This window comes from Anas platyrhynchos, chromosome 3 (genome assembly GCF_047663525.1).
Source record: "Anas platyrhynchos isolate ZD024472 breed Pekin duck chromosome 3, IASCAAS_PekinDuck_T2T, whole genome shotgun sequence".
NCBI classification, from domain to species: domain Eukaryota; kingdom Metazoa; phylum Chordata; class Aves; order Anseriformes; family Anatidae; genus Anas; species Anas platyrhynchos.
In genome coordinates this window covers 83,207,124-83,423,226 of record NC_092589.1, presented here as the reverse complement: position 1 = coordinate 83,423,226, position 216,103 = coordinate 83,207,124, and the positions used below count along the sequence as shown (strand labels likewise).

Here is a 216,103-nt window from a genome sequence, read left to right as displayed (position 1 = left end):
CAGCGAAGCTTTTGTTCCTGTGCTCATGAAAAAAGATCCAGTTCTTACAAACAACAATTAGAAAGAAAAAAAAAAAAAAGGAAAAAGAAAAAGAAAAAGAAAAAAAAAAAAGGCGTTTCTGTGGAGCCCGCTAAATTTAAATGTTTATTTTGCAAAACAGGGAAGGGAACGAAGGAGCGTGCAATGATGGGAAAACACATCAGTCTCCAGGACACTGTTTCTTTCTTTCAGTAATTTCTTCAAGTACAGCTAGAACTCTGTTAGATTCATTAGATCAGCAAGCACCTATTGAGCAAGCAGGCAGTGTGCATCGGTTAGTGAACAATGATAAACAGAAAAGACAATGGAAAGCTAGAAAAGCACCTTTAATTCCAGGTAACAGTACTGCGGTTTCTATTACATTACTTAAAATGAGAACATAACCACTCCCCTTCTTCTCAGACAGCTCCGAAACTGTTTTGAGAGGTTCCCGTTTGAGAAAACAGCTCGGTCCAGCTGTGCTTTTACATGCACTGTCCTCTCTCATCAATAATTTGCTCCCTCTGGAAAGTTGGACTCTCCAGGCAATCTGAAAGGTTTTGCAACATCCTCCTTCTCCTTTCTCAGCTCACGCTGGAGACAACCTACAGACCAGACTCTGCACACTTGTTTTCTTCCTCCTGAGGGACTTTTAGGCTGCTTTGATCACTGAGAAATACACACACCTACACAGGTGATTTTGAATACAGGTGAAAACAGCCCCAGCCGGCAGCAGTAAGGAAGATGTGAATACAAGGGATGAATTTTGTTCCCCGTTTGGAATTTATTTGCAATCGATTCTCATCATCAGATCCTTTACATTGCTGCCTCGCGCAGATCTGCCTTTTGACTCTCACAAAGTTTCCTTTATAACACTGTGGAGGATCACATTAAGCTCCTTGGAAACAGCAGTGTGTATTGTCTAACATGATAGTTATGTCTGTTCCAACGCATTCAGAACTTAACGGCAAGTTTTCTTCACCCAGTACCATCCTTTGCTTGAAAAGCCTTTTGTCCTAATGGCTTAGTATTCCCAGACGAAAATCATACTTTTCGCCTTTTATTTCAGTGAGCCTAAAGAACTGTTTTTATTCTTCTCCCACAAAACACATTCTCCATTCTATTTGTCATCCTCAGAGTCCTTCTCTGCACCTCCTGCAGTGCAATCTAATCTTTTCTGAACAATATTGACCACGATTGCACAAACTGTTTCGCATGAGATGAGACCAACGTTTTTGTTTTATTTTTATCTGCAATATCTAATGGAAATATGTGGCCCGTCATCTCGTATGATTTTAGCTTTGGTGGAGGTTGTTGGGGTTTTTTTTGAGGGGGATTGTTTTTCTTTTCAGATGGATCATATCTATGACTTAGTCATTCTCAACTAACACAATGAGCACTTTCTATCCAGTCATTCCCAACTGATCAGTTTTCCCATAGCAGAAAGTATTGCTATCAGTCTCCTTGTACCTTGTGTTATTAAAATTAATCCCATACTATTATTTAGGTTTTCAAGGTCATCCAGTCTTGATCGCTCTCTTATTGAAAGTGTCTCACTATTTCACGTCATCAGCAAATTTCATTATTACAGCTCGTATTTTTGTACCTACATCATTAATGGCAGTTTCTGGCTGAATAAATATCTTCTGATGTTTCAGATGGGTATGCGATAGGTTTTTTGCTTTCATCTCAAATGTGGAAACATTCATTTCCATATCTTCTTTCTCATTAGCCCCTGCTTTAATTTCCTTTGTAAGAAAACTCAGCTGGGCTTCTGACAATTCTCACTTTATTCTTGCCCTTCTTCATATTTTTAAGCAATAATTTTGTTCCATTCCCTTCAAGCTTTTGATTGTTTCCAATAACTCTTCTGAAGTGGCTATTTATCCAGCTGGGAGCAGCCATCCCGCTTGTTTGAGATATGAATTGCAGATACTGCTTTGCAGGGACTTGACAGACGCCAAGTCTTCTCCACACACAAGTCCTCAACCACCTAAATGCAGTTGTCATCCTTAACTCATTCCCTTCATTTCTCAACGTCTGACCTTTGAAATTAAGAACTTTAGTTATCAACCTACTTTTGCTCCAGGTAGGTATTTTTCCTAATAATCTCATGAAAACTATTCATCTCCAGACTTGATCCAGAAGTCTCTGGCACATCTTCATGATAACAGAAGGTCTTTGCCATCTTCCCCCAACAGTGATTCAAACAAGTTTGACTATTTTTTTTTTTTTTAATCACGGCTTCTTTCTTTAACACCTATCACACTGCAAATTCTATTCCTCTAACAATTTCTTCTACCTCCAAAACATCGTGTCTTATTATTTGTGCGCCTGTCCCAATTTCTTGTCTGTCCTATCTTCTGGTATCCCTAAAGGACCTAGTTTACGAATCAGTTTTAATCACTCCAATGTTGTTTCCTGGGCTCCAGTGACAGACAAACATCGTAGTTGTTCCTTGCCAATATGACATTCTCCCTAGGAAAGTTGACAGTTCTCCTCTCAAGTGTCAGCAACATACAATCTAAGAAGCACTCTCATTACTACTTTGTACAAAACAACTTTCTCTCCTTGCTGTCCATTGTCTTCACCTCTGGTACTCCTGTTCACTTGGCTTTTTCCTCTTCCAGCATTTTAAAACCAATAGTGGGACATTCAGGTTGGAAATTAGGAGATATTTCTTCTCAGAAAGAGCAGGCAGGCATTGGGACAGGTTGCCCAGGGAGGTGGTGGAGTCACTGTCCCTGGGGGTGTTCAAGGAAAGGTTGGACGTGGTGCTTAGGGACATGGTTTAGTGGATGACAGTGGTGGTAGGGGGACGGTTGGACCAGATGAGTTTGGAGGTCTCTTCCAACCTTAATGATTCTATGATATTACACAACTCGATTCCTTTTTTAAAGCTATTTCATAACATTGATCAGTAAATAATCCACACGCAGGAGAGCTTAGATCAGGAGTCCCAAAACATACAACCAAAGTACCTGAAAAGCCATAAGGCATGCCTCCTCTGTGTCTCTTTATCTGAGAGGCAATAACTGAAACACGGAGCCAGGAAAACACCACACTGTGCATATATTGACTCGGTCAAGGAAGTGGCAAGAGTGGGGAAGAGCGTATCTGAATCCCAAATGAATTTTTGATGATGAAGAATCTTTACAAGTCCTTATTTTAAATCTTTATTTCTGGCACACCCTAGTAATAAGCCTGTCGATTCCTCTTAACAAGAAATTCCATCTTTGTACCGCTGCAAAGCTCAGGTTCTTCCCTTTTCAGTATTCCATCTTTACTCTGTTCTTTCCAACAGTCTCCATCCCTTTTCTTCCGTGGACTCTTCTCAACCCACTCCCCATGGGATTTCATTGTACCTTCCCCCTCCACGGTCTTCTGCCTCTTCTGTTTGTCTCTTCTGTGTATTTTACAGTGTAACAAGTCCATTCCTTGACCGTACTTCCCCTGCAATAGCCAGTCTCCTCTGTCTTATATTCCCCTTTTTGTTACTGTCTTGTAGTCTACCCCCAAGTCCATGGAGAAAATGAGTACCCGAAAAGCCATTCTTCTCTGTAGAGTCTCTGTCACTCCTGCCATCTTGAGGCAGCTGCTATTCGCTTCCACAAGCTCTGCTTACCACACTGTAGATTCTGTCAGGATTCAAAGACTAGATGAACATCACAGCTTTGTACCTGGTCTTTGTACCTCTTCTTCAGGCTACTAATACACTTGCCTCAGTAGCTGCCATCATATTTTTATTGTTGTCAAAGAGGAAAAAAAGGAGAATCCCTCCTTCATTCACAGCTGCTTGGGGTCTTTCCTTCTAGTAACTCCTCCTTTGGTCCCTTAGGTGTAAGCTTAGCAATTAACAGCCTCTGAACCACGACTAAAGACAGGAGTCCTCCCTTACATAAGGCCCCTGGAGGCCTTTACGCAAGTCCTCTTCAGAGCAGGACAGCTGAAGGACAGGCTCCTTTCCACTTGATCCTGATGAGAACAAAACAAACGATGCTTACTCTACCCTCTCTGAGCGCTAATCTTTTGTATAAGCAAGAAACTCATGTTCTCTGTTTCTCCTCCCATCCTGGCCCGGGCTCAATTCAGAAAACCCTCTGGGCAAAGAGGAAACAAGACAGCAAGCTAGAACAATGACAGACTATGAATATGAACTTGGCTACTGTGGTTTACCCATAAGTGAAAATAACTACAAATAGGGCAATATAGGACTGAAAGAGCTATCCAGAAGAGATATTATTCTAGCTCGCACAGAGAAATTAAGTGATTTAGAAAGAGTACGTAGGCTTTTGTACAGTTGTTACTAGTATTTGCATCACTCATTAGTAGTGGTGCAATACATAGTTTGGCGGTGAGGAATACATGCTGCTAGATTTTTCTGGTACCACAGTAGGTCTAAAATGTGAAAGCTGAAAGTTTTCCCTTCCACTTGGGACTGAATGGCCGTTGTGTATACTAAGCGTTCAAGACTTTCAGGCTTATAACCACAGATAAGATACTTATCTTGGAAATTGGAAACATACCACTTCGGGTTTACTGTTGCGACTTGAGACGGGGTCTATTTTGAGCATGACCCCCAGGCCTCTCTCCAAAGTTCTGCATATTCAATACCATCACTGTGAATGTGTACACTTACAGGCCAGAGTTTCTACAACCTCTTACAAACCTCTTTTCTTTCCAACTCTTATTAGGGTTCATTCCATCAAACGCCTCAGCTTTCAACAGCATGCAAGAGATAGGTAGTGCTGTTTTCCTTTCATGACTGGAAAAAGAGAACGCAATCACCAAATCAGTACAATGGTCACACAAGGGAAGTTAATAGTGTGTGTAGAAGGCCATAATAAACTGGGGCCTGAGCAAGACTGGACAAAGTGCCAAGGGACCTGCAGGTAATGGTCTCTTTCAGACAAAAAATGAGAAACCTGATTTAAGCTAGTGTAAAATACCAGAGCATTCCTTGTTTTCCAGATGAGGTGACATGCCCAGGTTAGCTCGTGCACCTTCTCTCACTGCTGGCTGGCTGGGAGAAACCACCCGATTGTGTCAGCCTGCGTTCTCCCTGCAGGAACGCATTCCTGCCTCCCTTCCTGCATGTAACACCAGGAGTGCGAAGAGCACAACGCCATCCATCATGCAGTCAACCCATGGAGCATGAAACACTGTGAAAGGCATCCTATAAAGACAACCCATCAGTAAGTAGTGATAGGAGAAGAGGGAATGGCCTCAAGTTGCACCAGGGGAGATTTACGGTGGGAATGAGGAGACATTTCTGCTCAGAAAGAGCAGTCAGGCACTGGGATGGGTTGACCCAGGGAGGTGGTGGCGTCACCATGCCTCGGGGTGTTCAAGGAGAGGTTGGATGTGGTGCTTGGGGACATGGTCAGTGGGTAACACTGGTGGTAGGGGATGGTTAGACCAGATGGGCTTGGAGGTCTCCTCCAACCCTAGTGACTCCAACGCTAATTGGCGACAGGACGAGGGGGAATGGGCTAAAGTTGCGCCAGGGGAGTTTTAGGTTGGATGTTAGGAAGAACTTCTTTACTGAAAGGGTTGTTAGACGTTGGAATGGGCTGCCCAGGGAAGTGGTGAAGTCACCATCCCTGGAAGTCTTTTAAAAGACGTTTAGATGTAGAGCTCAGGGATATGGTTTAGTGGGGACTGTTAGCATTAGGTCAGAGGTTGGACTCGGTGATCTTGGACGTCTCTTCCAACCTAGAAATTCTGTGATTCTGTGACTCTGACACATCCACACAAGCTTGGGGACCACAGATCCATCTTCTCCTCCTCGCCTGACCCAATGCCATAACCACATGAGAGGCGCGGGTGTTCCCTGGGCTGTTGGGGCAGACACAGCACCCTCCCCACCCCCCGGGGGCTCCCTGGGGCGCACAAAATGGCAGGCACAGCCTGATGGAGGAGGAGGAGGAGGAGGAGGAGGAGGAGGCGCCATTTGCCGCCAAAACCCGTCGGCGGCAGAGGCGGGGAGCGGCGCCACGTGACCGCGCGCGGGGGCGGGCAGACGGGAGCGCGCTCCCTCCCCCCCCCTCCCCTCCCCTCGCGGCACGTGACCCCTCCCCGGAACGTGGCATTGTGTAATCACGTGACGCGGCGCGGGGGGAGGAGGAGGAGGAGGAGGAGGAAGGAGGGGGCCGGGAAGGCCGAGAGGGAGGAGGAGGAGGACGAGGGGGGGGAGGTGCAGCGCGGGGGGGGGGCGCTGCGTACGCGCCGGAGCGGGGCGCGAAGATGGCGGACGAGGAGGCCGAGGCGGCGGAGAGCGGGCGGCGGGGCCTGCCCGAGCTGCGGCGCCTGCGGGAGCGGCTGCTGGAGCTGGAGACCGGGCTGCGGGAGAGCGGCCAGCCCGCCGTGCAGGCGGCCAGCGAGTACTGCCAGCAGCTCTGCCAGGTCAGCGGGGCCGGCTCCTTCCCCTCCTTCCCCTCCCTGCTCCCCTCAGTGTGTGTGTGGGGGGGTGGCGGTTGGCTCCGAACGGTTGGCTCCCAACCGTTGGCTCCCGACGGTTCGCTCCCAACGGTTCTTTTCTCCCCCCCCCCCCCTTTTCTCATCCCCTCATCCCCCCCCCGGGGGTTCCGGGCCGCCTCCCTGCCTCCCCCCGGCGGGCTGCAGGCCCCTTTGTTGAGCTCCGCCGCTCGGCTTTATCCCAGGGCCCTTTGTTCCCGGCCCCCCCTCCCCGCCTGCCTCCTCCTCCTCCTCCCCAGGCTTGGGTTTGGGGGTGAGGAGCCATGGGGAGCCCCCCTCCTCCCCTTGCTGCTTCCTCCCCTTCCCTGTCTCGCCCCCCTGGCTGAGGGGGCTGAATTGGAGCCCCTGGGGACAGCACAAGGTTTATGGGGCTGCCTCTCGCCCTGTCAAGGGAGCCGGGTCCCACCTGGGGGACGAGGCTCAGCACCATTGTGTGGGTGCCTGGGCATGGCCAGGCCCCGGGCAGGGCCCTCGGCAGGTGCCTCTGCTGAACTGGTGACCCCGCCGAGCATCCCTGGCTGAGCAAACTTCATGGCGTTGCCTGCTGCTAGGGCAGGCTGCTCCCATTTGGTCATCTACACGCTTAAACATCATCCTCATTTCTCTTATGTATCCTTCTTCATCCAGCACTGGGTACGGCACAACCTATACAACAAATTCTTACATATTTTACTCCTGGAGCACTGAAATTTGCAAAAACTGCTTCAGCTTCAGTCTCAATTTTCACAGCCAGCATATCCAGTAACAGTGGTAACATCTATTTACATGTTGCAGCCAACCCTTCATGGACCATAGACAACTTTCCAAAAGGTGGAGTGGCCAGGAGGCAATTCAAAGATCGGTTTCACTCCTGTCTCATTTGTGATTTTATATCTCCAGCTCTAAAGAGTTTATTCCTGGTGGTAGCCATTGTAGCGTGCTCATTTGCATGTCTGTCACTTCTGGATTAAACTGGGCACTACTTTTTGGTAACCAGGGAGATTCACTACTAAATATTTTGAGCATGCACCGTTCTCATATTTCATGTCACATATACAGCAGTTGTGTTTTAGGTTCTCTTTCACCAAAATTTATCACGCTGCACTGGGGTAGGATGCCTGCATAGATGCACGGGAATGAGATGGGTTTAGGTTGGCTCACATCACCGGGTTTGTTCTCAGCCTCCTCAAGCTTTGTGACCACTTTCTTAAATTCATGTGTGCTGAGGTGGGGATCTGGCTTTCCTGCCTCTGGCCCGCTTCTGACTTTTGAATGAGCTGTTCGTGATCTGATGGGGTTGGTAAGTGGGAATGAAGACATCGTTTGTGGCTGCTACCGAGTAGATCACTAGTGTCAAAAGCAGATTTATCGCTTGAATTATGCTTGTGTGTGCTTAGTGAGTGACATAGTAGTTACTTGACTTTGAAGTTGAGCAAAAACTAATTATTATGGTTATAATTTTACTGGCTGCTAATAGAGGTCCATTGTAAGGCCCGAATTCGTTAATTCTTTCTGAAACTCACACCTTTTCCGAACAAGTCTTCTGGACCAAAAAGTTACGTAGACATTGACTTAGATAAAAATCTATGCTATCCGGGGATGTGTTACCGTCACTTCTATACCAAGGTTAGTGGGAAGGCTGTGTGTGTTTCTGCAGGCTGGAGACTGATGTGTAACACTGAGAGTGGAGACGTGCCAGGCAGTATTGAAAGATTCTGCTTTTCACACTTCAAGCTGAGGTCTAAACAGATGCTCGATGTAACGAGTGGTAATGCTGCTGGGTGGGGGCTTTTGCTGCTGGTTCAACTGAGGTGTTTTTGGTTTTTTAATCTTTTCACCTGTGTTGGTAGTGCCAAAATACCTCTTCAGCTTCTTTGATGGTTTTAATGCTTCATTGGAGCTAACACAAAACTGCATTTGTGATCTAGGTAGTAGGCTTAGCTACTGAGCATGCACTACGTGACAGAGGCTAGAGAAGATTCATGTAATGGTAAAAGCCATCTCGGAAGTCTGTGTTTTAAATAAGTTTAAGTGCACCTGTCGTGATTTCTAGGATAAAGTCTTTTAATGTGTATACGTAAAAGAATAGTAATTGGTCTGACCATATGTACAAAACCAAGCATCTTGTAACGGTCTGGAAGTGTTGTGCTGAAGAAGCATTTTAGTGTTTATCTCAGTGTGACTTCATGTACATGTTTTGGGGTTGTTGTTTCTCTTTATTTTCAATGCTTAGTTCCTAGGTGTGAACTAACTACACAGAACTATTTGGAAATCTCGTGTCCTTATTTGATTTTGCCAGGTGTTGACCCTGGAGACCAGCAACCACATAGCTTGTAGCCATAAATTGATTTTTTTATTAATAAAGTAGGTAGCATAATGTGTGAGAAATAAGCATATTTACATACTGGAGGAAGCTAAAGAATCTGCAGTAGAGCACTGAAAGAGACTTGGATTGAAAGGGAAATGAGAGATTTAACTGTCCTACTCTCATTAAATGAAGTGGGAGATGTGCAGCCAAATCCCTTATCTAGATTTTAGAAATCTGTTTAAACTATTCCAACTGTTATAACCCAGCATTGTAGATTAGTTGTTGGAAGCACAGAAAAACAGGACCCTTACACTAGAAAACCTTGCACCTTGATGGAAAATAATGTTATTCCAGAACATTTTTTTTCTCTCCGAAGAATAAAGTTTACTTTGATGAATTTTATATGAAGCGTTCCATTAGTTATAAATATTTGGGTTCTGTCCTTGCTGCTGACTGCACAGTGAAACATTACAATTATTCTTAAACTTTAAGTGGATTATAGACTGTACCTTGATCTCGTACCATATCTGCATAATTGTTGTCTTCTCCCTTGTCAGTATGCGGTAGAGAGCATTATTTTTAATTGTTATCAAGCCAAATTCATTGTTACGGATATATGTAGAATGACTTTTTAATTGTGGTTCATGCTCTTGTGTTGCAATTTCGTAATTAGCAAATTCATGGCAAACAGTTATGTTGTCAACAGTGTGTGCAGACGGGCAGACAAAACAAGCATCTTCAGCTGTAGCGACTAGAAATTGAGAGTGTGAATTTTGCAAGAGTTCAGAGTGGTCCAAGGAGGGATTTTTCTTGTTGCCATGCCATAGCTGGTTAGATTCTTCCCAGGCTTTGCTCTTCAAGGGTATCTGTTGATTGTATTTAGTTACAGAAGAGCAAAATGACTTTTATCTGTTTTTCCCCTGAGAGCTAGGGGAACATGATGCCAGGGGGCATATTCAATAAGGGCTGTGCTCCCTTCCACTGCTCGCTGACCATGGTAATCTTTATTTTCTTAAATGCCAAATCGGTAACAAAATTTCTTTTCTAGCTAATTAGTTGTGAGGTCTTTGAGGGTACCTCTGCTTACCCTGAGTATCTTTCTGTAGTTGGCGTGTTACATCTTTGATATTATCAGTCTTCCCTCCGTTACTAGTTTTGACTTCTCATCTATTTTCTGAATCTCCTACAGAGGATTTTTTTTCTCCTGCTGTACTTTGTGGTACAAGCTCTCCCGAATAAGAGGTTGTCAGGTTTGTTGTACTGATGTGCAAGTTGTCAACAACTAGTGAGTTACATTAAAACTATGAAAATAATCTGGGCTGCTGTGCTGTCCTTCCTCAAGAACTCTGCCTGTGCTTTTTTTGCCTCATCTGTTGGTTATCTTGTCACTGTTTTCTGCCTGTTATGAGAAAACTACCTTGATACCTTCAGGTCCTACCTGCCTTCTTTTCCTCTCCGCTCATGTCTTAACGTGCTAGGTTAGGTCTTGATAATGTTGGGAAATACTAATCTGATAATCATTAGCGAAAACTTTATTACTTTATTGCGTACTGATTACAGGTAATCACCAGTGATTTGTCTGTATTGGAGGTTACTCTGGTTTTCTTCTTGCGCCTGAATTGTTGTTTGGTTTTTATATCTCGGGCTCTTCACAATGTTATGATGTTGTCACATTCTTCACTGTTGTCATCTTCTGTGCTTTTAGTATCTACATTCTCAGCTTTCCATTCAGACCCAAAATGACTGAAATAATCTTCAGTTCTGTCCATAGAAGTTGGAAATAAAGCCTTTCTTAAATCCTTCGGCTACAACTTTTTGGATTTATCCAAACCCAGGCTGTCTTAATCTAATGACAAAGGAGTGTTTCAGAAGGCGTCTTTATTTTTCTTGTCAGAGTTAGGGTACGATCCCATGCAATGAGTCATTGTGTGTATGAAGACCTCAGCAGCCTTTGAAGGACTTGTTCGCTGTTTCATCAAGCACCTGTGTGATGTCCTTCCTCCTGATGAGACCATATGATCAGTATTCACTGGCAGTGAAAAGCACCATCAGCAAAACTTCAGGTGCTCTTCTAGTACAAGATGTTTCCTCTGTTTCTTAATAGTGCTCCCAGTTGCTTACTCCAGACAACATTCACCAAACTCTTCGTTAAATGCAACATCCTGCCTTGATTTTGCTTGGCTCAACAGCTAATCATGATCTTTGGATGATACTGTCACTTTCTGCTGGAATAAAGTGACTTTTTGGTGAAATCAGGTGATGGATGCTGGCAAGGTAAAGCACTTCACTTGTAAGCAGAATCTATGAAGACACATTATTATGTATTAACCATCGGTGGCCTAGAGTATTTTCAGTGGAATGGTTTGTGCTCTTGCTATTTCTTGAGCTTTCAGTTTAATGATTTCCTGCGTAATCAGGTCTCTGTCTCTTCTTTTGAGTATGCACAAATTCTACAGCTTTCTTCCATTTTTCATGTGAAAAGTATTTTCCTTAGAGTCCAGTGAGTGATTTCTGCACTGAGCTAACCCTTAAGGGCTTCTGTTCTGATGTCTCCATCTCTGCGCTTTTGCTTCTACCACGCTGTTTCTTCCTGATCTCACAGTAGATTTTTTTCTTTACGTACAGTACCACTGTGGGTGTAAGATTCACATCGTGACTTCTAATACTTCTCTGTTTTACAATAGTCCCTGTGACCTCTAGGTCATCTGCCATTCAGGAGACACAGCTTCCAGAAATCGCAGTGAATCCTCTAACCGGCAGTGTATCACACACATTCCCAAGTGTGCAAAGAAAAGCACCTGTAAGCACTGCAAAACCTTGTTCAGACTTTGAGCTGCTTCAGGCACATTTCTGTTCCTTCATCACTATCGGACCTGCCACATTAAGTCACATACTACCTTACTGACCTGAAAAAAAGACACCCCCTGGTTTTTATGTTCAGCTGTAAGAGTCAAGGGAATTGTCATCGTTCCAGATAAACGTGGTATGTGTGCTTATCTGGGCATCATGTGTCTGTGGTTAGGAAAAGCACCCTCACGGTTTAGGATAAGTCTAACCAATGACCTTGATTGTTCTTAGTTTTTGTCCTCAGTAGTGGCAGAGCTACTCAGCATTGTGCCAGATAGGAGCTGATTTTCACCAGAACTTCTGAGTTCTGTCCAATAAGGTGTTTTTTTTAATTAATAAGAACTTTGTGTATCAAAGTAAGTGGATGTGATTGAAATAGTTAATTTTTCCTACCTGTGAATCTCTGAAAATCAGAATCACGTTGATGTGCTTTCCTACTCATGCTAAACCTTCTGCTATGCTGTCAGTCCTTTTTTCTGTCTTGATGATAATTTCAGTCAAGTTTTTTTTGAGTGTGAAGTTCTGGGATGTGATATGCATTGACTTCTGGGGATAGCCATTCAGGTGGTGCATTCAGTTCAATGTGTATTTCACTCATGTCTTAACTTATTTGTGCTATAGCTCAAGTCTGATCACCTTATAAAATGTAGTTTTCTGTAGTTTATTTGAATTATTACCCAGTTACTTATTAGATTACTTGGACAACTAGAACTTGAGCAGTTAGTTTTAGATGTGTGTGTGTGTGTTTTATAAACTGCATATGAAAAGAGCCGAATCTTTAATAGCAGCATTCTAATAGTATTATTGGGCAGGTGGCAGGGACTCTACCTCAAAACTGCCACTAAAACGAGTTTAAGATCTACTGCAAGAGGAATTGTATTTTCATTATTGTTCCTTTTACTTGCTGTCAGTGTAAAAATGAATAACAATTTATTCAAAACCAGGAATAAAATTTTCTTCTTTACTTAAAACTCTTCAAATAAAGGTAGAAGTTAAGTCAAAACGGTCACGATAATTCCGTGTGTAAGTTTTGAAAACTTCCCTTTTGAACTAGCTGGGTTTGGCAGTGCACTCCCAACATGGAACACGCATCTGGAAGAGATCTCAGTCATACAGACCGTGATTCAAAAGTAGCATTAGTTTTTGGTGTAAATACTATAAACGCTTGTTTAACCTTTTCTCAGAAAATTCTGGTAAAAAAGATTCCCCAAACCCTATAGATTGTACATTTTGGTTCAGTTATGCTTGTCTGTAAAGGTTTTGTTTCCCTTGCTTCCGAATTTAATCTCTAATCTCTTGGGGGAATTTAAGACTATTATGATTTATCTCATCCCTAATAGACATGGAAAGTAGCATATTCCTTTCCTGATGGAAGCACCATTTATGTTTTCAAAGCTATTCCTCAGTCCTTCTCCAATCATCGCAGTTCTGAACAAGCAATTCAGTAAGAAGGTGACTATCCACATAAGGCTGCCTCATAGTTACCCTGATGCAGATTTTTTGCTGGATTAAAGTTACGTGATCTTTTTACTGAAGTTAAGAAGATCCTTCCTATCAGCAAACTGCCATTTCTCGAAGAGGAGATAACTTTCAACCAAAAATGAATACTTGCTGGGTAGGAAGTGTAGGTGAGCTAGTTTTGCTCCGTAGCATCTTTGACTCTGATCCTACAAAGATGGGGAGATTTAAAAAAATGAAAATTAAAAAAAAAAAATAGGGATCTTGCTTTACCTAACCCTTCAACTATTTAAAAAATCTGAAGACCTTACTGTAGACTTCAATTTAATCATAGTAGGTGGTGGCATTTGCATCTATACTACTGTAATTAAACATACAAGGTACTTGTGTACTGGCGAATGTATTTCTGCCATTCGTTTTTTTCCTCACAAATCCAGACTTTTACCCCACTTTTGAAGCAATATCAATAATGTTTAGGTTGCTTTGTAAAAGGGCAATTATCTAAGCTTTACTGTTTAGCCTTCACTGCTTAAAAAAGCACAAAATAATGAATGTTGAATATCTTTTTTGTGCAGGACTGTGTAAGGAGTGTATTTTTGATAATATTCATGTTCAGTAAGGTATCTCATAATATCAAAACACCCATGTTGTGTTTCTTGTAAGGAAGGCATGTATCTCTTTGTTCAGGACATTTTCTGAAACTTTTTATTATTTCGTTGGAGAATGAACAGCTTGTGACTGTAAAACTTCAGGGAAGGCAGCAAAAAAAATGCTCTTTCAGAGAATCTTTACTTCTACTGTGACTGAGAAACAAGGGGTTTCATGTGGCCTTTTCCACTTGCTTTGCCATTTAAATGATATATATGTGTGTGTGTGTGTATTCACTCAAGACTTTATACATACATGGTCTGTATAGCAGGTGATTATAAGACTTTGTTGGATTAGGGTTCAAACTGGTACCACGAGTAGGAGGCAGCAAGGTGTTGTTTCTGAAGTCTTACACAAGCCACAGATGCTATTGGAAATTTGTGTATGTACAAAGCATATCGTCAGGAAATAGTGCTCCAGGCATTGATTTTATATCTTTATTATCCTAGTACTGCTTATAAAGGTCTCTGAAAATCCTTGAGCAGTTACAGTACAGGGTGTTACAGTGCTTCAGTTTTTGTGAGGGAAGCTGGCGTGTCGCTCTTGTGTCATCAGCAGCTCTTAAATAGAGATGTATAATGACTTGGAAAGTTAATAGGTAAAAATGTGGGTTAGAACTGCCTTGTAAAATAGTATGCCCTGTTTATTAGGTCTGTGTCTTTGTACATGTTAAGAACTTAATGTGTTTTAAGAAGCATGCAGGTGTTTTTCTCAGGCGTGGAATGCTTTTTTTCTATTCTATTTGCCTTTCCAAATATGCATTAAAGACAATTCTGTGGTATTGCTTCTGGGATCTTTCATCTCTAAGGATGAACTGCACTGCTTTCATTTGGGAAGAGTTAATCTAATAATACCTAGTACTCGGCAGAACAAAGGCATTCACAAAGAAAGGCATATGTGACATCAAAAAGGTGATGGGACTTTATACAATTATTCCATGACAGTAAGTCTCATCCAGTAGGAAATAGGACTAAACCTGCAAAAACACCATGGCTGTAAATTTTGCAGGTTTATTCCAATCAATTTTTTTCTCTATCTTCTCTTCTATAGCGGTTATGTAGTCTTGTAGTATGTAATATTTCTGGCTTGATGATGCCCTGTCTGGAGCTATTTATTCTGGGGAGCAGGTAAATCACGTTGGATATTTATGCGTCCAATGCACTGAATATCACTTCCATGAATCAGTGAAGTACGTTCAGTGACCAGGCGTTAAATCAACTTATGAATGAGGAGTTCCTCCATCCTGTGATTGCTGCTTGCCTCAGGAATTTGTGATAGTACGCTGTTTTGTAACAGAAGGAACACAAGGAAGAGGACGAGCAGAGAAAATATTTAGAAACTCAGAAGACAAAATCTGAACTTGTTTCTTTTATTGTTGGGGGACAATAGTTATGAAGGGAAGAGCTGGGATAAAAATCTGTGTGAGTTCCTAATAGTGAAGATGTACATTTTTTTTATCTCCACGTCCTGCAGCCCTGGAACTTACATACCAATCTAGTTGAAACTGGTGTGGCAATTAAATCCTGCTTCTGGATACCCAGGTGGACTTTACAAATCCTACCGGTGTGATGCAGGAGCTCCCGGTTCTGCTATGGGCTGTTTGTTAATGGGATAGAGTGTAAACTTGGCTCCTCTCCTTCCTCACACGTGGACGTAGTGGCTGTACCTTGGCACTGCTGTAAGGACACGCTTGGTTATTGGACTCCCTGTGAATCAGGCAGACGTTGCCTTGTTCTTGCACAGGAAATTTGGATCAGATGGAAGCATCCTCTGGGATGCCAGTTTGACCGTACAGAGCAGGCAAGCTAAAATGACAAGTAACCTTTCTGCGGAGGAGGAGATCATCAATTAGGTTCTCATCAGAATTAAAGAAAGGTTTGAAATAGTGCTGGAAGAAGTTGCATACGGCTGATAGACGGCTAGTGCAAATATGTTAAGCAGATGAACTACAGAAATATTTGTAACATCTCATTTCACTTGACCCACCAGAACAGGTTCAAGTCATCTATATTCCAGGAAATGCGCATCTTTTCAGATTAGTAATAGTTATTTTTGGCTGTCTTCCTATTTTTAATCTGCCCATATGCCAGTCTGATAATTAAAAGAATAGGTAAATTGCATTTCCTGGCAGTGGATAAAAGTTTACTGTAATGAACATCCCACCACATTCCTGAAACGCCTGTTTAATAGCCAACTGCTGAATGTTGTTTTTAACTAAACACACCAAAACATGAAGGTTGGGAGGACAACATTAATCTGAGGCCTGGATGAGAACTCGAGTAGAGAGAAATGTAGCCTGGCACTATTGTAACTTCTCCCCTTATGTAAGGACGCAAGAGAGAAATCATAACCGCTGACAAGATCAGAAAGAGCGTATTGAATGCAAAATACTAAAAGATTAAAGGCAAGCCTAAGGAAGGATAATTTCTGCTTTCTGCTACTGTGTGTGACAAAGGATGAGACTTAATGAAGTCATTTCCTGATATTTTAAGTAATTACTTCTTTTTTTGAAGCAGTTTATGGATTTAAGCAGAGACTGGCCATTCATTTTGTAGGTAATTCTACTTCTGTTTCTAAAACGAGCTGGGTTTCAAATCATAATCAAAATAGTGACTAAAAATCAATGGGAAGAAAGGCACCTTTTATTTTGCCTCTCTCAATTTAATAATTAGTAGTCTGAGCTCATGAAGTATGTGCAGCATGCCCTGATGAAAAACATACAGCGTGCTTGCTCCTTTGACGTATATCTAGGGAGAAAAGCATCTCTCTATCAATTAACAGCAAGTTCAGTGTTTGCTAATTAACTTTCCAGAGAGAGTCGTCTCTGTTCCTTGCTGTCTTTATTTGTGATATTTTCTTGGTGATGGTAGGCGGCCTAATTATGGCTCTGAGAGTTGTGGCAGCCTTGAGCCCCTCAAGCCTTTCTTCTGTTTCTGTCTGTGGCAGCTGAGGTGCTTCTGTCAGCCCCTGCTCCAGTGCAGACTCTGCCTTAGAAATGTAAATATGTCTTTGGGTGGCGTTCTTGTATCTATCCTGGTTTAGCATCGGTGATTTGGGGGCAGCGGTACTTTGCTAAGTTGCACACATTGGAAAATGCACCTGGATATTTTTTTCCTTTGTTACTGCAATTACTTTACCTGCACAGTGAAGTAGAAATAGGTGGATAAGAGGCCTGGTTAACTACATACGCTTGTGCACCAAAGACTTAAGGCACTCATGTCCTTACAAATAGACTTGTAAGAAGAATTTAAAATTAAATTAATCATAGTGTGAGTTTCTTTGTCAATCATCATTGCATGGATTCTTCCTGCAATTAGTCTTAAGTCTCCTTCACGTAGATGCGCAACCTTGAGATGTGAGCTATAATCATGTAGTTGTAGAGAACCACCAAGATCATTAAATAACATGATGGAAACGAATGTAGGGAAAGGAGGAGGGAGTTCAAATAATGGTTGTACTCCTGCATCTTCGGGAGTAAAGAAAGCTTTTAAGTTAATACATGATCATGGTAACTAGAGCTGCAGTGAGATTTGTAAAAGACTTCCGTGAAGAAGACATAAATAGACCTGTGAGAACGTTTTTAGGGGAAAAACAAACAAAAGTAGCTCATGACAATTATCGTTATCGTACAGACAACACCAAGCTGTGCGGTGTGGCCAACACGCAGGAGGGAAGGGCTGCCATCCTGAGGGACCTGGACAGGCCTGAGAGGTGGGCCTGTGCGAACCTCATGAGGTTCAACAAGGCCAAGTGCAAGGTCCTGCATCTGGGCCAGGGCAATCCCAAGGACAAATACAGGCTGGGCAGGGAATTGATTGAGAACAGCCCTGAGGAGCAGGACCTGGGGGTGTTGGTTGATGAGAAGCTCTCCATGAGCTGTCAGTGTGCACTTGCAGCCCAGAAAGCCAGTGGCATAATGGGCTGCCTCAAAAGCAGTGTGGCCAGCAGGGCGAGGGAGGGCCGTGAGGGATCAAGGGGCTAAAACACCTTTGAGGACAGGCTGAGGGAGTTGGGCTTGTTCAGCCTGGAGAAGAGAAGGCTCCGGGGTGACCTCATTGCAGCTTTTCAGTATTTAAAGGGGGCTTATAAAAAGATGGAGAGCAACCTTTTGCTCAGTCAGATAATGACAGGACAAGAGGATATGGTTTTAAACTAAAAGAGGGGAGATTATAGGTTAGGAAGAAATTCTTAACTCAGAGGGCAATGAGGCCCTGGCACAGGCTGCCCAGAGAAGCTGTGGATGCCCCATCCCTGGAGGTGCTCAAGGCCAGGCTGGATGGGGCTTTGGGCAGCCTGGGCTGGTGGGAGGTGTCCCTGCCCATGGCAGGGGGTGGAACTGGGTGGGCTTTAAGGGTCCCTTCCAACCCCATGGTGATTCTGTGATTATTGACTTTTTATCTTCTTCCTCAATTTCCATGTTCTTTAATTTTCATAGGATGATATTCAAGAAACTTATTTTGTATAATAAACTACCATATATAGTGGATGTACGTATACATTATATATAATATATATTTTGTACATAAGGATGTGTGAAGGGGTTGAACACAATGAGAAGGTGAATCATTCATTGCAGGGTAATTGATAAACTTTACTGGATTTCAGGTATATTCTAATTCTCTGTATTACATGAAAATTAATTAGAAGTTAGTTCTTTAGCAGGTACCTTTTCCTGGAAAAGTTATTTTTCTGAACTAACTTACTGTTGCCTTTGAAAATCTCCAGAAGGAGAGCTTTCCTTCAGTATGGGTATACAAATGAGTTACTGCAAGATAAGCATACAGGGCTTGATTTCCTGCTGTTTCAGTGCATCTCCTTTTCCCTTTATGGCAAGGCTTGAGCATAAACCTTAGGTCTGTGTCTTACTTCTGCAGTTCTGCAGCAAGAAAATTGTGCCATTGTAATGCAATGTGTTCTTTGTGTTCTGGTGTGATAGACAACAACGATTCAGCTTTATGTGGTTGTTCTGGAAACTCAGACTGAAGAAAAACGAAGAGGGTGGTGAGGAGAGAATGCTTATTTAAAATGTATATATTGTATATTGCCTGAGGCTTGCAGATATATGGAATTTTGCAGATTACCTTTAAGACTGCTCAGAAAACTGCAAGTAGAAAGTGTTTGAGCTAACACCTAACCAATATTAGTTCTTGAGAAGTGACAGTCATTTACAGCAGAGCGTGGATACCTCCATGTCTGGGTACAGCAGATACCATACAACGTCTCAGTGCCATCACCTACATGCATGTGGTACTTCACCCCGAGTACAGAGCGGACTGTTTGTGTTCCAGAAGGAGAAACATTAATAGAGGCAAGAGCGTGTAAACGTGTTAATACACTAACAAAAATATTGCTGTGAACATCTGTGTTCAGTAGATGAATGAGAAAGTAAATGGCTGAAAGAGCAGCTTCCAGATAACGTAGCATATCCATAAAAGCTGTGTGCACCAAAATAGCAGGTGCCTATATGTTAGCAGTGTGGCCCAGACCAGAACTTCGTTTTGAAAGTGGTGCTCTCAGCAGCCATGCTTACCATACGTTATTTCACAGCGTGGAGCATTCTGGCAGTGTGGAAATTGGCTGCGTTTGGGGTGAAACTAAACCAGGAGCTGTGCCTCAGAAGTGATTGCAGGCGGTCTAATTCAGCCACTACAAGGTTATCTAGCCACTGGAACCAGCTGAAAGCCAGCCCCAGGTGGGATCTCTGGTGGTGCTGTTGGAGTCCAGTGCTCTCTGACCAGGTTCTTTCAGGTATCCCCTGCATGGAAGGTGGGATGCTTAATACCAGGTGTACTTCTTGGAAGATGTATGCTGTTACACAGGGCTTTTAGAAAAGTGATACAGCAGTGCACTGAAGTAACTATACAAACACACAAGAGAGCAACTGCAGTAGATGGTAGGATCACAATATGAGTGTGCCTGTTACTGATCTGTGCTTTGCTTTCACAATTTTGGGTGTCCCAGATGCTGGGGGGGAGTGTGGGTTGAAGCCAGCTCAAGCCCACTGCTCTGTTCAGAGCTCTTCTGGTTGTTCAGATATTATCCTGTGCTTTGGGCTGAGCCATGTATTCTCTCCTCCTGCCATCCTGGATAACTCAGGGAGACATTCACACTTCCTTAATGAACATAGGGAGAAAGACTTATTCCGCCAGTTGGTCCACTCAACTGCTCATAGCTGTTTATCTAAAACCAGGGCTGCTCTCCAGTCCCTCTTGTGCTGAGGGTAAAATCAGCTGCTCTGCAGCAGCAGTGCTCAGTCACACCCAGCGTTATTCCCTGAGCTGCACGGGCACATCCTCTTTGCCCATCTCTGTGGAGCCTTTTTCTGTTTTAGGGATTTATTGGTCAGTCACGTTCCACCCCGAGGGGCTTAGTCAGCCACAGGTGGATGTGTTGTGGGCTCAGTGCCAGCTCTTCTGCTGTGTGGATCCGTCTTCATTGCAACGCATCGTGCTGAAGTCACTGTGAGCTCTTTGTGGACCAGCAGTTACCTGCAAACTCCCACGGTGTGTAGTTTTGAAGTTTTTGCTGCTAACCTGCATTTCTGAATGAGTCTCTCGGCTTTGCTGAGTAGTGTTTGGATTTGCTAATTCAGTGCTTAGTAATCTTGGCTTTGCTTTGCTTTTAATTGCAGGATAGAGCAGCTGATGGTGTAAGGATGGGGGTGTAGAGCAGCTGGAATTTTTTGTTTGAAGGAAAAGGTAAAAACAGGGAGTGTTGGAACTGCTGCCTTTCAGTGGAGAAGAGGAATAGTAATGGGAAAAAAATTAGATAGTTCTGTACGATGCCTGCAGAAACTGAGAATGAAAATAATTGCCTAAATGCAATCTTGTAGTAAGTGATAGAATTGAGTCTGGCTTCAGCCCTCCCTTCTGGGCACAAGTCAATATCACCACAAGAATTAAAGCAACATCAGCTGACTCTTCAGCCAAGGACATCTTGACTTTCTAGAGCTGTGCTTTGCTTAACTTTACTGTGAAACAATTCAAAAGCAGCACTCAAAATAAAAATAGTTCATTGGCAACTTAATTTTGAAAGGTTTTGAAAACTAAAACTGAGTAAAAATTGGAACCGATGTTCTTCCATCATGTGTTAATCCTAACTGTAATTTAGATAGCACCTGCACAGTAGAAGAGGTGATCATATTTGGTGATGTAATCCTTTATTTTATAAATGCAGTCTTGTGTTCCATACCTGCTGCAGTTTTGTTCTGTTCTGGATTATATGGCATGATAATACCAAACAGGTAAGCGCTAATACTCTCACAGTGTTTGTTTAGCTACAAAATTAAGATAACAGTGGTAAACATATTGGTAAACAAATACGGAATGAGTTAACTGGTACAAGTCTTAATTTCCATAATTAAGCTGGTTTGGAAATGAATTAGAAGTGCAGTTCTCTGTTGACATGTTGTAAAAACAACCTCTCTGTGCACAGATCTAAATAATGAAGATAAAAACTAATGTTGTTGACTTCTTGATATGATCTGGTTCTTTATTTAGGCATATCTATGAGGGCTGGGTCATGTCAGAGGTTTCCGTTCTGTCTGAAGCTTTTGTGAATGTCTATGGCTTTCTGTGTAATTTTTGTGCTAGGCTTAGAATCCCTTCGCATATAAAGCATGCCAACTGAAAAAGCAAAGGGAGAACAGGCTGTTTGTGTGAGCTTCTGTGTTGGAGGCAATGTGAAATGAAAGGAAAGGTGGATTGCAATGATGGTGGTAGGGGAAAAATACCTTAATCCAGAGGGTTAATGCATTACAGAGATGTGATAGGTAGGCAAGATAATGTAGAGGTGTAGTTTGCTCTTTAAAACTCCTTGAAAATCATCTCAGCCATAGTACTTGTTTAAATGTCTTCGATATTGAAGTCCCTCAGGAAATCTGAGGTAGACTTTGTTTGAATTAGATATTAGTTTATTAAGTTTTCTTCAACGTGTGGAACTAGTTCAAGAACTATTCAAATTTCTCCTTGAATATTCCATTTGACTGACATCTCACTTCAGTAGTCTGTCCTCACACAATGTGCACCTTCATGCTTGTTGCATCCCAGTAGTTCCTTAGCTGCCTCTAGCTTCCTTCTCATAGCAGCAAACCCAAACGCATGGGAACCACAACTGAAGAATGCTATTAAAAGCATCAACTCCTTCTATTTCTCCCAAGTTGCAAATTATAGGCAAGTTTAAGCACTTCTCAAGACTTCTTATACATGATGAAAGGTTTGTTCTCCATCTTCTGGTAGAATACTGAACAACAAGGAGGAGAGAAAGCAGCTCACAAGAAAGGTGGTCTTCAGCTTTAAGGAGCTGTACATCACTGAGGCTGAGAGTGATGATATTTAAACACCTATAAAGATGGTTCTGTTGTCCCTTTAGGTGAAAGGAAGAACTTAAGGTTCTGGTGAACTTCAGGTTCTTTGGAAGAACCAGCAAGATGATACCAGCTTTGTTACCTGAAAAAGTTTTTATCCCACTGTTGAAGGAGACATCAGCAGCTGCCTACTCGATCCAAATGCAGATCAATTCAGACATAGTTATGTTCCTCATGTTTTATCACCTAGGTTCAGGGGCTCTGTCAGGAATTAGGCTGTCTTGCAATTTGTAGCACTTGATTACCCGTGCTCTGATGCTGTTCAAGGACTTGTCACCTCTGCTTGCACATTGAGAAATTCCCTCTTGAAGAGGGAGGAAAAAATATCCTTAAAAAGAATAGAGAGCGTTTCCTCCTGGTGTACTTATTCCCATAAAGAGAAGTCTTTCTTACAACAGCCATTCAGTGTTTTTCCACTCCTTTGATAAAGGCATTTTATTTCTCACCATGTTGCTCTGCCCCTGATCTAAGCAATTGGTTTGTTGCGTATAATAGCTTTATTTTCATATTGCTGTTCACATGCTATAGAATAGTCTGAAATATTCTAACTCATTGATCTGTGAAGTACTTTGGGTTTATATGGATTTCCTGTAGGTGTTGTGCTAATGAATCTATCTGTATTAAAAAGCACCATTCTATTTATTTTTTAAAGAAAAGTGTTAATCTCATCTTGGAGCAAGTATATAAGCCTGTACGTTCATGAGACAGTTCCTGAAGCTTCTTTATATGATGGCTTAACTGCTGAAATTGAAATTCAATTTCCAGTTTCCTGAGATCTCAAAATGCTGTGGTGTCCACAGAATCCCAATATGTGCACTACGATGTTCTCTGTTGTTTGTGCTCAGTTACCCTCCCTGCTTCCTGCTCTGTGCTGTACCTCTGAGATGTATCAGTGTCTTTCGTTTATGGTGCTGGTCCCGAATGTAGGAGCTTTCAGTGACCACGTGTACCATGTAAGAAGTGACTGGCAGAGACTTTGAAGGCTGAGCACGGACATGTGCCTGTACGTGTGTTTCCGGCACTGGTGAACAATTCATCTCGCAGACCCGTGTAGCAAATGGTTTGTGGCGTTCTTATTCCCTGCTGCACAAATAGCTCACTTCTGGAAGTGTTACTATAAATAAAATCTTTAGGAGAGTTATTCGGAAGGGACCTACAACGATCATCTGCTCCAGCTGCCCTGTCTGAAATACTGGTCTCTTTTCTTTTGAACCAGAGTTAAACAGCCAATTAGTTGGAGCTCATAACTACTGCACCTAAAGAGAAGACACCAGTGTGAAACATACACGTAGGAAATACTGTTTCAAAGAAAAGCAGATCTGGGGACTGAAAACTGCCCTAACGTTGCAGACCCTTGGAGTTGGTATTGGGGGTCTTTAATGTACTAACTGGGCTATTTTTTGTTTCTGAATAATAGGCAGTTCCTTTGTAGGAGAGGAAATACATCAGAGGAATGACCTAGTCAGACTTCTAAATCCTTACGTTCTGTTAATGATCATCTGCAAGGTACAGAGATGGATGAAAAAGGCAATAAAATGAAATACTGATACTTGAAGGGGAAGAAATGATTTTTTAAAAAAGACACGGTAAATCTCACTTGTCTGAGCTTCAGTAAAATTATTTTTGAAGTATCAAAGCCAAAAAGATGGCAGTTAGTGCTAGAATGAGGACACATAGGATATGGATATAGGGATATAGCAGGTAACATTTGTTTTCAGTTGAAGTTCTGGCAGAAGTGTTAAAGCTTGCTTTCAAGACTACATTTTAACTTTGTAATCCAAAAGAATGGGTTGTCCTGGTAATATGGACTTGGTTGGCATCGTCCCTTCCTTTCACCTTTCTCCAGAGGTCAATATGGCTACGTTGTCAGTGTTTGGCACATCCAGCAGCAGTCACTTAGGATAGGAAGACTCCAAAAAGACATGACAAGCATTTTTCATGTCCTTAGAGCTGCTGTGTCATCTGGCATTGCCTGGTTCTCCTGGCACATCATTGCATGCTTTAGGAACTTGGAGACTGACAAGCAGGAGGCATTTTAGCCTCCTTATTGTGCATTATGTTCTTAAAAATGCAGCTTTGTCAATTCAAAAGGCAGTTCTTGCTCAATTGAGGTAGTACACATGAAATTTAAGGCCGAGAGGTGAAATAATTGCAGGCAGATAGTAATGTGGAGTTCCTGGAGGTCAGAGTATTAAAGTTACTAAAACTCTTTTTGCATAGTTCAGTAGCTGACCACAGCCAATACATTTCATGACCTGAAAGAAGTAAATACCACAGCCTTTATCCTTCCCCGGTTTGTATGGAAAAAGAAAGTGCCTCGGCTGGTGAGTACCATTTGAGCAGTACTTACCCGGAGCAAACAGTTCACAGCACTTCATCCTCTATTCCTGCTCACTTTTGCTGCGTGTTTCCAAAAGTATCTGCCAACAAATATGAGTTTATAACGAGAGCTAATACAGAAGGCAGCAGTTTCCAATGAATATGTATTTAAATCATATACATCTGCATGTCTTGCTCTGCTGCTCTTGTAGCCAGATAATAGTAGCACCACAGTAAGGTGATTTAGCCTTCAAATGAAAAGAATTTTTTCAGGCTTCTGACTGATGGTTCACACGTTTCTGTATGAGGTATGTGTCTCTGGCACTCCAAGCTAAATAAAGAGGATTGTCTGTTTTTCCCACTATCTGAAATGTGGGATTTTGACAGGAAACTCCTTTTACAAAAAGTACAAAGAAGGATAAAGATTGTGGCAGTTGATGTTTTTGAACTAACTCTAAGGCAAAAATAATTGAGATTTTTTTTCAAAGCAGTCTTGTGAACTCAAAGCTTTACAAATGCAAACTTCAGAGGTTCAAATACAGAAGGAAAATCATGGATATGTTGCTTTCCATCTTCCCGTGCACTTTAATTTCTACTCCCTAAGTTGTAATCTTCTAGGGAAGAAAAAGAGTCTCACAGGTCAACGTTATGTATTGTTTCACTAAATCAAGAGTAATGAAAATTTATCGGAGTGGTTTGAATGTAACAGTATCAGTACATGATTGGATTAAAAATGGAGAAATTAAAGCAGGCACAAGAAAAAGACTACAAAACCAGAATGGGCCTGTACAGTGCAATGAGAATTAATTCTTTGGTGTTTGTATCTAGGCTTGTTGCTTTGCAAATAATGCCTGAGAGCGTCGCTCTGGATAGCATGCGGTTTCTGTATGACTGTCGCTCGTCTTGAGCCCAGCTGCATGGTCACATGCTGAGGTGGGAGAAGGATACGGAAGGGAATGAGAAAATTAATTCAGAAGACTCCTAAAAGAAAACAAAAGGAGAGCTTTAACTTTGTGGCCAGTGAAATTCTGTGGCCAGTTCTTAATTTTCATTCTATTTCAGAGCAAATTCTGGTCACTGGTTTCAGAAAGCGTACAGTGTACAGTCTGCAAGGCAGTTACCATGAAACTCACTGCCTGTTATTTGGTATTAGTGTTCTTCAGAGGAGAAATCAGATATGTCTATCCACGTTGTCCTACTGATTTCATGCAGTAGTTTAAGAATCCTAAGACAACGCTTTCCTCCAAAGAAATAATACTGCATTCTTTGCTTTGTGCTGCCACAAGCACTTGAATCTACACGCTAAATGTATCTGGGGAGCTGATAGGAATTAAATCTTGTTCTGTTTCTCGCTGATTAAGGATTAGCTCTGGTCACAGATTTCCTCAAGGTCCAAACAACCCTTACCCTATAAATGGTATTTAAGAGATGATAACGAGTGAACGTTAGGAAAGTAAAGGGCTACACAGAGTGCAAGTAAAGCTTGCTAGTGCTAGTAAGCACAGAATCGCTGCTTGTGTAAATTGTCAGTGTCGGTGATACTGAAAAAAAAGGAAGAAAAAAAAAAATGTTGCCCTTAAACTGGAGGAGACAGAGACAGGGTGGAGAATTGAGGTCACCTCTGCTCTGTGTAACTTGGTCTGTACTGGGAGCTGGCCATGGTGGTGATTTTTGGTGGTTTGTTTTTGTGTTCACCCCCTGAGAGTTGGAAACCAAGTGAGGAGGACTGTGATGTTCCCCTATGCAGGAAACTGGATTTATTGGCTTAGACCCTGTACTCCTTCCCACTACTTCTTGGGTTTTCTGTTTTTGAGATCATGATGACACCGCAGAACAAGAGGGGCAATGAGCTCATTGAATTCAAAGTGTTTCCTCTAGGACCTTGATCAGTACGGGTGTTGTGTGGGGAAGGACAGCTTGTATGCCATTCGAAGAGTTAAATAGCCATCACTATCAGCTAACATCAGGAAAAAAATGACAGAACTAGAAACGGTTTTCTTTTAAACAAAAGCCAAGACGTTGTGGGCTTACAGCCCACAGATCAGGTTTCGGAGTTAATCTTGTGGGCTGGATCCTTGTATTGAGACCTGGATTTACATATATTTTTGTGTACATGCATGTTAAAAATCAGATCTGTTCTACTGATGTCAATGTCTTGTTATATACCTCTCTCTGAGATACGCTGTGTTTTATGTAATCCTAAGTCTTTTCCAAGTCTAGAGCTTCAAGAAAATATGAGCGGTGACAAAACAACTATTTTCAGGACTTGCTAATCCTTAAATCAAGGCATTCTTTATAATAAACTGTAAGTGCTGTAATGGTAGAAGTCCTGTGAAGCTGGAAGTTTATCGAGATACCCAAAGTCTGGGTGGCTTTTGAGTTAGACAGTCAACCAAAACTTTTTGTTCAAGTATGAAGTGCTGCAGCATCAGAAATTAAGCACTAAATAGTCACATTTTAAAATGTTGTGTACCCCATGTTCGTTCAATTGCCAGCTGAGTAGTGTAAAAAATCAAAATTGCTGTAAGTTTTGTGGTGCTGATACTTTTTACATCTGGAAGATTTATTCCTGTACTGAGCTACTTGCTGGTCCCACTGACAGCTGGAGAAACATTGTTTAAAAACTTAATTATGGATGAGTTTTGATTTGAGTGGATTCAAAGCTAAAGTTTGTGAGCTTGGCTTATGTACATCACAGATCTGCTAGGTGTCTGTGTGTCAGTGAACACCCTAGGGTGTCACACCCCCCTTATCTTAATAATTTTTATAATTATGTAACGTTACTTGCCTTAGCTACTTAGATAACGTGCGGATACGGTGGGGTTGTGTTTATGAGTGGTGTTCCCCGCTGGATCCCGTGGTGGTGTCTATAGGTTTGGCCATGCACATAAAAGCAGCAGCATTCCTTACATTTATTGTTTTGAGGTTTAAATTGCTTCCTGCCACATTGAGGGCAAGCACAGCGGTCGTACCTGAGAGAGGAGGAGCACTGGCAAAGCAGCTTGAAGATGAAGTGTGAATTTTTTTGCTTGCATTCATATAACACTTTGCAAGAATTCCCTAAGTCGCATGACTCCAGCACATACCAATTGGATAGGAGTCCATGAGAGAGTTTAGAACTTGTAATTTCTCTTATGCTCTTATTATAGATACTTTATCCCTACAGTCTCCACCACCAATAAACATCTCAAGTCCTCTTCTTCACCCACCAAAGCAGTATGCACCGTTTCAAATAATAAATGGTTCCGTGTTTAGCTTGGCTTCTTCCTTATTGCTGAACTTAGCTTCTTACATACCACAGAGTATGTATTTTGCTGTATAAAATTTTCAGATGCCGAGTAGTGTAGTTCTGAGCTTTGCTCACGTGGTATGTTAGCCAGAAATGTTCAGATGTGGTTGTCTTGATCTGTCAAAGTAATTGGTACTGTGAGATTTAGAGGAGTGGAGTTTGCTTGTAGGGGAGCTCTCAGACTCAAGTCTTTTTGAGTTATTACAGAAATACTTTCCAGAAAACACACTTCATAACTTCTATCTTGGAAATGATTCTAATTTCTTAAATTTACTTATACTTTCTGTGGTTGTTTAAGCTCATTTGTAAAATTCATTTATTTTCAGGTAACAAACAAATTTGCCTGGCTTGAGAATAGCAGATTTATTATAGTCCCAAATGAAGAAAAATGTAACTGAAAGGCAACTTGGCTTAATATGATCACCTGCATGTGTATTTGCATGTGTGTGGATTTAGATACACATTGATGGAAGAGAGAAACTCCTTTACCCTTGAAGTGTTGCTAGAGGTTGTTCCCCTGCCCCATCCAGTTGGGTATTTGGGTACATGAAGGAGAATTCACCTGGTCTTGCTGTTCCTAAGGGGTACATCAAGACAGAGTACTCAGGAGTCACTGCTGCAGTGCCTTAGGTTCCCTGCTCGAGCTGCTGCATCTCTGGCATCGCTGCTGGCAATCTTTGGTGACATCCAGCTCTTGGCACTTTCTTGTACCAAGCCCCACGTGGATCAGCTTTCTGCCCAGCAGTGGGACCTGGCAGGCCGTGACCACACGCTTACAGCTGCAGCATGCTTCATTCTAATTCCTTGGGATCAGGCTGACAACACAAACTGTGAATGAATAAAGTTTGCTCTATTTCTTGAATCAGCCCCTTCTGATGCTTCTTGTGAAGATGGCTGTGGTTTTGGATCAGCCAGTGACTGACACGTGCTGGAGGAGAGGTCAGTGGTGGTGTGCCAGCTAAGGGTGAGCCGTGCCGTGGTGGGAAGGTGTCTGGGGCATCTCAGGGAGTGCTGCTGTCATCCTTCAGCCTGGCTGTTTGCTCAGACTTGTTGCTTGAGCTCTTTTTCCAGCAAGGATGTGCTGGTGTCCCCACTGGTTAGTCCCCTGGGCTTGGGCAGGTATGGAGGCAGCAGCTCCAGGCACGTTCCTGCATACCGGGGCAAGCTTGCCTTTACTCAGCTGTCTACAAGGGGAAAGAATCTGAGCTGAGGAGCTGAAGAAACACGTAGGTGTGGACTGCACATGTGGAACTGCAGTTAATAGCAAATAATCCCTTCCTTTTGTATGGGATGGATTTTTCCCACAGCTGCAGTACTGTAGGGCTGCTCTCAGCAGAGGAGGTTGCCCAGTGTCACATTTGGAAGTAGAAACACATCCTCTGGTAGGTGCACTGCTACTGCAAGCATTTATGTAAGCGCTCTGATAAAGGATGGAAAAGATAAAAAATGTATTGTCTGAACGTTACCCGTGGCTAAATATTTTCCACAGCTTAAATCGCAGATAGGACATTTCTGTTTTTTTTTAATTGCACAAATTGAAATGCTTCCATTTTTTGAACGTTCTCGTGTGTAAGCTGCAGCAGAAATAAAATGCAGTTTGGGTCTCACAGAGGAACAAAACTTCGCTGCTGTGCTCTGAATACAGCACTTGGCTTGATTAACAAGCATGTCCTGACTAGGGAGATAAATAACTTAATGAGGCCCAGGGCTGGGGGTAAAATTCTTTCTTTTTATGGTTGTAAACGGAACACAACAATGATTCATTAGCAAAGCAGAATGTATTTGATTTTCTTTGTACAGTGGCAGTGCTGTATAGTCTGGGGACATCCAGACAAGGAAATCTGTCATCCTGAAGAATACTTTTGAAGGGCGTGGTGGGCGTAAGTGCTTAATATAGTTCGTGTAATGGCTTGGAAGTGGTGATCTATATATGCGAGATACAAATAACACTATTTAATGCTGAAATCAGTGTCGCTATGTTAGAGTGCAAGCCTCCCTGCTCGCTTTATGCAGTGTGTTTGCATCTGTCCGTGCTGCTTTTAAAGAACAGTAGCAGTAGCAACAGATGGCCAATATGCCAAATAATTTTTGGAACTTGCCAATTTGTTGATGAAGTCTACTTCTAATTTGGTTGATTACTTATAAATCTCATTTTTTCAAAATAAAACTTTACTTCAATTCATTAAGCTGCACTTGGACTGGAATAGTGTTGGTAGGGCTTTCGTAGGTCCTGCAAGTGCTTCAGTGATTCCTCCTCAATCCAGTTTTCTGGTGTTAATGACTACATGATATTTCTGTGAAGTTCCTAATTACCTGGGAGAATCCCAGCTGGGCTCTGTCATAATAGGCCTGCTGTCTTAAATACCCTCCCTGACTCAGATCGGAATGCGATAGTGCCTACTGGAGATCTGTCAGCATCCTGATTACCTACAAGCTCGCTCTTTCCTGCCCCATGAAACTTGAGATCAGATCTGGTTGTTACAGGGCTGTCTGTGTGGTCACTTTTCACAGCTTGCTTCAGTTTCTGTCTACCAGCACAGTTAATTTCTTCTTCTAGGTGTTGCTGTCTCTTCGCAGCAGCTGGCCAGAATCCTCTCCAGTCGTGCTTCTCAGATGACCAGTTGCTTAAGTTACATCTCCCTGCTTCCTCACTCCCTTTCTTCTTTCCTATGTCAAAGCCTGTGTTAATCTTGGTGCTTGCTGTGGACTTATGAAGATGCAGATGGGCCGTACATTCAAAGTCAGATCGATGTTTAGCAGGTACACCTAGTGTTTCTGATATTAAACAGGATTCCTAACTTGATGTATCAAATGCCTAAAGACAAACTTATCTTGCAGGCAGAGACTATTTGGCAGATTTAAGATGGCCAAGTTGGCTGTAAAGGGTTTAAATAAACTATCAGCTGAATAAAAGTAAAGGGCAGTGGTACAACAACCTGCTACGGCTGTGATCTGATATGGTGATTACCACCAAGCTGCATTTCGTTGTTGTTGTTTACTCTAAGTCAAAACAAAGGAGAAATAGCTTGTTTCAAATTAATCAAAATGGAATGTAATTCGTGACAACATTAGCTTTAATAATTCATCCCTAATTATGGAGCTGCCTCACTGTTTCAGCGAGGTTGCATTCCGTGCTAATGCAGGCAACTTTCCTGGCTAATTTAAGAATCCATGTGAACAGTAAGCAGTGCTGGATGCTTTATTACCATGTTTGTTCCTCGTTTACTCATAATGTCACCAACAACTTTCACATTTTCACCAGAGAGGGAGATTCACTTCTTTCAAAGAAGTGTAGAATTAGTTAAGCCATATTGTTCATTTTTAATGCAAAGTGCTTGCGTGTTTTTTCTAGTGCAAAAATGACATCGCTGAGTGCTTAAAAGGAGAAGTTTATTCCTTTTCAAAAAAGGATTACACAGTTATGCTTTTTCTAAATTTTGTGCATTGTATGCTATAGTGTAATACTCTGTGAAAGATACTGCATTGATTTCTCTGATGTGTTCTTAAGAAAGAAACAGGTTAATGAGAACATTTTCTTCTGCAAGACTGTGGCATTCATATAAAGCTTAAGATCCAGTTCATTCTTTTAATGTGAATACTTCTGTCAACTCAACTAGGTGGATGTATTGTTGTGCATGCTGTCCAAACAGTTGCTCCTTGACCCAAAAAGTGAATGATGCAGAAGATATTCTTACAGTTCTTGTTCTTCAGGTTTGCAGTTTTACCACTGGCATCCTTAAACGTGTCACCTAGGACAAATCAGTAATAGAAATCACAATACGTCTGGCTGCGTGAGTATTTGGGAAGAGGGAGACTCTTTGCTGGAGTTTCTTAGAAGATGCAGGTGGAGATCAGTAACGAGAGGTGTTCCTTGGGGTTCAGTATTGGGGCTGATGCTATTTAAGATCTTTGTTGGTGACACAGACAGTGGGATCAAGTGCACCCTTACCAAGCTTGCCGATGACACCAAGCCGTGTGGTATGGCCAACACACAGGAGGGAAGGGCTGCCATCCTGAGGGACCTGGACAGGCCTGAGAGGTGGGCCCGTGCGAACCTCATGAGGTTCAGCAAGGCCAAGTGCAAGGTCCTGCATCTGGGCCAGGGCAATCCCAAGGACAAATACAGGCTGGGCAGGGAATGGATTGAGAGCAGCTCTGAGGAGCAGGACCTGGGGGTGTTGGTTGTTGAGAAGTTTGAAGCTGGCAGGGTGTGCTTGCAGCCCAGAAAGCCAACCGTATCCTGGGCTGCACCAAAAGCAGGTGGCCAGCAGGTCAAGGGAGGTGATTCTCCCCCTCTGCTCTGCTCTTGTGAGACTACCTGGAGCCTTGCATTCAGCTCTGGGGCCCCAGCACAAGGAGAGATCTAGTGTAGCTAAAAGGAAGAAATTGTTTACTCAGAGGGTGGTGAGGCCCTGGCACAGGTTGCCCAGAGAAGCTGTGGATGGTTGCAGCACCCATCCTGTGGATCCCATGAGGCTGAATGTCTCCAAGGATGTGCAGGCTTCCTGGCCTTGAACATGCTGCCTGGGGCTGTGAGCACCCGGGCAAGTGGGAGGTGTCCCTGCCCACTGCAGGGGGCTGGAAGTAAATGATCTTTCAGATCCCTTCCAACCCAAACTGTTCTGTGATTTTCTGATTCCTTGAAGCTGACTTCTTATGATCTTGTTGTTCTAGTACATTGATCAGATTTGCCAAACGGTGCAGGAGTAGACATTTGCTAGCACTGGTGGCTCGTTTATCCTGTCCTCTGCTGCTGCTGCCTCTTCCGTGCTTCTGCTGTGTTTTGCTCTCCCTTGATTGCTCTGCCATGGTCTGTGGTGCCTTTTAGCTGCTGTTGTAAGAGGATCAGATTGTTTGCTATCGCAGAGCAGACAATATTCTGGTAGCATCCAGGGCTCCAGCAGGGAGCACTAGGTGCTGCAGAAGCTATCTTCTGCTGCAGCAGAAGGTAGAGTGTGTGACTTTTCTTAAAGGTGGCTTTGTATTGAGGCTTCCTTTTAAGATAAAATCAGTTTTAATGAAGCTGTTTGCCAAAAAATGCATGTTTTTCTCTGTTACATCCTTGACTGGAATACCCTGGGTCTATGTTTTGTCTGTGCTTTAACCAGGCTTTGGTACTATGACTGCAAATAACCACATTAAACAGTTTTTTTTGCTTGAATTTAATGCAGAAAAAGTTTTTATTTTGAGAGCTTGTTTTGGATACCACCAAATAAGAATTTTAAGCATGTTCTGAATAGTACCGCTAGCTAACTGAGGGCAGGTGTATAACGTAGACAAGGCAATACTGAATGTAACTCATGCTCAATTTAGTAGAATTGAAGACCGGAATAAACCTAGTTTTGTTTTGTCCTGTCTTTTAAAGTGATGGACTTGTCTCTGCTGAAGAATTAATGTTCTGCTCTCTTCTTACCACACAAAGCAAGAGTCAGCCTGCTCGAGGTTGGATTTTATAGTTTGAATTGCATCATATCCCAGGCATAAAGAGTTCATTAAGATTGTTATATTTGCATGCTAAAATAAAAATGTAATATTTGCATATTTCAAATTGGCTGAGGAACACTTGGTTCTGGTTTTTATTCAGGTATACGGGAAATTTTTTGTTGCAGAAGAGCTTTATTGTCCAGAGGGCTCTGACAAGATTGCTGATTTTCTTTGCCAGAAGAAACCTTGTCAGAGTTGAACCAATATTGTCTAGAAAAGCTTTAATTACAGGAGACCTTAATAAAAAAAGGGAAAGCATGAATTTTGGTAAATGGCCTTGATGGTAGGAGCTATGTAAAATGCTTTCACACTGGCAAATCTTATTTCTTTCCACACTGAACCAGCTGGTTCTGCGGATGGGGGGACAGCAGCAGATGTTTTTTTTTTACCTGAAATCAGCAATGCCTTGGACTTTGTCTCCCACAGTCTCCTTATAAACCATGAAATAGTCCGCTCACCCAGGCAATATAACGAGGTGGCTGAACTGTGGGTCTCCAAGACTTGTAATTAGTAGTACGAAGTCCAGATGGCAGCAGGCTACTTGTGGCCTCCTGTCAAGGCTCAACACTGGTGAAAATCCTGTCCCACTGACTTACTGGTGAACTGGCTGAGGGGACAGAGCACGCTGTCAGCAAGCTTGCAGGTGATACCGACTAGGTGGGAGCACTCAGTACGCTACAGGTCAAGGATATTGTTCGAGAGGGACCTCAGCAGCCTGGAGGAACGGCTGATGCTGAGCCCTGCGTGCAGGCAGGAACAGCCCAGCCCCGTGCTTCTGCAGCCTGGGGAGCAGTTCTCTGGGACGGCCCCAGGAGTGGTGCTGCACAAAAAGCTCAACAGCCAGCCATGTGCCCACACAGCTGCTGCTGCACCCTGAGCTGTGTTAACGGCACCGCAGCCAGCATGTTGAGAGAAATAATCCCTTTACTCAGCACTTGTGGCGCTGCGTCTGGGTACTGGTGGGGAAGAATCACAGTAAATGTTAGTCCTACACAGGAGCAGGTTGCCCGCAGAGGCTGTAGGATCATGTCCTTCAGGATACTCACAGATCCACTGGATGTTATTCTAGACAACTTACTGTAATAGCTCTGCTTTGAGCAGGTTGTTAGACAACCTACACTGAGATTTTTCTACCTGTTACACCCCCAAGAAGCATACAGCAACATTGATCATCTTACTACATCAGTTGGCAACATGCAACAGCGTAGGAATTGGCTTGCAGTCAGATGGCACTGCCCAAGGCTTGCCTAATTCAACTTAACGTTTGTCTGAAACAAATGGAAGCCTTTTGTACTTCTGGTGGTGGTGCCTATTCCATCTCTTGCAGTTTGGTATGCATCACTCTAATTAGTTTTATTTCTAAGTCATCCTTTGTAGGTATTCACATGGCAAATAGGAAAACAGCTTTTTGACTGAGTTTCGGGTGTATATGCTGTCTTTAAAATGCTTAGTTCATAAAAAGCAGTATCCTGAAAATACCTATATTAACAAAATGGCAATAGAGAAGAAAATTAAAACTTACCAAAAATGTAGAAGTTATTTACTTGCTTTAGAAGCTGAACTGTAGAGATGAGTGTCTTTAAAAAATATTTTTTTTCAGTCCGTCAATTGTTCCCAGGTGTGCTCTTTAGGCTTCATATTTGGACAAAAACGAATGTAAACTGAATTACACGGTGATACAACTGGGGGAAGTGTCAGCCATAATATTATTGGATTATCAGAGAACGATTTCTAGGGGGTGTGGGGGTTAAGTTTAAATCTTCAATGAAACAATATATTCTAAGCAAAAAGTATGTTTTGAGAACATGGAATTCATATTAAGGAGATGGATAACCCTTCTTGATGGTTACTTTTTACTAGGGAGGAGTATAAAATTAAAAACCTGTAATTGTTCCTGAATTTTGTGTGTTTCTCTTCCTAAACAGACTTTGCTGGAATATGCAGAAAAATGGAAAACATCAGAAGATCCTCTGCCCCTCTTAGAGGTGTATACAGTGGCTATCCGAAGCTATGTCAAAGCACGACCTTATCTTACCTCTGAGTGTGAAAATGTAGCCTTTGTGCTTGAACGTTTAGCACTGTGAGTATTTTTTTCAGTTACTAATACCAACCTGTATAGTATTAACTTTGCACTGCCTAAATACTCTCAGTTCAGTTTGCAATCCATAAAAAATCTAAATAGGTTGGTGGTGTGGGTTAACCCTGTTGGACAGCTAAGCACCACACAGCTACTTGCTGACTTCCCCCCCACACACACACTCCCAATGTAACAGGAGAAGAAGAAAAGAATAAAAGCAAGAAAACTTGTGTGTCGAGATAATTGTTTAATAAGCAAAGGAAAAGCTGAATGGGAGAAAGAAAACAGAAGAAAACAGAAGAAATCAAGTGATGTAAAGGCAGTCATTCACTACGTCCCCCTGGTAGACTGATGCCTGGCCAGTTCCTCAGCAAAAGACAACTAGACTCCGTAAATCTCCTTTTTTTTCCTATTGTATTGCTGAGCATGACATTATATGGCATGGAACATTCCATCTGCCTGGCAGTGTCCCCTCTCAGCCTTGTGCACACCCCCTGGTCTCTTCATGGGAGGCAGAGTGAGAAACAGAGGGCCTTGACGCTGTGCAAACATCGTTGAGCAATAGTTAAAACATGGCTGTGTTATCAGCACTGTTTTGGTCACAGCTCTTAAAACACAGCACCATACAAGCAGCTCTGAAGAAAATTAACTCTGTCCCAGCCAGCACAATAACAGTTGGAAAAACATTCCTCATGGTGAATGGTGTATCTGAGAAAGAATGTCTTTGGTTGTTAGCAATGGAGCTGTCTTCAGAAGGACTCCCCTGATGTAGGAAAAGCCAGCGTCTCTAGCTTGAAGCATTTTTGTCACTACCGATCCACCTGCAGTCTGAAAATGCATCAATTTACAAAGGTTATTACAGGGTTGGACTTCAGTGACAAATTGATTGTTTTGTTGGAATTAGTGTTTTTTTTTTTTTTAAGAAAACCTGCTTTTATAGGTTCTGCAAGAGTATGCAGGACCTTCTTCTCTTTATATGTTCAGACAAAAATTATTTTGTGACTTTGACATTTTGTATGATCAACAATTCTTTATTTTAGTATCCATTTAAAAAAGATGCCTCAAATAATATTTACATTTGCATTCCAGAAGCTGTATTGAACTTCTACTGTGTCTGCCTCTTGATTTACCTGAAACTAAATGGGAAGAATTTCAGGCTTTTGTACAGGTGAGTTTTGGTCACGAAATAATATTATGTAATATGGCTGAAGACTTGTTTCCTGTTGGATGATAAAGATCAAGCCCTTCAGCTATAAATTCAATGTACTCCAAAGCAGTTGCTGTCAATCATATCACTTCTCTGTCATAGTTCATGTAGCAGCTTTGGAGAAAAAATATTTTTAGATGCTTCAAAGGAAGTCATGTTTCAAAAGCTACTTGTCTTTTAATGCTGTTAGAAATTGAATGTTGTGGAAGTTATTTTTTGTTCTACTGTTTGCTGTTGTTCATTTGAGATTTATTTTATGAGTGAAAGATGCTTCAGGATTTTTAGATCTTCCACAGGGCAGTAGTTGGTTAATGATTAGAGCTCTGCTTTCAGAGAAGGGCGTTGAAGCAAGTTCTGCTTTTTTGTCGACTGGAAGCTAGTAAATGTTATTCCAATTTTCAAGAAAGGCAAGAAAGATGACCCTGGTAATTATAGGCCTGTCAGTCTCACTTTGGTGCCCGGCAAAATTATGGGAAAGATTATTCTGGGAGTTATTGCAAAATACTTGAACAACACTGAATTCATCAGTTAAAGACAATATGGGTTCATGAAGGGAAAGTCATGCCTTACTATCTTACTATCCCCCTTAGTGGGCAAAGGGAAGGCAGTGGACATGGATTTGGAGAGATTTTAGCAAAGCTTCTGATACTGTCTCTTACAGTATCCTTTTGGACAAAATGTCCAAGGTACAGCTAGACATGTATGCAATATGATGGGTGAACAATTAGCTTATGGGTAGGGCTCACAGAGTTGTAGTAAATGGGGTAAAATCAGGCTTGCAGACAGTCACTGTGTTCTCCGGGGCTCAGTTTTAGAGCCAGTACTCATCAGTACTGGCTGATGTCACCATCAGTGACCTGGACACTGGGTTTGAGTGCCTAAATTAGGAGGTACTAAATTAGGAAGAGTTGTTAATTCCCTTGAGGGTGAAGAAACCTTACAGTGACATCTTGATAGATAAAAGCACTGAGCAATAACAAATTGTATGAAAATAGACAAGAACAAATACCAGATGCTGCACCAGAGGTGGTGTGCAATCCTGGATGTTTACCTGTAGGTTGGGGTACAAGTGGCTGGAGCGCAGCCCTGCAGAGAGGGGTTCAGGCGGTTTTGTGGGTCCTTTCCAACTCGAGGTGTTCTGCAATTTGCTGGAAATACGGGGGCTGGGAGATGTAAGGAGAATGAAATAATGACAGTGAAAAAGATGAGATACGGTTACCACAGGATTCTCAGCCTAAATAATGCAGAAAAAATCAAAGTGATTTTCAGAACAATTCTTTTTACTAGTATCTGCCTAATGTAAATTAATTCTTAAGAGCTGTGCTTGAGCCAGGAAGCTCTGTAGCTTTCTGATTGAGTTTGAAGTAAAAGAAAAATGAAGAGCTTGAATTGAGCCCTTCATTCTAGGACCAGTGTTAGTTGCACATTTCTATTTGATCCACGGAGTATTTAGGCTATTTAGTTTGCTCCCAAATGCAACTCTGGTTCCAGAATCAATCCTGCTATCTATGTGAAGTAAAAAGTATTTTGGTTGAATTCAGGAATTCAGTCTGCCTTGTATAGAACCATCGAGTGAAGTCTTACAGCTTGAGACTTTGCCTTTACAAAAATACTTTGTTCGGTGTGCCCAGTGCATAAAAACAGTCAAGTGCTGAAGAGCTGAGGCAGCTGATGCCACACAAAGATGTGGGCAAGAGATTTCTCAACCTCCATTTTCAAAAGGGGGGCATATTTCAAAAGTTAGTTTCAGAAATGTAAGTAGCATCTCTAGTTTATAAATGACTGTGAGTTTGGGATGCGCCATCTCTTTGGTTTTCTGCCTAAATCTTAGGAGACGGAGGCAGAAGTAACGCTGATAGGATAAATGTTAAGATAGTTTTGATATACATTCAAGTCTTTATCTGGTAGCTGGGTGGATGTTTTGTTATCAACGTAAGGTATAAAGGAATATTAAAGACATGTTCTTACCTTTTTTTTTTAACAATATTTCATTTTGTAAAATGTATTCTTCAGGTGGCTCATAAAAATTTGATGGAAAATGGCAGCCGGGAACTGCATATCTTAACTACACTTACTCAAGAGAAGGGAGTGTGGAAGAACCCAATATTGTGTGGCATTCTTTCCCAGGAACAGTTGGATCCAGATAAAGGTAAAATTTTAAATGATTAGAAAAAAATATGCCTTGTTATTATAATACTCTGGAATATTATTTTGTTAAATTAGTCTTCAACATAGCTTGTGATAATTTATAAGCTTTTTAAATAAAATACACTTGTATGACTCTTTGAATTATTAAAACAGTATGTTCCTAAGAATGTACGAATAATTTCATGTTAGTAATTTGCATAAAATGTAATAATAGATGGGTATCTCTTGCCATTTTCTTTATAACGTACGTGAAAGGGAGGTTGCATATAGGTTATTCTGTGATGGGATTAGTTCAGTATTGGTATTCAAAAACTATTTTACATAAAATATATTTAAGATAGGTGGCATTTACTGAGCTATGAAATGCAAAGTGGGATAGCACTGAAAATTAATTTACAGCACAGTTCTGAGATTAGCTCCCAGCAGTTGAAAAGAGAAAGGTATAGGAACAGTGTTAGGTGTACAATGATATTTTCCCAATGTTTTATTTCAGGTGCCAGAGATTTGCAATTCAGAGTTGGTGTCCTTGTGTTAATGAGTCTTGTCTGATTGGTTTGATTCTTTGAGGCTGCCTAATTGGTTTAGAATCCGTATGAACTGGCGTACAGAAGTGTCTGTGGCAGAGTTGCACAGTTCTCACATCAAGTGAAGCAGTTCCTCTTACTGTCAGCCTCCTTTTAGCCCGATACTTGCTTATTTTGTGTGGTATTCTTTACTGACAAAAAAAAAAGTGAACTGTTACTCAGATCTTCTAATGAATGCATCCTGTTAGTAAGACATGATTCATTAAACTGCTATCATATCCCTATGCTTCTGTTTCTCCTGTAGTTTCTTTAGTCTTTCACACTGTCTTCTACTGTCCCATTTCTGAAATAAGTCAACATGTACACGTAGTGAATTCCTGCTTCATTCTGTGTTCTTATCATGTTATTTCCTAACTTTAGACTGGCTTTTTGCTTGAGATACAAGAGACCAGTTTTTTCTTAGAACTGAATGGTTTAGTACCACTTTGTTTCTTGAGTATTTAATTTACAGTATTAGATTTTTTTTCCCTGACACACAGCCTATTTTTCTGCATGTAAAGTTGTTACTGTGTTTTTTACCCTACAAAAATCACTTTAGCGTTTTATTAAAATTTGAATGTTGATAGAACAAGTTGTTAGAACTAGTCCAGAGAAGAACCACAAGGATGGTCAAGGGGCCTGGAGTACCTCTCCTGTGAAGAGAGGCTGAAGGAGTTGAGGTTGTTAGGCCTGGTGAAGAAAAGGCTTTGGAGAGACCTTATAGTGGCCTTCCAGTATCTAGAGGGGACTACAGGAAAGCTGGGGAGGGACTTCTCATCAAAAAGTGTAGTGATAGAACAAGGGGGAATGGCTTTAAACTAAAAGAGGCAAGATTTAGCTTAGGTATTAGGAAGAAGCTCTTTACTCAGAGGGTGGTGAGGCCCTGGCACAGGCTGCCCAGAAAAGCTGTGGATGCCCCATCCCTAGAAGCATTCAAGGCCAGGCTGGATGGGGCTCTGAGCAACCAGGTCTGGTGAACCTGGTCTTGTGGAAGGTCTCCTTGTCCATGGCAGGGGGGATAGAAGTAGATGGTCTTCAAGGTCCTTTCCAACACAAACCATTCTGTGGTTCTGTGCGTTTTGCATTATGTCACTTAATGTACTGTGGTCCTCTTGTCTTCTACAATTGACTTTTTAATAAACTTTATCAGCAGATTTTATCAGCTTGTACTCTTCCCCCTTTTCCAAATACTTTACAAAAATGCTGGACAGCAGAGGTCCTGGTATAGATCCTCATAGAACCCACTGAGAGTTTTTCTTGTTTTTCATTTAACTAATAGTTTATCCATATAACAATCTGGTTTCTAATAACAAGATTGTTTGATATATTTACAGGTTCTGAGGGACTTCTTTTAATGCCCTTAGAAAATTAATTGGATCTAAATGGATAAATATATAGCACGATTCTGTTTAAAAAAAAAAGCTTACATTTAGTCTTCTGCAGGATTTGCATTTTGCCACTTAATCATTTATTGTGTACCTCATACAGTTGTTGGATTGTTACGCAGTTCTCAGAATCCCCTAGGATACTGTTTTACTAGCTTCACATCAAGAGTCTTTTAGCAACAATAGAGTACTTCTATGAGAGATTTGGAATTAGTGTATAGTTGTCTTATATTTGAGTTCCTTTAGAACTCGCTTGTGAATCTTATAAGTATTTGTTTTATCAGTGTTTTCCTATGAAGACTTCTCCTGACGTTTCTGGATTCCTTTTAGTCCTGAACGTTTTTTGCTCAAGGACATCTCTTCCTACGACTGACTGCTCTTTTGAGCAACTCCTGTTAGTCGTTACTTGTCTTGATGGTTGAAAATGGTACCTACCTAAATTACAAAAGATTACATGTCATGATAAAATCTCATCAAAAGAAAGAGTTACCCCTTCCACAAAGAGCCAAACAGCAGTGTACATGATATTCAGGAGAATTCTGTAGCTACTGATGAGTTTTCTGTTTCTGAATTCTGTTCAGTGTTAAAATTGATTTATTATTTATTTTTTTTAAGCCATTGATAGCAGTGTGCTTGGTGCTTATGAGTTTCTCTGACTTTTTGTACTGGAAGGTGTTTGCATCCCCATTCAGGTAATGGTTCCAATGTGCAAAACATTTTTGTCATCTGTACTAGTAGTTTTTGTGGCTTAGAGATCATTAAGCCTGGATGCAAGTATAACTCACTTAGAATGAATTAGCTGCCTAGGTGTGCTGTTAATCTCACTTGGACCAGTGCTGACTCCTAGCTGTAGTTACCAGGGCTCTTGTGTGAAAGAACTGAAGACACAAGTGCATAGAATATTTTTTTTTCTTTTTCACATAAATGATTAAATCTTGCTGGCTTATTTTTCTAAGAGAAGGCCACATGAAGGAACCATTATCTGAGTGAGGGTGAGCAATGCTTTAAAGAAGAGTTAGTGGCTCCAAGTTATTTTCATGTTGTAACCTCATTCTGTTCAACTTGAAGGTCCAGGTTGGTAGGTTTCTAGTCTGGTGATTGTCAGCCTGCCTCCCATCATTTTACACCATGTTCTCATCCATTTAACCAATGTGAACCATTTGGTCCTGTTGCTATGCTTTTTTTAATCTCTTCTATCAGTGGCAAGATTGTAATATTACATATCAACTGAATATCAAGAATATGGATAAGCTGTTCTCTAGCTACTGCTGTTCTGTAATGCTGCATTGTTTTGTGCTCTCTTGGTAATTTGAAGGATATTTTAGTAATATAAAAACACAGGAAGTTTTCTTCCTTGTCTGTAATCCAGCACTCCCACTGGGTACCAATTAGCACTCTTTCACTGGACAGCTGCTTCTCAGCAGTTTTCAACATTAATTTCTGTATAACAATCTTCAGAATATTTGTAAACTTTCTTTACAAGATCTTGTTTTTGTTCTTAATACCAAACAGTAAAGGGAACATTACAGAAGTACACAAGTGTTGTTACACTGAGATGTTATCATTTGTCAAGTTTGATCAGTTCAGTCTTTAAGTAACAATTAGTGTAAGCATTTATCTGTTTGGTATTGTAGAATCATATAGGTTGGAAAAGACCTTTGAGATCATCAAGTCCAACCATGAGTTGGACCTACCAAGTCCCATCTCCAAAGCACATCCCTGAGGGCCATGGCCACATGTTTTTAAATACCTGCAGGCAAGGAGACTGCCATTTCCCTGGGTGGCCTGCTCCAATGCTTGGGCACCCTCTCCACGAAGAAATTCTAGTATCCCCTGATGCAATTTGAGACCGTTTTCTTGTACCCTGTCACTTGTCACCTGGGAAAAGAGATATGGGTACAGATTTGTGTGTATACATGCATAAAATCTTTTCAAACTGTAAATATTCTCTAGGTGCTTGATTTGTCACCTGTTTGAGTGACAAACATTGGAATTGCCCTAATTCATTAGCACACTGGTGATTACAAATGTTGACAAATTTGGCATAAGTTATCATACTCAGTGTGATAGATGTTACCAAATAAAAGAGAATCTCTTCTTTGGGAAGCCTTACAATGCTGAAATCCCACTTGAGTTGTTTCTGAAGAAAACAAATCTCCTCCTACAACTGGAACATCAGCACTGTCTTTTTGCTTTCTGTTTATATCTTTGAGTCCTAGGGTGGAAATGGGAGTTTGGATTTCTAATGAGCTGAGGGGTATATTTTTTTGTTGTTGTTATTGTTGACCCGTGACTCTAAAGATAACTTATTTTCAGAAACCGAAGTGTCAATAGGGACTTGGGATGTCATTTGTGGGGCCCCTTAGTTGGACGTCTGAGTCGATAGCACTGCTTTTGGCTGCCACCTGTGATTTGCTGTGAGAATCTCCTTTTGAATTTCCTGAATCTGCTTGGAATGGTCTGTCATGAATCAACCTACAGTCATTTGAAGAACACCCACACAATCTTCCACTGCCCTCAGAGCAGTTCAGTGCCCAAAAAGAGATTCTGCTATCGGTTCCATGAATTTCTTTCTTCTCTTTCCTGAGCCTTGCCCATGTATCTACCCAAAAGGATGCACAACAATTATGTGACCAGCCCTGCAACTTCTTGATTCAAATCATGGTTCTTCAAGAGAATTTTCTCTTAAAAGTGTGCTTGGAATCAGTAAATTCTTCATGCAAATTTTCTTGTTCTTTTTCTACCTAAACCTGTCTCCTGTGCCTTTAAAGAATGCGTCAAATTTATGTTTTGGCTATGTAGCACCATACATACATATAATCTCTAAAGTGGATGCTTCAGAGATCACCCAGAGTTCCATGAACCCATTAGGTCATGACAATAGCAAAGTACCAGTGTTCTCACACAACATTTCAGGGATGCCTTGTGAATGTGTTGCTAACATTCTTTACTGTGGACCAACACTCAACCAGTTCCCATATCCCTCAGATAATGGGAGTAACCAGTCCCAGCACCAAAGCAGGAAGAAATTGGGAGATACGTACTAGACATGAAAATATAATCTCCTCCACATCATGAAATTCAAGATGACTGGACCTGTCACTACTTCAGGTTTCAACTGCAAGGCTTTTTTTTTTTTTGAGATTGCATCAGAATGCTGATGAGCAACCAGTGTTTATATCTGGAGTGAGGAATTTTTCATGTTTCCCTGCTTCATTATCTTACCTAACCAGTCCAGTATTAATTCTTCATGTGATAGTGGGTCCTTTGTCTTACTGCCTCCTGAACTACCATTTTAATTTTGAATGAACTACTGATTTTAATTTGAGGTCAGTACTGATTTTGATCTTGAATCAAAACTCATCTGAGTTCATGACAATTAGAATTTACACAACCGGAATTTACCTTTCTTGAAGTTGTATGTCTGATCTGGTCGGTCTTAATGCTTAGTGTCCAAAAGACTGAAAATTGAAATATGGCTAAGTATTTTGAGTTATGTAATAACCTTTGCAATGGCAAAAAAAAAAATGCTCTACTATTACAATTCCACTACCAGTTTCTGTCAGTGTGCTCTTCAGCACGAACCTTCTTTCCATCCTAGAGGTTGTCATTTCCTTGTAGTGATCATGAAATTCTCCAAAACCTAAGGCTGTGCTGTCATTGGTATCGCCTCATCTGGTACTGAGGGTGAGTGGAAGAATTGTCCAGAGGAAAATGATTTGAGATAACAGTACAGAAAGTGAAGCAGCCGCATTTATTAAATCTCATTCTGATTATCCTTAGAGATTTAAACCTTGATGTCAAGAATGAAATTATTGAATTTTTCATAGATTTAAATGTAGTAGGCAGACTTCTGAAGTACAGCCCACTGAAGAGATGTTCAAGGACACAACCATCACTGTTCGGAGAATATCAAGGTGGATAAAGGGCAGGCTAGAATTTAAATAGCCAGCACAGAACTATTTTGGGTAATCAGAGCGCTGCTACCAGAAGTCAAATGATACCAGCAGCATCACTTAAAATTTAAAAAAAAAAAAAAAAAAAAGTGTTTTCATCCTGGGTATATGCAAAGCAGCCACCTGGAACTTCTACCCTTTCACCAGACAGTGTGCCCTCGTAGAAGCATCCTGGATGGATGCTGCATTCAGCAGAATTGTGCTGAGGTGTTGTTTGCATGAAGGATTCTGAGACACAGCTCCAGGTAATTAACAAAGCATCAAGTACAGATCAGAGTCACCCCCAGTGTGAATGCACATGTGGGCTAATGCTTGAAGATGACTAAAAAGGTTACTTCCCTAGCAACTGAAGTGCTTTGAGATGGATAGTCCTCATGTACATTCACCTCCTGCCTTCATCCTTCTTGGCCAGAGCAAAGTTGAGAAGAAATAAAGGTCTTTGGCAGATTGACTTACTCAAGAATTGGCAAAGGGGGTAGGATAGTAGGATTATGAGTGCTTTAAGGCAGATGTTCATTGCTTTGTGTTCTGGAAGTCTTCTAGTCAGCCAAAACGTGACATGCATGTGGACTGTTCACATGGAGAACTTCTTACAAAACTATGCTCACAGCTAGTGTGCTCTTGTGTGCTACTAATCTCAGGATTACCTCTTCTCTTTTTTTGTGTATGCTATAAGCATTACCTGTAATAAAAGCTCATAGTAGCTCTTGTGAACTTGCTGTAGAATCACTTGGTAGTATAACCTGAGACAGCAACTGTGGCATGCAAGGGAATAACGGGGAAACTGCCCTGAAAGGTTAGATTCCAGCATCTCTGGGTTTGACAGAGTTCCCAGGTCAGAGTACCATCCATCAGATGTCACCTGCTTGTTTTTTTTCTTCTCCTGTTAACTGGATATTTAAAATGAATGTTTCACGTGGCTTGTACAAACAAGTTTGTGAATTTCAATGAACAGTGCTCAGAAACAGCATTTAATAATTCTTCAAAGAATGATGCTATCATTAAACTGTCATTCTTATTAAATACTTCAAGTTCTGTACCCCCAGAGATTAACTGCCTTGACCTGTAAAGATGTAAAGCAGAGTATTTTCATAAAGTTATATTTGTTACAGTAAACTAGCAATTTGTCTGCACTAACTTTTAAACAAGACATCATACTATAAAACACATTTATAAAATGCAAAAAATAAATCCAGGAACAAATAAAATCTTACACTTGAGGCTGTTCACCACCATGGACTTATTCCCTCAACCTTGGTCCTGTCTTTTGTCTTTAAATACATCACGTAGTTCAGTTACGAAATAAATATAATTAAAAGTTATGTTTTGAGTGAGCTGTCAAACGTTAACTGTAATGATTATAATCAGTTGGATTAGAATAAAGACTTAAGAGCTAATATGTAGCTTTAACCCTGAGGTCTTCCTGTGTCTTGTTGAGGAGATAACAGAAAATGTTCTAATGATTACGTAAGGTAAGCTAACTGAAGCAGTAAACACTAAAGGAAAGGATTACTGAGGATTAGTAGATAGAACAAAGTCTCTAAAATATTAAGTGTAGTAATTAAATCAGAATGAAATGTCCTCCGTTACCAACCTAGCTTAAAGTCTCTATGGTCTTCCTGTATTGTGTTACAGAAATAAGGTAAAATGTTCCAGTGTTATTCCAAGCAGACTAGCTGACCGTAAACACTGTGGGTGAAGGGATTACGGGTCCTACCTGGTAGGAGGAAGAGCAAAGCGAAGCCTATCAGCTGTAATTAATCAGTAGGTCAGGTGTGGGTTGACAAGAGTGTGAATGTTTGTAATAAAGTACCTGAAAGGACGCTGAAAGAACATTTCTGCTGTTTAAAACAGAAGTGCCCTATAATAAACATGAAAATGGCTACCATCTGTCAATTGTCTGTTGTGTGCTATGTAGTCTTACTTTGTTTCTATGTGGATAAAAAACTGGCTATATCTTCAAAAACTGGCTATATCTTCATCGACAGAGAGAAGGGAAGAAAGAAGTCTTACTTGATTGAATGTTCTTACGCATCAGTGAGCCCTGGATGATCATTTGTCATGTTGCACAAGAATCCTGAACAAATAACTACCAAGTTGGTTGAGATAATTCAACCAGAAATCTTCATGCGTAAAAATAATGAAGGGGTGTAACAGGCCTGCTCTTTGCAAAAGGCAGTATTTCCTGCCCTAAAATTCTGTGCACTAAAATGATTAAAAAAAAAAAATAGTTGACCTAATTTTGATTGCAAGATAGTCTTTCAGTAATATCCTGTATGAGCAGCTAGAAGAAGGAGAAACCATGAGATAAAATGAAAGACAGTCATGAATCAAAAGCTGACTAGCATGGGAAGAAGTAAAGAATAAAAGACGGATCGTTTTTCCTTTCAGTAAACATCATGTTCAATATACTAAAATTTCAAATACTAGACTGAATTAATCAATGTTACAGATGCTGAAATTATTTTATTTCATCAAGACCAAACAGGACATTGGAAATCAAGAGAATATAATAAATTAGGTGAATGGGCTACACGATGCAAGTGAAATTCAATGCAAGTAAATTCAGGAGAATATAATGAATGTTTCTACCAATATATATCAAAAAATGAGCATTGCAAATGCCCAGAAGGTTTCAGGAAGGGGTGATGCAAATCCTCAAAGGCTGGAAAAAATCCCATTTAGTAAAGACCAAGAGTTTACCCTAACACTGGGAGAATATCATGAATCATATATTTTTCACAAAAGAATGGTACAGAGGAGGTATTTAGGGAAAGCATGTGTTTATTGTTTAAAATGCTGTTTCATTAAATTAAGATATGGGAAATTGAAAAAAAAAAATCATGCAGTACATAACTGGCTTGTGAAAACAGTTGTCACAGGGTAGTGGTTGATGTCAAAAGGATTAAATAAAACTGATTGTATCTATCTAGATTAAATAATTATCTTTAAATATTTTGGAAGTAGTATTATATTTTAAGCTTCAGAGCTTGAGTAATTTTGATCTTGAAGACCTTGATGGCACCTGAGCTGTATTCATAAAGAGTTGGAACAACCCGTGCTCTGTGCTCTCCTTTTCTGTAGGATTCATAAGCCTTCCACTGACTCACTTAGCTTTGGATTGTATGAGCTTCACACTGGAGTTTTAACTCTGGTAACAGAGTATCTACACGATACAGTTGAATGAAATCTAGCCCTTCGTGTCTCTTTGAATTTTAACCTATATACAGTCAAATGTATGCATCCAAGACATGCCTCTTTTTGTAAAAAACGTGACTGAAAAAAAGAGAATTTGACTGCACTGTGTAAGTGCTTAACATGCAGTATTTAACAGCATTTCAGAGAATTTCAGATAATTTGTCGCCTTTATCCTTCTATCAAGGTCTTTAAAAAGCAACTTTTAGCAATGGCATGGCAGAAAAGCATGAAGAAGGATGTGAGAGCTGGGACTTCCTGTTGTCTTTCTGTAGAGCTATAATTAAATGGTACCTAATCATTTTAATTTTTAAATGCTTCCTAAATCTGTTTTGTGTGCAGCTGTTTACCGAGAAATTAGAATGAATTATAACCTGCAGGTAGATAAAAAGTCTGCTGTAGCAGGGAGTCCTTGTAATAAATAAACAAGTACAGTTCTCAGATTTTCTATCGTCTGTGCTTCGTACCTTTTGTACCTGTTATGATTTGCATAGAATTTCTGGGCTAACCACAAACGAGTAAATGTGATCTGTTAATTCTGTAATCTGCTATGAAACGTGTATGTAACATTTTGGCTTGTTTTTCTTTGAAGTGAATGAATTTTTAGTGTTTGAAGGCCCTGTCCTGCTGGATATGCGTATTAAGCACCTAATGAAAACAAAGCAATTAATGCAAGCTACTGCCCTGGCAAAACTGTGCTCTGATCATCCAGAAATTAGTGCAAAAGGCAATTTCAAGCAAACCTACCTGGTCTGTCTTTGTTCAGGATCACCAAATGAAAAGCTAATGGAAGAAGTAAGTAAAAAAAAAAAGAACTTTTTTTTTAGACTTATTTCTTTAATAATAATAAACTCACTAGATATAGTTAGGCTGTTTTTTATGTAGAAGATGTTTAGTTTTAAAATATGATCTAACATACTTTGGGTGTTCTGCTTTTCTTTGTGTTTAAGGCACTTCTAAACTGATCAGAAATAATTCCTGACTGGAACGCTTGTGGATGTGCAGTATTAGGTCACTAGAAGGCATTTTCTGCCTCTGCCACAACGTTACGTTTAATTTTGCATAGAGTATTTTAAATCTGTACCTCAGTTCCTGTTCCTGAAGTGGAGATAATGATTTTTCTACTCTTACCGATTTAACTGTAACTTTCTGCATAATATCTAGCACGTAGAATGGAGCCCTTTAGATGCTACTGTACGTTCTTCCTCTGAATTGAATGGTTTTGACCCATGCCAGGAGATCACAATTTACTTCTAATAGAAGGTGAAATTGAAGGTGAAATTAGATATTTGATCTGGTTTGAAATACAAAATTCTTTTCATTTTTAAATGCAAAAGTCAAAAAAGAGATGACAGCTTTGCTATTCTGCATTCTTTCAGGTGACATCTCCATTTCTCACTCAACCCCAAAATTTTACTGGAGCTTTTTTTTTTCCTTCTTAAAGGAAAATAAAGGAAAACTAACTTCAGTTGTCAGGGTTTTTTTTTTGTCTGTCTGCATCTCTTTGCTGTTTTTTGTCTCTATCATCTTTTATGTTAATAATAAGTATTAAGCATGTTGAAATTGGTCTTAAAGGGATGAAAATTATGCAATGATTAGAGTTGGAAGAGCTTCCTACCCGAGATATAGACTAAATTCTAAGATGACAGCATCTCCCTGGGCATGTTCTTCTGACGGAGGTAGGATCGGTCTTACACTCCCACCTCTGGCTGCAGGGGGCCATTTCAGAACAGGCTCAGGGATCCCAGCAGGAACTCCGTAGGAGAGGCTGTGACAGGACTGTACTTGTGTTAGCGTGCTAAACTTGGAATGTGTGACCCTGCAAACATGCTTCCTTCATTACTCAGCCCTGCCACGCTCCCAAAGCAGACTGGGCTCAGTCAGTGAATGAATCGTGAATCCCGTGTTTCTTAGCACACAGAAGAGTTAGAACTGAGGTATCCCAGATAACCTAATGCAGGTATTTCCAAACCTTGGCTTGCTTAGCTTGGCTTGCTTAGCTTTGAAGCTTCAGTGGCAGCACTGTTTGCAGAGTACTAATTGTTTTGGGAAGTTCACGTATTACAAACAGAAGGCAGGTACACTATTAATGTGTCAAGGTGGGCTTCTGAACTGAAAGGGCTCATAGCCCTTCCGTAGCCTGAGAATGGTAGGAGAAAATGGAAATTCAAGGTAAATACAAAAAGCACAGATCACTCTGAAACGTTATGGAGCTTTTGATATCAATTCGGAATAGGCAGAAAAGTTGCATTTGCAATCATTTTCAGCTTAAATTGCTAAAAAATGTGGAGAATTCTAATCTGCAGGATGTTGAAGCGCTTAGACTGACAGACTTAGTGGCTTGATCTGTACAGACTGTTGCTGGAAGCTGGGTCCATATAAATCCAGAGAGGCTGGAAAAACATATCAGAAAAACAAACAAACAAACATCATTTTATTTTTAAAACCAGCTTCATGTGTTCTTCCCTAAGCTTTTAACTGAGAGTCTCTGTCTGAGAGAGGGTGCTGAGTGAAGCAGACCTTCAGTCTGAATTGGTATGACAATTATGTTTATCCATCCTCTCTGAGGTTTTGAGAGAAACGGTTTTCTTTAGAAGATGAATTTGAGATTCTTAAGCCTCAGATGATGTTCAGTGAAGGGTTATTAGCAGATTTACAGTGTCAATTTAGAGGAAAAAAATGAGTTGCTGTACTCTTCAGAATGGTAGCTTAATTGCTGGGGAAATAGCTAGATAACCATCATGCTGAACCAAGCTGGGCTGTCACCATATCCAAAGTAATAAAGTATCTTGTTATTTGGGTTGGGGCTTTTGTTTCTTGCTTTGGGATTTCTTCTGATTACTCAAAAGAGACTTTCAGTAGTGCTGTTGGAATGGCCAAGTTTAATTTCAGCTGCCAACATCGAAGAATAAATACCAGCATGTCCTGCCAGATGTGCTAATTGATGTAATCAAATCAGTCTGCTGAGAATCAAAATAGACAGTAGTAGTTACAACAACGATGCTGATTCATTATTGATGCAATTGCCTAGTACTACTGAGCGACTGGTTTTTGCTTTGTTGTGCTATGAAACTAAGTGCTTACATTGTGGCTTAAATTACATGGCGCAGACTGCATTATTCCTGTAGGAAAGCATTCACTTGATCTGCTCCTTGCTGTATAGCTTCCCTTTTCTTTTTGTCTTCGATTTTTAAAAAATACTGGAATGCTCACATTAAACTTCATTTATTGACCACCTGCTGTATTCAAACAGTAGTAACATCAGTGACTGGGTTAGAACTTCAGGTAATAGTAGTCTTTTTGTGTTAGGCTGCTATTTAATGTTCTAAATCTGCTTATTATTACGTTTACCATATGCATGTAGTATGTATGAAAAACTAATGCTGTACTTCAAAAAGTTTAAGTAACTGGGACATTAGACATGAGACTGATGTCTTTGAGAAACAAGTTTGTATTCAATTCAGGAAAAAAAAAAGTTTTTCTCTTAGCATAATGAATTTTGATGCTGTCTAGAAACATTCTAATATGCTTTCAAATGTATCTCAGTTTGATATTTAACTACCCACTAAGTTCTAAATTGTCTTTTTGTAAAGGTTTAGATTCATGTATGTCTGTAAATGAAACCACTTGCTTAGTCTTGGTCTTGTTTTCTTTCCTCCCAGATTGCAGAAGTAGATTGCAAAGATGCGCTAGAAATGATCTGTAACCTAGAATCTGATGGAGATGAAAAGAGTGCTCTAATTTTATGTGCAGCATTTTTGTCTCGCCAACTGCAGCAAGGAGAGATGTACTGTGCCTGGTGAGTTTGGATATTGTTTTATGTCTAGTGCAACAACAAAAAATATTTTGTGAAGATAGAACTGATGCTTAAGCCATAGGTTAACATTCTTTATTTGATAAAATCTGAGCTAAACAGGAAGGAGATAATGCTGTTGGAAAGTTTGAATTAAAAAAAAAAATGCTTGGAGAGGAGAAGGCTTCAGGGCAGCTTAGAACAACTTTGCAATACCTGAAAGGGGCCCACAGGAGAGTGTTGAGGGACTCTGTCAGGGAGTGTAAGGATAGGATAAGGAGTAATGGTTTTAAACTAAAAGAGGGTATGTTTAGATTAGATGTTAGGAAGAAATTTTTTACTCAGAGGGTGGTGAGGCCCTGGCACAGGTTGCCCAGAGAAGCTGTGGATGCCCCATCCCGGGAGGTGCTCAAGTTCAAGCTGGATGGGGCTTTGGGCAACCTGGGCTGGTGGGAGGTGTCCCTGCCCATGCCAAGGGAGTTGGAATTAAATGACCTCTAAGGTCCCTTACGATCCAAACCAGTCTATGATTAAAAAATAATAAAAAAATAAAAGATTTTGATCAGATTAGCTTCCATTATGAGAGGTTGAAGGCTGTACTGTATGAGGAGGCATTAACAAATACTAGTAGCTGACTAATCATTTTTCTTGACAATAATCTTGTGTTGTAGAAATGAGGAATTTAATATCTGCAGGCAGCTAGTCAGCATTATGATGAATTCAACGCATAAGTACTTTTCCCTTCTGTCCTTATTTCATAACACAGTATTTCTTCCGCTGTCAAACTTCTGGAAAAGGAGGTGCTGTTCACTCTATAACTGGAGTAAACAGCTAGATTAAAATATTTATTGTTTAGGGCTTGCTTTCAGTGATGTGGGAACAAATAACTGGTCTTTGTTGGCAGATACTGGAGCTGCTAGTCTGAGCTCCCATCTGCTCACAGCGTGGTTGTGCTTCCAAACCTGTACAGTTCCTGAAGGATTTGCTGTGCTCTGTTTCTGCACCTCTTTTCCTTGTGCAGCAGCAGCAGAGCACCTGTTCATGCAGGATTTTGCATTAACAGATAATAATAAATATTTGTGGGTTACACCATTCTGTAGGATACTAAGCACTCCTTGCTGTTTGCACCTAAGGAGGGCCTTTTATTTAGGAAAAGTCTAATGTAAGGGGTGAAGTAGTGCGTTAATGTAGCTACAGTATTACTGTTTGTCTTTTCTGACTAATTTCTCACTAAAACAGAGTAAAATTAAGCTCTTAAAGCAGAGCAGATCAAGAAAAATGTTGGTACCACAGAGAAAAGCCATCCTCTTATAGCTATTAGTTATTACTAAGAATACAGAAGCATAAAATTCCAGTTAGTAAAGAATAAACTACTTTGCAAGATGTTTTTCAAGACAACATCATGAGTCTGCAAATTCTGTAGCATAATATGTGGCATTACTGCTTTTCTTCTGATCTGTTCTTCTGGAATTGAGCCATTGTGATAGTTTTGAAAGTTAAATATTAATCATGTGAGTATAAAAGCTTTTCTCTATATGATAAGGTGTGAATAAATTCATATTATTATTTTCCCAAACACAAAGTAGATACTGTTCTCAACCTTGCATTTCTTCTGATCAGATTAGTGGTTGTGTTGCTGGCCTTGAAATATTGTTCTCTTGTTCTAGGGAACTGACTCTTTTCTGGAGTAAACTGCAGCAAAGGGTAGAGCCTTCTATTCAAGTGTATCTAGAGAGATGTCGTCAACTTTCTGTGTTAACTAAGACTGTTTATCACATTTTCTTCCTGATTAAAGTAATTAATTCAGAGGTAAGGACAATCCTGAAAGAATATTTTGATGGGACTTTAAATGGAACTGTAAGCAGGAAAATTAATGATAGCTGCTTTTAGACATGCAGTCTCTTTGTATAGAATCAGCTGTGGAGCAATCATAATTGGTTTTAGGAAAGACCATAGCAACCTCCTTGCATAGGTAAACTCTTAAGTTGATTCGTTTTAAATCATTAGAACTCTTCATTCCAGTGGAATAAAAAAAAAAAAAAGGATAAACAAAAGATCTGGATGCCACAACTGAGATGAAATAAAATGTAAAGGTGAAGTTGTAGACTTCTGCAATTGTCTGTATCCTCTAAGGTATTTTCTTTTGCCAGGTCCTAATATTCCCCTTCATTATTTTCCATATTTCAAATATTTTAAAAGATGGAGACTAAATGAAGGCTCTGTATTAATATATAAGAAAATCATTGAAAGAGGAAAAAAAGTCAAAAAAGGAAAAAAAAAAAAAAAGTCAATCCCACAAAAGCCAAAGCCACAAAGAATACAGTTTGTTTTGATAAATGCAGTACTTACCTTTTGTGGACTTAGATCCAGTGTTGCATTAAAAACTCAGTTCATATATCTCAGTTACCTTTTTATCTCATTTTCCTAGTTTCTTATCAGTAGTTGCATTATTTCAGGTTTATAGCTAAGTTTAACTCTTCCAAAAGTTTTTAGTTGGAGGATTTCTGTAAGTCCATACAGTTTAAGTATGAAAGTTGCTTTTTTCTTTTTGCAGTGCTCTGGCATGGCTCATCATGGGCTTCTAATCTTAAAGATGATTTTTCCTCAAGACCTGAACTAAATCAGAGGGGGCGAGATGATTTTTGCAAAGGCTTGTGATATTAAGAGCTGCCTGCTCCATGCCATACTGATTTTTCCCTAGTGAACTGTAGGTTATTTTACTGATGGCTGAAATTTGAAGCCATATGTGTAGAAGCCATATGTGTAGAAGACATATGCGTTCATAAATTCACTTGACTTTACTCTCATGTATACTGTGGCCTCTCTATGCATCCTTGGCAGCATAAAGGAAGTGTAAAGTGAACATAAATGTAATTTTCTTTGCTGGAGGGCATAAATGATAAAGGGCTATCTACATGAGCTTTGAAACACTTAAGTGCTGGAACATTTACCTATACTTACTACTTTCAGTTGGAATGAGCCCTTGTGTTCAGTTATAGTCAGTTGATTTTGAAGTGGTATAATCTTTAAAAACAAAAATAAACCCTTACACCTTAAAGGATTTCCAAATTGTAGAGCTTTTTGAAAATGTTGTGCTTCTCTTCCTGTAGCTGTAGCACTTTTAATCATTTAATTCTACCTAGTGGTAACTTAGTGCTCCATAGAAGCTTATCTCAAATAACTGTAACACAACTGGCAGGTTTTATGTTACTGAAAAGTCTCAGTATTGCTCTAATATAAACTGAACACCTCTACCATGCAAGCCAAAAGTCATCAAACTAGGCAGAGCATAAAATTGATAAGTATTTTAGTTGTATGAAAACTTCCACGGTTTTTAGCAGCATGAAGACAAATGACATAACTTAAAAGAATAGCATCTAAAGATAAACCACCTTGTTTTTTAAAGTAAAAAGTATTCTATAAGTGTATTTTCCTGACACTGAGGATTGAATAATGATACCTTTTACTTACAAATATAAGAAGGGTCACGATAAGCTGACTTACTAAGTTTAATCTTGCTTTACAGATTGATGGTGCTGGACTTGCAACCTGCATTGAGCTGTGTGTGAAAGCCTTGCGCTTGGAATCCAGTGAAAATGCGGATGTCAAGATATCTATTTGCAAGACTATCTCCTGTCTGCTTCCAGATGATTTGGAGGTTAAACGTGCTTGTCAGCTGAGCGAATTTCTTCTCGAACCCACTGTGGATGCATATTATGCTGTTGAAATGCTTTATAATCAGCCTGACCAGAAGTACGATGAAGAGAATCTTCCAATACCAAATTCCTTGCGCTGTGAGCTCTTACTTGTACTGAAAACTCAGTGGCCTTTTGATCCCGAATTCTGGGACTGGAAAACTCTAAAGCGTCAGTGTCTGGCATTGATGGGAGAGGAGGCATCGATCGTGTCATCAATAGACGAACTTAACGACAGCGAAGTTTATGAGAAGGTTGAGGATTGCCAAGAAGAGACTAAGGAAACTTCTGTGAATGGGCTTGCTGACACTTTTGATGATGCTACAAGCCTTCTTAAGGGTATCAGAGACGAAAAGCAGAAAAAGAGAGAAATTAAAAAACTCAGAGAGAGGGGGTTCATATCAGCTAGATTTAGGAATTGGCAAGCTTATATGCAGTATTGTGTGTTATGCGACAAAGAATTCCTAGGTCATAGAATAGTTCGGCATGCGCAGAAACATTATAAAGATGGAATTTACAGTTGCCCTATTTGTGCCCAAAATTTTAATTCTAAAGAAAACTTTGTTCCCCACGTAACTTTGCATGTTAAAAAATCCAGCAAAGAGAGACTGGCTGCTATGAAACCACTGAGAAGGTTGGGAAGGCCTCCAAAAGTAGCAACTGCCAACGAGAATCAGAAAACTGATTCTGTATCCAAACAGGAGCAGCGACCCATTAAAAAGAACAGTCTCTATTCAACAGACTTCATTGTGTTCAATGATAATGACGGCTCCGATGATGAAAACGATGACAAAGATAAACCTTATGTACCAGAGATAGTGCCAGTTCAAAAGCCACTACCTGTTAATGAATTCACTTGCCCTGTAACGTTTTGCAAAAAAGGCTTTAAGTATTTTAAAAACCTAATAGCACATGCAAAGGGGCATAAAGATAATGAGGAGGCTAAGCGTTTTCTTGAAATGCAAAGCAAAAAAGTGATTTGCCAGTACTGTAGGCGACATTTTGTAAGTGTTACTCACCTGAATGATCATTTACAAATGCACTGTGGCAGCAAGCCTTACATCTGCATACAGATGAAATGTAAGGCTGGTTTCAACAGTTACGCTGAGCTGCTGACTCACAGGAAGGAGCATCAAGTCTTCAGAGCCAAGTGTATGTTTCCTAAATGTGGCAGAGTGTTTTCTGAAGCCTATTTACTGTATGATCACGAAGCACAACACTATAATACCTATACCTGCAAATTCACAGGCTGCGGAAAAGTGTACCGTTCCCAGAACGAACTGGAAAAGCACGTTGAAGATCACAGCAAGCAGCCTGAAAAAGTGCAGCAGCCCGAAGGCCAGACTAATCCGTCTGATCTTGGTCAACCTTGTAATGCTAATGAAAGTACTGTTGGAGTTGCTGTTAAAGAGGAGTTGACATCTGCTCCGGCTGACAACCGCAGCGGTTTCACTGAAGGAGAAAACAACATCTGGAATCCAATCAAAGCAGAACCCGTGGGGAATGGAAGCGTAAGCGCACCTGCAAGCGCTCTGCGGCAGAGTGATTCCTTGCCAAATGCTGGTCCAGAGCAGTCTGCTGCAGGTTCAGTGAAGACAGAAGTAGCAGCTCCAGCAGGCAGTGTTAAGGTGCCTGCTGTTAACCAGAAGGTCCGAGAAAACTTTGTAAAAAGAAGTAAATTGGCTGCTGCTACCAGTAAAGTAGATACCACTAAACCTGGAGCCCAGCAGTTGTGCTCACCAGTTGATTCTTGTCTTCCAGTTTTCCAGGAGAGAAAGGAAGAGAATTGTCTCAGTCAGTCCCAAAATAGTCAAAATATTTCTGTGAGTGCAGACACACTAAAACCAGAAGCCCTTGAATCCAAAAGCTTAGAAAGGCAAGTGAGCATTGTAAATCCCTTCAGCGTGCAGAATCAGGCAGGGTACCGAAACAGCGTACCCATTTCCAAGCTTGAAATTGAAGACAGTATTAAAGCTGCAGCTAATCTGTATAACCTGCCTCTAAAAACTTTAGAAAGTATTACGTTCATTCCATCGCAGCCTAACATAAATAGCTCGTTAGTTCCAGCTGCCTCACCAGCAGCCCCAGTTCAGAAATTTAATTGTCAGGTCGAGGGGTGCACTCGAACATACAACTCATCGCAGAGCATTGGCAAGCATATGAAGGCAGCACACCCCGATCAGTACGCTGCTTTTAAAATGCAGCGGAAAAACAAGAAACCACGGAAATCCAGCAATTTACCAACCGTGGCAAATGATGGGAAGATCGTCTATCTGATGCCACCGCAAGCAGGCAATCCCAGTGGTGCTGCTTTTACTGCGCAGAACAAAACCAATGTGAATCCCACCTGTTCCAGTCAAGTGCAGCATGTCTCAAGTCCTCTGTTCCCAACCCACTTAGAAAATCTGGCTAATCCTATGCTGCCTGTAGTGGAGAGCGTGATGAATCCAAGTTTGTCTACTCGTATTAAAAGTGAACCTGAAAGTGTTTTGTGTTCACAAATGGAAAATCTGTCGGGTGCAACTTTACCTTCCCAGTTGGAAGATCTGGCAAAAACAGTCATGCCTCTGAATATTGACGGTGGTTCAGATCCTTTTCTTCCTTTGCCCGCAGAAAATGGTTCTATGTCGCTCTTTCCTTCACCAGCAGAGACTGCCCCAACTTCAGTCTTCTCACAACTGGAAAATAGTTCAAGTAACTTTCCGTCTCAGCTAGAAGGAAACACTAGCTCTGCTTTCCCAAAAGAAGAAACTGTTGATCAAATGTTTCCCTTGCGAGTGAGCAATGAAAATAACTTTAATGAAACTGGTTCTCAACATCCAACCTCAGACAAGGTAAAAAAGGACCGTGGCCGGGGCCCAAATGGGAAAGAAAGGAAGCCAAAACATAACAAGCGGGCAAAATGGCCAGCAATAATTAGGGACGGCAAATTTATCTGTAGTAGGTGCTTCAGAGTTTTTACTAATCCTAGATCACTTGGTGGTCACTTATCCAAAAGGTCTTACTGTAAGCCTCTGGAAGGGTCAGAAATCTCTGCGGAAGCTCTGCAGGCTAATGGACAGTCTTTGCTCGCCAGTATGATTCTTTCCTCAAATTCGTTAAGCTTGCAGCAGCCCCAGGAGTCAGCCTTCAATCCAGAGTCGTGTTTTAAGGACCCATCCTTCCTGCAGTTGCTTGCAGCTGAAAATCGTTCCACAGCCTTATTGCAGACGATGTTTCCACGGGCCAACGTGACTAACTTTAATACCGGTGGAAATGAGGAAGGGAATCAAATCATAAAACAAGCCTTGGAAACTGCAGGCATCTCAAGTACGTTTGATAACACAGAAGTACTTCCACATGTAGTGACCACAAGTTGTGTCACCGGTACAACGCAAATAAATGCAGCTGTTCTCCCCAATTCAACCGCGTCACCTCTGTTGCAGACAGTCTGCAACCCCAGCACCCTGCTAACAGACCAAAACAGGACCCTCAATGCCAAAATACCTTCAATAAACGAGTGCAAGAATTTGCCTGGTTTTGCAACAGATGACTTAATGCTAAAGACAATTGAAAATGGCTTATGTCCTAGCTCGCTTCCTAATGCTGTTGCAGCAGCACAAACCTTTGCAGGGAACACTTCACGAGTTACGGTTATAAACAGTCCCAATAATTCAGGATCGAGTAACTCAAATAAGAAGGGAACCAGTGCTTCAAAGAGGAAGAGAAAAGCAACTACACCCTTGCTTGCACCTAACACAGCACAGAAAGTAGCAGTAAATAATATCACAACGATGGGACTTGTAACCAAAAGCACTGACGGAAATGTGCAAATACAGGGAGATAATTTTCAGTCCAACTTGCTGGCAAATTGTGACTCTCAAGCAGTGGTGGAAAATCTCACGCAGAAACTCGGTAATGCTGACAATCAGTTGTTCATGGCCAGTATCAAAGAGAACTTCAAAACAAATCTCGAGGCTCATACCCCATTAACAGTAAAAACTGAAAATGGGGATTCCCAAATGGTGGCTGTAAATTCGTGTACGCAGACAAATTCGGAGGAACAAATTTCAGAAGACAACGTTATTCAGAATTTTGAAAAAACCCTCGAAATAATTAAAACTGCCATGAACTCACAGATACTCGAGGTGAAAACGGAATTTCAGGATGCTGGCACTGCTTCGGGACAGAACTCGCAAGTAAGTAACGCACAGGCTTCTTCAGGAAACTCTTCCAATAATGTAATGCTGCCCACTCACGCACAGTTTGCAGTGCATGCAGGCAATGCCACTGCTGCAAAGAGCAACTCTGCTCAGTCTGAAACATCTCAGAAAGATGATATTCAAATACTGGAAATCTTGGAGGGCTTGCAGAAACTGAAACTAGAAAATGATTCATCCATCCAGGTCTCTGAGAGTGTTTCCCAGTGTCCTCCAGCAGATACACTAGCACCAGCAGTTCCTGTTGTATCAACTGAAAGTAAACCCCTGGTCCAGACAGCTTCAGAGACAACTCACATTCACTTCAGTGATAAAGTTAATAAGCCTTTTGTATGTCAGGACCAAGGCTGCAACTATAGTGCTATGACAAAAGATGCATTATTTAAACACTATGGCAAGGTTCATCAGTACACTGCAGAAATGATACTCGAAATTAAGAAACATCAACTGAAGTACGCTCCCTTTAAATGTGTTGTCGCTAGCTGTCCAAAAACATTCACAAGAAACTCTAACCTCCGAGCACACTGCCAGCTTGTACATCACTTTACAACAGAGGAGATGGTCAAATTAAAAATTAAAAGGCCTTATGGCAGAAGATCTCAAAATGAAACTGCAAACGCAGCCCCGCGCCCTGTTGAAATAAAAAATGTGCAGACACTAATAATAGAAAACAAAACTCCAGCTCCCTTGGTGAAAGAAGCTCAGATAAAGGAAGCTGTAGAGCCTGTGAAGGTCTTAGAAAAATTACTACCAGAAAAAAGTATTCCTGAAAGACTGGAAAAACCTCCCCAGGTGGTTTCCATTCAGCCTGAGCAGCCTAACGCAGCTGCTTTTGGTAATTCCCAGGCACAGTCAAAAGTGCGCAAAGCGAGGAGGCACAGGAAGGAAAAAGAGGAGAGGAAACGTCGGAAGCCCGTAGCAAAATCTCTGGAGTTTCCTACCAGATACAGCCCCTACAGACCGTACCGATGCGTCCATCAGGGCTGCTTCGCGGCGTTTACGATTCAGCAAAACCTGATCCTTCATTACCAAGCTGTGCACAAGTCAGACCTCCCTGCCTTCTCTGCTGAAGTGGAGGAGGAGAACGATCCGGGCAAGGAGGACCGGGAAGAGGCTGAAACCAAACCCGCCGTCAGGGAATTCAGGTGTGAGGTGAACGACTGCTCTCGGATATTCCAGGAGGTGCCCAGCTTGATACAGCATTACATGAAGCTTCATAACATGACCCCCGAGGAAATCAGAAGCATGAAAGCGGCTCCAGAGGTGGGAAGGTTTTCTTGTGATCAGTCTCAATGCAAGTCCTCATTTACAGCGTATTTTAACTACATCGTGCATCTTGAGACAGAACACGGTGTTAAGATAAGGCCAAACAAGGTAGAAGATGATGGCGTGTTCAAGTGTGACTGCGAAGGCTGCGACCGTATTTATGCTACTAGATCTAACCTCCTCCGGCATATTTTTAATAAACATAATGACAGGCATAAAGATCACCTCATAAGACCCAGGAGGCTGACGCCAGGTCAGGAAAACATCTCCAGCAAAGCAAATCAGGAGAAACCATTGAAGTCCAAACAGAGAGGGTTGAAAAACAGATCGGGGAAAGAAAGTAGCAGGCTGTCGGTGAAAACAAAACGAAAGAAAAACATTACCTTAGAAAACAAAAACTCCAAAGGAATGCAAATTCAAGAAAATAAGGCGTATTCACTGAAACGTGGCAAGCACGTGTTTTCAATAAAGGCGAGGAACGATGCCTTATCAGAATGTACGAGCAGGTTTCTAACTCAGTACCCGTGTATGATTAAGGGCTGTTCGTCTGTGGTTACGAGTGAAAGTAACATCATACGGCATTATAAATGTCACAAATTGTCCAAGGCATTTACTTCACAGCACAGAAATCTTCTTATTGTATCTAAAAAGCACCCTGTGTCACCAGTAAAGGAAACACCGTGTGAGCAAGAGGAGACTGATAAAAAAAGCGATGTGAAAGAGGCAGAACCGACTCCGTTAGCAAGCAATAATGATTCAAGCACATCTACATTACCACAAAATGAAAGTGAGAAAGGTGAGAAGGACGAGGTGGACGAACTGACAGAACTCTTCATTACTAAACTGATTAATGAGGATTGTTCTAGTGCTGAAAACCAAGCAAAAATCTCTTCCAGTGTAAATAGTGACTCACAGGAGACCAACTCCTGCCCGGCAGAGAAGCAAAAATCAAACAACTTAAAAAGAGCAAGCAAAGAGAAAAATGTGTCTCAGAGTAAGAGGAGGAGAACCGAAAAAACAGAGGAAGTACCGCCAGTCGAAGTGAGTAGCACGCACAGGGAGGAAGAGACTGCTGTCGCTATTCAAACAGCTGAAGAGCAACCTGCAGCTTTCGACTGGAGTTCATTTAAGCCTATGGGTTTTGAAGTTTCCTTCCTCAAGTTCCTGGAAGAGTCTGCTGTGAAGCAAAAGAAAAACACTGAAAGAGACTACCATGGCAGCGGAACCAAAAAAGGATCTCATTCAAACTTACGGAAATCTACCGAGAAGACCTCCTCCCTAGCAAGTAATAATGTCACTTGGTCGTGTTCGGAAACTGAAACCCTTGTACAGTTTGCCAATCCATCCCAGCTTCAGTGTAGTGAAAATGTAAAAATCGTTTTGGACAAGGCTCTTAAAGACTGCACTGAGCGCGTGTTGAAGCAGCTTCAGGAAATGAGACCTACCGTCAGCTTGAGAAAACTTGATGGACGCTGGGAGAATAATCCAGACGTTACAGCTACAAAAGAAACTGCTATGGGTAACGAGGAAGGGGAATCAAAACTGAAAACCTAGTGTGTTTATCCGTGATCTGTAATAAAGTTTATTTTGAATAGGAAGCCATCAAGCATGCTAGTAACTGTGGAGCTCTTTTTATTTTGAAGTGATCTAATCTAGCAAAAAACATGGCATCAGTCATGTAAATTTCTTATTTGTTTTTATCCCTATGGGACTTGAAGAACAGAATAATTGCTTCAGCTTTGTAAATAGTTGATCAAAACCTCAACTTTCTATCAAATTGTCCTTTCCATGAACTAAATCTTTGTGAATTGTCTGTGATTGGTATCTTTCACCAGGTCACTGCTCATGTATAACAGTACTCTTTATTTGTAGATACATTTTTTTTGTATATATTTATTATTGTAAATCATTTGCTGCCACCAGCAGTCTGTAAGTCTAAACTATTAAATGACACATTTATATTCGGAATTTTAATTTGTAACTAAGTGATCGAGTTTTTAAAACTGTCCTTTAGTCATTTTAAATTAAGACCTTTTGAACTAAAGCTAGGTAAGTCTGCCATATCCAGTTTATTTTGCATAAAGCATTTCTTTACAGGAGAGGAGCTGGATAAGATAACATTTCATAGGTTAAACGTACTGACACACTCATTTTTGTAAATTTAACATCCAGTATCTATGGATGATACTCATATGTAGTTAACTCATAAATATAATAGTTTTCTTATAGCTACATTTTTCATTGCTTTTAATTGGATACAAAGCATTTATGATTCCATAATAAAAATGGAAATGTGAATAAAAATAGTTTGCTACATTGGAGATTTAAAACAATATTTGGTATTAAAGAACCTGTTGTGAATGTGATAGAAAATTAGTAGTGTGGAGCAGTGTATATATTTGAGGTGGTGATTTGTGAAGTAGCCCAGTATTGCCTTAAATAAAATCACATTTCATTTCTTGTTTTATACATGTGATCTTATAAAGGTTATTTTTGTTTCTGTAACTTAGATTGGTGTATAGTTTAATTTTTGTTAAAAAAAAAGAAAAAAAGAAAGAAGAAAAAAACCTTCAGAAACCGTTTCTGTAAATAGTGGGTTTATAAAACAGATGGTTTATTTTGATAATACCACTTTGGTATCTATCTATCTATAAAATACATGAGTCCTATGCCATACCGTTACAAACTGAATAAACGAGGCACTTTCTGAAAGGGAAGTGAGATTGTGATCTTACAGATAACCGAGGTGCTTGTGCTCTATCGATGGCACGGGCTCTCCCTGCACTCCTTTTCCTCTCGCTGGCTGCGCTCGGCAGCCCTTCTGCCACCTCGGTGTTTCCCACACTGGAAGGAGCCCCAGAAACAGCGCCGCGCGTAGCAAGCACCCGGGTTTGGAGTGATTTCTCTGTTTGCTGCTGACCGAAACGACAGGCGTCCAGTTGGCTGAGTAACCCAGAGAGCGAAGGCGGTAGTGGGAGCTGTCGGTATCCAGGATTCTGTTTTTAGGACAGGATTATGCTTAACTCCCGTGGGACAAGCCAGCTGGATTGTGCGGTACCAAAAATTTTTTGTTGGATTGTTCTCGTTACTGGATGTGACCTACCTTCAGTAATATAAAATAGTCTTTATCTTGGGAGAGATCGGCTTGCTTTTTTTTTCTATCAACTTGTCTTGCCGTGTAACGCTTTGCATTAAATGCCACGCTTCGTTGCTTGTAAGCTATTCACCTGGAATCCTTGACAGCTGACTTGCATACCAGTTCAGAGGGCACATTCCTCCGACAACACGAAGTGACTTGTTTGGAGAGTGAAAATTACCTCTGAAAGCAGAAAGGCGGCAGCGGTTCAGCCTCGGGAGTAGCTCCTGTTCGTCAGTGCTAACTTGCTCGCCTTCCCACAAAGCACACGCTTCCTTTCGAGCAGGGCCCGTTTGCAACTTTCAGTCCCTCCCGAGCGACTGACCTGCTGGCTCCAAGTCGGTAAATCAGAAGTGCCATCTGAGAACGATAGAGGCGAAACAAACGCTTGGGTTTTCTCTCTAGGAGAGATGGTTGTAGGTACACGGACTTCAGGAGCGGGCTCCTGCTGGATGGCAGCAGCTGGATGTGGAGAGGAGAGGATCTGCAGGAGGAGAGGGCAGAGCACCTCCGGAGAGGGATCCCGGAGCCTCTCGTGAGACCCGCTGCTGTCAGGCAGTTGGCTGGGCGCTGTCGACAGACCTCACAGTTGTTAATTTTTTTAGATGTTAATCCCTTTTTTTGTTCTGTAAGTAAAATACTTCCAACCATAATGTTCCCTGTTAGAGTTACTGCACCATTTGCACTTTTTAGACTGAGAATAGCGTAAAACTATTTAGGTACATAGTGTTACACTACGATGCTATAAAACAGAACAAAAAGGAAAAAAAATCCAATGTCATAAACATCCAAAAAATAAATTCTGATCTGAATGTAGGACCTGAATTTCTGAGAAGTAAATTTTTAACGTTCTCTTAGCCCAATAATCCACACTTTGAAGACCAGCATAGCCAGCTTCGTGGCACATTCCCTGTTAGACAGGTACTGACAGCCTGTCCAGCAGGCAATCTAGTATGGTATTTTTTTCCTTTTTTAAATATATATATATATATAATTTTAACAGGAACAGAAAGGAGGGTTTGGTATGAGATGTCACAGACTGCAGAGGGTACTGTAGTTTGCTAAAGCCACCTACAAAAGTTGCTGATGAAATAAATTTCTCTGGTGCTTGCATCTAGGCCTTTCCCCGTGAGTGATGTATCACGCCTTTTGCTCGAGCGTGCTGGCAGCCCCACAGTACCCAAACGGCCTTACCTCTGCCTGTGGGACAGGACAGGGCTCTGGGGGTGGCCGAGGCCGACCCCATTGATGCCTCCTCAGCCTGTGGGGTGCCCAGAGCGCTCCCTGCTTCCCCCTCGCCTCCTCTCTACCTCAGCATCTCTTCTCCCCGCTCCATCCCTGTCTCTTGCTGCTTCTCCATCTCTCGCCATCCCTCTCCCACCTCTTTCTCTCTCCTTACCCCTCTTGCTCTCTCCTTTAGCCTCTCTTGTGGTTAACTGTGTTCCTAAAAAGAAGTTCTTACACTGTCCGAGCCCTAATCGAGTGCAGTGCAGGTCCTCGCTTGTTTTGGGGTGGCCGACATTGACGTTCTGGAGGCGCGTCCTGCCCACGGCTGTTACGAGGTCAGGGAGAGAAGCTTTTAAGAAACACCAAAAGCAGATTTCAGCTCAGGTAAGGAGAAGCAGGTGGCCATACTCCTGCATTTGGGTTCTGTGCCACAGGAGCCCCCGGGCCTGGGTCCCACCTGCACGGGCACCAGGCCCCGGGGGAGCCGCAGGGTGTGAGGAGGCTGCGGGTGCTGAAACTACCAGCACATAGGGAACTGTTTTTTTCCCCTATTTTTTAAAACTTATCTCTCACAAGACAAGATTTCTTGGGTTTTAAAGGACACAAGGGTTTACAAAAGGTTTGGAACTTCTCAATGTTTGCGGAGAAGTTTTAAAAAAAGGCATGAGGTAAATATTTCTGTGTGAATGTGTATGGAGGGATTGTGGTATTTTTCCATTACGGTAAGGGCTGAGGTCAGCTTCGTACCAGTTGCTGTGTGTTAAAGGAGACAGTTCTTTTAGCTTTTAAAAAGAGAGATACAGCATTACAATGGAAAAAAAAATAGGTATTTTTGTATGGGTAGCATGGAAGTTTGATATATGAGGGGGAAAAAAAAGCCTTTGAGTTCAGGCTTCGAGTCTACAAACACATTTGAACCAAAAACACAAGGATGAGTGACTTCAGAGATGGGTGGATGAGGAAGATTTAACCTAGAGAGGAAGGAATGTAAAGGTGATAGGGTGGGGAAGGGGCTGGGGTAGAAAAGGAACCAGTAAAAGGTAAAAGGAACCAGACCAAATGTTGGACAAGAGCAAGGCTTCAGAAAATAGAGGAGTTCCTGCTCTCACGTTAAGTAAAATCTGGCAGAGCTGCCTTGTGTGATGCTCGTTTCCTTTACATTAATGGCTTTGCTAAATGCTCCTAATTTTGCAGCTTGATGCAAAAGCCACTTGGGTGTTTGCTACCAGGGAGTCCGGGCTTACGCAGCTGGCCCGTAATACTTTGTCAGAATGAAGTGGTTTACATGAGAAATGATTTCTAGTTGTATCAAACCTGAAATATCTTCCAATACTTGAAACGCTATCATCTGGAATATAATTTATTATTTCATGATTGTTGAGGATAGGAATTAGTGAGAAATAAAAACTTGTATATGCATTAAAAGAAGTTCTTGTATCACATGAAAATTTTTGGTCCAAGCAGGAAGTTCTGGCCAGCTGCAGAGTTTGGAGGGATGCTCTGAAGCCCTTCAAGCCCTGACTTAACATTTTTTGTATTAGAGAGCAGCTATGACAAATTTAATCAGAAACCTGTTAGCTAAGCTGCATTTGCTTCTTTTGCTCTCAAATAAACCCTGCTTTAAAAAATAAAGAGCTTTTTCATTAACGTGCTATCTTCAAATCTGTCCTTGATAATTACAAAATAGTCTTTATGGCAGCATTTTTCATTTGGATAGTGTTCCATTGTCTTAAGAAATGATGCATTAAGGTACAAGAAGGACGAGATAATTCTGGTTTCCTTTCTCAGTTACCGAAAGGGTGGCAGTACCGTTACACGGAGCAGACCAGCAATGGTTTTGCTTCACGCAGTGCTTGACGGGGTTTGTGCAGTAGTTGTAAAAGACGTTGTAATTGCTTCCCTCTCCTGAGCCACTCTGCCTATGTAGAGACTCAACAGAAGATGTTTGGAGCTGTAAAGCACGTTGTCTCGACAGACACGCTGCTACCGCGCCGTGCGAGATGTAAAACTTTAACTGGCCGCAAGCTGGCAAGCTAGTCGTATCTGACACGCTGCTGTTGCAAGATCAGCAGAGGCAATGTATTTTCACCTCTTATAAAATCAGGTTTATAGAAAGAAAAAAAAAAAAAATCCAACTCGCATGAGCTTGAAAATCATGGTCAAAAGTACATAATTTTTTCAATATTTCCTAAAGTTAATTGTGTAATTGCTGCCTCAGTGCTCATAAAAGTAATGCTTTGTAACCACAGCTGGAGTTTCTGGAGAGAAAAAACAGTTAACGTGCTTTCACTACTGTTTCCTCCTCTATCCTGGAATGAAATCAGTGCAACATCCTGGCAGCTCTGCTTATTGCAGGCAGCTTTTTCTCTAAAAGTGTGTGTTTTGATCAGACTCAGCACTAATGTCAGGTCTTTGAACATGGCAAAGGAAGGAGAACACTAGCCTGAAATAAGTCTTTTTAGGAATGATTTCTATCATCTCCGAACCTTGAGTTCAAAAGAAGACTCATTTCTGTCCCTTCCCTGTTAGCCCATGTTACAACCGTAACAAAGAGCGGGGATGTGCAGTGTTCAAGAGACGTTCTGAAATTTGGGGGGCAGTAAGTCGTTATTGTCTACTTAGCTTCCATGGGAGGCTGCGAGTGTCTTTACATTGCCCATCTTCTTCAACAGCAGGTATCTGCTGAAGAAGCAGTGGTGTTTTCAGCCCTACCAAAGGGACCGGGTTTGGGGCTACTGAATGCTAGGACCGCTGGCCCACGTTTTGCTGCATGTGGAGTCTACATTTCTCTGCTTGGATTCTAGAGAATTGTGGAAGATTTTTTTCCTTCACCCACTGCAACCACCAGGCAGATGATGTGTGTGGTGGCTGGGGTGCTGCTCGGTGTGGGTGACCAGGAGTTAAATCCACGCGCCAGGATGCAATGCCTGTGTGAGTGAGGACCTTTTCTTATGGGATGTGTTCTGCTGATAAAGGTCCTACAGACTGTGAAGGGCTCAAGTACCTACAGGAGGAGGTGTTCCACAAATAGCTAAATTACCTGCTCTGCCTTTATCGCCATTGGCGTAGCTAGATGTATTTACCCCTTATTATATTTTCTTTTTTTTGAAATGCTTCATAGGAGGACAGCTGGGATGGGCTTGGGATGATCCAGCCCACTTTGAGACATGAGTAGCTGTTGTATGCCAACACCTTCTGGTCACTATCTCAACATTGATCAGATCCACCTACCTGTGAAACGCTCTAAATCCCCTCACTGTCCAATATCTTAATTCCAGGTTCTCTAATAATAATGGTATCTTAATTCCAGGTTCTTCCATCTCTGGATATAAAAATCCCCTTTTTGCTTGTACCAAAGCAATTCCATGTAATACGCAAAACACAGGTGTTTGAGCAATTGTTCCAGTGTGATTTATCATAAACATTTGCGTAGATATTAAAACCCCGTGGAATTTTCAGGCCTCTTCAACATGAACAGATCTAGGTAATTCTATGCGTGACATACATAATGCAAGTGGATTTATTTGCTTGTATAACAGAGGGAGGGAACTAAGAGAGGAAAAATACTTCCTAGATAACTCTCCTTTCGCTTCTGTGAAGAACTGATGGGAACAGAGCGATTCACGAGATACAGCAGGTGTAACAGGAAGGTGTTGTCCGACCTTTCAAGTCAGTGGGGAGATATTTTCCTGTCCATCTTGTTCATTCAGAGGCAAGGACAGGGGGCTGTCATGGGCTGGTCTTGCAGCTGCTGCTCTCCTGTGACTGATGGTTCCCGATTTGTGGCAGCCGCTTGCTGAGCCTCGATGTTCCTTGGTGTACCTCTTCAGATAACACTTCACGGAGTATTTGCAAAGGAGGTAACTCAGTTCACTTAAATTTAATACAATGCACAGACATGAAGTTGCCACCAGAAAGTAGAGGAAAATCATCTTCTCAGTCGGCTTGGAGATATAGCAGTCAACAGTATTAGGACACGGTCTCACGTCGCATTTGACGAGATGTGGTATTTTGAATCCGTTGTACAATTTGTAAAACAGAATGAGAAAAACTATTTCAAATCCTGTTTTTAAAACAAGACTGATGAGGTAAGTGCACAGCAACCCACCATCTATCTCACCTGGGCTTTTGTAAAGTGTCTGGTTGTGCTTTTTTTCTCTGTTCTCTCGATAAGCAACGTGGAAAACAACCAAGAGCGAGGGGGTAGAGACCAGGATTAACTGCAAAGCCCAGAGCCTGATGTGAGAGACAGGGAAAAAATGGTCAAAGCAAACATTTTCACAGCCAGGCTGCTTGATGTTGCATTCAAATTCATCGTGTTCGTACTTCCAGATGTTTTCTGCAGCCGCAACGTAAACCAGCAAGCGGAATATGAACACAACTGCTACCCAGATTCTTCCGATTCCTGTTGAATATTTATTCACTCCACTCAGCAGGTCACGCAGGAATGCCCAGCTCATCTTTCTCCTCGGGGGAGGAAGGAAGTGCTGTATAAAAGAAGCACAAGATCAGAGATGCTTCCTCTTGGCTGAAGAGAACGGGAAGCGTGTTCAAGGTGAAATGCAGCCAGGAGTTGAAGCAATTTAAACTGACTAAGCAATTAATAAGGAAGGGGAAAAAATAAAAAGCAAATCTTCTCCTACCTCTAATAACTTGTACCTTCTGAGGCTATCATACGAAAACTGTTTGCTGTTAAAGTAGGCTCTTGTCAATTAGGCTGAAGCCCAATTGTTCTGTCAGGCTGTCCTCTCTGCAGGTAGATGTGCCTGTTCTTACCGAGGGCTCCTGAGCATCCCTGGCTGAGTTCAGACGAGTGCTCCACCACCAAGGCACGCCCAACGTAGCACCATCCATTTTGCAAATAGTAGGCATCACCAAATCCCATTTAACTTTCAGATTTATGCATAGGAGCCAAGTATCCCAGAACAAATTGGCTACCAGGATGCAAATTGTTTTCTTTTTGTCTCAGTAAATTTATGCAGTATTTTAAGTCCTGTACTGCTGCACTGCTGTTTTGTTGTTGCTTTGTTTTCAATTTCTTATCGTTTAAGAAATGCACAACTTTATTCCCAGAATTTAATGATTTTATATATATGTATATATATAATAATAGTTTTTTTTCAATGTGAGTCTTCCCCTGCCCTAGCTCTGGAGCTTTTCTTTTGCGAAGGGATGCTTCAAGGAGCCACTGGCAGCCAGACTCTGCTGAAAGTCAAGCGAGGATCCGAGAGAGGCACCAAGAGCAAGCGCACGGTCCCCTTCCCACCCCTGGGTTCTGCACGGAGGACACCAAGCCCCTGCGTACGAGCAAGAAGTAGATCCATTCACAGGAAGCAGAATGGCTGGGAAACATCAGGAGGGGAATCTGAGAAGCCTCCAGATCCATATTTTAGATCTTAATGGCCTTGTCCCATCTACTGAGAGAAAATGCACCCACCTATGGCTGCCCCAGCATTTGGGACCCCCCCCTGCCGGTGCTGTAGGTGCAGATTTAGAGCACCATAATTTGCACCATTAGAGCTGGGGGCTTCCTGGAGGAGCTGAGGAATGGCCATACGGCCAATTCACACTGGGAAGGATGCTGAAAAGATGTTCTCACCAAGGCTTGTTACCAGACTACTCTTTTATGCTGTAGGTATAAAGGAGTAACAGGAATACCGTTTGGCTTGTATCCTATCAGACATATGCTTTTAAATATATTTGGCAGACTGGTGACTTCATTAAGGAGCTATTTCTATCCTCTACATCTGCAATTAGAGCTCAAGCAGATGTTTAAATCAAGCTCTCTGAGGTATGAGCACTATGCCTGTAACGATTTCTAGGCAGGTAATATGTGTGTTAGCCTCGAAGGGGCTGAGTAGCAAAGGGTGAAGATGCTACCGACCCTGCTATTCGATAAAGCACAGGCCAGGAAACAAAGCGTTCACACGAGCAAGTACAAGCATTCATACACATCAATACTCACAAACAAGCTGTCCTCCTGAATGGATTTCTTGCTGAAGGAAAGCCTCAAAGGCCTTTTTCTGGGATTTTCAGATGTGCACAGGCGCTGCAGAAGGGAAGACTGAATTTTATTATTCCATGGAAGATGGAATGGGTGGGATTGCTTCAGAGCTATTGAGAAATACAGCAACAGAGGCTGGCACCTAGAAATCCGGCCCTTCAATGAGTCAAAGGTTCAAGAAAGACAGCAACAAATGGGTCATAGGGGAATCTGTTTGGCACAAAGGAAATAAAGACCACCACCAAAAATAGAAAAGCTTCTATTGGAAGTTGCAAAGGAGACACTAGGGAGTCTAAACCAGTCAGATCATTTGCTCCAAGTGCTCAAGAAGAAGATGAATGTGGCAAGGGGAGCAGGAATTTGAGGTTAGATTTACCTCAAACTCTCTGTGCACATACGCACACCCCAGCTTGGACAAAAGCTGAAGGCTAGAGATACCTTGACATGCTCTGCTCACTTCTGCCTGATGTAGCAGGGATGAGAATGAAAACAAATTCCTGGGCTGCTTCTGCTCCCTGCCAGGAACTGGAGCAGGTAATCCCCTCTCTTCACATCTACCTCCTCTTCACATACAAAATGTGTGTCCTGGATGTGACTTGGACACCCCTGGTGAGACACAGGTGACCAGAAGGCCTCTCGCACATCTTGTTTCCCTCAGATATGGACGTCATTTCAGTTCTGCCTCAAGCCTGCCCTGCTGAGCAGACAGAGCACGCCGAGTGCTCCATCAGCTCCAGGAGTGAGGAACTGAATTCATTGAGTAAAGTGTTTGGTAACGCCACTGCTGCTGAACATACCCAATAATCCTTTCCATCCTTCAGTGAGGTCTGTGGAAGGTTGGCTAATGTGCGTGGAGTAATGCATCCGCTGAAGAGCATTCAGAGAATGAGTTCATCTAGATTTCTGTCGGCTCTGCTACTTTAATGACGTTAAAAGCAGAAAAGGTATCTCTGTGTAGAGGAGAATTGGGGGAAAAAGTAAGAAAATGCAAAAACCACCTACTCAGAAAGAGAGGAAGAGGGGAAAGCATCCACACCGTTAAAGGCACACAGGGGGCAGGCAGCTCGGAGCAAGTAGGCACATCACAGGTCGAAGGTGCTGCATTAGTGGAAATGGAAATGGAAGGGTGAGAAAGAGCAGAAAGGATGGGTCTGGGCACTGCAGGTCTAGCACTCGCGCAGGCGGACACAACCAGCCTTGCGGGCTGAGAGATGGAAAGTCAATTCCTTTTTCTGATACAAACATTGCTAATGGGAGCTTTCTGGTGCACCTATGGCTTAACCTTGTCTTTTTTTTTTTTCTTTTTTTTTTTTTTTTTGATAAGGAAAGAATCATAAATAGTGTAAAATAAAGCAGAGAACAGTAGTAGAGGATCACAGAGTAGGGGATCATAATAAAGCAGACTTGGTAGCGATCTTGAGAGGTCATCCTCTAGAGCTTTTATACATGTAGGGTTTATATATATATATATATAAACAAAACATAATCTCAGCCCTTTTCTTTTAAAACAGCTGTCAGTTCTGCATTTTGAGAAAAGGAATAAAGGCATTGGCACGATGATTCCTATAAATGACCATACAAATAATGAAACTTAACTTCAGATTCTCGTTTTGTAATTTCACTTTCCCTTTATTTTCTTTGTTTGGTGGTATAAGGAAGTTTTACTGTTGCTGATCCTTTGTGCTTGTTTCATGGACTACCCACTGCTTCCTTACTGAGGTCCACAGGCTGAGCAGCACCGATTCACCAGTTCCCCTAAGAAGGCTTTGTCACGCTTATAACTCTTGCTGACAGGTGTTTGTTCAGCCTGCCCTGAAATTTATGGAAGCTCCGCTCCCACCCTACCGTGGTGCATCTATTCCAGCGCTCTGCTGCAGGAGAAGAGGCAGCAGGAAACCTCCTGGGAACGCAGAGGGACAGCCCAGCTCCAAAGCCACCCCGCCAAGCTGGGCCTGCACCAGCTATTCACAGTGCTGAGCATCAGCAGCAGGAGCTGAAGAACTACTGCTGCAGGTCACTCACCTTGCAGCGCCTTTGCTTCTTGCTCAATAGTCAGCGTGCCGATGTGAGTGGTTTTCCAGGTCCTTATGAAAGAGACAATGAAAAAATACAGAGGTCAGAAAACCTAGCCTTGGGTGGTTTGGATAAGCCGTCTGCTTCCTCTCACAGATCAACTTAAGATCAATCTGTAGGTTCTTTGGACTGAACTTCCCTGGCATAAATCCTTCATTAACTTGATAAAAAATTGAGTCTTCTGCTCAAAACATCAAGAATACAGACAGGGAAAACCTGTGCTGTGGAGGAGATGTCCATAAGGGAGGTGATGGGGTTTATCCAACATCACCCAACACATCAGGGGCAGAGCTAAAGAGCCAGGGCCTCTCATAGCCCGGTCCATTGCCTTCACCTTCCTTAGCTTACTGATTTTAGGCTCTTGCTATTTCGTGCCTATTATTAACTTTTAACTCCTCAGAACAAGAAATGTGTCCCTATGTAAGCCTCGGGGTACTGCAATAAGTTATACTAAATGCAGAATTCTGTAAACAATTAAATCCTGCTTAAAATAGACGTGGTGTGTAAAAACATCAGCCTAGATATTTATTTGCCAAGTGACTACAAAAGGAAAAGAAAAGGCTAGATGGAAGAGAGTTCATCTGGTTGACTGGAGATTTACATCTGACTTTGGCACAGGCTTTCTGAGTGGCTTGGGACAAATCCCTTTCCTTTCTGGGCTTCACTACCTTAGCTGCCAAACACTCACTTCTCTGAAAGCATCCCATATAAATTACGTCTTCAGTAGGCTCCGTAACCTTAAGAATGTGTGGCATTCTTTTTCACAGCCAGCAGTGGCAAAATCCCATCTTGTTTTGTGCTTGGGAAAACCACAAACCCCACTTAATAACCCAGCAGCTGCTGAGAGCGCTGCTGTGCCAGCTGCTAATTGCTGTGGTCTCTCCTCCACAGCAGATGAATGTTTTTTGAGAGAGGGCAGACGCAGTTCACTCTTGCCTTTGTTACTTGGGTAAATCATATAATTTAAAAATAGAAACTCAGAAGAAGCCAAAAGGACTTTAAAAGAAATGGCACCCATATTTCACCCGTGCAACTGGTAGAGCATTTTCCATCAACTTCATGCCAAACAGATAACCAGCAAGTGTTAGAAATGAAGTCATTTGTCCGCGGCTACACTGAGTTTGCAACTCGTTAGTAGGTACAAGCAAGGCACCAAAACTGGGATTTGATCGGTGTCTCATGCTGGCAGATGGGACACTGCCACGAGGCTGTTATCAAACCTGTTCAACCTTAAAAAAAAAAAAAAAACAACAACAACAAAAAAAAAAACAACAACTTCTGGTTTGGTAAGACTATATTTCATAGCAAGAAACCCGAACTCACCTGTGTGTCTGTGAGCGATTGCAGCTGGACCCCGGTTTTCTAGTGGCATTAACCCCCAGCAGTTCATTTCCCAGAAAGGGAGTCGCTGCTCTAAGCCTTGAGAAGGGAAACCACCCGTCTCCCGGGCAATGCAAACTAACCCAGCGAAACGTGATCACCTCCTCCAGCACACCCTTCACCCCGGAGCCCTAACGCGGCCGCTATCAGCAGAGAGATGCCAGGAAACCCAGGCATTTGTTTAACTTTATTTTCATCCTTTGAGCGCTCTCTCTGGCTGCACACCTCGTGTTTTTAGGCTGGCGGAGGCAGGGTGTCACTAACTAACACATGTGCCTTTTAGCATCGTGCTCCTGGCCCCAAAAAAGCCTCCGGGCACGCAGCTCGGTGCCCGACAAAAGCCACAACCAGCCAAGCCGAGTTTCATTCGCATCAGTGATTGAAAGGCCAGAGCGATGGCACGAATATCGTCATTACCTGAAGGGCAGTCGCTGCGGGAGCGAGAAAACTAGAATTTAACTTTAAAGCTAGACTTTATTACAGCATTAAAGGCACCTGAGCAATTACAGAGATGGAAAAGAAAGCTGTAAAAGCCCCGGCAGCCCATTCTTTATTAATCAGAAATGCATGGTTGTGATCGGGTCGTTTAAATGTCAAAGTTGTTTAAGTGTCTCGTGCCACTGGCTGCTGTATCTCCAACCTAACCAGGACGTAAACGTTAGGCACTGCTGCTCCCCGATGTGTTTCGGTATGCGGTGATATTTGTATTTAAAAAGACAACTCTAAGGTGCAGAAAGTCAAAAAGCACACAGATTACGGAGACAGATGGCTTTTATTCTGTTAAACCTATGAAATTCCTGCCCTCCAGAGTCCTGCCAGGAGCTGCGTTCCCTGACTCCAACTTGAAGGGTGCCCAGCTCTGAGCAACAGAGAAATCCCACCTCTGTGAATGTTTTTCTGCCCCTCCTTTTCAGGAGAAACTGGCTTTCTCCTTCCAGAGGGGATGGTCTGGGTTTTTGTTTTATTCTGTTCCCAACTGGAAACAATTTGCCCACTCCTTAATGAAAGTAGAACCCAACTGAATGCGTTTTCTCTTCTGTATTCAATTCAGTTCAACAGACTTATAACCTTGATCAGTAGCTGAAGAATAACAATTGCTTGAATCTTGGCTGGCAAGCATGGCTGGGGGATTTTTCTGTCTCCTAGAGACAAAGCTGGTTAACAAGTGTTTTAACAGACACATGCATAATGCTATGAAACGCAAAAGATTCCCTTTAACAGATTCTCATTTTTAAAGAGTTTATTGCCTTCAAACTATTTTGCATCACCAGTGGTAGGGGCCCAGCAGAGGCATGCTGCTGTCTGAAAACTCTGCTTTCTTTCAGCAAGGATGAGACGAATGAGCAGCAGCCGCTGAAAAGCAGCGTAAGGGCTCTTGAGACTGACACGAGCTGAGCAGCGCACACAGAGGGCTCTCAATAGCACCTCTGTCTAGCTGCACATCGGTTTGTTTCTTCTTCAGCATTTATTTCCTCGATATGAGTGAAATTATTGTTCCCCTTGCCATTAATAGTGAATACGGCAGAGGAAGTACCTCTAATTCCTTATTTTTTGCTTTTTTCCTTCGCACCCACTGTCCTTTCCTCCAGACTTGTTTAGCTTTTTCTGCCAAAAAAAAGGGTCCCAACTGCCAGCTCTAATTAAAATATAAACTCACAGTGTCTAAAACATTGCAAAAAGCCGGCAAAACAGGCATGCATTTGCACAGTACTCAGTCACGTATGAAAATCCTAACAAATTCATGGTGGAAATTGCCTCTCTCTGCAAGTCACACCCGTGCTGAAGTCCCAGTGTTTATACAGAAGGAATAATTCTGTGTCCCTGGCAGATCTGTAGCCGTGTGTCTCTAAAACAGGGCGAAGCTTATCGGCAGCTCGAGGCATCCTATCTTCATTTGGAAGACAGCGCGGAGCTCTCCCCTTTGTGTGGCACTTGAAAGGAGCAGGAGCTGTGAGGTGAATCAGCAAAGGCGCAGGCCGCCGTGCCGAGTGCTGCATTAGGCTGGCTACTGCATGCTAACCATGTCTGCGGGTTGCGCTATCAGATCCCTTCTGTCCTCCACAGAGACTTCTGCGGCTCAAACGATAAGGGGATGCGAGTCTCGGGAAAAGCAGGAGCTGCTATTAAGTTCTGAATGGCCACAGCACACAGCACAATAGCGAAAGCGAAATCCCGAAGGAATTCGCTTAAAAGGAAAATAAATCTCAGTAACAGCCTTGGGTTTTGAAAAGGAAGGTTTTGTGTGTGTGTGTGTGTGCTGACTTTACAGGAGAGATACTCAGATAATAAGATGATGGCTGACTTGTAAGGACTCAGAAACACCACAGATGTTTACAGTTCTACCCTTTAAAGAACACCTTCTATAAAAAAAAATGCTAGACAACTTTATAAGCATTGATGGACTGAGCTTTTCAACATCCTGTAGTGTCATACACCAACATAATATTCACACTGCAGACAAAATAAAACACTTTCCCACAGCCATGGAGCAAAACTAGAAACAGCAAGCAGCCCGAGCTTCCCTCCACTGCAGAGCTAATTTGGATATTCAGCACCTGCATAATGCATGCTGAGCACCCGCACTCACACCAAAGCCCAACCCCGTTTCTCAGCCCCTCTCTTTGTATGCATAATGCTTCATCCCAAAACTCATCCTATGGAGAACTATTTCCCTCCAGCCAGGGGTGTTCTTTGTACAGTGTGTGCTTTCTTCCCCCATCAGCGATGTCTGTGGGACTTACAGGAAAGTAAAGTAAGTTTTCCCCTTATAGGAAAGACGGGAAGCGCCAGAGAAGTACCAGCAGCCTAACAATCTGTCTGCATGGCCAAGTGGCTGCACTTTCTGCCATAAACCCATCCTACCACGACCTGGAAAATATTATAATGGCCCAGGCTGACTTTGAGGCAGGAGTTTTATCTGCGTAGATGGGGTCAGTTAATGGCATGAACTGCTGTGAAGGGGTGCATGTGCTGGTAAGGGAGCATGCCTCATCGTGGCGATGTAAAAGTTTTGTGTCCCCACGTAAAACGTGTCGATTACTTTGGAGATCTATGCAGAATGTCTCCTGCAGTACTGTAAAAACTCTGATTTACCTCAAGAAAGCAAGATACCCCCCAAAAAACAAGGGCCATGTTAAAACTTGATATGAGCTTCTTTAAATTACACACGAACCAAAACAAGTGAGAGCAATCATCTTCACCCAGAAGTGACTTTTTTTTTTCTACTCAGTGGAGTCTGAACAAAATCAGCTGTGCGGCATATGCTGCCAAAACAATAGCTATGAGATTAGCAGATGGTATGTTGTGAATTAAATGTTGACAGAAAACACAGATATTAACCACTGAATTCTCTCCTGATACCAAAACTTCAATGTTAAGCATCGCACTGCATTTCTCCCTGCCTGTTTTCACCAGGGAGGCTTCATCTGGATAATTTTAACAAAACACCGCAGCGCAGTGCCACCGCACCACTGAGGTGCCCAAAATCTAGCTTGCAGATCCAAATAACAGAAAGGGGAAGCTTTGATCAAAACTTTATTTATTTATTTTTTCTGCTCAGAAGGACTGCACTTCCAGAGGCACGTGTGATTCCCGATCGGGGCGATAAGGACGGACACAGAGGGGAATTTGGGGAGGGTTTGGGGCTGGGTTTGGGGCCGCCATTTTGTGTCCCCCCCCCCACAGCCCTCAGGGGACGCGGGGCGGCCTCCGCCCAGCAGGGGGCGCGAGCGCGCATGCGCACCTCGCTCTCCCCCCCTCCCGCCCCGGGAGGGCCCCGGCAGCGGCGGGAGGTGAGCGGTGGGGGAAGGGCGAGGGGAGGGGGCCGTTAACGGCCGCCCGCCGCCGCGTGAGGGGGCGCTGAGGGGCGTCGCTTCCAACAGGATTTTTATTATTTTATTTATTTTTTTTCTCGAGAAGACCCTGGCCGAGGGTCTGGTGGTGGCCCCTCGCCGAGTCTGACGTGCCCTTGTGCTTGGAAATGAGACCCGGGGCTCATTGGGGGGGGGGGGGGGTGGCTGCCTCGCTGGGGTGGCCCCACACCGGCTGTCCTGTCACCCGTGAGATTAAAAAAATAAAAAATAAAACAATCTGCCATGACACTGATTCTCGTGGCAAAGCTCTTTTTCAAGGTTCTTTCAGATTGTGTTTTGTAGGCTGGTGCTAGGGGTGCAGGTAGCTAACGCATTAGCCAAAGGTAAGAAACCAAAACAAGCCCAGGCACACATTTAGTATATAAAAATATACACTGCCAGAAGTGTGGTTTAGGATGTGCAAATTTGACGAGATTGAAAATCGGTGTGCTTAAGCAGGGAATCTTAGACCTAACACCAGAAGCAGTCAGTATTACGTAAACAAATTAAAATTCACGGTGGAAGAAGACAAGCTAAGCAGAGTGAGCAGTCATGCTCAGTGTATTTCTGTTATTATTTCTAAAATGCAAATGACGTCTGTTTTTCGTTCTGTTTTTAGGAAGTGTTCAACATCAATTACAATGTCTTCCAGCAAACCTCTGAATGAGAATGAAAAACCCAAAGGGAGGAATCCAGGACTGAGGGGTGTGCAGACAACAATGTTGTTCCGAGCTGTGAACCCCGAGCTTTTCATCAAACCTGTAAGAGGCTTATTCGGAGAGAAACTAAATGTGCTTAGAGAGACACGTTTGCTTTAAAATAATAATCGCAATGCTTTGTGCATTATATAACTCTCTTGTTATGCAAACCACCCAGTAACATAACTAAAAATATTTTTGCTTTTTTTCCACTCTGATTGTTAAGAGCCCAGAATTTGCATTGTTTATTCCAGCTTTTATTTCACTGTTAGGTTGTCTGATTATTTTGTACCTCGTTGAGTTACTTCAGGAAGAAAGTAATTTGTCATTACTCATGATTTCACAGGTTAAGTACCAGGAGTCTTCTTTAATATTTGAAAAGGAATAAATTAGAAAACGGAAACTTTTTGATATAAAAGGAGGGGCTTTTGGGTAGCTTTTCATTATTTTGGATTTTTCTTTTTCTCTGTTTTTAATATGCCAAAAGTTTCAGGAATCCAAAAATTCTGGTGCGCTTTCTTATATCCTTTATAAAACTCTATTACCGTCTATGTATATACAGTTTTTCTTTCATTTATTAAATGAGTTAATTTAATTGTTTGTAAAATAGTCAGTTTCATCTTGGTTGACCAGAGGTAGCATAAGTTATTTCACATATTTTGTTGGACTGAGTCACCTGGTTCTGTGCTGTTAGAAAATCTACTAGTATTGTTAGCTCTGATGAAATTTTGTGCACGTAATAACAGATCTGGTGATGATAAGTGATTTGTTCTAGAAAAATGTCATCAAGGTTACTTGGCAGGAGCAGGGTGCATTGTCCCAGCAGTATATCCAGATAAATTGTGGTAGAGGTCTGTAGTAGTTACCCTTAGAAATTGGCTGTGGCCAGTTCATCCGTGCTCAAGCAGCACAGGGACCTGTGCACTGGCAGTGGGATGTTCTGGGATGTTCCAGAAATGGAGAGCCCTCTTTTTTCAGAGGGAATTCCTTGTGCCTTGTGAAAATTGTGTCTCTCTTCTTGCTGCTGGTCAAAGCCATTTGGAGTAGTCCGAAGGAAGGCATGGTAATTGTTGCAGATATCACAGTAGTTCACTCTTCACTTTGTAAGCTAAGATTGAAGAATGTAATGTTTGCGGTGAATGAAAAATGTTTTGATTTAAAATGTGTTCTTTTTTTTTATTTTTTTCTTGTCAGAACAAACCTGTGATGGCATTCGGGCTCGTAGCAATTACCCTCTGCGTGGCCTACCTTGGTTACTTGCATGCGACAGCAGAGAATAAAAAGGAGCTCTATGAAGCAGTCGACAGTGAGGGGTCCAGATACATGAGGAGGAAAACTTCCAAGTGGGACTGACGACGTAAGGAAGGAAAGAAGCAAATTGTTCACAGAACTTTTCGAGGCAACTGCTGTTTTTTCATCTGCCCAGTAAAATAATGCTTAAATATCTCTGTTGGCGTTTAATCCAATTTAGGTGCCATTATAAAATACTGTGCCTGTACAAATAAATTGTAATTATGATATACACACACATAAAACTGGTTTTAAGAATTGTCATCTGCAATCTCCACAGTATGTTAGAAGAGACACGATTAACTTGGATGTGCAGTCTAGACTGGTAAATGCCTCATAAATTCATATAATGGTTCAAGTCATTTCTCTTAAGTGAAAGCGGGGCTTTGTCTTTTATTTTTTAAGCACGAGTATATAGTGCACTGTGTGAAAAGCAAAAGCTGGTCTCTTGACCTTCTCCGCTTCTCCAGCGACTTTGGTGTGTCAGAAGCTTCCTAGGCAGAGCACGTGGTGGGAGGCTGCGTGCCAGGCCGGGCCCTTTCCACCTCACGCCCTTACTACTGTTCTGGTCACGTTTTTTCTGTTCACCATCTCCTATTTACACCGTCACCACAGGTGGCCAAGAACTCGAGAGTCCTCCTTGTTGAACCCTTCTGGCCAAGGTGGCTTCTGTCAGGCCAAAGAAGAAAAAAGATGTGAAGGGCATCTGCTTTCCTGTTCTGGGAGTTGTTTCTGTTTTGTTTTGTTTGGAAAGTGGTTTGTTTTTTGTTTTTTTTAATTGAAGATAACAAAAAGGTGACCGGCTGCCTTGAGATACAGCAGTAGCTCTGTGGGATTTCTCTATCTCCATCTAAACCCTTTGTTTTGAGCCTCTCTGTTTTTCTTCCTGCCCATGTTTTATAATTATCAGTATCCAAAGTTCAGCTTGGCCTTGGTTTAGCTGCTTCCCTCGCAGGAAGGGAAGTGAGCTCTGCCTTTGATGAAGCTATATAAAAGCATTTTGCAGCCTTTAAAAGCATATTCTCCTCCATGAGCCTAGAAACATCACAACAGCAAGGCTCTGGGGCACATCCAAAGGCTTGCAGGTGAGCAGACTACTTGCCTTGTGATGGGTGAAAGAATTTCCTGGTAAATTGATTAAATACACAGAACTATCAGATGCTCTGCATAACCTGTAAAATATGTTTTTGGGGGTAGGATGTGATGGATCATTACAAATAGCCTTGTAAAAAGGGTTACACAGGATTTTAACTCCCTTCAGATCGTTAAAATTCATGAGTCTGGTATGTTTGGTGGCCAGCCTGGAGGAAGGATTAATATTGAGACTTGTTCATATTTTTAAGGATCTTCTCTGTATTTATTTGTGATAGCTGTTGCACAGGTGACTCTCTTAATGCTATTTATGCACATAAAAACTATGTGTGAATTGGGATTTAAGCGAAAAAAATACACCAAACAAAACTACATCAGTAACAATTTGTTCACTTTAACAGGACAGTTCCCTTTATGCATCTGGAGGGTAAGTAAACAGCACTGATACAGCCTCTTTTGCCCTATTTCTCCCTGTTTTCTCCTTGTTTTCTCTGTTTTCTCCCTGATTCTGAATTTAGTTTTCAGGATAGCAATAAATATTTACAAGGCATGATAGCTGGCTTGACAGGAACTGCAACAAAATGATTTCCTGGGCAGAGGCTTTTTCAGCTTTTGCCAGTCCCTCATCATCTGTGCTTTCACATCTTTACCAGTAAGGGCAACAACACGCTATGATTAAAACATCTGAAGCAGTGGCTGTTCTTCTGCTCCTCAAACCTCCTTCGAGGACACGGTTTGTGCAGGAATCGTGGAAATTCGACAACAAAAAAAGGCACTGCAGAGCCCAGAGCCCGCTGCCGGAGCTTTGTGAGCACCGAGTCCCGCCTGGTAACAGTTGCTACGCCTCGGGGCTGAAAGGGGTCACCTCATACCAGCCTCCCTCATCATCTGCCTGCATCACCCACCCACCACCGAGCTCTCAGCATGTGCGAGTCTGAATCTGAAGGCAAAAGCTTCATATAATACAAAACACCAGGCGGTGATCTGTCTCCCTTCTCTGGCTTGCGTGTTGTCTGTAGCAACAAGAAGCGTTGCGCCTGCGAGCAAGAGATCTCTCTGGAGCTGAGTCCTGGCGTTTTCGTGAGTGTGTTACAGAAAGATCCTAGAACACCACGATGATTAGAAGTCCGGATCTGGAATCCTTTGTTTGTTGCGCTGTATGTTCAAAAATAATACCACCGCCGCCTTCCAATGCCACTTTTGATCGGATCCGGGAGTATAAGCCCTTCAGGACACGGTATTACACTCATCGTGATATACTGGGTGAGTTTCTTTCTGAATTCCTTTCCTGGCGAGCTCAGATTTAGGAAAACTCCATGTGTGGCAGTATCCACGTGTTGTTGAGAGTCATGAAGGCACCCGAATCTTGGGAAGGAAACTGCACCGACCTCCTGAACATAAATGCATGCTGCGTGTTCAGAGGGAGGCGGGGTCAGCTGTCCCGTGGTGCGTGAATGCACTCAGATTTGTTCATAATGAGGTGCAAAACAGAATTCGCTGTAAGACTTTGCAAATGTTTTTCAAAGCTCACATACTTTGGAAAGAACTACGCCTGTCTGGCTTTTGCAAAGATCACCCCCTCATCCTTCAACAGGACGCAGCTGGGATGTTTAAACCCGATTCCTAACTTCTCACACCTGATTCTGGCTGCTGACCATAGCGTGAGCCTCTAAAGAGCCTGGGTTCAAACTCTATTTAAGTCAACAAAGAGTTTCGATGGAATAAGGACCAAAAATATCCTTCATCTTGCTAGTTTTAGCACAGTTATCCTAAATCTCCGCATTCTGTTCCACAACTTGAAAAATAAAAATAAGCATAATTATTGTCTTAATTTTTGGAAAGAGGTAAGCAGCTGACAAACCTCTCCAAAGCATGCTGTGCTGATACGAGCACTCTCCAGAGCTGTGGGTTGATTTTTCTGTCACCACACAATGAGGAGGGGAAGCGTGTGGCAGCAGTTCCGTGTCCGAGGATCTAACAGGAGCCTGCAGCACCTTCATATGCTACGCTGAATTATCCCAGAGGTTTCTGATCACTGGTGTAAAGTTTTGTAGAAATTATATTGTGCGTTTTAATCACTGTGTGGTGCACGAGGAGTATGCTTGGTTTGTGCTTTAAACAATGCCCAGAAATCATCGATCCGTGTGCTGAGAGCCCCAGGGACTGGGTGAATGCCGGACATTCCTCAGAAGACAAATCCTCAGCCCTGTGTTGACATACACAACGTAAACCACATGCAGAAGGCCACAGAAAGTCTTCTTAGGTTATTTTCTTGCTGCTGCTTAATGCATTGGACTGGGGCAAAGTGATGCAGGCAGGGCCCAGCATGCTCGTTAAGGTTTCTGCCTTGCTGGACTTGTTCAGTTCGCTGATTGCAGTCACTTGGCCCCTGTGCCCCATCCTGCTGCCATTCCGCGTGTGCTTCGTGTGAGCTCCACAAAAGGGCCCTGCCCACCCAAGAAGTGGAGTGGGGAAGAAGACTGACATCAAGACTCAGCCTTCCAGTGGCTGTTTGAGAGCTTGGTCTCGTGGCTCTGGCGCTTTTTTGTTCTCCTAATAACGCGGGGTAACAATATGTGACTCTTAGCTCCACCAAGCACAGAGAATGGGATCCAAAGCAGTGCTCAGGCCAGGCACCTAGTAGGAGGGGAGAATCTGAAATCCCACTTTTGGGGGGGAGTTTGAGGTTGCAGAAAGTCAACTTTACCCACTTCTTCTCTTGAGGGCAACCACCAGTGCTGAAGACCATTCTTTAGAATACGTTAGAAGAGCTACCTACTTTCTTTCATAGTGTGTCCGCAGCAAGAGATGGTGGCGCTGGTATTTATTTTATTTAGACTCCATCCATGTTAAAGGAAGCAGTTGGTGTTTTGGACCCTGTGAAGCAGCTTGGCACGCTTCCATGCTGCTCCACTCCCCCTTTGCAGAAGGGATTCACTGTGCTCCCACAGCACTGGGTTTTCCTTGGGTCTTGTCTTGGATGAGCACAGCAGCCTCAAAGATGGAAGAGGTGTTTTGCAAGTGCATGTTCCAAACACCCAAAAAATGTCCACCTAGGAGTATTTGTCGTGTGCCCCAAGAGTGGCATGAAGGCACCTGAGTACCTTCCTCAGCTTTGAAAAGTTCAAATCAGCAACTTCAGAAAGAAAATTGAATTATTCTGAAGTCCTGTGCCAAGGACCTAAGTCTTTTTGTGTTTCCTATCCTAACTCCATGGGCAAGGCCCTTTGTTAAAACCAAACTTCTATAATTACATTTGTGGAACTACGTAAGCAATAATGTATTTACCAGTACATAAATATATGTGAAATGAAACTGCTTGGGTTTTAGCTTTTTACGGTTTTAGTGTTTATCTGTGGGACCAAAGGGGCCAGGGCAAAGTTTTCAGTATTCATTTGTTTACTGAGCAAGATTCGCTTCTGTTGGTTGTACAGAGATTGGAGCGAGCATTCAACAGGAGCAGCATGAAAGGAAGGAAACAGAGATACAAGAGCGCATTGAAAAAATGAAAGCTGAACTTTGGTCTCAGGTAAATTAAATTGCACCATTGTCATTTAAATTACAATGATGCTTTGGAATAATTGCTCTAGCATAAAGACAGTTAATAGAGATCTCTGAGGTCACTCCTACAGAGCTGTCGTTACTTTCTGCTCATCCTGTGCTCACAGGTTTCTCTGTGCACATATTTCCCCAGTTTCTGATCCCAACAAAGCCTACTCTGAATCAACACCGAATTTTACATCTGGCCAGAAAATGGCCTTTAAAAAGCACGAAAGTTAATGGTTGGTAACGCCATTCCCCACAGTGCTGTGTAAGACTCTGAAACTGCCCTTTGTGTTGTATATACATATGGTGGCAGCACAATGCTATTGCTGTTGAGCACATTTTTAACAAGATGTTAAAATGTTAAATGCAATGCTCTGATTAAATTGCCAGAGGGGCCAAAATGCGCTTTGCTGTCTGGCTTTAAATTTAACTTGCCCTGATTTTTTAAAGAGAAGATACAGAACTATTGATTACATAACCTCTGCTTTATCTTAATAGGACATTAGTAGGGCACGAGCAGCTATACTTACATAATAACTTCTTTTAAAGGCTGAAATGCACAAAGAAGATGCAGTGGATAAAGCTCTCAAAGAGGCAGCCGCTAACCACAATACATTTGTACAAGACCTTAAACAAAAACTTGGAAAGGAAATAAGGGTATGAACTGCTTTGCTTTTATTATCTCGGAAGTAGCCATCATGACAAAATCATTTTTTTGACAACCAGGCATGTCATTCCATGTTAAAATATATATTTTTCTTATGTCTGCCATACCCAAGACCTTCATTCGTTTGAGATTTGAACTCCAACATCAGGTGAAGTGGTTGGCCTGAAAGATGACTGGGTTTCCTTTGTGCCAGCTTGGGCTGGCTGGATTTTTAGTTCACTTTCAGCATGTTCCACTTTTTTCTTTAATTGAATGAAGTTTGTGGGCCCTGTTGGAAATTCCCCATACGGCCCTAGCTGCTTAAGCTGATGAGGTGCCTGTTAAAGGGCAATTAAATACAGGCTTAACTTTAACTCTGTTCTGAAGCTTTGTGCCCGCGAAGCTAGATATTTATCTGATTTACTGAACTTGGAGCCTAAATGGTGCGGAGGAGAAGGAAAACTGCTAGCATATGTATATTTCTAAATTAAGCACACCAAGTGCAGCTTTATATTTCTATATACACTTAGCACATGCTTTATATGGCTCTTTGGGTGTCTGAGAGAAGACTCAAAGACACAGCATCCACGAGCTCCTCAGCCAGGCACTGCTCAGCACCTGCCAGTGGATGAGGTGCCCCCAGGGAATTGCTCGCTGGAGCGTTTTCCTTCGGAATTTTATCGTGTGCAAGTTTCTAAACAGCTAGCTGTTTGTGCTGCAGACAGTCAAAGCAGTGTGCTTGGCATTTCAAGAGAAAAAGCAGCAAGGTTTACAGTGGTCTGAAGTTTCTGGCGGAGTTCTTTTTATGGAGCTGCTTTCCAAGGCAGCTCTGTCTTTTGCTGTCACAGCGCTTGCCAACAATAGTTGGCAGAGGCTGGGTTCCTCGTGTTTAACCATTCAATTACTTGCCATAAGCCTATTACATATCTTTGCAGACCTGAGTGCTCAGGGTCTGAACATGAGCTTTTTTTTTTTTTTCCCCCCATACAAACAGTACAAGCGCAGAGCAGAGGCAGAATTCTACAGCTGAAACAAAAAATCTATCAGTGCCTTTTAGTGCCTTAAGCTGAACGCATGGATGATGTGGAATGATGCTCTTAAGGACAGAGCAAGAGCTTTAGTGCCCTGTTTGCTGGAGATCAAAGATGCAGAGAAGCACTTAGTAATGCCAAGCAAGGCGTTACACAGATATCCACTCATAAGCTAAGACCCTGCAACGAGGCACTGCACTTGCCCTGTAATGTTTCCCTGAAGGCTGTTTGTTGTTCTGCTTTGCTTGGAGGGGACTGAACAATCCTGTTGCTCACACCTACTTTTCACTTTACTCAAGGAAGCGGTGAGGAAGGCCAAGGCAGAGATGCAGCAGTACATGGAGGAGCAGCAGAGGAGGGAGGCCGAAGCTGCAGAGCAGCGCATGGCGCACAGGCTGCGGTGTGCCCTGATGGAGTGCGCGCAGGAGAAGATTCAAGCGGTGGCAGAAGCCAGAAAGCAGGAGCGGGAGGCGGCACTGAACGAAGCAGCCAGGCAGCACAGGTGCTCTTAGTGTTTCCCCTGACTCGGCTGGTGGATGTGCTAAAGGAAACAACAAAAAATTCATCAGTGTAGCAGCTCTTCTAGGAAAAGATCAATAGACTCTTCAGGAAAAAAAAAAAAAACTACTTGGAAATATCAAGTGACTAGCAAGAGTCCTAGGCTCTCTCTGCCTCACTGACTCCATGTAGAAGTGAAGCGTATTTTGTTCCTAAATGCAAGTATCCTAAATCAAATTGAGCACCCCAAAGTTTTGCTTTTTATAGCTCATTTGCAGTCAATTGGAAATGGGTCATGGGCCTGTTGTGCCATTCATGACAACTGTGAAAAACTGGAGAGGAAAAAAAAGTGTTTCTAAGGAGATCTGCAGGGTGGAGCAGGATATACAAATATAGAAAAAGTTTTGTGAATCAGTTTTGATTTTGTAATAGTAATACACCCCAATAACAAAAATGAATGCATTTCATTTTTGAGAGCATAAATGACAAAATAACTATAGTTTCATAGTGAAAAGATTGGTTCTTCCAGAGTGTTCCATTTTAAGATGTTTTTTTTTTTCTTTTTCTGGACAAAGTCACACTCAAATTTTGATCCACTACATAGTACCTTCACAGTACCTTCATTTTCACTATTAACACCTGCCCTTCCTGGCAGAGAGAAATCACATTCTGCATAAACTATTTAATTAATTCTTTATTTCTCATTAATTCTCATTTATTAATTAATTCTCTTTAATTCTCATGTTAGTAGAACGCCAGCTCTGGTGAACAGCACCCATAATATTTTGGCTTATACATTCTGCCCTTTATTACTGACCTGCTTGTACAAAAATGTTGTCAGGACAACCTAATCAAAAATTGTGGATGAATCTGCAGTCTAGAAATCAGCTCTCAGATTTCACTTCAAGACAGCATTTTTACCGTGGGGGCAGAATTGCTAAATCTCTATTTGAAAATTAGTGTGAACTTAAATGCCAGCTCAAAGAGATACCTGAATGAAGCATGAAATACTGGTCCTTTGAGTAATGTTTTTCATTTGGAAGTAATCGTGATTAAAATATTACTGGAGACACTTGCAGAAACAGAATCTTCTGCAGCTGGGTACCAGCTACCCTTCTCTATTACCAGTGTCCTTCTTTTACACTGTTTTGTTACATAATTTCTGATTTCATGTATATTTGTAGTCGAATAAGAAAGGCTTTTAGGATAGACCTAAGTTGTTTTATTTTTAATAATATTTAATAGCAGGTGTTCTCTACCATTTTTCTCTTCCTTTTTTTTTTTTTTTTTTTTTAATAGAAAGCACCTAGAACAACTCAAAGAAGAAAGCCTGTTAGCTGAGGCACTGTATCGTAAGAGAATAGATCAATTAAACAAAGAAAAATGTAATGAGATTAATATTGCCCTGAGCATCAAACAAAAAGAGAATCAGATTGAGATTGAAAAGCAGCTCAAAGAAGCAGAGATCCTACATCTTGATGAGCTGGAAAAAGTGATGGCTACTCTGAAAGCAGCAGAAGAACAGGTAAAGATTCTCATGCAAAAGCTGGAAAAGATGACAGCGTGGAAGGACAGCCTGGAAAATGAAATACAAGCAACAAGAGAAGCTTTTCAAAAGTATATTGATGCCACATTTCCTGACTTGTCCCCTGGACAAGCGGATTTTATTCTGCCTTTCAGAACAACGTTGGAGCAGAAGGACACCCTAGAAGAAACAGAGGGAAGTGACAAGGAATGTGAGAGAAGGAGTACTGGAAGTGTGAGATTCACAGCCATGGGTAAACAGAACTTCAAGTAGGTGATGCTGAAAAATAAAGTCATGTCAGTTCAGTGCATTACATGAGCGTGGTTGGAATGATTCAGAGAAAAATAATCAGGAGTGATAAGCCTTAAAAATTATCTATTAATCTCTCATTTACAAATGCTGGGGAAAGGTTAGAACATGTAGCACGTGAGGAGGTTCCCACTGAGTCCTTCCTTCCTGCAGAGAGTCCAGAAAATCTGTCTTGTAGTGAAGCATCAGCACTAGGGCTGTGAGGACTGGTGGCTCTGCGCTGGATACTGATGTATGGAGTCATGCAGACAAGCTTTGAACACCTGTGGCTTTTGTTATGAGATTTACATGGTGGTTATTCTATGCAATTTTAATCAAAAACACTCATTATCTCTGGATCCATTCGTGCTTGGTCACTTGGAGAAGTAAAAACGGCTTGAGGCAGTACAGTGTGAGAATGAGGGTTCACTGGGAGAATCTGAAAATTTTCTGTAATTAATTATGCAAGATGACCCAACCCATGCTTCTTCTGTAAAGTGGATCCTCTTGTCTGTTCAGGTGGATTATTGCACAATTTTTGAGCTGTCACTTAGAGGGAAGTGAGGTAGGACAGGTTTAGAGCTCGCCTCCGTTGTGTTGATGAATAAAGAGAAGACAGAAAGCTGGCAGTCATAAAAAATACATTATGAATGTAGAACTTCAGTAAAACTCCTTGAGAGTGAGCTGAGGAATGAAAACAAGCCGGTCTTCCCCTTTACTGCAGGTGACATAAAGTGTAATACCGTGAAATCTGTATGCATCTTGTTTAAGAGAACATTTAAAAGAGTAATCTGTGCAGCCTTCTTTTCCTCATGCTCAAAAACAACCCCAGAAAACAAAACAAAAAAATAATCTGAGTGAAAATCCATCGCTCTACCAAACCAAGAAGCAAAGACAAATGAAGTCACTGGTTTGTTGTGGAACAGCTTAATTCACATGAAGCACTTTGAGCAGATGTTTGGCATGTTCTGATACCATTTCCAACCTAGCTGCCTATAAAACCTTACCCCACAGAACTGTGGAAGCTCCTTCCATACAGCTAATGCTGGCTGCTCACTTTTCCTCTTGAAATCCAGATGAAAAGAATCCAAGCCTTGCTTTCACAGTTGTCTAATCGAATGCATAAACTGCTCAGAGCCCGAGATAAAACTCCTGTTTACATCTCAAAGTTCTCCAACAGCCTGAAACACTCCATAAAGTCTCTCCACTGATTTTATAAAAACATTTACATGTGTGATAAACATACAAGTCTTTTGAAACCGCACCACGAAAATACTCTAACTGGAGCACTAGCAGCTGCTCCATGAAATAGCTGAAGCTGGGGAGTGCTGGCGGGTTAGCTGGCTGGAGGCACATCTCACACACACAGCAGATCCCCGTGGACCAGGAGCGAGACCTGTCAGCGTGAGTAAATGGGGGAGGCTTTCTGAAGCACCTTGCAGACCGAGGGTGGGTGCTGCCTAGGAGCTGTGGGACTCCTTAGGATGTAGGGAAGAGCATCTCGGGATTGTACAAGGCTTACCATGGCACGTTTAGAGGACAAAACAAAAGATCAAGTTGTTCTGGAGAAGAAAAGTGGTGGGAAAATAGAGTGATAAGGGGAAAAATGAGGCTGAGCACACATAAACAAGGGTTGGTCATGCATGGCCAAGCCCTGCACCTGATGAGTGCAGCCTGCCCTGTCTTCTCATTAAACTCTTTTTCTAATTTTCCCTGTGTGCATGTGTGTGTACGGAGGTCGTCCTGGACCTCTGATCACAGGGGCTGTGTGCCAGCAGCTGGAGAGACTGGAGTGCATATTGTGTGGGTACATAAATCAGTGCGTAATCACAAGCAAATATCGAGACAGATTAGCCAAAAAACAGGATGAGAGGCACAGGCACCAAGTGACCAAGAGGCTGCAAACCTTGTCCAGATACTGAAGAGGAACAGAGGGTCTGAAAGTTGGCTACTGAGGAACCAGGAGATGGAAGCCAGTGCCTGAGGAGACCGTGAGAGGTCTGAGGTTTGCTGGTAAGGTTGTAAGCCTGGTCCAGCTACCCGACGGCTGGTTGTGTGCATGTCTGTGCACGAGGCAGCGTGAGAAGCAGGGGGTGGGGGGAGAGAAATCGCCCTGTCTTGTAGGGTTAGCCCACTTCTGTCTGGGATGCAGTGGTACGTGAAATGACTGGTACAGACCAGAGCTGTCTACACCATGGTCAGAGCACCCTGTGGGGGACATCAGTCCTGGGAGCCTCGGCCATCCAGACCAGGCCAAGGCCCTGGGGGTGAACTTACTCAGTGTATGTGCAACGCTGCCTGTTGGGCAGTGGTGTTGCTTCTCATTAGCTTTTGGGAAAGGCAAAAAATGTGTTTGTTTTTTTTTTTTTAGTGCTTCTAAATGTGTAGTTGAAATTGTGATGGCTCTCCTTAGAAGCAACGTGTCCTCCTAAGCCTACGTTGTGTGGAGATGGAAAGAACTACAACTTGGTGTAAGTGCCAGGCTTTGCAGTATAAATGGACAGACAGGGTAGCTAGCAGGAGGATTAGCGTTGGACCTGGAGAACCATTTGCAATTATCACTATTTGGTATTTAATTGAAATATTTTAAAAATTAAGTATCTAACTAAGCCTGGTTAAGGAGATTTTTTCCCTTCTAGTTGTACTCACGGAACAATATTTATCATGGATGACTGGTAAACTAGGAATAAAACCTGCTTTTGGTACTCCATAGGTTCCTGCATGTCAGATACTTACCTAGTGAAATCTGTGAGCACACGAGCTGTGGGTAAGTAGTAAAAACGGGGAGCTCAGACACACAGGGAAGTCTTTTACTGTGTGAAGCAGAGAGAACATATGCTCATTGGCCTGGTTTTCTTGCTGCCTGAGAAGGACTAGTGACTGAAACATCGCACTGCCCACTTTACTTGCACTCTGAATCAGAGAGGGCATGAATACACGAGGTTTGACTGCCTGGATGATGCAAATAAAGAAGCTTTCAGATAACATCTGGGCACTGGGGTACTGGTGATGGCACATGTTGACGGCCGAGTACACGAGACAAAATCTAGAATGGGGAGCTGCAATGAATAATCCAGGCAGCAGGGTATCTCTATTAGTCATTCAAGCTGTGTCTGAAATTGCCACAAAGTCCCATCGTTTCTGTGTCTCGGGAACAGTGAAACTTTCTGTCAATGGCAGTGCTCTGAAAGACTGAAACGTGGGCTGTCTAATTGCTGCAGCTGAACTAGCAGGGAGCTGTGAAGTATGGCTGAGAAGCAGCTAATTATTAAACTGGAGACATCTTGCTCATTAGCCCCTCAAAGGTCTGCAGAAGAGCTCTGTGGTGTCTTAAAAGGAGGCCTCCCAGGGGACAGACCGCAGAACGAATGCACCCAGCCTGTGCACACACACATAAAAGGGTAACTGAGATTTAAGTTACTGGCGTGATTTCCTTTGTTGTGTTTAGTTACAGTTAGCAACAGCTCAGCGTTAGGTTTGTTGCTAGTTGAAATACAGGTTGAGTAAAGGAACTTGGGTGACTAAGCACAAAATGCATCAAGTGACTGTGGGAGATGCAGATGCTGGAAGAACTGGCATTAATGCTAGCCAGTAGAGATATTATATGAGTGTTTTGGGGGTATTTAGAACAGGATTTGGGCTGTGGAAGTGACAACAGTGACCAAAGGACAATTGCTAGAAGGAGAAATGGGCCAACAACACTGACAGAAACAGCTGGGGTGTGAGGAAACCTGTGCCTCCTCCAGTGCAGACTGTGGGACTAGCAGTTAGCACATCACCTGAGCTTGCTTTGGGCCAGTGAGCAAACCAAGAGCCAGATAAGCAGCTTGACTAACAAAGGCTAGAGAACTAATTCCATGTAGAAGGGTAAATAAAACTGCGGTACCCCAACTGTGATGTGGCCTGTCCAAACCTTGTCTCTTTTTCTAGTTATCATCAGCAATTTGTCTTGGTCTTTGTTAAATCAGTCTCTAGATTAGTCTCTAAACTGCCAGATTAGTTGGGTGGCTCTGGGTACCACTGCCTCTTAAGGTACAGTCCCTTCCCTGTGCTATCTGTGGCATCCCACAGTTGTTCTTGATTTTTCTGTTGGCTTGTCTTCTTTTGTTTTCCTTACCTGTAAAGTACTGCAAACAGACTAACTGAGGCTAGCATCTGAGCTACTTTAACTCCGTATCGAAGGTGTTAACCGTCCCTTTACTTTGACATGTTTCTGGTTATCCCTCTTTAGTGTGAGGTTTATAATCCCGATTTATACCTAGTTCTGATTTTCAATGTGGATTTAAAAGTCAGTGACCTGGACCCTCAACCTGAAACATCATCTAGAAAAATCTTGCAATGCTGTTATATCTGAAGGACTCAGATAACGAGACACTTAGCTGTTCCACTGAGCACCCGATGCCCTTCTGTGACATTCCTCTAAGATACTAGGTCTGTCTGTCTGAAAAAAATGCTTATTTCTGAGTCAACAGACTAGACATTTCCGTCTCACCCATAAAACGTGTCTGCTGCCCTCCTTCTTCTGGCTGAAGAACCTCACCTTGGTAGCTTTCTACATGTAGATATTTCATCTCATTTCTCAGTTACAAAGGACATTTCTAACAGCAATAATGATCCCTACTGGCATGTATCCTTTCCTATATTTTAAGGAAAATGAGTACATATATTGTCATATTATAAAGACCTCCTTTTATATGGGAAGGAGAACTGGAGAGTTTTGAAATAAAGGTCATTGTAATAAGAGGAGTTGAGTTCTTTGAAAGGTAACCTGGCTAAGGCATCCAATTGAATTAAACCTTTAGAGCTGCCTGCCTCAACACCCTCAGGACACCTATTGTCCTGTGTTCCCTGCCTGAGCTGATAAATGATCTGCACGAGCTGTTGTTCACAGACATAGCTTTAAATAGCCTTGGAAAGTGTTTCTTGAACGTGTTTCTTGAACGTTCCTCTAAGGTCTAACATTTCTGACTGCCAGATACTTGTTCTTCTTGACTTACAACTTTCCCTGGCTGCAAGGACAGAGGAATTTAGCTGCTAGCACTTGATAACTCAGATAAACTAACTAGAAGGCCTCCTTAACCGTCTTGTCTAGTTTCAGAGCTTAGCTCAGTGGTATTCAGGAGGTGCTCCTAATACACAAAGAGAATGTGTGTGAAGCCAATTTTGCTTTAAGTCAAAGTTGTCCATGAAATGCGATACACAAGAAAGAAGTCCTGTGTAATTTTGTGTTTGAGGAAGAGGAAGGTACAATGCTGAAAAGGTATTGCAAAATCATAATGCTTCTTTGAGTCTTGTCACTAGCTTATTAGTTAGTGGAACCAAACCATAACACAGAAGGTTTTGTGTAACTGCACTCTCAAAGCCCATGTTTTCTCAATTCTTGTCTAGCTAGATTAAAAAAAAAATAAATAAATAAAAATGCACTTCTGCTTTTGGTCATTGCCTCACGATATATTTAAGGCACCCTAAGGCTGAAGTTGCTTTGAAGTCCTTACAATAACACAGATGGGGTGCAAGATAAGGTGTTAAAAATGAATAATCTGTACTGCTCACCCGGTACTTCAGCAGAGAAGGTGCGAAGAATCCATAGCAGAAACTTGTGGAGGTTCTCGCCAGGCTACTATAGGAGCTGTCATTGTTGAACGTGCACCCAAGTTATCTGAATGAAGATGGGCACTCCTAGAAAAAGGAAAGTGTAGCTTATGGCACTTATAAAGAGTACCTTTATGAAGGGTGGCTGGCAAACACAAGAGGAGAGCGTCAGAAAATCTCAGAGGCCTGCAAACTCACTGATCCACAAGAGGCAGGGTGCACGTGTCCCAGGTATGTCAAACCTCTGACCTGGGCTTGAGGTTTGAGGTCCCAGCACTGGCAAAGCTATCATCTCAACACTGGCTTGGGCCAGCCCTGAAACTGGGCTGTCAATGTCATTCAGGGTACTGCGGGGCTACAAGGGAGCGCTAAAGGTAGCATCATTTGGGGTAACTCTTCATACAGACTCTCCCACTTACACAAAATGAGTTTTGTACAAGGAAAATAACTCTGGCCTTGGAGCTACATGTTTGAAATGTTTCTCCCCTTCACTTTCAGAATCAGGTGATAACAGTACCCACTCCCTGCCAAACAGGCATTAGCGTTATCTTCAAGTAAGGCTAAATTTTCACCGAACAAAGCACCCCATGGTAAAACTATTTATTGTTCTCCCCATCCTCTTATTTTGGCCCAGCTGTTTGCTGTGGTGCAGTGAACTGACTCAGGGACCCGATTCCTCTTGAGAAGGGGGAGCGGAGAGTTTAGACAACACAGATATATGTAACAGCGTTTGTAATGAAACAGGACCTTTGCTCTTGATTCAACAGAGAGCAAGGTAAATGCTCGCTGGCATGTTTTATGCATTATCGTCAGCCATGTGCAGAATGTAGAAGAGCTGGATGCTGCGGCAATGTTTGTGGTAAGCTCTTCCTAAACTCTTTCATCTCTGGGATTGACTCTTTTTTGTTTTGTTTTGTTTGTTTTACAAAACTTGTTTCTCCACTAGAAACTACGTCACGCCAGTGAACACTCAAGAGTAATAGCATGGATGAGGCTAGGTTTAAACGAACTGCTTCAGGTGTCTTCCTTTAAAGGGCAACTCTTAAATTCCCCAGCAGAAAATAAAACAAACTATAAGTGTGTTTGACTTCTGACTGTGATCTATAAATACATTTAACGCAAACAATGCGGTGAGATGCTAATAATGAGGAAAGTAAAGATGAGACTCCATCCCTGTGATGGGAAAGAGGAGGCTCTTCAAGGAAATGAAAAATAGCTGCCTCTCCCGTTCCTCAGTGCACTGAGTCACTATCAGAAAGCAGCTGCTAAGCTGTTATTCCATCACCTGCTTACATTAGCTATTTCATTTGGTGGCTGCTTAAATAGAAACAGTATTTTTTTTCTATAGATAATTGAGAATGGAAATGGAGTAACGTTCAAGAACACAAATGCACTGAATAATGGCCATCTCTTGTTATTAAACTGGTGGTGCTTTATCCATGACTCGCTTACCTCTCCTGGACAAAGGCTCCTAAATGGTTTGGAAAACTATTTGTTGATGAGAAGAACCCAGCCCTCATTATGAGCTGAGAAACGTGAGCAGTTCCCTCTGCTACACACCGTGCTAGATGAAACTGATTGCTGTAGTCAAGAGCAGAAAATTCCCGTGCTTCTCACAAACCACGTGACAGAAACTGTTTCACAGCGTGGCTGGATGGAAAAAGCTGCAGCACTTGGTTGGGTTCAGTAAGCCGAGCTTTGCAAGTGGAAGCTCGGAGTTAGTGATTTTCCTGCCAAGGAAAAGGTCTTGTGCCTTTAACTCTGCTGCCAAAAGCGGCTGCGTTGGCAGGCTACTGGAGAGCTCCTGGCTGACTGCTGAAAACCCCGCGCTGCTACAGGCACCATCAGCCACCCAGTGTGATGGGGGGCACGACCCGTAATGCCTGACATGATTACTGCTGGTCAATTAGAGGTGCAGCCCCGGGACCGAGACCTCGAGTCGTGCCTGCGCTGCACAAGCTGACACAAGCTCCTGCAGGCTTGCCAGTCCTGGACGGAGCCCCAGGGAGACCGAACTCTGCCGGGCTTTCAGCGAGGACAATGAGGAGCTGCAGCCTTTTGGCAGCGTGACGTGGGACCAGCGTGATCCCTCCAGAGGATGCCTGGAGAGCCGCCAAAAAGACAGCCAAACTTTCTTTTGTTCCATTCAGGAGGAAAATAGCCTGGGATTCTCTGTGCACACCAGCAGAAGTCTTTCAGTACATGCCCCCCGCCTTTGCAGCTTTACATTCAAGGTTAAGATGCTGGAACGTACGCCGCTCAGGGATTCTCCTGAACAAAAACCTCCTCATATATTAAAAGCCTGAAAGCCTTAGCTTCATCTGTTCCTGTGCTGGGTTCTGTCTAAGCAGCAGTATGCTGAGTGACTTGGAGTGGGGCTTGAAAGGCTGGAAGAGGGAGAGGACATTCACATTGCTGAAAGACTGCTTGAAAGAACTGGGCTCATTTGTAAGTGAGTAGTATGGGTTCAGCTCTACAAGCTGCTTCTGAAGTTCCTGCTGTTTGTTTTGTTTTGTTTTTTTTTTTTTTTTTTTGGTTGTTGTTGTTTTGTTTTCCTTTGCTAAAATCGCTTTTCCTCTGCGAATACTAAACCTGCATTTTTTTCTAGTAAAAACTTGGCTTTAGAACACTGTAATCCTGAACATAAACTCAGTATACATTTTGTTTTACTTGCCTTGCAGCATTACGTGGGAGAAAAAGATCTGTGCTTCTGCAGTTTACTGACCTGTTCCAGCCCAGATGCTGCCACAGGACGCAGAATGGAAAACCTGAGAGACACAGCATGACCCCACAGGGGGATAGCGGCTGGTGGTAGGTGGTGACCTCTCCTTGGATCTCAATATGCTCCTCTCAAACATCTTTCCTCTTGGATGCCAAGTCTTGGTAAAACCAATTTATCGCATTAAGGCATGTCCAGGTTCAAAGATGCTGTGTGGATTTATCACTGCCAGCAATACTCCACGTGTGACCTCAAACCTCCTTCCAGGACTCCTAGTGCTTATGTTCTTGCAGCACCTTCTTGTGAACTATCCTTTTAAAAATTGGAATTGTCCATCCTGTAAAAAGTCCTGCAGACGTGATACTGACCTCAGTGTGCTGGAAAAGCTGGATGTCAGTTGCTATCAGTGTGACTTTATATAGAAGCTGGCAAAACTCTTTGCCCTTCCCCTTTCCTTGCAAGCTATCCTAATGAATCTGATGTGCGTGGATCAGAGAAGTGGTGGATCTGTGGAGGCTTTTAAAAGGATTGATAACAGTCTAAGAGCCACTTTCTTTAACCTATGCTGGAGGCAAGAACTTGAACAGTACTTGGCAGTGGTTTCTTTCTCCTTCCTCCTGGAAGTGACCATGTTGCAATGTCACTGTGTGCACACAAGATTCATGCAGAAGGGAGAAAACTTAAAATTTTAAAGCTATTGCCATGGTTTTGTCTGATCTACTGGAGTCAAGGGAAGTCAGAACAAGCACAGAGAAGTGTGAAAGCTAACAAACAAGACTTTTGAGGAATTACAATATGCACATACAGTCAGCTCTTAGCATATTTCACCCCCACCCCAAGAGGTATGCGTAGCCAATTTCTCTTACCTGTTGCATTTTTCTCTTCTCAGCTCCCCGTGGTGGAATTGTTAACTCTGCTGCTGTCAGGACGGATAAGAGGGAAGCACCTTTTCCTGAGGTGCAGGCCTCCTGCTAGACCCAAATCTTTCATGGGATATGGAGAGAGCCTTTTCCTTCACGTGCTGGTCAGAAGCCCCTTCTGCAGCTCATTGCAAGGCTGCTCTGAGCTACCAGGATGGGAATTTTTTTACAAGCAATGTAGTCCTATGACTGCCTCACCCCCTAGATAACCACCGATGTGGGTGCTGGGAATATCTGTCTTTGTTAGAATCAAGGGGTGCAGGGCAGGAACAAAGCGAGAGGCTATTTCATGCCTGCCCTGAGTACAATCACATTCCAGTCTGGTATCGTGTAAATGTTTGATCTGCTGCTCATATTTTAAGGTGTGGCTTGAGCACGCTCTGCTTGACTGAGGCATAAACAGGTTTACTGCTAGATATGCCCAATGATATGGAGTCATTAACGCAAGGTTTGGGGTTCAGGCACTCCTACAAGGCTGATGTAGGGAGGGTACAGATCTCAGCAGGCTGTAAACTTCCATGCTTGCTTTGGGAATTTTATGTTTATTTACCTAATTCGATGTCCATTATCTGGAAAATTTAAGCAAGAGCCCAAGGAAATGTCCAGTGGTCTTCCAGCAAAATATCCTTCCAGAGATTCACAGGTATTTCTGAGATCACTTTCTACATTCACAATTGTCCAAAAACGTTAGAAACTAGCTGTCTTTCATGCCAGTGAGGCCTTCCTTCAGAAATTTGTGGAGAAAGAGGATATTCTTCAGCATAGAGTAAACCAGGATGTTGTTTTGCAGAGCAGTAGACCTTGCTGGAAGGGCCGAATATCTTCTGAAGCAAAGAGTTGCATCAAGTGCAGCCACTAGTGGTGGAGCTGGCATGAAAACCCTTGCTTTGCTCAAAGTGCCCCTTTTTAGAAATATACAACCAACTACATTGCCGGTTTTAAGTCAGATCCTGAGTTCTGCCTCTGTGAAATCCACTTGTGTCAAAGTGTGTTGTCTTCTAAACCTCAGCCTGCAGGCTACTTAAATTTTTAATTTCGTCCTATCCCTAATTGAACTTTGAAAAGGAGTTGTGAAACCCTGAGCTTCAAGGTTATATTTAAATGCTAAATTGTCTTCAGGCTACGGTTTCCAGTGAGGTGGCAGGTGAAATCTCTGGGTGTTCTCAACCTGCCGTGTGCAAGATTAAAGAAAACTAACGCAGAACAAATCAACACAAATGACCCCGTCTTCCAAATGCTATAAAACAAGGCTCACACCACCAGACTGAGTTGATAACAGGGAGCCTAAAGGAACTGTACTCACTTAAGAATAGAGAAACTGCTTGCAGTTGAGCCAGGAGCAGTATTTCCAGATCACTGCTTAAACTGGATGGTGACACACGAGTAGAGAGTAATAAATTAAATTCAAAAAGATGAACCTGCAGCTGTTAAAAAACAAATAAAAATGAAAGATTATGTACCTCTGCAAAAAAGGGGACGTAACTCCCTGCTGCTTCTTCCACATCATTGTGACAAACCCTTGCAGCTCTAGCATTACTAATTTTGCCTCAGCATTCACAGTTCTTCTGGATGTGGCTGCTGACAAGTACAACATCAAATCTCATACTCTCTGTTGGCACTAGCCCTGGCTGAGGCTGTCTCATAACCTGTTTCCTTTTGGGGCAAATCATTAGGTAATGCTGTAATGACTCAGCATGGCTTCTAAAGATTTGCTAGCTTTGAAGGAAGAAAAATTATAGGGATTTAATCCATTCAGTCACTCGAAGCATCAATATTATTCCTAAGCATTAGGATATTTCATGAATACCAAACAGGATAGGCCTTGCAGCCTCATTGAATTGCTGGAGAGCACAAGGCTGATGATGCTGAGGTCTGTCACCACAGGGCTGTAGAGATGCTTTCAAGGTGTCCCTGCTCCTGCTGCTTCATCAAGTCTTCAGCATTGAGACGGATCACCTAAATTTTCCTGGAAACCAAGAGCCCCAAATATAGACTGCCCCTCAGATACCAACCAGTATAGCTCATCTCTTCTGAACTAATGAATTCTCAGGGAAATGCCAGCCTCATGTTCATTAGTGTTGCAGATTACTTTGAATCAAAACTCCCTACTGTATTTGCTTTGCACAAATGCTACTACTTTGCCTAGACAAGACTGCAAGGACAGCAATCTAACAGAGCAAGGAGTAGGTAGGAAGCATGAATTGGCCTCTCCAGTAAAAACATTGATCAAAAACCTGTTCTTTCATGGCCATAACTTCAGTTTCATTGTATATGTTGTGTATGTGCTTTTGGTTTTTGTTTTGTTTCTTTGTTCGTTCGTTCATTTGTTTGTTTTAGGGTGGTGAGCGAAGCAAGAAGCAGCAATTTGTCTAGCTCTGGGATTTTAACTCAGAATTTCCCAATAACTGACTGGAACAGCCACCCAGAATGAAGGCTTTTTGGAAGATCTTGCTTCACATTATGTTTCTCAGTAAAGCAACATCTTGCTACGGTACATGAGAGCCCTGGTTTTATATATCTGCAAATATTTAAAAACCTTCTAATCTGCCACTAAAACTTCTGTGCACATCAGGACCCATCTCTAACCCCCCCAAAATTAAAAAAAAATAATAAAAATGTAAAGGGTGGGTACTCTTTTCTCAAAACCCTTCTGAGCTCTGTACATGTGGTTGTGCACTGGGATCGGCCTGCACATCTTTATGGCCTCCAGAACACACCTTAATAAAGACTTGGAAAAAACCTCCCGTTTTACTTCAATTGTCTCCATGTGAAAGGAAGGAGCTGAATGGGAGGTCACAGAGAGTCAGCCTGGTAAAATACCCTATCAAAGGATTTTCAGAATTTTGTATACGACGTGCCTTTGATTCAAAGCAAAACCAACTGTCCTTAAATATTTGTTCATGCCAGGGAAAATGCTCCTTTCTTTGTTTCAGCAAAATGGACTTAATGCCCATCTCTAACTCCTTTTCAATCGTATTCTATTTCTACGGATAAATGACTTTACTAAATTACTTCTACATCAGGTGTTTTCTGTACTTGTAATTTCACAAATTGGATTCCTATCTCCTCGTGGCATTTTCTATCTAAGTATTTTTTCCATGTCCATTAACAAGATTAGCTGACATGTGAGACTGAAAAAAACAACCGCAGCTGGCCAGTGCTGTGCATCTGCAGGAGAGTCTTAGAACTCACTTTTTAAAGCAAAAGGTAAAAACTGCTAACTCAGCTGCTCTTTGCTTCTCTAACAGTTACCAGGCACCCCACGATGTTAAAAAATCACTTTTTTTCCAGTCTATAGCACTCCTTTTGAAGGTTGCTACAGGCACGGCTGTCTAAAGTGTTACTCAAGTATTCATCACAAATCTACAGGATCTTAAGCTTTAATAGCTGCTGCAGGGGAGAGAAGCTGCACTGGGAATAGAATTGCTTTGGGGCAACAAAGGTCACAATTTTGTAGAAAGATTTGCAAATTTTCACGTAATTTCAAGGGCATCCATCCATTTGGTGGGTTGGTTCTCAGCTAATGTCTTGACATGGGGAAAACACTGCAGGGAGGGCTCTGTTTCTGAGGTAGTGTGGATAACAACCCTCTTCCCCTCTCAGTCTGACTCACTGATCATGCTCTTACATTTTGACAGCTGAATGAAGAGCATCCTTGTACAGAAGTGAGCATCCCTTTACAGAAGTGAGAAATTCGTAATTGGAAGAGTGTGCTGAGTGAGAAGCTGATTTACAAACTGCAGCATTTTTATTGTCCCATTATTAGTGCAGTTTTCTTCTCCACTAATGGGGTCAGAGCCATAACTACATATTTCCTAGACAATTCCCTCCTTTGTCTTCATGCTGGATAGTTGTGTTTCCACGACTTTGGAAGAATTTCCTATAGCCTAAGAAGAAAGTCCCCAGTCCTTGATCTCCTGATACACCCCATCAGGATGGGATACTGCCCAGCAGCAGCTTCTTACACCTCTTGGACTTGTAGGGAAATCAGTGTATTGCATTTTTTTCTGCTGTTGCATATTTGTGGGATTTGGGACTGTTACAAGGACTCATTATAGCATTGTGCAAGAAGGTAGTCTCCTGTGAAAAGGATGTTGAAGTTACTGATTTTTTATCAGCTGTATGGACATAAGAACTAGTTAATAGCTAGCTAACCCATGAAATACCAGCGTGGGCTGCTGGCCAAGCTGCACCTGTTTTGAAACATAACTCAAAAGGTATATAAGGGAACTACCTGACCTATAACAAGTAGTGTATGTGTCCCAGGTCTAATTTAAAGCATTTTTAAAGAGGGATGATAAATGGAAAAATTTCTTGATCTGTGTTGTTTTTATTAATGCCTTAACTGAAATGTTAAAGTTGCTGCGGAGCCTTAGGTAGTGATTCATCTGAATGCAGCTGCATAATGCATCTTTTGCAGGAGTTTCCAGTTGAGGCACTTAGTGATGGTATGTCTGGAATCTCTCCGCTCCCTCCTCTCGAAAGGTTTGAAGGACAAATAATTCTGTTCCCCACCCTTTCTGTAACCTAGCAAGTACAGTGCATCCATTGTGCTGGCCAAAGGATCCTGGCTAACAATAATGTATTTGTTAACTGCATTTATACATCACTGTTTTGTTTTGTTTTGTTTTGTTTTGTTTCCTATAACTGCTCAAATCAAGGGTAAACCTCTTGTGCTGTGCTATCTGTGAATGAAATCTGGGATTTTTTTTTTTTTTTTTTAATTATTATTATTTTCAAGGTAAAAGCCAAACTGGATTTCTTTGGCCACCAAAATGTTGCTGCCTTGGAGACTCTTTCATCACCGGGACAAGCGTCAGCTTCCCTGACCCGAGTTCTCTGTACACTGAGTAAGGCTGTGCTCCGTGTCAGGTACCCTCATACTTGTGGTGAAAGTCTGATATCAGAGGAACTGGGGGTAGACACGGAGCAGGCATACCCAGCAGCAAAATGATGGAGCTGGGAGAAGAGAGCAGGAGAACAATCTAATGTTCCTTTACTGTATTCTAACAGGGAGGCTCAAACCCTTAATGATACCTTAAATAATTGCTATAGATGTCATCTGGGATTCCCTTACATGTGAAGAAACAGCCTGCACCTTGCCTCGAAGAGGCTGAAATGGGTGTATACCTACCACTTGTATCACTTTCCAGGACTTAAAATAGTCCTGGAAACTTAAAGTAGTGCTGCATGCTCTTGTGTGAATGTGTCCTTAGAGCAGAGCAGGTCAGTGCAGCTTGCGGGCATCCCAGTGTGCTCTGAGCAGGGTACCACGAGGACAGGGCCTCCGGTTGGTGATGTGCAGGCTTGAGAAGGAAGAGAGGATAAAAATCCGTGCACCAAAACATTCTCAGCTTCAAAAAGCAGTTTTCCTGTGAACAGACAAATTCAGGAAGGTGGCATCACACTTCTGCCCTCACAGTGTAGATTTCTGACTGTGAGACTTCTGTGTGATTCTATAAAAATATTAAAAGCCAGACATTTCCCTCTTAAAAGAGACAGGCTTTTCATTCTTGTGCTTTCCTGGCACTGCTCCTTTGACAGAAGCAGAGATCACAGAACCCCAGAGTGGCTGAGGTTGGCAGAGCCCTCTGGAGGCCACCTGCTCCAACCCCTGCTCCAGCAGGGCCACCCAGAGCAGGCTGCCCAGGACCACGTCTGAATGGTTTTTGAAGATCTCCAAGGATGGAGACTCCACAGCCCCTCTGGGCAACCTGTGCCAGTGCTCCAACAGCTGCACAGAAAGAAGAGCTTCCTGATGCTCAGATGGAAGGGCAACCAATTGCACGTTAGTTTCTGCATCAAGGTGCAAGGTAGTTTCAAGACCCTGAAATGTAGCAAACAAAAATCTGCATCACAACACTCGTGTTTTAACTTCAGCGATTCAAAAAGAGATGGTAACTCAACTTCTGCTTGGAGCCTGGATTGTCTTGTGAATTCCTGCACCTGGGTGCATCTTCAGAGAGGCGCAGGTGGTGCCCTGTATTGCTTCTGCAGCCACCCAGCAGAGGAGGCCTGAGCACAGGAAGAAGCTAACTGAGCTGCAAGCAGACTTGTCAAGCAGGTGATAAGCCTTCCCTTCAAGAAAGGACTAGGGTGTCAACCTCTGCAGTAATTTTAAAACTACTGCGTTGTTTCTAATGATTCTGCAAACTAACATTGTAAATCCTTACACCACAAATCTAAGAATCTTTTTACTATGCATGTTTTGTTAGAAGTGAATGGCTCAGACACACCACTAGAGGGAATAGTTTATCTGTCTTTCAAGTGAGTATGACACGGGCTCTATGTAGCTGACACAGGGGATTTTTGAGGAGGGAATATGGGTCTTTAATTCTAGCTACAAGAACACTGGATAAACCAGGCCTCCATTTCCAGAAGCTCTGTTTAAAACTTAAAGTTAACACAAATTATGGGGGAGCAATCCAAATGTTTTTAATGTGAAATAGTGTTCTGCAACTTCAGTAGCTTAGTGACAAGCTAAATGATTTTTTTGTGGTCTAACAGAGACTGCAAACCTCTCCTGAAACCATGTTTTTCTTTGGCAAATGTATAATTGCCTTGCTTGCTTCTTTGCTTGCCTGCTTGCTTTTTGCTTCTATATACACGGTTTGCCTGTTGATGTTTACATACGCAAGCACATCTATACTTATGCCTCTGCATTCATATGCTTTGCATATATGCAGACATGCGTGTATATATACACAGCAGAGAAGAAAGCCAGGGAGGTTCCTGGAGTGTGTGGAAGAGAGCTTCCTGACCCAGCTGGTGAGTGAGCCAAGGTCGCTCCTGCTGGACCCTTTGCTTGTGAACAGAGGACTTGTGATGTGGGTTGATGTGGACAGGGGTGATGTGAGGGTTGGCTGCTGTCCTGGACATAGTGATCATGAAATAAAAGCTTTCGATTCTAGGAGAAGTAAGGATAGGGGGTATCAGAACTGCTGCCTGGGACTTCCTGAAGGCAGGCTGTCCTGTTTAGGAGACTTAGGAGACAATATCCCTTGGGAAGCATTCCCAGGGGGTAAAGGAGCCCAGGAAGACAGGACACTTCAAGAAGGAAATCCTAAAGGCACAGGAGCAGGCTGTCCCTGCATGCCGGAAGATGACCTGGTGTGGAAGATTGGCCTGGCTGAACAGAGAGCTGAGGCTAGAGCTCAGGAAGAAAAAGAGGGTTTATGACCTTTGGAGGAAGGGGCAGGCTGCTCAGGAGGACTACAAAGACGTTGGGAGGCTCAAATTCAACACAGCAAAGTGCTGGGCACTGCGCTTGGGGCACAACAGCCCCATGCAGTGCTACAGGCTGGGGGAAGAGTGGCTGGAAAGCTGCCTGATGGAAAGGGACCTGGAGGTATTTATCGATCGATAGCTGGCTGACCGTGAGCCAGCAGTGTGCCCAGGTGGCCAAGAAGGCCAGTGGCATCCTGGCTTGTGTCAGGAATGGTGCAGCCAGCAGGAGCAGGGGGGTGATCGACTCCCTGTGCTCGGCTGTGGTGAGGCCGCACCTCGAGTGCTGGGTTCAGCTTTGGGCCCCTCAGTACAAGAAAGACATTGAGGTGCTGGAACACGTCTGGAGAAGGGCTGTGAAGCTGGTGAGGGGTCTGGAGCACAAGTCCTGTGAGGAGCGGCTGAGGGAGCTGGGGGTGTTTGATCTGCGGAGGAGGAGGCTCAGGGGAGACCTCATGGGTCTCTACAGCTACCTGAAAGGAAGGTTTGGGTAGCTGGGGGTCGGCCTCTGCTCACAGATAACCAGTGATAGGACTAGAGGGAATGGCCAGGGGAGGTTTAGGTTGGCAATGAGCAGACATTTCTCCTCAGGAAGAGCAGTCAGGCACGGGGATGGGCTGCCCAGGGAGGTGGTGGCGTCACCATCCCCAGAGGTATACAAAAGCCATTCAGATGTGGTGCTTGGGGACACGGTGGGCCTGTCAGCGCTAGGTTAGGCTGGACTTGATGCCATAAGACCTATCCCACTCAAATGTCTCCATTCCTCCACAGGCACCGCACGCCCCCAGACCCCCCCCCCCCCCCCCCCCCCCCTTTATACCCCCCGCGGCCCGGGCCCGCCCTGGGGCGGTTCCGTCTCCACGGGAACGGGCAGCGGCGTCGGGTAAATGCCGCTTGGAAATGCCTCAGTGCTCAGCAGTCCGCTGGTGCCTGAAAATAAGAGGCCGCAGGAGACTGTGGTACAAGCGTCCCCGCTGCCCGCCGTGGTGCAGTGGGATCAGGGCGCTGAGAAGCGTGGTGAGAAGCCGTATAAGCCTGTCAGGGCGCTGCCTGGCCGCGATGTCTGGCGAGCTGACCGAAGGAGTCATAAAGCTCATCATCCGCCAAGTCGGAGAAGAGTGTGCCGCCAAGGGACAGGCTGTTTCCGAAACCTTGGTAGCTTTCATGGTAAGAGCAAGTGGGTTGTCGTAGGGTTTTCGTGAATCCAGCTGGGCGTTTCGCCAGCCACGTTCAGGTTCTGTTATGGTCAATAAAATCTCGCTCCCTGTATATGGGTGAAGGATCATATAGCATTTCCAAACCTGGCTGCTTGTAGCTTGGCAGTTCAAACCTCCTGTCAAGGCTTGCATGATGCAGGATCTTAAACTTTACATAATGTAAGTAGTTCCCCCAAAGTTGCTGACACTACCCAGAATGAATGATCAAAGAATCATAAAATGGCTGAAAGCCCACCCAGTCCCACCCCCTGCCATGGGCAGAGACACCTCCCACCAGCCCAGCTTGCCCAAAGCCCCATCCAGCCTGGCCTTGAGCACCTCCAGGGATGGGGCATCCACAGCTTCTCTGGGCAGCCTGTGCCAGGGCCTCACCGCCCCCTGAGTGAAGCACTTCCTCCTAACCTCTAATCTAAATCTCCCCTCTTTTAGTTTAAAACCATTTCCTTTTGTCCTGTCATTATCTGACTGAGCAGAAAGTTGCAAGGGAATAAATCTTCCTATGGTGTTAAAAATCAATAAACGTCAGATACCAACTTCATCTCAGGGTGCCAAAGCTGGAGTGGCTGCAGCTGAGGCTTTCCGGAGTGACTTTAATTTTGAAATGTCTGTTTCTGATTGTCCACATTAAGAAGTTCGGTGATCTTCAGTATGGGGTCTTAGCAACCTCGGAAAGTATTTCATTTGTCTGAAATGCCATGACTGTGAACTTAAGGCCCTGAAAAGGCTGTAGGTCCTGAGCCGTGGGACTTCTGTGAACACAGAGCAGTTCTCCCTCATTTTTCTTTCATAGGCAGTTAAACCACTCTTTTTTTTTTTCTTTTTCTTTCCAAAGTGCAAATGAGGATTGTTTCTGAGCTTTAATAACATTTCTTCCACCTCTTTCATAAATGAACAAAAAGGTATGATACCATAGGTGGTTCATTGCAACAGATATATTTATTCTTTGTGATTTACCTCTTCCATCTATTTTGATGGATTCTTTTATGTGTGTTGTTATTTTTTATTTTTTATTTTCCTGAGTTTAGTCAGGGTTGGGTTTTGTACATGGGTCACACTTTTGTACATTGGATCACACTTAAACTAGAAATGAAATAGAATCAATCTTTATGTTGTCATTGGTGGACAATTTTTCAACTATTAATATCCTAAAAACCATTATGCACGATGGCATTTCTTCTTGGTTCACAGCAATAAGCTGTTTTGTTTGTTAGCTTGTTTTTAACTAGCTAAAGGTTAACAGCATGTCTTTAAAAATAAGTTTGAGTTCAAAAGCAGTGTTAATCAATTAAACATGAAAATTTTAATCAGATAAAAACTTACATGGCTAGCAAGACACTCAGCATAAATACCATTTGCAAGCATGCAAATATTTCTCTGTATGCAGAACATGATTTTTTTATCCAAAGGGTAAGCATTTATACTGATGCATTCAACACCAACATAGAAGTCTGTAAACAAACATAATGAATTGTTATAAATTTTTGCTTAGAAAAATATATTTCCGGGACATTTTTAAAGGAGCTGTAATTTAAAATGTTCTTTTCAAAGTATTTCTTTTCAAATCGATTTTTTATTCCATTATGTTTGAGAACTGAAATTGAAACTGCCAACACAAGTGAAATAGACTGACATTGTTTCATTATCAAAGATTGAAATGAAACTAAAGAATAATAAAACTTATATTTGTTTTTAAAATTGTATCAAGTAATTCTTTGCACAATTGAATAATATGAAGTATCTTAGTGGTCTTACAGATAGCAAAATTTGCAGATTCCCACTTTGAATTATAATTCTGTCATAGTTCCTTCTGTGCAGTAAATGTATAAATGATTTTCTTCTGCCTTGCGTTCCCTAAATATTGGACCCAGTCACTGTGAACAGTTGCTCCTGCAAAGCTGTTCACTCCATCTGGAAGTCTCACAGGTATGTGGCATTCTGGTTTGCTGCAAAGAAGAGTGATTACAGGAACACGAGCTGTCGATAAATCACAAGGGGAAGTGAAGTTAATGTTAAAAGACTTAAGCTTTAATTATTTCCTTTTAAAGCTGAGGAAACGCTGTCTACACCAGAGATTTTTCAGAACTTAAAAGGCTAAATGCAGAGTATATGCTGAGGTATAAATTAATAGCTTTCTTTTGACAATTTCTAGGTGAAAGCTGTTGTTCTAGATCCAAGAAATGAATTTAATGTGGACCAAATCCTTACGAAAAGAGATGTGCAAAATCTTATCCAGGTAATTTTGACATGAGTGTGAGTGTCAGTACTTAGCTAAGACCATACCGTTATTTGCTACCTGTTCCTGTACCTATATGGCCATTTTATTTTGATACCAACACTTAAACAACTCTAGCTACAGAGCTGTGAGAATCAAGTATCATTAAAGACTGGACTATGTGTTCCCTCTGTTAATAAATGCCTTATACTTCATAGTATTTATTGCATATCTAGAGAATGAAGGGGAGGGGCTCTGCTGCTGTTAGGAAACCTGTCATATAGATCTGAACAGTTCAGAAGTTTCTCCAGTAATTAGAAAGAATTATCTTTTCTGTCTCTCCTCTTAGCTTTGTGTTACCAGACTGCTTGACACAACAAACCCATCCCTGAGCACAATTAAGATGCAAGTTTACTTTGATATGGACTATGCAAACCGAGGTAATTTCAATACAAATAAATGTTTTAGTAGAATAAGTTGATTCTGAGTTTAGATTTTACGGTCTCTGTGTGGGACTAATACTGATTCTTGTTAAATGACTGCTGGCAGCAAAGCAAAATAGAAATCCCTGGAGAGATGTACTGTACAAGAGTACAGTGTTTTGTTATGGATATTTTAGGGAACAAACGTGCACTACATTTGAGAGTACGCTCGCCTCCTCCTGTGTGAGAGACTTACTGAGCTTTTAGATCACTTCAGAACAATTCTGTTCTCAGGCACACTGCCTAGCTTTCTTCAGCAAGAAAAGCTTGGGCTGCACCTGTGGAGCTGAAAAAGAAACACTACCCAGAACTTCACTCATGTATCTGGAAGAGAACTTGTTGTTCTATCAATATCGATAATTAAGAGAGATGAGTAATCGTGAACAGCCACAGTTTTAACCAAGTCTGTTTTGGTCTCATCAGTGGTGACTTCATATGGTCTCAAAATAGGAATGTGGAAGTGGAAGCAAAGTGAGATGGGGTTACAGTCTCTGCTCTGGCTGTAAATTCAGACCTCAGTGGGACAGTGAGCACTGGCTGGGACACAGAAAACACAGATCAGGCGTAGGTGGAAAGTAAATGTTTGAGGTTGCAGGGGGTATCATGAAAGTGTTTTCTTGTTAGCATATACTAAAACCAAAAATTAGTAGAATTAGGCTCCAAAGTCTTCTGGACTCAACAAGCTCAATAACTCCAGTAAGAGGACTACTGAGATCTTGGGTGATGTTCAGAATTGAGTGTGTAACTATAGGGTGTGTGTTAGGTATTCTGTGTCCTATTGCAAGCAGGGGTGACCAGAAAGCCAGAGTTGCTGCTTCAAGTTGGCCTGGATATTTCTCTGGCCTCTACTGACTGATGCTAATCGTACTAAAGTTTAACTCCACTGCTGTTAATTATAAAGGTATGGTGCTCTGAACATCTCTTCCACATAGCTGTGCTTCAGAAACCTTAAAGTGGCTCTTTGACTGTGGTAATGAATTGCACCCTCTGTACAAGCCAAATTCCAAAGGATTTAGACTTCTCTTTCTAACTGCCCTTCTTTCTTAGCTGAATTACTCAGAGAGCAGCGTCGTGTCCTGGAGGGAAGGTTGGCTCCTCTGGTCAGAGATATCACAGACAGCCGTCCTCGCGTGCCAGATGAAATGATGAAAGTGTATCAAATGATTGTTAGCTACGTGCTGCTGAGCTCTGGCCTGGGATCCCCAACAGATATTGAGGTTGTCAGGGAGGCAACAGGTCAGTAAACTCCCAGTTGTGAGATGGGACTTTTCTTACTGAAAAATAAAACGTTACCTTCTGTTTGCTGATCTTTAGATATCGATGTGGTAAACCCTGACGAATGCTTGCTGCCCGAACTGTCACTGCTCAGCCTTGAAGTCTAAATTTGCCATAATTTTTACTTTCTGCAGTTGTTGTTCAGGAGAGGTTATTTTTGCTTGTTTAATCATTTTATTTTCCGCTTTCTCACCTTTTGCAATGGTTCTAGCTGCCCTGCAGAGTATATTCCCCCAGACAGCGCTGAGTGCCTTCATCTCGTTCAGTAAGAAGGATAAAGAGCAACAGCTGAAAAATCTCACCATGCTAGTCACAGGGATTCGATTGTTCAACAGGGAGTGTGGGAATGGAGGAAAGGGTATCGATGACTGTAAGTATACACCTGCCTTTGGGTTGTGAATTCCCAATTAATTGTTCCTGGCCTTCTGTGCTGGAGTGGCTCCAATAATGTCCCATCTCTCTAGATAAACAGCTTTGACCCAGGGCCTGTAAACCTGGAGGAAATGTACATATTTAGTATTTAGGTATAGGTTTCCATGTAGGCTGCTGCTATTTTGCTAACAGAGAATCCGGTGTGGTTTATGTAAAAGGATTATATGCATTAACTTGATGCATTAATTTACCTCGTGATAACTTGTTCCCTGATCCTTGGCCATTAAGTGAATTAAATGTGTAACGTTTGCCTTAAAAAGCAGTTAATTAAGATCTAGAAGGAACACTGTCGATCCAATTACAATTTTCTGTTGAGGAAGTGTAATGAGAATTCTTAAAAGTTGCTGGGGCGTTATCTGTGTTCTGATAATTTAGAGTAACCCCTTCAGATTCTTAACATGTTCTCAAAAATCTTTTGGATTTTGAATCCTTCTGCTTGTTTAATGGTAGAAAATGTCAGTTGGTATCCTGGACTTTTTTCCAAAGCTATATTCAGAGTAGGGCAGGACTTTCCTTTGTTACTTGTATTTTACAGATGGGGAAAGTTTGAACTGAAAATTACAGATTGCGTAAAGACTCACAGGAAACCCATGTCAGTGTTAGCAGCTGAGCTGCATTTATTATAAAGCAAGTTTTCTCACAATCCTTGACTGTTATATTTCCACACCTGTAATTCTGACTGTTTGGAACAACTTGACTAGTAAGTCAGGTGGCTGAATCTATACAGAAACAGTTGGGAGTATAACGATAGAGGTTAGAAATCAAAATTTTATTGGGAAACTGCTTTGCCCTTATACTGTACTGGAACCATTTGCTAATGATTTAAATCACTCTTTTTGTATGTATCTCTCATCCTATACAAACAGTGCCAGCCATTCTGAACGAAGTCCTTCCATCAGCTACACGGACTATGGAAGACAGCCTCAACACTTGCCATGTGCTAGCCCACTGTTACACAGCCCTGTTGGAATCCATGCATGAAGACCAGCACAGACACAGGCAGCTCAGTTCTTTCAAACTAAAAGAAGCACTGTTCAACGTGAGACAATACGAGGCCTTCCTCTGCATCCTTATGGTGAGACAACATCTTGTTGGGTTTAAAAAAAAAAAGATTCAGAAATCATTGAAATCAGATTTTTCTCAGAATATGCGAGACTACATAACCTGTTATGCTGAGCTTTGTGCATAACTTGCTGGGGTTTGCTACTGTCAGGTAAAAGACAAAATTAATTAATTGTTCACTTCACTGTGACTGTACTTCCATTTCATTTCTGAAGCTTTCCTTTTTGGGGAGCTTTAATTTCATCACCAAAGAGTTAAAAAGGTAGGGCTTTACTTGTTTTTGTGCTGATACTTAGACGCTTTGCAGATGATTGGAGAATATAAAATGGGATTCTGCAATAAAATACCTAGTAAGAAAAGCCAGATTACCTGAAATAACAGATCTCTGTATCTGAATAAAATTGAAGTGTAACAGGAAGATTTGTTTCCATTAAAAGCTCTCCCCCAAAAGAAACATGAAAGAAAAATTCTTGTTCAATACATAAATCATCTCAAATTTAGGCTGTAGACATCCCTAGCACACATGGAGTCATCGGAAGTCGGAAGAACACAACTAAAATTCCTGAAATTTGTTTTGCATATGAAGACCTTTTTATTTGTCTTTATTTGTCTTTTAAGAATTGCTGGGTTTATGTTACAACAATTATGTTACTCTCCTGTACATCATAAAGCTTGAGAAAATGTTTCTCTTTCTCTCTCTCTCTCTCTCTCTCTCCCTGTTTTCTTTTCTTTTTTTTTTTTCAATTTCTTTTCATTTCAAAGGAGTTGAGGTTTTATGTAAAAATTCCTAGAATGGGTTTGAGAGAAGTGCCTGGTCTTATACCTAAACACTCAAGAAAAAAAAATCATTTTGTTGAAAATTAGGGTTAATTTTGTTCTTTAAAGTCGTTGAACAAAGAGGTCAACATAGATATTTGTTGCTAAATTTTTCATTTTTTGACTCTCATACTTCTTACCTGAAGTACTTTCTCTTTCCAGTCTGATGCAATTACGGGAGCTCAAGAAGTTGAAAAGATGAACGTGCAGTTTGCAACAACAATGGAGCAGTTAAAAAACATAGTCCAGAATAAGGTTTCTGTAGATACCAAAGACGTTTTTGTAAGTATTTTGAATGGAAAATTTACTTGTTTTTAATTATGAAAAGAAAAAAAAAAAGAAAAAAAAAAGAAAAAAAAGAAAAAAAAAGAAAAAGAAGGGAAATGATTACAAAATACTTTACAGGTGTGTTTTTGCATAGGTTGCTTTAAGAAAAAGGCTGCATTATTTTCTCTTTTATAACAGCACTCCTGGTAGTTTTTCAAGGGGTGACTAAGCTATCAGACTTGATCTCAAGGTACAAGGAAAGCAAGGTACAAAACAGAGGGAAGGATTTAAATACTGTTTTTCTGTAAGTGTCTCGAGTGGTTTGTTGGTATTTGTAGAATTACAGTGATACTTTCCTGTTTTGTGTAAATATTCTCTCCTGTTCCTGCAGAAATTGTTAGGACATATTGATAACAGCACATCAGAATATGATTGCTTTGAAATCCTTTCAGATAGCAATTCTGCAAGTACAGTATGGCTCCTTGGTAACATTTTCTAAAGAAATTGGGTTACTGTGAGAGAGATTTCAGTCTCTTTGCCCTTCCTAATAATTGCTGAATCCGTTGGCCAGTTTCAGTTGAACTTGTTAGAGCCCAAAGCTCTCAGAATATGTCATTTTCTGCAAGTTTTCTGAAAAATAAGTAATTGGATAGACACAATTAGAGCCCTTCTAAGGGCTCTGCAATGGGAATGCCACAGTGATGAGTCCAGCCAGCCATCTGGGCAGTGGGCAGACACGTACCTCCGTGCAATCCATGTTCTGTGCTTGGTTGGTGGTTACAGGACATGGGGGGGAAGAGAGAATGAGTGATGTGAACTGTAAATATTTAAAGAAGGTGCCTGCTTACACTATGAAAACCTGGGATTAGTATGGTGGCGTGGTAAAAAGAATATGGGAAAGAAAGCCGTCAGAAAGCAGGCTTCCATAAATATACTTTTCTTGGAAGAGCTCATTATTTTGTGTGATGTGCCTACCATTTTAATTCTGCGTAGGTAGCTGCTGAACTAGCATGCCCTTTATACGTATGTTAGGTTTTATTTCATCCTTCAGAACAAATAATTAGAAAGCAAAATAAAGCCTCATGTGGAGGAGGGAGGAAGGCAGATTATTCCCCATCTACTTAGAGTATTTTTGCACTTCCCTTGGGGGTATCTGTGCTGGAAACTCGTGGCAGTGGCACTTTGAGGTGCAACTCAGGTGTGATCTGACACTTCAGCTTATGTGTGCTATGATTTTATAAGCCAGATGTTCTCGTTTGGAGGACATTTACCTTGCTCACTGAGCTGCTTAAAGCAGTTTTTCTCTCTTCTTCTGTATCTTCGTGGGGCTTCAGTGCCTGATACACACTTTAGTACAGTGATAAAGACAGAGGGAAGAGATAAGTAGGGTTTTCTCAGAGGCACGTGAGAGAAGAAAGCCCAGTTTAGGGTATTTGACTTTCTCTGGGAAAGCCTGTTTCTTCCCCCGGGTGATGGAAGGAGCCTAGGAAGATTCAGTTCACTGATCTGAATTTAGCCTTTCTGAATCCACGTTTTTCCTAGAAGCTGCTCTTGGATGCTTCCTGGACTATATTTGTTATATTTGTACCAACCCTTTGTTTTAGTAGACATAGTAGATTTCATTACTACTCTTTTAATCCTTTTTTTTTTTTTTTTTTTTTTTTGAGTAAGAATGGTTTTGGTCTTGCTTCCTTTCCTTTCATTTCTTCCATTTTTATACCCATAACTTATCCACAGCATTAGAGATGCTGATGAATTCCAGAGCCAACTCTTCTGACCCTTCATGTAATAATGTCAGGAACAAGCATAAAATACAGTGCTGTTAGCATGCATTTCTGTTGAATCTCTTCCCATAAATGCTACGTACTTAAAGGCAACAGGGCACATTTAATATCACTATAATTAAGCACTTATACTCAAAGCTGAAGGTCTTCTTTGACAGGTGAGTGCACATTTATGTCAGCATTGCTGCTGGGAATTGCAGCTTCCAGTTTTGTCCAAAACCCTGCACCTCTCTGAGGCTGGATATAGGGGCCTGGAGTGATGGGATGTCCACTTTCAAATCCCCACAGCCTCCCACCCTGGGATTTTGGGGTGCTGGAGGCCTTGTGGGTCAGCTTTGTTCATGTTAGGGATTGTTGTGCACAGCACTAGGGTTATGTTGCAGACATAAAACAACTCAAGACTTCAGATGGTTTTCTTTATTTTACAGCCTCTCTTTGTTGCAATTTGTAATGTGTGGACTGGGTTTCAGAACGAGTTACTACTCCTGAGCTTTCTCTCCAATATGACTAACAATCTGCAGCAGTTCTTGGAAGCACAATCGCAGCTTTTTCCTGAGGAAGTGCTAACATCTCTTCTTGAAGGAGTGACTGTGAAAACCGATGAGGAGAGGATAAGCGAAACCATGGGTACTGAAAGTTACTTTTTTTTTTTTCCTTTTCTTCCACATCTCAAGATCTTATAATTTAAATTTTACATACAGAAGGAACTACACGTTGATTTTTTAATAATTAAAATCTCCACGGTAAATTAAAATGCAGCCCTTGCAGTGTGTGGATTTATTTTTCATGTACAGTTTGGGCTTTTATATATAAATCTAAAATATTTCTAGTAGCTACAAACTATTTATAAACTAGCTACTTATAAAGTAGCTACAAACTGCCTTATAAAAATTCAGAATTGTCAGAAGAAAGAATACTTCTAAGAGGTTTTTTTAAGTTTCGTAAGTTTATGACTTCTTACACCTTTCAGAACTTCTGAAGTGAATGGAGGATTAAAAAAGCTAAACAATGGGGCTTTATCTTTTTGCCAGAAGTGTGTTTTTGGTGAAGATGCTATCCCTAATGACCACGTTATACTGAAGGAGATTTAGAATGTGTGAGTGGGTGAAACAAGTGGGACCATATGATATTACCATATGATATTCTTTTGTCCTGTTTCCAAAGAAAACTAATGCTTTTAACAAAGGATCCTGAGGGCTGCCTTTTCAGTCCTTCAGGACCGGTTCCTTAGGATCTTTTCTATGGAAGGCCTGAAGTTTGGGAAGATAACAGTAATCAGGTTATCCTGTAACATGATTATATTTTAAACATCAGATGTTTTGTTAATGAAATCCTTCCTTTGTTAAATCGTTTCGTAGGAACAAGAGTAAACATTTCTGATTTCGAGAACCAAGAATGGCTTTTTCCAGAGACTACTGCTGATTTTGATCAGTTGCTAATCCAGTACCATGGTTTCTGTGCATACGCAATTGGTGTAAAAGGCCTCACCCTTCCAGGTATGCTCTATAGTGAGATCTCCTTACTTCACATGTACACAAGTACAAGAGAAGATGTGAAGATGTTCTGAATGCGTCCTCTTTTTTTGTCAAATCTGGAGTACTGTAATTTCACATGTGTAATTTTCACTCCCAGATAACTTATTTCCCCCATTAAAGAATTTTTCTTTTAAAAATACCCAGATAAACTGCCCAAAATAGAAGGTAGGGGGGCTTCAAGAGAAAGTAGGCACGAATAAGCAGAGGCGAAATGGGATGGAGAAATGTTTCCTCCTGCTATTTGTGCATCTCTATAACCTACATTGCAACTGAATGCAGGTTTGTTTATTGTCAATGTGTTTTCATACAGTCACCTGTAAGTGGTCCTTTCTTCTATTTTGTGTATCTTGAAACACACCCATACATGCCTACATCATACATGCTTACATACAGCTTTAAGCAGTGGATATAAAATATCAAAAGTCTTCTCTGAACAGAATAGTGCAAAATTGCACTTTGTGGTCAGCTAATGGTAGGATTTATTCGGTTTGATTCAGGGCCATTTGTCTTGAAAGCAAATCGTATTTCAGCTACCCCAGTTTTTCTGTATCCTGTCCTCCAGTGTTTTATGGAACCTGTCCATGTAGAACTATTTTAAACCTACAGCAGGCTGGGAGGAAAATGTGGCCAGTTCTTGGCATTATTAAAAAAGCGTATGCCTTAATGGCAGTGTAAATATCTTACATTTACTTAGTATTGTGTGTGAGAACAACTGTCCTGGGTTAGACTGAAGGTCTCTCTAGCCTTGCATCTGACCATGAGAAGTCGTGTAGGAGTGGTCCTTCCTTCGTTAATATCCTTCCCTGTTCTAGCAGCCAGTGGTTATGGGATTACTTCAGAGAAATGTGTTTTCACCTTTCTGTTAAATAATCATTGACAGAGGTTTTTCATTTATCTAATTGCTTTTTGAATCCATTCAGAGTTCGCCATGGGATATTCTAACTGTCAAAATCCCACAGTTGTAAATATGTATAATATGAAAAAGTAGCTCTTTCTGAGCTGGGTTTAAGCTCTGGCTTGGTAATTTCATCACAGCTCATGGTTTTTCTATTAGGAAAATCAGCAAACAGTCATTTTATATCTGAACTTCTGCATGCAATTCATGGGTTTCTAATCCTGAATCATATTATTTCTCTTTGATTGCTTCTTTTTAATACTGGAGACAACTATTTATTTAACCCTTCCTTCTGTGAAGAGTAATTCAAGCCTCTGATAACTCCCAGCTCACTTAATTTTATTTTTCTTATTTTAAGGGGTTGGAACAAAATGCGGTATAGCAAACACAGCATATAGGTTTTTATAATTTTTTTCTCCCTCTCTGTTTATATCCTACTAATTTCTGATATTCTTTGAGCTTTTTTTGATTGCCACTGAATAGTGCCATTTAATATCTTCAAGGCACTGTCTGTGATAATTCTGAGTCTTTCCTAGACAATGACAGCTGAAAGAGAGTCATTCGTTGTAGCTCAGTTTATGTTTTCCTCAGTAAGTTATTTGGCCATTATTGACATTTAATTTTCTCTGTTAATTTCTTGTCCAGCTTCTCAGCTGCTTCATCCCCTTTGCATAATTTCAGTGTAATGCCCCTTGGTATAAATTGATTGCTGATCTGCAATCTGGTATTTGCTGGAGGTTCTAGGGGAAACATTTCTGGGGATGAACATTTGTTTTTATGATTTTGCTGTGGGTGTTTTATCCATAGTTTTTCTCACAAACATGGAGTCTGATCTAGATTAAAGCATGCTGGATGTAAACTGATCAAAAGCAGTTGTATTGGCCTAAAGGAATATACTTGTCTGTATTTAAAAGTATTTCAGGGATTTATTCTTATTTCAGAAAAAAAAATGACTCGAGGGAAACATTTTTAATCAAGATCACATGTCTTTTGTATTGAATATCAAATTGTTTACTATTTTATTTTGTTACTGTTTTGTTTTGTTTTGTTTTCCCTAGGAAATCCTGCTATTGGGATTTTGAAGCACAAGGACAGATGCTACGTTTTCAGTTCCAAAGAATCTGCTTACATTTTTGCTCAAGACCCAGATAAGTTCATTCAGTTGACCATAGAAAAAGCAAAAGAACACGCAGAGCTAATTCATCTGCTCGAGCTTCACCATCACTTTGAATACCTTGCTCCATACACACAGGTACACATCTCCCCTTCTGAACAGCTGTCGGATCACTGGTTGATCTGTCCTTTCCAGAACATAAACGGAACAGATGATGCCCAGAAGTATAATAATCTGCCTATCGGACAGAACGTCTGATGGTCCCTCTCTTCCAGACCTTCGTGGTGTAGATAACAGCAGAAGGGGAAAATGTTTCTTCTCACCTGGTCTCTTCCTAGGAGAGTATGTAGAGCCAAAGGATTATGGCAGTGATGAAAACTGCTCACCCTTATGCTAGGCAGATCCCATGTCTGATGTTTCTTTTCCCCATTATTGCAAAACTAGCTTAAAGGGACAGGAAGTAAATGCAGCAGAAGATGAGCCAGATACCACGTTAACTAGAGCTTTAGATCAGGAGTTCATCAGTGTGTGCTGGATGAGCATGTAGTGATATCTGGGGACAGGATTTATGGAACGTATTGCAGAACAAAAGGGGACTCATTAAAAATGAACGTCACGCTGCTAAAATGTGAAATCCAAAGGCTTGATTTTGATGTATAGATTTTCTGTGTGACACGTTGTGAATTCTAAATCCCTAGCTATGCAGAGTATGTAGTCTTGAATTGACCCTTGGTGAGAAAGATATGGTTTATATCCTACTTCTGGCAGAGATGTTGGCATTTCTCCTGATTATTATTTACGATTTTTAGTCTGTTCCTGAAGGTAACTGAGATGCCTGCCTCATAAAATACTGCCCATGGACTTTTATCAAAGTCCAATGATTAAGCACTTACCCAGGATGTGAGAGTCTGAAATTCAGCTATGGTGTCTACCTAGAGGGTTTTCTGCCAGAAATTAAACGCAGCAAATTCTGATTGGTTTCTTTTCTTTTCAGCGGGTTCAGGGGAACAAAAATATTGTTGAATGTAAAAATCATTACCTGCTTGCAATTTACAGGTTTTCAGATTTCTATTGCTTTTAAGAACATGCATATCCGTATTCTGTCTTAGATGCCTGTATTCTCCTCATTAATGCCTTGCTTTTTGGCTTTTTTTCCTCTATCCAGACAAGAAGTGCAGACAAAAGTTTGATGAAACCAACCACAAAACATGACAGCAGCACTCAAACTGATACTCACATCTTGCCTCCGTCTATTGTGAAGTCCTATGAATGGAATGAGTGGGAACTGAGAAGAAAAGCTATAAAATTGGTTCGTATTGTTACTACCAGATTTTCATGTGTTGGATAACAAAGTTCAGACTAAATTATTATGAAGTATTGTACTTTGCAGTCTAAACTTACCCAAAGATGCATGCCTTTATTAAAACTGGTTCAGTCATTTTTTCACCATTTTTTAAGCAGTGCTTCCTCTGCTAGGTCGATTCATTCTTAATTTTTCATCTGCCTTCTTTAAGCGGTGAGTTTATTGATTAGCACTGAATTTTAAAGTCGCTTCCCTACACTCAAATAAATTTAACAGTTTGAAGATATTGCTATACAAATTGCTTTTTGTATTTTTTTATTATTATTATTTGGTTTTAAACAGGGTTGCAGAAGGGTTTGTGTCAAGCAAAACTTTATTTCAAGTTGAACAATTTATATTAATATCACCGTCAAGTAAGAGGAGAAAAAATGTAACAGCTGGCAGACAGAGCAGTCAGGAATACCTTTGGATGTGGTTCACCCTGCAGAAGATTTCTTTGAACTGACTTATCCACCCTTGAAAGAAATCAAAGCATGAGGCTTTTCTCTTTTTTTTTTTTTTGGCATAGTGAGGTATTTTTCATTTTATCTTGAATCCTCATGTTTGCTAAAACCAACTCATTGGGTTTTATTTGAAAGTGAAATTCCCCTCTTTCATGCACGACCAATCCAGATATGTAAGAAACAGAGCAAATAGCTTTTCTGTTGTGTATGTAACCCAGAGGAAATGGTTGTTATATATAAATCATGATGATTTGCTGTTGGATTGGAAATCACAGTCCCACAGAGGGTTGGTGACATACATAAAAGCTTCTAAAGTAACAGCATGTACTTAAAAAGCTGCTTAGTAGGAGCTTTTCTTTTCCCAGCCCATGCGGTTGTTAAGGTGTAGCACCTGATTTTCACAATTCAATCAAAATGAACTCGTTTGTGTAGGTCACACTGCAGTTACCAACACTAACTGGACACAGAGTGCTGCAGGGAGGTGGGTTTGGGGTTTTGTTTTTGTGAACAGATGCACTGTGAAGGCCTGTGGTCTGCTGTCAGGCTTGTTTCTTTTCTGTCATCCTTCTTGCCATCAACTTTCTAACATTATAAAAGGGAACCAAAAATTTTAGAGTGGGATTTTTTGACAATATGAGCTGGTTTGCAAAGGCTTCTGAGCAATAGGCGATAATGAAGTATATAAAAATAATCCATTGGGGTTTACAAGTGGCCTAGCTTGAAGCCTTATTTTGCTTCTCTAGTGGACAGAAGGACATAAGTGCTAAGACATGTTCAGTGGCTATGCTTGCTTATCTTTAGCATAAGCAAAGGTGTATGTTTTCTAAGAGCTGAGCTTGGAGAGCTTACAAGCTCGTTCGTTTGAAATGTTCAGAGACAAAGTACTCGGGGTGTCTCAGCATCAGCTGTCCGTATGGGAGATTGGTGGTGCAGGGTTGAAACAAAAAATACGAGGCACCTGCAAAAGCATTTGCACTGCCTATGCTGAATTTGTAATGTGGAGCTGATAAAACATTTACAGCCAAAGTGCTGAAATAACAAATGCAGCTTGCCAATGCTTCTGTAAATTTGACACTATTAGAGGAGCAATGGACATATTTGCAGGTTGTGAGACAGGATAAGCTCAGAGGCCTTGGCTTTCTTTTCTGTTGTTTGTACTTAGACAGAAAACTTGAGGTATTAAAATAGGACTTTTTAAGAAGCCTTATTTGATGTTAGCAGTAAAATTTTCAGCTCACATTTGTTTCTCTGTACAAGCATGCAATATTCCTTGCAATAGCAGTCACTCAGCATTCACTCATTTCAATTGTCAGCAAAACCCTTTATTGGGAAAAAAAAAAAAAAAAAGAAAAACTACTAATAAAATGTTCTTTCTTTCCATCACATTTTTTTCTGTAAATTCATTATTCTTTTCTGTATTTTCCTGTGACACAGTGCGTAAGATTCAGTGGTAGATTAATGTACCAAACTGTGTCAACATGTAGACACTACTTAAGCTTCCATTACAGTCAGTATAGATCTAACTGGTGGAGCCTGGAGGGTGTTTTGGCTTATCCTGACACAAACAGCCAGTTTCAAGCCAACTTAATCACTCCACGGACTTGGACTTCAGACTCCAGTGTCGGGACTGCACACTCGGGGACTTTCTCACTTACAAGTATGGGCCAGAATCCCACCACATGAGGCTGTGTTTTGTGTATTTCAGTGGTAACGATACGTTGTGCAATTTGAAGTGGTTTTTATCATTGCTGATATGGAAGAAGGAGCATACATTTCCTTGTTTTAACTGCTGATTTGGTAATATTAACACTTCATAAGTGATACTGTTCTATCTACAGCAGTTGCTATGATTAAACAGGGCTTTATTACTACCATCATAAATTACCTATCTTGTGCCGCTTGCCAAGGGACTAACAAGTAATGCCTTGAAAGAAGGCATTTTTGCCCTTTTATTTGATACTCTGTGACACCAATGACCAAACCTCATCACGTTTGGTAGAAACCAAAGGCTAGATCCTGTAGCTTAACTGTCCACAAGGTTTGGGATCCTCGGACTTGTTTTAGGTTGCAGATACCAGGAGGTTAATCTGCCTTCCATCACATTCAGTGTACTTTCCAACTGATTGAAATAAACCTGAAGCCCTGGCAGAGCTTAACATGAAAATGACATTTCATTCTAACAAAACAAAATCTTCAGCATTTAACAAAAACTTAAAATTTTAAAATTGTGGGGCTGCATACGGTTTTGTTCACACATTCTGTTAGCTTCAGGGATTAGTTTCAATGAATTTAAGGTAGGAAGAAGCGTGCAACATTACAGGTTTGTGAAGCCCGTAGATGTACAATATGCAAATGCAGAATGTGTAACATCTAAGCAAATGCCACTGCTAAAATGTACAAACAAAATTTTGCTTAACGTGATTCTTTTTGTGTCCTTAGGCCAATTTGCGTCGCAAGTTAACTCATGCCATGCAGACTGATCTCAGCCATCTGAGAAGGGAGAACTCTACCCAGGTGTACTTGCCAAAAGACGTCAGCACCCAGACTAAGCATGAGAACTCGAGCAATGTACCCAGACCACAGATTTTCTTGGCAGGGCTCCGAGGAGGATCATCTGCTCCTACTCGTATGGTCAAAGTGGACTTAACAAGACCAATAGATGAAACCTATTGAAAATGAGAAACCTACAGAAATATACTAAATACGTATAAAAATCCCAATATATATCTGAATGAAGTTACCAAATAATTTGCTGTGTCTGTTGATTCCAGGAGCAGTTGACTTACTTTATTTGTCTTACCTGCTAGGGCTGCTGAATGGCCTTGAGACAGAAATGAAGAGCCTGAAACACAGAGAGTTTAAAAAGCAATTTAGAGTGGACATGTGCCTGAAAACTTTAACTTAAACTAACATTTAAATGTGTAGAGGGGGTCTGAGATTTTCTTGGTGTTTTACTACAATGACTGCTTGCTGAAACACTACCATTAAGAGACGTGGCTTTGGTACATGAAAAACAAAATGTTAGATGCACTGCTTTTATGAGATGCAGGGCCAATCCTGTAGCTCCTACAGAGGCATAATTCTCAGTGGTGTGAAGTAAAACTGATCCCAAGAGAGTCACCCAGATGTCACAGCTCTACCCTCAGAGCGTAATTGCCCAGAAGGTAAAAGCAGCGAGATGAAATCGGGTTGGGTTCTTGGGCCTGGCCGTTTGTGCTGCTGTTAAGGGCTTTCCAAGTAACGGGCCTGATGAGCAGTGGCTGGGGCGGGGAGCTGAATCTATCTAGGATGGCTCTGGCAGCCGCTTGAGGTCTCCAATAATTTCTGTGTTTGTTGGCTAAAACGTGTGCTTCCAAGCACACAGCAAACAATAGGAACTCGAGGCATTGTTTCACTTGTGTTTAAAAAAACTAAAGCACAACAGGAAAAGGTTTTTATCTCTGTTTCACTGTGGCACTGAAATATGTGCCAGGTCTGCCAAGCTCAACAGCAGCTATTATTTCTCTTTGTGAAAAGCTGAATCGGTTGAGCTTTAAGACCTTCTCAGACGAAGCAGGGAATACATTAAAGCAGAGATGCTTTTCACAACAACAAAAAGCTCCACCAGTTGTTTTCTGCAAATTATCCTGATGCACCTGTGGGACCACGTGGGATTGGCTCAGGTTTGTAACTCTCCTTTTGCTCAGGTGCGCCATGGTGCATCGTAGTTTCCTGGGCTAGGTGACTTTTCTGTGGCATTGTGCAGCGTAACATTCTCTTTTTAGCTGTACAAGGTGTATTTGGCTTCACTTCTTAAGAGTTAAACATCTGAGAATAATCCACAAGCTATTACTACTACTACTACTAATAATAAAAGATCATAAGGGGAGCACATATAAAACTTAGATAAACTGTTTCTACTAGCTGATTTTTAGGAAAGGAAAGGAAAGGAAAGGAAAGGAAAGGAAAGGAAAGGAAAGGAAAGGAAAGGAAAGGAAAGGAAAGGAAAGGAAAGGAAAGGAAAGGAAAGGAAAGGAAAGGAAAGGAAAGGAAAGGAAAGGAAAGGATTAGTAGCAGTCAGATATGCTGCTTCTCCAGGTTTTTCGATGATGAGCTGGCACTGATTTTCAGATTTATTAATAAATACATGAGCGCTATTACTTGCAGCTTTTTTTAATTCAGAGAAGATAGCCCGTTGATGGTTAATGCAGTACTTTTTGTTCTGTACATTTTTATCATCATTTGCTTTGAAACTTTTATGTTAAAGTTCTTACCTTGGACTAATAAGCTGGTATTTTAAGAATATATAAATGCACTTATATAAAAGAAAATTGATGAGTAAAAATCCTTTTTATTCTTTTGCATTTGTGGAAGCTATGGCAGTATTGTGAAATAGTGGGGAATACGACTGTAACTTCAGATTTGACACAGCAGAAACATGTCAGCATGGAAAAGTTTACTACTGGCAGTGACAGAGGTGTGTGAGATTGTCGCTTCCTGGGTGTTTACTGCCATTAAAATAGTACAGGGAAAAAAAGGAAAGATTATTTTTCAGAATGTCTTTATTCGTGTGGAAGGGGAGACAATTTTCAGTCTATGCCCATTTGAACTTGAGCTTGTCTTTATTTGAATCTCCACTTCTTTTCAGCGGCTCTTCCTGGTGCAGTGGTGTGTGCTTGTGATGGAAAGATCAGGCAAGACCCAGCCTTGTCGGAAGAAACTGTGCAAGTAACAGTGTATATGTTCAGTAAATACAAATTAGAAAATAATGTTCACATAATAGCAGCATTAGTAAAACCACTGTTTTGTGCTGCTGTGGGCTTCCCTCTTGCCATGACCTTTGTGGAGAGGGCCCTGCCACACACCTTGCAGCATCCGGCCCATTTTGGTGCTTTTGTTTCGTATCAGGATGAAGGGATGTGCTGGCGTGAGGGGATGGAGTCCAGTGGGCATGGGTGCTCCATTTTGCGCCAGGGGTGTTTTAGGTTGGATGTTAGGAAGAACTTCTTTACCGAAAGGGTTGTGAGGCATTGGAACAGGCTGCCCAGGGAGGTGGTGGAGTCACCATCCCTGGAGGTCTTTAAAAGACGTTTAGATGTAGAGCTCAGGGATATGGTTTAGTGGGGACTGTTAGTGTTAGGTTAGAGGTTGGACTTGATGATCTTGAGGTCTCTTCCAACCTAGAAATTCTGTGATTCTGTGATTTGCTTGCGTGCACTTGGCACCAGTGGGACCGCACCTCACCGCAAGGAGCACAGCGAGTTACTTGAACACCAATTTTAACAAAGGGCCGAGAAAACAGGAGTTTTGACAGAGGAGCCGGGGCTGCTCAGCCCGGGGGAGCTGAGGGGCGCTGAGGGGAGCCCCGCGGGGCAGCCCCGCGCCGTGAGGCGATTTTCCTGCCTCCCACCCCTCCACCCGTGGCTTCCCTCAGCCTAGCACCACCTCCCCGACACATTTCACACTCTGCAGCGCTTTCCGTGTATTTATTCCATGATTTAAGGCACCAGGGCGGCCACACAGCCGGCAACACCCCCCCCACAGCCCCCCCTGCTCCTCCCGCCCTCTGCGGGAGGACGCTCGGGGCGCGGCGCTCCTCCGCCTCCATGGTGCAAGGCGGAAGCGGGGCGCGGGGCGCTGTAGGCCGGCTCCACGCTCTCTATGGTGCGATGGGCCCGGCACCATGTCGGCTGCGAGGGGTGAGCGCGCCTCGGGGGGGACGGGACGGGACGGCACCGGGTGTGTGTGTGTGCGGGGGGGGGGACGGGGGCAGCCCCAGCCCGCCCCCCCCGCGCGGCTGCGGTGGGCGCGCCCGGCTGGCGGGGGGGGAGCGGCGGCGGGCGCGACCACCGCGGGCGCAGGGGGGGAAGGGGAAAGGGGGGGGGGAGGCCTGTGGGGAGGGGGAGCTGTGAGGGCGCCCGCGGCGGGAGGAGGCGGCCGCCATCTTGGGGACCCCCGGGGCCATTTTGGGGCGGGGGCTGCCCCTTTGGGGGCCCTTTTGCTGAGTGGGGGCACGCAGCTCGTCCCCCTTTTTATGAGTAGTTATCGTAGGCAAATGCTAAATTTGATTTTATGTACCTTTGCTTTGACGTGATATCTTACAGATTTAAAAAAATGAAATCCCCACAGTTGGGCTCATGTCACCTCCCAGCGGTGCCCTCAAATTCCCCCTTCCCCAACACAAGTCTAAATTTCAAACTGACAGCTGTAAGTCACTTCTGAACGTCATTATTCCAAAAACTAATCAGATCTACCTCTTAAAGTGGCTGCTGAGGCGGGGAGATGTTACTGTGAGGAAGCACTGAGTGCGGGGAGATGTTACTGTGAGGTGGTGAGAGGAGCAGGAGGTTATGCAAGGGAAGGCAGCGCTGGCTGCGAAGAAAAACGAACCAAAGCCTCGCCTGCGCTGGATTCGGCAATTAATTCCCATATTAAACGAACAAAGTTACTACAAAACTGCCTGGAGCTTATCTGTTAGCTCATCTCCTCATCAGCAAAGGAACATAAACTTCTCCTAACGAAACACAGCTTAATTGACACACTCGGAAGACGACAGACGATGCCCCAAAAGATGCTGCAGAAGCACCAGTGGGCGCCCATGGGGTGCCACAGGGAACGAGGATATTTTACTGCCACCAGGCCTGGGATGGCCCAGCTCCCAAACTGCAAAATAGCATCGGTCCGGGCCACAACTGTTCCCAGAATTGCAGCAGTGGTCGGAGTAGGGAAGATGCTGGGGCTACACCGATGATAGGCAGTCCTTGTGTGGTTCAGGTTACTCAAATAGACATAACTTTAGTGTTTTCTACAATGAACGAGGCGAGGACAGGCTGCCGCTCCAGAGCAAGCACGTACTGGCACCTTAAGGGTAGGGAGTCACAGAAAGACAAATATTAGTCCATGGTTAGTTTTTCTAGAAAAAAGGATCACTGTTAGGGCAAGAGGATGGCTTTTTGTCAAACACCTGGAGCTTCTGTACTGTCTTTTTTGAGAAGAGACTTTAAGGTTTATCTTAGACTTTTTGTACAAAACATTTCACAACACTGAAATGATTGTACCCTGCTGCAGTAGTTTTCAGCACAGTTCTGTGGCTGTAGGACACCCTGCTTCAGTTCTTAAATTAAAGCGAAGGTCGTGCTAAGTTGGTATCTTTGTTTTCTTTCAGAAAATGTCAGCTTACCGTTCAAGTTGTACTGCCTCACTGTGATGACCCTGGTAGCGGCAACGTACACGGTAGCGCTGCGGTACACGAGGACAGTGCAGACAGAGCTCTACTTTTCTACCACGGCCGTGTGCATCACCGAGGTTATCAAGTTGTTCTTGAGCGTGGGCATCTTGGCTACGTAAGTATGGGGATGCTAATCGGCATTTTGGGAACGCATCGCCACTTCTAACCCCATGCTCTCAGTTACTGAAGCGCAGATCTGTGTGAATGTGTGGCTGGGTAGCTCAGCTGAAACTGCTTTGTAAACAGCTCGATATTCAGGTGTGTCCTTTCTGCATATTTTCTGTGTTCATATGCTGTCTTACCTCGGTTTCCCTGTGCTGCATCCTTCTTTGGAAGAGCCTGTATTTTCTGTGTTCTTCCGAAGCCCAGCTCTTGCTGTTTTGGCAGGATCTGTTCTTTCAGGGTCTGTGTGTGTCTTTGTGGCTTTTCATACATCAGAGGGCCGTCTGTTTTGTGCTAGAGGACTGCGAAGTCACATGGGGTGCCTCTTTTTCTTTTTTATCAGATCTTTTCTTCTTAACATCAAAAAGGTGGTTTAGTTGCTTTAGAAATAAGCCAGTATTCAGATTTGTAGGCCTTCTGTGTAACTTTTCATTAAAAATGGCACCGTGGTTCTCACAGGGTTGTGGCCAGAGCACATCTTGACCCAGTCTGCTTTCTGGCGATGTCAGCAGCCCACGTTTGTGAGCAGTGAAGGGTCTGTGGGTTGGTAACTTCTCAAATCTGTGGGACCCAGACCCCTCACAGCCTACCAAAGGGGTGTAGGCTGTGCTTTCCTTGCTGGCAGATGCTCGTGGATTCCCAGCCTGGAGGCTGCGTGTGTGCTGCGGCTGCAGCCCCTGATGATCCTGCCCTCCGCATGGCTGTCTGGGTTCCTTCTGAACTGCTAGTCCCTGTTGTGCCTGTGAAATTGGTTCTGCAATATAATTACACAGTATATATGGAAAAAGTGCTTCTTTTATGAACACTTTCGCTCTATTCTGTCATCATGTATTGAAAAACATCATGAATAACCTTTCCCTCCTCATATTTACCACCCTTGTTTTCACATCTCTGCAGATCCTTTTTTTCTTTTCATCGCTCATTTCTTTCCTAAGCCAGGTGTTTTATCTAATTTCTTTCTGTGATCATCCTGGTGCCCTTCTTGACAGCTTTCCCAGTGTTATTGCATCCCATGTGAATCAGGATCCCGAGCTGCGTGCCCCACTCAAGGTGTGAACGTGCTGTGGCATTACGCAGAGAGGGAACGGTGCAGAAAGCACCTGGCTGGGTGTCAGATCCTCTCCTAAAGGATCCCTGACAGCTCCTTTCTCTGAGCACAGCTGAGCTGCCTGGATAACTGAGCTGGTAGCAGAAGACCTGATGAGTTCTGTTGGGTGTAGTGAGGGGCCCTTTCAGCAACGGTTGAAAGTTTTCTCTTGGACACCACATATAGTTTAGTATAATCAGCAAATTTTGCCAATATCCCAGTAACTTTCCATTTTAGATCACCTACAAATATGGCAAACGGCGCGAGTTCCAGCATGGCTTTCCTGCAGCGTCTGCCTGATGGCTTCCTCCAGTTTTAGACTTCCATCCTGCCAAGGCAAGGTGCCTTTGTAGCTTAATTGTATTTCATCTTTTAACTGGCAATTATTTGCTTGGTATGGTTGGATACATCTCACTACCTTGCCCTTCTGAAGCAGCCAGTACTGCGTGCTACAACATACAGGATCCTGAAGTATGACACTCGGGCTGTTCCGGCTGCTGAATTTGTTTTCTTGCACATTTCTTCTGTTACGCCTTCCTTGTGTTTACCTTTTGGGTTTCTCCTGCAAAGCATATTGAAGGAGTGAATGAACGCCAACAGATTTCCTTTCCAAAAGGAAGGTTACAATGGTTGGAGCTGTGTAATTATTTATTCAGCCGTACTGTTACAGGAAAGGACTCAACTTCTCACATTTATTTGAAGTCCAGCTTGCCCTTTGGCAATTACAACATCCAGATTCTTAGATGGCACTTAGTTTCTTAGCAGTGGATAAAGAAAAGTTCATTTGCAAACCCTACTTTTCGCTTTGGCTTTTTTAACAGCTGAGTATTTCTGTTGCAGAACTGATTCTTATGGGTATCCGCCAAATATTCAGACCAATGTAGAAACAGAATACATTTTTAAGTCAAATGTAGATAAACATCAAGAATGCTGAATTCAAGCTAAATGTTTTTGTTTTTTTTTTTTTTAATTTACTTATTTATTTTGCTGTGTACATCTTTGGGCAGCTTATTTTGCAGTACAAGCTATACACAGAGGCTTTTTCTGAAATTCTTTTCTGCATAGACGTGCCCTTTGTACTGACCTCAGCTTTCAGTTCGAGATTCTTGATAAGCACGTGCTTCAGAAAGAGAACCCACCCAGAGATGAACTGCCACGTAGTACATCTTCTTCTCAAACACTGCTGGATGCCATGCCTGAATCCATGGGCACCAGCAGCTCTTGCTGCTCTCATCTCACTTTGGGCATGCGATCAGCTAAGTCACCGAGCATGTTTTGGGACAGAATAAGGTACAGGCTAAGTATTAATTTCATGTTCATCAGCCTACCTTAGTATTGACAGATAGAAGCCATGACCATGTGGTATCTTCTGACTTCTTACTATCACTGAGCAGAGCTCTCTCAATGTGCTAATTACACTTGATTTACAACTGGACATCTGGAAGAGCAGCACTTTAGTCAAGTTGTACCTGGGTGATTACCAGGTGCTCCGTGTTTTCTTCTGCATCTTATCTCCCAATGCCAGGCAATAAAAGTTCTTTGGAAAGTAAGTTCTTTGGAGAATAAATAAACTGACAACTCTGCCTATAATGTCCGTGACTCATAGTGCTTTGTGCAATTAGCTGTAGTGCACTGGCATTAACTCTTCCCCCTCCTTGTTCTACAAATGTTGTTGTATCAGTGCTTGTCCTGTGGCCAGACATGTCTTGCAGAAGACAGCTCTGTGACGTGCTCAGTGTCAGCCAGTCTGTCCCACGCAAAGTTTCCCCAAAAGTTTGGAAAGAGGGGTGCATCAAGAATTGGGGAATATGCAGGAGTGAGGCGGTTGATGAAGGAGCCTGGCACAGAGGGTGCTGATTTTGCACAGTAGGAGTTTGGGGCAGGTAGCTGGTGTACGTTTGTAGGAAGAAAGAATTTGGGATGTGGGTGGAAACGTGGGACGTTGATTTCCTGGGGCTCTGAAGATGACATGAGCCATTTGTATGAGTGTGCAAGGGAAGCAAAAAGGAGTGTTAAATTAAAGAGCAGTGACACATTTCCATCGCCGGCTCTCGTGCACACTGTAATTGATAACATCACTGATTTTTCCCACTAATTCTCTCCTTTGATGAGCAGAAGGTAAGATGATTACTAAGAACACATTTTCAGCCATCCCAACAGATTTGTTGATTTGTTTTCCGTTTTCAAATATCAGCTCAGGATGGCCCCCAGCTACATTATTACTTTATTTTGCAGAGAATCTGGAAGCCTGTCAAGGCTAATAACATCTCTGAAAGAAAATGTATTTGGAAGTCCCAAGGAATTGCTCAAATTAAGTGTTCCATCTTTGGTGTACGCTCTCCAAAACAACATGGCTTTCGTGGCTCTTAGCAACTTGGATGCGGCAGTCTACCAGGTAAGGCACGTTTTTGTGAGTAACTGATCTGCAAATACATTTCTCTTCATAGTTTTGTGAGGCGTGCATGTTAGCTACCTGTTTGCCCAGGCACTGGAAATGGTACAACACCGCCAGGTTCTGTAGGGAATTGACAAATCTAAGATGTTAGTCGTCGTTCTGTAGTTGAATTTTCTGTTTGCGTGTTTGGGAGGAATTTGTACAACCACGTGTTCTTGCCTCTAGGTGACGTACCAGCTGAAGATCCCCTGCACAGCTCTGTGCACAGTCCTCATGCTGAAGCGTTCCCTCAGCAAACTGCAGTGGTTCTCGGTCTTCATGCTGTGTGGCGGTGTCACCCTCGTGCAGTGGGAGCCTGCTCAGGCTACCAAAGTACAGGTGAGAGTTTCCATTTTGCCATTTCTCGAAGAATAAACCACCTCGCACTGTGTATTTCACTTCACAGCACCTTGGAGTTAAGGTAATGTCTTGTAGCTTCCACCCAGCAGTACCCATTTCCTCTTTCCAACCACCTCATCTGCACCACAAACACTGGCTCCATCATTTGTGTTCGGATTTGTTGTATACCCGTGCAGACAGGCTTGCAGCATTGCTCCACGCCACGGTCAGCTTGTCACGACTACGCCGAGCTAATCTGCGGGGCAGCTCTAGCAAATCAAATCTGTACCGTAATGAAATGCTACTGATTGTGATGTGCTTAATGAAATAGCCCTGGGATGGGGTTTTGTAAATGGCTGCGGTGTTGTATCCGTTTAACACAACGCTCCATGTTGCAGGTGGAGCAGAATCCGTGGCTGGGCTTTGTAGCGATTGCTGTCGCTGTGTTGTGTTCAGGATTTGCAGGTACAGTATTGCTTCCACATGCAGTTCATGCCAAAGTGACTGATATTTCCTGACATTTCAAACAGAAAGTTCTCTGTTCCGTACCTTCTGAGCTGGTAGGATCTGGGCATGGCATGATCTGCACTTCACATTGATGGGTGGCACAAAGCTGCACCAGGGGAGGTTCAGACTGGACATTAAGAAACATTTTGTTACCACGAGGGCAGTCAGGCATGGGAACAGGATTCCTAGCAAGGTGGTTGGTGCCCCAGGCCTGTCAGTGCTCAAGAGGCACTTGGACAACGCCCTCGTTAACGAGCTGTAACTCCTGGTTAGCCCTGGAGCGGCCAGGCAGATGGATTTGATGGTCTGTGTAGGTCCCCGCCAACAGAACTGTTCAATTCTGTGCTCCTCGTTAGCTATCTTTGTTGATTAGAAGATAAATGAGGACTTTATCCCCTCTGCCTGTAATTACCTTATGCTTGCAGTAATTACAAACCAGATTCGCGACGTGATTGCTCCAGTTGTAAAAACAAATGGCTGGGAGCACGTACTGTTGGTTTGTGTGATGCAACGTGGAAGGCAGTTTTGCAAGTGGAAGGAAGCGCCTTTCGAATGCTTCGAATAGTGTGAAGGGAACCTCCAGAATGACCCAGTCAGCACAGCTCATTCATGTCCCTCAATTTTATAAGTTAATTTTACAGTGATTGGCTCTGTTATGGTGATCCAATGAAAAATTTGCCTTTTTTTTTTTTTAAAGGGGAGCTGAGCTTCTCACTTAATTCTTGTGGCAGCTCAGCCCCAAAATGCACATTGCCATGGTCATAGGTGGTAAATCTCCCCCTGCATCTCAATGTGGGAGAGAGGAAGCTGAGTAGCAGGAAGCCTGGATAAGCTGTGTGATGCTTTTGTTATGTTACTTCAGTTTCAAGCAGCTTTTCCTCTCAACAGTAATTTTTCTCTGGCTCCTGTAGGAGGAGACCAGAATTGGAGGACAGATGAGCTGGTGCTAAGAAATAAGGAAATGCAATTACTACTTTATTTGAAATTTGGCTCACAGGGGCATGTTTTCGTGGCTGCAGATGGGATTCTCCCCTCTCCCTCTGTCAGAAAAGGTGTAATCACTGACCTCTGGTGCCGTACAATCATGCAGGAATCATCTTGTGCTGCGCATACCTGCTTGTTACTTGTGGAAATCCTTCTAGCTAGCAGGTGGGAAAAGGAGAAGGGTTAGGTTTCTGTTTGGTGTCTTTTCACTGAAATGGGCATTTTGAATTAGAAACAGGAAATAAGGCTTTGTAGATCTCAAGCAACTTTTCCTGGAAGGTTCAAAACTTACTCATATCCACAGACGCTCCCAAGCCATGAGACAATGTACAGCATTCACAGCGAAGCCTTCAGAGCTTCGTAATGCCCTCACGATGTGGGTGGATAGCTCTGCCCCTGCAAATCCTGACCTTTTAAAGGGCTGGAGAGGGCTGCTCTAGAGGATTTAGAGACCCATGCGGCTTTCTTCTCCAGCCAAAGGGTTGCAGCTGGGGTGTTTCCTCCCAGTGATTCCTCGCTGACAGCTGTAGCTTTGAGGCAGCTGGGAAGACAGGAGATTTCATCCACGCAGCCTCTTGTGCCTTTGAGGCTTTACATGTTGAAAACATAAGTCCTATCCAGACTCCTTTCCTCTTTCTACTTCCTTCCCCCGCCCACAATATGAATTAGTTATTCTTGGCATTAAACCTTCAATTTCTGGACTGACCATATTAACTGTTTTATGTTATTCAGCAAAGTCCAAAAAGTTATGTGGTTTTGTCCCTCGGAGATGGAAAAAAGCTTTCTTCAAACCCCTTTTCCTGTAGTAATTTGCAAAGGTTTGGGGGCGCAACAATGCTTATAAAAGTGTTTTAAACAAATACCTAATGACAGAGCCCTTGTGACTTGAAACATTACTAAAGAATTTCTCCTAAACAGTACATTTTCTTTCCTAGCACAGTGATTTTTATACATTTTCAGAACTGACAGCATCATGTCATTGCCCTACTTACTGTTTTCTTAGCTTATTAGTAGTTTATAAACATGGGTCATGCTCAGCCAAGTTTCTGGTAAATTGATTCTATCTGCCTGTGCTCCCTGGGTCTTCTCAGCGGGCACAGAACTCGAGATAGACTGCTGTGGGTTCTTCGAAGCACTACAGTCATTAACAAGACTAGTTTTTTGTTTATATTGTTGATTAGACTTTTAAAATAGTTTTCATGTAAAACAGTATTCCCTTGCTTGCTTTTATAATTTAAACACCTGAAATATACATGCGTTCTCTAGGTAATTGATTCACCATACGTCCTCACTGTACTGTATTATAAATTATAAATTGCATTTTTCATGAGCAAAAGAGCGAACTCAGTCATTTCAGGAGGAAGAACGGATGTCTAGGGTGTCTAACCCATAGGTCTTTTTGCTGTGCTTTATCACTTGGTGTACTTCTCCCTTATCTTTTCAAGGATCATGGGCAAAGTTAATGAGCAACAAACACTTAATCAGTAGGACTTACGCCAGGAAGTGTGGTCACACAACTCTTCTCACACAAATGGCTGAGAAGATGTCTGAATGCTGTGAAATGTCTCTGTTTTGGACTGCAGAGGAAATTCCAGATACGAGCAGAGCCATGGGAGCGGTAGTTAGAGGCAGCTAGTGATGGCCTTGTCAGACAGAGGCTGTTGAGTCTGACACACACCTCCTGAGTCACGGAAAAGTAGATGTGGAATTTCAGTAATGCAGGATAAAAAGTAAAACATGCTGGTCAGCGTGGCACCGTGAAACAGAGCTTTAGATTAGCATGAACTCCTTTTTCCTCAAAAACAGCCTGTAGTTTCAATTAGCGGAAAGCAGAGGTTTTGGTTCGCTCTTATAATCTTTGAAGCTGTGATTTCAGAACACGTCTGCGCTCTGAACTCAAGGTTTCCAAAGGAATTCTCAGTCTCTGTACCGAGTTAACAAAGTTCCCCTTCTGTAGGAGGCTGGATATTGTGTTGCTGTTATTTGATTTTGTTTTATTTTCTTCATGTGTTGTTTTTTTTCACTGCTAAATATCCTGATGGAGGAACAAATCATTCTACGCCATGCTGAAATGCATAAATAATAAAATTAAATAGCACGGTGCAATAAAATTGTGCAATTTTATTTGTGCAAATAAAATTGCACAGAAGAAACAGTGTCAGTATCGGAATTCTAGGAAAACTAAACAGAAATGAGGAATGGTTTAACAATGAAGCTCATCAACAACTGTAAAGAGAAACAGAATCTATTTTTGATGTTATGTACACCTTAAAACGATCCTGCTCCAGAAGACGTACATTAGCAGGGCACGTTGTTGGGACTTCTGCATTGGGAACTTCTGTGAAATGTACAATTCTGTAAGACGAGAGGATTCCAGTAGTCTTGTCTGGTTTTAAAACACCATGAGCTGGGAATCACTAAAGTTGATGCCTTGTTCATCTTATAAAAAAAACTTTTTTTTTTTTTTTTTTTAGGAGTTTATTTTGAGAAGGTATTAAAGAGTTCAGATACATCCCTGTGGGTGAGGAATATCCAGATGTACTTATCGGGGATTGCGGTGACTTTATTTGGTGTGTACATGTCAGATGGAGCCCAGGTTCTCGAGAAAGGGTTTTTCTACGGCTATACACACTACGTCTGGTTTGTCATCTGTAAGTATCTCATGGTTTTATGGTCAGGTTATGTTGTTTTGCTTTTTTTAACTTTTGGTGTAACTGGTTGTGTGAACCTACAAATACAGTTTGACCCACTGTTTCTTACTGTGTTTTGTCTAATACTGTTTTCTTGAAAATTATTAGTTTATTCAACTTAAAATCGTACTTAAAGAATATTCCAAATAACTGAACAGCAGGTAGAGCACCTTTAAATGAGTCACGTTTGATTTTACTAGATGCCATTGTAGATGTGCCGCTTTGATACATGTTGTGTTAGATCACCAAGTAGGATGATGTAGCCCAAACAAGGAGTGGGGTGAAATGCATGGCTCTAAAGAGGAACCTGCTGCACCTTTGCTAACAGACAGCTGCTGTCTGCTTTCCAGTTCTCGCCAGCGTAGGCGGGCTCTACACGTCTGTGGTTGTGAAGTACACGGATAACATCATGAAAGGATTTTCTGCAGCAGCAGCCATTGTTCTTTCTACCGTGGCATCGGTCATCCTCTTTGGCCTCCAGTTAAGTAAGTGCCTTTTTGCCACCTGATTTGACTGTCGGTGCAGGTTTCCATCCTTGGTAGCAGGCTGTACACCAAGGCAATCACTCGTGCCTTCTTTGAATGTTTCTGTTTTTAACTTAGCCTTCTCCAGGAGTGCTGTGTTGTGTTCCATAAGGTACCCGACCATCCTCTGCTTTCACAGGCATTCATGATTTGGTCTTGTAGAGGCACCCTATAACTTCACAGAGAAAGGGTCTTTCCAGTTTAAACAGCTTACTGATTTCTACAGCTCTGCTCACGAATCGCTTCCTAATGCAGTTCAGTATGCAAATGGTTAGAGCTGTTCATCGGGGAGAGCTGTCGGGAAGGTACCCTTTCTTGCTGTTTTTAATAGAGCCAGTGCCAAATTAATTCCTCATCTATTTCTGCAAGGGCTTCACCACATCCTGTTAGGTTATACCTGCTGCTGCCTTCCCGCTTGCTGTGCCCCGCCATGCACCAGAGCGCATCCCGCAGCCACCAGGGTGAATACTTCTGAGAGGAAATAGCAAATTGCTGGGGGCTGGCCTGCAGCCATAAAGGATTCTCTCCCTGATCAGCCATGTACCTGATAAAGTATCAAATAACTCCTGCTCAGTCCTTCCCTATGATTTTTGACTTTCCCACCGTAGTCAGAATTTAGAGTTGGGATGGTGTAATGGTTCTGATTTGGTGTAGTGAGGCGAAACTTAACAAAGGTTTGTCTAAGAAAACCATCACAAGCTGAAAAAGAGGGCCTTAAATCAAGTGGTGAAAAACAACTGCTTTTAAAAATTCACCTGGGCTGAATGCTTTCCTGCTGTTTGACACACATCAAACCTGGACTGCTGAGCTTTCTGTGAAAGCCTCACTAACAGTATTTCTCAGGTGTGTCTAAATTTGAAAAGGCAAACAAAATGTGTCATCACAGGCATGCTATCACATCCACTGTGTCTTTACCTTAGTGCTGCTGTAACAAAAGCCTGTCAGAGCACATCTGGAACTGCAGAGGGTGTTTCACACTTGATTTTCTGACCATCACCACATTTTTGTGACAGGAAACTACCTGAAATGCTGTGGGGATTGTAAATGCTCAGGAGTTTTCAGTGACAGGGTATGATTTTAGGTTCTGTGAATTAACAGCTTGTTGTCCTGCTTACTTCTGAGTAACGTTAAGACTGTCTGTCAGACATCATCATAATTTATGTAGCTCAGTCTTCTGAAGGTGGTTTCTTCTTTTACAAAGGTGTTTATTTTGAATTGTTTGTTCCTTTGCAGCTACTACCTTTCTGGTGGGTGCTATCCTGGTGTGTATTTCTATTTACTTCTATGGATTCCCTCGGCAAGACACCACAAAAATCCAGCCAGCGGAGACGAAGAGCCCAAAAGAGAGACTCGATACTGTGTGACATTGTCTTTAAAAATGGACAGACAGGAGGAAAAAATGGACTTTCAAAACTTAAAAACTACATTTTTTTAAAAACTTAGCCTTAGCTAGTTGTGAAATGGTTTAAGTGGGATAGGCTGAAACCAGAAATTCTTTCTTTTTTTACACGAGAAGTTACCCGAGGTTGCTGCTGAGGCTCCGTTACAGCCAGGAGCCGGATGGGTATTTCATGGAAGGCATTACTCAGTTGTGATGGAAAATGAAGAGTCCCATTTACAAGGAAAAGAGAATGAAGGAACTGAACACTCAACTGTATATAATGTACATAACGGAGGGAAAGGGGGAAATGGGAAATATTGTGTATTTGATAAACTGTTGTGCCCTTTGAGGGCAAAAATGCCCCAAAGCTTCAAACAAATCTATTAAAAAGGGCAACTACTGCCAGCATTTTCTCTTAAACCACTTGGCAATTGCAGTTTGATTCTCCACAGGGAGTTTCTCTTTTAAATAATACATATCAGATAAACAGAGAACTTTGCTAGAGTTTTTGTGATGGTGTAGCGGTATTTTTTCCTCTATGCACTCAGGTCTCACTTGCCAGCCACACCTCTACCAGTAATAAGCACACTTCAAACATCGTTTACCCAGAAGCGATTAGAAGTAACACTTGCTGTTGGGATAAAAATCCATAATGAAAATCTAGTGTTTCTGTTAAGCTGTAGATTCTTTTACTTTTCAGTTTTATTTTCCACTTGCTGTAGCTGGTGGAGAGCTGGCCTATTCTTTTACAGATTTTCTCAAAACTTGTGCAGGGAGAGACAGGCACGTTGTATCTCCAGCTTGGTATGAACAAGCGTTGGACCAGAGGAATTTCATCTTTACACTTTTTCCCTAAACCTTTTTATGCATAGCAAAGTGATGCTGGAGAACAGTTCCTGTAATGCATGCGATTTAATTAGAGTGCCAACTAAAATCTTCTCCCTGCCTCCGGGCATTGCTCAGTTCAACCCTTCGAGGAAAATGCAACTGCATTTAGGGAAAACTGCCTTTGGGGCATTTGTTTAAATTCACAGTGGAGTCAAAACTCAGACTTCGATTTATATCTCATTTAAATTCCTTCAGACCTGAGCTACCCATCTGGATTTTACTTCAGCTTGGGGCATGTTAACCACAGCAATAACAAAATGCTTGTTTGGTTCCAGTGGGAGAAGGTGCTCCTCTGTGCCTTTTGCCAAGCGTTCTGTGCACGTAGGATGGAGCACGTCAGCAAAGTGCCAAGGCTTTGGTGTCAGGGGCCCTGTCAGAATTCATTTCAGAGGCTGGCACTGCCACCTGTGCTGCCGCCTGGTGCTCCACCTCTCTTCAGCAGCGTTGTGGCTGTGAAATTGCCGGGCAGCACCTGCCACGCGGGGCTGCTGAGGGAGTGCCGCGGTTCCTGTTGCACCAGCTGGGCAGCACACCTTCCTTCTCCTTCCTCATCGGGTCAGGACGTGACAGGTTTGGCAGTGGGGCTCGATGCGTGAAGGTGGGAACGCGATAGGACACACAAAAGAGAAGGGCAGGGTCTGACTGAGTGTGTCCCCACACGGCGCACCTGTCCTGCCACGAGGGCGATGCAGGAAGGGACTTTCACTGCTTAGGGCAGGGCGCTGTAATTCCCCTCCCTTTTCAAAAGGAAGTGTGAGGTTTACAAAGGTAAATCCATAAAATTTGCCTTGTATGGGGCCTACCAAGGACACTGCTGTCCTAAATACACCACTACTGTCTGGGAGAAAGTAATTACGGCAGCAGTGGCACTCCCAAATGGCGGTGCTATCATGCTCTTCTGCAACAAAACCCTTCAAGAGCCAAGTTTGCAGCCTGCATTCACAATGACTGGCAGGAAAGTGTTTATGTTCTCTTGAAAAATACCTTTTTACTAGGACGTTACACAGCTGTTACATCCGCGTGACGGGGGTGATGCCGAGGAGTTGCATCCCGCTGCCTAGAACGGAGCGCGCCGCTCGGAAGAGACACAGCCTGGCCTGGAAAACAAGAGCAGGGCTCAGCAAAACAAGGGCAGGTGCTGGAGCAGCGAGGAGCTGCCTGTGAGAGGGGAGAACACCCTGTGCAGCCTCTGTCCCCACGCACACGCAGTAACACCCCGGTGTGAGCTGGCAGCACTCACACCAGCTGGCGGGGGCACTTCTAGGGTCAGAGGGACGCTTTTGGGGCTGCAAAGGGAAGCTGGGAAGAGGGGCCCGGCCCAGACTAATAACGGCATTTATAAATAAAAAAAGAGCAAAATAAAATCCACAACCTCATGGCAGTGACCAGAGGGGATGCTCAGAGAAGAGCCAGCAACTACAGAAAAGTAAAAACCAGCCGTGCACCACAGTGGCAGCACAGGCTGTTAGAGGCCAAGAGTGCTGCTGAAATCCTTCCTCTCGCCAGGCACGGACTGGAGGCTGTCAGGGAACTTAACTCGAGGCTGCTCTGAAAATTTCACTCCTAGAGTGAAAAAAAAAAAAAAGTAGCTTTTGAAAGCCATTACTCTAAGATAGGCAGTTTTGTTTTGTTTTGTTTTTACAGGATAAGGAACTGCAATGCTCCTTGTATCTTGAATTGTCTTAGTTTTCTAGAAGAATGCGTGGAACCATCTTCAAAGGCAGAAAACCTACAGCAACTAAGCTACAGCATGGAGCTTCATCAAGTCCACAGCGCTGTCTCCCCCCACAGCACAGCTCCATGTTTAAATGGGACTTCTTGCCCAAACCAGACAGGGAACTGCTTTTGAAATAGCTTGAAGAACATAAAGGCAGTGCAATTACTATAGCATTTATAGAGCAGTTACAGGGTCAACCATTGCCTGGGAGATTAGTAGAAAATAGTTTGCGTCGATTTGGAACTGCACATCAACAGCTGTCAGCCTCGCTGCTTTAGCCAGAATGGCAATTCAGACAACTTGGGATGTGTAGGTGGCGAGAGGGAGGAGAGAAACTCACTTCTCTCCTAATCCTCTGCCTTCCCACATAACCACTGAAGGAAAACTGTCAGGAATTAACCAGCGAGTTACAGACTTCAGTATTTCCTTTAAAAGTTCAGAAGGAAAGGTGATGAGAGGAAAAGTAGGGGGGAGTTGTTTTGGTTGGGAGCAGTTTTCCTTATGGTGTTGTGTTCCAGGAAGATGAGGCAGAGCCACGAGCAGCAGCTCCTGGTGTGTGTCACCCTGCGGGACCACCTGCCTGCTGGCTCCTTAGCCTGCGGGGGCACATTCTGCAAATTTTGGCAAAGCCCCAAGAGATCGCCCCTCCACCGTGCCATACCTGGGCGAGTTCAGGTGCGCTGCCTTTCACGGGAAGGGTTTTATGCGCCACGGCTGCAAGATGGCTGAAACAGAAAAGGTGGTGAGAAGGAGCAAATCGAGCAAATCGCTCCGCAAGAGCTATCTGCAGGCTACAGAAAGCAGCAGAACTGGAAGAGCCACCACTGCAGCGTGCCACAGTTTTATTTTCTACAGCCTGGCTCACCTGGCTGAGGGTGGTCATGGCTTTCTGGAGCCTGCGTGTTGTCTGGGCATGCCACCAACAGCTTGGTGCTTGTACAAATAGCAGCCTCTCCCCCAGTCCCCAACCAAGCAGATCTGGAAAGATCCCCGAGAGCCACGCAGCCTGTCATTGCCAAGCTGCATAAAGCCTTACACAGTTTTTTCTGACTTGTTAAAGCCTTCCCCGTACACAGACTGTACAGCTTCCTCCAGCAAGCCTACCCGAGAGCTTCACTGTCCTGACACAGGTCCCTGGGGGGACCCTCCCTGCGGCGGCTGCGTGCCCAGTTTGACTTTGAGCCATAACATGCTTTTTCCATCTCAACACATAGGCTGAGATCAGTGGCTACAAGGTTTTTGGACAACCTAGCTACAATTTTGAGATTTGAGAGCATGTTATCAGCTCAAATCTCCTCTTAGAGACGTGGTTAGCCTGTTATGATTTTGGTTTCAGGCACCGGGTTACAGTCAAAGGATTCTTCTTGAAAGCAGCCAGCTTCTCGGGAGGCTCCTGACTCCTTTTTTCCTGGTTCCAACCTTCATCTCGACTACTTATGCTATCATTTGCTACCCTACTTGATGTCTTTTCTGCTCCAGAGAGGTCCCACAAATTTACATCTTCCCACTATTTTTCTCTTCAAAGCAGTGCAGATTTAGGGCTGCAAAGCCAGCTTGGGAAGACAGGCACTGCCCGTCCTCCCCGGAGGAGGATGCCGGTATCAGCGATCGCCTTACCAAAGCGTGAGGAGGTAGCTGACTATGTGCTTGGGTTGCAGATCCTGAGAAGATCTATACAGGACCTCATCATACCTGTGAAGACAGAAAACAACAGCTTGGTGTAAAAATGGTAAGGTGTCCTCAGATAAAAGGCTCAGACTTGCTGAAATCAGAACAAACACAACTGCAGAATTAACCAAAATAGCCGTCTGAACCGAACCTAAGCCATGTAATTAGCACACAATTGCTTATTTCTTCCTCATTCATGTCTTGTTGGAAAGAGATTGCTTCTGCTCCTCGTCATGCAAACACTGTAGGCTGCAGAGCTCGGAGGGGCACACGATAGCAAAGAGAACACAAAAGCTATATTTGCTCCTGGAACATTATGTCTGGTTTTACATTTCAACACTAATTGTAAGTTCCTAGGAGCAAAAAAACATGTATTAAATAACCAAGGCAGACAAAATAGTCCCTTAGATGCTGCCTTTAATAAATGCAGCTTAGAATTTTAAGTTGCTAAAGGGAATTTTGTAACATTAGAAAAGACAAAAACAAAGTGGGTTTACATAACCCTGGAATAAAACACACTTATGTAAGACAGTATTCAACTGGAAAATGCAAGCATATTCATGGAAATCCATAGTTTTACTTCATGGGTTCTGCTGTCTGCTCGTGCCTCTTTTTTTCACAGCCCCTAGCAAGTTACCCAGACCTCTCAGGCTGAGCAGATTTCCAAGTGGGGAGTGGGCCTCCTGATCTCTGCTTAGCTTCCAAGCCCATCTGCACCATCACGGCCATGCTGAGCTTCCTGGGATCTTCTTTAACAGCTGGCTGTAGGGGAACTGTGGAGCGAGCTCTGGTAACGAAGTTACGAAGTTACCAGAAAGGAAGTTAGACAAACATCTCTTAATGATACTCAGAACTGGCCAGCTAATTTTGAGGGCCAGTGTTTCATGCAGCAGAACCAGAGCCATGGGAAGCAGGCTTCTGACAGCTCAGGCGTGTTTGTCATGGAAACTTTTCCAGAAGAATCTATTCTTGGCAACTCACAAGGAGGACAATCAAAATTGTTATTCCTGAAATCATGACATGTTCAACTATGAGTTTGTTAGCCACCAACTGCCTGGCCTCATGGATAGCCTAAATACAGCTTCCTGCTGGAAGTAAAGGTCCCAGATGTTTCACCCAGGTTCCACATGCTACTTGGATGGACTCAAAGGCATTTACAACAAGCAGACCTGAAGCTCTCTAAAAATAAGAGCCCCGCAGTGGAGCAACAACCTCTATTTGAAAATGGATGCACACCTGGGATGCGGCAGTCCCTGCAAAGTACCCTGAAATACACTCACCCTGTCAGTTTTCACACACAAGATGGGCAGCTATGCACAAATCTGATAAAGCCCAAGAAACAACCCATGGGTTTTCTGTGAAATACAATTTCACTGGGTAAGTAAGATACCATTGGCCTTACCTAGAAGGCTACTGTTGCAGTCATTATGATCCAACAGACAAGCTGCTGCCCAAAATAGCCACTTTCCTCTTATGACTGTGCAATCTGTGTGTCCTCAACAGGCTGGCAGCAAATCAAAACATTTATTTTAAGGGAACTGGTATTTGCCAAGAAAACCGGACAAACCTGAGAAGATGCTGAAGAACAGAGATGGCATCCGGCTCTTGCAAGCACGACGCATTAACGTCAGTTAGCTGCTCACTCCCATGCATCTGTTCTAAACTAAAATGCAAGAATCAAAAACAGGTGCTGAATGAAAACACTTGTTAGCAAAGATGAACAAGAAAAACAGTAATTTGTATTTTGAGAAGAAAGGACAGGGATCTTTTATTTGAACTGAATAAAATCAATTCATGATTTGCTAGACATTTGGTACTAACAAGATTAAAAAGGGACTGGCCAAAAAAAAAAAAAAAAAAAAGTTTAAGTTCTGTAACTTGGTGTATTTTATAAGTACTGGCACTTCAGTTTGCACACGAGTTTCCTTAATCCTCATGTCATCATTCCTCATCACTGACACCAACCACACACAAAGGCTGTAGCTAGAACTGTGGAAGTACAGGGACTGTTTAGCTCAGCCCTATAGAAATGAGATGGAAATTTCATTTTAATTGTCTTGCTCTTCTGGGAAGTCCTGGCAATTCCTGTTGTAAACTCACACCCCTGCTGAAAGAGTGAACATGTGCCTTATTTAGGGAAGGAGTTAACGCTACTATTGACAAAGCGGTTAGTTAATAAAATTAAAGTAAGTGTCAAAGTGTATTTCTGCCTACCAATGTTCCTCTTACCTGTGGAGTCTGGCATGGGTGTACTGCAAGAATACGCCTGTATCTCCACGACTTTGAAGAGCTCGATCCCAGCTGAACTGATAATCAGATGACAGAAGGCCTCGGAAGTCCTGCAACAGGAACTTGATGTTACCTAGGTATGGATCTCCATCTCCATTTATAGCTTTACACATTCAGGCTCACCTGAATTATTAGTGCCGCAAGACCAACTTTCTCTGCTGTCTCCATAGGGTCTTCTACCTCTTTGGTTGCTGAAAAGGAACAGAGAAAAAGAAATTTCAAGTCCATAACAGTATAAAGACTTGCTCAGAGTTCGAGATGTCAGTAAAACATGAGATCTATCAGAACTGTGAGCTAGCAAAACAGAAACTGTCAGGATGCATACAGCAAGTCCAAGACAGAAATCTTTCTTCGAATGGAAGATACAGCGGTTTCAGACAGGCTTTTTCCCACTTCCTCTGGTTAATACAGATTTTAAGGCTGGCTCATTACTCCAGTCTAGACTACACTGCGTTTCTCTTTGTAATGCGAACAGCCAATCTGTAAAACCAGGGAGAGAATGACAGAGGCGTTCGGGTTTTGTTTAAAAACCTCAAAGTGATAGGAAGGCTTAAACAGTCAAAGACAAATTGTTCCAGTGACTAATAGAGCACTCGGCTGCACATTTACGGAGTATTCTTGCCTTCCACTGCAGACACCTAAACTGGCTGTACTCAGACAACCTGAGCTGGGTGCTCCAATTTCACTTTTAAGCCGCAGGAGGACACCAGTGCTGTCTGCACACACAGTCACAGAATCACTTAGATTAGGAGGCACCTCCAGAATCTGTCTATAAACTCTCCTGCTCAGGCAGGGGCAGCTACAGCAGCCTCCAGGGCTGTGCCCAGGCAGATTTGAAGCATCTTCCCAGATGCAGACTGCACAACCTCTCGACAACTTGCTCCAGCACCCAGTCACCCTCACAGCAGGGAGGTGTTTCCTGATGTTCAGACGGAGCCTCCCGTGTTTCAGTTTGTGCCCACTGGCTTTCTCTGTCACTGAGCTGTCACTTTACTTCTGAAAATGGACTCCAGGATTTGTTGTCCTCAGGGACTGACGTAAGGCTGACCAGCCTGTAGCTAACTGGATCTTCCTTCTTGAAGACAGGATGGATGTTTGGTTTCTTCTAGTCCTCAGAAACCTCTTCTGATCACGAAGACCTTTCAGAGATGATCAACAGTGGCCTCAGGCAGCATCAGCCAGCTCCCTCAGCACTCACAGGTGCAGCCCTGTTCACTTATGGTGCAAGGTTCAGTCTGTTCAAATGCTCCTTAACCCGATCCTCCTCCTCCAAGGGCAAGTATTCCTTCCTTCAGACTTTGCCTCTGGCCTCAGGGACCTGAGTTTCCTGAAAGCACGTCTCACCAGAAAAAAGCAAGGTGAAGAAGGTACTGAGTGCCTCAGATGGGTGAAGGCAATGTGGGACATCTAAGTTACAAGCCTAAAATTGGTGTGTGAATAATACTTCCGTTGCAGTTCATCTAAATTCATGTTCTTTCACTGGACATTATTAGTTCTTTGATTAAAACCACTTTCCTACAAGGAATCTTCTTCCTGAGCAGACATGACAAGAGCCTCTCCAAAGCTCTTCTGATTAAATACACTGACCTTATGTCTATCACTGCAAAACCTAATTCATCTGGAAGAGTCTAAGAGCTGTGTCCAGCTTTTTTGCAGCTCCTTAATATACTTCAGCAGTATGCTGCTGCGTACAGAAATTCACCGAAGGGGCAGTTTCATTTCCCCTCACACAGGGAAGGTCACAGGGCCAAGCTGGTGCTCCGGTTCATCAGAAGCACAGTGCCCTTGCCTGCATTAACACCACTTTAAATGCTGGATCTTCAGGGAAATCAGACTTGTGCTTGGACTCACAACCTCGCCTAGGGAAAAAGTGATCCTTCTGATACACATCACCCTTCTAAAACCAATTTTAAACTCAGAGCACAGTGCTCTCTGTCAGGGTCTCCTCCTCCCCTCTTCCAGTTTGTCTCTGCTGGACTGAAAGGAGGATTTTTACGTCTTTGCAATTCAAATCCGCTCCCCTTTAGCAAGGAGCAAGTACATTTTTTGATAGCGGTATATGTAGTCTATTAAATTTGCCGAATTCAGCTTATGATTTGCTGTCCCAGATGATCTCCCACCAAAAGCTGAAGACGCAGAACTGAGCTGTTACCTTAAAGGACCACTGAAGTGGAATCAGTTTTGCAGTGCAGTTTTAATACTCTTAGATTTCTGTCTTTTGCTTTGCTATTTCTTCGTGCCAGGTCAGCAAAGCCAACAGAGAGAACTTTGACAAGGTCATGCTACTCATATCACTGTTATCTGCAAAATTTAGAAAGTACTAAATTTGAAAAGTGTGGGGGCAAAGAAATGTCAGACAAAGCCATCTAAGTCAAAAGTTATGCAGCAAAGGAAGTAGGCATTAGAGAGGGGATTTTTGTGGACAGCAGGGTTACTGAGATGAGTAGAAAGAAAAAGGACACCAATAATGGGAACTTCAGTAGCAGAAGACCTGTGCGAAGCTAACAGCAAAGAAATTTTATCAAGAATATTTAGCTAACCAGCTTCAAACCCATATAGGCATGATTTTTAAAGCCAGCACTGGCTGTTAGATACCCAGCTCCAACAATCTTTCAGTGACAGCCTAGCATCTTGATACCACAAGCAAATGTGTAATATTTTTACTCTGTGCATCCAGACACTCCTCAAACACCGAAGGTATCACTATGAGCAAGGGAATATGATTTCTAATTAAGGGAAGGGAAGCAAGGCAGGAATTCAAACACAAGGGGAAAAAGTTTTACAAGCACAGGTAGGATTTAGGATCTAACTGATCTAATGGATAAACTCTGGGGAATGCTGCAGTACCATCTGAACACATTACCTCCTTTGGCTGTTCTGCTCACTGCTTGTACCCCTGCCATGTCAGTTCAGTCCAGCACAAAAACAAACTGGCTTTGCACTCAGCTGTAATACTGACCTTCAAACTGGAGCTCTGAGATCCGTTCCTCTCTGCAGTAAAACTGACTGCAATAGATGGTCACCCTCCTGTCATTCTGCCTGCCTCCCTCCTCTCTGTCTGCTCTTCAAGCAAAATTGGATGCACACCAAGTTGATCACTGATTCAGTTTAGCATGCAACTCTAGAAAGCACAGGAGGGGGCAGCATTTCCCTGGGAACTGCTTGCATCATTATTTGCTTCAAGAGAAAACAACTCCACTACCTCAGGTACAGGCAAACGTGCCCTTCAGCAGGCTGCTGCAGACCTGCGACCTCTTGGGGACTCCGGAAACAGTCCTGAGGCTGGGAGGATGGCGAGGCAATAGCTGCAGACAAGGTACAGTCAATCGTGCCAGAGAAAACTGTCAGAGCTACAAATCCTTTGGATGAAATCTATTGTTCCCTGAACTCCAGCTCCAGCTCTACTATTGACTGGTCTGCCCCTCCAGAAAAAGCAATCAATGGCTGTCCCCCAAGGGCAAGTACATCCTTTCCAGTGCAAGAGCATGATGAAATAATTCCTCTGAATGCTAAGATTTGCAAGTCTGTAATTTAGGGAGGTTCACAGAGTTGCAAAGGATTATTATCGTGTTGTTTGAGTTATGGTAGATAGGAAAAGCACACAGGTCAGAGCACATTGCTATGATTAGTCTGATTCAGGGGAATGTAAAAGGCAGAAAAGACAACAGGTTTCTGATCACACAGAACATCAGAAGAAATGAATAAGACCTGAAATAGCTAACTTTTTGCAGAAGCCATGTTTTGTAACATCCTCGAACGAACTTCATCTAAAACATCTTCCAGGAAGACAACTTCTCCTCTCCGCGTCTTCATCCCTTGAACTAGCCCAAAGGACACATGCTGGCACCTGTGTGAACAAGCAGCAGGACCCAAAATTACATTTTAATCAGCAGAAATGTTTGCAGTGTTTGTTTAGAGCTGGGTTCTGACCAGGAAACAGCAGTAACAGCTGAATAAATAGTGCTCCAATGTGGGAAGCTGGGTGATATTATCAGTAACTCTCATTTTGGCAACCAAAACTCCATCCATATTATATAATGAGAAAATTACGAGCAGAACTATGATAACCTGCTCATTTGTGCGCTCCTGGGAACCTTTCCTGCTACTAGCTTTAGTACAGAGGGCTCAACGCAATAAATTGATGAGAGGCAGGATGTCGACAGATCAAATTACTGTGGCAACACAAACCTGTTAATAAGATTAGAGAGGGAGTCATAATAATTCTATTGTGGCCACATTAAACTAAAAGTGTAATTAATCATCACTAATAATAAAACATTCTCTGCTTCTGCTCACTCTAATCCCAAGCATTATCCTGGATCCATAACCTAAGGTAATTTTAGTGCAACTGTAAGGAGTGTGGAAGGAGGTAGGCTAATATTCCTGAAGGCTAAAATCCTATATTTAACTACAAAAGGCATGCGGTCTGTCAGAGAGGAATATGATTTAGTCTGCAGATCCGTTATTGACCTTTGCTCAGCTTGCTAACAAGGTCGCTAATCAAAATGAGTAACAGTGGGGATACATTTCCCTGCAATAGATATTTCAGGCCTGGAGCATGATTCAAACTCAGATTCAGATCAGGCCTAAAATATCATACTTCACAAAGCAATAATTTAACAAGGGATCATACAATATCCCAGAAGCTATGCCATAAAGTCTCTGAAAGACTATTTTCCTTTCTCTCATTTTTATATCAAGCAGTTATGGAAGACCCCAAAAAGTGGTGGACAAGGCTACTGGGTTTTGCGTCCTGAACACATGGTGGTATCTCCACTTGCAAGGAAAGCAGGAGCAGAGTTAGAGAATGAAACGGTTGGTGCTGAGGACCTGAGCCTGCACTGCACACAACTCTGGGGGTTTTGTTTTCTTATTTTTCCTCCTTACTGAACTAGTATTAGTTGGGTCTTACAGGCCAAATGTCTGCTTGCACTCTGCAGTTCAATAGTTGCTCACCTGTAGGAGATCTTATAGCTTAAGTTTCATCCAGAATGTATACATGAGGTGCTACAGCATGGTGGTAGGTAAGCACAATCAGGAGATACTCTTCAAAAGTGCCCCCCACTGAAATTCCACTGTACATATACTCATTCTTCCACTCTCCCCCCCTCCACCACCCAAAAAAGTACATAACCGAAATTTGTAAATACGTACCTTTCAGCCCAGTCATAGCCCATGAGCTTCAGTATTTGGAACAAATGTTGGAAGTGACTACTTTGACTTTTATCTGTCTGAAAAATAGAATTGGTGCATAATAGAAAACACCTCAGGTTAGGTAAGAATTAGCTGTTAACGCACACAGCACCATTGATACTGTGCCAATAAATCACTACAAACAGAATTAAGGCCTGCAAAGAGAGACAGGACTTGAAAACTGTAACAGCTTGTGGCAACAAGATTTTGCATTGTTACAAAAGAAATAACCTCTTTAAAAAATGATTATTCCTAGGTCATGGATGCAAAGCCGTGAATTGCAATGAAACCTTGTTGTTCTCTAGTTTCATGTTATGTTACCTGCCCATCAGATTAAATGCCTCTATTCTCAATGCAGAGCCTTGCTGCTCTTGATATGTTCCCATGTTTTACATCACCAGACCTCAAGGATCCTTTAACATGGGAAGAGAAGCCTTCCTGAAGCCTGTCAGTGATACAACTACATAATGATAATGATACAACTATCAGTGATGTACCTGCATGGACTAACACAGCTCCTAGTGAAAGCCAAAAGGCAGCTTGCTTTCCACAGACAAAACCGTCTCCAGAATCCACTAGTTTCTATTGTCTGCAGTGTGGCTTGAGGAGCTTTCAAAAAAAAATAAAGCATAAATGATAACATTTTTATATTAATGATGCACCTGTGCTCTCTTCTACTTCCAGTTCTTCTCTCCTCGGACTTAAGGCAGTTTCTGATGAAGTTCCTTTATGTCTAGCAAGGATCTTCACAAGTATTCTAGCCACAACTGTCACTACAAAGTTCGTTTTTCTACCTAGTTGCTTTGTCTACACCACTAAGAGTCCTTCTTCATCCCTCCCTAAAACACAAGGCTGACAAGAGTGCTGAGATAATTCAATAACCAGTATTTCCTTATTTGTTTGGCATTCCAAGACAGGGAGTGAGCAGTGGGTGAGGTGCTTATCTGTGTTTTTTTTCCTCAGCTCTACCACCACATTGAGCCTAAAGCACCTGCTTCCTCTTTCAGAGTTCCTCATAACTTGTTCAGCTCCTCATCACCTCTCTCCTGCAGAGGAGCAAGGCTAATAAATAAATGGATAGCGGTGGTTCGCATTTCAAACAAGGCCTTCCAAGCTCTTTTCCATGCACCTCACATACAGGAAAAGCTCTCAGTACATGAAATAAAGCAAGATCTCTCTTGCTAAAAGGTCTTTCAATGAACTTCATGAAGTTTAGATTAAGGGCAGCTCACTGTACTGGCCAACGCTGCCTTGCTGTTTCCTCTGCTCCACACTAGGTCTGAATTCTACTCCTGTTTTATGAGACATTATACATTCTGTGACAGCAACTAGCTTTGTTTTCTAAGTACAAGAGCATGTCCCTTAACACTTTGGCCATCATCACAGCATTTAAAAGCCTCTTTGAAGGACTGCAGTCTTCTGTAAGCAATCAAAAGATGCCAGTCCTTCTGACACTTACTTCCTTCATGACTGGTCACAGTGCAGAACTTAAGTTTGTAATTACCTGTAGGACCTACGCATGTAAAAACAATGTACAGAGCAATGTTTAAAATCATTAAAAGAAAATAATCTAAAAGATTATTTCTGTAGTCCTGTAAGCTACCAAGGAGATAAGAAGATGAAAAGAGAGGCCAAGCTATGACTACTTATTAGGCAGTAGAAGCTAAGTGCCAGGCTTCAGCTGGTCACCTGAAAACGAAGCATCGACTCCTGTGGTTTGGAAGCTGTGTGATACTGCAAGAAGCATAACAGGGAGTGAGTGTTATGCTTAAACAAATCACCTAATTAAAATTTCACGAAAACCAAATTTGTTGAGAAAGATGGAAATAAGTACTAGGAGTACCACACAGCTTTATCTCTGCCTAACACTAAGAATCAAAACATGGATGTGTAAGCAGGAAAAAAGATGAACCCATAGACACTACCACTTCATAAAACACCACATTTTTTGCACACAGCTCCACAGCATTGCAAAAGTAACACAAATGCTTAAGAAGATTTGTATTATGAAGAATTTTTTTATTATTTTTTTTAACCTGTACAAGCCCCTAATTATACACGTCCAAATGTAATCCGAGTGGTTAGCTTTATGGGAGAAGTTTGCTGTCTGACAGTAGGGATTATGATTTATTTTTCATACATAAGAGTTTTCATCTCCTGTTTTGCGTGCAACATTCAGCTGAAATTTCCTCACATTTTTAATAAGTGTCATGCATTTTATAACGTTTTGGCTATTTTGCTCAAATCACTGCATTTCTATGAAATAAGTAGGATTATTTTACTACAAACCACTGATTTACAGCTTTACAGCTACTAAACCAATTTAATGTTCTTTTAAGCAAGTTGACCTAATGAAAACAAAAATTCAGTTATTCCAATTCAGCTGTGAGCAACCTGTTAATATGAGACTATTGTTTCCACACACGTTAAGCTAATGGAGTGAGCTAATGGGCTCATTCCATTAGCTTAACATTCAGCGCACATCCTGATTTGTGCAGAATACCCAGTAATTTTCTTTCTAATTGTTCTTTCTCCCTTGGTCCCCACTAGCTCATGGTATAACAAGTACAAATAGAGATAATTACCTAGCTACATGAACTAGCAGGAAGCTTCCTTAACTCCTAATGAATTGCACTTTCACAGCCACACTGCTCTTTGATGCCAGTGACTCTAGCGTGTCGCAGCCAGCAGAGGCAAAAAAAAAACAAAAAACAAAACACAGCACCACTAAACAAACCAAGAAAAATAAAACAACAACAAAAACCTGTTCTATGATCACATGTTGGAATGACAAGCTAGCAGAAATTTCCTGAAGACTGAAAATAAAAGGAGGAACGTGACTTAATGAAAAGTTCCACGTAAACTACGTTGGTATTTACTTTTATGTTTATTGATTTCTCCCTCAAATCGTGGTATTTGTAACATTATATTGGCTTTTGAAAAAACTGTACCAGAGAAAATACACAGGCATTATCACATCACAAAGAACATGCCAGAATGTGCATGTTTTTTTTCCACAGGTCATTAATTGACTGTTCATTGGTCATAATAGAACATGATTTTCAAAACATTTTTTTCTAAATCTGGGAAAAAAAAGAACATTTAAAAGCATCATGTGATCCATCCTTGGTGGTTATGAAGCTAAAAAAAAAACACACAAAAAAGCTCTACATAATTGAGAAGATAACCCTACAGCTTATTACTGATACTGCTGGAATTGTTAAGAAGCAAAACAATCAAGCACAGAAATATAAAAAGGCTCCCTGCCTACAACTGCTTTGTTCAGATTGATTAAACAGTATTTCATGTATAAATTCTAACATAATGAAATCGAGGCACTGTTCAAAACTGTAAGAATTTACATCACAGATAACACATCAGGACTTTAGACTAAATCCAGATTCATTTTAGAACATTAATTTATAATATTACAACCCCTTATAACACTAAAAGCTTTTTTCTGACTTGTTTAAATATTAATTACTACATTAATATAGAAAATATAATGCCAATTGAATAAAGGTTTCTTTAAAACAAATTAAAATGAAATTTTAAAACAGAGAATTGCTGTTTTTAAACAGAGAATAATTTTTCAACCATTCTGTGGGTCATGAACTGAAACAGAACCAAGAAATACTGCCAGATTGAGGCATAGCTTCTGGGCAATGAGGACAGTCTGTGTTACTGCCAAAACCACCACGTGCCTAAGTTGTATTTGGGAGCAAGAGATCCCCCCAGACTATTGGAGAGAGGCTCAAAGTGTTCATGTATCTAGAATTACTTACCACATAAATCATAGTATCGCAGCTATGCTTCTTCATTCGGTCTATAGCAGCAGCAAGATCTCTGAAAGAGATAGTAAGAAACTATTTGGACTTTCACTCAAACTAAACAAGCCTCATTATTTACCACTTCAGAAAATTACCTACTCTTATGAAGGAGAGAGGAGTGCCATATTGGAGCGAAAAAGAGGACATCTGTGCTTTGTTCACAACATGCACTTGAATTGTTTTTTTAAACCACTGGCTATGAAAATTACTGAGGAAACAGTTTTTATGGGAAGAAGAAGTCTGTCTGGGCTTGGCCATGCTTTGCACCTGGTCAGTCCAATCTGTCCTGTCTTCTCCTTAAACTCCATTACTAACTTTTCTGGGTGAGGGGCTCTTCTGTGCGTATGCAAGTGTTTGCAGGTCTACGTGTCAGTTACTGGAACTAAGGGCTACAGCTCATACGGCAGGTAGTTGAAGCACCCTCAGAGCCAGGTACGTGTGTGTCTTCAAGGCTGGGGTACCAAAGGAGATGGCTATTGGAGATAACAGGAGGTCCATGCCAACTACTAGACTGTGGGGCCGGTGGGGTTGACTGAGAGACCCGTCTGTATATGTGTGGGCCTCGCTGTAGGAGGCAACAGGAGAAAGTGAGGATCCAGGGCCAGCTGATGGATGGACCCCATATCTAAGCCCAGTTACTGGAGGAATCCAACGTGGCTGTGTCTGTACAAGCAACTGGAGCTGCCCTATGGCCTTGGGGGCTCGTGTGCCCAGGTATTGGTTGGTTGGTTGGGCCTATGGGCATGGAACTGTGGCAGCCTCGTCTCTCTCAGGCTCTGGGATTCAGCAGCTACCTGATGTGCAGGATTGATTGCAACCCCTAATACTCTTCTCCTGAAAAAATGTACAGTTTATCCCGAGGGCTAGACATCTGATGATCTGATCTACATTACTGGCCCAAATAAGCTTTTAAGACTTCCCTATCAAAATATCCAAGAGGAATTTTACTGATGAGAAGGGAGAAAAACAGTGATAAAATTGATGGTGCAGTGCTGGTGGTCCACTGAGTCAATGAAGACATGGTTGAACAAGCCATTTTCTTCTGCAGCACACTGTAAACAAACGTTTTAAGCAAGGGTTTTTCTAAAACCTTCATTTGTCAAGTGTTTATGAGATGAAGAGATCTTGGCTTTGTTTTCAAAGCTAGTAGCTGGAGAAAGTATTATGACTTATGGAAAGGGGAGATTTACTAACAGACTGGCTAAGGGAATGAAAAGTATTTAAAAGCAGTTGTTTTTCCCGAGCCATTTTCATCCCATCATAGTTACATTGCTAGTTCCAGTTACAATTACTCATTAGCCAATATGTTCCATCACAAAAATAAAAAGCTTCAAAATCTGTACTGTTATAAATGTGCTCATGCACAAAAGTTTACTGGCCAAATAAAACCTAATAAACACAGATGAACTTACTTGCCTTGTTATATAAAGAGATGTCCCATCACTACGCATGACTGTGGAATACAACGAGAGGTCTTTTTTTTCTGAAAGATCCACAACTCCTGTCCCTTTTCTGTAAGATGAGAGAAAAGGCTAAAGTAAATGCAGTCCAGATTCAAAATACAGGTAAACTTCAGGTAAAACAGAAACAAACCAGAAGGCCTCTTGCCGTATGACCCCATCCACTCTGAACAATCTTGATCTTTCCTTGAATGACTGCCTCCCAGAAGCCTTGTCAAAGACCATTCCTCTAAGCTGTTGTCACCACTGGTGATGTCAGAGAACCACCTCCTCATATTCTGGTACATTCTGTGAATATAGTTTTCTTCCCCATTCAGGCAGGCAGCACGCGGAAGCAAAGATCTCTGACTCTCCTTGTTAATTGACACACGCAGCTACCAAACTAATCAACAGCTGAAAAGGCCATTAGGAGCTGGCTGCTATCATTGCACCTAATTTGTCATGGCCAGGCTTCAGTGTTAGTGACAAAAAAGGCAAACATTTTTTCTCTGTGATTGCACAAGTCCTGTTGGTTTTCTATTAGAACAGCTATTGAAACCATATAAAGAAAACACTTTCCTGTAGGTTACATACACACCACGGTCATCTTATCTTTTCACTGAAATGTTAAATAAACCACACCAGTAGACTGAAAACCAGGTCATACATTGTTTTCTGAAGGAGTCCTTTATCCTCCAACATCCTCAGAACTTCCTGGGATTTCTCCTGATAAAATGATTCACCAGAATACTCATCAAAGTGGACTCCTAGGCGCTGAAAGGTTCCAAGAATATGAAAGAAAAGAAACATTGTTAGATTAAGGCCAATCATTTCTTCCAATTAAGTCAGATCACAGATCTGTGCCATGGGTCAGAGAGCAAAAATGGATTTTATTCCAAGAAATGTCACTTCATTGTTAAAAGGAAAATACATTTGGATTTTGATATAATCGATTTCTGCATGAGAATTAATCTCCCCAAGCTGAATACAATGTTGGATATAACATTAGAGAAATTAAGAATAAACTGGAGAGAGTGATTACTATGGAAGTTCTGGGGTATGTAATTAACTTGCTGTGCTAAAGGCGAAACCAGTGGACTACAGTTACCTGGCCTTGAAGCCAATCCTATTTTAAAGGATTTAAAGGAGGAAAAAAAAAAAAAAAAAAAAGCAGGAGCTGCTCACAAACTTTGCTGAGCACACAGAAATCACAATTGCTAGGAAGGATGAAAGTACACCTAGGAGAACCTGGATGACTAACTGCCAAAACAGGGTGAAATAATATAATAGTACAAGGGACGAGGTTTTTAACTGAGGATAAGAAAGGCTGTCAGTCCATCCTCTAGATATTTATTGGTTTGAAAAGGAACTGGGAGAGCGAGATCTAGCTGTATCCACCATCATGTGATGGATGATGAGTAACCATCACGATGCAGTTGCAGACACAGCCCAACACTCCATTCACCCTAACAGGTCAGGCTCCCACTAGAATTATCAAAGCTGTGCCTCACGTAGGAGACTTAACTTAGGGTGCTAGGCATGAATCCAGTGATACCTTTCAGGGAAGAAATTAAAGAAACAGCGAGGTTATCTGGATTATTGAGGGTAGGGCAGGCCACTTCTCTTTTAGTATTGCAAAACAAGGATGAAAGAAGACACGTCTATAAATACGTCATGAGGAGGGGGATGAAAAGTGATATTTGAAGTGAAGAATCATGCTAGCAGAGGGCAGTTGCATAACTAATCACAAACTCCTCGGAACTGGAAGTTAGGAAAAAAAAAATAAACAACCAAACAGTTCAAAATCAGGCACCCACTCCAGAATCTTATTGCAAGAATGTAGGAAAGAAAAACACTAGCTTGTTTTCAGATGGATTCAGGTGGTTCTGGAGCAAGACTACGTCCTATCAATACCAAGAGACTGGGTTCAGTGACAGGAGGTTTATTTCCACTCCTGTTTCACAATTTCATAGCACCGATTTTGTGGTCAATAGTGCAAACTTCTCCCATGAAATGGTGGACACCAGCTCCACTCTTGAGGTTACAGTATACAACAGATGGCTGTATGTTAGTTCAACTCTACCTACAGAGTACTTATGCACTGATTACTATTGTAATCTCCTGCTGCTATGATTTCTTTCACTCAATTTAATGTGTGACATACACAACTCCACATTATCACATCAGAAATGTGAAAACAGAGTTATCTCCCAATAAAATTTATAACGTGGAAACTTAAATTTAGTGGGTTGTTGCTGACTTCAAACGTGAAGCAGAACTGAACGATATTTAGCTAACGCTGGTTTGCACTGTTGCTCAGTGCCATGCTCCTGGCTTCAGGGCTCCTGAGAATGGAGGATTAGTCAACAGTCCAATTAGATGGACCCCGTTAAACAAAACCTGTCTAGGTTGCCAGAAACTAAATGACTCTCCACTTTGATGTTTAATCAACTACTGTGCTTTTTCCAAACAGAACAGAGCATAACCTGGCATATTTAGAAACATCTTCCCCTTGACAGTGTGAAGTTTACCAGAAAGGCAACAAATTCACAACATTACATCAGCCTCTAGTCTTAAATTGCAGTCTCTTGGATGAGAAGGTGCTGTCAATTATATTGATGGACCAACAGATAAAAGGAGACCATTTTACCAGCAACACATAAAAAGCAGTGGATTATTTGTACCTTATAAATTCGGATGTATTCTTCAATGCTGAAGCCTCTAAATTGTTTCCAAAGTGACAACGTCTGCTCATCATGTTCCTCCAGTTTTCTAAAGAAATCTGCAGCCAGCTTTTTAATGTTTTCATCTTCTGCTGCTTTGTTAATCTGCACATACACCTAAAATATAACGGCACTGAAATTGTTGAAGAAATATAATGCTCTCCTCAAACAAAAATAAAGTTCTACAAGAATAAGACAACAAACAGACTAAAGGTGATGTTTTTAATGTCAAAAATGTTAAAGCTGTGTTAAAGGAACACATTTCCTATTTAAAGGATGAACGACTAGCCTAAACTCCAACAGGAAAATGTGCAGCTAGCTTATCTTGAAACAAGAGTAATGTCATAATTTTTTACTGCTGTTGCTACCAGTGTCTTCATAACCTTGAAACAACCACAGCAGCAGAACATAGAAGAAATAATTTGCATGAAGGGGAAACCATCACACAGTTTTAAACCAGAGACCTTTCTTCAGAGGACCACAAAGTTGAAACTTTGCACTGCCTAGAAATTAGCTGGCAGTTGAAGCAGCACCCTAGGTGGTGCCATTGTTGTACCAAAAATAAACGACAAAAAACAAATTGAAACCAAACCAACAACAACAAGAGTTCTGAGCCAAAAGCCACATACTTATAGTACTAGGTATCTACACTAACATTTGCTGCCTCTCTGTGGCTGGAGTCAAGTATACGAATGTCAATACCTGACTAGAAAGGCACATGCACTAATAGTTAGCTAGAAGTGTTACTAACTCGTTAGCTGATCTTACCAAGGTACACCAAAATTGGCTCTCCTGTTCATAAACAAATTCCTTTCTATACAGAGGCCAAATATTTCACCAGACAGTGATTCTCTTCTCTCCATGCGTAAGAATTTGAAAGCTGATTGAAAAGTTTTTAAAAAGATATAGTATTACGTAAAAATAATAACATTGACCAGTGGTTACACTGTGTATTTAGACCCAAAGAGTTCAATGCAGATTAACTTTCAAGTCTTTGTAAGAGAGTTTTGATCCCCAAATCACTGCAATCTTGATAATATAAACTTCACTCTTGCAATGTTCAGACGAGTTTGCCAAGAATACCTTGCTTGAATGGGTCTGCCTATAAAAAAAAGCTTTCACAGCAAAACTCTTGAACTTTTCCCCTTCCTTTCATGTCCCAAGATTTTTAGAGTATTGCTGACAAGCCTCAAAGATTAATGTTTGCTTAGTTCTGCCACAAAAAAGGAACTTAAAGTAGAGGAAAAATTCTACCCTGTCCAAGAACAATGCTCCCCCTCCCACGAACAATGGCTTCACACACTCTAACCCCTTCCCCATCTCTGATGCTGTAGAGCAAAAATAATGCAAAAGACATATTTGAATCTGACGCTTGGCCAAAATATAAGGTGCAAAGTTATTTGGAAAGATACGTTCATCCACATATTTATTTATACAGAGATGGTGCCATGGAAATTTTTAAAGTTCATGTAGCTATAGGAAAGATTGGTTTCATACAACAGCAGAAAAACACCCCTTTAAAACGTGCTTCTGTATTTGATACAGTCCAGGAACACAGCTGAACAAACAGTTAAAAATAGGGGATATTTGAGAACTGTAATTTGGTCTCAAACAATTACTGCTTTAGAATCTTACAGCTCAACTGAACACTATTCACTAAATCTAAAGATAATTTTCAAGGTCCTAAGGCCTACGTGCTGCTGCAATCTATTGCAGCAAAGCTGCATTAAGCTAAAGCTTTAATGTAAAATTCAAGTAGGCAAATTTTAAATCCTAAGAATGGACTGAAATTATAAATAAGAATTAAATAACATACATCAATGCATAACCACAAGAATGCGACTACTACTTTCTCTCTCTGGAAATCAGCCCTAAGGTTCTAAAACACATCCACGCTAATAATCTATCAATTTTCTTGAGCAGGCTTCATGGGTGAGGGAACGAGAAAACAAAACACTCCTATGTCAGAGAGGCTGGCAAACTCAGAAGAAGCTATTCTGCCACATAAACAACCTGCCTAATATGTATTCAGTTGTACAGTGCCCAAACATTCAACCACACTTTGTTCCTTTGCCAGTAAGCAGATTTATGTGAAAGGGTTAGCCCGATGTACTGCCTGAACACCTGCATTAGCAATAGTTCCCACATCCAGCTTGGAAAGTAAAGCTTAACTCAGCATCCTTGTGGCTGTTGGATTGGTACAACACACACTGTCAACCAAAGATAACTTAAAAGTATCAAAAGATTCACAAAAGCCTTTTTTTTTTTTTTTTAATTTGCCTATTGCACTGTTTGAAACAAGAAGTAACGTAGGAACTGGTAAAAAGGAAGAAATAAATACTGACTTATCTGGATGAACATCCAAAATCCTATCAGTTCTGTAAAAAGAAGACTTGTTAAACTATGACAGCCTGTGTGGAGACTCCAGGGAATTCGTTTGTCCCTGATGCACAGAAATGCAAACTGTGACACCTGCACTGTGTCGAGGCAGGCATGGTGGGCAACCAAGAGAGCACCCCCCTGCAATTAAACAGCTTTCTCTGCTGTTGGAAGGCTTTTCATTAACACCTGCCAACAGAAATTGCACCTTCTAATGGTCCTGGGTCTTACACACAGCTGAAAGAAAGAACAATCTGCAGGGCTGGAACAGCAGTCTGAAAAGTGACAGTCTCTTCTCCTTACCTGTATGTATGTTAAGGCTCCACAGTAGCTCCAAAACACCTCAAAGATAACCTGCCCCCAACCATCGTGAATTGTGTACTGAGCAATGGAAATGAAACATTACTTGTTCTAAAATACTGGCAACAAGAACATTTTTATACCACATATGCCACTTCTTTCAGTGTAACTGAACACAGCTTTGGTAACCAGCACACGACAGCATCAGACTTCCTTCCCACTGCAGTCACCAAAGCTGTGCTCGGAGGTCATCGCTGCCGAGTTAGGACAGCTGATACTGGTCAAGCTGTGGCAGTCGCAGCACCCCATGCAACCCGAGGACCCATTCAATTCCCTCCCTTAGGAGGTGTATTTTTCAGTCTAATGAAACCTGTCCCTGCTGTCACGGGCAGCTGTCTTTCAATGAAGTTGTTTAAATACAACATGATTGCACAAGTCCCTCGTGACCCTGCAGAGGCACCATCCTGTACAAAACTGACAGTGACATTAAATGGATTATCCTCTGAGGTACCCAAATGGTCTTCTCTGAACTTACCTCGAAAAGGTGCTGTAAAGGACTGGATTTTAGCTTCTCTTTATCGCCAAACTGTTGGAAACCAACACCCAGTAAACCTTGAAAAACAATTAAATACAGAGTTAGACAACAGCCCAGCCCAGAGTGTATTGTTTTGCTGATTAAGTTGTTTTAATAAGCAAGCCCTGTCGTAGCACTCTATGTAATAAGACAAATTGCCTAAATATCTAAACAATGTAATAAGTGCAGGCTATAAAGAGATCAAAAGCATAGCCTTTTATTCTGCTGTACGAAAAAAGCTTTAACAGCTAGAAATTAGTATAAAATACAATGTCAACTTTTCAATTCCTCATAAATGGAATTTCTTCCTAGACTTGCAGATAAAGTTATATTTTACACAGCGACCAGCTGAAAACACAAAGCCATACAGGGGAAACTGTCCAGCAAACAGAATAATCAACCCCCTTGTTTGGCTTCCTCCCTTAGCAGCATTATCACTTCAAGGACAGTAGAAACTGGGACACAACGCAGTTATTTCACATACCACTCATGCAGTACTCTGAAGGGAGCTTTTTGCTAAATGCTGAGAATGTGCAGCTTTTCTTCACATTATCTGATCTGGCTTCAGCACTTTCTGAAAGCCATCTGAAAGGGCAAGAAATTCAACCCCCCAACTGATTGTCTAAGTCAAAAGAGCCCATTAATTCATTCCGTAATCTAGCTTTATTAACCCCATAGCCTCTTGGATTATCTGAGGCTGCTTTTAAGGTCATCCCTTCCTTCTGAGCCAACAAGGACCTGGACTGATATAAAGACAGCATCTGAGGAATGCGGGCACCCCTTTGAAAGCCCTTAGCAGCTAAGCAAACAGCGCTATCTCCAGAACTTCCCTCCCGAAAACAACGACTGCGATAGAAGCTGTAGCAGATTTAGATAGGAAAAACAAGTTAGAGTTTAGGAAACAAAATGCGTCTGATCCTATTGAGAGGGTGTTTCTTTAAAGATAGCCGGCTCTATGGGCTTGGCTTCTTAATGATCTCTCTTAGTGTACCTACACACCCCACTTTTCCATGCTGCTTTCACAGTCCAACCCCCAGCAAGGCTTCCAGCTTTCATTCACCCCAAACACTTCCTTCCACATGTCTCTGTCTTCTCCTAAATATTTGTTATACTCCCCAATTACTGGCAAGACGTAGCACGAGCTGGGATTGAATTTGACCGAGATGTGCTGACTGGTGAGCTGACAGGCTGAGCTCAGAAGTTAACTTTCTCTCCCCGAAGGCACTACATTGTATTCCTACCCCTACACGTCCGCCAGCTGTCACAAAACTAGGAGAACTTTGTTCTCCGGGATATTTTTTGTCAGATCTGGCTGAGGTTGCCCAATGCATTCAGAATTTATTAAGAGCAGAGCGTCAGGAAGATGGATGGACTGACAGACGGAACGACTGCCTGAGATTTGTTACCTGAAGAAACCTGCCCCAAAACTGCTTCAAGCTTGAGGACTGCTCCGCCATTTTTCAGCAAAACACATTTTCAATTATTATTTTTTAGAGCCTTCAACAATGGGAGTTGTAATGGAAATGCTGACAGATTGTTAATTATAGCACCGCTTCTGGGAAAGGACTAATATACTAATATTCCTCTGCTATAATTCTGTGAAGCATGACTGTGTTATTTGTTATAAAGCCTGGCACATATTTGAGCTGAGCCAGCCCAAATAGAGAAGGGAGCACCCATCTGGAAAGCTACACTTGGGACTGCTCTGTCAGTGGTACCATTTTTAACAGCTGTGCTCTGGACAACAGGAATATAGGTAAATAACACACAGTCATCCTTATTCTTTCTAGAAACTTTGTGTTAAATTTCCTGGTATTCAGACTTACGAGTACCATTTATCTCCAACGAGTGAATGAGGTCAGCTGAGAAGCCCTTTGCCTTTTGCATTTTATTGCTTAATTGCCATTGCCACATTCATTATGCAAGCGCTGGTGATAAAAAATAATGTCTATGGGGTAAAAATGAATGAAATACGTAATGATGAAATTTATTTAATTTTATGTAAACTCATTCTGTATTCAATTCTTACAAAAGAAATCCTAAGTAAAGTGAAACTGCTATAAACTACGGTTTGACCAGAAACATGATCAGAACAGAGAAGCTGTGGAGGAAATAATTTGACAAAGGAAAGAAAAAAAAAAGAAAATAAATTCTATTACTGCTCTCACAGTCATAAGAATATTTCAGCCAACTGTCTACAACCCAGGAATTTACTCTAGAAGGAGAACTGATAGAACTAAATATCTTTTAGGTGTATCATCATTACTGATGAACGTGAATACATAAATAGAGTAGGATATTTCTGTTACATTTTTAACCCAGTTTACTCACAAAGTTGATTAATTAAAATCCCCCGAAGCATTGAACCAGCTCAACTGAAGGGGGCAGTATACGGGCTGCAAAGAGCTAAAATGACTGCTTGATAAGACATTTCACTTGGTGTTTGGCAATTAAAAATAAATATAAATGCTGTTTCCAGACCCCACTGCAAAAACTGTGTGACAGTTCTATAGTTTCCATGAACGTATCAGTTTTCAAGAATGAGAAAATGGGCATGGCTGTGTTTCTTTTTTCTTCCTAAAAATAGGTCAAAATCAGCTTTCAGGTGGGGGATTAGAAAAGAAGGGGAGAATTTAGATAAATTTAAAATGCAAGATTAACATAAAAAAAAAAACAACAAAATTGGGAATCCTATGGATGGGTCAACTGCCATATGTGAATAGTATTTACAGACCTAGCAAGCAGACACAAATGAACTCTAGTCAGGGAATAAATACCAGCCACACGGGACTGCATGAAAAGATTTCTCAGTTCTCACTTACCTGACGGGCATTTTGGTGGAGGTAGCAGTGTGTATATGCATGCAAGCAAATGCACATGCAGGCAAGATTGACAGTCTTCTAAGAACTCACTTGCACATTCTCTACCTACACATCTCTCCTTTTGCTACATTTTAATGGCAAACTGAATATTTTGGGGGAAGTATTGGGATACCTTTAATAATACAAACACTCAAAGCATTGACCTACCAAAATGCTGTTGCTAAACAAGTTAGTTTTACTCTGTGAATAACAAACCTGTTTCCACAGGGGAAAAAAATAAATAAATAAATAAAAATTATAAAGACACACACAAAGACAACTAAACACAAGAATATAACTTCCTTTTTTTTTTTTTTCCCCAAACAATCATTCTATTCTTATGCATACAGGTGTGGCATAGCTAAGTTAACAAACTTACTCTCCCACTATTCCTATTACCCATGCAAAATCTGAATAAGGAGGACAGTAGTATCACCACAGACATGCAACAGATATGGTATCATGTATTTATGTTGTATGGAGGCAGCAACAGTAGCCTGTTCAGCTACTAGAGCACCACAAGTACAACCACCACACTCAAAATATTTCTCCTGTGCTTTAAGAATAAACCTCAAGCAACACACAGGTAATCTGAGAGCTACTGAGGAACCGTTGGGCAAATTTCCTCTTGTATTTCTTGCATGGCAGTATACGTCATACTGCTGATGAATCACTCTGGATTGCTTTGTTTTTGTCTTAAGGAGACTAACAACACAATACTGTACTTTATGAGCTCAGGGTGAATCCAACGTGCCTGCAAAAACTGAACTTGGAAACCCAGACCACGTTATACAGTTGAAAAGTGAACAGTAGAAACAAATATCAAAACATACCAAACTGCATGCCCCAGTCACCAAGGTAATTTATTCTTGTTACTTCATGTCCCAGTGCAGCTTTGAGATTTGCTATAAAATTCCCTGGTAAGGAATCAAAATTGGTGTTATTATGCAAAGTTGTAGGTCAACCTCATCCGATCAATTTTATGGTTTTGTCATATTGAAAAGGAAAAGGAAAAGCAAATCAGTCAGGTGAACTACTCTACACGATGCGCTAAAATACTTCCAAACTTAAAGCAATAATAAAAAAAAAAAGCAGCTTTGCATTTGAGAGGTGCCATAAAGCGTCTCATGCAGATCCGTATGTTTGTGTCTCTGTTGTCTGTGCATGCACATTCTGGAAAGTACATGACTATAAAAAATCCTTATGTTCATAAGGAGCCATGTACGACTTCTCGTATATTCACAAATACATGGTAGTATCCATATTTCCCTTCTCAAAGCCAGGAAACCTCATACCAGGAGGTTAAGCAAGGACTGATATTCACAAACTGCTCTTAACTGTGAAGTTAAACAGAGAACAACTCCAAGTCCTTGAACAGTACTGAACTTTTCACACACTGTGTGTCTGGTATGTTCCAAACTTACCACATCACATAAGAACATCTTGGTTCTAACTGTTATTACAACAAAAACCTTTTGTCTTTCTCCTGAGTTTTGCTGTATCATAGAATTACAAAGGAGTAACGCATGCAACCAAACAATAAGTGCAGCCCTTCCCCTATTCTTCTGTGCTTCAAGGGTACCTTTTCTTTACAATACTGATATAAAAGGTTGCAAAAAGCTTTCTCTTTTTCTTTTATTGTAACGCCACACTATAGTTTGCAATCACGTAATTACTTTCCATTCCTTTTCCTTGTCATCAATTCATTCTGTTTCTATTGGATGAATATCTACCTACAGAACTATTTTCGATTTTTTTTTTATTTTTTTGTAACAAAGGGCCCGGAAATGCAAGCCAAAAATACGTAATGCCACTCAACCTTCAGTCCACGAAGAGGCAGATTTATTAATTTTATGTAACTGATAATTATACATGATACATTAGTATAATTAAAAATAATGCATTATTAGCTCAACAGATGCTGTAGGGTCTTCAGCTAATAACCTACAAATTTTAATGAGACACGGCAAAGGCAGGGAGAAATGATGTTTTCCATATGCTATTAGAATACTGCACAATAAACTACTTAATTATTCCATGACAAATGACAGCAACTGTGTCAGTAATAGTAGCATAGAGGAATTAACACATAAAAGCAAATGTCTTGCAAGACAGCCACCAAGACATAACTATCTGCTCTGCAGTCCAGCACAAATCAGAAATTTAAAATTCAAAGGACTTTCATAACACCTCAATGAAAACTGCCCTGGGTGTCTTTGTGGAACAATTTTAAAGTACTTCATTTAATGTTCACAGTCATAAAACTATATTACGTGTGACTTAATAAATCTGCCAGCAACACACCATGCTCTTTTCTTCACTGTATAATGAGGAAAAGGCTTTTAATTAGCAAGTCAAGCCTGACACAGCCACTCCACCAGGAGTGAAAGGTTAGCCCAATTCCCCTGTCAAGTGAATCATGGAGACAAGAAGTCCTTTCAGGACGCACACTGAAACGCATACTCACCTATTATTGTGGAACGCAAGTGTCCTATGTGAAACTTTTTGGCAATATTAGGGGAGCTGCAACAAATTTCCACAAATAGCATTTGTTCAATGTACAAGGCTGCCACATCTCCAACTCAGAAGTATTCAACTCATTAGTAACAGCAGAAAAACTGTAATTAAACCACAACTTTCACCTTGCCCTTGTAATTCTCTGATTAGTTTTTGTTCCAAGTAGATCTCGATATCAAACCTACTTTTCCTCTCGTATCAGCAAGCAGCCAGTGTTAAAGAAAAAAAGAAAAAAAAAACACACCAAGGAACCTCCCAATATCCAAATATACAAGTGACAAAAGACTTACACTAATGTCTCACTTTCACATTTATTGGACTTAAGAATCATGTTCTTCAGACTTTTATTAGAGGTAAATCTGGTACCAGATCAGGTGACTTGGTGTACAAGAATCAGTAACTAAAATCACATTTTCTTTCAACAATGTCCTTTTCAAAACTTGTAAATGGCATATCATTATGCAAAACAAACAAACAAACAAACACCACACCTCCAATGCTGTTTTATAATATGAACAGATGTTTTGTTTAGTTTGTTGTTTGTATTTTACTTCACTTTAAGCTTACAATAGTGGCATATTATTAATCCCCACAACTGTTTGCCCTCAAAAACAAAATTAAATTTCAGCTATGAACATCCACCCTCCAAATTAAAGGCATGTGCTGACTTTCTGACTATGGAAGCCTACACAAGGAGAATAGATGAACAATTTTATTACTTTTTTTTCAATACAAAAAGTGATCCAAATCAACCACTTTTCTTTCCATGCACAGGTGACCACAAATAAAATAGATACTGGCCAGAAGTTCTGGGGCCAGCAACTGAGAAGATTTAGCAAGATAAATGCTTGGCTGCTCAAGCAAGTCAAGGATGAAGGTAGTGAGGACAGCTAAGTAACAGCTTTGGAAACTGAAACCCAGGTGGAAGAAGAAGTGCATTACTGGCTGAAAATTCAGATGATGTCTCTTGATAACAAGATAAAAGAGGCCTACTTAGAAACTGAATGCTATTATGCACTAAAGGAGAACGAGGCATGAACTCTTCAAACACCAAAAATACATTCTGGGAAAAGCCTCAATTCCCTAAATAAAACTTAAATTCTACTTGGCAAATCTATCAGAGTATTAAATACAGATGAATGTAATCCCATAAATGTGGTTTAACTTCACAGGCACCGCACATTACGGCAATGAATATCAATCAGTAGACGAGGCTGTATTCTCAAAGGACTCATCACGAGTGCTTACCTGAACTCAATCACTGCCTTTTGTCTAGGCACCATCGAGAAAAGTTCACTTTTTATTCCATATTGTGAGCCATCTTTCAACACCTGCTGCAGCACGGTCTAAAGCATAGGGAAGATAAAATGAAGGAAAATAAGTATCAACAACAGAAAATGTGATCAGGAAAACCATCCACCAACCACACAGGAGTCTGATCCCACAGCTGGTTTTCACATTACCAGTTAGATGGCTGGTCTGCCAAGAAAACAAGGTATCACATGCACATGGAAATGCCATTAACTTTTGAAAGCTGCACCGGATCAATTAAATAAGTTAGACAAATTGTAAGCAGAGATTTTGGTGAAAATCTAAGCTGATTTTGGTAAAAACTTAAAAGGAGAAAGCGTAGATTTCATTAAAACTGTTTAGTTACACAACATCAAAGTGCTGGAGGGTCACCCAGAGGTAATCAGTAAGCAGGAAAGGAAAGTCAGCCCAAGAATGTGGGTAAAATAGTAACCTCCTGTAAAATAAAGGCATTCTCGTGTAAATAGGACTCTTACCTTACTCTGTCTGACCAGGACCCTTGCCATGCATAATTCAGGTAACACATTTTAAAATAAAAGCTATCTTGTAGAACTAGACCATAGATTTTGATCAAAGACTGGGAGAGCTTATAAGCAGTAGACTTGATGAGAGAATTTATTTCATTGTGCAGCCAGATGTTCTCAGCAGGCTTTTTTTTCTCCTTGATTTAAAAAGAAAAGCTACATAGCATACCTCTGAGCTTCTTCAAAAATGCATTCTTCCCATGAATAAATCTTATCAAGGCACACTTTGAGGACTTTGGAATGAAATTCCTATGAGTCCTGTCCTAGATCCAAAGTTTTTGTCAGCGTGTGCATGTAAAGGACACCCACTGCACACAGCACAACCCAGTCACAGAGGTCCAGCCCTTAGGGACGCATCTGATCTCCCACACACTCCTTGTCACTGAGGACCTGCAATCCAACGTGCTGTAATTGTACGATCATTACCGTGCTTATGCAGGTCACCTCAACAGCACATGAAAGTGTTTTTATTTTCAGGAAATCCGACACAGAAGTTCAGGATTTCTAGCCTTTGTGACTACCACTAAAGCCAGCCTAAGGGACAAAACTGCAGAATGCTCTCCATCAGTTCACTGCAGGTAGACTGAAACAACAGCTTATGGGAGATACCTCATGGTCTGATCATTCTTAATAACAACAGGATACATACACGTCAACCAGTGGTTTAAGTGAAGAAAAACCAGACAAAAGAGGCTTAGCTTTTTCTGATTTCAGTAATACAAATGCTTTCATTGTTCTTTCTAGAACATGAGGCAGACTAACATCTCTAGCTTTTTCCAGTTGCTTTACATCACTGCCCACTGTATGTCTTCATTAATCTTTTTTTAGGAATAGAATCTGCTTAATGTTCTTTTCCTTTCCTGTTGGATGAGAGTATGCATATACAATGTGGAAACAGAAAAACAGGAGACTTTTGCAAGATCTTGAGCCTCCTCAGAATCACCAAGTTACTTAACTCCAAAACAGGAAGAAAAACAACAACCCACAACACTCACATTCTACTAAGACTGCTAGGTTTTCCTAGGCATCAAAAGCCAGCCTGCTTTCTACACCTCTAGCACCAAAGAAAGCCAACTATTCAGTCTTCACGTGTCTAAACACCCCTTCTCCCACCTGCGAGTCTGTGAGAATGGCTTGTACAAAAGCACGTCTACTTTGAAAGCATGGAGATGGTCTAAAATGCCTTCAAATATTTCCTCAACAGCATGAATGTAGTTTGTGGAAAGAGGAATCCTACGCTTCATCAGTACTGCAATCATACAGCAAGGTAATTCCCTGTATTCACCCTGCCTTCTTCAGTTTGTCGCAGTGATGCCAATACACTACGAAAACTAATACACAAAGCTGTAAGTATCGGACAAACTTCCTGAAGATAGTACAGGCCTCTAGCAATGTGAGCTGAAGTGGAAATCTCATTCCATTCAGTGGAAAGTTGTTTGTTTGATTTTATTTTTCCTAAAGTCACCTTAAAACACTTCTGCAGCAGAAATAACAGATGTAGAAAAAAGGAACTATGCCTGTAGAGAAACCTTTAATGCTGTTTTCATTATGGCACCTTAGAAGGTAAGCCAGACACACAAACAAATCCTCAAATTTATCACAGCCTTATTCTCCTTATTAGTGAAAGTCACAGCTAGGTCTTCTCTCCTCCTCTCTCCTCAGTGATATAATGCAAAATTCTGTGTTCTAATCCCACATTTCTTCCAGCAAAACTCTACTAGGCCAGACACATGGTTTTGCTTGACTCATTATACTGAGTAAAATCCCTACAGACAAAGCACCTTGTCAAATCCTGCCCGTGAATACAATTTAACACCAAAACTGTTCTTTCAGTGAATAGTCAGGTGTTATGTTCTTATCATGATGGATTACAGATAGTTAATGAGAGTTTAAGGAGATGTTTCCAGGCAATACATAAAGCAGGCAATTGATAGGAATGCCTAGGCATTAGCAACTCACAAGGCGACTTATCATTCAGGAGGAGATGATAACAAGCCTAAGTGACTCGCTCAGTGGAAGCCCTGATAGGAAGAGAGCTTCACCAGCATGAGGTAAGATCTGATTTCCTGCCCAAATCACATGTGGCTCATTTTCTAAGACCACGATGTTGTTTCCACAAAAGCTGCCTAGATTAATGCCTTGAACACTACCACAATGTAGCTTGCAACCCAAGTTAATTCAGCTGGCTTAGCAGGGCTTTCATTCACTCCCCAGTCGAACAGCACCAGCCAGCCACCCATCCTAATGCAAGTTCTTGAAAATAATCCAGACCGAGTGCAACCAGAATGCTACTCTTATGGACCGAGTGGTATCTTCCTTTCACTAAATTACTGGTTTAACAAAACTAAGATTTCCATTCCAGTCAGATTGGACATTGCAGAATTTTTGGCAACAAAGTAGTAATGGTAGATTTGAAGTCAGGTACTTTTGTTTCAGGTATCTTTCTACCATTCTTCTTTATTCTAAACAAGAGTTTATATGCAAGACCAAAATTTTGAGTTGTGTACTTCAGAAACACAAAGAACATGTGAAGTCTGCCTTTTAGAGCAGAAACATGAAAAAAGAGAGGGATTGTAACTGAAGGATAGATGCATTGTTTCCTCAAGGGGATAAACTTCTGTGAGCCTCATTCCCAATTCTAGACCTACCTAACAAAGCAGCATCAGGAATCCTTGAGTAGAACTGATGAAAAACAAGCAGATATGTATAGAAAGTATCAAAGATTATGGTTAAGTATTTTAGAGTTTTACATTGCGGAATTTATTGAGGAACTTTAACACATCTGAAATATTGTACTCACCTTTGCCAGTAATTCCCTGTTTATCGTAAAGTTCACTGTTCCTGGACCGGTGCTGATTTCACTCACTACAGCATCACATTTTAGCTATAAGAACAAAACAGAACAGCAACTCTCCATGAAAACAGGTAAATTAGAAAATTTTAATTCAATCCACTCAAAATATTAATTTAATCCACTATAAATATTAAATGATTTTTATCTGATTGTAAGCAATCACAGATCATTTAATCCATCCATTTGAAAAAAGGATGATTTTATTATTTCTAATCCATGCTTACTAGCTCTGAACACAACTCACTCTGAAATCACAGAATCACAGAATTTCTAGGTTGGAAGAGACCTCAAGATCATCGAGTCCAACCTCTAACCTAACACTAACAGTCCCCACTAAACCATATCACTAAGCTCTACATCTAAACGTCTTTTGAAGACTTCCAGGGATGGTGACTCCACCACCTCCCTGGGCAGCCCGTTCCAGTGCCTAACAACCCTTTCAGTAAAGAAATTCTTCCTAACATCTAACCTAAAACTCCCCTGGCGTAACTTTAGCCCATTCCCCCTCGTCCTGTCACCAGGCACATGGGAGAACAGGCCAACCCCCACCTCTCTACAGCCTCCTTTAATGTACTTATACAGAGCAATAAGGTCACCCCTGAGCCTCCTCTTCTCTAGGCTGAACAAGCCCAGCTCCTTCAGCCGCTCCTCATAGGACTTGCTCTCCAGGCCCCTCACCAGCTTCGTCGCCCTTCTTTGGACCCGCTCAAGCACCTCGATGTCCTTCTTGTAGCGAGGGGCCCAAAACTGAACACAGTACTCGAGGTGCGGCCTCACCAGAGCCGAGTACAGGGGGACGATCACCTCCCTAGCCCTGCTGGTCACACTGTTTCTGATACAAGCCAGGATGCCGTTGGCCTTCTTGGCCACCTGAGCACACTGCTGGCTCATATTCAGCCGACTGTCTACCATCACTCCCAGGTCCTTCTCTGCCTGGCAGCTCTCCAACCATTCCTCTCCCAGCCTGTAGTTCTGCTTGGGGTTGTTGCGCCCCAGGTGCAGGACCCAGCACTTGGCCTTGTTGAACTTCATACAGTTGACCTCAGACCATCGGTGCAGCCTATCCAGATCCTCCTGCAGAGCCTTCCTACCCTCGAGCAGATCGACACACGCACCTAGCTTGGTGTCATCTGCAAACTTACTGAGGGTGCACTCAGCGCCGTCATCCAGATCATTGATGAAGATGTTAAAGAGGACCGGCCCCAGCACCGAGCCCTGGGGGACGCCACTAGTGACTGGCCTCCAACTGGACTTGGCTCCATTCACCACAACTCTTTGGGCCCGGCTATCCAGCCAGTTTCTAACCCAACGAAGCGTGCGCCAGTCCAAGCCAAGAGCAGCCAGTTTCTTGAGGAGAATGCTGTCACACACTTTTTTTGCTTCAGTCCTTGCTTGTGTCCAGGCTGTGTTAATTTATTTTGGCTACGAGCAGCAGATGATCTCTTTGTACACACAAAGGCTGAGATGCATTTGACAGCTTCACACAGTGTGTGACAACAACAACAACAACAACAACAACAAAAAGATCCACGTCTTAAAAGAAAATCTGAGACAAGCTTTGGACTGCTGTTTCTCAAAGTTCCTGACTTGAACTACAATGCCTTGCAGCAGCCAGTGATATAAACTAAAGATGTTAAAGGTTTATATATTAAAGATTCCATTTACAATTTTCAGAAGGCTCGTGTTTTGAAAATTCTGAAGTTGTAAAGAATGTATAAGCTCCTCTAATGTCAACCTCCTCTTTACACATATTTTAGTCTCTTTACAGGTTGAGAGTTTTGGCTTCGTTTTCACTAAAGTAGCTTCCTTTCATAGACAGGACATTTTTTCAAACAACAAAAACAAACAAACAAGTTATCTTCTATTGCTTTTTGTTTATCTTATAACTTGGTCTTTGAAAGAGGCAAGCTACATATTCCTACTGAAGCACATCAGCACGAAGAAGAAATTCTATCCCCATTCTAGGTCTTGTAGTTAGACCCTACCTCAAACAGGGGTAATTACTGTTAGCCTGCAAGTTCTTTAACCTTAACAATCTCCAATAACAACAAATTCCATTGTTTATTCATAAGCTACATGAAAGAAATATCTCTTTTACTGACTGAATTTCCTTCCTCTTTGTTTTACTGAAGGCCCATTTCACCCATGTTATGGGGCAGATATAAAACAGAAATTCCCACTGCACTTTCTCCATACTGTTTGTTCTGCTAAATGTTTTCTACATCATCTGTCACTACCATCTCAGTGTTTTTCAACTCTTTAATATGAGAGCTTATTTGTCCTCTCCATAGCTCTATCAATTCTTCCAAGTACTTAACCATTCTTTAGTAACCAGATCTCCCCATGCCTATGGCTTGGATCAGAATGCCGTATCAGAATATCCTATAAAGGCATAAAAAGAAAAAAAGTTCCTCTCAGCCAAGAACTAACAGTTGAAAGATGAAGCAAGAAGCAGCCACCCAAATAAAATCAAAAGCCAACAGAAACAAGACAATTAGAATCTTAATGACAGACAAATCTCAGCGTATCTTAGCATATTATGTTCCATTTGGCATCATGTTGCCTTATTATTTTGGCTACTTTAGTCAATGGGAACTATTTCAGCCTCTTCTGCCTAACCTAAATATCTGTATTTCAAACATTGTGACCAATTTCCTCTTCAGTGACTGAGAAGAGCATGCTATTGAAACTCGAGGTACTCTATCAACTTTTTTTTTTTTTTTTATCATGACATACACTGATCACTGCCTACATTTCTGTCTCACTGCTAATTTTTGATATTATGGTTATATTCTGCATATTTGTATTTCTATACTGCTTATCTTTGTGGATGACATGATCAGTCTAAACAAATCATAATAAACGCATCGCCTTTATCCAATATCCAACAAAAATGATTCCAGGAGATTAGAAGTTTTTTTTGCTTTTTTTTTTTTTTCTTTTTCCCTCCTTTGGTTAACCAGTGTGGTGTATTCAATTTCTGAGCTTATATTGATGGTTTGCTCTTTTCTACTGTTACATCCGCTTTGCTGTGTAAAGATGTGAGGCTCAGTGGCCAAGATTTATTTAATGAGCCAGAACCAATAAAAGAGAAAGACATTTGTAGCTTTCACATCACTGGTTAACAGCAGTTGTTTTTAAAGTGACAGACTAGACACCAGGAAAAGAATCGCTACCATGATGGGCTACAGTCATGGGAACAGAATGCCCACAGAAGCTGTTACATCTTTGGAGGCTTATAAAACCACAGTGGATTTCAAAAGTCTTGAGCAAACTCATCCAAAACCCCTCAATAACCCGCTTTGAGGAGACTGGAACAAATCACATCCTGAGGCCCTTTCCAACTTACATTATTTTATGATGCTAGATCATCTTAAAGTTGTTTCAGAACTTTTGGTTGTACATCTGTGCACCATCAGCTCTTCCTCTGCCTGGAGTCAGAATATTCACATTACAAAAATGGGTCCAAAGTGTGGTTCTCTTCAACATCTCAGCAGTGAAGTATTAAATGAGGAAATAGTTTAGCTTCTCAGTAACAAATTCTTTTATTTGTCCTTTTAAACTCCTGATCATATAGCAACCCTACTGATTCCCTCTCAAACTTATTCTTTCTGAGGCAGATGAAGCATATTTTTTACGCTTTTATTATTTGATCTACTGCCTCTTTGCAGCTAACATTGTCACTACTTCTTAGTTTATACTCCTCTTCATCAGCACCAGTAGCAACTTCTTAGATTTTGAAGGATTTTTTTCATCTCTAATGATCCCTCAAAACCTAGCATCACCTTTCTGGTCCCTCTTCCAACTTTATACATACCAACTTCTCTGAAGTTTTCTTCTCTTCCATGTACCTTTTGTTTCTTCAAGATTCATGTCACTTATGTATATCTTGTTTTGCCTGTTGCTTCTTTTTTATTACAGTAGTTAGCCTTAATGACTCAGCCACTGCAATTTCCCATGGCCTGAAATGGCCATGAAAACACTGCTGTTCTAAGAAACCTCAATTTCAAACAGTTAGTGAGAAGACTGGCCTGTTTGACCCACAGGTTAAGTTTCTTCATTGTGATTCTAGTGTTGGAGTTTGCCGTCTTTGATTTCTCATGCCACTACGTACTCAATTTTTTCCTCTAGTTTTGGTCAACAGTACAGACCACAGCAGAGCTTTTAGGCAGTGCCTCCTAACTTACAAACATGACTTACTCTCAAACTATTTTAAAACCACAATTTCACAAGAAACTTAACTAAAACTGCTCCTCTGATTACCTGTGAAGACTGTGTACAATGACAATGGGTGCACTCATTACACTCCTCTGATCCAAAGAGATATTTGAAGAAAGAATACCATTTACTTTATGTTGCCTGTTACATCCCTGGTCTGTAAGTTCATTACTGCATCAAATACATGGAATTAACATATTAGCGTACCTTCTCAGCTAGCTTCTGAGCTTGAAGCTGAAGATCTTGTGCTAAGCAATCACCAGAATGGTTTTCTAGAACAGAAGCAACAGAAAGCTGGAAATCAGCAACATGCCTGGAAAGAAAGAAAAAAAAAAAAAAAAAAAAAAAAAAAAGGAACAGATGAAAATCAGGGAAAAAAGTGTTGAAATGATGTGGAGATTTGACAAATCCAAGCTGACTCTGCATATGGCAAGTCTAATTGGCAAGCATAACCCAGTCACTGGTACCCAAAAGTAAGCTATGTTTAGTAGAAAGCTAAATATTACCTTTGCTCTAATATAACTGTAAAATACGTATGGTAAAATCACCATTTCACAGTAAAAAAAAAATGTTATACTTATGAATAAAAGTAGTTTATCTGCCAAAAATACTACACCTCTTAAGCATGACAGGGAAAAAATCTGTAACTTCACATTGGTTCTAAGCAGTTTCACATTGAGTTAATTTATTAATACTGAAACATTTACCATTCAAGTGGTGCATATTATTTATATTTTTGAAGCAATTATATTTGTATTGAGCTTGCTTCAAAAAACAGAGTGGTTTAAGTAGATTTAGGTATCTTCTTATAATTGGACCGGTATATTAGCTTCAGTTTGCTTTTCTGTATTTCTATTTCCCTGAAGCCCTGTTAAGCCATTGCACTAACAAACACAACCAAAAATAACATAACATGAGAAGATATTGTAAGATAAAGTGCAAACTCTACCGTTTTTTGGAGACAGGAACTGCAGATATGGACTTTATTAGTTTTTCTGGTGGCAGATCCAAAACTTTGGAAAGCTAAATTTGAAATAAAGAACAAAGTGGCTTAAGTGAAAAAGACCCAGGAGAAGCACTGCCCCCTGCTTATATACTTGTGAGGGATTTTCAAGTAAACTTCCTCTCAGGGAAAGGAAATAAATAATTATTTAGTACTTTAAGCTTGCTTTTTTTCCAATTTGCAACGCAAATGCAGGCAATAGTAAAGAAACCTTAGAAAAGGGAGAGGGAAAAAATAAAAGACAAGACAAAACATCGCGTACAGGTCCTTTATTTCACAGGATAACGTTTATTTTATTTATTTAGTTAGTTATTTTTATCCTCGAACCCCTGCACGCCATGACCGGACCCCCTTCCCTCTACCCCCCCCGGCCATTAGGGGTGGGCGGGCCAACGAAGCCCGCGCCGGTCCCCTTGGCAACCGGCCCTACCAACTGCCACCTCCCGGAGGGGGGGGGTCCGGCTGAGAGCTCAAACTGGGCGGCTCCGTTTTCGGGGCAGCCCCGCTGCCGGTTACCGAAAGAGGGGTTGTGGAGGGTTACCTGGCTGGCGATGCTCCTCCGGAAGGCGCAAGCTGCCATGACCGGGCGGCGGGGCGGGAGGTCAGCACCGCCCCTTGCCCCCGCCTTCCCGCCGCCTTTCGGCCCGCCCTGTCAGCGCCGCGCTGCCCCGCACTGCGCATGCGCCACGGCCCCGTCCCCTCAGGGCCGCGCGGCCGTTACCTCACGGAGCCGTTAGCGGGGGGGGAGGGGGCGACATGAGCGCGGGCTCCGTCTCCAAGGTGAGGCGGCGGGGGGGGGGTGGCGTTTGTCGTCGTTTAAGCGTTAAATTTATGTGATTTTTTTTTTTTTTTTTTTTTTTGAAAGCTTAACGTTTGGTTCACGGCCAGAGGCGATAGCGAGGAGGCAGGGCGCTTCGCTTGAAATGTGTCAGGGCACCGCGCTGTGTGGTTGTGTCGTGGGCTGCAGCGCGCAGGGAGGTTTTTTTTACCTCAGGAAAAATCCTTCCCCCTCGTGAAATTTGCCACGGGACCCAGGCGTGTGTCTGCGTCCTTCGGTGTGGAAGTGGCCGTGCTTCCAGGGGGGCAGGGAACTGCTTCCAAAGTTAAAATTGAATTCAGATCGGGTGGGTTTCCCTTTTAAAAAATGTTGCTGTTAAGGATTTGGGCAGTGAAGGGTACTTCTGTTGTGTCCTGTGTCTTAAATGTAATACTTGGTCATATCACATGCTCATCTCTGCTACACTGAATGTAAAGCATTAAATAATATTTATATTTCATTAGACTTAAACATCATTTCTTCTTATATCTATGCACCGTATACAATTCTTTTCATAGAATCACAGAATGGTTTGGGTTGGAAGGGGCCTCAAAGCCCACCCAGTTCCACCCCCTGCCATGGGCAGGGACACCTCCCACCAGCCCAGCTTGCCCAAAGCCCCATCCAGCCTGGCCTTGAGCACCTCCAGGGATGGGGCATCCACAGCTTCTCTGGGCAGCCTGTGCCAGGGCCTCACCACTCCCTGAGTAATTTGGGCCAATTCCAGCTGTCCTCTCAGGAATTACTGTGCTGACTTGCTGTGTGTAATGCAGCATAAATAAGCCTGTATCAAATGTTTTTGTAGTGGAATTGTTCCACAGCATTTAGGGTATGGACGACACAGCTGGACAACTTTTGTCCAGCTATTTTTAAATGGTTTTTAATATATTTATTAAAATGAAAAGTATCCGAGAACTTCTCTAATTCTTAAGGCAGTTTTTCAGAAGGGGACAATATAAGTATCAGTGTTTGACTTCAGATCCTTGTTTGAATCAGAAGGGAAATAATGTGTCCGAAGATACCCAAAAAACTAGTGTCTGTAATCAAAATTGAACATCTTTCTAGAGTTTTACTTTTATTAGATCATTCTTACGCTGGTGGCTGAACTGTCTCAGTTTAAGTTCAATAATCTTTGTTTATGCAAGCATCTCTGTGGGAAATACTGGATTGAATCAGTCTGTTTAAATACCTTGAACATTTGTGTTTTTGCTTCACTCTTGCTGTGGCACAAGAACCTTACAGCAAGAGCTGGGGACAGTGTACGATTGCTGGTATAAAGGAAATCACAAAAAGAAGATGAATGTTGATTTGGGAGGATGATGGGAGAAATTTCAGGTTTTCTACAGGAAAATGAAAAAACCTCCCAGAACTCAAAGCTTAATACTTGCAGTTGATTTCATCCTTCTTGGTGACGGATCAAATCTAATTGTGAGATGACTTCTATTTGGAGGTCCTCTGGAGGCAGGGTTTTTATTTATCTGAACCTTTCCCAACCATTTGTCATTCTGCTTGTATCTATCTTTACTTTTCTGAGTTGGGATGGACTTCTTGTCCTCTGCAGTTGCAGGGTGTCATTGGCTTTTGGATCACCTCTTCTGTGCATCCCAGCCTCTTGCTTTGTTTTACTTTTAACTAAATCTGTATTGAGGAAACTATTGATGTGTCCCCAGGGAATCACTTCCTCTTAATTTTAAATCTATTGAATGAAGGTACATGAGGAGTTCAACAATTCCTCTCTCGCTGCTGTTCTAGCTGATAGATGAACTGAAGAACATAATGGAAGGGTAATAGAAGTTTCTCACAGATGTGCTGGAATACTGGTTCCATTGCTTTTCTAGATTGAAACAGGACAATAAAAGCACAACTAATGGTATCCTTAAGACGCTGGCAATTTGGTTAAATTGTTGATGGAACACTGCGATTAAAGAGAATAAAATGGCCTTAGGAGTCACAGTCAGATAGATGCTCGTTTTGAAGTTTATATTTTTCTTGTTATTCTCCAGGGCTGCTTTGTTTTTAAACCAAGTCCCAAGAAGAGAAAGGTGTCTCAGAAAACAGGTTAGTGTATTTTGATGTATGTTGCTGTGCTTTGGGAGGGTTAATCCTGGAAGCTTCAGTTCTGATTGAATTCTGTCATAGCTGTGTGAGGATTTCAGTTGCTCCTTGATGTCAGTATTTCTGAAAACTCATTTCTTCAGAAGTAGTAGGTTAGCGTAAATGTTTTTTCATCTCCAACGATTAAGAATGTATAGCTGACATTTGTCTTTGCTTTTTTTTTTTTTTTTTTTTTTTTTCCATACTGCCATAAATTGTTAACTGACAAACCATCTATCTGAAGAGTCCGAATGAGCCACTTCTAAGCTATGGGAGTCAGAAATGATATCCCATTCATAATTCTTACCCTGTGTGGGTAGTTTTTCTTCTTTTCCTCAAACAACTTTGGCAGAAGCCATTTGTGAACACCTCTTGGCTTGTGTTCACTAACTTTTGTTATATTTACGTTCTTTTCTCCAATCCAAAAGGCATGTATACAAGTCTCTGGGCATTTGAGGAAGACCAAGTGGGAGAGACTCTTATTGGAGCCATAAATAAGGCCACTCAAATAGTTGCTGTTTGAGAGTTGGTCAGGGAACTAACTGTTCTTATTCCCAGGTTAAACTTTTTCGGCAGGGACAGAGCTGTCAAAAAGTGTGACAGTTTGAAAATATGTATTTTTTTAAAAAAGCAGAGGGGAAAGTAATAAGGCTTTGGAAATCATCATAGGCTCCTTCATTACCAGAGGGACTTAAAACAGCACCTGCTTTAAAATTAATCTCAAATTATTTTTTCTTCTGTGAGAGTTGGCACATCTGTGGCTCAGGGAATGAGTGGTAGGCAGATATAATCCAGTCTGTCATTTCAAGTCATTGCAAGATAAATAAACTAACAACCAAGACCTGTGCACTTAAACCACACTGGATTTTTACCCTGTACTGAACAGTATGTTTTTGCAGGATTTATAAATCATGGTTGGAAAAATGTGTTGCTCCACTTAGCACATACTTTGTCACAGAAAAATGAATTTGACTGGGGTATTCTGAAAAGAGAAGCAGAAGGGAGCTAGTTTGACTGCTAACAGCAGTTGATTCAAATGGTGTTCTAAATAAACATGACTTTGATGTGCATATGTTGAGTTTGGAAGGCCAAACCTGACAAATGTGAAGTTTCAGGTGTGGTTGATATACTCTTGCACCTCACAAAGGCCTTCTGTGCAAATTTGCCCATGCAGTTTGAGGTTTGGTAGTATAGAAAGAATATTATTCTTTGATTATAATAACAGTGTGGTGGCTGGATGGTCTTTAACTCAAAGCCTGTGTCATCAAAGTGTGTTATGTATTTAAGTGATTTTTCTTAGGGATACAAATGAGGTGTCTTTAGAAAAATTTAGATGTTATATTTAATGTTGCCTTGTAGCAAGCAACAGGTAACAACAGGCTGTTTGCTTCACCTTCAGCCTTTGTGTTCTTCCAGATAGTGTTAGAGAAGCTTAAAAGCTACACCCGCTGGGAGTTAGGTGTGAGTATGCTGGGAGCAGGACAGTTCCAAAGCTGTGCCATTTTATTTTATGAAATGTAGACTGTGTGAAGGTGGGAGGAAAAACAAGAAAAATATAACTCAGACTTGGTTCTGTTCAGGTTCCTATTTTACTTTCTTCACTGCTCTTCTTGTTGGGAAGCTGGTAGAGAGCTTCTGTATTTGTATCTGTGAGCTAGAGGAGCACCTGCAAAGCCAGATGCATTCAAAAATCTGCCAAGACATTGTGGTACTGAAAAGGTGATGATTTTTGAAGGATTCATGGCTTTTATGGCTCAGATTTATTTTTTTTCTCATTTTCTTCTTTGTAAGCAAGCTCATGTAGAAGTGAGAGACAGCTTAGAGATGATTCAAAAATACAGGTTTGGTTTGTGCTTAAAAGTTTTGCTGTGATAGTTATGGTAGTTAAGATTATGTATTTAAAAAAAATAAATCTGTATTTCAGGTAACCTAACAGGCCTTTCTAAGTATACCTTTTTGTTTGTCTGTTTGGGAAGCTGGTATTGCTGCATCTTTCCAGGAAGACAGAAAGGATTTCTTATGCATGTGTTCTTGCAAGCCTTTGTGATTCATATCAGACTGTAATAGTGAAGGACCCACAAAACTTTATGAAGCAAGGGAAAAAAAATATATATTAATAATATATAATATTATATATATATACACATAATGTTTTTTTTGCCCTGATTTAGCCTTTAGCTCACCTGGGACTTGAGGTAGAAGCCAGCTCTTTGACTGAAGCCTGTATAGTTGGGCAATAGATTCTGCTTATTCTGTCACTTACTTTACCAGATACCAGCAGTTAATTAACTGGCTAAAAGTCATCTCCCTTATACCTGTATAGTTATATCTGTTGTATCTATCTATCTAGATATCTGTAAAGATCTTCTTGCTTCAGTTGGGTACTTTGCTTTTTTCTCAAGAAAAAATGATTTGTTCTAATAATATTTGTGTTTCCCTTTCCTGTCTAGCTGACTACTTCAGGGAAGGAAACAGTGATGCAGAGGATAGCGAATTACGGTTTGCTACTTGTCAGTCATTATGGAAACACGTGAAATTGGAAGCAGAGGTGAGTCTCGCACCTAATACTAAAGCATTTACAACAGTGCTGCTTGCTTTGTTTTTGGAAGTCTCTTTTTACACACTTAAAAGAACAATTTGTTAAAGCAATAAAAGGGCCAGAAATGCTGACCAAGACTGAAATCCTTTTTTTAGTGTACAAAATTAAAAAAGTAAAAATAAAAAAATCCATCAGTTACGTATTACTTCTTACCACATGCTTTTGATGCGTCAAGCTGCTTCTTCTAAGCTGTTTTAACTAATTGACCTTCTTATTAATTCCTGGCATACTTTTTTTTTCCTCTATTTCCAATTCTATTCTGTGTGTGCCAGCCCTCTGAGGACTTCAGGCTGCTTTTGACCTCAGTGTTATAGAACTTACAGCAGCCCAAGATTCACAGTGGATTTATGTGAACACAAGTGCATGGATGTCAAATAGTGAAAGATAAGGCTGCAAGCTCAGTCTGTTGAGTTAGTTCCAACAGTGTCAGTGGGTTTGTCTGGTGCGGATGGGAGTTAATTTCATACTGAACTGTGGCCTCCTAATTGTTGTGTGGTGGATGGCATGCTGTTGTTGTGTCTGAGTAGCCAGCTGGCTTGTATTATAGCATGAATAATTGCTTCCGTACAGCAGGGATTTCCTCCTCTATTTGGTGTCAAGGATTCTGGGCAAGTATTCCGTATTCCTCTGCCTGCTATTGGGCATTAAACATTATGAGATTTTTTTTCCCCAAGTTTGTTTTGGGATGTACAGTGGGAGCCAGCTGGATGGAGCTTATGATCTGGACCCTTGGGCTGAACTCGTAAATTCCTCTAATTCTGTTTCTACTGTTCCATGATCCAGCTCTCTTGGACTCGTCAGCACGCTTCTCAAACCGTAACAACCAGGGTGCGCAAAGCAGCGCGCAACACCGCAGTGCTGATCCCAGACAACAGAAGCTTTGGGAGGTGTATTTGGTGTCATCCTGCTAGCTGCTTCAGCCCGACAGATTAGCCACCAGCACTGGCAGAAACTGCCTCCTCAGTTACACAGTGAGGCTAGAGGGGCAATGACATCTGTAGCCACTTCTGGAAAACCTTTTCTTGTCTTCTTAATTTGGCATGGTGTTGTCAAGGCTTTTGAAATTATGCTTCTAGATAGCCAACAGTGGCTGCAGGATTTTCAACTTGATGAAGTGTTTTTTTTCCTAGTGCTCTGCAAATATTTGTACAAGAGCAGCCAGCACAACCCATCATGGTAAAAGCCTCCCTTAACTACTTAGAAGCACAGAATCATTGCCATCTGGAAAATCATCATTCTTTCCTGTCCTAAATATTTCGCTGTTGGTGGCTTTTTTTTTTTTTTTTGAATGCTGCTAGGAGTTCACCAAATACTTTTGTCTCTTTTTTTTCTCCTCTGGGTGGAAGACAATTCATCTCTACTTTGACAAATTGGCATCGGCCTTGCCTTAGTTTGCTTTACCCAACAACAGATTATCTGCAGTTATTTTTGATGCCATACATCAAATTTTCTTCACTAAGCTTCTGGGGTATCTGTTATGTTTTCTTACAGAATTTTGAATTTCTGTCCTTTTGTCCTGGTGTTGGAAAACTTGGAGGTGATAATTGTTTTTACTTAGATGTGACAATTCAGCTCAGAAGGGATCTTAGAAAGTTTCTAGTCCTTCAAAGTCTCTAAGTGCTTCTCAAAGCAGCATCACTTCATGAGGTCAGGCCAGGTAGGTGAGAGCTTTATCCAGTCAGGATTTTATTTTGCACTTGGAAGCCCTGGTGTAGCAAACCCAATCCATGGTAGAATACCTGAGAAGTGTATGGCTTGCTGATTTGGACTTTTATTCTAGGGCACTAAGGGTAGGATGTTCAGTGAAGTGTTTGCCAGGATACCCGACATTTTTGTGTCAAGCTATGTGCTTGTGTTGGTCTTTTTTTCAGTTCTCTGAAACCTGTCTGAGGTGTTGAATGCTGACGTGGATTTGACCTCCAAGTACTTTGTTGTGGAACACTCTCGGCCTTTGTATGTCTATCACAAACTGTGCTGCAGTGGTGGCATTTGGTGATGACATCCTCTCAGGCTTCTCACAACATGAAAAGCTGGCAAAAGTACGGCAGGAATTATGCTCTTGTCCTTGGTTTTTGTTTTTTTTGAATGTGAATTTTTGACCTCCTTTGTTCCACTGTTGCAGGATATCCTGGGCTTGACCCCTGCTTTCAGCAGTGGTCATGCAAATATTCTTGTTATAATATATCTCATCGAGGGCTTTCAGAAACATTCCCTTTTTGTAAGGTCACAAATTTCAGGTGTTACACCAGAATCCAGGTTAGAAACACAAATCCCAAGTGCAGGGCTGTAACATGGTAATTTTAGCTCTAAGGTGCAAATAATAGTTTTCAGAGCACACGTGGCAAAACCTCGCTGGGTGTTAGTGTTGTAACAGGGAATAAATTGCCAGATCAATTTTTCAACTTTTTTCAATGTTTCCAGAGTAGTGCCATGCAAGTAAATGAGTTGGTCACTTGAGATGCAGAGCAGCCTAAAATACTTGGTGGAAAACTACCAGAATAGTGCAAATAATGAAGTTATTTTCACAAAAGACTGATGGATTTAAGAAAGCTAAGCAAGTGTGTAGTGGTACGGCAAACTGAATTCAATCTTCACGAACGCACAGTGAAAAAAATAGTAGAAAGTGGAACTATGCAATGTGAGGACTCAGAATCTTATTAGATGGGCTTAGTGAAAACTTGTACGATAATAATCAGAAGCTCAAGGCCTGATGGATTTTGAAGCAGAAGCTCTGATGATTGTTATGGGATGAATAGTAATGGAGAAGCTCTTATGATGCTGTTTCAAAGCTGATGGCATAAACTGTACTTGAAATGTTACAGTTTTTTCTCAGTTGCCGTAGAATTTACCTGGTGTGAGCTCAGAGACAATCAACGTCAAAAAGACAGAAGAATAGTTTTGAATAAGTAGAGGGTGAAAAGATGAAGATTATTTTGCATGTGTTTTGTCAGTTTATCAGTCCTTTACGAAGTGTGCAGTAGGAACTGTTCTCTGTCATAGAAATGGAGCTCAGGTTTTTGAGGAGGCATCATGTGGAACATCCTGGAGATGTGTTCTTAACTCTTTTGGTAGCTGCCTCAGCAATACTGCCAGAGACAACCTTTGTAGCTCCTTTTAAAATCAAGTTCACAGTGGGGTGTGTCACTTGTTGTTCCTAAGAAATCTCAATCGTGATTTTATTGGGAATAGGGGCTTAATTTTCATCAGCCTTCTAGAGTATGTCCTGATAATTCTAAACTTCAGAGCACATTTTTGGCTCTTGTAGCAGAAGGGATTAGAGACAGATTTTCAAAGGCACATACATAATAAAAGAAACACAAAATGTTTCTAGTATATATCTGCATTTAAAAGTTTTTTTTGTTTGTTTGTTTGTTTTTTTTTTGTTTTTTTTTTCCCACTGCCTATCTCTCACCTTGCAGTATATTCTGGTATGAAGATCATCCTGAAGGGCAAAAGACAGTGAAGCAAATGAGGCAGTTGCATGGTTTAGTATTTATTTTTTTCTGTAATGCTTGGTTTCATCATTTCTTGTTTTCTTTCAATTTGAATTAAATTTGAAGGACCTGATTGTTAGTTCTCATACGGATCTCTCAGAAGAGAATTTATGGGAGTTTTTTTTAACCTAGGAGGGAATAATAGAAGTTTTTATAAACATTTGTTATATTCATTATATTTATTCCTTCTGTGTCACTTCTGCTTTGCCTGTGTATTTTTGTCTCCTTTAAAGCCTGTGGTGTGATAACAGTTAAGCTCATTTGCTGTGCAGGTTATTGTAGAGACATTAGACCAGAAGTTCCAAGATGGGAAATGTCTGTGTTTTTCACATAGTGAATACACTGGCATGTTTTTAATTAAAAACAAACAAACAAAAAACCCACTAGTGTTACATCAGATTTTGCACTGGAGTTTTAAGGATTCAATCCAATGCAGGGAAAGGGTAGGAAAATTAAAATATACTGGTGTTTCCACATTTCTATAAATAAAAACTCTCTGCTTCTTTACAGCAAATAGAGGAAGATTTGAATCAGCAGTTATTTGATAACCTTGTAAGTTTTTTGAGGCGGTCTCATTCCGAGTTCCAGGAGAAGACAACAGAATGGAATTGTCGGATGAAGTCCAGAGAAATCCCTACTGCAGCTCTTGTCTTAGGTAACTTTTTAAAGATGCATTCTGTTATATCCATTTGTTCTCATACAGAGGCTTAAAATTGATACAGAGATCAAAGAAATTGTACTGCTGCTTTCCAGCAATTAGTGTGAGCAACATCAGCTTTCAGAAATGTTAACAGAAGAGATTGGGCTGGGAGAAGGAAGCAAGATTTGACCTGCATGCCTTTTGTCTGTGTACACAGTCACGCAGGAAGGAACACCTTCCTTTAAGGTGTGTCTTAAACAACATTCATGATCCCTCCCTCCTTCCTCCCCCGCCAATACCACGGAGATGCTTTGATTCTGTCCTCTTTTGGCACTAATTTCCTTGGTGGTTTCTGTGACTAACCATGGGATTATACAGCCTGGTTTTCTGATAACTGTTTATGAGTTGATTCTTGCAGTGCATCTTTTCATGTATTTTTCTACATGAAAAGCATTATTATCTTGGAAAAGGAGCAGAAGGTGAGAAAAATAGCTGAATGTTTTAGTACTGAAGTTAGCGGAGGTCAGAAGTTTTTTTGTTTGTTTGTTTGTTTTTTGCTTCAAATGTTTATAACTAAACCTGAACCGGGTTCAGGACAACCTGATTGTATTTTTACTGGATCATGTTAGGTAACCTAAAATTAGGCCTGTGCTTCAGAATTACCATGTGAACACTAACAGAGCCTGGAAGGTTAGTCTGCTTTTGTAGGTAGCAGAAAGTTCCTGCTTTGAATATTTCTGTGGAAGAAGCTGTGAATTGCCCTCTGGAGAGACTTCTTCTTTCTTTGTTTGACTAAGAATGTTCACAAAGGCAGTAAAAGTTGAGTAGTTCATAATAAATTCAGAATGTGTTTCATTGAAACTCAGTAATTCCTCCCCTTACATAAGCCTCGTGAGGATCCAGGTCTCAGGTGTCTGCACTGCTGCTTTTCTAGAGAAAGCAAATTTCATCTTTTTGTCTGCGGTGCTTAGATGACTGTGGATGTCTTCGGCAGTTATGAGAGGCAGGGAAGCTAGAAAACCAATCCCAGTCCCTGCAGGTTTTCACCCTTGAGAAATCTTTCATAAAAAAAATAAGGCAAAGTACTACATGAGCCATCCTTAAAGTGATTCCCGGTTCCTTTTAGTTGGCCAATATGAATATGCATGTTTAATCTTGTGCTAGTTTTTCATCTTACCTCATAGATGGTGTGATGCTTTTAATTTCTGCCTTGAATATCTTCTGTTTGTTTGTTTTTTTTTGTCTTCTGTCCATTTTATTATTCCGTCACTGTGGTCACAAGTCACAGCAAAATGCTCTTAGTTTGTCTTTCTTCTAGGTGTAAATGTTACAGATCATGACTTGACTTTCAGAAGTCTTTCGGAAGTCCTTCAGAATAGAGTTACTCCTTATGTAGCCTTGCTGCAAGCCAAAGATTGCCCAGGTAAATACTGCAGTATCTTTGCTTCTTCATCTGAATAAGTTGTCAGTTAACTAGTTTTTGCCCCCAAAGGTAAGAATAATAGGATGGAGGGATATTGAATGCCTCCTAAAGATTTGTTCAATCCTACATTAACATCACAGTAATGCTTACTATGTTTTAAGAGGTGTCCAGTTCTGTTGTCTGGTTTTGTTTAAGACAGTGAAGATTGAAATAATTTGTACTATGAATATCAAGAGCGTGCTGTTTTGTGTAGTGCGTGTTGATATTGAAGGTTGGCTTTCCCCTTTTTTGATCAGATCATGTATGTATGCGTTTCATTTTTAATCCACTTAATTAAACTGAAGAAATGGGTAAAAAAATGTTTCTCCCCTGCCCTTTATTTAAATATAAAAGGTTGTTTAAATAAAAAGGTTTGAATCACTCAGCACCGTTCCCCAAGCTATTGATCGGCCTTCTCGTTTATTTTTAGGCCACTCTGATAGCATTTGTCTAGTTCAGGAAAGGTGCAGGGCCACCATCTTAACTTGAATTGTTGCTATCTAGGCAACTTAATAGGATACATTCTACTGCATTAACAGCATTCATGCCATGAATTTGAAGCATTATGTACCGTGAGATATGTGTCCTGGAGAGAGGAGGAGAATAATAAGAAAAGTGAAAAATAATAACTTGGGGAAATTTCTTAGAGCATGAGTTGGGGAAGTGCTAAGATTCTAGGCAACTAACTGAACATCTTTATTGTCTGTTTAAAAACGTGTTGTGAAGGTATAAAAAATCTGATGCAGAAGCTCTTCGGGCAGCTGATGAACTGCTATGTAGATGTGGACTCAGAGGAAGACGACTATGTACAGACTTCCCAGAATAGAATACGTTGTTCAATGACTTCTCTAATCACCTGGTATGAAAGTGTAACAAAGGTATGATTTTGGTTTTTGTATCACCAGTTTACAAAAATGTCTGACCTTTAGATTCTTTTAAAAGGGAAATTGAATACCTCAGATTTATATGCAGTAGTGAAGGAACGCCAAAGGTTAGCTTTTCATTTAATACTAAGAAACGACCGAGACTGAGGTGATTTGAAAGTAAATCTGTAACAGATGTGGAGTTAGTTTCTGATGAGGTATGAATGTCAGCATTCTGGAAATCGGGTAAAGTACTATTTTATGATATGTTTACATGGGAACCAGAAGCTTAAAATGCAGTATCAACTTCATGCCAGATGCTATTCTCCCTGGAGCGCTGAGATGTTTTGCTTGTTAAAACAAAACTTCAAGAAAGAACAGCCATCTGGGGAGGGGGCACCATTTTAGTGCTGTATGTCATCATGTTTGTTATCATGTTATCATCATGTTATTAGCGGCAGTGTGTCATCTGCAACCCTTACTACATTGAAAAGCTGTGACAAAATAACCGTAAATGGTTTTTATCCTTTTATTTAATAAAGCTAATGATGTTTTATTCAAGTATTTTCTTCTGTCATGAATAAAAGCTAGAACTGATTTTGCGAGCAGTGTGTTAAATAAAAGTTTAATGAGTACCTGCAGTTTTTATTACAGTATAAATGTATAGAAAATGGGCAACTTCCAGGTACCCAACTAAAATCTTTATCCTCAATCCCAACACACTTTTACTGATTCTGTCCCACAGAGCTATCCTTGTCTTTGTTGAATGTGTTGTTGTTTGTTTAGTTTTTAAAAATGTATTTATTCTTTGCACTTCCTGCTATGCAATATAGAAAGAAGAACATTTGCGTTCTAGATGCTTGTAATACATACAGTTGTAGCAAAATACGTACAAAATATGAACAAAAAAAGTCAGCCACGTCACTTTGGAGCATTATAACATTGTACACACGTGACTCAATCTTTTTATTTTACTGTCTTCTGCTTGTTAATGTGTAACCATTGGCTTTAAAGAAAACAGATTTTGAGACTCCAAGCAAAAAAAGAACTTCCTCCAGACACTGGAAGTCTCCTCCAGTTGTGGTTATCTTCAAAGATATGGAAAGTTTCACCACAAAAGTACTTCAAGATTTCATAGTTATCAGCAGGTAATGTGACTTGAAGTTTTGTTCTTCCACTCTGTTACCCATTTTCTATTTGAAACTGTTTAGAACTGCAGGGGGGTTGGACTAGATGGTCTTTAGAGGTCCCTTCCAACCTCAGCCATTCTGTGATCTGTGGTAACTGATGTAAACTGTTTAAAGGTTTCTAGCTTACAAATAGAAGTGCTAGAAATTCTCTGATTTTTATATAGTTTATGTGTTGACCAGGATGTGTAATGAGTAGCTGACTACCTCTGGTGGTGCTTCTGTCCTTTCTTAATACTGTTCTCCTTAATATCATCTCCAGCATTTCAGTCAATAACCCCTGCTACTCTCCAAAAAGAACATCTTCTGTTTAGTTACAGTAGGATCAGAGCTGCAGCTGTAGAGTTAATTCAGTTGCAGCATACACATCTGACATCACCTCTAAAAATGGCTGAGCAGTTTCACTTGCTGTGAGGCCTGCAATAAAATTTTTTGCTACTTTAAATCTGGCAGATGGGTTCTCCGGGGAACATTTCAAGATGTAAAAACAGAAATCGTAATCATCTCAAAATAATTAGGCTGTAGGGCAGGGGAAGATGAGGTTTTAATTGTTTTTTAAGCATTGTGCTTTATTTTATTTTATTTATTTTTTTTTTTGTAGCAAGGATAGATACCTCATCATGAGCATGTGGAATGCAGTATAGTCTAGTTCAGGTCTGTCACAGTCTACTATTTGAAAATAAATTTTTAAAGTAGACTGTATTTTGTTAAAGCCTCCCCCCATATTTAACTCCATAGAAAGGACTTCTTAGGAGTTAGAGAAATTAAATAATTGTGGGATGACAACTGAAAGGTCAAGAAGTGTGGCTGTGGTACCAACAAAGAGAAAATGAATAAATCATCCATTCTAACCTAGAAGGGATTTAAGATAGCAGAATTTGTATCTGCTTGAAACTCCAATTTAAAAAAATGGAATAGAATGATGAAATAATACCGAAAATACTGTACTTCTGGTGTTCCCAGTGAATACAACATTCAGTCCCGGCCGTCAGTTCTCAAAGCATGTACTAAAAACAAATTATCTGTAGAAGATGGAATCTGGAGAAGCTGATTTTTTTTTTTTTTTTTTTTTTAAAGTACAACAGGAAGATAGAACTTCAGAGAGGTTTCATATTTATTTTGCTGCTACTAAGTTGTGTAAAACTTCTAAATGTTCTTGTGACTGTTAGCTGTCAAAGTCTCCTCTCGTTATTCTTTATTTCTTTGGAAAAAAAGTCATATGCTAAGATTCAGTGCTTTGAATATAACTTTTTTGGAAGATAGGGTTAGTGCAATACTATAACTGAAAATGCTTCCTGCTGCTTCCTGAAATCTGAATCCTAAAATATAATTTAATTTGGTTTTCTGCTTTAGGGCTTTAAGGGTTTAAGTAGCTTCCTTTTTTTTTTTTTTTTTTCCCCTTTACTCCTCATCAAAACTTCTGGCAACAAATCTTTTAATTGGTCCATTTCTTGCAGGTAAATCATTTGAGCTCAGTGCTGTAGTATTAATAGAATGTGTTTTATTTATGATTTTCTATAATGTAACTATTAACGTTTTTTCTCCCCTCCCCACCCCATGATCTAGTCAGCATATCCATGAATTACCTCTAGTACTGGTTTTTGGAATCGCTACATCTCCAATGATTATCCACGGCTTACTTCCTCACTCTGTTTCCTCTCTGCTGTGCATAGAGCTTTTCCAGTCCCTTTCCTGTAAGGAGCACCTGTCTACTATAATTGACAAGGTAATTCCCTTTCTAAATAGGAGTGTGTGTATTCAAGGACAGTGTACATGTGTGGCCTCTACAAACAATTTTTTTCTGAAGCTTTTGGAATGGAATCTGTTCCTGAGAGCTGTGAATTTGGGAATTTTTTACTCATAACTGCAGAGCAGCTTATTAATGCCAAGAGCTTCCTCTCTACATTAATAGACACCTGCTTTCATCTTTGATTTGCATTCACATCTGTACGTACATACTGGGACAATTACATTTCGACATCCCCACATCTTCATTAGATGAGTGCTTTGATCCAAGTTTGGCTTTGTTCAGAAAAGGATAGTCTTTAAAATAAATGAGCTCAGCTTTAATTCTGCTGCTTGTCAAAAATTAGCAGAGTTATCCAAATGGTTAATTCATATGGACACTTTGCCGTTGTGATTTTTGGTATACCACTTTGTGCAGGATTTCTGAACATGCTGAAAGCGGTGACATCCTTGGTTGTTACAGAGATCTATTTTCTATTATTTGTAACTTAAAAAATAATACGAAAACAATGTTAAGCTAAAACTAACTTCAAACATCGCTTATTAGTAAAAGGAACTTAGAAAAATGTATTGAAATAAACTGAAAGTCTTTGCACAGGTATTTGTTCTAGTAGAAATACAGTTTTTACAAGTTGGCAGTGTATTTAGTAACTCACTTAGTTGCATGCTAACATATGCTGAGAGTTGTATTAAATTGTACTTAGAAATTTTACTAAATTGAATTAAGGAAAGAATTTCTCCTATGGCTATGTTTTCATTTTTGTCTCCCTTAGGTACTTCTAACAACCCAGTTTCCACTTAAACTGAGTGAGAAAGTTCTTCAAGTTCTCATCAACATATTCTTGTACCATGATTTTTCTGTCCAGAATTTTATCAAAGGCTTTCAGGTAGGTGACGGTAACAAAATCTCAAATAATGGGTGCTGAAAATGAAGTGTTATTACTAGATATTGAAAGGTTTTTTTTTGGATCCCATTCTTGCTGTCATTGACGTGGATGAAAAAAATGCCCTTTGAAAACATCTTGGCTCTGTGAGCAGGTGGGTGTTTCTCTGCTAAAGGTTTAAAGAAAAACTTACAGAGCCAGGTATAAGGAGGCATTTAAAAACAGTTCATTAGCTTATTTTGCCACAAAAGGTGTTTTTAAAAGTTGAACTTAAAAAGGTGACCTGCCTTAATGGGTAGGAAAGGCCTCTTTATTGCTATGGGTTAAATTATGGCTTCTGACACCCCTGGCAGAACTCTCCAGTTGGTTGTGTAGCAAGTTCCTGTATTTGTTCCTCTGTACCAGGTTCTTGGGCTGTGAACAGAATTTGTCCTGATGTAGTCTACACCAGTATCTCTTCCTCGCTTCCTGCTGGAACTCTTCTGAGATAATTTCTGGATGCACACTGCTTACCTTTTCAGAGAAATAGGAGCTCTAGGGCCTCTTACTTTGTGCCTCAGAGTAGGTGGTTCTTGTGCTCCAAGCAGCTGTGCAGCAATTGAAGAGTTACATTTACCATCTTGGAAGACAAAGTGGAAGACTTTATAAAGTTTATTAAAAATTAATAATAAAAAAGTCCATGCAGAGTATATTTTATTGGCTTATGTTTATATCTAGATATATTTCCATGTCTGAGTCTCTATGTAGCTTTTCTGGCTTGTGGACAAGAGTTTTGTGAGGAATTTTTTAATGCAGGATTGTGAAATTGTGGTTTTGTTTTTTTTGATTGGTGCCACAAAGGAATCTGTTAGTAAAACTTGCCATTTTATAGCCCTACTCATTCAGAGTGTCTTGGGTTCCCTGATTTTTAAGATTCAGTGATTGCACATGGCTTGCAGAAATATCCCCCAGATGGACCTGTGTGGGTTTCTGTATATTTCAATTCCTCTTACTTGAAAGAGTTGCCATAACTTAATGATTCCCCACTGGCCTGATGCGAAAGTACAAGTCCTAGCCCTCACAGGGTGTGGCTGTGTCTTTGTGCTTTAAAATACTCAAGTAAAGTGCAAAAAAGCAATTTCAGGTCAGATTTCCTAAGTGATTTTTACGAGGGATGACCACCTCAGTTATGTCTAGGAGTGATGCTAACATTTCTGACAGGAAATGTCTTTCCCCTTTGATGGTTTTAATTTTAAATGGTTTTGGTGCGGTGGTTTGTTTGTCTGTTTTGCTGGGTTTTTAAGACTGGTTATGATTGAGATATGCTGCTGTTTTGCAAGGCCCTGGTACTAGGAATATTCAGCACAGATGAACTCAATGATAGAGCATATTTGTATTTGTGCATAGGAAGAACTTAGCAGTGTCTTTGTCTACATGAAACAGTAGATGAAGTGAGAATAAGCGATAAGTTTGCTTATATATTGCAGTTGCTTTTCATATCTTTAAATGTACTCTGTTATTTGTGAACATTAGAGCTGAATATGTAAGCTAAAGAATGCAGCAATTTCCATAAATGAATAGGAAATATTTGACAAGCTGTAGTTATGGTTTTGCAGGAGGGGAAACAATGAGGTACTGCACATGAATAGCACACAGAGCAAAAAGGTGGTTACATGACTGTATTTAAAGCTGAATAATCAGTGTGGTGTAGTGACGTGAGTTGCGGAATATATATGAACTGTAATGAATTTTTTTTAAAGGAATGCCATTACTACCATTATAGAATATGCACTGTAGGGATTAAGAAAGCCTTAAAAGGTAGACATAGCAGGGAGGATGAATTTTATTAACGTCACTGGTTCTTGCTTTTTTCAGCTCTGCATTGTGGAGCATTTCTATACCCAGCCTCTTAGTGTACTGTGTTGCCATCAAGAAGAATTAAAGAAGAGAATAAATTCTTTATCACATAATCAGTGTGAAAACATTCGAAGGCTGCCTTCTTTTAGAAGGTAAGAGGGGGAAATAAATTTTGGGACGCTCACATTTTAGTCAGCATTGGAAAAGGTAAAAGTTATCTATAAGCTTAACCGGTAACTGTAGGCTACTTGAGCATATGTTTGTATAACAAAGGTAAATTCTTCAAAAGGAGGACAGTTCCAAATATTTTCAGGAACCCTTTATCATCTGGTATTGAGAGTACAGCTCATGTGGTTTGCAATCTGTTGCATCATTTGGACTTTTTTTGTTCCTCTTGTACTTAATACAGAAACAGGCTATTATGACAAATAACCATAAATCACTTCGCAACTTGTTAAGCTGATATGGAGCATAATCTCTTGGGTTTAGTTATGGCTTTTCAACTTGCTGGGATCTGACTGTCCCTTTTTGAATCTTTTCAAGTAAATCCTTATATTAGCATAAACATTTTGAAATTTTTAACCTTATGACCTTTTAAGCATAGTTTACATCATAATTTTTATGCTTCTGTTTTTCCTTGCCATCCAGGTACGTGGAAAATCAAACATCAGAGAAGCAGATTGCACTGCTGACAACAGACGGTTTCTTAAAGGTAAAATGTTAAGAATGTCTTTGGAGAGCAAAAGTAACTTTCCAAATGTATTGGCTTATGTGAAAGATAATAAATTACATGGTTAAGATGTACAGATCTGTAAAACGTTTTTTGTACAGTGCTTACTGTGCTTCATATCCAGTAATGGAGAATGAGAATCCACAAGTCAAAATTTGAAATCTCTAGGCTTTCTGGGTATAAAGTTATACCTTTATATCAAGCTGCACAGCTTTTCTTACGTCAGCTTTTAGCTATGTGTAGAAATAAAAGTGCTTAAAAAGAAGGCTACAAGGTTTATTTATGGCCTGGTCTTTTAATGCTTACTCAGACTGAGAGTGCAGTGGTTGAAGAATGAGTAAGTAATCGCAGAGGTTACTTCAGGAGCTTTTACCCTTCCGTAGTCTCTGATTGAATTCAGTAGGGCAGACTGGGTCCCAAGGTGCACATTCACACTAGATGTTGTACAGGATTAAAACTTTGTTGCATGTTTATCTGGAGGTTTGTCAAGTGATTAAAGTCAGGCTACTACTATTGTTGCGAGCACTTTAGGAATTCATCATACAGTAAAAGCCTTTGTAATTATCATTAGCTGAACCACTCCCTGTAGATGCATTTCTCTTAACTTCACCTCAAGTACAGCTAACCTGTCAGGCAAATGGTACGACCAGAGATAAGGCTATTATTATTAGAGCAACCTGGTGTAGTGGGAGGTGTCCCTGCACATGGCAGGGGGGTTGGAACTGGATGATCTCTAAGGTCCCTTCCAACCCAAACTGTTCTGTGATTGTGTTAATGTATCCTAGCAGGTCGTCCTGGTCTGTAAGAACTTTTTCAGATGTGAAGAACGTTGTTAATGGTTGGGAGAGAGCAGACAAATTTGTGAGTGCAATGCAATTCTAGTAGTCAAGGCTAAAGATGATTTATATGGGATTTTATGATCTGCAGTCTTCAGTGTCAAAAATAGCTTAAGCTATTGCTGTTTCCATGCTGTTTATTCACACCTCAGCAGATGTGCCAGCACAACAGCTTGCATGGCTGCACCATGAATATAATAAGAGAAATAATCCAACTTAAAGTAACCTGACCAAAAAAAAAAAAAACACCCCAAAATGTGGATTTTTTCTGCTGTTTTGTTTCTGCAGAATAATTTCCCCAGCCTGTTCCCTCTGCAGGTGCATAAATGCTTCTGCTGAAATAACAGGAATGGAAGAAGGAAGGAGTGGGAATGAGCAACAGTGGCTGTTTCTTTAAACAAACACCATTTAATGGGCTGCTACTTTTAAATTTTAATACCCATCAGTATGTTCAAAAAGTATAATGTATCCCTTATTTTGTAAGTCCATTCCCACCATGGAAGTTTGGGAAAAAACAGTTGGAATTCTTGTGTTTATGTGCACATGATGCTCCCAACCAATTGTACCTTAAGGCACTAGTTCTAGTCTCTGCTATAGCAGTAGAACTGTTACTGCATTGCCAAGCTGATAGTGTTACCTGCTTATAAATTTAATTGTACTTCTTATAAATTTACCGTTCACGTTCAGGACTAGGTAAACTTGCTGTTCAGGCTTAGCAACCAAACAGCTGCATTTCCTTTCCATGTTGTTACCACTTTTTTTTTTTTTTTTTTTTTTTGTAATTTAGGGAGGAGTTCAACATATTTAAAACAATCTGGGTTTAAATGCATTTTCTCTCGGCAGTTTTACATCCTAATTAATTACAATGTTGTCTGAAAGTTTTCATGGCAAATTTCATTTAAAATTATGTAAATCCGTCGATCTATATGGAAAGTATGTTGTGTGGCCTTCTGATAATGTTTTCAACCTCTTCTAGAACAGAAATAAGGAGGGAAACAGACTATGTCTTTCCACTCTGTTATTTGGCAAAATATGTAGTCTTACTGTGTTTTAATTTATGTAACCTCATCAGTTTTGACCTGAGAAACCAGATGAGGGAAGTATAGATGCTATAATGCTCGCAGTTTGAGGGAATAAGATTGATTTAGCAGCATAAAACAGAACTCGTTACCTTCTCTCAGCTTTCTTATGGTGAAGATTTTTTTTCTTTTAATGATCCTGCTTAGAATCTAACTATAAACTTACAAATGTCTGTCTTAGGGACTTGGAAGACGTTTAAATAATTGTTAAACCAATGACCCTTAAATGTTAATAGATAAAAAGTCTACGGGAACATCTTCACGCTTTTTATCATCTCAAACCTTTTTTAACATTGGAAAGCTCTCTGCAGCACCAAGTACATGTATCACAGAGCAGGCTGAAAGTAACACAGATACTTACATCTTTCCACTTCAGTCTTCCTTGTATTGCCAGGAGCACATACCCTTTTTGTTTGGTTGGTTTGTTGTTATTGTTGTGGTTTTTTGTTTTAGGTGTTTTCAGTTTAACTTTAGTGGATTTCAGTGGCTTGGGTGTGTGTTTTTTTCTTTGTTTTGTTGTTCTGTGTTTTTTTTTCCTCTCCATTTGGAATAACATGTTCTGAGTTGATGGAAATAGTACTAAAAATGTAGACAGCCCTGTTTTTCTCTTTTGATCTTTGAAGTCAGATGAGAGAAGATTTTTTTGATTCATGAACTTAAATGTAATGAGCCTAAAATACTTAAATGCAGCTACCAGAAATTGCTACTAGGATTTTCCAGAAGTCTTGCATATCCTTCCAAGGGAAGTCAGTGATAACGAGGTGCGATCTGGTAAATTCGATAGCAGCAGTTCATAATTTCTTTTTCCTAATACATGATTTATTTATTTTTTTCTGAAGATCTCAATCTACGAATAAGCAAGCCAACTTAAGAGCACATAGAAGCAGCAACTCTACAATGTTTTCCTATGAAATTTTCTTTTTATGTATACCTCACTAGTAAAAACAGGAAGCACTCATAATGTAACAAATATATTTTTAAATGTATTTGTAATATAAAAATGCAAATAGCAAGGATTTGAATAAATTTAGCTATATAATTTCTCAGTGCATATTAAAAGTGTAGTCCTGTTTGTTGTGAGATGACACGCCAAACAACAGCTAAATATAGTTGCAAATGATAAGATAATAATGCTAATCAATAACAACTCTTCAGTGAGATGGAAGAGGAAAGTAAAGTTTAAAATATGCAGCGTGATTGCAGCGAACTGTTGAAATAGAACTTTTCTACATGGTGGTCGTAATTTCACACTGGGGATTTAAGTCACAGCACATCAGAATGTCAAAACCCAAGAGTCATTTTAAGTACTTCGTGAGAGTTTTAAACAAATGATTGTCAGAATGACTTACAAAGCAATTATTCTGTCACTGTAGGAAACAGTACAGAAGTTGCTGGAGGACCTGAATGTTTATCATGAAAATTATTTTCCAGTTCTGAGATGTCTTCATGTTTTCACGTCTTCACTTCCAAAGTATCCTTTGGGCAAGCAGGTGAGGTAGTGTTACTCCATTTTAGTGAAGCATGTTTTGTTGTTTCATGGTATGGCATCTGAACAAGTATCTACTCTTTCTCTATATGTTCTCTTCTACTGGTTTGCCCTCTGCTTCCCAAATGGAGACAGATTCTTTCTTATTATGGGCAGAGAGGAACAGCACGTCTTATTTTTAGTGGTGGGGATGGTACTTCATCAGTCAGCAGGAAGGAGTTTGTAGGAGGAGGCAGATGGACAGATCAGCAAGAGAATTGGCAGGTTGACTTTCCCGCATCTGGAACCCTCTGTATGTGTTGCAGACAATGTGTACTCTTCTACCACCTAAAAGAGTCAAATTCAGAGGATGAGACTGAGTTTTAACAACCTGTACAAAAAATGATAGCAAGTGAACAGCGATAATGGCTCTTAATAGCCATATTGCTCTAATGTCATTAAATCTACCTTCTCATGCGAAGCAATTTCTTCCACTAAAAAAAAAAATTATTCTGTGCACGTTTATTTGTCTGTTAGTTCTCAATCTATTACACACTGCTATTAGAGTCTGGCCCTAACTACAACATTGGATTGAACTGTCCCCGTATTTGAGATTTAAGAGATGTTTTAGCCAGGGCATTTGATTCAAGTTCCTCTCTGGTCTCTGCAGTTACCTGGTACAGAGTGATTTATATATATAGACTCTGGCAAGTTAGTTGTGTAAGGTTCTAAATAATTTCAATTTCTGCTGTGGTCATTCTGCATCTCTGGGGAAACAAGCTCCAAAGGAGTTTTTACATGTTACTTTGAAAAGATTGTTGTAGGAGTTCCCCACTGCTTTGCTTGTTTAAAAAAAAAAAAACACGTTATTCTTTCTTTACCTTCCGCATAACAGATCAGGGAGCTGCACTGTGCATGTTTGGAAAACCGTGTGTGGGAGACAGAGGAGTATGAGTCATTTCTTCAACTAGCAAGGTGACTTTTTCCTTTCCATTTTGTTTTAATACCACTGTACACGTATAGAATATCAGTCATCTGTTATCCGAGAACTTGAAGCTGAGGATGCTACCTGTTTGGAAGCTTTGCAGCTAGTTGTGGGGTTGTTTGCAAGTATAATGGCTTTTTTCATTTTCTGTTCCTACTGTTTTCTGTGAAACCCAGCCAGATTCTAAAATCTCTTATGCCCTGTGTAATTGTGCCAAAGGCATCAAGGTGCCTTTGTGTGAATGAGAACATCGGTTGGACTTTGTCTTTTAAAGTATGATTGTGTTAGAAATTCTTGCAATACATTATTGTGCTGTGTTTTTGAAGGCCTTCTTATTAACAGTTGACCAACAAAGTTGTTTTAGCTTGCCTAAATTGTGACCCGTTCTTAAAAATGAGAATCTGTTCCAAATGAGTAGTTGAGGCCTTTCTTATTTACTGCTTTTTTCCTTTTCATAAGCACGTCTACCAGTTTGTACAGGGATTGTGCTAATTTTTTGTGCTGTTGTGAGCTTAGGATTTTAGGAGAGCCTATGTTTGCATTGTCCATCAGTGTTTAAAATAGAAAAGTCACCTAAGGCAATTTTCGTAATAGAAAACCTTCCAGTTGCAGTGTTGCAGTTTCTGACTTCTGAACATGCTTTATCATGGCAAATGACTGTTTCCTGATGGCTGCATTCATTCAAATAATGCATTGTTTCTGTCACACAAGGAGCTGATACAACACTTGTTACCATAACTGCCTCTGCAACAGCCTCTGGCCTTGTGAGGTTTGATGTCTGACAGGAAAACTGCTTAGAAAAACCGTGTCGGTGTTGGGTGGAGGATCGCTGTCTGAGCTCATACTCATAAGAAGCATTCCCTCCATCCTGTACCTTCGCCATACTGAGTTTCTCTCCCACACCATCACTTTGCTCTATTTTTACCCTCATTGCTCTGAAAGGATTACTTGCTTCAGTTGCCATCTCTGCAGTCATTCCTTCTTAATTCTTTTCTGACTCTCTTGAATCTTGACAGGGCTCAATCACTTACCAGCCCATGTCTACAAATGTGTCACTGCTTTTCTGTACTGTCTGTTCGGTAATCTCTAGTAACTCGTGGTCATTTTTGCCTCTCCCTTTTTTCCTCCTATGTTTCATTTGTTTTCCTCCACTCTGAATTCCCCTGCCTCTTAGTTGATACTACCATCAGATTCTGGCTTGCTCCCTCTTTGTTCTTACCACTTTATCTCTCTCCTGCTTTTTCTCTCATCCTGGTACCCACTGTATGGAGGTTCTGATAGAAATACCACTGCTCAGGGTAGAATAGATAATACCAGGTAGAAAATAAAAGGTAGAATAGAAATAGCAGTGATCAGGGTTATTGCTTTCATAAATTATTATTTATTTTTTTTTCTAATTCAGGAATTCTGTTATTTTCTTAACTCCTTCAACATAATTCCTTAAAATACTTAGAATTCTAGCTGTGACTGTGTTTCTTTCAGTTTTTTTCTTTAACTGCCTTCTCTGTTTTACACTCATTTTCTCATCTCTGATTTTTTTTGCATCGTATTGTGCTGCTGTCTCTTAGAAGAAAACGATAAAATGTGATCTTTGTACTTCTACTCACAATCTCCTCCTCACCTTCCTATGCTTGCCTATGGAAGCTATTGACTGTTCCTTAATATCTCTGCTTTCCCAGGGGCCCTGCCACCTATTGATATTCCATATGTTCACCCTTCCATTATTCTTTTTGATATTTTCCGGAGCGCATCTCTTTTCATTTAGGAAGTAAAAATTGAGAACATTTTGATCAGCTTATTTCTCAATTTGCAACATCATCTCACTTCTCTTCATAAATTATGTTTGAATGAAGGGCTTTCAGTTACCCTTAGTTCCTTTTTCTTGCTTTTGGTTAGTTGGTTTTCTCTATTTCAGCCCTTTCTTAGACTGCTTTTATCCCTTCAATTCAGCCAGAAGTGCTGTCCTCAAAACTATTTTTTCAGGTGATCTAACTTCAGCAATCTGACTCTACGTTAAGCCAGTTTTCTAGAGCCCTGAAAATATCACAGGGAGAGGGAGAGTGCGTGAGGTATAGCAGGTAATCAGTCCAATCAGAAGAAAGATAATTAAGAGATGTTGGTGTGTCTCACTTCATTAATTTCTAGGGGTCTAACTGGTTTGGACATCTGTCCAAGATTTTAAGTGACAAAACTTTTGAGGATGATCTAACCTATCTTCTGTCTTGATACTGTACTCTACTTTTGCCTTCTAATCGTTGATGTCATTGGGCACGTACTGCTGCTTGTCACGGTTCTGCCCTTCCATGTCATTTTGCTGTTCACTTGTTATCCCTTCTTCAGATGATCCTTGCTTCAGCATTCTGAGGGAGTTTCTATGGACTTTGTCCTGGCTTCCTTTCTTCTCTTTCATAACTCATCTCTGAGTAATAAGAGACATTTACTGGATGTCTCTTTATGATCTTCCTTGCTTAATAGCTTTCTCTGATACCTGGAATACCTTGCAGTAAACTTAGGCACAAAAAAAAAGCTGAAAGGGAGCCTTTTCTGTTTCTCAATATATAAAAAAACATCCTTTTGCCAGTTGTTTGGGCCTCATAGCCCAGGTAAGTTCTTCTCTAGGCTCTTGTATCCAAGACAAGACTCTTCTAGAATTTGCAGGTTCTTTCTGAATAATATTACTAAGATAAATAATGGAAAATGTTACTAAAATAAATGACCACTCTTCTGTGTTCAAGGTCACCTTTTCATTTTGTTAGCTCTTGCTCCTTTTCTGTACAAAATTAATGTATCTGAAATAAACTATTGATTTGTGAAAATCCATAACCATAAATCAGATAAAAATCAACTGCCAATCAAAAGCTGCAGCCTGAATTGCAGTTGTCCTTCCAGACATTGACAAAGCCACCTTAGGCTCTCATTCATGCATCCTCGAAACTCTGAGACAACGTTTAGGTAGCTGACATGAGACCTACTCCCATCATTTCATTGCTTTGTTATGGTCCCTTCTTTGTGTATCCATGTTTTTGCAGTCTTCTGCAATCCTTAAACTGTTAGCATCTTTGTTTTGTGCTTCTTAAAGACAAAGCAAAAGCACGAGAGTAAGCTGAGTAGGGCTGTGAGTAACCGCAGCTGTTAGGAATGTGAGATAGTTCAGAACCACTGGGTGTGTTGATTGGAATCTCTTGCACTGCATGAAAAAGCGATGGGAGTGCATGTGAAAAGATACTGGCTTGGGGCCGTGACTGATTCTGCAGTTCACTTAAGAACTTGCTTTGATAACTTGTGAATGAAACTGAGCATTGAAATGGTGACATTTATAAAATGCCCTAATAAATAAATAAAGCTAAGTAAAGGCTAAGCTGAAGGTTGGACTAGATGATCTCAAGAGGTCCCTTCCAACCTAAGTGAATCTGTGATTTTAGGAGTGGCTAGATTCATACCAATTAAATGGAGAAGGCAGTAATTTAAATTTAGTTTGAGAACTCATTCTGACATCTGTCTAAGTTGAATTGTTGTGGGTTTGTTTGTTTGTTTCTCTTAATGACATCAAGAAAAATTACAGCAAGACTGAATGCTTGAAATTTTGGAGGCTTTCTCTTTTAAAAGGATTTTTTTTTTCAAGTTAACATTTTTTTTCCAGCTAAGGACATTGAAAGATGCTTCATCGTTCTATGTCAACAATTGTGTCTTTTAGGATGTTGAATAAGTGTGATTTGGTAACCATGCTTCAAAAATGTGTGGAAATTCTTGTGTCATCTCCTGGAAAGGAGTTTGATAAGACAGTAGAGAAGTTGAAGGAGTTCTTGACCCAGTTTCAGAAACTAGAAGGTGGGTGTGCATTATCATACGTTCCTTTGCAGATTAAATTGAAGCTGATCTATAATGGGACAAATGGGTATCATTTTCTGTGGTATATCCTCGTACTGTACCAAGTTGTCAAACATTTCAGGGTTGTTTTTAAATACACAGGCACAAATATGCCACTTCTGTTTTATTGGTTTGTGGTTCCTGCTTTTCTAATACAGAAGAGTGATGTAAGATAAGAAATTGGACAGATCAGCAAACATTACTCACTAAATCTGTCATATGTGTATTCTGAGCATTTTACCAGATGTTGCAATCATTAAAAACATTTAACAAGTAAAAACAGATTTTGAAAGATAAGTAGAAGCAGGCTTGCTTATGGAAAGTATTTAATCCAGATTTAGATATTTCTATATTTTGTATAGATGTTATTTTACCCGCGCCCTCAGTTAGATTCGTATGAAAGCAAGGACACCCACTGTCAGTTGTCCTGGCTCTGCTGACGTGCTGTAACCTGTCGAGCCCCTGTATGTGGTTATTCACGGTACGAGGACATATCAGGGCTGTGGTATGGCAATGTGGTCATCCTTTTGAAGAGGCTGTTTTTGTCACTGAAGGTGCTGGCACTGAAGAATCTGAACTGCATTGGAAATCAGGAAGGTTCATCTAATTTAGAAAAGAAACACTTTAAAATGCAGAAGTATTGGATAAAAGAAGTATTGGATAAAATACTAGGACTCCTACCTTGAAGGAATAAATAAAATCAAATCAAAATGGAAAAAAAAATAATCAAGGAATTCAGAGATGTGCAGAACTCTAAAACAAAAAGAAGGGCAGTATTGATTTCAAATATTGATTTGAAGAAGTTTTTAAAACAGAGCTTAATGAGTACAAGAATGATCTTCGTTTTCAAAAAGGATTTAAGGTACTATCAAAAAGCAAGAGTGGGGCAATTAAAATAAGCCTGAAATGAATAGATTGCCGAGTTAGGTGACTTCTTCCTGTATGTTTCTGGTTGTGTTGATCTTTAGCAGAAGTTTTCAGAAGTCTGCCAACAATACTAGGTACCCAAATCTCCCTTCTGGTGAATGGATAGTCTAAAATACTTTGTTAGTGGTGGTGTGTTTTCTAAAAACAGTCCATCTTCTCAAGACTTCCTGATGAATTGGAAAATAGCAAAACATGAGGCTTGAGGAAAGAAAATATATTCAGTCTATTTTGAGCAGAAGGATTTGATTTTTAAAATACCTCAAGTTAACTATAGCAGTGAAGAGAGGAAGTTCTCTGTTTTGAAATCTTTAACTAAATGCAAATAGTAGATAAAATTCCAGTGATCTAGATAGTAAGTCTCTGCTGCTCATTCACCTGGAGGTCTTTTAAAAGCCTTTCTGTTTTGGTGTTGCTCTGATAGCATCAGTTTGTTTGTTTTTTTTGGTTTTTTTTTGCTTTATTTTTTCAGAAGAAGAAAGAGTGAATTGGCAAATGTATTAGTGAATGTGTTAGGAAAAGATCTTCCAGGACTTGTGCAGTGAGTGCTTGTATATGGGTGCTCTTGACGTTGAGTGTGTGAGAAAAAGATGAGGTTGTTTTTAAACGTACATTTTAATGATCACTTCAGTTCCTAGTACTGTTTCAGAGCTTTTAGGGAAGAGTTACTTGATACCGTGGGCATGAGCATTTTCATAACTTTCAATAAAAATTGAAGTTACTAGTTCTAGCTAGTCAGCTTTCTTTGTCCAGAACTGGAGAAATGGATCAGCCCTGCAAGATACTGATCAAATCAAGATTCTGTAACACTGAAACTTGGCATCAGTCTGCAGTCCTGCCCTATTCACTGATGTGTTTTGAAACACCAACTACAAAAGATAATTTTGTTGCCGTTTTCTGTTAGATCTTTTCGGTTCCTACTAAGGGAATTACAGTGATGATTTTTAATGATGTTGACACCTCTTCAGAGAGCAGTAAAATATCAGCTCATTCTATGTAGGTCACCAGAAAGCTTTTATGGATCATGATTGTTACTGCTGGTCGGAGCTTTACCTGTGATCTGTAGGTGAAATCTCCCTTTTGTTCTAGTAGCAGAAGCTTGCCAGGAACAAGATGAGTCCGTATCGTCACAAAAGGAGCTCCAGAAGAAGACAGACCTTTATCATCTTCAGAAGGTCAGGCCTACATAGGCTTTACTGACTAGTTCCTTCACTGCATCTTTAAGGTGTATTTGTCCATGGTTAGCTCTTCCCTGCCAGCTGGAGCTCTGCCTAACAGTTATGGATAATAACTTTGCTTAAAAATGAACGAATAGTAACAATCATGTCTGTCAGACCTACCTGATGAATAGAAAATAATAGCAAATATCTGTCATAAACTAGGATTTTAAAGTGCAAATTAGTTCATATTTTTGGGTTAAACTTGTAAATTACACCCTGCCTAACCCACATTTCTTCAAGCTTGAAGATTTAACCTAACTCCTACAAGTATGAGAACTGAATACACTGGCTTCAATAAAAATAGCTGCATGATCACAGTTGGGATCATCATTAGTGAAGACATGCCAGCAAAAAATAATTCTACATGTTCAACATATACGTTGTGTTCTCCAGAGAATAATTACTTCCCAGGTAGTTTTATGCACCACTTTTTTTTTTTTTTTTTTTTTTTTTTTTTTTAAGACTTTGTTGGAGTTGAAGGAATCAAGGCGGTCTAAGAAACTGACAAAGTTTGAAATGCTTCGTTTTGAAGTTGTTGACTATATAGACAGCGTTGTAAGGTGAGCTTCTCTATTTTATATTCTTGCATTAGTTTGCATCGTAAGTTAAAACAAAGTTTGCTAACAAGTTAACATGGGAATAATCTTGTCAAAATTATGTCTTAGTCCCTGTGGTATGAAGCATGCTGTTTCTTTTCCCCCTTATTATTCTTCCTTTGACCACTCTAGAAAAAAAAATAATACAACCTGTTTTCCATAGGTTAGAAGTAATTGGCACAAAAACTGACAAACTTATTTTGTCTGCAGAGTGAAGTTGAGGGGAGGGCTGGGTGTACGTTATGAAATAAAGTCAAGGGTTTTTACTCTAATCTTTGCTGGTCTGTTCTATTTATGAAACTCTAGATGCCAAGTGTGATATCCTAGACATTTTTGGCAAGTAAGGCATAGCAAATAAGGTATTGGAGGCAGCTTTGTGGATGAAAATTTGCAAGGCTTGGGGTGTGTGGGGTAAGAGATGAAGGCACTTGTTAACTGTGCAGCCTTAGTGAAGGGAGGTGGCAGGTTGAAAGCCTGTGTTGGCATGGGTGGGGGAAGAGAAGCTAACAGAAGTGCCAAAAAAAAGCTTCAAATATGAAGATAGAGATGGCCTCAAGATGGATCAGTAGGATTTGTGGAGTAGAGTACCTAGCTGGTGTTAGCATTTATGCCCTTTTTTTTTTAGTTTGTCTGGCCCAGCTAGAATTCCAAGTTAAATCCCTCAGATGCAGAGTTGCTAACTATTGACTTCCCTGCTTAAAAATTGATTCCGGTCCTGTTCATCTTTTTGGGGGGGGCGGGGGGGGGGGATTTGTCAGTACTGGTTGAAATACATTATCGTACTCTCTGACTGCAGTAAAGTTCTGTTGTTTTCCCTTAAGGTAAAGCTTGTATCTCCCTTCCTCGCCCCGTACCTCATGTTGCTTTTTCAGAAATTACCTTGTTCCTGCAGACCACAAGACGCTGCATGAGATAGTGTATTTCAACACAGCCAGCATTCTTCGCGAGCACTTGAACGCTGCCCCCAGGGTTGCACTTCACACGGCTCTGAATAACCCATACTCCTACCTGAAGGTAAGAAACCAGTGAGCTGTTTGCAGAGCTGGAGTAGTTTCAGAAGGCTGTACACGAGGATGATGTTCAAGTCTTAGTTTTGCTGTTTCATGAAGCTTGGCACGTGCTCAGATGTTTTGCAGAGAACCAGCACGGCAGTGTTGATAAGCAACTGGGGACTTTGCTAAGAGCTAGGGAATCTGGCTGGCTGAAATAAAGAGGCTGATTATGGAAAGAGTTTTATATGGGAAAGCTGTTTTCCAGAGCCTGTTCTAGTTGTGATCTTCTATGGATGTAGCAGAAAAGTCATTTTGTCCTCCATTATGAATGGGAGGACTGTGTCCAAGGGAAAAAAATTGTGTCAGGCTTTTTCCAGAGACTTTCTTTGCAGTGCTGGTGCTGAAGCCTCACTGTGTAGGCTTGCTGTGAGGTGAAGGCATAGTGAGGAAATTTACAATAGCTTAAATACAAGCATATTTAAGAGTCCTTTTCTTTTTACATTAATTTCAATATCGGTTGTATATTGACATCCTGTCTTTCCTTAGCTCAAAAAAAGGATTGTCATTGATCCTGTTAGCGAGCCTGACCTTTTTCTAGAGAAGAAAAACAGCCTCTTCCCCAGTTATTTCATGTATCAAGTTCTTGGGATGACCCGTGAAAGGGAAGAAAGGAGAAGCACACGATTTGGAGCAGGAGTGAACATACATTTCTCTGGTTTATCCTTCATTATAGCATATAGAATATAGATTGTAGCGTATAGAATATATATGCTACTTGGAGTTATACTTGTGCCTTGATATTTCTCTTAAAAAGTATGATTGCAGTTTTGAAGAAGACATTGGTTATAGCTGTATCTGTGTGTTTATGTGGTACTTGAATCGGAGCCAACACTTAATTACCAGAAACCAAGCTTAATAAAGATCGGTCTTTGAAATCCACAGCCTAGTTTGTGTTGGGTTTGTTGGCACCGTGCCTCTGTTTGAATGAGGGTTTTGCTGTGTGCAGGACTTTGTCTAAAATTGCTTGGTCTGATTTGTGAAAATGGCAGTTAGCAAGTGGGCTACCACCGAGGAAACCTAATGTGAACATCACTAATTTATGCTATAGAAAAAAAATGTAAAGATCAGGAAAGTCAGCAAAATCTAGCTGCTAACATGTTGAATGAGTATTCTCTTTGATGAGCTGACAGGACTTAAAGTCCTCTGCCATCCTGCACTTTGTTCTGTGACGTACTTCAACATGTTTTTGATGTTTGAGTAAATTGTGAAGGTTTTGACATAGTTTCTAGTAGCAGCAGTATTGGCTGAGTACCTTGCTTAGCATTTTAACCCATGTGAGTCAAATCTTTTTCTTGCTTGTACCTGTGACTTCTGTATGGCTTGTATTTTCCTGGGATGTGACCAGAGCAAGGTTTTTTAGAGCTGTTCCTACCACAGGACTAGGACAGAAGAGGATCTGCTTCAGTGCCATACTAGCAAATGATTAATAATGTGATGCATTTCTTACAAGACTAGTCTAGTTATTTATTTAGCTAAATCCAAACCAAAGAGCATACTTATCCTGAAAAAACAATGCACACACAAAAAAGAACAATTCTGTTTTCATTGGTCTCAGGAAAACACAGCAAGTTGTAACCTGGAATATCAGCAAGTCACTGCTTAGGGTTGTATCAGCTCAAGGAAATGTCATTTTTGGATCTTCCCGGGGTTTAGATGGTCATGCAGATTTTGTTCTTGACTGTGGGGTAACATTGATCTCAAGGAGTGAGCCCTGCTGCATCCTGCCTCTCAGTCTAGTTTCCTTCCAGGGACAACTGAGGTTGCTCTGGTGCTTGCTGGATGCTCTCCAAAGCCAATTCAGGTTGTGAACGGACAAGCTTTAGGCTGGCATTAAAAACAAAATCTGAAGGATTAGGTTTCAATGCTAAGTGTCCAGCAGCACCAGAGTTAGCACCAAGGTGAGTGGTTGGAAGCCGTGGAGTTAGGAGAGGTAGCCGAGAGGAAAGAAGTGTGGGGCAACCCCCATGGGTAGTGGTGAGCCACAAGATCTTCTAGTAACTAACAGTTACTAGTAACTTCGCCCCTGTTAGTTGGTAGCACAGTAACGGGGTTGGACTTGATCATCTGAGAGGTCTTTTTTTTATTGAATATGAGCCTCACAAATTGCAGGAACTGATACAGATAAAACGTAAGCTAAAGATTCCTGAGCAAAGCTGTGGGTTTTGCCCAACCTTCTTTCCTATCTTGAAAAGCTTTTATTTATGAAGGTAGGACTAGGACAAGTCTGGCATGTTTGCTGGTGTATTTTTACTGACATATAAGAGCATTTTAGCAAAAATTTCTAGGAACTGAAAGGAATGATCCAAAGTTGTTTTATTACAGGAGCTGGCTTCTTAAGAGTATGTGAGACTGAAAACTGAATAAAATTATGAACTGAGGTGAAATGTCATAAATTTCTGCAGCCATGCGGAGACTTTCTTCTAGCTCCAGTGGTTTTTGGTTTTTGGTTTACTTACACAGTAAATGGTTTGGTGCTGATGACCTGGATTTCCTGACACAGTACAGTTTATGAGAAATCAGACTTCTGCCTTTGTAGGTGTTGAGTTTCAAGCCAGAGAAATGATTGTTGCATTTCAAAGATAAAACTCTGAGATGAATGAAACAATTCTGGTTTTTAGCCCATGTGACAGATTTTTGCTAAGACTTTCCTTTCTGAGGGGGGATGAGGGCCTTACATAGTAAGGCCTGAGATTAATCATGAGAGGTTTCTTTTCTTGAATCCACAGAACAGAATATTTCTCTCTAGAGAAACAGGAAAAAGCCCAAGCAGAGAATCATTTGAATAAGTAGAAAAAATGGTAGAAGGACCACAAGGAGCAAAGTACCTAGGAGAGCTGTTTTTTTTTTTTTTTTTTTTAATAGTGTTTCTTTGTTGTTGTTGTTGTTCTGTTTATTTCTTTGCGCCACCAACTTAGCACTAAACACACGAACAGTGAACATTTGGTTAAAATACTTACTGTGTGAATTTCCTGGTGCAATGTTTTATCTAGCCTCATAGATTGTTGAGGATTAAGAACTGACTGGGGGTACTGCCTTTGTCTTTCATCAGAGCCAAGCTTTGAGAAGCGATGGAGGAAGCATTTCTAATAAAGCCCCTGACATATGCATAGTCTACAAGCTCCATTTGGAATGCGGCAGATTAATCAATCTTGTTGATTGGCTAGAGGTATGTAAGGATGCAAGCCGTGCCTCCAGCTGCTTGCAGTATTTTCCTCATTTACCTCTTTGCTGTGTGCCTGCTTTTCTGGTGTGCCCCTCAACAACCAACTCATTGCCAGCCCCAGTCCCTCCTGCACAAGAACACGGTGTCTCCAGAGCCCCAGCCCACAGAGTCCTCCCTCCCGCCTGCTGTGAATCATTTATTTCCAGCATTGTTACTCCGTGATGAAATTCTTCTGTTTCACACTTGCAGATCAGACGTTACGCTTCGCAAAGCTACCTTGTTCCCCCTTTAAATATTTTATGATACTTTCAGGGAGGCAGGGAAGCGCTACCACTGAAGTGTGGGGCTTTGGGGCAGAATGCCTTATGCTAGGGAAGAGCAAAGTGTCAAGCCTGATACCCTGTCTCATACCATGGCCAAAGGGCAGTATAAGAAGAGAATGTGCATCAAGATGATACATTCTCTGAGTACTTCCCAACAGCCATGTTTTAGTTCCACTATTTCCTAATCTGGAATGTTTTCTCTGTATTTTATTAAGTCTAACTGGATTACTTGAGCAGTGCAAGTTTTCAGGAACCACAGCAGCTTGTGGGAAAGAATTGTTCAGCTTCACTACATGCCGTGCACAGAACACCCCTCTTCTCTGAATGTGCTTCATTTGCTGCTGCCTTGCTTGTGTAGTGGAAGAGAAAGTGCACCTCAGATCCCTATCCAGCCTCCTGATGTCACTCAGTTTTATAGATCTCTCTGCAGCCAGCTTCATTTTTCCAGATGGTTTACAGAGTCTCACTTTCTGAATTTTTTTTCTGAGAATGGGTCAGGAACCAGAAGTGTATTTAGAATGTAAAATGTAGTTGTGAGTTCAGGGAGTCACCTTCTTTCATTCTGTGTGCCTTCCCTGGTAATGTGTAACCTTGCTTGCTCTCTGGATTGCTGTGGAACTGACATTGCCAGAGTTACTGTTCCGAGATCTCATTCCCCCTGGGTGACAGTGATTAGCTCAGAGCTCGTTATTTTACATGCAGCTCTGCCTGTTCATGAAACGTGTTAAATCTGTGCTGCTTTTCCCTTTCTAGGCTTTCTCAACTGTGGTGACGGCAGTTGAGGGACCAAATGCAGATGCACCTTCCTCAGACGAGGTGGATGATGTTATCCAGTATCCTTTCTCACTTCGGTCTTAAATTTATTTGACGTTCAAATGCTTATGGGATTAGTGAACCAGGATTCTTAAAACACAGCTTTTTGTGCGCTGATGTCTTATTTTTCCTGGATTAGTTAAGTGGCTCAAGCAGTCTTTATGTGCAGAGTCACAGAAACGGATCATGTGAAATAGTTGGGCTGGGAGTGGTGAGGTAAGGGAGCAGCTTTTGTCCAGAGGAGCGTTTTGGATCTGAAATAGAAGCAACAGAGCTTGAAACAAGATGAAGCAGCTGTTCTGAGTTAAATCATCTGAGAGTTGGTACATCTGCTTATGCAGGAGGAGAGCATTACTGAGGAAGAGGCAGGACAGTTGTGACCTAGAGAGGAGATGGAAAGAGTTGGTAGTTTACTCTTATGGGGACAATTAAAGCATTAGCAGAGGAAATGCTTATGAAGCAGTCTCTGCAGAAACCATGAGCTCTGCTACCTCAGAGCTGAGGCTCCTGGCTTGCACAAAACATCCATCCTGCTTCTCGCTCGGTCCTAATTCCCACTTCAGAGGATCTGAAGGACGGGCACTGGAACCACAACTCATGGCTACAGCAGTAGTGCTGCTGCAGGGGTGAACAGCTGTATGAGGATGAGTTTGTGTATGTGGTGATGCTGTGCCACTGCACCTCTGCTGTTCTATGAACCCCCCCAAAAATCTCTGTGGAAGTATCTTGCTCCCCATTTTCTTGTTAATGGACATCAGTGGAAATTCTTCAGAGAGACATAAAATTAGTATTTTCATAGGTTTAAAGCTTCTTTTCAAGTGAAAAGGAATGTTCCTTTGTTGCCACATTGTTTTCAGGTAGCAAAAAGAAACACTGTTTAGATTATTTGTGCTTCTGGAGGCCAGGCATGCTCTTTCTAACAATTTTAGTGTGCAACACATTTTGTGTAATCAATGTTTACCATAACTTAGCAATCTTCCCCTCTGGGAGATGATGGTATCCCTGTTGGTTATCATCATTAAAAGTGTCTTCAGTTTCCTTGACGGACATGTCCAGCGCTCGTTTTATTCGAGCGGTTTCAGAACTGGAACTCCTGGGTTTCATCAAGCCCAGCAAGCAGAAAACCGATCACGTGGCGAGGCTGACATGGGGAGGCTGTTAATGTGCCACCAGAACCTTAATAAAGCTGTTCTTTGTAACGCTGGGCGATGGCTGTGTTCCCACTAAACTAGTCTTAACTGACTTAGCAAGCTGAGTCCGAGTCAAGGCTGACTGAACGCTGAGCTACATTCCCAGTGCCTGGAGGAACTGCAGTCACAATGTTGTTTTTTAACACCCTGCCTCCATATCGTAATGCACTGCTCTATTGCTGCTCGTGTTCCAGATACTGTAGTGGTGTGCCAGTGTTCATCAGCTTTGATGTGCAATACTTAACGCTGTGCTGATATAATTCAGGATGCCAAGCCAAAATGAGAACAGGGGATGTGTCAGCTGCAGAAGTGATGAAGCAGCATTATTAACTTGCTCACGATCTGATAGGATTTGAATCATCAGTATAAAATGCCTTCCCCCTCCCTGAAGTACAGATTTCAGTATGCTAAGGAAGACAATAAGCTCCTGTGCTTGGCATCTGCTGCGTGTCCTTCAAAGCAGAACCAGTCCTAGCACCCTGAAAAACTTGATCTTGAAGCAGAGAAAGTGACAATACGTCTGAAGATACAGCGTTATGTTGTCTGAGAAGAGCAAATGCAAACTTTGACTCATTCCCTTGTTGTACTGAGGATAAGTAGGAGCTTAGCTGTGGGGAATTTGTGTCAACAAAGGCCAAAGAAGAATATGGCGCTCACACATCTTGGAGGAAGGCAGTAAAATCCACACACCATCTCTTTTCTCTTTGCTGATGATTTGTATTCGACACAAGCAAAAGAAACAGCTGAGAGCAGGGAAGCACTGCTTATGTGACAGCTCTCCAGTCCATGACACCGCATCAACGAGCACAGCAGTAGAGACAGCACTACCAGCAAGAAAGAAGACTTTTCTTTGCCCTTCAAGAGCTGCCCTGCCCATCTTATGCTTTAGGCTTTGCCTTCACCCTGTTTGGGCAGCAAATGTGTTTTCCAACCATGGAAGAAGCCTTCCCCTGCAGCACAGTGCCTCTGCTCCACGTTGATAAACTGCCCCCCCCCCCCGGGCTGTGGTTCGTGCTCTGCAGTCACGGGGTGGAGGCCTCAGGTCAGCCTTATCACCTCGCGACCGGCTGCACTGCTCCAGAAGAGTGTTTAGACTTTGCGCTGGGTGGGAATGACTCGGTTTATTGTGAAAGACTGTGTTTACCACCAAAGAAAACCTCCCAGTCCTCAGCTGAGTGCCGTCACTCTCCTTTGGTTGGAGGCAGTTGAGCGCAAACATCCAGCTGTCACGAGAAGCCAGATGCTCCCACTTAGCTGCAGTGGCACTTCAGCCTTCCTACCCAAAACAGCTGATAACGATAGCCCGGAGCTCTGAAGTTTGTACCACGTAAGTAAAACAGAGCCCTACAAGGGCAGGATAAGTCCTCTTACGAAAAGCTGGAACTTCACGAGCTATTTACACAGGAGTTTGTGTTAAATACCCTTGGAGAGTAGGAGTCATGTATTTTCCAGTCATTCTAACTGCAGTGCTTCCTGCTGTGCGTATGCTCTAAATGGTGTCAAGCAAATTAAAGGTTGCGGAAGATGAGCTTATCAGCCTTTACTGCTTAAATACACAACTTGGGAAAGGCAAGGGCAGGAACTCGGAACAGTAAGTTTTAGGATCTCATGGGAGCAGTGCTGACGTTCCTCCCTTCTGCCAAGACATGGGGGTAAACTAACTCAACTGTGCTTCATTCCAGAGACAAGCCAGGGGCATCTACGTGTGCTCCACAGGCTTTTTATTTCCAAGAAGCAGAGAGGAAAGACTAATTTCAGGAGAAGAATGCTGCATAGGCTTCCTCTGCTCTGAACCTGACCTATTTATTCTGCAAATAGGCTTGAAATACCAATGTGAGCAGCAAAACATTGAAATGTGTCACTGATCAGCAGGATGAGCAGCCAAACACCCCCCACACCTGTCCTCAGCCACCTCCTGCAGCCTCCCCTCCCCTAACAGGGCCCGATCCTTCAAAATCCAACCACACACTCTCTCAGAGCTTTTAGGGATTGGGATATTTGGAAACAAAGAGACACAAGCTTTCACAGTATGTGATGTTCAACCACTACATGAGCTGGCAACATGACATCAAAAATAAATAGCAAAATTAATAGTTCATGGCCGTTTCTTCCCTGTAATGACGAGGAATTCAGAACCTTAAAGTCACCCAAGCTTGCTAGGCTATTTATGGTTGCTTGGGATCAAATCCTTCAGTACGTGGCACTTCATACACTGAAAGATGCATAAAAGGGAAAAAGATGACTAAAATTATGTAAGAAGTAATATGTCATTTCATTTCCTTCCACAAGGAGGGTTGGACATTTTTAAAAGAATAGACAAAATTTGCGAGCCTTATCCAGTTTGTCTCTGTTCAGAGGCTGGTTTCACAGTCAGGATCCCAGCTGCCTATGGAATTTAACTGCTAAATCTTGCACCAACATCAGGAAAAGCAGAGATGGTACAGCTGTGAAACTCACCCTGAACAAAACCCTGGTGCTAGGGGTCTAGGGCTTCTCTCAATTTATTTTACAACTGTTTGCTGTACATATTCCACATTCACCCTAGCTGAAATACATAAAGGAAGAGTGGAATCGACCGTATATATGTAATTTAAAATTTTAGTTTCTACAGTTGCCTGCACTAGTAGCACATTCTGCAGCCCCCCAGGAGCCCTTCCCTGTGCGCAGCGCTCATGAAAAGCAAGGCCAAAGCTGGCACTGCGATACCAGATCTGAAACTAAGCACAAACCTCGCTCACCTCTGAACCAGTAACCGTACGGTGTTCTTCAACACCCTCAGCTGTCAACAAAAGCGTGGCCCGAAGTTAAACCTGGAAGTCACTTAACTGCTGTTTGAAGGATTTCCTATATTCTCTGTTCTTCTATATGAAGTATTTTGTCCCTGATACCTCTACTGGTTTCAAACAACAAGAACGTGAGAGTTTTCAAGAGAAACTAGAAGATACACGGAGCCTACTACAACAGCAAATAAAACCTGGTGTTAAAGGCAAACATTCACCCTCACATTTTTCATCGCATTACTTCCATGCAAAGGTCACAAGAAGAGCATAAACTCTTAATATTTTTCCAGCTTAAATGTTTCTCTTCCCCACTGCAGAATCGCTCAGATAAATCCTTCCCAATTCCCAACTGAGGGCCGGAGAGAATCCTTCCCAAAACACAGCCTTTACCCAGAATCTGGTAATGGTCTTGCTGTGTGAGATTGCTTGAGCAGACCTCAAGCATCAGCACACCAGATTGCACCAATCTCCTTCCTTTTCATCCTTGATAAATGCTGAAGAACCTCCTGGTTGTATCTTTCCTATCTAGACAAAAATCAACACACAAAGTATGTGCTGCTTTTTCAGTTTACAGTAACCAAGATCTGCTTGAAAAGAATTTAAGCGTCACTATCTTAACAACAAGTTAACCAAGATCTTTGGTTTCCATCTGTAAAGTTGCAGTCAACTGTCCTCAATTTGCTTTGCTTTTGGACTGCAGTGACAAGCAAATTGCAAAATCATCAACAAAAGCTCTGGAAACCACAAAACCCAGCGCCAAGAATACACTAATTGTTGAGTCTTACCCACTTCTGCTTTACCCTAAGCCCTCCAAAACACCTCTGAAAAGATTCTCCAAAGCAGGTGTTGTTTTTTTTAAGCACCACCCTACTTCCTCACAGAACCTGAGATTCCCTATGTTGTTTTTTTCCCCAACAGTAATGGAGCAGCCAACCATTTTCCCACTGAAGAGCAAGCTACCTGTTAGAACAAGCCTTTCATGCGACAGCCATCGCATCGCATCAATCACTGAGATTAGAGAAAGAGCCAGTCTGAAATCAAACAACAAGCAGCAGGTTAAAAAAAAAAAAAGAAGAAACTTTTCAAAGAATGCGACCTCATTTCCAAAACAGGCACAAATTAGGCATACCACAGATGTGAGCCATGAGCACCCATGGTGGCATTAATCAGCCAGGAGCCTGTTTGCTATGCATTAATTTGGAGCAGCACAGGAATGACTGGGTGCTACCATGACATCACTTCTTATTTATAATAACTCTTAATATCCCGAAGGATAAGATAAGCTGAGACAGAGAGGCAATCACAATGGCTGGTATTTTAATTCTACCTCCAATTATCAGTTAGGCACGTACTCTTCCCTATCAAGCCAGAACAAAGATCTCCTGGAGCACTGGAGATACAGGAGATTCATCAGGAGGCTGGAATCTGGGTAGTGGTCCACCCAAAAGCAAGGGCTTTCCTGCCCTCAACAAGTTAACAGCAGGAGGAGGCCCCAAAACGAGCAGGAAGGAGTGGGGCTGAGAACCCCGAGACAAACAGAAG

The 216,103-nt window shown here is 41.4% G+C and overlaps 8 protein-coding genes and 1 long non-coding RNA gene across 29 annotated transcripts; 6 read left to right on the top strand and 3 right to left on the bottom strand.

Annotated features, from left to right (window-relative positions):
* The first annotated feature begins 6,176 nt into the window (after positions 1-6,176).
* ZNF292 (zinc finger protein 292) lies at positions 6,177-63,143 on the top strand. Of its 2 annotated transcripts, XM_038176628.2 has the most exons (8): positions 6,177-6,423; positions 35,118-35,272; positions 36,359-36,437; positions 38,490-38,625; positions 48,316-48,518; positions 51,386-51,522; positions 53,184-53,325; positions 55,043-63,143. In XM_038176628.2, the coding sequence occupies exons 1-8, from the start codon at positions 6,265-6,267 to the stop codon at positions 62,228-62,230; spliced, it is 8,199 nt and encodes a 2,732-aa protein (XP_038032556.2). In that variant the 5' UTR covers positions 6,177-6,264; the 3' UTR covers positions 62,231-63,143. The 2 variants fall into 2 exon arrangements, with proteins under 2 accessions (XP_038032556.2, XP_038032557.2); XM_038176629.2 differs by lacking the exons at positions 6,177-6,423; positions 35,118-35,272; positions 36,359-36,437; positions 38,490-38,625; positions 53,184-53,325 and having other exon boundaries at positions 48,378-48,518.
* A 3,395-nt stretch (positions 63,144-66,538) lies between these two features.
* Positions 66,539-98,337, bottom strand: GJB7 (gap junction protein beta 7). Of its 4 annotated transcripts, XM_013093494.5 has the most exons (5): positions 98,139-98,337; positions 94,515-94,640; positions 73,066-73,127; positions 71,005-71,088; positions 66,539-69,526 (listed from the first exon to the last, which is right to left on the bottom strand). In XM_013093494.5, the coding sequence occupies exon 5, from the start codon at positions 69,497-69,499 to the stop codon at positions 68,705-68,707; it is 795 nt and encodes a 264-aa protein (XP_012948948.2). In that variant the 5' UTR covers positions 69,500-69,526; positions 71,005-71,088; positions 73,066-73,127; positions 94,515-94,640; positions 98,139-98,337; the 3' UTR covers positions 66,539-68,704. The 4 variants fall into 4 exon arrangements, with proteins under 4 accessions (XP_012948948.2, XP_012948950.2, XP_021123503.2 ...); XM_013093496.5 differs by lacking the exon at positions 71,005-71,088; XM_021267828.4 differs by lacking the exons at positions 94,515-94,640; positions 98,139-98,337 and adding an exon at positions 74,440-77,803.
* Positions 78,132-80,580, top strand: SMIM8 (small integral membrane protein 8). The gene is made up of 3 exons (XM_027454929.3): positions 78,132-78,287; positions 78,967-79,108; positions 80,240-80,580. Exons 2-3 carry the CDS (start codon positions 78,989-78,991, stop codon positions 80,396-80,398), a joined length of 279 nt encoding a protein of 92 aa, XP_027310730.2. The 5' UTR covers positions 78,132-78,287; positions 78,967-78,988; the 3' UTR covers positions 80,399-80,580.
* Positions 81,427-88,986, top strand: C3H6orf163 (chromosome 3 C6orf163 homolog). Of its 2 annotated transcripts, XM_072036209.1 has the most exons (6): positions 81,427-82,690; positions 84,862-84,956; positions 85,523-85,630; positions 86,950-87,152; positions 88,448-88,673; positions 88,829-88,986. In XM_072036209.1, the coding sequence occupies exons 1-6, from the start codon at positions 82,543-82,545 to the stop codon at positions 88,874-88,876; spliced, it is 828 nt and encodes a 275-aa protein (XP_071892310.1). In that variant the 5' UTR covers positions 81,427-82,542; the 3' UTR covers positions 88,877-88,986. The 2 variants fall into 2 exon arrangements, with proteins under 2 accessions (XP_071892310.1, XP_005013089.2); XM_005013032.6 differs by having other exon boundaries at positions 88,448-88,986.
* On the top strand, positions 96,049-123,745 carry CFAP206 (cilia and flagella associated protein 206). 5 transcript variants are annotated; one of them, XM_072036199.1, is made up of 13 exons: positions 96,058-97,001; positions 97,235-98,114; positions 108,783-108,866; positions 109,195-109,285; positions 110,375-110,563; positions 110,814-110,972; positions 111,901-112,109; positions 113,075-113,194; positions 115,392-115,590; positions 116,322-116,459; positions 118,452-118,645; positions 119,673-119,816; positions 122,753-123,745. In XM_072036199.1, exons 4-13 carry the CDS (start codon positions 109,249-109,251, stop codon positions 122,984-122,986), a joined length of 1,623 nt encoding a protein of 540 aa, XP_071892300.1. In that variant the 5' UTR covers positions 96,058-97,001; positions 97,235-98,114; positions 108,783-108,866; positions 109,195-109,248; the 3' UTR covers positions 122,987-123,745. The 5 variants fall into 5 exon arrangements, with proteins under 5 accessions (XP_071892299.1, XP_071892300.1, XP_071892301.1 ...); XM_072036198.1 differs by lacking the exon at positions 97,235-98,114 and having other exon boundaries at positions 96,049-97,001; XM_072036200.1 differs by lacking the exons at positions 96,058-97,001; positions 97,235-98,114 and adding an exon at positions 102,190-104,256.
* Positions 121,614-176,593, bottom strand: RARS2 (arginyl-tRNA synthetase 2, mitochondrial). Of its 9 annotated transcripts, XR_011808467.1 has the most exons (22): positions 176,458-176,593; positions 175,863-175,936; positions 175,121-175,226; positions 170,642-170,725; positions 167,255-167,352; positions 165,957-166,012; positions 164,323-164,406; positions 160,590-160,666; positions 157,337-157,492; positions 155,320-155,426; positions 154,630-154,725; positions 153,169-153,229; positions 149,345-149,421; positions 147,913-148,037; positions 144,314-144,381; positions 144,131-144,240; positions 143,469-143,564; positions 141,851-141,925; positions 140,895-140,958; positions 139,501-139,613; positions 123,114-123,155; positions 121,614-122,979 (listed from the first exon to the last, which is right to left on the bottom strand). XR_011808467.1 is itself a non-coding variant. In XM_072036203.1 (21 exons), the coding sequence occupies exons 1-20, from the start codon at positions 176,494-176,496 to the stop codon at positions 139,527-139,529; spliced, it is 1,740 nt and encodes a 579-aa protein (XP_071892304.1). In that variant the 5' UTR covers positions 176,497-176,593; the 3' UTR covers positions 129,718-139,100; positions 139,501-139,526. The 9 variants fall into 9 exon arrangements, 8 of the variants coding, with proteins under 8 accessions (XP_071892304.1, XP_071892303.1, XP_071892305.1 ...); XM_072036203.1 differs by lacking the exons at positions 121,614-122,979; positions 123,114-123,155 and adding an exon at positions 129,718-139,100; XM_072036202.1 differs by lacking the exons at positions 121,614-122,979; positions 123,114-123,155 and adding an exon at positions 129,718-136,422.
* Positions 125,833-138,048, top strand: SLC35A1 (solute carrier family 35 member A1). The gene is made up of 8 exons (XM_038176634.2): positions 125,833-125,991; positions 127,458-127,635; positions 131,005-131,164; positions 131,390-131,542; positions 131,941-132,007; positions 135,508-135,684; positions 136,074-136,208; positions 137,481-138,048. Exons 1-8 carry the CDS (start codon positions 125,976-125,978, stop codon positions 137,609-137,611), a joined length of 1,017 nt encoding a protein of 338 aa, XP_038032562.2. The 5' UTR covers positions 125,833-125,975; the 3' UTR covers positions 137,612-138,048.
* Positions 176,551-211,790, top strand: ORC3 (origin recognition complex subunit 3). Of its 4 annotated transcripts, none has more exons than XM_038176631.2 (20): positions 176,551-176,696; positions 178,737-178,791; positions 181,278-181,375; positions 185,431-185,575; positions 186,879-186,983; positions 187,749-187,900; positions 188,900-189,033; positions 190,639-190,798; positions 191,592-191,705; positions 193,557-193,690; positions 194,187-194,250; positions 197,557-197,673; positions 198,544-198,623; positions 202,328-202,461; positions 204,517-204,599; positions 205,107-205,204; positions 206,113-206,254; positions 209,342-209,458; positions 210,532-210,611; positions 211,648-211,790. In XM_038176631.2, the coding sequence occupies exons 1-20, from the start codon at positions 176,673-176,675 to the stop codon at positions 211,751-211,753; spliced, it is 2,142 nt and encodes a 713-aa protein (XP_038032559.2). In that variant the 5' UTR covers positions 176,551-176,672; the 3' UTR covers positions 211,754-211,790. The 4 variants fall into 4 exon arrangements, with proteins under 4 accessions (XP_038032559.2, XP_038032558.2, XP_038032561.2 ...); XM_038176630.2 differs by having other exon boundaries at positions 204,514-204,599; XM_038176632.2 differs by lacking the exons at positions 176,551-176,696; positions 178,737-178,791 and adding an exon at positions 183,298-183,465 and having other exon boundaries at positions 204,514-204,599.
* On the bottom strand, positions 197,142-206,258 carry LOC113843291 (uncharacterized). The gene is made up of 2 exons (XR_003496537.3): positions 206,120-206,258; positions 197,142-197,996 (listed from the first exon to the last, which is right to left on the bottom strand). It is a non-coding gene; the product is annotated as an uncharacterized lncRNA (long non-coding RNA).
* Positions 211,791-216,103: the final 4,313 nt, after the last annotated feature.

Excerpts from the sequence above, each read along its gene's own strand:
- ZNF292 (XM_038176628.2), top strand. The coding sequence starts at position 6,265 with ATGGCGGACGAGGAGGCCGAGGCGGCGGAGAGCGGGCGGCGGGGCCTG. Across the intron at positions 35,273-36,358 it reads GTGCTTGAACGTTTAGCACT|AAGCTGTATTGAACTTCTAC; the intron begins GTGAGTATTTTT and ends TTTGCATTCCAG. Across the intron at positions 38,626-48,315 it reads ACAGTTGGATCCAGATAAAG|TGAATGAATTTTTAGTGTTT; the intron begins GTAAAATTTTAA and ends TTTTCTTTGAAG.
- GJB7 (XM_013093494.5), bottom strand. The coding sequence starts at position 69,499 with ATGAGCTGGGCATTCCTGCGTGACCTGCTGAGTGGAGTGAATAAATAT.
- SMIM8 (XM_027454929.3), top strand. The coding sequence starts at position 78,989 with ATGTCTTCCAGCAAACCTCTGAATGAGAATGAAAAACCCAAAGGGAGG. Across the intron at positions 79,109-80,239 it reads CCGAGCTTTTCATCAAACCT|AACAAACCTGTGATGGCATT; the intron begins GTAAGAGGCTTA and ends TTTTCTTGTCAG.
- C3H6orf163 (XM_005013032.6), top strand. The coding sequence starts at position 82,543 with ATGATTAGAAGTCCGGATCTGGAATCCTTTGTTTGTTGCGCTGTATGT. Across the intron at positions 82,691-84,861 it reads CACTCATCGTGATATACTGG|AGATTGGAGCGAGCATTCAA; the intron begins GTGAGTTTCTTT and ends TTGGTTGTACAG. Across the intron at positions 84,957-85,522 it reads AAGCTGAACTTTGGTCTCAG|GCTGAAATGCACAAAGAAGA; the intron begins GTAAATTAAATT and ends CTTCTTTTAAAG.
- CFAP206 (XM_013093486.5), top strand. The coding sequence starts at position 106,317 with ATGCCTCAGTGCTCAGCAGTCCGCTGGTGCCTGAAAATAAGAGGCCGC. Across the intron at positions 110,564-110,813 it reads GGTTGTCAGGGAGGCAACAG|CTGCCCTGCAGAGTATATTC; the intron begins GTCAGTAAACTC and ends CAATGGTTCTAG. Across the intron at positions 113,195-115,391 it reads TAGATACCAAAGACGTTTTT|CCTCTCTTTGTTGCAATTTG; the intron begins GTAAGTATTTTG and ends TTTATTTTACAG.
- SLC35A1 (XM_038176634.2), top strand. Across the intron at positions 127,636-131,004 it reads AGCGTGGGCATCTTGGCTAC|AGAATCTGGAAGCCTGTCAA; the intron begins GTAAGTATGGGG and ends TTTATTTTGCAG. Across the intron at positions 131,165-131,389 it reads TGGATGCGGCAGTCTACCAG|GTGACGTACCAGCTGAAGAT; the intron begins GTAAGGCACGTT and ends TCTTGCCTCTAG.
- RARS2 (XM_072036201.1), bottom strand. The coding sequence starts at position 176,496 with ATGGCAGCTTGCGCCTTCCGGAGGAGCATCGCCAGCCAG. Across the intron at positions 149,422-153,168 it reads GCGATACTATGATTTATGTG|ACAGATAAAAGTCAAAGTAG; the intron begins GTAAGTAATTCT and ends TCTATTTTTCAG. Across the intron at positions 143,565-144,130 it reads ACCCATGCCAGACTCCACAG|TTTAGAACAGATGCATGGGA; the intron begins GTAAGAGGAACA and ends CTTGCATTTTAG.
- ORC3 (XM_038176630.2), top strand. The coding sequence starts at position 176,673 with ATGAGCGCGGGCTCCGTCTCCAAG. Across the intron at positions 205,205-206,112 it reads TATATAGACAGCGTTGTAAG|AAATTACCTTGTTCCTGCAG; the intron begins GTGAGCTTCTCT and ends TTGCTTTTTCAG. Across the intron at positions 209,459-210,531 it reads ATCTTGTTGATTGGCTAGAG|GCTTTCTCAACTGTGGTGAC; the intron begins GTATGTAAGGAT and ends TTCCCTTTCTAG.